This window comes from Trichosurus vulpecula, chromosome 4, assembly GCF_011100635.1.
Source record: "Trichosurus vulpecula isolate mTriVul1 chromosome 4, mTriVul1.pri, whole genome shotgun sequence".
NCBI lineage: Eukaryota > Metazoa > Chordata > Mammalia > Diprotodontia > Phalangeridae > Trichosurus > Trichosurus vulpecula.
The window spans coordinates 379,614,339-379,902,696 of record NC_050576.1 but is presented as its reverse complement, the minus strand read 5'-3'; the positions used below and the strand labels follow the sequence as shown (position 1 = coordinate 379,902,696).

Here is a 288,358-nt window from a genome sequence, read left to right as displayed (position 1 = left end):
CATGCTCTCCAAAGAACTTAATTTTGAGATTCCCCCAGAGGATGATGGAGAAACACATAGTCAGCACAAGTTGGCACCAGTTCTACAACCAAGGAAGACTTGTGCAGGAGATATAGTGTGAAAGATATGGCCACATAGATGCATAATCAGAAAAAGAGGTGGGAAGGTCATTGTGGGAAAGCAAAAGATAACTCATGGACAGCCCATATTTTCCACTGGTATCTATGCAATCCCAAAATGTTTTAGATGAAAGTCTCCATTGTGTGAACTCGTTGGAACAGATATACAGAACACTGACAAGATATACACAGGATTAGAAGGTATAAATAGCTTGCAATCTGTACCACCAGAGGGAGTACTCATATAGATACCATTACATATCAACAGAAATATCTAATGAAGTAACAAAATGTAATCGTACTACTTAGCATGTTGCTCTCAGAGGGCAGTAACTCAAGAAATATTGCTTTTTTGTAATGATAAATATTTCTCAAAGAATAAAGAATTCTATAAAAGTTTAACAAATCTTTCTGGTTAATAAGAACTGATAAATAGCCAACTTATAAAATGTAATAATTCAAATCGAAATCCTCTGGTTAGCATTATGGATTTGAAACCTGGCCATAATTAAAAGAAGAGTTCAATTTTAAAGACTTCATTGTGGGTACAAAAAAGACTATTAGATCTGCTACTTACCAAACCAAAGCAGACAAACTATCTCTGACCATGAAATGTCCAAGATATGATAATACACCTGACATCTGTTTCTTACATTAGCAGTGGAAATAAAAGAATAGAGATTTTATCTTATGTATGCATTTTTCAAATGATTCTTAGGAAAGTCAAAGGGATATTAAATGATAAACCTTTGAACATATAATTTTTAAGTTTCTGAAGTATATCTTGCAGAAATAAATGAATATATTATAATTGTTTTATTGCAAAATTGTTATGATTCTATTTTGTTAGCTTCTCATGTGTAAGACCATGTTGTCTTTTAAAATTTACCTGACTATACAAAACAAATTCAATAAAAACCATGAATTATTTGTTCCATACTTCAACATTAAATACAAAGATTTAGAGGAAATGGAAATATTCTGTCCTCTTAAAAATCCTAAGAGAAGGGGGTGTATGTGGTATCATTGTTATAGTTAGTACTTTTGGCAACTACCTACCTAATAGCTGTTTTAAAAATTAATATTTATACACCATGGATTACAGTACTCTAGAGGGAAACTCAAGTAGGTTAAAAAAATCAAGACAGTATGTACTGTCACTGAATCTATAAAATAATTCAGGTCTAAAATTTCATGGACATTAGAAATAATGAGATTGAATTTAGCAAAGAGAACATATGTTGAAGATCATTCTATGATTTGTGAAACTAGCACACAAATATAGCAGAATTTAATAAAAGAGGTTCTGGTTGCTAATTCCTGTTTTGCCTCTAACTAGCTGTATGACTTTCAGCAAACCCTCAACTGTAAAATGAAGGCATTTGACTAAACAACTATAAGTTCCTCTTACCTTAAACATGCTATACTGTTATGTGTATATATGTATGTATAAATATACAAATGCAATAGGATGCTAGAATTTTATAAATTTAGAAGTATAAATTCTTAAAGTTAGAAATTACCACAATCCCCTTTACCTGACAAGTGGTCATCTAATTTCTGCTTAACTATTTCCAATGATGGTCACCTTACCACGTAATTAGGTAGCATTCTGAATAGCTCTAATAATTAGTAAGTTTTTCATTGAATTGATTAAAATCTTCTTCTGTGCGATGTTTAACTATTGGTTCTGCCCTCTGGGGCCTTGTAAAATGTGTTTAATCCCTCTTCCACATGATAACTCTTAAAATATTTAAAAGCAACTATGATGTTTCCCCAAACTGATCTGATTAAGCTTGCCTAGTTGCCTGGAACCAGAATCATGATACTTACTAAATTTCCGAACATTTCATGACAGCTCAGTTTTTGCATAGATTATCTTTGTAGTTCTCTATTAGCATTCCTGATCACTGACTCATATGCCTATGAAATTGTTAATTGTAGGGATATCAATTGCTTCTAAGTTGTGAAATGAATGTGGTGTTAAGAAGACCTACATTCAAATCTTGACTCACAAAAGGGTAATCCAGATGAAGGGATGCTTCACTCAACTGAATAAACATGTTGTCTTCAGTGCATATCCTATTTTTAATATTCTTTCCATGCTAAATTAATCTCCTTTTGTTCACTGTTATTAGAAAAGTGTATCATTTCATTCATGTCTCAAAACTGAACTATCAGGGGACTGGCCCGGTTATCTCTCACCAGCAATAGTGGCAATGGCTAGATAATTTTTCAAAAAGAAATGGCCCCTTTACTGAACCACAAGGTCATTATGAATCAACAATGTGATATGCCTATAGAAAAAAAAATAGAAATATGATCTTAGCCTACATTAAAAGAGGCATATCTTCCACTAATAAAGAGGTGATAATCCCTGCATATTCTGCCTTGCCGAGAATGTATCTAGAAAGTTTGGTTTGGGTCTGAGTGACACAGTTTAGGAAAGGTATTGATAATCTGGATAATGACCAGAGGAAGGCACTTTAGATTGTTTTTGATGATCTGAATTAGCCTTCCTTATTTTTGACTCAGATGCCAATGGCTGTTCACTCATTCTAGGGACACTGATTGTATCTTGGTTATAGAGGGAACAGAATACTCATCATGGAGTAAGAAATACCTGAGTCAAATTTCAACTCAGACACATGGGCTCTACATGTCTTTTTTAAAAATAATTATATATATATATATATTCGTAAAAGTTTTTAAAAAGTATTTTAAAAATTTAAAGTTTCTTTGAAAACTTGGAATTCTAATTTCTCTCCTTTCCTCTCTTCCATAACTCCTTTAGAAGGCAAGCAAAATGATATCAATTATACATTAGAAAGCATGCAAGACATACTTTTATATGAGCCATGTTGCAAAAGAAACCACACATGCAAAAGAAAAATTAACAAAGTAAAAAAGAGTATGCGTCAAATTATACTCACCTCATCAGTTCTCTTTCTGGAGGTGGATAGCATTTTTCATCATGGGTCCTTTGGAAATGCCTTGGATCTTTGTCTTGATTAGAGTAGTTAAGGCTTTGTCATGTCAAGCAGGGTAGGACTTTTGCTGTTTTTTTTTTTTGTTTTGTTTTGGAGTGCTTCTCAGCACTAAGGCAATCAAGTGCCTTTGAGTCTCACCTTTGCTTCAATCAAGCATCTTTGATTGAATTGGGAATCTTGATGACCTGCTTAAGTCACAGGAAGGCCTAATTTAAATGGGTTAGTCTATGGTTGTGATGCCCTCTGACCCTGAAGAATAGTGTATATATATATGTATATATATGTATATGTATATCTATCTATCAATCTATCTATCTATATGCTCTGAGGTCAGCCTTTTGCTTGGGGCTCAATCATTGGAAGAGGGTTCCTGTGATTTCACCAGATGAGACTCTGTGTAGCCATTAAGGACCCCCCCACACACCCCCAGCTTTGAAAGCCCAGATGTTGGTGCTTCTTTCTCTGGTAACTATGTATGTATAGCTTTGGTCAGACAGCTAGAAACCTGTCTGTTGATTTGTGTTATTTTCTCTGTTTATATTTTCTGTGTTTGTAATTTCTGTTTGTATTTGCTCTGAAGTTCAGGGTGCTGACTTTTTCCCCTGAACTAGCTGAATGATATATGTATATTTAATTAAAGTGAAATTGTAAACCCTTTAAAGTTACTTTCCTTAGAAAAGCAGATCAAAGAACCTGTGTGTTGGTTATTGGCCTTACACAGCCATAGTAGTGGCAAGTAGCATTTTTGTTACAATATTGCTGTTACTGTGTATTGTTTTCTCCTAGTTCTGCTCACTTCACTTTGCATGAGTTTATGCAAGTATTTCCTGGTTTTTCTGAAGCCATCCTGCTCACTATTTCTAGTACCACAATAGTATTTTATTATAGTCATATCTTACAACTTGTTCAAACTTTCTCAAATTGAGCAACATGTGGTCAAATTCCATTTCTTGCCTTTTCTATGCTTTTATAATTTACTTATGATATATCTCCGTAGGATTATTTCATTTATCCATTTTGACCTTATATTGGAAAATGGTGTGAGATGTTGGTACATGCCTAGTTTCTGCAAAAATGCTTTCCAGTTTTCCCAGCAATGTTTGTCAAATGGTGAATTCTTACCCCCAAAACCTGGAACTCTTTGTTTTTAAACACCGGATTATTATTGTCATTTACTACTGTGTATTGCATATTTAATCTTTTCTCACAGATCTACCATTCTATTTTTTTTAACCAGTTTCCAATTGTTTCCCTAATTTCACTTATTATTGCAGTTTAAAATCTGGAATTACTAGGCTGCCTTCCTTAACATGTTTTCTTCATTGCTTCCTTTGATATTCTTGACCTTCTGTTCTTTCAGATGAATTCTGTTATTAATTTTTCTAGCTCTATAAAATAATTCTTTGGTAGTTTGATTAGCATGGCAGTGATTATTATGGCACTGAATAAGTAAATTAACTTGTAGTATTTACACTCATGTTGCTCAGCCTACACATGAGCAATATTTATTCAATTGTTTAGATGTGTTTTTACTGTGTGAAAAGTATATTGTAATTGTATTCATATAGTATCAGGTTTGTCTTGGCAGATAGACTCCCAAGTATCTTATATTGTCTGCAATTAATTTAATTACAATTTCTTTTACTATCACTTGCTGTTGGATTTTGTTGGTAATGTATAGAAATGCTGATTTTTTAAAATGTGTATTTATTTTATATCCTTCGAATTTTGCTAAAGTTGATCATTGTTTCAGCTAGTTGTTTAGGTGGTTCTTCAGGATTCTCTAAGAATATCATCAGGGGGCCATCTCCAGTCATCCTGATCTGTATCTTGCAACTGGAACCAGATAGCTCCAGAGGAGAGAGCCCTTCCTCACTTAAATCTAATTCACTTACAAATCATGACACCACCTTCCTGATATCATTAGTCCTTTTCAAGAATGAAGGACAAACAGTGATTTGTGAGTGATAGTAGCTGCCCCACTGGGATCAAAACTGGCCAATTCTGCTTGGGCAATTGTAGCAACAATGTGGCTAGCACCCACCGTAGTGGTATGTAAGACCAATAACATACAGAAGGACTGCTAACACAGGTTCTTTGATCTGCTTTTCTAAGGAAAGCAATCTCTTTAATCAAACATACATATATCATTCACTTAGTTCAGGGGGAAAAGATCAGCCCCTTGAACTTCAAGGCAAATACAGACAGAAATTACAAACATCAACAGAAAGACCTTGTCTGATTTAAATCACAATTCGTAGTTATCAGAGAAGCACCAACATCTTATCTGTCTGGGTTACAAAGCTGGGGGGCACTTATGGCCTGCCCAGAGTCTCAACACTCCTTCCTTGAGTGTGCCCCAAAAGTCATATGCCAAGCTCCCCTCAATTATATCCTGTTCAGAGCCCTGAAGGCTCTGATCTCGCCCAGGCTGGGTGTGTGAAATTCCCCTTTCCCCAGTATCATATCATATACAAGTCAATGACTCCTGATTGTCTAAATGCAGAGAAAAAGCTGAGAAATATTGCAACACAAAGACAGCAAAAGGTTTCCCACCAATTCAAATAAAGGGGAGATGTGATAGTCTTAGCATCCCAAAAGGAAAGAACTGGGAAACATCTGATTGCCATAACAGCTATCCTTCCTTCCTTCTTTCCTTCCTTCCTTCCTTCCTTTCCTTCCTTCCCTTTCTTCCTTCCTTCCTTCCTTCCTTCCTTCCTTCCTTCCTTCCTTCCTTCCTTCCTTCCTTCCTTCTTTCCTTCCTTCCTTCTTTCCTTCCTTCCTTTCTTTCTTCTTTTGTTCTCTCCTTCCTTCTCTTATTCTGTCTTTCTCTCCCTTTCTCCTCTTCCTTCTCTCCCTCTGTCTACCTAAGGAATCATACCCTTACCTGTGGATGCTCCACCCCCCAAAATACAAATTTTTTTTGCTGAAATCTCACTGGGTATCTTGAGGTTTATGGCCTTGATTTCTTTCTTTTTTTTGAAATGTTCGAGCTTTTTTTAGTATTTTATTTTCCAAATTACATGCAAAAACGATTTTTAACATTTTTTTCAAACTTCGAGTTCCAAATTCTCTCCCTTCCTCCCTCCCCACCTTCTTCATTTAGAAGGCAAGTAATTCGATATACATTATGCATGAGTAGTTAAACAAAACATATTTCCATATTAGTCATATTGTAAAAGAAAACAAGACCAAATAAACCCTAAAAAAAAGGAAGTAAAAAGAAGTATGGTTCAATCTGTATTCAGACATCAGTTCTTTGTCTGGGTATGTATAGAATTTTTCATCATAAGTCCTTCAGAGTTATCTTAGATCATTGTATTGCTGAGAATAGCTAAGTCATTCAGAGCTGATCATCACACAATATTGCTGTTATTTGTACACAGTACATTTTACTTTGCATCAGCTCATGTAAGTCTTTCCAGATTTTTCTAAGAGCATCCTGCTCAACATTTCTTATAGCACAATAGTATTCCATCACAACCACATACCACAGTTTGTTCAGCCATTCCCCAGTTGATGGGCGTCCCTTCAATTTCCAATTCTTTTCCACCAGAAAGAGCTGCTATAAATATTTTTTGTAGAAATATGTCCTTTTCCTTTTTGTTTTTATCTCTTTTGAGATGCAGACCTAGAGGCAGTATTGCTGGGTCAAAGGGTAGGCATGATTTTATAGTCTTTTGGGCATAGTTCCAAATTGCTCCAAAGAATGGTTGAATCAGTTCACAACTCTACCAACAATGGATTAATGTCTCATTTTTCCCATATCACTTCCACCATTTATCATTTTCCTTTTTTGTCTTACTAACCAATCTAATTGGTATGAGTTTGTACCTCAGATTTGTTTTAATTTGTGCTTCTCCAATCAATAGTTATTTAGAACATTTTTTTCATGTGGCTATAGATAGCTTTTATTACTTCATCTGAAAATTGTTCATATAATTAGATCATTTATCAATTGTGGAATGGCTCTTATTTTTTTAATAATTTGGACTCAGTTCTCTACATGTATGAGAAATTAGGTCTTCATCAGAGAAACTTGCTTAAAATTTTTTTCACAGTTACAACTACTAGTTGTATTTCCTTCCATTCTATTACCCCCACCCACTTTTATTCTTTTATCTCTCTATCCTTCCCTATTCTCACCTTGTTCGTCCTCAAAAATGTTTTCTTCTGACTACCATCTCCCCCAATGACAGCACCCTTTCTAACCCCATCACCACCTGCCTTCTTTTATACCTACTTTCCTGTAGGGCAGCATAGATTTATAAACCCAAACGTCTGTTATTTCTTCTTTGAGCCAGTTCAGACGAGAGTAAGGTTCACTTGCTCCCCCCATGTCCTCCATCATCCCTATCACTGTAAAAGCTTTATCTCTTTTATGTGAGGTGGTCCTAGGCCATCTTCAGTCAACTGATCTATATCCAGCCACTGGACTATTCATAGCTCTGGAGGAGAAAGTAAAGCTGGTAAATTTGCACAGCCTTCCCTCATTTAAATCCAATTCACTTTCAAGCCATGGCATCATCTTTCTGATGTTACAGTCCTCTTTGAGAATGAAGGACAAACCACAGCCACAGCCACAACCCATGTGCAATGATTTATTTTTTAAGGTATCATCCATTCATATTGAAATCACTCCTGAGCACTCTGTATATATACATATATATATATATATATATATATATATATATATATATACATATATATATACACACACACACATATATGCATATATGTATATTCCTTTTAAATGCCCTAATAATGAGAAAGTTCTTATGAGTTACCAATATCATCTTCTCATACTGAAATATAAACAGTTTAACCTTATTAAGTCCCTTATGATTCCTCTTTACTGTTTTTTATGTTTCTCTTGAGTCTTGTCATTGCAAGTTAAATTTTCTATTCAGCTATGGTGTTATTTCTCTTGGATCTATTTTTCAGGTCAGTTTTTTTTTCCCAATGAAGTATTTCACATTGTCTTCTATTTTTCATTCTTTTGGTTTTGTTCTATTGTTTCTTGATTTCTTATAAAGTTGTTAGCTTCTATTTGCTCAGTTCTAATTTTTTAAGGAGTTATTTTCTTCAGGGAGGTTTTGTACCTTTTTTTCCACTTGGCCAATTCTTCTTTTCAAGGCATTCTTATCCTCATTAGCTTTTTGTACCTCTTTTATCATTTGCCCTATTCTGTTTTTTAAGGTATTGTTTTTTGTCTCTTTTTACCAAGCTGTTGACTCAGTTTTTATTATTTTCTTGTATCACTCTCATTCCTCTTCCCAATTTTTCTTCTACCTCTATTATTTGATTTTCAGAATCCTTTTTTTGAGCTCTTCCATGGCCTGAGACCAATTAATATTTTTCTTGAATCTTTGCTTGTAGGAGTTTTGACTTTGTTGTCTTCTGAGTATGTGTTTTGATCTTCCTTATAGCCATAGTAAGTCAGATTTTTTTTCAATTGTTGGTTCATTTTACCAGTCTGTTTTTTGACTTTTAACTATTTAAGTGAGAGGCTCTGCTTCCTGGGTGGAGGGTGCACTGTTTCAAGCTTTAAGGATTTTGTGTGACTGTTTTCAGAGATACTTCTTGGGACTTTTAAGTTTTCAGTTCTTCCAAGGTGGTATGATCTAAGTCGAAGTATTTACTCCTCCCCTGCCCTGTGCTCTGGTCTGTGAGTGACCACAAGCCCTCTTTTCTGCTCTGGAACTGTGTCAATTGTCCCTGCTTTTCTGCAGCCCAAAGTTCTAGGGTGGTAGTGCTCTTCCTTGCTCTGGGATTTTTACCCAGTACTGCAGCAGTGCCCCCTGTACCAGCAAAGAGAGCCCTGTAATCTGCTCCTGATCTCTTGTTGGACCCTCTTACTGAAGCAGCCACTGCAGTCACTGATTCAGTGACTCTCATGGCCTGGTTCTAGTTTATGGGACCTGGTCTGTGCTGGCACAGCCTGTGCTGTCCTGTTCTCCACTCTCACCCAGATTTGACAAACCTTTCCTGCTGACCTTTTAAGTTGTCTTTGACTGGAACATTATTTTATTCCATCCTTTTGTGGGTTCTGCTGCTCAAGGAATTGTTTTGTGGCATTGTTGAATGGTGTTTGGAGGGGTTTGGGGGTATTCTTAGGCAAGTACCTGTCTTTTCTCCACCATCTTGACTCTGCCCAGCCCCCAGCATTGCTTCTCTAGATTTCTTTTTTAAAGACCATGCCTTTAACCCAAATCACTCTTGGCTCTCATTCATTGGCCAACAATAGATCCCAGGACATTTCTCCATTTTTTTCTGGATTTTTAATGACTGACTGATTCAACAAATTTTATTCCATATTTAGGAAAAAAATCCCTTAGAATTATTAATCTTTGTAGCCACCATCAACATGAGTTTTCAATAATGTTTCAAAATAATATCCAGACATGTCTCTTGATACCCAGTCCCTTTAGGGCTATGGAGCCATGATGAAATTTCTGTGCAGTGCCTTGTCATATTAGGTTTTTCAAGATAGTTCCACATCCTATATTATAGGAAAGTATATGGATGATGTTAGCATTACATTTTTTTTGCATAAAAGGCTCTAAGCAAAATCACAAAATATTTTTTCTTAGTGCTACCAGCATGATACCTATTTTCTACATTCTCTAAGCCAATTTTATTTCTTATACTTGGACTTAATTCAACTCTGAAAACGCTGGGTGATAGAAACATAAGAAGATGAAAAGCAGATGAGGACTAGCATGGAAAGTAGGTTGTTTTTTTGTCTAGACATTGTATTTATATCAGGATATCTCATGAAATACCCTGAGACATATTTCAGATTAATATCAATAGATTAAAAAATGAATCTATTCCTTAAGTGGAAACCCAGTAGTTAAGCAGTCTAAGGATAATTACCATTTTCAGATTTCCTATAAACTGCAATACTTTAGCAGTCATTATGATTATGTTTGAATACTGATCAACTAGGAAGACCATTTCATAGCCAAACCATGTTAAATGGTGATTTGTAGCATTTTAATGTCTGAATTCCCATTTCAAGGAGGGTTCTATTCTGTTTGCAAGGGAGTCTGGAGTCTATTCAATACACAAAAATTCTTTACATCTTTAAGTCCTAATTATGCCCCTCTTTTTTCATTATAGTATACTGCATATCCCTCACCTTTGTAGGATATTCAGATAAGCTAGCCAGTCTTCTATGGTAGCCCAGAACACTAGAGTGCTAAAGCTGGAAGAAAACTTAAATATCAAGAGAGGCAAAATCCACTAAGTCTTGGAAGTCTTTAACATGAAGACTAGGCTATTTTCCCCTCCAAAGGAAAATGAAAATGTCATTGAGACCTAACTGGTCCCAGATACAAAGGTTTATACTACCAATATAGCTTTATCTTTACTGAAGGCTTAAAAAAGCATAGCCCAGGAACAGGTATAGGTGGTACACTTCAATCTTAATGAATTATTTTCTGCTATTTTCTACTGAGTCACCACACCCTCTTGACTAGCCCCTTTTCCCAATGGAGATGAAGGAAGCTGTGGCTATCTGGACCAATTCTGTATTGTTACTTAATATTCTTTCCACACTCTTGATAAGCAAACTTTTGTTAAATGTTATGCAGTCTCTAACAGTTTTTTTATTTCAATTAAATTTTGAGTTTGAAGTACTGGACCTGCTTGAATCAGTCCTGGACCAGAACATAGTGATTTTGTGGAAATAACAGAGAACAGGGATTCAATGTTCGAATTTTAACACTTTGCTACTATAGAAAAGTCGTGTAGCTTCCCTGACCCTCAGTTTTCTCAACTGTAAAATAGAGATAATAATACCCTACCAAACTCAGAAGATTGTTGCAAGGAAATAAAATAGTATAAAAAATATCATAAATATCCATACTGAGCTCTGAATGTTACCAACAAGTAAACTGATCCCCAAAGATTTGTAGTCAAGAATTTCTCATGGTCATGCATTAAATTAGCTGTAGAAATAGTTTCAAATTCAGTTTTTCTAATTCTTTATCCAGTTGGGTTTCTGCCATATGCCATGTCCTTTACATATATAGTTATTTTGGTTTACTCCCTCATGGGAAAATATTGGTTTGGATGATTTTGTTCAGTTTTATAAAGCCTTCACTATACAACCTTGTCCATTTAATTTAAAGTCAAAATTATGATTTGATTAGGGCAGCTTGCCCCAGTTCTGATAGGATAGGAAAGCTGGAGGTGTGGTTCCTAACTACTGAAATTTCTGACTTTTGTTTGAATATCATATGTGCCTATATCAAATGGAATTTTTCAGCTCTGGGTCATTCTTTTTGCCTCAGAGACAAAACCAACAGGTAAGATACTTGAGCACTCTAGTACAGTAGCCCAGCAGGATTATGCAGCCAAATGAATATAAAAATATCCCCATACTAAGTGATCCAACAGAAGCAAAAGTTATATAAGTTGGGCTGTCATAAAATTGTTCTCAGTGATGAAAAGAGATAACAGGTGGAGGAGATTAAAAAAGTAGGAAGACAAGAGCTTTTTCTATAATAGTTTTTATTCAGAGTCTCATTTCTTAAAGTGTAGCTATATTTCAAGGTGTCTTGATAGAGTAGACAGCTGGAATTGATAATAGCATTTCTCAACACTGTCATTAGTTCTGCAATATTAGCTTAAAATTAGTATGGTGGAGAATGTAAAGTTCATGAAGATTTTTGGTTGAGTTCCTTACAGAACATAAAAGGTGAAAAATAACTAATTTAGCAAGGTATCATGACAGGCTTTTCTTCAGAAAGGGATAGTCTTAATCTTTAACAACCAACTTTTAGAAATATACATACATACATACCTACATATATATATATATATTTACTAAGCATATGGTAATAGGCCCATTTCCTGTCATATTTTGGATTACCAAAAGATTAATGTTTTATCTTAAGAAGCTTCATTGTAATTTTTTCAATTAATTTTAAGTAAATATTTTTTAAATACGTTTATCAATGAGTCACTAAGTTAAAAAGTAAATAATACTAATACCACCTTCAGCCAATTATTTATCATTTTTAACTTCAAATTCATCATCTACAAAATGAGGAGGCTAGATCAAGATCATAAGATTTAGAATTAGGGTAGACCTTAGAGATCATCTTGTTCAACCCCTTCATTTTACAGATATGAAGTTCAAGATCCAGAGAGGTTACATGATGTTCCCCCAAGTAGTGAATAGTAGAGATAGGAAATTAATTCAGCTCCTAAGATTCCAAGTATAATCAATCAATCCATCAACAGCTGTTTATTAACACCTATTATGTGTCAGTGCTAATGAAATAATCCCTTCAAACGAGTAATCCTGCATGGGAGATGACAGGGATATAAGTATTTCCTGCATATGCTATTGCCTTTACATTTCATATAACATATTTTGTAACACTAAAACTATATAGATATCTTCTGGTAATATTGTACTTTCTTCCCAGAAGTTTCAGCTTAAAATGATACTTATTCATTAAAGGTCTATTGAAAACCTCTTATGATTTCAATGACCATACCGTCTCAAGCTTTAACAAACTCATTTTTTAATTCCCATAGGTTTTCCTTTAGCAGGGTGGCTTCCATGTATATATTAAAATCATGCATGATTCTATAATAGATGAAACCATGGATATAACTTTGTTCAATATTCCTCTGAGCTGACAGTGAAAATGTAAGCACATCAATCACAATGCAAGTTTCCTCCAAGTTGTTGTTTTTTTCATTGTTTGTACTTGTAGCCCCCAAGCCTATCACGTAGTAGGCTCCTAATAAATATTCTTAGATTGCTGATTGCATGATTTGATTGCTGATTGCATGATTTGGTGTTGCCCTGATAATGACTGAATATTTGAAAATCCAGAGGAAGGCCATCAGTGCATCAGATAGCTCCTTTTGTAGAGGTATCATGGAAGAATATATAGAAGACGATAGATTGCAGTTGCAAGCTGAAAGAAGGGAGTACTCCCATCAATGGAATCAAAGGTTCATTGAATTATGAATGTGACTTGCAGGGACAGAAATGACTGTTGGGGAGTTCTCACCATAGTGACTTTTCCTTATTTGTTGCCAAAACAATCACATCTCCTCTCAGGGAGCATCAGATTTCATATTCTCTCTTGCCAACTGCATGCCCAAGAATCCTGATTCTTCCTGACACCTCCCGTACACTGAAATCCTGCTAAACAGATCAGTGATCTATCAATGCTTTACAAGACTTTCCTCATGGCTAGATAATTTGTAATTATTAACAAACTTGATTTAATATAATTAAATAAGTACTTATTAAGAACATTCTAGGTGCAAGACACTACCCATCGGAGGGAAAAAAAAAAAACAATGGAAGCAGTTGAATTCTCAAGGAGTTTTCATTATACTGCGTACAACACTGGATTCCCAAAACTCATTTGCTTTAAATGCAGAGCATATATTTTTGATTGCTTTAAGATTATGAATATATCTGTCTTCTTTGTTGGAAAAATACAATCATCAGTAATTTTTAATAACAATAACAAATATTTTTACTACGCAAATGGAGTTTTTCTTCACAGCTGCAGCAGTTACCTCTGAATCTTGAAAAACAAGTCAACATTCCTTTGAATTAGAAAAATAGAAGCTAATTGTGAAACTATACTTAACAAACCATGGGTACAAAAGAAACCCTGGTAAATTAAATCTTATGTTTTTGTTTTATAGTGACCCAATGAGTTTATATAATTGCATTACTATTAATTGCATGTATTTACTTTTTATCATTTCTTTGAGTCTTATATTTGTATTTATTGATTACCAGAAAAAGCAATGAGAACAAGTAAAATGTTTTTAAAATACTTTGGTACACACAACCATATGTAATATTTTTCTATTTAAACTCACATGTAGATGTAACTATTCAGTTATCAGTCTGACATGAATTTTTGCTATTTCTCTTAATTCAATCCCTGGATTAGGCAAACATTTTAACTAAACTAGCCTAAATAATGCAACATATATAGGACTTTAATCACAAAGGAAAATGGAGAATTGTAAGCTCATTTTACTTAAATTCTTTTTGTTTTGTTAATTATATGTCTCTTCTGATTAAGATAACTTAGGTCAAACTTTTTTCTGCATTTTTTAACTTTGAAGATTAGATTTGATAGTGAGTATATTTTTTTTTTTTATTTTTACAATGTTGGAACAAAATCACCATTTCACAATAGTTCTGGGAAAAATATGTTTTGGAAGATGGGAGGGAGGAGGTTTTCCAGGAAAAAAATTGAAGTGCTTTATTGAATGGTGTGATAAAATAGCAGTTTTCTCCTTTCTTCCCTTTATTAATGAATTAATATATACATAGATTATATATGTACATATATATGTGTGTACATATACCTATATGTATGGCTATGTTCATAAGCATAATTCATATCTGCTTTATTATTCAGTAAGATTTGGTAAAACTATAAATCTATTACATAATTTTACGTAGAGACAAACCATAAAATGTAGCAAGATAAGAGATAACAGTGTAGTCCAGCTCTTTCTACTTCAACAAAGATCTACAAGAGCGCTAGAGTGATAGTTTGTACACATAGATTTATAAAGATCTATATAAGATTTTACTTATTTTTTCAGAAGGAAATGTAAAATGTTGAGATTATAAAATATATAATATTTTTCTTGTTATAAGTAACTATGAGTAAAAAAAGTACCTTACAAATTTGTGAAAATGAATTTTGCATATCTTAGTACATCACTAATATATGATTCCAGAAAATTGCTTGCCACAAATATACCAATGACAAAGGAAATAAGGTCCTTTTGTAGCCTCAACTTTTTACAGCCTGATGATGCACTAAAGCAAGTAATGGACTAAGCAGAGTCCCAAAACATTAATGTGTTTCCCCAAAGTGAGTAATTTACTCCATCCTTATGGATAAGATTCAGGACCATTGTTTTTTGGTGTCCCCTTCTCCCCCACAGGAATATTAAGCAGCTGAAAAATGAAGATCTTCTGCAGCTTCGCTGTGCTCTGCACATAATAGATGTCTTATTGTGTATGAGAACAAAGGGAAATTTTGATTCTAGAAAACAAATACACAAGATGATTTGTATCCACTCGATATTAATAAAATTGATCATGATTCCTAAAAACATAGAAACCTATCTGCAATAAGAAAATATAAGTAGATATATTTTCATTTAATCTAATAAATTCTTCTGAAAATGGATTTTATTGAGTCCTGATTAATCAGAACTATATTATTACTTTGCCTATTTAACCTGTCATATGAGATCACAAAATAATTGCTAATATCAGTTATAGAGATATAACCCCTTTTTTGATTGAGGTTTTTTCATATTATTTTATTGCAAAGATTCACCAAAATACTTTTCCTGAGGCTTTCTTTATGAAGCAATTTTGTTTTGTGTTCATATTTTTCTTACAATAAGATGAAAATCATTCTGAGTAAATGACATTAAAAATCAGGTTTTTTATTCAGTTGGTTTCATTTTTGTAAAAGAGATTGCTGTAATGTCACCTATTTCCTTGAGCAACTTTTGGAATCCCACATGTATGCTATGCTTAAAAAGATACCTTGATGACAACAGGGTATCACTCCTGTGGGCAGCCCCTGCACCTATGCGCGATGCAACCTCCCATATATTTGTATTTTGAGTAATTCTCATCTACAGTTTTCTGTAAAACCTCCATAAAGGAGCTAAAAATGATCAGAAAAGGGAGCTCACTGTTTTTTCCTCACTCCTTCCATTTCTTTCCTTTTTACAAATTAATTTACTTTTAGTTTTCAACATTCGCTTCCATAAGTTTTAAATTTTCTCCCTCCCCTCCCCTCTCCCCAACATCACATGCAATCTGATATAGACTCTACATGTGCATTCTTTTTTAAACATTTTAACATCAGTCATGTTATATAGAAGAATTAGAATAAATGGGAAGAATCATGAGAAAGAAAAAAAAAGAGAGGAAATAATATGCTTCAACCTGCATTCAGGCTCCATATTTCTTTCTCTGGATATCGATCCCATTTTCCATTATGCCTCTTTTGGAGTTGTTTTAGTTCTTTGCATTGCTGAGAAGAACTTAATCTATTCAAAATCAGTTATCACACAGCGCGTTTGTTACTGTGTACAATGTTCTGCTGGTTCTGCTCACTTCATTTAGCATCAGTTCATACAAGTCTTTGAAATTTTTTCTGAAGTTGGCCTGCTCATCATTTTGTATAGCACAATAGTATTCCATTACATTCATATACTGTGACTTGTTCAACCATTCCCCTATTGATGGGCATTCCTTCAATTTCCAGTTCTTTGCCACCACAGAAAGAGCTACTATGAATATTTTTGTACATATGGGTCCTTTTCCCATTTTCATGATCTCTTTGGAATACTGCCCTAGAAGTGGCATTGCTGGGTCAAAGGGTATGCACAGTTCTATAGCCCTTTGGGCATAGTTGCAAATTGCCCTCTAGAATGGCTGGAGCAGTTCACAACTTTACCAATAATGAATCAGTGTTCCAATTTTTTCCACACTTTCTCCAACATTTATAATTTTCCTGTTTTGTCATGTTAGCCAATCTGATAGGTGTGATGTGGTACCTCAGAGTTATTTTGATTTGCATTTCTCTAATCAATAGTGATTTAGAGTGTTTTGTCATATGACTATAGATAGTTTTAATTTCTTCTTCTGAAAACTGCCTGTTCATATTCATTGACCATTTCTCAATTGAGGAATGACTTGTATTCTTATAAATTTGATTCACTTCTCTATATATTTTAGAAGTGAGGCCTTTATCAGAGATACTGGTTGTAAATATTCTATTTCAATTTTCTGCTTCCCTCCTAATATCAGTTGCATTGGCTTTGTTTGTGAAAAACTTTTCAATTTAATGGAATCAAAATTATCCATTTTGCATTTTACAATGTTCTCTATCTCTTGTTTCATCATAAATTCCTCCATTCTCCATAAATCTAACAGGCAAACTATTCCTTGCTCTCCTAATATGCTTATAGCATTAGCCTTTATGTCTAAATTGTATACCCATTTGGGCTTTATTTTGGTATATGGTATAAGACATTGGTCTATGCCCAGTTTCTGCCATACTGTTTTCCAGTTTTCCCACCAATTTTTGTCAAATAGTGAGTTCTTATCCCAGAAGCTGGGATCTTTGGGTTTATCAAAGAATAGATTACTATAGTCATTTCTTCTCCCAATACAATCCCTTTTGACCCCTTGATTAATTTTTTATCATCACATCAGTTAATTTATACCCAAACCCTCTGACTATGTATATCCTTTTATATGTGATAATAAAGATACAGTTCTCAAGATTTGCAAGTATTGTCTTCCCATCTAGGGATGTAAACAGTTTGTACTTATTGAATAAAATGTTTTTGTTTTCTTTCCTGTTTACCTTTTTATGCTTTTCCTGAGTCTTGTATTTGAAGATCAAATTTTCCATTGAGCTCTGGTCTTTCCATTATGGATGTTTGGAAGTTCTCTATTTCATTGAATTTCCATCTCCTTTCCTGAAAGATTATGCTCAATTTTGCTCGTAGTTGATTCTTGGTTGTAATTCAAGCTCCTTTGCTTTATGGAATATCATCTTCCAAGCCCTCCAGTCTTTTAATTTAGAAGCTGCAAGGTCCTGACTGTAGTTCCACCATATTTGAATTGTTCCTTTCTGGCTACTTGCATTGTTTTCTACTTGAATTGATAATTCTGGAATGTGGCTACAATATTCTTGGCATTTTCGATTTGGGATCTCTTTCAGGAGTTGATTGGTGGATTATTGTGATGACTATTTTACCCTCTGGTTCTAGGGGCTCAAGGAAGTTTTTCTTGATAATTTCTTGTAAAATGCCATCCAAGCTCTTTTTTTTCATCTTGGCTTTGCATTTAATTTAATTTTATCATTAAATTGTCTCTCCTGGTTCTATTTTCCAGGTCAGTTTTTTTTTTTCCCAATGAGGTATTTTATGTTTTCTTCTATTTTTTTTTATCATTTTGATTTTGTTTGACTGATTCTTGATGCCTCATAGAGTCATTAGCTTCTACTTGTCCAATTCTAATTTTTAACAAATTGTTTTCTTCAGTTAGCTTTTGCACCCCCTTCTGCATTTGGCCAATTTTACTTTTTAAGGATTTGTTTTCTTCAATGAATTTTTTTCCATTTTGTCAATTGTATTTTTTAAAGGAATTGCTGAATTTTTCTTCTACATGTCTAATTTGACTTTTATGATCCTTCTTAAGGTCTTCCAAGAAGGTTTTTTGGGCTTGAGGCCACTTCATATTCCCCTTTTGAAGTTTCAAATGTGGGCAAAGTAGCAATGCTACCCTCTTCTGAATTTGTGTTTTGATCTTCCCTATCCCCATAGTAAGAATCTGTGGTCTTTGCTTTTTGAAGTTGCTTTTTGCTCATGGTGTTTGCCTTTTTCCTGGCTTTTAAAGTTGATCTTTGCTTTTGGGGCACAGAGGGCACTGTCCTATGCTTCTTGTGCTGGGGGCCTGGTTACTGGCTTTCTGTGCTTACTTCCATTTCTACAAGTCTTTAATAGGTAATTGTATTTTGATATTGTATTTTCAATAATTCTTTAACCTACTTTGACATATGTGTATAAAATAAAGGTATAGACATAGATGGGGCAGATAGGTGGCACAATGGATAGAATACCATGCTGAGCCTGGAATTAGGAAGATTAATCTTCTTGAGTCCAAATGTGGCCTAACATATTTATTAGCTCTGTGACCCTGTACAAGTCACTAAATTCTGTTTCCTTTGTTTCCTCATCTGTAAAATAAATTGGAGAAGGAAATGAAAAACCACTCCCATATCTATGGCAAGAAAGCCCCATATAGGTTAATGAAAATTTAGACATAATTGAAATGACTGAACAACAATAATAATATAGATGCAAATATAGTTATAAGTTTACATCTAAAGATAGATATATGAAATATATACATGTATGTGTATAAGTGTATAGATACATATAATGTTATATATTTTATTGAATATATAAATATGATATATTAAAATTAACTGGTAGTATAATTGAATTGATAATCTATTTATTTGATATAATTTAGATATTATCTGTAAGTTAGATAGAATAATTTATCCAGTCTGAATAGACCACATGCTATCTACAGTCAGATGAATTTTGAAAAAAGTAATGGCCTTTATTTGTTCCCACAGCTTCTTAGTCCAAAAACATCAATATTTTTGATTTTTCAGAAATATTGGATTTTTAGAATATACTTGGTAAAGTATAAAGAAGAAAATTGTCCTTCATATATTCCTGGAAATATTAATTAGTAAAGATTGTTTAATTTCAGAATAAATTTTGCATGTATGTGTGTGTATGGAGGTATATAGAAATAGGCATAAAAGAAGACAAGCTTGGGAATCTTTAATAAATGGGCATATACTCCATATAATTATGATGATAATAAAATTTATGAAGCATATTTAATTTAGCTAAATGTCCCTACAATGATGTCTTTTGCCTTACTAATATTAATTTCAGAACTAAAAAAATTAAAAAATGAAATGGCCTTTAAGTGAAGAATAGATATAGAATCATGCCAACAATACCATACAGTCATGTCACAACTGGAGCATTTGGAGTTCCAATTGAATTGGTTAACTCAAACTAGATACTTAATTCATATATTGTCTGTACAAGCTATTTTTTTTTTGGTGGGGAACTATATATCATACTTCCATTATTGTTACTTTGATGTTTTGCTATGCTTTTTTTAAGTGGATACTTGTATATTGAGGTATGTATCTTTATGATTTAGTGTTTGTCATGCCATGTGTTTTATCTTGGTTTTAATGATAATTCCACTCAGGTGTATTTTACATATTTTTATGCATTTTCCTTTGAGAGCTTTTTTGGCCTTCTGAAAGATTAACTCACTTGATTAGGGTTACCCAGCCTGTATGTTCAGAAGCCAAACTTAAACTTAGGGAAAGAGAACACTGAAGTTTGGTCTTTAGCTACTTTATAATGCTATCTCTTTAAGACTCTAACACAACTCTCTAAGAATATAAGTTTCAGAACAGGACATGAACAGCACTGAAATAAACACTTTTCTTATCAGTTGTTGACTACACCTGTGAAATCATTGGTCTAGTCCAAAACAAACAAACAAAAATTGATTAACATACTTATCTGTTTTTACAAAAGCCAAACAAACAAATAAAACCTATGTTCTTATTTGCTGAATATTTTATTTCACACAGGCATACTTTACCCTATAAAGGGCTTAAGAGATAGGGAAATTTTCCTCTCCCATATGAATAACTCCATGAGGCTGGGCGTCCCAACCTGTGACCTAAAGAATTGTAGATTTAGAGTTGTAAGGAAACTTAGAGGTCTTCTAGTCCAATAATCTCATTTTAAAGAGAAGGAAAAAAAGTCTATTTAGGTTAATGTAATAACAATGCTACTTGCTGCTACTCTGGCTGTGTAATACCAATAACAGCAGCACACAGGAGGGCTGCTAGCATGAGTTCTTTGATCTGCTTTTCTAAGGAAAGCAACTTTAAGGGGTTTGCAATCTCAGTTTAATTAACTATACATATATCATTCACTTAGTTCAGGGGAAAAGTTGAGCACAGCACCCTGAACTTCAGAGAAAACACAAACAAAAATTACAAGTAGAAATTATATAAATAGAGCAAATAACACAAATCAACAGACAGGTGTCTGTCTGACCATAGTAATACATACAGAATTACCAGAGAGAGAAGCATGTGGGTTTTCAAAGCTGGTGGGCTCCTTAATGGCTACCCAGACTCTCCATATGAACACACTTCCAATGAGTCAGCCCCAAACAAAATGCTAACCTCAGGATATATATACACTTCTTCAGGGCAGAGGGCTTCACACTTCTCAAGGATGTCACACCTCTCACCTAATTAGCAAAATGGTATGAGCCTTCCTACAAACAAAGGCAAGACTCAAACAAAGGCACTTGATTGCCTTAGTGCTGAGAAGCATTCCAAAATAAAAGACAACAAAAAAGTCCCACTTTGTTTGCCATTACAGTTAAGGACTTGCTTGATTTTAGATAGGTATTTAGTCAAAGATGGAGTTTTAACCCAGTTTCTCTGTTTCCAGATGCAGCTTACATTCCACCACACACTGATGTTATCCTCTCACTGCCTAGAAGAGAATAAACCTATGTAATATGATATACTTTTTATGGTGATTTATCTGGCTGAACAGGAGAGTTGCCTAGTAGGCAGTAAGGTGGATTGTTATAGCTAGGGTATAGCTATAATCGTTTTAAGTTAAGTACATATCAGGAGAAATCAGGTTAAAACTTCAGAAGACATTTTCATCATTACTCTGACCTCTATGAAATATAAGAGGTAGAGTCGTAGAAAGAGCTATAAGGGATCAAACTATGTGCAAACATTTTCCAAAGCCACACAGTCTAACGTATGGAAAAAATAAAGAAACACAAAATCTTTTTGTTTTAATTTTGAAAACTCCTAAAAGCTATATCAGGCTATAATGAAAGAAGTGAAACTTAAGCTAACTTCAAGTAGTCTTTCCCTCTAACCTTTGAGTGCTTCCCTACAAAGGACATAAAGGAGAATCATGTGTTAGAAAACTGTAAATGTAGAAAGGGATCAGATTTTGAAGGAAACTAAATGACAAACATTAGATATAGTACTCTACAGGAACTAGGGGTGGATGTAGTTTCTTTCGGAGGGAGATGGCATCATCTTACCTGCACTCTAGGAAATGGTTGTGAAGGATAGGGAAAGATTAATTCAGGTAGGAATAAAAGGCTGAGGTGGAGGGATGAAAGAAGAAGAAGAAGGGAGGTGGAAGAGGAGACAAAGCCTATTGCAATAGTCCAAGAGAAAGATGGTGAATGGCTCGACTAAAGTAATGGTCTGATGAATAGAGGGAAAGGGATGTGTCCCCAAGGCATCATGGAAATAGAAGTGACACCATTTGACAATTATTTGGACATGTGATGTGAGCGAGCTTGCAGGATCAAGGATGATACCAAGGTTGTGAAGCTAAGAGAATGAAAGGTTGGTTCTTTCCCAGACTTTAATAAAAGGTTTTGGGGAAAGAGTGGATTTGGAAGGAAAGATAATGAATTCTGTTTTCGACATGGTGAATTTAAGTTGTCTATGGGAGAATTTAATCAGAAATGTCAAATAGGCAGTTCATGATGTAGGAATTAGAACCCAGAAGGAATACTAGGTTTGGATATATAGATTTGGAAGTCATCTGCATAGAGGATAATAGATTTCATCAGAGGATAGAGAGACAGAAAGAGAGACACCCAGACAGAGACAGACAGAGAGAAGGGTAAAGAGAGAATATCGCTCAAGAAAGGGACTTTGGGTTCACCTACAGTGAGTGGGAGAAATGCAAATGACAAATTAGCAAATGAGACTAATCTGGAATCATTAGAAAAAATAAGAATGAAAGTCAGACAAAGTGTTGCTGTGAAAATCTTGAGATAAAAGATTTTTAAAAACAAGAAAGTGGCCAACAGTGTTATATTGCAAAGTGAAGATGGAGGATTAGGCAAAGGACATTCAGTTTAGCAGTTAAAAAAATCATTGGTAACTTTAGAAAGAGAGAACTTTCAGTTGAGTAATAGGTCAGAAGCCAGATGAAGAAGTTAAGAAGAAAACGATTGAGAGGAAGTGGAAAGACAGTGCTTATTGCTTTTTCAGGAAGTTTGGTTCAGGAAAGGAGGAAAGATTGAATGAGATACAAGTTCAGTAAGGAAGGTAGAAACTAGTGAACTGTGTTGTGTTGTTTTGTTTGTTTTTTTAATTTTTAGGATGGAGAAAAAAGGGGAGAATCTGGGAGGGAGGAGGAGTCAAAATTAGGAAGAGAGAGGAGAAGAGAGTGACAAACTTTTGGAGAAGACATGAAGGGTTAAGATCAAAGGCACAGGTGATGGTCTTGGTGAGAAGGGTCACCTTTTCGTCATAGTGCATTTATTATGAAATGTAATTTTCATGTATAGATTGGAAGGTTCAAGCAAAGCATACATGAGAGAGACGACAAAGCATTGTAGGTAGATTTTTGTCAAGCCAAGTAAACAAAAACTCTATCAAATTTCTTCTTTGTGACAGGCACTGGGTATAGAAAGGGAAAACAGTCTCCATTTTAAATGAGCTCATAGGATTCAGGAAGGCCTGGTTTTAAATCTGACTGTAGACACTTTCTAGCTGTTGAACCTTGGGCAAGGTGCTTAATATCTACAATTGTGTTTGGCCCTCTGTAAAATGTGAATTACAATGCCAATAACACGTACCCCATAGGATTGTTCATTAGATCATTAATTTCAAGATAGAAGAGATGTTAGAGACCAAATAGTCTAAGTCCCCTCATTTTACAAATGAGAAAACTGGAGCCCAGGGAGGTATCACATATTATAGAACTCAGATCTTCTGACTCCAGAGCCAATGAATGTTTTGCCACACTGGCACCTTACAAACCTTTAAATGTTTCATAAATGCCAACAAAGAAGTAGATGCAGGTCCTCTGACACCAAATCGAGCTCTCTCTCTCCCTCTCTCTCCCTCCCTCCTCTCTCTCTCTCTCTCTCTCTCTCTCTCTCTCTCTCTCTCTCTCTCTCTCTCTCTCTTTCTCTCTCTCCCTTGTTGCTTCAAGTCATCTGGGTAATTTAGTACCATCATTCATTTTAACATTAAATCCACTCAGAGGAAAATGTAGGATAGCTGCATAAAATATTCTGTCAAATTGACATTGATTAAATGGATGAGACTGAAAAAAAATCCCATTCTATGTTTTAGGCACTATGCTAAGTTTTGCTGTTGTTCAGTCATTTTTCAGTGTGTCTGACTTTTCATGACCCCATGTGGGGTTTTCTTGGCAAAGATGGTGGAGTGGTTTGCCGTTTTCTTCTCCGGCTCATTTTTTACAGACAAACAGGGTTAAGTGACTTGCCAAGTTAGAAAGTGTCTGAGGCTGGATTTGAACTCAGTAAGGTGAGTCTTCCTGAGTTCAAACCCAGGGCTCTATCTACTGTGCCATCTAGCTGCCCCAGGCACCTATTAGATGCTATATAAATGCTTATTGATTCATTTTAAATGGATGAAGGGAACTCATAGAGTGGCGGATGACCTGGGAATTGAATTTTGTTAGCAAAAATGGTGAGTTGATGTGTTGGACCGTGGACTGTGCATACTGTACTAGATTGGCAGACTATTTTGGAAGTAATAACAGAACTGATTTGACACATGGGTGCATAGCTAGAGATGGAAAAATGTTTTTGTACTGGGGGATGGGAAGGAGTGTCCATCTGGAGGAGTAGGATACCTTACAAGACAGCCAGGGCAGACAGCTAGATGGGATGTCCAGAATTGTCTAGTCTGGGGTTGGCTAGATATAATGGGCTAAGTTTGAACTTATTCACACACCAATTTATATCTGACCCAAGGCCAGAGATTGAATGTTGAATGGAATAAATTCCCCTGGGAGGGAGAGAAAGGGGCATGGTTTTTTGCATTCTTTTGGATGTTTGGGACATTTGCTATAGTGGTCACAAAGTAGATAAAATTCACAACCTGTGTCTATAAGATACTATAATAACTTTTTAGAACAGGGAAAAGACAGGCAGTAATGATTACCTTAATATAATGCAAAATCCCTGATTCTTCTATGGTGCTTGGGCATAATGGTTGTTTTCATGCTGTTGAAAAACAGCCTAAAAAGAATATTTTAGCATATTGGACAAATTGACTCATCAGGCTCTCAATGATACAAATAACTGCTAGTTATTTACTGATATCTAGTGTGTTGCACCACACCTCTTTTCACCAGTGATGTCCAATAACTCAAAAGTATACTTAAATGAAGTGTTATCAATCTAGCGGAGTCCCTTGAGAATGCATGTTTTACAACATTGTTACTTCATGGGCAGTTTCATTAATATGGAATGATAAAATAGCATGCTTGATGACAATAGAATTTGACACATACAAGGATATGCTTGTTCCACACCATTCCAAAGTATTTGTTAAAAAAGAAATTGACACTCTGTGTGTGTAGGAATGAGTATGTGTTTAAGCTATGACACGTAGGTGTGCTAATCAAAATGAAAACATTGAAAAAGGTTATCTTGAAGAATCCAAGCACAACAGGCTTCCTTTTGACTTATGTAACATTCCCAAACACAAATATTACTGTATTTTTTTCCTTTGGAAATATCATTGCCATAGCTAACATAGCTATAATGCATCGCAGAAAAGTATATATGTATATATATATTTTTTGCTTTTTGGCAGGGCAGTTGGGGTTAAGTGACTTGCCCAAGGTCACACAGCTAGTACATGTGTCAAGTGTCTGAGGCCAGATTTGAACTCAGGTCCTCCTGACTCCAGGGCTGGTGCTCTACTCACTGCGACACCTAGCTGGCCCAGAAGAGTATATAATTTTAATAGGAAAATCTTAGCAAATGACCGATTAGTACCAAGGAAAATAATAAGTAACTTCAAAATCAAATGCCATCTCTCATTATGCTACTGTCCTTTTTTTCTTTTACGTATGTTTAATATCATAAAATTACATTATGAAGAGATTTCTATGTCATTTAAAATGGGCTAAACAATTCAGGTTATTTCATGCTTAAGTGACTGAAAATAATATTAATTATAGTTAGTAAAAGTCAGGATGACACAAGTACTTTTGAACTTTTATTTTTCAGATAATGCTTTTGAAAATCATATGTAAGCAGGAAAGCTGAATTATTCAAACATGATCACTAAATGATTACTTAAAAAGTAGGGTACAAGGTGAGGAAGAGGGTTATAAGCTATAAGCAGTATGTGAATAAAAATAAAATCAGAGATTGATTAGTACATTTCCAAATATAAGAAAAAGCAAGTTTATGCCTATTTGCATTTTAATTTTATTAAAAAAAGATATCATCAAGTGCATTGAAGTTGTTTTCATCCACATCTTCAAGCACATGCAGGATTTGCTATAATCATTGTCTCTTTTGGGGAAAAAAGTAATTTTATATGACTAATCTAAAGGGAGGAGGAATCTAAATCAAGAGGAAAGAAATGGGGAAAAATGTAAAAAAGAGCAAGCTTTAGCTTAAAATTTCCATAAGTTGGTAATGGTTAATTTCTCACAAATAGGCATCTAATTGACATTTAATCAAGCATACACAAGTGTATGTTAAATATAAATTAATTATCGTATATTAAAAATACTGTAATTTTATGGTGTATAAACATGTAAGTACATTTTAGTTACCATTTAATTAATGATTTCACAGAATATAAATGTATAATTATTCTATTAACAACATATTACCTTTTCAGGAAAGGCATTTCAATAGGATATCTAAGAAAATGTAGAAGTTGAATAGGATTTAACTCATGAGCTTTTGAGCTACATTGACTCATATCCACAAGCTAGTATATAATGACATTAAAATATACATACAGAGAGGATGATACATTTGTTTCTTTCTATAATTGTGAATTGATCATGTTGGGCTCTGTATCAGCATATTCACACTAAACATCAGGAACTTGTGTCTGGATTTTTATAATACATATATCCTTTCTTCCACCCCAGTTGGAGGTGGGATGGACAGCTCTTTGGTTTATGCTCCTTGGGGAATATGATTTTGGATTGACTGGTAGAGAAAATGCTAACTGATGAGAAAGGCGGAACTGGTGTGGTCTTCAAGAAAGAACATGGGTAATTTCATATTCTATACAGAACTGACACCAGGAAGAAGAATAACAAAAAAAGAAAAAAAAAACTTTGGATTGGCAAATATGTAGGTGATGTCAAGTCCTCAAACTATCTCTGATTTCCAGCTTGAACCTCTAATGACTTTGGGAAATTTTTCTTCATGTGTGATCAGGGTTTCTCTCTTTCCCTTGAGCCAATATCTTATCTTGTTCCTATCTAAAGAGCTCATTCAATTTTGTGTATTTTCTTATATATTATAATCTTTATAACTTCTATAATTTCTGCTGGTTATTTTACTGACTGGCCAGATCTCCACCTCTACCCCCCCCTCTCTCTCTCTCTCTCTCTCTCTCTCTCTCTCTCTCTCTCTCTCTCTCTCCCCCTTTCTTTTCTTACTCAGATATGTGACTATTGCACAGAAATCTGAAGACACATTTTTAAATGAAAATATGTCCTTTTCCATAATACTTTGAGTTTATATAGGTATACATATATGTATTTTTTATTTCTCTTTCAATTTCTATCATCTCAAGAGTATAATTTTCCGTATGGCTTTAGCTTCATCTGGCCATTGTTCCCAACTTCATCTTTTTTGTTTAATATCACTGCAGTTTTCTCACATGGTACATTGTACGTTGAGATGCTGGAAGCCAAATGTGGAGGTACCATGATTGGCATTGAGGACACTCCATTACTACAGAAATGTCAGCAGACATGTAACATTTCACATCACATCACTTTGCTTGGTAAGGAAAATGTGTCTGTTGTCTGAAATGTTATTTCAGTACAGTAGCTGCATAACATTTTGCATCAATTCAAGTTCTCCTTTTAAAATGTTATGGAGTCCTAGTCTTTATTTCTATCTATTTCCTATTTTCTACAGTCAAGTACTTATTAAAACCAGTTTGGTTAGAGCTGTTATAATCCCTTGAAATAGCCTCTTGTTTGTATCCTTTTCTCTAACTGTATATTTAATTCAGTTTTTGTTCTAAAGAGATGAATGTTTTACTAGACCCAGAAATCTGATTTCTGAAATCACTGCTCCCTCTTTAACCAGTCCTTCCTTGTGTTTTAAGATATTTGCCATTTCAATACTTTGTGTGTCCTTAACTGCTTATCATATGTGGCACCTCCAAGCTCTTTTTTTCGGGGCAGGGGGACACACAAAACAACACAAAATGAATCAAAATAATATCCATCATGTAAAATGGGAAATGTCTGATTAGTGTACTCATCTTAGGCCTCTTTCACTTTTTTATTCTAAGCCATATTTCCTAATATTTATAGTCTCCTTTCTCCTTTGTGCTACACTGTACTTTGAATTTATTTTCAATTTTCTTTGAAGGATATTTTGCTGTCTTGGAGTATCTTGTCAAGTTAATCAAATAATTTCCATATTACATTATTATCTATAGAGAATGTTAACAAATAGTTTGTAATTATCATTTTTGGTAGTTTGTTTATTATCCTCATAGTGAGTTCTATAAGATGAAATTACTGTGTTCTGTGATATAGTTTCTTTTTGTCCTTGGGTATACAATGTAACCAATTCTGCCAACTCTATTTTAACTTTTTTTTCTCTCTCTTAAAGTAAGAGTTCTTTGAATTTCTACCATTTAATTTCAATTTCTTTCTCTTTTCTGGTATAATTTAGAGAATTTTGATATGAATTTGGTTTATTTCCTAGAGATATGTGGAAAATGTTTTTTTTAAATCTTCACAAGTTGTGACGCTATATATGGCCTCCCTCCTACCATTATTTAGAAGCAAAAATGGATCATAATGATCTGGGGGCTATTTTATATATTTTTATTGTTTTTATGGTTCTCCATGGCCAAAAGTCTCTCATTTGGTATGCTACCTTCTGGTGATGAACCATAGTTCCCATTGGATAAGTGAAGTCTTTTCCTGAGCCCATAGCAAAATCTCAGAGAGTTTGTAGTGAACAAAAATTTTTAGAATCAACAATTACCTCCATGTTGTATGTCTTTTAGTGTCAATCAGATTAAGACTTTCATGGACATGCTGAAGTCATGCTCACAGTATTCTGTGAATTATCCTTTCTCTAGGGAAAAATAATCTTGGGTCATTTCTACTAAAATCATTCTCTAAAAACTTCTTGTTGCCATAAAAAGCTTACCTTTCTGACCCTGTAGCTTTCTAAAAATCTCAAGATTCCTCTAGAACTCCATTCCTGTAGGTTCATAATTGTATACTGCTTTTCTCCAGGGGTTTCCTCTTACATAAAGCAGGACTTTTCCAGGCACTAATGTTCAGATCATTAGGTTGCCTTAATTCAAACTTTTGAATAAGTATTGGCATTTCTTTAACTTTACCAAATTTTGCTAACTCACCAGATTAGTGTTTCTCAATGTACAATGATTACAAGTAATTTTATTATTTGTGGGGTAGGTGGACTCATTCTTCTCATCGTTACAGGTAATTATTCAGGTATACATATAGTCAAAAAATCAATAAACCTTTAGGAAGTACCTTCAGTACAATATACTCTGCTAGGCATTGGAAATACAAAGATGCAAATGAAATAAATAGACTCTGCCCTCAAAGACCGAATACTTATAACGTGTTCCTTTTGCACACTACAGGGTAGGTTACGTGCCCTCTTGAGTGCACACAAGGTGATGATTTTTCTCTAATATTCTCTTTTTGATAGTCATTAGCTTGGCACAAAATTAAAATTGATATCCAGCAGCCAGTGACTTCTGTGGTTTTAGCAAAACAGCATCTTTTTACAAAGAGAAAAAGTTCATGCACTGAGATTCATGTTGCTGTTGTTTTACACTATATTTAGGCATCATAAATTGCGAAGAGAGAAAAACACATATATTTTGATTATGAAATGAACAGCAAAATAAATAGAGCATTGCATACAAGGAAAAGCACATAGGTCATACCAGACCAAATGTTCTGTTTATTCTAAGTTATATGTTTTTAAATTTGCCCTCTTAATGACCCTGTTTTCTGAAAACATTTTCCATGATAACCTCTTTAACTTGTTCCGTACTTTAGAAACAAAAAAGTGTTGTGGGTTTGCTGTTTTATTGCAAAGATGGATAATCTGAAATGTTTACTTGTGCCTATGAATATATACACTTATAATATATGAAGGCAAGAATATATTATTGAAGGAGATATTTACTTTTCTTGATGCCAGTGAAAAACAAAATTAACTTCAGTGACTTGCAATTAATCCTCAAGTGATGTTATTCTTTGCAGGGACTTTTCTCATAAATATAGCTGGCATATATTTGTTCATTCTTCAAAAAGAATGTTTGTCAGTGCCTAGCTTCCTACATAGCATATTTGCAAATTATTTTGGCAAACCTTTTTTTTCATTACCATTGAAAAAAGTAAAGCAAATATCTCTAGAAAATATGAATGAAAATATCCAAATATATGGTTGCAAAATTTCTACCTGAAAAGTTTAGAAATTTAAAATTTAGATAAGAGAGAGAGACAATGAGATAGACAGAAAGAGAGACAAAGTCAGAGAAACAGAGACAGAAATGGAAAGAGACAGAGACAAAGAGAGAATGATTTTTTCAGGCTTCTAGATGATATTTTGTTATTGTTATCATTCAGTCATTTCAGTTATATCCAACACTTTGTGACCCCATTTGAGCTTTTCTTCACAAAGATATTGGAGTGGCTTGCCATTACCTTCTCTGGCTCATTTTACAAATGAGAAAAGTGGGGAAAACAGGGTTAAGTGATATGCCAAGTGTCACACGGCTAACAAGCATCTGAGGTCAAATTTGAACTCAGGTCTTCCTGACTCTGGGCCTGTTGCTCTATCTCTCACACCACTTAGCTGCTCCTAGATGTAGGGAACTAATGTCACTGTTTAACAAATTCTAGATGGATATATCTCAATAAGACACCACTATCATATTTTTTTCAGTATGTGTAATTTTTTAGAATCATAGAATTTAGAGCTGGAAAGGCTGTTAGATATAACAAATTTATAGATGGAAAGTGCCTTTGAGGTCAACTAATGCAACCCCCTCTTTTCAGAGATGAGGAAATTGAAACTATATAGATCAATGTCAGAGTAAGCATTTGAACTGAGATCCAATGACTCCAAATTAGATACTACTTACTATATTGAACTCTAATTCAGCCATTAAACAAAAGAATTCTTAATTTTAAAGAATTCCTGCAATCACCATTGTTATAAGGAAAATAAATTTAACACCACTGATCAACAGCCAAATTAATAGTTATCTAATACAAGCAATTCCACCCTGTCATTCCTTGAATATGAAGAAAGGCAAAATCATTAATTCTTGTTCTGTGCTTTGTCTTGACATTGTCCCACAGAATAAGAATTGAACATATTTTTTTTTGTCATTTTTCGGTTGTATTGGACTCTTTGTGACACATTTTGAGATTTTCTTGGGAAATAAATGGGAGTCATCTGCCATTTCCTTTTCCAGCTCATTTTACACATGAGAAAATTGTGGCAAACAGAGTTAAGTGATTTGCCTATGGTCAAATAGGTAGAAAGTTTCTGAGGCTGAATTTGAACTCAAATCCTCCTGGATTCAGGGCCAACACTCTATTCACTGTGCAGCCTTGCTGCCTATTGAACATATTTTTTTTCTATATTTTATCATTCTACTTCAGTCATTTATGGTGATAGGAATTTTGCAGCCTATATCTAGAAACCATTTTTATCATTGTCTGATTTTTAACTGGTCTTATGGAGAAGCAATGCAAGGGCATTGCAAAAGTAATGCAGAAATTATAATATTTAAACCACCTATAAGTTACTTTCTAAACATGCAAAAATTTAACATCTGTAAAGCCAAAATATTTCTTTTCAATATTTGCTTTTCAAACTAATTATTTTACCAGGCATGGAACTAATACTATCAGAGGCTGATCATAAATGGGAATGATTTTGAAGGATTAAAAGTGCCTACTACTAAGATTGCTAATAATTACCTTTACATGTAAGAAAAGATTACTTGACCCTCAAAAAAAGTTGTTATAAAAGGGCAGAAAATTCTGTGAGCTTCAGCAAATTATTCAACATCTCTGGGGCTCAATTTTTTCATCTGTAAAATTTGTTGTTTGGAGTAGTGAGGGGACTGAGTTAAAATATCTTAGTGAGTTTTGGGGTACCACTTGGTAGAATTTGTTTTCAGGAAAAATAAGATATAAAATATGATTAAAAGTTAGGGTCAAGTAGCACTTAGATAATTTTCCCCCTGATAATTGATAGCCCTGTTCTTTCAGTGTAATGAAGGAAGACAACTAGTTTGAAAGTTGTCCCATAGTGAAGGAGGGCAGGGAGAGGTATATGGTTTGCACTTTGTAGTGGCCTTTTGTTAACCTTTCCTTGAATATGAAAAAAGAAAAGACTAATTCAGAGACTCCCTGTGACTCCCCCAGCTCAAAGACCCTAACCCTGTTAACTCCTCTCATCTCAGATCAGGTTCCCAAATAAAGGTATTGAAAAAAATGCAGGAAAACTTGAGTCATTATTCTGGTCTCAGAAATTTATTAGCTGTGCAGTCTTAATCACACAGCTTGTCTCTGTTTGCCTCAATTTCATGATATATCAAGAAGAAAATAATAATAGGACCCATATCTCCAGGGTTGTTGTGAGGATAAAATGATCGTGAATTGTTTAACATAGTGACTGGCATATGATAAACACTTTAAAAATATTGACTATTATTTATTTATTTAATTGAATGTAATTGTTCCATATTTGATAACTCTGTAGTGGATTTTAGATGTGACTAGTATAAAATGCCAAAAGTAATAAGATTAATGATTTTTCTATGGGATAATTTGGAAATGCATTCAGCTTAATTGGCATCATCTGACTAGTAATACATTCTGTTTCATGTTTTAATTACCTGATATTGTATATGTTATTAATGTATCTTTACATTTTCCTTATGTTGGGAAATTTGAGAGATCATTATATCAGAAATGCTATTAGACAAATAACTTTTTTAAAAAAATCTGGATGATGTTAGATTATGAATTAAGCTTTTAAAGTATGTGATAAAATAGATATTTGAAAACTCTCAAATATTTAATGGGATATATTTTGTTTTAAAACATATGATAATAATAACTTCTCTAATGATTTGGGCTATCATTTGTAAAAATTTGAAAATATGTAGGGTGGTTTTAAGTTATAATTTCAATATAATAATGAATCAAATATCAGGAATTGGCTATATTTTTGAAGCCTCATAATAAGCAAAAGATAAATAAAATGCTAACTGTTAGGGAAACGTAAGTAAAGATATTCAAACCTTAAGTTGTAGTTAATGAAATTTTGCTATATGATATAAAAATTATTGGGACTATAATTTATTATTCTTTTGAGTTTTGACTATAGGGATGGTAGTTTGAATTACCATGAAGCCAATAATAGAAAATGACATGTACCGAAGTCTGAGAATTGCTAAAGATGCCTGGGAATCTGTGCTGGGGAAATGTTTTGGTGATGACATTGACATGGCCTAAATCTTGATTCAGTTTCCCCTTTGTGTTATTTTTTTGTGAAAAGGAAATTTTCCCATCTGGTTAAACCTGAGCTTTGCTGTTGATACTCTGTAACTACATGATAGACTGTTATATATGACTCATGCTTGAAATCAAACAGAGATTAGGATGTTTTTCTTCTTTTTTCTTCTGATGGCATCTTGTCAGATCAGTATGTCCCATTTAGGGGATGAGTCTTGACATTGTTATAACTATGTCCCTTCTTTTGCTTTCCTAGCAAATTTCTACAATTAGGCAAGCAAACAGTAGAATGTTCTGGTAAAGTAAAATATTAAACCTATTAATAAATACATTGGTACTGGAAGATCTCTAAATTATGATAATAGCATGCAAGTATCTTAAAATTAAAAAAAAAATCTTAAAATTTTAATCTGTATTTGTGGACAAATTAAAATAGGGTGATGCTGTCCTCCTAAAGGGGGAATTAGATTAAGTAATAAGACAAAGATGCAATGTAAAATTTTTCTAATTAAATGGCATAGTAAATTTTGAGGAAGCAATAGCATTACACTATTTTTTGTAAGAAGTATATACACATGCATATGATTGACTTTCAAATGTATCTAGTGTGGAAATTCAGGTATGGAATTTGTTTTAGTAATAAGCACTCAAATTAGAGTAAGGATTTTAGTTATAAAATTGTATTAAAGATTGGAAAGACAACTATATTATGTTCCCATTTTAAAAGATCTGTCTGATAATTTTAGAAGACAGAACAGTTCATTTGATAAGTTAGACCCTCATGATTTTTTTTAAGACTCTTATACCAGGTACAGGGTTTAGGTAAAGAAAGAAACAGCAAGTGGTATATAAAAACAGAAATTCTCTGAAGTTTCAGGTTTAGAGATTATACTAAATTATATTGTCTTGCTCTTGGTAGATTTTATCAGAATTACTTAGGAATCTCTACAAGTGATTAGAGAAGCAGAGACTACTTCAGAGCTGTCCTGAGAATGAAGCCTATTCCAAAACATACAAGAAAAGATATCCAGGGACCAGATGACCACATGAGACATCTGAGACTGAAAACATATTGATTAGATGAACATTGGGAGTGGGTTACTAGGAGATAAGGAAACTTGATGTTAGTTAAATGATGATCAATATTGTTTTTGCTTTGGCCTTTTGCTTCAGTGGTTTTATGTTTATTTTTCTTCATTACTTTGGTTAATCTCCCTTCTCAAAAATAGTCTTTTGTGAGCCCTTTAAGTAGTTTAATGGGGACTAGGGTGTTCGAGAAAGACTACCACTTCTGGGGCTAGGGTTGCCAAGCCCTTTTCAGGGCTTCTTGTCACCTTGGGTATCCACTTGAATCACCAGACTCTCACCTGTGCTTCCAAGAAGCTGTAGCATACAGAGTGGCCACACCCTGGCAAAACATTTTGGCAGACAGACTAAACAAGGTTGAGGGTAACCGAAGGGCCTCAAACCCATCAATGAGTTAGTCTACCCCAAGCATGTGATGATTTCCTCCAGCAGAATGAGAAGATGAAAACACCTTGTTCCAACAGCCATAAGGGCTGCTGAAGCAGGTGCTGTAAAGTGTGTAGAGGTTAGTTAGACATCAAAGATGTGATCATTCACTGCATTCTAAGCCATTGCCAATCATCTTGACTTTTGTATTACCACTGGATTCCAGTGCCTCTCAAAGAGAGAGTGAAGGTGACAACTTTAAGCAACTCTGACTCAATTAAATCCAAATTATGTGCAAGTCAAAGTGCATCACTTTTATTATTTCATTATCTTTACCTACCTAAAAGTCCTGTGATGATAGGAAAGTTGTGAAGCAGCAAGTGCAGATACACTGGGAGCTGTAGTCACAACCCTGCATGCAGATGTGCCACAGGGTTGTCTTCTCTATGGACTGAAGCAGCACTGGGATTTGGAAGTCCCTACCACATCTGACCAATCTTTTTTAAGGACTGCACTGCTAATCTGTCCTGAGGAAGAGAGTAGAAAAGGTGCCCTAAAAATTATCTGCTTCTCCCAAGCCCGGTCTTCTTTCTGTGACAGTTGGGAAGTCAACCTTGCAGTCAAAACACATGTGAAAACTATGTTCAAAAACCTTTGCAAAGATGATTTCACTTACTGTTGGTACATGGAATGTGTACACTCTTAAGGACAGCACAAAATCCAGTAGACATGAAAGATGAACAGCTCTTGTTGTGAGAGAATTCAGCATAGCTCACATCCACATAGCATCTCTGAGTGTCAAAGGAAGGCCAGCTTGTTGAAGTCAGAGATGGATACATGTCTTTCTGGAGTAGCCAGAGTGATGGCGAATGTTTTGAAGGTGACAATGATTTCACTATCAAAACTTATCTAGTCAACAGGAATACACGCCTAACCAACAGGAGTGAACACACTTAGGACAATGTGATTGCCACTTGCCGGAAAGTGGCATGCCACCATCATCAATGCATGTACTTCCACCATCACGAACCCAGATAAGGTCAAATAAAAATTTTATGAATACTCAGAGACCCCCATCAACAATATGACAAAATAGGACAAACTTATAATTCTGAGGGACTTTAGTGCCAGAGTAGGCACAGACTATCAAACACTGCAGGAAGACCTTCAGAGGAATGAAGTCAGAAACAGCAACAAACATGGTCACTTACTACTGAAGACATACATTTCATGACTTTCTCATAACCAGCATTGTCTTGGGTTTACCTAAATGCAATAAAACTTTATGGATGAATCTTACAGAAAAGATTGGAATTTAATAAACCATGTCATTGTAAGGAGAAGAGATAGACAGGATGTGAGAGAGATGAAGACAATGTGTGGTGGAGAGTGCTGGACTAATTATAGACTTATCCTCTACAAGCTAAATATTTGCATTCAACAAAAGTGGTGACCCCAAGGTAGGACAGCTGCCAGAAAACTTAATGTCAAAAGATTAGAGTGCTTCTCTGAGCATTAACAGTTTGTTGCGAACTTGGAGAAAAAGCTGAGCCAACACATAAACAACAGTAAAGCAGAAAAGGAGTGGGCAGCTTTCAGAGATGTGGTGTACAGCACTGCATTTACTCTTCTGGTTCAGAACACTAGCAAACATCAAGATTGATTTGACAAAATAGCAAGGAAATTCGGAAGCTACTAAATGAAAAACAAGAGCTCCACAGCATATACCAGCATGATAGTTCCTCCATCTGTAAGAAGGCAGCATTTAACTACATCAAAAGTAAAATGCAAGTGAAACTTAGACAGATTCAAGGTTTTGGCTCAACAGGAAGACAGATGAAATTCAGTTTTATGGCAATTAGTAAAAATCCAAAATGCTTTTAGGATGCCCTGAAGTCTATTTGTGGGCCAAAGACCTATGGTGCATCTCACCTACTCAGAGTTAATGTAACCGCATTGGTTAGTAATAAGGACATGATCCTGGAGAAATGGGCTGAATACTTCCCTAATGGTCTCAACAGACCATCATCAATCAATGCTGAATCCACTGACCATTTACCTCAGGTTGAAGGCAATTCCACTCCAGACAAATTTCCAACTTAAGATGTTTTGAATGCCATGAGGATCCTCTCCTATGGAAAAGCACCTGGTGCTGATTCTGTTCCAGCTGAGATTTACAAGAAAGGGGGTCCATTGCTTGTACAAAAGCTAACACAAGTTTTCAGGTTATATGGCAAGATGAGGTTATCCCCAGGAGTTCAAGAATGCCTCCATTATCCATCCTTGTAAAGGAAAGGTAAATAGGTGGTCCTGTGACAGTTATGGTGGGGGAGGTGCTGTCTTTCCATTAGTCATTGCCAGCAAGATTCTTGTTTAGTTTTACTTAATAGGCTGATCCTGGAAGATGGTCATCTACCTGAGAGCCAATTTGGCTTCAGAAAGGGCTAAGGAATAGTTAATATGGTACTTGCTGCTTGACAGCTCCAGGAGAAATGCAAGTATCAAAGGTTTAGGGTATTAATATCACTTTCTGGTTGTGTGAGTACAAACATTCAGAAGGAGTTCTAGTTTCTTGACTGGTAGACCATGATGAACAGCTTAGACTCAGGGGAGCTTTGCCTAGCTGAATCAACTCATGATATCCTTGATATACTAACTTTTGACTAACCGTATGTATTTTCTCCCCCCTCCCCATTTTGAATCTAAATTACCAAGGGACTGGCCTAAACAAGAAAGTTTTTCTTATTACCACCATCATTATTGAATATACTCAAACAATATCACAGTTGGCATCAATATAGTATGGTAGATGGAATATAGACCTTGAAACCAGGGAGATCTCCCTTCAAATTCTCAATCAGAAAATTACTACGTGTGTGACCTGGGCAAGTAACTTAACCTCTTTTAACCCCAATTTTCTCATCTATAAAGGGGAGGTAATTATACTATCCAACTCACAAGAAATTGAAATAACACATAATGCATTTTGCAAACCTTGAAGTGATGGTTATTTTATTTTTTAATTTTCAGGTAATCATACTTCTTGGAAAGATTCCATAAAATATTATAAAGGCAAAAACATTGTCCTGACTATCAAAGACTAGAATTCCTAGGGAGACAATTGATTTCCAACATTAGAATGTATTGAATCAGAAAGTAGATGAGCATTTGTCAGCTTCTGAGTGGTCAGTTTTTTTCTTCCTTTCTTCCTTCCTGGTAGAGGGAGGCAGGTAGGAGAAAAAAATGCTTCATAATTGAGAACCAACATCAATAGTTAAATTTATGTATAATAATGTAAAAATAATCTGAGATATGTCCATTTCTATTTTGAGATAATTTCTCTGACAAAACATTGTGAATCTGAGTGACTATATTTGCTGTAATAGGAAAGCTTATATTTTCAAAGCATGCGATTCAGCATAAACTCTTAATTCATCTGTATATTAGAAGATAATAAGTACTTTTTACCTATTGGGAACATTCTTAACATAATTGATTGAAATGTTTTTAAAAAAAAAACTATTAGGCTTTGTTAAGACATCAGCATGTAGACAGGGGCTATTTACAAAGCAATTTACATCAAATATTTTGTTTTTGAAAGTATATAAAAGAAAGATATGATTTTGAGGAAATAGCACTGAACCTGAAGTCAAAAAAGGCTTGGCTTCCCTTGAAACTTATTGCCTGTGTGACAGTGATCACCTCAGTCCCCATAGCCTAAATGCCAGGAATGTCATATTTTACCCCTCCCCCACAGTTCTTAGGCACCTTTAAGGGAGTTGAACAAAGTATCTAGTCTAGCCTTTGACAAGTTCCAGTTCTCAATGTTTCTACACCTCTGTTCCCTCTATTTAAGAGTTAACTCACTTTCATTTAAATACTGGATAGTTTAACTTTTTACAAACGAATATTCACTTCAAAGATATAGGAAAAACCAATATACAAACATTTGTTCCAGCCAGAACCTGGGGCATTATACCCTCCCCCATTTCCATTCACTTAGCTTCTCTCAGTTCTTATATAACAATAGTTCCACCAAGTTCCAAATTCAAAGTCCTCCTAGGCTTGTGGCCCAGAATCCTGACTTCTTTGGGGTTCTTTACTGGGATGGAAGCAACATCCAATCTGACTTCTGTTTGAAGTTGCCAAAACTAAAGCTCTCATATTTGGGGACTCCACCACCTGTGCTTAGATAGAATTAAATGACTAAATTAGACAAACAAAACCACTCCAAACGTCAAGGCCGCTTCTTGAGGTGACAGTCAAGGGAAGAGATGATGCTTCCAAGTCTCTGGATTTATACATAGTGTGAACAGGGTCTTCACCCAAGATGCTGAGAGAGAAAAAGAGACAGAGAGAGGGAGAGAGAGAGAGAGAGAGAGAGAGAGAGAGAGAGAGAGAGAGAGAGACAGAGAGAGACAGAGAGAGAGAGAGAGAGAGAGAGAGAGACAGAGAGAGACAGAGAGAGAGAGAGAGAGAGAGAGAGAGACAGAGAGAGACAGAGAGAGAGAGACAGAGACAGAGACAGAGAGAGAGACAGAGAGAGAGAGAGAAATTGAAAGAGGATACTTCCACCAACATGGTAGAGAAAGACAGGTTGTCTTCTCCCAGAAGAAGGTTCCCATCATAACACACATGGATACTTCCACCTTAGAGCATCTGGAAATACACAAAGGCCATTTACGAGTATGTTACCATGGATCAATTCGTATCTCTGAGCCTCAATTTTGACATTTGTAAAATGTGGATGATAACAATATCACTTTAGTAGCTTCTTCATAGGCTGGTTGTAAGGATCAAATGAAGTAACGTATATAGAGCACTTCGTGATGAGCTATATAAATGTTAGCTATTGTTAGTCTTGCTGAATTCTATTATAGGAGTATTTACAAATGGATACTAATATTGGCTCCATTCTTCCTATAAAAAGACTCATTCCTTTCCATAGTCTTTACCATGGTTCTCAAAGTAGACTTTTTTTTGCTTATGCTCCTACTTAACAGCAGTCATTAATTTACTGATACCCTGTCTATCAGGCCCACATCATCTTGATTAGAGCTGTTATCCTAATCAAAAGGCTGATAATTAAGACTATCCATCTGTAGAGTTCTAAGTGCTAAGATGAGTTGAAGATCCTAATTAAGATTATTTAGGTGTTACTTAAATGCCATCATTTGATTCAGCTAATCATACCAGCAGGTACATTAGATTTGCATTAATGTTCTGCTGAAGCCAGCAGCTATTTAAGCAGATCAAAAATGTAGATTACAGACACTATTTCAAACATCTTTATTTGAATGTGATACTGAGACAATGCATAAAGGTAAGCAGAATGCTAGAACAGCCAGGTTATTTCAATGTTTTTTAATTTACTTTATGGTAATAAGTGGAGTATTTAAAATAAACAGTCTATTTACTGAATTTGCAATGATGTTTCATTCATTATTTCTCTCTTTCTCTCCCTTTTCTGACTCACAACACATACACACACACACACACACACACACACACACCCTTGAAAACACCAATTCATTTTTACACATATACTCAATTTTATCATTATGTATATTTTCAGTGAGATAGTTAAAGTCTATTCAAACTTAGGTTCTTGAGTTAAGTAAGTTGAAAAAAATACATTTTTTCCTAGAAAAATATCTGTTGCTCTTTAGGATTAAAAAAAGCCATTGAATACTTATTTTGATTTTAAATATTCTCATAAATATCTAATAGTCTGTGAACAGAAATAAAAATTTTAAATAGAAAGTGGTGAAATATCCATTATTAATGTGTACTTAAAATGGTTACATCGTGGATAATGAGAAATATTGTTCCTATGTGTATACAAAACTTGGCAATACTTGGTATACAAAACATTTAGATGCAGAATAAAAAGATCAGTATAAGTTGTAGTACTTCCACCAATTCATTTTCAAGAGACTACATTTTTCCCCATGGAATTACCATATGTTTATAACACCTAATTGTGTGTTTCAAAAAATCAGTCAGTCAATGTTGGTATACAGTTGACTTTTGAAAAAAAAATGAAACATATAAATTTATATACTTCTCAACTATTAGCAATGCTCTATTGAAAATACTTTAAAGTATTTGTGAAAAGTTTATTTTTCCTTTTTTTGAACTTGAAGTAGACTTTCAATTGTTAATAAACCATACTTATACTGCAATAATTTGGTGTAACATCCTAGAAAATATTTACCGCAGTGGTACAAATCAAAACTCATCTATGCTTTCCATCTTTCTGGGATTCCTGTCCAGTTTCTCATGACAAGAAAGGTCCTTGTTACTCCCCTCAAGAGCTAGTTAACTCAATGTGCGGGATATCCTTCTAGATTGTACAACACTGAATGGATATAAATATAACATTTAAGCTAAATTTAATTTCCTGCTTTTGCTGATGACCAGCTCACCTTCTTTTCCAGACACAAATCTAACAGATGTGTTTTAGAAGTCTTTTTGCCCAAAAATCAACATTAGAATCAGTCTACTCTCAAATACCAAAATGAGACCATTGACCAAGAGATCCTTTTCCTTTTCTCCTTATCTCACATCATTCATGCATCTTCTAGCAAAATCTCCCTCATCATTCTGGCTTTGGATTTAGAAATTGCTTTTCTTCTTGGCAAGACATATCACTCTTCATGCAAGCATGATGTGTCCAAATATGACCTCTCCAGCAAATTAATTACACTGTCATCCCATCTCTCATCTTTAATTTCTCCCTAGTTGTTATTTTCTTTGTTTCCTATAAACATATTTTCCCTCTCTTTTTCTCTTTTTAATTAATTAATTAATTTTTACTTTTAGTTTACAACATTCCACAAGTTTTTAAGTTTCAAATTTTCTCCCCCTTCCTCTTCTCCTCCCTCCCCACCCAAGACAGCATGCAATCTGATATAGGCTCTACGTATACCTTCACACTAAACATTTTCACAATAGTCAAGTTGCAGACAAGAACTGCAACCAACAGAATGAACTACAAGAAAGAAGAAACAAAACAGAAACAAACAAAATACACACACACACACACACACACACAAAAGAGGATGTAAATTGTTTGCCTCAATCTGCATTCAGACTCTGTGATTCTTTCTCTGGATGTGAATTGCTTTTTCCATCATGCATCTTTTGAAGTTATCTTAGAACCTTGCATTGCTGAGAAGAGCCAAGTCTATCAAAGTTAGTCATCAGAGATACCATGTGTCTGTAATCCTGTCTAATGATCTCCTGGTTCTGCTCCTCTCACTCAGCATCAGATCATACAAGTCATTCCAGGTTATTATGAAGTCCATCTGCTCCTCATTTCTTATAGCACAATGGTATTCCATTACATTCATATACCTTAACTTGTTTAGCCATTCCCCAATTGATGGGCATCCATTTGATTTCCAATTCTTTGCCACCACAAAAGAGCTGCTGTAAGTATTTTTGAACATATGGGTCCTTTTCTTTGGAATACAGCCCTAGAAGTGGAATTGTTGGGTCAAAGGGTATAGCCCTTTGGGCAAAGTTCCAAATTGATCTCTAGAATGGCTGGATCAGTTCACAACTCCACCAACAATACATTAGTGTTCCAATTTTCCCACATCTTCTCCTGCATTTATGATTTTCCTGTTTGTCACATTAGCCCATCTGACAGGTGAGATCTGGTATCTAAGAGTTGTTTTTACTTTCATTTCTCTAATCAATTGTGATCTAGAGTATTTTTTCATATGGCTATAGATATCTTTAACTTCTTCCTCTTAAAAGTGCCTGTTCATATCCTTTGACCATTTATCAATTGGGGAATGTCAGTTCTTTGTATATTTTGGAAATGAGGCCTTTATGAGAGATACTGGTTGTAAAAATTCGTTCCCAATTTTCTATTTGACTCCTAATCTTTGTTGCATTGGCTTTATTTATACAAAAATTTTTCAATTTAATGTAATCAAAATTATCCATTTTGCATTTCATTATGGTCTCTATCTGTTGTTTGGTCATAAATTCTTCCCTTCTCCATAAATCTTACAATAAACTATTCCTTGCTCTCCCAGATTGCTTCATCTTCCCTTCCTTTAAAAAAAATCCTTCCTGGAAATCACCATCCCTCAGCTGTCTTATATGTCTCATGTTTGTGACTAGACTGAGAAAGTCATCAATACTTGGTTCTTCTATTTCATCTGCTCTCACTCACCTCCTAACCTGGTTTAGTTTAGTTTCCAAAATCTGCATTAAGCTGAAACTGCCTTCTGCCCTTAACTGATATCTTAATTGCCAAGTAGAATTTTTTTTTTAAAATCTTAATTGTGTTTAACACTCTGAAATATTTGATATGCCAATCACTTAGATACTCTCTCCTTGATATTTTTTTATACTTTCTCCCAGTTTTTTTTTTAAATTATCTGTCTAAATCCACCATTTCAGTCTACTTTGCTGTTGCTCTAGCCACATCACACCCACCACACTAACTGCGGTTGTACATAAAGGCTCTACTCTTGACCCTCTTCTCCTTTTTTACTCTCTCACTTGGCGGTGTCATCAGCTCCAATGACTTTTACAAACAAGTACATCTGGATACCTTACCATCTATAGAGTATCATGTTTCTATTTAGTTCAATGCTGGATATCCTGACATTATGATGGTGAACACCTCTGGTTAACATTTCTCCCAGTTTTATTTCTCTCTTGATGTTAATAATTCAAGATATACATACATATATATATATATATATATATATATATATATATGTGTGTGTGTGTGTGTGTGTGTGTGTGTGTGTGTGCGTGTGTGTATGTATGTACATATATTTACATATTTTGTTATGAATTAAACATGAATGTTCTTATATAGATAGTGATTTAGTAAGATAGTTTTTGACTACTTATAAACATTTATTTGATTATTTGTACTCTAAATGGAAATATATATATACACACATATATGTAATATATTTTTAACTATTAAATATTCACTGATATACTGCCTGTAGGATATTTTAAAGATTAATATTTAGGGCAGCTAGGTGGTGCAGTGAATAGAGCACCAGCCCTGATGTCAGGAGGAACTGAGTTCAAATCCAGTCTCAGACATTTGACAAATGTACTAGCTGTGTGACCTTGGGAACCCCAATTTCCCTGCCAAAAAGCAAAAATAAATAAATAAAAAATAAAGATTAATATTTACAATATCATAAATTTCTAGTTGTGACCTTTCTGTTTCATATTACGTGAAATATATATATATATATATATATATATATATATATATATATATATATATATATATATATATACACATATGTATATGTATGTATTTGTCAACATATTTGTACTTCTCATCTGTTACAATAGGTTATTGAACTTACATTCTTTACAAAACTGGTTTCATATTTGAAGATAACTCTCAGTTTTTCATGGTGTCCAGAGACAACACCATATAGTCTGAATTTCAACCATCTCCTCTAATGTATTATTAGAACTGTCATTAATTAACAGAATTGTCCAATTTAATTTTCTCTTGCTTGCCAATGATGAGGGTGTTGATAAGCCATGAACTTAGTAACTTCTATGAACACCTGAATGAATAAGGAGGTGAAATGAGAGGCCAGCTTTATGTGCAAATCTAATAATCAGTTTTGGAATAACTTATTTATTGGATGTATTTGAAATCATTATGACATTAATGTGTCTATGACTGTACTTGCATATCTCATATATTATTTTCTTGAAGGATAATTAGCAATTCATAATAGAGAATACCCTCTAAGTAATGTGTCTAGTGTATTTTGTTACCCAAGTTCCTGATACTTGCTTGTATCATTTATGAAAATAGCTTTGCTTTCACTGAATATATTTCGATTTTAATTTTTGTTAAAGGTACCTAGGAAGACTTCATGTAATTTAACCATTATACATATCCTTTATGGTGACATTGACATTTTCTTGCTGAAACATAATTTCTACGATCTTGGTGACTATTGCTCTCCATGTACCCTGTGATCTGGATTATTCAATTAAATGATATAAAAATGGCTTTTCAATACAAACTTGTTAATTAAACAGGGTATAGAATGTGTCACAAAAGTTTTGAAGTGACATGCTTTTAGTAATGATCGTTTTCTATTTCTGATGCTATCGATAATCAATGCTATCAGTATAAAGATCTACAGATTGTAGCATTAAATATTGAACCTGTGGCTTCAGTCATCTTTTATCTACAGACTTGTGTAATTATAAAATGGAGCATTTTCTGAATAAATATTTTATTCTTATTATTTCTAATTTCCCGTTGCAGTGATGTTAGCCATCAGTGCTTCCTTTTCACATGTCCTTCCCATAGCTAATGTTCCTATAAAAATGAATTTGAAGCAACAGAAGTTTAACTATTTGGATTTGTAAATATTTTTTTCATACAATACAGGTCACAGACTGTCATGCATATATTTAGTATCTTAAAATAAAGTGGGCATTTCTTTCTTGACAAACTGGGAAATTCGGGTTTTCTATTTTATTTCACTATGATTGAGAAAAAACTTTCCATTTGATTTTCATCTATAATTAATTCATTATAGTGAAATGTGAATATGTTCTCTTTATTATGGAAACAATTGGAAAATTGTGAGGCTAATCAATATAGCATAATATATAATCAATAGCTTTAACCTCATATAATGATAGATTTTTCAAATTAATAAAACTTAAAACTATACATTGGTTTGTAGACAGAGTACATGCTAAATACATGCTATACTTTTCATTTTATACTGTCAGTCAAGTCATGAAATTTTTGTTTCCTCAATTATTACATGAGAAAATTCTCAAAACTTTCTTCTAATTTTGAAATTCTATTCATTCTGACATTTTTATGCATATTGTTCAACCTTTCCACAATGATCAGAAAACATGAGGATGAAGACATAGACATGATATCAAATGAACAGAGGAAATGTCTGCCACTAAGATTGCTTTCTGACATATATTGCATTGAAAATCTCAAGAAACCAACACTTTTAATAGCCTTCAATTCAAAATTCATGTCCCTAGATCCACAATAGGTCATCCTGATTAGGAAGGTTAGTGGACAATTTTTATTTCCTTTGCTCAAATGTTATGACTATTTCTCTCCAGACTTTTGGAGGAAAACGGTGACACAAAAGGAAATTCCAAGAATTTTATTACTTAGAATTTTTAGGGATGGAATGTGGTGAAAGTTATATGAGATTAACTACCTGAACCAAGCATAATAATATAAATCAGTTATTACTTGAATAGAATTTCTAATTGAAATTGTGCTTGAATGAGCACAGTAATCCGAAATGTAGAAAATTGGAAAGGTACTGTTCTTTCCCCAGTAATTCCTTCTATAGCTAGATATGCACAGGTATAGCCCCATAATCACACAAACTCTTAGTCATATGTGTATATGGGGTACATGGGGTGTTCAGGAGAGCTAGCACCTCTGGCACAAGGTTTGCTGAGCCCTTTTAAAGGGCTGTTCATTCACCTTTTATATCTACCTATCATGCAATTCTTTATCTGTGGCTCCAAGAATTTTTAGCATGGATAGTGGCAGCACTTTGGTGAAAGCATCTTAACAGGTAGGCCAAACCAGGTTGAGGGTGAGCAACAGGCCTCAAACACCTTAGTGAATTAGGGGGTGTCTACACCAAACATATCAATACTTCTTCCTGTGAAATGGACAGATGAGAACAGTTTGTCCCAATGACCATAAAGATGGTTGAAACAGGCACTGTGGAACATTTAGATCTTGGTCAGATATCAAAGATGCCAAGGTCATTCTTAAGAAAAATTGTGACTTTGATCAGTTGTTATAAAATCTTCTAAGCTTCTCTTTTCAGCAACCCTCTCCCTCTGCATGCAACACTCTTATTCTTTTGATTTCTCTCTAATGCACTTAAAATATTTTCTCTTTTCCTCCTACCAAAATCTATTTTCTAGAAGGGATCTGAAACTTATATTAAGGTATAATTTGTAGAAGAGTCTTCAGGCCTCAATACCCTGGCAAAGAAATTATACTTTTTATTGGTAAGGGGGACATTGGTGTAGATAGTAAAAGTTAGGTTAAAAAGAGTTCTTGGGGGCAGTTGGGGGTGCAGTGAGTGGATCACCGGTCCTGGATTCAGGAGGAACTGAGTTCATATCCAGCCTCAGACACTTGACATATTTACTAGCTGTGTGACCTTGGGCAAATCACTTAACCCCAATTTGCCCTGCCTTCTCCCCTCCAAAAAAAGAGTTCTTGCCTTTCATGAAATCGAGCTACATTGGCTAATTCCAAGGCAAGCCCTATGGGTATCATTTTAATGAAGTTAATATGTGGAATCATGATGAAACAAATACACAAAAATAAAATTGTTGAACACCTGCTATATGTGCTAATAGCTAAAATATGAGCTACTATATATAACAACTTTAGATGTTTAATGTCATGGTCAAATCATGAGTAAGAGTAAAATGGGTAATTCTTAAAATGTTTTTAAATAAGAAACTATAAATGTAAACATTTTTGTTATATATTACGCTAAAATATGAAGATGATTTCAATAGTATCTTTACCTTGAATGAGCTTGCTGTCAGGGTGGGGAGTGTGGAGAAGAGAGAGTTGTCTATATAACCATTAGTTGATAAATAATGTAATTAATGCTATGAGATGAAAAATAAATTTTGATAGTTGAAGTTAATTATTTGAATACCTATTTTTGTTAAAGAAGTTTCTTTATAATATATTCCTTTAAAAACACTTTACACTTCCATATTTTAATGATTTTTAAAATTTTATTGCTGTAAGCATTTTTCCATCCATGTGTGCAGACCACAATTCATACCTATGTTCTCATCCTGAATGATTCTTCCCCAACTTATTCCATATATCCTGCACAGAAATCCACCCAGTATCTTAAAAGGACTTTGAAGTTTTCTTATATTTCATAGGTACAGGTGGAACAATTAGACTGTTCTTCTTGTATCCCTTTTTTTTGCTGAATTCTTTAAATAGCCCCTGTTTGATGTTTGCTTTCAGCTTATATGAGCATGTCTATAGGTGTAATTGAGAAATATAATGCTAAGATAACCATAGTCTGCTGAAGGTCATAGGATATAGATCTTGAAGGGAACTTCAAGACCTCCTAAGAGTCCAAGACTCCTAAGAGATTAATCAGCTGAGATCCAAAGACATAGCCAAGGTCACACGTGTAGTAAGAAATAAGATTGGAACTTAAAAGTACTCTGACTCCATATACAGTGACCTTTTCATTCGGGAATACTACCTGTCAATAAGAAAATAAGCATTCTCAAAATTTCAATAAAGGTCAAGGAAGAAAATATGGCTTTCAAAATTTTCTTTTAGCTATGCCCTTTTTTCTAGTAATACTTCTCTATTGGATAAATGTAGATATGACTATAATTTAATTCTGGGTCACTTATCTCTGTTTTAATTTGTGATGCTAGGAATTACTTAAAGGGAAAAAAGAGGAAATATTTCAAGACTGTTTTATTAATTTTAGGGTAATATACATTTTAACTAGACACAAAGGCCAGTCAAGCATTAACAGCAATCAAAAATAAAAATTAAAGTATGTGAACACTCTAAAAAGCACATAATTTTATAGGAATTGGGTCAAAACTAATCTGAAGAGATTTATAATATTGGAGAATAGACAAAAACAATTCACAAACAAGGATGGGTATTTTATTTCTTACATTTTTAATATCATTTTCAAAATACCTCAGATTTCAGATGCTACCCTATTTACACAGAAGAAGACTCTCTCTAGACATATTTGCATAGAAATAGATATTTTCAAAGTGGTTCATAGATTCATAGACTTTTGGAGGTAGAAGGGACCTTATAGATCATTTAGTTCAAAACTCATTTTACAGATGGGGAAAAGGAAACCTAGAGAAGGAAAATGATTTGACCACAAAGTCATAAAATCTATTATTGGAGGAGCCTGGACTAGAAAGTGCAGTGTCTGTTTTGAATAGTTTCTCATTCTTCATGCAATATTGAGCCTTATGAATATGGATTAATATTATATCTTGCATACAGTTCTATCTACTTGTATATATACCTATATGCATATCTGTATTTAAGATGTCTGTTAATTTATCTGAATATAAACTTGTGAACTTTTCAAGCAGCACGTTTGAGCATCGCCTCTTCATATTTTGTCTACATATTTATTTTCCTAATTACATCCATTAGTCCTAGTTAAGAACCTTTGTACAAACTCAAACAGTTCTTTTCTTCCTTGGATGTTTACAAATGATGTACAAATATTTGCCAACTATGTTCTTGCCCACATTCTTTACTTATTATTTAGCTAAAGTCAAATATCATTTAGTTGCAGACTCTGTAATAATCAGGGAATGGAATTTCTATTTAATCTCTCCATTCATTTGTAGAAATTAACACACGGCATAGTTATTAACATTAAGCTGACATACCATTGTATCTGTAAGCATCATCGTAAGAATATCGCAGTATAAAATGTCAAAACATATCAACTTAAAGACAGCATAATGTAGCAGATAGAGACTTGGACTTGGAGTCAGGAAGATCTGGATTCAAGTCTTCATTCTGACAAATGCCAGCTATATGACTCTAGGCAGTCACTGAACCTCCCAGCAACCTAAAAATCTCTCTTAGATTATGAGTTGCAGAATAGTTTTTAATCTGGGTGAGGGAATTTCCACACTGTGAGTTCCTTTTCATCAATGAAATCACCAGTCTGCACTGATTACCATTCTTCTGGGATCCTTCCTGCCTTTCTCACCTTTCTGCCACCAGTCCAAACAACGACAACCCGGATCTTCTAAAGAACAAATGATTTTATTGAGAGGAATTTCAAGGCAAGCATCTCAATGGGCTAGGGTACAGCACCGACCCTGGATTCAGGAGGACCTGAGTTCAAATTTGGCCTCAGACACTTGACACACTTACTAGCTGTGTGACCTTGGGCAAGTCTCTTAACCCCAATTGCCTCCCCTTCTTCCCTCCAAAAAAAAACCCCAAAACTACAACAACAAAAACAAGAATCTCAATAGGAATAATGAAAAAGTACAGAGGAGGGCAATCTAAAAATATTAGATCTATAATTATACTATACAACAATATATTAGGAAGGCAAAGGAAACAGAATTGTTGTCCTTCGATTGGGGAATGGCTAAGAAATCTTTTGTAATATGAGTTTAATTTAAAAGTAATATAGCAAAAGAAGTTATGGACATGGTGAATTCAGACAAACGTGGGAAGCCTCATATGAAGAGATGAAAGTGAAATGAAAAAGTAAAAAGAGATGGGTGAGATTTCCATGACTAAAATAATGTAAAAGATTAATTGTGAAGGACTTAATTATAATCAAAGTAGTGACTGATAGATACTTTCAAGAGCTTTATGCTAAAGCTTGCTACCTTACTTTTGGCATAAAACTAAAGTAGGGGTTCAGCAAAGTGGGCCAAATCTTGCTTGCTACCTTATTTAGTATGCCCATTAAGAATAAAAAAAAACTTAAAGTTACATCGTATTCTTTAAAGTTAATTTAAAAAAATTCTTAAGTGGCAGACAATTTTTTTTTTTAAAAAAGGCCACAAGCAAGACATAGCTTTGAAACAGTTTGATAGTCTCTGGAATAGAAGTTCAGAGGGAAATGGGCATTCTCAGAGATGGTCAAGGTATTTGTTTTGCTTCACAGTATATATTTGTTGCAAGGTAGTACTTTTATTTTGAGGAAAAATTAGTAAGTCAGGAGTGGTGATATAAATGCAAAAAAAATCCTAATATAAATGAAATATTTGAAATATATACAGAAAAAAGAGTGCAAAAGGGGACACACAGAAATATTTTGTTATTTTTGTTAAATTTGTCTATGAATATGCACATATACATATATATTACTCTTGTGGTCAGATAGGTAGAAGCCTGTCTGTTGACTGGTATTTATTTGCTCTGTTTATATAATTTCTGCTTTGAATTTCTGTTTGCATTTGCTCTGAAATTCAGGGTGCTGACTTTTCCCCCTGAACTAAGTGAATGATGATATATGTATGTTTAATTAAAGTGAGATTGTAAACCCGTTTAAGTTGCTTTCCTTAGAAAAGCAGATCGAAGAACCTGTGCTAGCAGCCCTTCTGTGTGCTGGTGTTACTGGCCTTACACAGACACAGTAGCTGCAAGTAATATTGTTGTTACACCTCCCTTCTGTCACCTTCTCCCCCCACCCCCAAGTTTCCTTATCCCATTCCTCTTCTATTTTCCTATAGGGTAAGAGATTTCTATTTGCCACATTGCCTATATATCTTATTTCCCAGTTACATGTAAAAACAATTTTTCTCATTCCTTTTTAAAACTTTGAGTTCCAAATTCTTTCCCTTCCTCTCTCCCCACCCACCCTCATTGAGAAGGCAAACAATTCAATATATGCGTAGTCATGCAAAACACTTCTATAGTAGTCATGTTGTTAAAGACTAACTATATTTCCTTTCATCCTATTCTTCCCCTCCCATTTATTCTATTCTCTTCATTCACACTTTCCCTCCTTACAAATATTCTCTTCTGATTACCCCCTCCTCCAAACTGCCCTCCCTTCTATCATTCTCCCTCTCTCTTATCCCCTCCCCCCCCCCACATTCTTGTATGGTAAGATAAATTATCATACCCAGTTGAGCATGTATGTTATTCCCCCATTAAGCCAAATCTTATGAAAGTAAGGTTCACTCATTCCCTCTCACCTCCCCCCATTCCCCTCCACTATAAAAGCTTTTTCTTGCCTCTTTCATGTGAGATAATTTACCCCATTCTACTTCTCCCTTTCTCCTCCCAGTGCAGTCCTCTCTCATCCCTTAATTTTATTTTTTAGATATCACCCCTTCATATTCAATTCAGCCCATGCCCAGCCCATGTGTGTATACACACATACACACACACACACACACACACACACACACATATATACACACACACATAAACAAACATAACCCCTCCAAATATGCTAATACTGAGAAAGGTCTCATGAGTTACAAATATCATCTTTCCATGGAGGAATGTAAACAGTTCAACTTTAATAAGTCACTTATTATTTCTCTTTCCTGTTTTCCTTTTTGTGCTTCTCTTGAGTCTTATATTTCAAAGTCATTTTTTTTAATTTTGCTCTGTTTATTTCTCAATAATGCATTAAATTCCTCTATTTCATCAAATATCAATTTTTTCCCATCATGGATTGCACTCAGTTTTGCTGGGTAGATGATTCCTAGTTTTAATCCTACCTCCTTTGACCTTTGGAATGTTATATTACAACCCCTTCAATACATTAAGATAGAGACTGCTAAATATTGTGTTACTTTGATTGTGATTCCATAGTACTTGAATTGTTTCTTTCTGGCTGCTTGAAATACTGGGAACTCTGGAATTTGGCCATAATATTTCTGGGAGTTTTCCTTTGGGGATCTATTTTAGGAGGTAATCTGTGGATTCTTTCCATTTCTATTTTACCTTATGGTTATAGAATATCATGGGGGTTTTCCTTGATAATTTCTTGAAAGATGATATCTAGGATCCTTTTTTGATCATGGATAATAATTTTTAAATTATCTCTCCTGGATCGTTTTGCAGGTAAGTTGTTTTTCAAATGAGATATTTTACATTATCTTATATTTTATTCTCATTCTTTTGATTTGTTCATGCTTTCTTGATTTCTCATAGAGTTATTAGCTTCTATTTGTTGCATTATAATTTTTAAGGAATTATTTTTTTTCAGTGAGCTTTTGTACCTCTTTTTTCCATTTGAAAAATTCTTCTTTTTAACACATTCTCCTCATTGGCTTTTTGGACCACTTTTTGCTATTTGGGTTAGTCTATTTTTAATGGTGTTATTTTCTTCAGCATTTTTAGGTCTCCTTTAACAAGCTCTTGACTTGTTTTTCATGATTTGCTTGCATCATTCTCATTTTTCTTCTCATTTTTTCCTCTACTTCTCTTACTTGATTTTCCAAATCCTCTTGGCACTCTTCCATGGCCTGAGATGAATTCATATTTTTCTTGGAGATTTTGGATGTAGAAGCTTTGACTTTGTTTTCTTCTGAGTGTGTTTTGATCCTCCTTGTCACCAAAGTAAGTTTCTATGTTTTGAATTTTTTCTGTTGTTTCCTCATCTTCCCAGCCAATTACTTGACTTTTTAACTCTTTGTTAAGGTAGGGCTCAGCTTCCCATTTGGAGGGTATAGTGTCCCAAGTTTCAGAGGTTTAATGCACCTGTTTTCAGAGATACTTTCATAGATGTCTAAATTTTCAGTTCTTCCAAGGTGAGATGATCCAAGGAGAGGTGTTTACTTGTCTCCTGGCCTCTGCTCTGCTCTGTGAGTGACTGCATGCTCTCTTTTCTGCCCTAGAATTGTGAGGATTGTTTCCTCTCCACTGCTGTCATAAGCTTTGCTATACTAGCACTCCTCTTTGCCTCAGGACTGCCACTTAGGACTGCCACCCAGATCCAAGTATGGGGCAAGTAACAGAGTCCTCCCTTAGTGCCAGCAAAGTTACCCCTATAATCTCCTTCTGCTGAGGGGTTCAATTTCCTTACTGTCTATGCACTGAAAGCTCCAGAAACAGACACCACTGCTGATGCTGCTGATTCAGTCAGTCCCAGGGCCTGCTCTTGGTTTTCTGGGGCCAGGGCTGTGCTGTGGCCAGGGTTGGACTGCACTCCCCTCTCACCCATGTCTGACGGACCCTTCCTACTGACCTTCTAAGTTGTCCTTGGTGTTTGTGGGCTAAGAAGTCTGGAAACCCACCATATCTGCCAGTGATTCAGTTCCCTAAGGCCTGCTCTAGGTATGTTGGAAACCAGTCTGTGCTGGCATGGCCTGCACTGTACTGTGCTCCTCTCCCAGCCAGGTACAAAAGACTTCTACTGTCACCTTTCAGCTGATCTTGGGCTGGTTTGTTTCACTCTGTCTTTCTGTGGATTCTGCTGCTCTAGAATTTGTTTGGAGTCATTTTTTAAAGATATTTGAAGGGGTTTGGGGAAGGGCTCCAGTGAATTTCTTAATGAGAGATGAAAGAAGAAAGGAAAAGGAAGGACAAAGGTAAAGAAAGAAGGAAGGAAGGGAGGGAGGAAGGAAAGAAAGAAGGAAGGAATGAAGAAAGGAAGGAAGAAAGGAAGGAAGAAAGGAAGGACAGAAGGAAGGAAGGAAGGAAACATTTATTAAGTGTTTCCTAGGCACCAGGTACTGTGCAAAGTACTTTACAAATAATGTATCATTTGATCCTTACAAGAACCCTGGGAAGTAGGGACTATTATTATAGTACCCATTTAACATTAGGCATTAAGGCAAATAGAAGCTAAATGAGTTCCCCAGGGTCACACACCTAGTGTATATCTGAAGTCATATTTGAACTCAAGTCTTACTGACTTCAGGCCTAATTTCCTATCCATTGTACCACCCAGCTTCCTTTGTATTGTGAAATGTTTTTAGTTATTGATAGTTTTTAAGTTCCTAATAAAAAAATATTATAAAATCACAATAAAATATATAACTCATGCTATTTAATCAAGGAAGAAATTTGAATTTTATAAATTTATTTTAAACCAAACCCACAACATTGTTAGCTCATTTTAATATGACAATACAACAATGTTACTAAACAAGGGAAAAAAAATCAACTGCTTAAAGCAACAGACCTAAATTCCAAAGGGCTTTCAATCTGTATAGGATTTGGGCTCAGACAGAATTTACTGCTAGAACAACAGACTGTTCTGTAAAGAAAAAAGAAAATTAGGGAAATATCAATCAGTTGACAAATAAATATTTATAAAACATCTACTAATATTCCAGATATTTTACTAAGCACTGGGAATGCAAAAAGAAGTAAAAGACAGTCCTTGACTCAATGAACTCACAAACTAAAGGAGGAGAGAAAAGCAAAAAAATAACTCCAAATGAGTTACACATAGAATAATTTTTTAAAATTGACAGAGGAAAAGCACTGGAGTTAAGAGAGATTGGAATTATTTACATGTGCTAATGTTTATGTACATCACCTCTCAGAATAGAAAGTTGGTAGAATTCTTCATCAGTGGTTCTCTGGAATAATATTTGATTATTGTGTTGATAAGAGTTCTTAATTTTTTTCTAAATTGCTTGCCTTTACAATGTTTTTTATATAAATTGTATTCCTGGTTCTGCTTACTTCACTCTGCATCAGTATATGTAAGTCTTCTCAAATTTCTTTAGTCCTTTCTTTCATTATTTTTTTACATCACAATAACACTTAATCACATTTATGTACCATAATTTGTTCATTCATTCCCCAATTGATGGGCACTCCATTAGTATCCAGCTACTTGTCATTACAGAAGTGCTACTATAAATATTTTTGTATGTATAGCACATGTCCCTCTTTCCTAGATCTCTTTGAATTATAGGCATAGTAGTCACAGTATCTCTAGAAGAAAGGATGGGCACAGCTTAGTATCTTTGGGGGCATAGTTCCCAACTGCTTTCCAGAATGTAGTATCATCACACTTCCACAAATATTGCAAAGTTGCAGTACCTTCAACATTGGTCATTTACTTTCCTGTTAAATTTGGCAATTTGATGGATACTAATATGCTCATCTTATAGAAAAGTCCCAGAGATGTTGAGTGACTAGCACAACTTTATGAAATTAGTAAGACATTAAAGGAAAAAGTGAGCCCAGGTCTTCTGATTCTTGAGTATTCAAAGTTCTTTCTGCTAGACCATAAGGAAAAAAAAATTAGAGACTAGTGCATTAAAGTGAGATATAAAAACTCAAGAAAAAATGCTGTTTTTTGAACAAATGATCATAATAAATTATTCTTTCCTATTGTCTTTTTTTCTTTTAGTAATATTCTTTATGTTCACGAAATAAGTGAAATCGTCAGGGGAGGGAAATAAAATGAATGCACAACTGATAGTAAGTGGAATAAGGATGATTGATTTTGCAATGGTCCTACTCATAATTTTTCCCAGGCATCTATATTCCTAACTTATGTTAGATACATTGAACTGGAAAATAGTACTAGAAGAAAGTATCAAGTATGATTTACATGTTGAAATGATGCTCTGAGCTGTGTTTTGGTGATGAAAAGAATGTATCTGTGGTATCAGATGGGCATTGGGAGGTTAAAAATAATGACAGAAAGTATAAATCTTTGGCATATCTTTGGTCATGAAAAATGGGCTTTCTATTAAGATCCAAAGAAAGGAAATGGAATTGGAAATAGTTGTTTATATACTGAGATGAAGAAAATTGAAATTTATTCTGAAAGATTTCTGGGTAGAAGTATCACAGGCCTGAATTGTCGTGCTACCCCTTGGAGAGAATAGGTGTTTCTTTTACCCCAGAGTAATTAGTTCATTCTCTCCATCTGTTATGTTAGGAACTCTGGGGACAAGCTCAGCTTTTCTTCCTGTGTAACCTCAGGATGTGCTTATGTGTGCTTGAGGGAGACACTCACCACCTGCTCCCTGTGGCCTTGTATCTTCCTCACCCTTTTCCTGGGTAGCTGTAAAAAGACACTGGCAATCATCTATGTATTTCTCATGTCATGTGGGAATCATCACAACTGAAAATACCCTCTGCTTGTAAAGACAAAGTAGGCAGCTAGTGTGAGGATTCAAATGTATTTTCTAGAATTCTCAATGGGATCTATTCTGCTTCTTGCTGAGCAATGTTCATAGAAATGACCTTCTGCTGCTAATATTTTCACACTTTATGTAGCTAAACAGATGGCACTCAGACACACTAATTTTGATTCCAGTTGTCTGGGATGTATATAATTTATACTTTCTTCAAAATGCTGCATATAGAGGGTATCTAAGCCTGTGTGAACAATGCCATTTCAGTGCAACCTAGTCTTAAGAATTTTTCTATGAAGGGATCACTAAAAGTACTAGTGCCTGAAAAATGGAAAAAGCATCTCTAACACAAAGTAAACAGATTATCTTACTCAATTACGGTGGAGAAGTAGCATCAGATAGTGGAAAGAAAACTCTTCCTGGATGTAGTGTACCTCGGTTCAAATCCCTGCTTGACTTGTGAGACCTCAGGTAATCAATTTACTTGGTGTCTCTGGGAATCATTCTTATCAGCTATACACAGTGTCCTCAAAATCTAACTGTAGCTTTAAGCTATTAAAGTTTAAGATTATTTTAAACTATTAAAACTTAAAATTGAACTAAGTTTTGGGGACATCAAGCAAAAATGAATGGGTTGCACTGAAACTATAAACCTTAGTGTCATCTCTGAATCACTGGAGGATTGGCAGCAATTTGCCCTCGGAAATCCTCAATAAATGTTTTCTAAAAAAATTTAAAGCAAAATAAGACTTAAAAATTCCAATCAGTCCAATGACCAGTCATGTTTCCAGAGTATCAGTGATAAAAGTTACTACTTCCTGATGGAGAAATGATCAATCAAAAGAATATAATGATACATGGATTTTTTTAATGTGACCAATACAGGGATTTGTTTTATTTGAGTAAAAGCAACAACTAGGTAGCCCATGTGATAGCACACTCTAAGGGCCAAAATACACATCTGTCCAAATGTTGCATAAAAATCTTCTCAGGAGTGTTCAGCAACTCCCTATTGTCTCTAGGATAAGTAGTGATTTCCTCAGCCTAAAATTTAAAGTATTTCATAATATGATTCCAGACTTATTCCATATTACTTCACCTCACTCACTATTCTTCTATGCAAACTGTCCTACTATATGTTCTTCAATGCTGCATATCTGTAATTGTGTATCTCCTGGTTCTGCTCGCCTCACTCAGCGTCATGTCACACAAGTCTTTCCAGGTTATTATGAAGTCTTTCTGCTTCTCATTTCTTATAGCACAACAGTATTCCATCATATTCATATACCACAGTTTGTTTAGCCATTCCCCGATTGATGGACATCCCTTTGATTTCCAATTCTTTGCTACCACAAAAAGAGCTGCTATAAATATTTTTGTACATACTGGTCCATTTCCCACTTGTGGGATCTTTTTGGAATACAGCGCTAGAAGTGGTATTGCTGGGTCAAATGTTATGCACATTTTTATAGCCCTTTGGGTATAGTTCCAAATTGCTCTCCAGAATAGCTGGATCAGTTCACAACTCCACCAACAATGTAATAATGTTCCAATTTTCCCACATCTCTCCAGCACTTATCATTTTCCTGTTTTTTTCATGTTAGCCAATCTGACAGGAGAGATGTGGTACCTAAGAGTTGTTTTGATTTGCATTTCTCCAATCAATGGTGATTTAGAGCATTTTTTTATATGACTATAGATATCTTTAATTTCTTCCTCTAAAACTGCCTGTTCATATCCTTTGATCATTTTCAACTGGGGAAAGACTTGTATTCCTATAAATTTGGCTTAGTTCCCTATATATTTTAGAGATGAGGCCTTCATCAGATACACTTAGTTATCTATATGATATGTGTGTAAATATATATATATATATATATATATATATATATATATATATATATATATAATTCATTCCATCTAAATGTGATTATGTGAGATAAATAGTTTTGTTCTCATTGTTATTATATGAATCCTCCTGAGTTTGGAAGGGAGGCAGGTAGAAAAGGAACAAAAAAATGCATATTTTCTAGAACCAATTCCCTTAGAGGATGAAAAATTCATTACTCTGTAAGGTATGTAGGGTGTGTAGTGTCCCACTCAATCTGGTCATCAAGCCACCCTTCCAAATTGCCATTTCCCCATTCACCTAGGTCAAATTTAGGTCAGATGATGTTTTAACAATCCAGCTAGCAGCTTCCGTGGGGGCGTAAGATCCCCCCCATAGCCAGCACCCAGGAGGCTGCCGGCACCCAGGACACTCCCAGGACACCGGGAAAGCACAGGTTCTTTTTTTCTGCTTAAACAAGGAAAGCACGGTGAAGGGGTTGACCAGCTTACTTTAATCCAGCATTCAGTTAGCATACAGACAACATTCATTTAGTTCAGGGGAAAAATGCCAGTATTCAGTTAGCATTCAGTTAGCTCAAGGGAGCATACACACAAGCATCAAGAGACATACTTCAGGGGAAAAAACCAGCACCCTGAGGTTCAGAACATTCATTTAGTTCGGGGAAAAGAACCAGTACCCTGAACCTCAAAACCAAAATACAAACAAATTACAAATATCAACAGACAGACCCAATACAATTCATAGTTACCAACATCTGGGCTCGGCCCAAGAGCAAGGGCTGGCCCAGAGTCACGCTCCCCACCACTACTGCGCCAACCAGAAAAGGAAAGAGAGCTCTTCAAGCTGTCCTCTCCCCTCTTATAGAGTTTTTGACATCATCAAGCACTGCCTGAATGACCAGCACCGATTGGCTCTTGAGTTGGCGCCTCCCCCTAGTGTAGACTAGGTTAACACCCAATAGGGCATGGCTCTGGAGTTAACACCTCCCCTCATCCAGCCCCATGACTCATCACACAGGAAGTTCTCTGCTTCCTGGCATGGTATCTGGGCTTCCCGTCCCAGAAGAGGAGCAGCAGACCCAGCGAGGCCCAATGAGGTAAACTGAGTCACTCAAAGTAAACAAAGGCCATTCTGGCCACAGATGAACAGAAAAATACCTCTCTAATTTTATATAATTACTATATGTCAGTCACATTGGTCTCAGGCTAACTTGCTAAAGTTGTTTAAAGGAAATTATTCTCCCTACTGGCAAAAGCCATTTTTCCCTTAGAAGCAGCAGTCGCTATAGATTCCATGTTGATGCTGGAGTAAAAAGTTTGGGAAAGGGATATTTGAGCAAGTAAATTTATTTACCTCTATTCTGTTCCCTGTAAGATGATATGATATATACATACATGCATACATACATATTATATGTACCTATATGTATGCACGCATATGCATATATGTGTATGTGTATGAACACACATATATGTATGTGTGTCTGTGTGTGTATGTCTTTATGTATACATACACACAGACACACATACATATACATGTGTGTGTGTCTGTGTGTGTGTATGTGTATATATATATATACACATACATACACACACACACACACACACACACACACACACATATATATATATATATATATATATATATATACATACATACACATATATTTAACTCTGAGATTAAACTTCCTTAATTGTTTTACAGATTCAGAGAATCCAGAAAGAACCTTCCAAGCTTATTTCATCTGTCTTCTAGGCTTCAGAAAGTAATACTCCTAATTCTTTTTAGACAGATGATTATCTGTACTCTACATACATATTTAAAAGTAGGGAATTTCGATTCTACCTATTTCCTCTGCTAAACCAGAAAACTTGTCTTAAGCTTAACTGGCTATCTCCAGCTGTATCTCCTGCAAGAGATGATAACTAGTTCTAATTAGTTTTAAGATTTATGTCTATTCTATCTGAATCAATTGAGTCTGAATGTATAAGACACATAGTATTTCTCTACTAGGAAAGGTTTTTCCACTTAATTAAATTATCTCTATCCAGCTTTCAAAATTTTAAACATAGTATGATTTCCATGTAAATTTAGCATTGGTATACAAGATGGTATTATATTCAGTTGCTACTACCATTACCACTTTCCCTATGGAGCCTTTAAACCACGGTGTCATCTCTGAATTATTTTCTCCTAAACACCTCTAATACAATCAACTAGTAAGCCTCATTGTGTCAATTTTTCGAACATCTCTTGTATCTAATCTTCATTTTCATATCCTGCTGTTCCCTTCCTAGTCTTATACCTTTATCACACCATGCCTGGTATTGCATGAATGACCTTGCAATTGGTATCCTTCCCTTTAATCCTTTTCACCTCTAATTCATCTTTTATTTTGCCAAAAATTAAATTTATTAAACAATTTCATGTGTCAGATCTCACACTCCCCCTCAAAGCTTTTAATTTTTCAGACTACCTTAATAGAAGTCTTGAGTACAAAGGAACAAAGAGAATCAAGGTCCTTGGAGCTGGTCTGACCACATGTGGTGTAATATGTTCAGTTTTGAGAACCATATTTTACTAGTACATGGGCAAATTGGAATGTAACCAGAGGATAACACTCAAAATAGTTGGGAGGTTTAAAATCAGGAGTTCTTAAACTTTTAGGAGACATGTAACTCTTTGGAAATCTTGCAACGCCTATGAACCCCTTCTCAGAATTATATTTTACATTTACTCTTACTAGAGCTTAAATCTACATCAAACAATGAAAAAGATAAGCAATCCATGTTTGCATCCTTTAATATTAAATATCAGAAATATCAGTTAAAGATAAGTAAAAATAAAAATACAATTTTTCCCATCTAATTTTATAAACCTCTTCAAATCTGTACTTCAGGTTATGAACCCCTGCCCTAAACCAGTGATGTCAAACTCATATAGAAATACAGATCACTAAATCATACATAGGGATTCCTATGGGCAGCATATTGATTTAGAAAATGACATTAACATTGTGTATATTCTATGGTATTTTTATTTATTTAGTTGAGTATTTCCCTATTATATTTTAGCCTATCTCTGGCAATACTCTTCAGTGTTCTGGGAGTGTTGACCATGTGTTTAACACCTCTGCTCTAAACTATGTTTTGTAAAAATCAATTGAAGGAGCCAGTAATATTTAAATTCAAAATGTGAAATTGGATTATTAATTCACACTTATGAATTATGACTATAGATATATCAAGAAGAGATGAAAGAGGGCATGTATCTGTAAACTTTTCAAATACTGTCATGCAGAAGAATCACTGAACCTTATGTAACTCCATCCTAAGAGTCTGCCTATTTCCACATTTCCCAATGACAATATGTACACCTCCTTCCCTTTTAAATGTTTGAAATGAGGGAAACGTAATATGTACTCTACTTCGCTATCATGCCCTGCCTTCCCCCTCTTCTCAGAGTAGGGTGTACATCAAGGTCATGCATATTCTCATTTTTTTTAAATTTATGAAACATTTTATTGGAGAAAAATGTATATTATACACACACACACAAACATACCTATGCATGATGTGGAAAAATCTTTTAAAATAAAAAAGCACTTTTCTCAAACAGTAAAATTGTCTTGCTATACAAAAATTAATACATTATATGCTATAGACCACATATTTAACTGAAAATAAACTATATATTCATTAAAATGAGTATGGTTCATAAATAATATACACACAGGGACAGACACAGAGACATATTTGTGTGTATGTATATGTATTTGTGAGTATGTGTATATATGGATTTACATTGACTCTTACTAAAGCTTAAATCTGCATCAACCAATGAAAAAGATAAGCAATCCATGTTTGCTTCCTTTAAGGATAGAGAACTTCAATTTCTAACAGGACAAACAAGATATTAGAATAGCTAGATATCTCAGCGTTACCTTCAAATGTAAAGTATAGCAGTAAATTAGAGGCCTTTGTTTTATCTACTCCTCATACTTAAATTGAAAGATGGATTAGATATAAAATTCTACCCCCCAAAATAATGTAATCTATTGGGATATATAGAGGAGAATGAAGACCCTAAAATTCTTTCCCTTTTTAACATAATGGATACCCTGGGTGAAGGAATCACCGAATTCCTCAAGAGTAACTAAAACAAAAGAAGTAGCTGAAATTGACAGGCTTGTTTGGAAGCCTCTGAAATCAGTCAGGGAGCTTTCTATTCACCATGTGGTTAGCAGGCTATAACCAGTAAAAGAATATCTACATATGCTTCAATATAGCTGAAGTTTCCTTACTTGTCATCACGATTCTATAATTAAGCTTCCCAGGGCCTTCACATGGAGGAGCTGTATTAGCTGGGCAAGCTGATGGGATTTGAACCTGTGAGATACTGTTTTGTAATCATACTAGAAATATTTATTGGGGGCAGAAAGAGGATTTGAAACTTGGAAACCCTCTTTGAGAAGAACAGAGTGACCAGACTCGTAGATTCTTCTCATACTCTTCTAGGCTTAAATCAATGTCTCTCATGGAGAAAGGTGGGCAAGATCCATGAAATATCTATCAAAGCCTACCCACAAGCAACACAATAAAGTAATGTGGGCCTTATGGACAACTCTGAGGGAGGCTTTTATTGCTGCACTGATAGCAAACAATAGCAGCTATCCTTTGATTTCTGTTTCTGCTGCCAGGGCAGAGGTGGATAAGGGGTGGGAAGGTGGTGTCAAAGTCAAGGACCAGTTTGGTGTCAAAGAGAAATACATTAATCAGTGTCTGGTCTTGCTGCCCTTGTCACACATCCATATGATCATGAAGAGCCTCCCCAAGGTCTACAGCATCAATCAGGAGCCACTGGTATTCATGGCCAAGGCTATGAATGAAGGAGTTGAGCTGGAAGCAAGAAGTCTGCCCAGTATCACAACTTCTAAGTCATTGGTTTCATTATCTAATTGGTGACGGTGTGAATTATCTGAACTTCAGATATATCCACATTCAAATAGATCGAACTCTTTGTTCACTATCTAGCCACCTATTCCTACAAGCATGGCAGTGTAAAAGAGAAGAAAGTGCTTGTTTACAGTGATTTATGAAATACTGGAGAAGAGTCGGAAGCCTTTAATTTCTTGCAGGTTTATTACCATAGAAAATTTTAGTGAGAAACTACCTAGAAATATTAAAGGAAAAAAGGGGTAAGGAGAGGAAGATGACGATGATGATGATGATGATGATGATGATGACTACTACAAGGAGGATGAAGATGAAGAGGATAATGAGAGTGAGGATGAAGAAAATGAATCTTAAAACATAAAAGCAACACTTTATAATTAAACTAAATAGTGATATCAACCCTGTTTCTGGACTCACTCTCCTTTCTCCTAAACAAAAACCAGACTTGTTCAATTTTATCCCCATAACTTTTCTGTCTGTCCCAATAGATTATACTTTTTTGAGTAGAATATTATATCTGATCCATCTATCTACTTCTGCTTGAGGAGTAAGTAAAACAAAGGCCTGTAATTTGCTTGATCTATGTTATGTTTTAATGTAAAACTGAGCTGTACATTTATTCTGCTATCTTATTCGTCTTATTAGACATTCTATATTCTTAAAGGAAACAAACACAAAATGCTTACTTTTTTCATTAATTTATATAGATTTAAGCACTATTGATAGTAAATGTAAATTAATATGTGTATATTATGAAATCATTGTACTTGTGAAATATACTCATTTTTGGTTGAATATATAGTTTACTTTCAGTTAAATATGTGGTCTATGGCATATTACACATTAATTTCTGAATATTAAGATTTTTTTTACTGCTGATAAAAGTAGTTTTTTTATTTTAAAAGATTTTTTCCATTCTTCATGTATATATAATTTTTCTCCAATAAAATATTTCATAATTTTTTTAAAAAATGTGATATATACATGACCTGTGTGGACAATACACGTGTGCCCTTTTCACTTGATCTTTTGCTTTCCAGATGAAAGTGATTGAATCTTCACAATATAGTATATTCAAAAGGTCATCATGAAGCTGCTCTAGCATCCTGACATCCCAGAGCCTGGGGTCCAGGCAAGGTGTTGAAACCAGCTTAATATAAATGCCATGAAGAACAAAGAGTAACTTTGGAGACCCAAACCCAGAAGATGAACACACCCAATAGTCATGTTCCATCTGAACATGGATTATGTAGGAATTCATATTGTGAAAGAGACTTTGTCCTAGAAATATTGTTCTTGCTGTATCTATGAAGGATATGTCCTTTTAAAAAGCTAATTGATATCAAGTAGGAAAGTGGACCTGGAACTTCAGTAATTGTCACCTAACAATAAGAACAAAGCCATTGGGGGTTCAAGCTGAAGTAAAAGTGAAGAGACATATCTCAACCTCTCAGGGTTACACACCAGAACCATAACTGATGGACATGGCTTGGCCTTGAAAGAGTGACACAAGAACACATACACTACACTAGTCTATGATAAATTATTTTATTCTCAGGTTCAAGCCATTTTCCTGGTCTCTATCTCTTGCAGAGGAAGAAGAGTACCAAATTTATATCTAAAGCCTTCACCATTTACCAACAAATCCCACTTATATAGAACATTACTAATACTAAATAGCAAGGAAACCCATTTCTTTTTCCAATCAGGTAACACACAGAAAACAGAAAAAGTTATATAGATTAGCATATACCTGACAATACACAGATTGAACTGCTTCTCTGAATGTAAACAATGTATCTCAGCAAACCCAACAGAGAATACCTGTTATCTCAAAGGAAATTTCCTGAAGTTGTTAGGGGAAGAAGGGTAGAAATCAGTGACCTATCGTGGAGCACCTCTCTGTACTTGCTAGCCAAAATCTTTTTTTTTCTTACTTTCTATTTTTTCCTCCAAAGACAGTATAAAACCATGGGCATCCTCTCTCAAAATAGGAAAGAATCAGGTCTTTCTTCTCCCAAGTTCTCCTGCCAACTCACCTCTCCCTCAAATAGGTACACAGTCACCATTCTCTCTACCAAAAAGAAAGTCATGCAAATAGCTCAGGCTTGAAACCAATGATTGTTATTAGGAAAATCCCCTTTCTCTCATATTGTAATGCTTTCTGATAAATGTAAATGAGAAATGAAGTGATTGTAAAGATCTGAGATGATAATAATATTCGTTATTAATAAATATGTTAATAATTAATGATGGTATACATTGTCATAATAATTAAGTGATTCAAAACATAATTAATAGATCATTGGGTTTAGAATCCAGAAGACCTTGGTTCAGATTCTACCTCTGCCACTTACTATATTACTTTGACCAAGTCTTTACATACTTCTTTGTGCCTCAGGCAATTCCCTGGGATTTATCTAATTAGTCATAGATGTAGCCATCTCATTTGGATGAACAGAGTTTTCCATACAGAAGAAATCATAGATCCTTGCACTCCTCAGAGCATTTTTCATACATGAGCTCATTTTAAGAACTTCACAGTCTACCTCCAATCTATTTTTCCAGACTTATTTTATATAATTTCCCCTCATGTACTCTGCATTCTGGTCACATTGTCTTAATTGATTTTTCCTTGCATACAAAATTTTATGTCCTGCCCATGAAGCTTTGTAAAGGCTGCCCCTCATATCTTGAATACTTTCCTTTCTCACTTCTATGTCTCGGCATCCGTACTTATGTTCACATTCAGCTCATACTCCATTCCCATAAATCCTTTCCTGATATCTCAAGTACTAAGTGTGCTTATGTTTACTTTGTATATAGTGTCTATTCATTATTCTGTAAAATATTTTTGGTTTGGGAGAAGGGACTGTTTTTGTTTTTATTGTTATATCCTCATTGTCCAGCACAAAACTATCAGTAGATACTTAATAAAATGGTTGTCGACTTGAATTTGATCATTTCAAAGATCCTCTGGAATTGATTTTCCTGGTATATAAGAAATTGTATTTCAGGGAAGTGAAGTGAATTAACCGTGTCCAAGCACTATATAAACACAAGTCCCTTTATCTCTATGCTGTAATTTGCATGTGTGCTAGCCAAAATGGCAAATGTCAACAAGTTTTAGAGTTATGCTTATAAAAAGTCTCTGCATCATTCTATTACAGGTCTCATGACTTCCTCTTAAACAACAACAACAATAATAATACATGTAAAGTATGCAGTTAATCCCTATTTACCTAAAATGCTTTTATAAAATCCAAGATATATTTAATGCAATCTTGAGCTTCTTTTCCTTATGACACTAAGCCTCCTCGTGTGTCTAAGCACCGTATAAAGCATGTCTAGTGATGACCCAGGCACCTTGTCATGATCAATCCTGGTATGTCATGCAGCTGCTGACAACTCATAACACACTAGAAAAGTTCAGTGGTTCATGTTTAAAAAAGACAGCTCAAATTAAAAACAAAAAACAAAAAACTCTCAACACACAAAAACCAAAACTTGTAGTCATTCCAGACCCACACGTTGTGGTTTCCATAACTGTACAGGGCATGTTATTATCCCTGTCATCACAGACTCATCAAATGTAGGACAAATAGATTCAGAGCAACAGAGAGAGACAGTTTTTCTCAGTGCAAGTGTTTTCACTCAGTATTCCTTTTGAAGTTTATTTCCGAGAAGAAGAATAGGCAGCTATATCCATAATATAAGTGTGTATGTATGTATGTATGTATGCATGTGAATCTAAACATAGGTATTAATAGAAATATTTATATGGCCATAAATACATATATAGATATGAAATATATTAATGTGTATGGAAATTGCATTGTGGTATATACACGTAACTCTACTTGTGTCTCTGACTGTATACATGTATATACTATACGTGTATATGTATAGTCCACCACAACATAACCAAAGATTATTCAGGAGTGATTTGTTCATGTTAAAAAGTTCTTCCTTTAGTTTTGAAAAAGTTCATATCTATAGCTCAGTGGCAAAATGACATCATGATGACCTAATCCTTTGCTTTCCTATGCTTGTACTCTTGTTGACTTCTATCTTTAAAAAAAATGAACAAAGATGGATTTCTATATTTCACTTTCTTGCATAATCTAAGGTCACATTCCAGACTGCTAGTAGCTTTCCCATATATAAATTATTGGGCTATCTGTTAAAATGATCTGGTACACTGATATTTGTAGCATTTTACCTTTCTTCATATGCTTCTCCATGGTGGTATTACTATTACAGAGCCCATTAGAGAGAATATAATTGCTGTGAGTGCACATTGTTTGTAATATATATTAGGAGTCAGATTTCTAAAGACATACATATTTAATGAAGCCAGCCTAAATACAAGGTTTAATAGCCTGAAGTATCTAGGGGGGAAAATCACAAATATACAGGACATCCTGTCTGTTTTTCAGTGGTAACATTAAAATTGGGGAAGAGGGAACCTGTAAAGTGAGGGGTTAGATGATCCTGAAAGTACCTTCTGTCTCTAAGTCCTTATAATCCTTGTGGAGATGGAATAAAGAGAGAAATAGAGATAGATACACACACATATACATACATACATACATACATATATATATATATGCACATATGCATATACATAGACACACACACAGACACACAGACACACAGACACACAGACACACACACACACACACACACACATATATATATATATATATATACAAAAATACATTAATATGCATATACACAAAAATGAATACACACACAAATGGATATACACACACAAAAATGGCACAATTTTATACCGGTTAAAATGGAAAAGAGTGTGCTAGAGTAGAAAGAATGAAGGATTTGGAGTCAGAAGAACCATAATCCTGGCTTTGCAATTTACTGTTTGTGACTATGGGCAAGTTACTCTTTGAGCCTCAGTTTCCATATTTTCAGAATGAGGGCATGATATTGTGTCAAATCACAAGTTCCTTCCAAATCTAAATCAGTGATCTTTCTCAGTAATATTAATTTCATTTTCAAATAATTAGACTAATTAGTGTATAATGATATTTATCAAGAAAGTAATTACTGTTTAATTATTGTGCACCCCAAATATAAGATCGATTCATCATTATTGCCCATATTTTGCCCACGTGAAACTGCTAGATGGCAAGCAAAGCTTTCAATGCTTCACAGGTGTCCTGGATTGACATTTGTATGTTGTAAATTCCCACTGCTTCTACTTCTCTGTCCCCTGTGAATGATTATAACTTTGAAACAATAGCATAGCAGCCGAATCAGCCAGCTTTTCATTCGTGTATTTTCTATTTGTTCCACAAGCAGGGGGGGTGGGGGGGGGTGGGGGGGGGGGGATGGGCATTTAAGAGGTGAGGCTACACGGCAGATTGTTTTCAAAGCAGCCTGTTTAAATCATGCTTTTGTATTTTTCTTCTTTTTGATGAATCCATTGATACCAACACTACAATAATGCTTAGCATGTATATAATGAATTGTTTGCAAAGATCTTTACCAAAAGTCTTTCATTTTTATCCTCACAAAACCCTTGGAGATAAGTAGTATTATATGCATTTTACCAATAAGGAAACCGAGGCAGAGATTAAGTGACTTGTCCAGAGTCACACAGCTAGTAAGGGCCTGATGCCAGATGTGAACTCAGGTATTCTTGACTCCATATTAGTCCAGTGTTTTATCCACTGGGTCACCTAGTTGCTTCAATGACATAAATGTCATTATATGATCATATAAACACACACAAATATGCATACATTTGCGTGCGTACATATGCATATGTACATTTTTCTATATACACATATACACTTATACACATTTATTAACTATGTATTTTTACTTTATTATCACAAAAGCATATTGTAAATAAAAAGGTTCTCATGTTTTATTGGAACATTAGCTTTATTTTACTCTGTCCAGTATGGTCTTATACTGATGCCAAAATTACTTCTGCTCAATCCATGGCAATAAATTATGATCACAGAAATCTGGAACAACACAGGTCAATGACATTTATATGGTGCTTTAAAATATACGAAGCCCTTTGTATTCATTTGATCATTACAACAAAATCATGTGAGTTAAGTTCCCATTTTACAGATGAGGAGACGGGGACTCAGAGAGTTTAAGGTCCTAAGGTCACCTAGCTAAGCAGGATCAAAATGTAAAATTGCCTCATATCAAGTTCAATACTCTATCCACCATAGCACCTAGCTACCTACAATAATATGCTATTTCCTATCTGCAGGTCAGAGTTATCTAAAATTTGAGTTAATAACTTCTCAGAGCATAGGACTCTGAAGGGAGCATGCCAAGAGATAAGTCATTTCCAGGTGAAAATTCTATGCAAATTCTCTCTGTCTCTAACGGCTGTGTTGGGAAATGGGAATGGTGTTATATATTCAGAAAATGCTCTCTAGGTGAAGTATACTGTGCAGCAAAGATGAATCGGATTTGTCTTCCAACTCTTGAAAAAATCCAGTGGTTTGCCAAATCCACATTAGATTCAAATGGAGACAGAGGCGTTTTTCATATGTACAGTTAATCAAATCAGTTGGTTTTGCATCATTTCCCTTTATCGACATTAAGGTGGATGCCATTCTATGTTGCTATCCAAAAATGTCTCTGAATGTCAGTGATAATGCTTTCCAATAAGTGCTTTTGCTGACATAGTTTCACTGTGATAAGCCACAAGGATTTTGTAGAAGGGAAACTGATTCCTTTTGATGGCATGTGAGATATATAGGAGAAAGTAAAATTTTAGTGAAGCCTCCTTTGTTATCAAACAGACATTTATTAAACTCTCAGACAGATAGGAAGAAAACATAAATTTTTCCCTTTTCTAGAATAATCATTTTTAAAGCACAGCTACTTAACATCAACCTTGAGATTTTATCACTATCCAATTAATCATTGACTTATTTAAAGTCTTAGAACACAACGATTATTATGTTTTCAATCTTTCATATTTCATCATTTCTCATTTGCACCACACGCATAATCACATAAGAGGTAGAGGTAAGAAAAAAGAAAATTAAATGCCAGAAAAGAACTATCAAAAAGATTATGATGTTGGAAACAGCCTTGAGAGTCATTTGTAGCTGAGGAACATAGCAGAATATGAAACATTATAAATTATATTGTTAGAAGTAAGAAAATTGAAACAAAATATGATTCTATGAGGCAGACTGTTTATGTTCTTCATATATGCAGGTGTGCTAGGTTATTTTTTTTCTTTTACATGGCTGTCTAGTTAGCCAGTCACTACCTACATATAAGTCTACAAATTGAAATTGTTTCCTTAGAGTATTTCTTTTTCTCCTGACCCCCTCAAACACCCTGCAATAAAACACATGTGTACATACATACATATATACACCACACATACATAATACAAAGTCAAATAAAGTTACTCATAGGACTGAAAAAATACCATAGAGAAGAATAAATGGTTTAGCTTTGAATTTGCACAGCATTTATGAAGTACATTATATTAAATTATGGGAAAAATGTTTTCCCCAAATGGCTTTTCCAGTACCAAGCCTGAATGTTGTGTTCTTGAAAATATTGGCTATAGAAAAATTGTAGTTTAGAACTGAATTCTTTACTGTATTTACAAGAGTAGGTCATACACCAGAATGCCCACAGCAGACTTTTAAATCTTTTCTTTTCCTTTGGGAAGATGGTAGCCACCTTCCAACACAAAACAAGTGGGACTTGATAGAGATTGAAAACCAAGTGGCTCAGTACTTCCTCACACCGCCTTCATTCCCTCCATCTTGACATTGCCATTTCAACCCTGCCCTGGTTCCACAAACATCCCCTACACACACACACACACACACACACACACACACACACACACCCCACCACCACCACCACCACCACCACCACCACCAACTCTATGCATTTAGTGTTAAATATTTTAAGAAATAAAAGCCTTGAGAAGGATTGCCATAAGGCAAGGTAGGAGTTGTTTTCAGATTGGTTTGTACCCTGTCATAAGAGGAAGAAAGACAGTAAAGACACCTAAGAAAGATTCAGAATGGCACTTTATTATTTGGCACACCTTGGTTGGTTTTATAGCCCCTCTGCCCTGCCCCCTGCCTCCTCACACATTCAATTAATTCACAAATATTTATGTGCACATCACTGTGGAAAGTGCAATGCACAAAGCATAATTCTTTTTTCTAGAGGGGGGAAAAATAGTTAGATTTGGAGTTAACCTTGGAGTGAGCATAATGTAATGAAGAGCACCTCGACTTAATAACCATGAGATGTTTGCATTTATCTCTTCACCCATCCAAGCATTAAGTCCCTGCCCCATTCCCCACCCCGTTCTCCACCTCATTCCTCAAGTCTCACTTTTCCACCTCTATAAAATGAGGATAAAATAATACTTGTATATCAACTTCACAGGATTATTGCACAGGAAAGGCTTTGTAAACTTTAGAGTTTTATGAAAAAGCAAATTCCAAAACTAATGAATCAATCAATTAATAAATAAACATGCATGCATAAAACAAAGCAAAACTAGGAAAGAGGTGGCATAATTCAATTCATTTCAAAATCCATTTAAATTTTGCAATTTCAAAATACAACTACTAATGGCAATTCATTGTACTCAGTATGGCAGATAAAAACATTGTAAAAGGACACATTCCCTGCTTTTAAAGAGTTTACAGTATATTGAGTGACAAAATATGTACAATATTATATGTCATGGTGTGTTGAGGGCAAAATACATCTGGACAAATAATAGTAGGTAACATTTATATAGTACTTCCTATGTGCCAGTAGTTGAATCGATTCAGTCATGTCTGACTCTTTATGACCCCATGGTAGTTTGTCATTTCCTTCTCCAGCTCATTTTAAAGATGAGGAACTGAGGCAAAGAGTATTAAATGTCTTGCCCAGGGTCACACAACTAGAAAGTGTCTGAAACCAGATTTGAGCTTAAGAGAGGAGATTTCCTCATGCCCCATCCAGTGCTCTATTGCCTGCACCACCTAACTGGCATCTATGTGTCAAGCACGGTACTAAAGATTTAAAATATCTCATTCGATCCTCAAAATACTGGTGGGAGGTAGGTACCATCACTATCTCCATACTATGGGTGAAGAACACAAGGCAAACAAAGGTTATATGACTTACCCAGGAACAAGGTGTTTGAGGAAAATTGGAGAAGGTAGAAAATACCTTTAGGAGGAAAATCAAGAAAGTTTTTGTGAAGGTGGTCCCAAAGTTGATTCTTGGAGGAAGAGAAGTATTTTTGATAAGTATAAATAAGCAGATCTCAGCCATGAGAGATAGCCTCTCTGGAGGCACAGTGGAGACAGAATGACAATAGTGGACTTTTATAACATTTCAAACTGTTTTATAAATTTTATATTGTATCACCTTCACAATAGTCCTGTGAGGTAGCAGCTATGGATTTATTAGTCTTATTTTACAGATGAGGAAACTGAGTCTCAGGGATACTGAATAACTTACTCATGGTCAAACAACTTGTAAGTTACACAGACTATACCTACCTGCTCTCTTCCAGAAACCTACAGAAAAAAAAACACAAAACATTTTTTCCAGCCTATGACAAATTAGGAGGTCCTTAAGAGTGGTCACAGGTCTGGAAGGTGGCCAAAGTAACAGCAGTGGGCCTGAGAGGTATCTGTGACAGCAGCAGCAGCAGATTCAAAATCTCTCATCCCAGAGATAGTAAGGGGGTCCAAGAACTGGTCAAAGAAATTATAGGGGATCCTTTACTGGCACTGGGTGCAGGTGGCACTGACTGGAAACTCTATTGCCAATAAGCAGTTCTGGGTCACAGTTCCAGGGAAGAGAGGAGCACGTGTGATTGGTCATAAGGAAATAGGGGGCCTGGTCATAGTTTCAGGATCAAAGTCTTGGGGGGAAGCAACATTTAGGAGGCGGTAGGAGGACAAAGAACAAGCCCCTCCCCCCAAAAATACTGGGAGACAGAAAAGTAAGAGAAGAACTAGGATACAACAGTTCCATGGAAGAGAGGGAAAAACATGCAAGAAGATGAGTTTCTCAGCAGTACCCAATGAAACAGAAATATCAAGGAGAATGAAAAATGAGAAAAGGTCAGAGGATTTAACAATGAAGAGGGCAACAGTTTTACTCCTATGGTAGAAGTGATGAAGGCTAATCTGTAACTAAGCAAATGAGTATTGAGGAAGTGGAGTTAATTCAGTATACTCTTTCTAGATCTGTAGAAGGATCAAAGGTGTGACAATGATTCTCTGCACACCCACCTCCTACACCCCTCCCCACTGTCTGAAAGCATCGAACCCCTCCCCCAGAGTTTTCCAGTTCCTCAAGGGAACTGGGAGGGGGGCTGTATTCTGTGCCATTGTCTAAAGCCCTTAATTTGAGTGTTCTGTGCACCCCAGTTCCATTTAGTCACTTTAACAACCACATTAGAAATAATTTGCTTCAAAGAAGGTGTAATAAGCAAACATTTTCCCCAACACCTGAGCACCAGAATCCACCTCACTCCTCAATGACCCTGACCCTATCTCCCACTCACACAACCTCAATCTCTGGGAAGGAGACTTGGGTTTACAACTTAACTCAGTTTCTGCATTGCATTATATACCAAATTAAATTCCAAAGCAACCCCTGGGCTTTCCTCCTAGAACCTTGGTGTCTTAGGCCTTTGCTGCTTGACTAACTGCAACAACTGTCTTGGAAACATGGACTCCAAAGTCCCCATGACTTGATCTCCCTGGTTGTGGACTTTACTCCCTGAACCCAGAATTGAAAAATACAAAAAAAAATTCAACCAAAACTCTAACCCAGTTTCTTGTGTCTGCATAGACTGCTCCCTACCATATGGTAGCCAATGCATCTATGCCTACATCAGTTCTGCTGTCTTCTAAAGCAAGTTTCTGGAATGTCCTTTGTAAATTTTATATCTTCATTACAAAGGAAAAGAACAATATAGCAAAATAATTTGGTTGGAATAGTGGGTCAGATGAAGGCTTTCTTTTTTCCCCTCTTTTTATTTTTGTATTCAAAGAGAGAGGAGGAAAAAAAGAAAAACAAAAACTTTATTAGAAAGGGATAAAGGTTGGCCTCCACAAAAAGAAGCATCTAGGGTCATGTGGTTAGAAAGGAGTACTAAGAAAAGGAGAAACAATTCTCAGAAGTAAAGCTGTAATCAAAAGTAGGGATAAGGGTAAGCTAGACCTGTAGCACACATGCTTAATACCTTGACGCATAGTAACTGACACACCCTGTATAAAATTAGAGCCTCATTATCTGTACATGTGTCGCATGACCAGGTGGGAGGTCATGTCAAGGAGCAAGACGTAATGGCAAGAGATTGTAATGTGGAAGAGTTGGGACCAATCCCAGCTCTGAAGGGATGGACCAGGAATGATTAACCTTATAGAAACTTGCTTTGTTCCTGTATCTGGGCCTCTGGTGCATTCCAGCCCGGGTGGCCCGCTTCTAGAGAATAGCATTAAAGCTTTCCTTCACTCACTCCAGTGTATGAGACCTTAGTTCCTGGTGTTTCTGACAGCATCAAGTGGTCAAAGGAAGGATTTCCACATTTAGGGAATGACAGGAAGAAGAGGTGCCTATGAAAGAGAAATAAGGGAAAGAAAGAGCAGAAAATCATTAACATTCAATGTCAAGGTAGAAGAATATTCCCAGATGTCATGGGAAGATGTGTGTGAGAGAAGGAATGAGAGATTGATCACCAAGTGCTGGAGAGAGCTCAAAGAAAATAAGCAAAGTTCTGAGATTTGTCAATTAAATTGATTATTTTGGGAATAGTAGTTTTAGCAGAGTGATCAAGACAGAAGTGGTATTACCAATGTTACAAAAGGAGGTGTAAGTGAGGAAGAAAGACAGCAGATACTTATAAGAATCTTATAATATATTATACTTATAATACTTGTAAGAATCTTGGCTAAGAAGAAAAATAAGACAATAGTTAAAAGAGGACACATTCAAGCATAACTAAACTTTTGTCTAGCTGTACTTAGGAATGAATCAGAAGGCTTTTTTTCAGTCTTTCATTGACAAGTTGTAGCCATTCAATATCATATATATGAATCTTATATGTACAGTTAGTATTTGCTCTGGAAAGACCTTGGGTGGGAGAGTCTCAATATATATAGATTAGAGGGTGTAAAACTTGCTTTTTTGAACTGGAGCTATCCAACCCCTGCTTTGCATTCTTCTGAGGCCCTGGGTTGTGCTTACATGCAATTAATATATCTGGTTTCATTTCACCCATGTGCACATTAAGTAACAATTCTGTTCACCTACTATCCAATGGAATTAAAGGATTAATTTTACTTTGTCCTTGTCAGGGTCACTCCTAGAGTTGTTGAGGGGTGAACATGATTTGGCAGTGCAGGGTGTTCAGATGGGGAGGGGGCACGAGGATGAAGAGAAATACAGGTTGGGAAGTAACCATTCAACAGAGAATGCAGCAAATGCAGTGTTCAGGAAACCGTGGTCAGGTGAAAAACCTTCACCTTCTGGCTGCGGAGAGAAAAGAACTGATAATTTTTAAGGGCTCCTAGATCATGACATTGTTTTGTCAAAGTCAGACTGTCTTACTTTAGTCATTGTACTAAGGGTAACAAATACTCTTACTGCAGCTGCTGCCCTTGACCCTTTTGACAGTGTGCTGATGCCCTGTCTTTTGGTCCAGACGGAGCTGTGGAAAAGCAGCTTTAAAAGTCTTTGAAATCCCTGCTCTTTTTTCCCCCTTCATTTTGAAGCCCACTTGTTTGTATGACCTATCCATGGCAGCTGCAAACAAAGGATTAAAATCTATACCCTACTGGACTACTGGCTCATAGCTTTAAATTGACATTTTCTTTCCCACAAATGTTTTCTTTAACAACCCCTTTTTGGAGGTAGTATTAGAAATATGTAAAGCATCCTATTTTTATCATTTCCCTCTTCCCTTCCCCCATTTCTCCTACAGAGTTCTGTCGCACCACTTCCAAATGCACTGGGGGCATTTCTGAGAAACAGGAAAATTGGCTCCCTCTGTCTCTAATTCTCTGTATATTCTCATGAAGTGGACTTCAGTCTATAGGCTCAATCCATGTTAAGTTCATCAAACTATATAAATACCCCTTCCTTATTAAGGAGAAAAGGTAGTTTAAAAAATCATTTCCCTGATGTCTCTACCCTTGTTTTTCCCATTTGGCTTCATGTTGGAAAATTAATTCTGAACTCCCCTAGGATCTCTGATCTCTATTAGTGCATATCCAGATGGCAATATACACCGCTCCTCACTACCCCCACCTTTGATGGCAGGAGTGTATCCCACAATAACTGATGGAAAGTGCACTTTACAGAAAGGCAGAACTGAGTTTCCTTTCTGTCCTAGATAGCTATATACTCTTAAGAAAAATAATTCACCTTTCTTCTTTAGGTTGAAGTGAATATGATAGTTCCCAGATTATACAGGACATAAATGAAAGTATTATTTGAGGTGTCAAGAATGCTAGCACTTTGATTATTACCTATTTGTCTCTTTTTATCTCCCTTAGTATTTTGAGATATATTTTGCTTTCTCTATATATTTTTTTCAGATGAAAATAGATAAAACTCTTTTTTTTCCTGTATCATTTTATTTTCTCACAGTTTTTGATAATCATGACGGCAAGGGCTTGGGAAAAAAATAAAAGGAACAGACTGAAAGCTGAAGCCTACAAAATCAAATCCAGCAGAGGCCATGATAATGCCACCTCTGACCTCTGACCAGAATCAGCCTCACGGATATTTTGGAGCAACACCTCCGGAGGTCACAGAGTAACTCTGTTTCTGGTCCTCATTTGTCTGCCTGTTGACCACCATCAAAAGTGGTAATTTGTGATGGTGGTTTCTAACAGTGAAGAAAACTGGCTATTTCAAAGTGACCTAACCTTAGTAACACCAAACAGCTCCTTTTGGTTACTGCTAACCTGGGTCAAATTTAGATAGACAACTGGGAGGTGAAAAGGTCTATATTTCATTCCCAGCCCTATGAGCCACTTATTCCTCAGGACAATATTGTCTTTGAGGAATTGTTGAGTAAAGGTGTATACCCCTTTGTCTATTAGGGTCTGTTGTCAATTACTTTTCCCATTATATTCTCTTTTGAAATACTGCAAAATTATCTCTTCCCTGCCTCCTTCTGACCCATTTATGCTTATGGTACCTATTTTACAGTTTCCACTGACATCTTCTGAAATTTGTAAGCATTTTCATTAGGTATTAAAGTCATGAATAGGAAATTCATACGCCACAAATTAAGAACTTATACTTTATAATTTCTACTTAACACATTGGAAAACAAAGTAGAATTCTTCTCTTGATTCAGCCATATCTAGGTTTGTGGGTTTGTTTGTTTGTTTTTCTATTTGCTCACTTAGGATTTAGTTTTTTCTTCTTTTTAAATCCTTGATTATTATCATCCAAGGATTTTTCTTCGATTCTTGAAAACACATTTTTCACCTCCAGTTCTAAAGTGACTGTCATTTCTGACTGTTCTTCTAGGGTCAGGTGATTCTTGGTATTTCCAACAGATCAGTAATGATTAATCTACTTCATGTACTATAAGGCATCCCAGGTGGAAGGACTGCTGAGATTTCTGAAGGGAACTGAAGGAAGTGTGACTCATTACTTAGACTCTGACTTTCAGGCATGAGATGCAATGAGTGAAGAGTTTCACTTATTAGGTTTTTTTTTTCCAGTCAAGCCAGGAGTTAGTAAACTTCTAAGAAAATGCAAAAATGTCTGTTACTGTGAGATGGAAATGGAACTAATGGTATGGTGAAATCCTCTATAACTCCCCTAATTCCTTATTTCTGGTGACAACGTAAGATTGGATTATTGAGGCTGAATATGATATTTTATGAGTAACTTCCCCATGCTTTTTGAGAATGACTATGTAGGTCACAAATAGCATTGTCCCAAAAAGGATGGAATGAGTGCTGCAGCTGGGGTCAAGAAGACCAGAGTTCAAATTTGTCCTCAGACATTTAAGAGATGTGACCCTGGGTAATTCACCTAACCTCTTTCTGCTTCAGTTTTCCTCATCTGTAAAATGAGGATACTAATATACCCTATCTCCTATGACTGTTATCAGGTTATTTTTGTTTGTTTGTTCATTCATATATGACTCATTGTGACCCCATTTGGGGTTTTCTTGGCAAAGAGACTGGAATGATTTGCCATTTCCTTCTCCAGCTCATTTTATAGATGAGAAACTAAGCCAAAGAGGGTTAAGTGACTTGCCCAGGGTCACATAGCTAGTAAGAGTCTGAGGCTGGATTTCAATTCATGAAGATGAATCTTCCTGGTTCTAGCCCAGTGCTATATCGACTATGCCACCTAGCTGTCTGTTTTGAGGATACAATGTGATAATTTTAGCAAAGCATTTCTTTATTGTTTTTGGCTGTTGTTGTTGGATAGGCAGAATCGTGTAATGCTAAGAGAATGGGCCTGGAAATCAAGAAGATATGGCTTCAAACAGATTTCTTATGTTCTGCCCTCCCTCTCCCCCTAAACTCTCTGTGCCCCAGACAACACTCTACAATGGTAAATTGCAGCTGATCTGCTTTGGCAGATGAATTTTCCTCACCAGGAGTTCCCCATAGCTTTGAAATTATAATTCTATGATGTATAAAAAAATACACGTATAAGTAAACCTAGATATCCTTATTACTTTAGCCTCTGTCCCCCTCCCTCCCTAAATCCATCCTCTGTATTCTTTTTCATCACTACCCTGATACTGAATTTCCTGGGTCTTTTTTCTAATATACTCCTCTAAATAATCAAGAAGCTACCCTACCCTGCTTGCTTTCCTCTCTGAGGCTAAATGGAGACATCTGTTATGAATGAACCTCTTATCAACCATCAGACTTGATGAGATCATCAATCTGTCTCTGTAATTTTCCTAAGATATCTCTCACTGCCACAATTAACTGAGGTTATATCTGAAAAATGCTCACTTACCTTCTCAACCCTGACAATCAAAAATATTTTTTCATTCATTACAGTGGATTGCATCTATTACTAAGATTCCTGTAGCTATTTATCAGAAAGAGTGATATTTAAAATCTACCATATACATTATAAGTAGGGTAATTCCTAAAGTCCACTGGGCAATTTTCTATTGTTTTCCTTTGTTACTTCTCTGTAAGTCAAAATACATTGTTTTCCATTCCGAGTTACTATTGAAAGGATTACCATGGACAAAAATACTTGATTTTATTCTTCCACCAAGTACCTATTCACCATCTAACATGTGATTTTCCTTACTTATCTCAATGTATTGTCTATTTAATCCTGTTTTCCCAAAATTTTCCCTTATGGAGAATTCCTAATTATTGTCTTCATTTCATTGTATTTTGTTTGCAATTTTTCTAGTGCCCTTCCAGAACTCAGAAAATTTATATCCTTGTAAAAATAAAAAATGATACCTAGTACTGTGTAACTTTGTTATTTATATGACTCCACATTCGTGTGTCAGATCATTCATTCTAGTAGGATGCTGACCAGCTCTTGCTTTCCTTGTCCTGGACAATTCCTCTAAAAGTCACTTTCCAGGTAAATTCCAGGGGATGGGTGGGGCTATGTAGGCCTTCTGTGGTTGCATGTGTTTTTATGTACCATGTGCCTAGGTGAGGAGGAAAGTATCTTATATTTCAGTGTTTCCTGCTACATGATACTGTGGCTAGAGTACTGGACCTGGAGTTGGGAAAATTTTACTTTCAACCCGACGTCGGATACATGTGTCCTGTCTGTGAAGCAAAGGGTAAGTTTTCTTTGCTTCAGTTTTCTTGTCTGTAAAGTGTGGATTATAATAGTACTTGTCTCCCAGGGTTGTTTTGATAATAAAATGAGATAATATTTTTAAAGTGTTTTGCGAACTTCGAAGCACTCTATGTTGTTGTGCAGTTATTCATTATTAGTTAGGACAAACATATCATGTGTGTTCCTGGAAGCAATCATGCATGTCAACATTTTAAAAAGCTACCTCTAACTGCCTAACCAGTCAATTTCTTCTTCTTTAAGAAGGGGGAAAATGATGTAGTTCCATATATTTTTCTTCACATTAGAAACTTTCAATTTTCTTGTCAAGAATGAGCTTGCCTAGAGACCACTGAAAATACCAAAATAATAATCCGTAGTATAATTCTTAAGGTAGATTGGCAAGTATGAAGAATGAAAGTGAATGAATAGATCAGAGAACATAATCTTTTCCTATTCTGTGGCGAGTAGAAGCTAAGTCTGGACAATGGAGACTATACTATACAATAAATAACTAAGATGAAACTGAAGGAAAAAAATATTAAAAAACCCCTATCATTATTAGTTTTGAGTAAGTAACAAATGCTCTCACACATCAAATATTCTCCATTTCAAGTAACAATCCCAGTTCAACTTTTTATGTCTATAATGACTATCAAAGCATTGTAGTTGGCATACTACCTGTACCCTTCCACCTCTGTAGCGCTTGTTTTTCACTTCTTCCTCATACCATATTTTTACAAGAACCAACAGTAGCCACTTTGTTGTTGTTGTCATGGATTTTTGTTTCAGAATCCCTCTGTTTATTTCCTCTAGCCTCTGGTTAACTTACTACTAAGAAGAAAACAGTTCAAAGGGTATAGTAAAAGGAAGAGAAGTGAGAAAAATAAAGGGTCCTTATGAACTAAACCTGGATAATCTCCCTGAATAAATATAGGATTAAAAGATTTAGAGCTAGATAGAACATTAGAGATGATATAATATAGCCCTTTTATTTTAAACAGTAAGGAAACTGAGGCCCAGACAGTTTAATCACCTTAGCACAGTAGGAAATAGAAGACTGGGATTCAAATTCCAGTACTTTTTCTGGAAATCCATTGTTGTTTCCAGAACATCATGCTGTCTAAATGTGAAAGAATATGACCACATTCTTGTTCATAAAAGAAAAAAAAAACAAAGACAAAAAGTTACCAACTGAATAACTAGGAGATGAAATTAAGTGATTAGAATTATTTACCAGACCCTTGCTAAGTTTTAGAAACCAAAAGATAGCAAATCATTACACTATAGATATCGAAATTCTTCAGAATTGGACAAGTAAACTATAATACTGACAGAACCATTACAAAAAAATGGAGATAACATATATCTACACAAATGTAAAAATATAATTTCTTCATAGACACCATGATACTAAATGTTCATTTTCTTGAAACCACATGAAATGAAAAATTTTCAAAATAAAGAGGATAAGCATGACAGAGCCAAGATAGGGGAGGAGAGAAAGCAGTGCAGCTGAACTCTCCCAACCTTCCCCTTCAAATAACTTTATAATAATGCCTCAAATCAAATTTTGGAGCAGCAGAACTAACAAAAGGTCAGAGTGAGACTTTTTTCCAGCCTAAAACAAATGAGGAGGTTAGCAGGAGAGGACTATGACACAGGGGTTGGGGCCATCCAGGAGTATACCCCACAGCTGCGACAGGAGTGGATCTTAGAGGAAGCCACAACAGCATCTTCAGATCCCAGTTCAGGGAAGTAAGAGTCAGAGAAATAGAAAGACCCTTTGTTGACACTGGGTACAGTTTGTGTTGATTTGCAAATCTATTACTCATATGCAGTTCTGGATCATAGTTCCATGGTGGAGAGAAGCATGTCTGGTTGGTCACAAGGGAGCAGGGACCCTGGTTGCCATTCGAGGCAGAGACAAGCAGTAGGGCTTGCAGCCACAGCAGAGGGCCTGGTCACAGCTCCAGGGTGAAGAAGACACCTTGTGGTCTCTGACAAGGGGGTAGGGGCCCATATCACAGATTCAGGGCCTGAAAGAGTGCTAATAAATGCAGCTGCAGGGGCTCTTCCTGGGTAAAGATGAAAGAGGAGACCAGGAGAGCAGTGACCATAACTATTTCTGGATGATACCACCTACTATGCAGAGTACTTTAAAAAAAGTTGAATTTTCCTTAAATCATTTCTAGTTAGACATCATAAATGATGTGAATGAGATAATGATGATTATGATATTACTGTTGTAATATTTGGATAACTAAATAATAATATAATTTGTTTCCTTTGTAACCCTATGTAATTTATTTTATGCAGTAAAAAATATTATTCTGAAGAGTCCATAGGCTTCATCAGACTACCAAAGTGATCCATGACATAAATAATGGTTAATTCCTCCTCCAATAGAGGATGAGAGAGCAAGAATAATTTGATGGAGCTCTGGACTAGGATAAACTAGAAGACAGTGGGGATAGGAGAGAATGGAAAGATATAACAGGTATCATGATCAAATTGTTAATTGCATAAAAAGTCATAGTATATTTGAGTTGGAAGGAATCTGAGTGATAATCTAATTTAAGTCCCTTGTTTTATAGATATGAGTCTCAAGAAAATTATATGATTTATTCAAAGTCATATAACAAGTTAGATGCAGAGCCCAAATTAAAACTCATATGTTTGGACTTCAAGAATAATACTAATTCTTACATACCAAATTGATTGGTGATGGATAATTTTTAGAAGAAGGAAAGGGATGATTTTTTCAAGCCATAGAAAATGATGCTACCGTTGAAAGTCCTTTGGACATTCAGGGGGGAAATTGATTTGACAGGCTAAAGAGGATGTATCAAAATTTTAGGGTATTTTCTTTGTTTAGTTTGTGGGCAGAGGAAGAGACCTGTAAAAAAGAGAGAACTGGAATTAATAGACTATTAGAAGCAAAAGAGTATAGTGTCAAGGAAACTAGTAAGAGGGAGTTTCAAAAGTCTGGTGTGAAATGGTGAACATCTTTGAATGTGATAGAGAGTCTGAAGTGAAATGAATGACTACAAAGGAAAGATGGTTTGGGTCACCATACTGACTATATTCATTCTTCATCCATCCTCTCCTCCTTTCTTAATGTTTATGTCCATTTGTATTTTTTAGGTTTCCACAGAAAACTTCATTTCTATGCCAGTACAATATAAGCCCTGGCAAAATGACCAAGCTGGAAAATTTCCATGGACAGATTATATATTCTATCTGAAGACCAATCTAGCTAAATACAGAAGACATTATTACTAGAAGACAAAGGATTTTGCATTGGTAGCCAACATGTGTTTGGAGGAGGGGGGAGGGAAACAAAATGATACTTAAGCCTTTATTGCCACTGAATGGGGGGGGGGAGATGAAAAATAGGGCAGAGAATTGGGAGAATCTGACTATATTTCACTATCAGTCATATATTTGGCAACTAAGTACTTCATTTATCTTTTTCTATCTATCTATCTGTCTGTCAATCTATCTATCTCTTTTTATTTATTTTTACTATAGCCTTAAAATCACATGTACAAATAATGTTTGCTTTTTCACACCATTTCGTTATTGAACATGGCAAAATTGTAAAAGTAATGGATCTGGAGTAAGGACAGATTAGTTACCTAGGTTCAAGTCTGTGAGATCATATATAAACCATTAACAGACTTTGAAGTTTGATTGCTTCCTCTTTAAAATGGGGGTTATAATAGAACCAGTATTTCCATGAGATGGCTTCTTTCCTCCTATCCACAACATTGGGAAGTTTTACTTAAAAGAAGACAAAGCTCTCTCTGGGACCTTATTACCATACAAATGTCCCCCACCTTCTTTGACATGACTTCCTTCCCTGCCCCACTCCCCTAGGCAATGTGGAGTAGACACAGGACAGAGCTGCATATGGGACTCTAATGGCTTCCCAAAATGTGGCTTCCTGATCATCAAAAGGCATAAAAAGCCTTAGCCACATGGAGTTTATATCTCTTGGCCTTGATGAATCTCTAAAGCTCAAACCACTCACCTAACCTGCACTGCTGCTGAACATACACATTTCCATATGGATAAAGGAGATGAGGGAGTCATTCAGAAAAGGTGGGTGCCACTGTATTCTTGCTGCACTTCCCTGTTGATTAATGCAAAGTAAATCTCCTTGTGTTAAATTTTCAATAATTTGTGTTCAATACCTTGCCTCAGTTTGTCCTAATACAGAGTATGACCTAAGAGTGTTCTGGTAGTAGAGATGTTTCTCTGACTTGGATAATTCTTAACTCACAAAACTGTTATAAGGAAAGTACTCAGTAAATCTTAAGTATAAAGTTGAGCTGTTATCATCATCTTTTAATCAATCATCAAATGAGTGATTAAATTGGAGAGGAAAAGTAATCAAAATAAAACAAATCATAGCTTCATGTAGGCCTGTTCTTTGCTATCAGTATTTTTTCTAGATTTACACAAACTAAGTTTCCACCCTCCCACCCCCGCCCCAGGTACCATGTTGATCAACGCCACATTTTTTTTATTAATTTCTGATTGCCACAGGGTAATATTACAAAGGGACTTGGAATCCTATCAGAAGAGATTTAGTAGTAATTGGATCTTTGACTTTGTTGTTATATAATGCTCCTAGATGAATAACCTCCCTTAACCAATGCAGACCAGAGCTTTCTTTGATATCTACTCTTCCCGAGTAGCCTAGAGCACCAACAGGTTAAGTGATTTGCCTGTAATTAAAATACAGTATGCATCAGAGACAGGTCTTGAACTCAGATCTTCCTGGTTCTAAGATACTCTCCAAGAGAAAATTAATTATAAACATATAGTCTATGTTGGAGAAGACTTGGGGAATAAAGGATAAACTAGATAAACTAGCTGTTATGGGAAAAAAAAAAGTATTTTTCTGATTTATTTCAAGGGGGGGGTCAATTTGGGCCAACAGGTGGAAGTTAAAGACAATAATATTTCAGCTCAACAAAAAGAAGAATTCCCAACAATTAACACTATCAAAGAATAGGATGGTCTGTTTCCAGGGGTAATGACTTTTATCTCCCTCTGGAAAAGTTTGAACAGGGTTTAGATGACTTCTAATTGTCTTGTGCTTTACGTAATGGGTTGTATTATATGATTTCTTCAGTATCTCCCTCCAAATTGCAGGGTTTTAGTATTGGAATATAACCTGGATTTCCAGCTTGGACATTTTGTAATACACTCTCCCAAAATGGAGAAAATGATTGCTCAATACAATGTGTCTATAAATTTCAGAGAAGAAACTTTTACTAACAAGAGAGCAAATAGGCTCTCTCCCAGGCTCTCTTCATGGAGAGGCCCTTTGAAGGAGAGAAAGACTTTGGGAAAAAGTCAAATAAATATTTTGGTCAAACTTGTTCTATGAAAGAAAAGTCCAGTTAGGCAGAACAACAGTATGTAGGGACAGAGAGATATACACACCGAGTCAGAGGTAGAGACTCTGAAACTATCTGTTAAACAACAGTGGATCAGACTGATTAAAATAAGGCTTTTTAAGAAAAAGAAGGGTTGTCAGAACTATCCAGTGTTCTTGCTAAGAAAGGTCAGAATTACTTTTAGGCATCACCCGGTCCTTCCTGCACTGAGTCAGTCTCATCCATTTATATTCTCAGAAGCAGTCATTTCCGGCTTTCAAAGTAACTTTCTCAATAAAACTGAGAATCATACATATGTTTATATTGTAGTGTGTATCAGATAGCATTTGTCCAGCTCTGGCCACACCTCCCTTTTATTTATTTATTTTAAAGTAATGAATCTTCAGCTAATGCACACTTCCTCAGGCTTTAAGCATAGAGCCACAATCCTCACATTATATAAACCAATCTTTCCCTTCCTTTCACATATACATATGTAACCGCACATAATATTTGCTATGAGACTCCTACTCTCTGATCAAATTCAAAATGTTATCTTATCCATTAAGCTGCTTCATTGTCTCTTACTAGAGAAGGCTTAGCAGTTAAGCAGCACAATCTTCAAGTTCAATTCAAGCCTAATGAGCAAACAGCTGTAAGTTTATGATCTTTTCCAAGTGATCACAGAAAATGTCCCTGGTGAACAGCTTGCTGCATGTTCCATGAAGGTCCATAGAAAAATAGGCAATTCAGAGGAAGCTCAAGTTCTGTTCTTCTCTAAGTCATGCTAAATATTTTTTAAAAAGAGATTTAGGAATTTTTGGGTCACTTGAGCAAAAGGAAAGAGGGCTAGACATTTTATCTGATCCAAATTACCTCTTAAACCTTTCCAAAGCAGAAATCATGTATTGCTTCCACAGTCTAAGACAACCAGAATGCAAAAGAAGGTTAAAAACCACCAATAGGAATGAACTGCTACTCATTCACCCTGGGCTCACTGAGCATCCCTCCCCCACTTTCCATACTATTGGAAAGTAGCTTTCCCTGGCAGACCTAAGGACCTGACACAAAGGTTGGGACCTGCAACAAAACGTAAGCCCAAACCCTGGCTCCTCTCACACTTTCTAGCTCCTCCCTCTTTCCACGTTGTAGAAATTTGTTCAGGCAACTAATGTGGCAAGAAACAGCCCTTCAAAAACAAAAGCTTTCTGGGATTCACAACCCTACAGCATCAGCACTAAGAAGTTCTTAACTGGCAGTGGACATCTCTGTAACACCAACATGACTGCTGTCTGAATTGCCCAGAGAGAGCAGGACAGGACTCAGTGTGTTTATGTGTGCATGTGTGTGGAATGAGGTGTTGTACTTTACTCCAATAAGCCTGAAGAAAAGAGCACAACATCCAACTAGGGCAAGTGCTGGCTGATCAACCCCAAATTTAACTGTTGCAGAGATCTATGCTGGTGAACCAAGGATTACCAAATGTGTGAGGAGGCTAAGACACTTTCTAGATCCAGCCTGCAGAGACCTCACCATAAGAGGGGACAGACTCAGAAGGTAAACAATGGAAAATCTGGGGTGGGAGGAATTAAAATAAATATGAAAGATCTTAGGAAGAAGAAACTGAAAGATCTTGAACATAAGTGAATGAATCAACAGGAGGAAATATGACCTCCAGATATAATAAATTATCTCATGTATCTATGAATAAATGCCACAAAACAAAGGAAAATGATCCAATACTTGAAAAGAGAATGAACCCTGTGGAATGTAGGAGAACATGTATCTGCAATGCTCTATTTCTGAATGTTTCAAAAGAGGGCAGAACTTATGACTTGCTTTGGAAAAATAATGGCCAGAATAGAAAAACTAGAATATATAATGGCAAGTCTCCCCAAGCAAACAAAAGTGACACATTAGATTGGGGATACAAATATATAAAAGCAAAAGACAATCCAGAAGAAGAGAAGCAAAAAAAAATAACTTTAAAAGAAAAAATTTTCACTTTGCAAGCAAAAAATATAATGATCTCAAACACAGAATGTGTAGACATCAGCTAAGGAACATTTGTTTCTCAGGACAACATGACAGGACAAAAAGCCTTAATACTATGATGTTGATGTCATGGTTCGTCTTTCATGTTTGAAGAAAACCAATAACATCAGGAAGTTGATATCTTGTCTTGCAAATGAATTAAATTTAAATGAGGCAGGGCTGTGCATCAGCCTCACTCTATCCTCCAGAAGTATCTGGATACAGTGGCAACATATAGAGCAGGGTATTAGGAGACCACGGCCTTTTTACGCTAAGGTATTTCCCAGGTCTCAGTTTGTCTGAGGCAGCACCCATTCTGTGTTTAAGTCTAGGTGAAAAATCAGGCCAAAAATGGCCTCTTTTTAAAAAATTTAATTTATTTATTTTTAGTTTTCAACATTTATTTCCATAAGATTTTGAGTTCCAAATTTTCTCCCCATTTCTCCCCTTCCCCACACCGCAAGATGGCATGTATTCTGATTACCCTTTCCCCAGTTTGCCCACCCTTCTCTCACTCTCACCCCCTTATTCCTTCCTCCCTTACTTACATGTAGGGCAAGATAGATTTCTATACCCCATTGCCTGTATATCTTACTTCTCAGTTGCATGTAAACAATTTTTTTAACATTTGTTTTTAAAACTTTCATTTCCAGATTCTCTCCCTTCTTCCCTCCCCAACCACACTCATGGAGAAAGCAAGCAATTCAATATAGGTTATACATGTGTAGTTATATAAAAAATTTCCATAATAGTCATATCGTGAAAGACTAATTATATTTCCCTCCATACTATCCCACCCCCACCATTTATTGAATTTTCTCCTTTGAACCTGTCCCTTTTCATAAGTATTTGCTTCTGAATACCTCCCTCCCCCAATCAGCCCTCTCTTCTATCATCCTCCCCTCTTATCCCCTTCCCTCCTACTTTCCTGTAGGGCAGGTCTGTCCAGCCTTAGGTTAATCTTAGGTCCATATTAAAATAAAATAATAAAAAATACAGTACACTAATAGAAACTGGGGGAATGCACATCATCAATATGATAGGTGAAGGAGTATAGCAGGAAAGGAAACACAAGACAACAGTTTAAAGTTAGGTGCATACTGACTAGTCTGCATCATACAGACGGAATACATCCCACAGATCAATTGAACATTCTGTGAGATATGTTTAGGTCCATGATACTGCTTAAAAGCACCAAAGAAAATTAACATCAATGAGATTACTTATTAGTGATGGAATTACAAAATCTAATAGGCTTTCACAAAAAGTATTATTTTATTTTGTCGCTCGTGAAAATTAAAACCCACAGTCAGGCTGCATAAAATTGCACTGCAGGCCACATGTGGCCCTCTGGCTGTATTTTGGACAGCCCAGCTGTATGGTAAGATACCTAACTGAGTACGTATGTTATTCCCTCATTAAGCCAAATCCAACGAGTGTAAGGTACACTCATTCCCTTTCACCTCCCAACTCTTCTTCTCCATTGTAACAGCTTTTCCTTGCCTATTTTATGTGAAATAATTTAAACTATTCTGTTTCTCCCTTTCTCCTTCTCCTAATATATTCCTCTCTCACCCCTTAATTTTACTTTTTAGATATCATCCCTTCATATATAACTCACCCTGTGCCCCCTGTCTATACACACACACACACACACACACACACGTGTGTGTGTATGTACATATACATATATATATACATATGTATGTATATATATATGTATATATATACATTCCCCTCAACTACCCTAATACTGAGAAAGGTCTCATGAGTTAGAAATATCTTCTTTCCATGTAGGAATGTAATCAGTTCAACTTTAATAAGTCCTTTATGATTTCTCTTTCTTGTTTACCTTGTCATGCTTCTCTTGATTCTTGTATTTGAAAGTCAAATTTTCTGTTCAGCTCTGGATTTTTCATCAAGAATGCTTGAAAATCCTCTATTTCATTGAATATCTATTTTTTCCCTTGAAGTATGATACTAAATTTTGCTGGGTAGGCAATTCTTGGTTTTTATCCTAGCTCCTTTGACCCCTGGAATATCATATTCCAAGCCCTTCTATCCCTTAAGGTATAAGCTGCTAGTTCTTGTTTTATCCTGATTCTGTTTCCACATTAGTCAAAATGTTTCTATCTGGCTGCTTGCAATATTTTCTCCTTGACCTTGGAACTCTGGAATTTGGCTTACAATATTCCTAGGAGTTTTCCTTTGGAGATCTTTTTCAAGAGGTGATTGGTGGGTTCTTTCAATTTCTATTTTACCCTCTGGCTTTAGAATATCAGGGGAGTTTTCCTTGATAATTTCTAGAAAGATGAGGCCTATGCCACTGCCACCACCTCAGCTGATCAGGGACTGGGACCAGACCATGCTCTTTTCTCACCTAGGTCCAACAGAGTTTGCCCATGTTTCAACAATCCGGCTAGCAGCTGCTGTGAGGGTGTAAAATCAACAACAACCAGCTCACAGAATGCTGCAAGCCCAGGTCCTTTTGAACTGCTTTATTTAAGGAAGGCAACATTAAAGGGTTAACAATCTTATTTTAATCCAGCATACAAATATCATTTACTTAGTTCAGGGAAAAAAACTAGCAGCCTGAATTACAGACCAAATACAATTCATAGTTATCAACATCTGAGTATTCAGCCAGGGAGCTCATTACAATGGCTAGTCCAGAGTCACATGCCACTCCAGCTGTGGCTCAGAGCTCTGAGAGAGAACGCTAACCTCTGCACTTATATATTCTGTTCAGGTCCCCAAGGGCCCCAACCTCACCCAGGCTGGGCTGGAAAAGTTGCCACCCCCAATATCACATCAGATACAAACCAATGACTCCCAATTGTCTCAGTGCTGAGAAATACAAAAACAACCCACTTTATCTGCCCCATTCAAACAAAGGCCAGAATCATTAAAAATCAACAGCAAAAAGTCCCACCTTAATTACTGTTACAGCCCACTGACCTTCTACTTTGTCTTTGTATTTTGTGATTTGAGAAGTTTGGAAAGCACTACAGCTGTCAGTGATTTAATCCCCTGAGGCCTTCTTTGGCCCTGTCTATGATGGTGCAGCCAATGCTTGACTGTGCCCCTGCTCCCAGCCAGGTGTGATAGACTCTTCCTGTTGGCCTTCCAGTTTGTCTTGGGCTGAAGATTTGTTTCACTCTGCCATTTTGTGGGTTCTGTAGTTCTAGAATTTGTTTAGAGTAATTTTTATAGGTATGTGGGGTGGTTTGGGGGAGAGCTCAAGCAAGTCCCTGCTTTTACTTTACCATCTTGGCTCCACCCCCCAAAAGGCCATTTTTTACTTGCTCAAAACAAAACAAAACAAAATGAAAAATAATTCATTCGTGGAAGAGAAGATTCTCAGGGTTTCTGTTCTGAACAGAAACAACTGATATTTACACTCTCTCTGGTCCATCAAATTCCAAACAATGGCCAAATGAGTCTTGGGCTGGGATCTATTGTTAGCCAATCTGTGAGAGCCAGAGTGATTTGGGGCATGTGTTAGGTGGACTCATTTGAATCCCATTGGGCTTTATTAAAGCCTGGTTTTCCAATGCTGTGTTTCAAGAAATCATAAATGAAACTGCATGGAGAAAAAGAGTTAGTTGTCCCAGTTTTGTTCTGTTTTGTTTAATGATAGAATTAAAAAGTAGGGAAGAGAGGAAAAATCTAGCCCATATACCCCAAGATATCCTGAGAGTTTTCAGTGATCAAAATTGATCAAAATTTATATTCCTTTGTGCAAAGCAACCACAGTTAAGGGTATTATTACCTACGTGAACAGAGGGAGAGGAGGGAGTGAAGGAGGGAATTAGGGAGAGAGGGAGGAAGGAAGGAAACAAAGAAGGAAATAAGAAAGGAAGGAAGGAAGAAAGAAAAGAGGAAATGGCTAGTTGGGATCCCCATGGGGCAGCTACTACCAATCACAAACAATAATAGAAGAAAACTGCCCAGAACTTCTTAACATAGAAAATGAAATAATAATTGAAAGGACTCACAAATCACCTCCCAGAGGAAAAAAAAGTCTGGGGGGGTGCTGCAAAATATAAGACAAATAGTGGTCAAATTTCATAATTGATTCAGAAACAAAAAGCTCTACAAGTGACCAGGAGAAAGACTTTCACATACAAAGGAAAATAAATTTGAATAATACACACTATTCTGTACCTACCATAAAAAGTTGGAGAAAATGGAGTAATTTGTTGCATTGGAGCAATGGAGCTCAGATGCAGCCCAGGGTGACCTACCCTGAAAATTTGAAGTAATCGTAATTGAAAACAAGATTGGCATTCAATAATAAAACATATTTGAAACATTTTTAGAAAGAAAACCAGATCTGAAGGGATCATTTGCTACTGAAACATCCCAAACAACAGATAGGCAATGGAATGAATAAATGTAGCCCCCAAAGACAAAAAGAAACACAAAATGATAGCAAAGATCCCAGGAAGAAAGGGTTTGTTTTTGCTTTCATTTTTATCAGAATGTACAGAAAGAGAAAAGGGTAGAGACAGAAGTCCTTTGGAGGTAACAGTAAAGGGCATTATGGATAAAAATCTGGCAGCACTCTGCCTATGGGTGAATCTTTTTTTTTTTATTTTTGTTGTTTTGTTGTTGTTGGTGGTGTTTGGTAAGACAGCATTAAAACCCTGGAAGGTATAGTAAAAGGGGTCAAGGGTATAGATGGAAAATGTGATTTACCAGGATCAAATCTATAGCTAGAAATTACAGAACAGTGATTCCCATGTTGTCAGAAAAAAAAGAAGCACTGAGAGGAAAATATGTAAGGAGAAGGAGGGAAAAATTTTAAAAAATGGGAGGAAAGGAAGAAGGTTTTGATTTAGTTGTGGGAGAGAGTCCAACTTGATAAAAGCTCTTATGGATGAAGAGATTTAGCCTATGAAGGGAGGTGGGGACTTTGCATTGGGTTTGGCTTTAAGGATTTGGTGCTTGAAGAGTCTACTGGTCCCACCTCATATGGATGGAGTTGAAACTGCTTGGGGCAAATTGCACCTGGGGGAATGGGAGAGCGTGGTTCCTAGGAAGAGATTTTGAGGGAAATGAAAAAAAAAATGCATAAGTAAAAGAAGGCATGTGTGAGTGGGCAAAATTAGAAGTTATTTGGAAATAAATAAGCAAATCCTAAAGAATGAATCATAGAAATCAATAATTTCATTAAAAAGAATGACAACAATGAGACAACATACCAAAATTTATGGGATGAATCAAAAGCAGTACTTAGGGGGAAATTTATATCTTGAAATGCTTATATTAATAAAATAAAGAGCAGATCAATTAATTATGCATACAATTAAAAAATAGAGAAAGAATATATTTTTTAAAATTCTCAAATAAAAACCAATTTGGAATTCCTCACAAATCAAAGGAGAGAATAACAAATTGAAAGTAAGCAAATATATCAGTAAGTCAAGAGTCATGATCTTAAGGATGACTATGAACAGGCCCGTATAGTTCTGCATCGCAAAGTATATGAAATTCTCTAAGTAGAAGGCAGAGGAAGCATAACATTTATTTAGACACAAGAGAGTCCAAAACCAGGACCAGTAATTCCAATTCCATAGTGTAGCAATTATATTCTAAAATCAGTAAGCCCACCTCGATGTAGCAATAAAGAAATTATAACAAAGTATTATAGCAAGGAGCCAAGCTATCCTGCAACCTTGCCCTCCTGCTAGGGCTTTTCTGTAAATAATTACTCACAAACCCTAATTCTTCATCGCTCAGCATTCTCTCCTGAAACTCTGCCAACTCCGAGTTCCTTAATCTCCGCAACTTTCTTCTGTTCTGCACTCTCTGTTCTGCAGTCTCTCTCTATGCTGGCTCTCTCTTAGGGTCTGCTGCCTCAATATCTTCTTGATATCTGCTTCCAACTCTTGCCACTCTCAGTTCTACTACTCCCAGTTCTGTTGCTTTTTCAGTTCTGGCCTCTCCTTTTGTACAGTTCCAGCCAGCATCTGATTGACTAGAGCTCAGTGCACATACCATTGGCTCTGGTCCTAGCAACTGACCTTAGGGCCCTGAGGGCTTCATGCCCACATTTGCTTAACTAGCCAAAGGGTATGGTCCTGGGGCCTCACATCTAGGTAGTGAAAGGGTGTGGGCCTGCTTCTAATCAGGCTTCCCTTTGTTGGCCCCACCTAAGGCCTATTCAATGGGTGGGAAAGAGCTTTCATTTACTGATTACCCTTACAGCAAACTATTGAACTAATAAACAAATTAAATGCTCTTTTAGGAAAAAAAGAGAAGAGATAAACCATTGCTTCTTTGCATTAAAATAACAAAAAAAAAACCAAATTATTAGGATCAGAAATGAAAAAGGTGAATTTAGCACTGATGAAGAGGAAATAAAGCAATTATTAGGACATATTTTATTCACTTATATGCCAATAATCTGACAATATAAGTAAAATAGATGACAACACACACACACACACACACACACATTCCACATTAAAAGAAAAAGAAATAGAATATTTGAATAACACTATAGTAGACAAATAAATTGAACAAGTCATCAATGATCTCCCTAAGAAAAGATCCCCAAGACTTGATGGATTCACAGGTGAATTCTACCAAACATTTAAAGAACAATTAATTTCAATACCACATGAACTATTTGGAAAAATAAGTAAAGATGGAGTCCAATCAAATTCCTTTCATGACACAAATATGGTACTGTTACTTAAACAAAGAAAAGTAAAAGCAGAAACAAAAAACTATAGACCAATTTCTTTAATGAATATTGAGGCAAAAAATTAAAGTCAAATACTAGCATGGATATTATAGCAATAAATTACAAGGATTGTAAAGTATGACTTGATGGGATTTATACCAGGGATGATTCAATATTAGAAAAAATATCAACATAAGTGATATCAATAAAAAAAACCCCAACAGATATCATATGATTGTCTCAGTAGATGCAGGAAACTTTTGCCAAATGCAATTCATTTTTTTCTTATTAAAAACACTAGAAACTCTAGGAATAAATGGAGCTTTACTTAAAATGATAAGTAGTATTTATCTAAAACCCACCAGAAATCATTTTCTGTAATGGGATAAGCTGGAAATCTTCCTGTTAAGATTGGGGTGAAGCAAGGATGCCCATCATCACAATATTATTCAATACTGAATAAGCATGGCTAGCTATAGGAATAAAAGAAGAAAAAGAAATTGAAGGTATTAGAATAGGTAACAAGAAAAAAAAAAACTACCACTCTTTGCAGATGATATGGTGGTATACTTAAACAATCTTACAGAATCAGCCATGAAACTAGTGGAAATAATTAACAACTTTACCATAGTTGCAGGATATAAAATAAACCCATGTAAATCATCAGAATTTTTGTATATTAGCAACAAAGTCTAGCAGCAAGAGACAGAAATAGAAATTCCATTTAAAATAACCATAGACAATATAAAATACTTGGGAGCCCACCTGTCAAGACAAAGTTAGAAACTCTATAAACACAATTACAAAGCACTTTTCATGCAAATGAAGTCTGTTTCAAACAACTGAAAAATATTAATTGTTCATTGGTAAACAAAGTCAATATTGTAAAAAAAATAACATTTCTACCTAAACTAATTAACTTCTTCTAGCTATCAAAATACCCAAAATTATTTTATAGAGCTAAAAAAAATAACAAAATTCATCTGGAAGAACACAAGGTCAAGAATATCAAAAGAATTCATTGGGGGAAATTTGACGAAAAGTGGTCTAGCTCTACCAGACCTCAAACTGGATAACAAAGCAGTAATAATCATCAACACAATCTGGTGCTGAGATAGAGTTTTGGATTAATGGAACATATCTGGTGTACAATACAAAGTAGGTAATAACCATAGTAATCTTGTGTTTGATTAAAAGGCAAAGATCCAAGCTTTAGGGACAAGAACTCACTGTGTGTCAAAACATTTGCTAGGAAAAATGGAAAGTAGTTTTTCAGAAACTAGATATAGACCAACTTATGCTGTATGCCAAGATAAGTTCAAAATGGGTACATGATTTAGAAATGATGTTTGATACCAGAAACAAATCAGGGAAGCATGGAATAGTTTCCCTGTCAGTTCTATGCATGAGAGAAGCATTTATGAGTAAATAAGAGATAGAGTGTGTATGATGGTGTATAACACATAATTTTGATTATATGAATTTTAAAATGATGCACAAACAAACCAAAATACAGTCAAGATTACAAGGAAAGCAGGAAACTGGGGAAAAATCTACAGCAAGTTTCCTGATAATGGTCTCTTTTCTCAAATATAAAGATAACTGAGTCCATTTTGAAAGAACATGAGTCATTCCCTAGTTGATAAGTGGTCAAAGATAAGGAATAGGCAGTTTCAGATGAAGAGGTCAAAATTGTAGTCATGTGCAAAAAACTGCTCTAAGTGGTATCACTTCTCAATTATCAAATAGGGTAATATGACAGAAGAGGAAAGTGACAAATGTTGGAGAGGAGTGAGACACTAATGCATTGTTGGTGAAGTTGTGAACTGAACCAACCATTTTGGAGAGTAATTTGGAACTGTACTTAAAGGGCTATAAAACTAGGAACTACCCTTTGAACTATCCAAACCCTATCTGTATCTCAAACAGATAAAAAGAAAAAAAAGGCACAAAAAGGTCCTATATATACAAAACTATTTATAGTAGCTCTGTTTTTGTGGTGGCAAAGAGTTGAAAATTGAGGGGATATCCATCTATTGAGTAATAGTTAAACAAGTTGTAAGTATAATGCTGTAATAAATGATGAGCAGGAATTTTTTTCAGAAAAAAACTTATATGAACAGATAGTGAAGTGAGCAGAATCAGAATATTGTACTTAATAATGACAATATTACATGATGATCAGCTATGAATGACTTAGGTATTCTCATCAATACAAAGATCCAAACCAATTCTGAAAGACATAATTAAAAATGCTATCCATCTACAGAGAAAGAATCTAAATGCAGATGGAAACACATTTGTTTTTACTTTTTTCACGCTTTTCATTTGTTTCTTTCACAACATAACTAACATGGAAATATATTTTGCATGACTGCATACCTACAGCCTATATAAAATTACTTGCCTTCTCAGTGATAGGGAAGTATAGAAAGGAAGGAAGAGAATTTGGAACTCAAAATTATTAAAAAATGATAAAAAGTCTTTTTCATTAACTGGAAAAATAAAATATTGAAAAAGTTAAAAAAAAGAAATAGACAACTTAATTAGCTGGAGAAATATTCAATTATCGTTAGGAGACAGTGCCAATATTTTTTTAAAATATCAATATGATTAAAATTGATTCAAACCTTAATACTATCACAATGAATTACAAAGAGAATTCTTATGGAACTTCATAAAATAATGTTGAAATTCAATTTAAAAGCAGAGCCAAGATGGCAGCTGGGAAGCAGGGACTTGCCTAAAGCTCTCCCTCCAAACACCTATAAAAGAATGCCTCTGAAAAATTCTAGAACTGTAAAACCCACAAAATAGCAGAGGGAAGCAGGGCTGCAGCCCAGGACAGCCTGGATGGTAAGGTCTATTGCACGGAGCTGGGAGTGCAGTGGAGTGGAGTCCAGCATGAGGTACACCCAGAGCAACCAGACTGGGAACTGGGGGCACAGGTCCTAGCACCCTTAATCAGTGAGCTGTGACAGTCACCAGACTTCTCAACACACAAACACCAAAGACAACACAGAAGGTTAGTGGGAAAAGCTGCGGGGACAGAGTGAAAGGAGTTTGCAGTTCAGCCACTGCCACGGGGGCAGTGGAGGTGGTGCAGCTCTGAGGACAGAACGACAACTGCAGTTTCTTCTGGCCCCAGGCCCACCTGCTGAGAGGAATTAAGTGGCAGAGCGGAGCAGGAGTGCAGAGCCTGCTTAAGATCTGAGTTGCGATCCTGGTTGGTGGTTCTTTGGGGAGGAGGAGCACTGGCATGGCAGAGCTTGCTGTGTAGAAATAGCTCTGAAAACAACAGTGCAGCCCCTCAAGCTTGGGATAAAGTACTCTCTACACTACAAGCAGTCATACCACAACAAAAATCTCAAGGGTCAACTAGTTGGCTGGGAACATAGTCAGACAGTGAAAATGGACTCAGACTTTGGAATCTTTCTTTGGTGACAAAGAAGACCAAAACATGCAGCAAGACGTCAACAAAGTCAAACAGCCTACATCAAAAGCCTCCAAGGAAAACATGAACTGGTCCCAGGCCATGGAAGAACTCAAAAAGGATTTGGAAAAGCAAGTTAGAGAAGTAGAAGAAAAATTGGGAAGAGAAATGAGAGTGATGCAAGAAAACCATGAAAAGCAAGTCAATGACTTGCTAAAGGAGACCCAAAAAATACTGAAGAAAATAACACCTTAAAAAATAGACTAACTCAAATGGCAAAAGAGCTCCAAAAAGCCAATGAGGAGAAGAATGCCTTGAAAGGCAGAATTAGCCAAATGGAAAAGGAGGTCCAAACGACCACTGAGGAAAAACTACCTTAAAAATTAGATTGGAGCAAGTGGAAGCTAGTGACTTTATGAAAAATCAAGATATTCTAAAACACAACCAAAGGAATGAAAAAATGGAAGACAATGAAATATCTCATTGGAAAGAGATAATTTAAAAATTATCGGACTACCTGAAAGGTATGATCAAGAAAAGAGCCTAGATATCATCCTTCAAGAAATTATCGAGAATTGCCCTGATATTCTAGGGCCAGAGGGTAAAATAGAAATTGAAAGAATCCACTGATTGCCTCCTGAAAAAGATCCCAAAAAGAAAACTTCTAGGAATCTTGTCACCAAATTCCAGAGCTCCCAGATCAAGGAGAAAATACTTCAAGCAGACAGAAAGAAACAATTTGAGTATTGTGGAAACACAATCAGAATAACACAAGATCTAGCAGCTTCTACATTAAGGGATTGAAGGGCTTGGAATATGATATTCTGGAAGTCAATGGAGCTAGGATTAAAACTAAGAATCACCTACCTAGCAAAACTGAGTATGGTGCTCCAAGGCAACTTATCAATTTTCAATAAAGTAGAGGACTTTCAAACTTCCTCAGTGAAAAGACCAGAGCTGAATAGAAAATTTGACTTTCAAATACAAGAATCAAGAGAAGCATGAAAAGGTAAACAAGAAAGATAAATCATAAGGGACTTACTAAAGTTGAACTGTTTTGTTTTCATTCCTACATGGAAAGATGATGTGTTTAATTCATGAGACCTCAGTATTAGGGTAGCTGAAGGGAATATATATACAGAGGGCACAGGGTGAGTTTAATATGAAGGGATGATTACTAAAAATAATATCAAATTAAGGGGAATATATTGAGAGAGGGAGAAAGGGAGAGATAGAATGGGGTAAATTAGCTTGCATAAAAATGGGAAGAAAAAGCAGTTCTGTAGGAAGACAAGAAGGGGCAGGTGAGGGGGGAATGAGTGAATCTTGCTCTCATAGAATTTGACCTGAGGAGGGAATAACACACACACTTATTTACTATCTTACTCCACAGGAAAGAAGGAGAAGGGGATAAAAAGGGTGAATGATAGAAGGGAGGGCAGATATGTGGAGGAGGTAAACAAAAGCAAACACTTTTGAAAAGGGACAGGGTCAAGGGAGAAAATTGGATAAAGGGGAATAGGATAGGAAGGAGCAAAATATACTTAGTCTTTCACAACATGAGTATTGTGGAAGGGCTTTGCATAATGATACACATGTGGCCCATGTTGATTTGCTTGCCTTCTTAGGGAAGGTGGGTGGGCAGGGAAGAGGGTAAATAATTTGGAACTCAAAGTTTTAAAAACAGATGTTCAAAAAAAAGTTTTTGCATGCAACTAGGAAATAAGATACACAGGCAATGGGGCATAGAAATCTATTTTGCCCTACAAGAAAGGGAAAAGGGGATTGTGGGGAGTGGGGGGACAGAAGGGAGGGCTGACTGGGGAATGGGGCAATCAGAATATATGCCATCTTGGAGTTGGGGGGAAGGGTAGAAATGGGGAGAAAATTTGTAATTGAAACTCTTGTAAAAATTAATGCTGAAAACAAAAAATAATAAATAAATAAATAAATAAATGATAAATGGATAAATAAATAAATAATGAAAAAAATCAAAATAAAAAAAGAAGTTCAATTAAAAAAAACCCTACAATATTAAGGAAAATGTTGGCAGTGGTTAGGTATGTATTGTTAATGTGTTGTTAATACAGTTTGAAGATCTTTTCCATCCATTAAAAAGCCCATATGACCTGACTGAGTTGCATGGAAGTCTGAGTCACATAAGTCTGTGGTGGGAAGAGCTTGCTGAATGGGTGGAGCAGGAAAAGATGGAGCAGGAAGAATGGAGGAGAGCTGAAAGGAAGTGAGACAAAGCAGTCAGAGCTGGGAGAGAAAGAGAGAAAGAGAGAGCAGCAGCTAGCCTGAATGAGAGAGGGAATGATTTTGCCCTTGTTTGTGCGAAGGCTCTAACAAAGCAAAGGCTTGGGGATGTCATTGCCCCCTTTATTGATAATATGTATAGATTTCTTTGTTTCTATGATGGATTTGGCTTTCTGGTGTTGGGATTTGGCTTTCTGGTGTTTGAATAAATGTTTTGGTTTCATCCTCAATGGAAAGTGTCTGTTGTATTTTGTGATTCAGAACTACACCACCATATTCATAGCAGCCTTAGCTGCTGTGAGTATCTCATTGGTGCTACAAGGTATAAAAGGGATGTAGAGTTTCTAGACTTCAAAATTATGTTATAGTAGATAGATGACCCAATGCAAAAATCAGTGGTGGTAAAACTCAATAATCCAGTGTTCTATAGAGTGGAAAACATAAATTACATAGGAAAAGGCCCTTTTTGATTAAAAAAAAATAAAACTGCTGAGGAAGTTATAAAGCCCTATGGCAGAAATTAGGCTGGGATCTATACTTGAATTTTGATTAATTGAAGCTAATGAACTTCTGTCCGGAGAAATTTAATTTCTTAATACATATGTGGTCAAGGAATATGATATAATGATTTTTAAAGATGTGCATAGTATTTGTTGCCACAGGAATGCTTCAAATCATTGACGATAAAAGAATATGAATCAAATTAGCCCTAAGATTTCACTTCATACACTGAAGATTGAGAATTATAAAGCATGACAAGGGTCAATATCATGCAGTTTGTAAAAATAATTGTTGGGGGAACTGTTGTGTGGTGTAGCCATTTTGGAAGACAATTTGGAATTGAGCAAAAAGGATAACAGAAATATCCATACCCTTTGAGCCACATACTCCATTGCTAAACCTCTGTTGAGGTTATCAGTGGTAAGAGGGTATTCATATATACCAAGATACTTATGGCTATGCTTTTAGTGGTAGTTAAGAAATTGAAGCAAAGTAAATGCCCATTGATTGGGGAAAAATTAAACATTATATATGTATATATACATGTATATACATATATGTACATGTATGTACATATACATACATGTGTATACATACATATAAAAAGGTAGTTGGATATTACTCTCCTATGGAAATTAATGAGTGTGATAAATACAGAGAAGCATGGAGGGATCTATGTGAACTAATGCATACTGAAGTGAGTAGAAATAAGAAGGCGATATCCACAGTGACAACAACAATGTTAATGGGGGAGGGAGTTATACACCAGGAGCTCTAGGGTGATGGGAACCAAGTGGGACACAACTGAAGAAATGTGAGAGGGCACTCCTGAACCATCCCTTCATTAAGGTGGGAGGCACATGGGTATTCTTCATTGCACACACTTTTTGGACTTTTTTGGTGTATTAATCAATCATGCAGAATTTTTTTCCTTCTCTAGATTTCACAGACAGTTGTGGCACAAAGACACAACTGTTTGATTTGAGGAGGGGCTCCCTGGGAGGGAATGGGGGGAAAGCTTGGGATGATTCTGATGCTGTAGGATACAGGACATCAATAAAACCTTATACCAAATGAGTTTTAATGCAATAAATGATTCAGGCAAATAAAAGCTCTCATTCATTTAGCACTTAAAAAAATCTTAATGGTGCTTTCATTAATGGAGGGAGCAGCTGGTGAAGAAACTTTATGGAAATGGGTCTCAAAATTAGTTCTGCAGATTTCCAGTACTGAGGATACTTAGCACCAAGTATTTAGGTACTAAGCGTACCTAAGACTCTTTCAGAAGTCCTTGAGGTAAAACAAAGAAACGTTCTCACACGAGAAATAAGATGTTATTTGCCTATTAAAACAGCCACTTCTTTTATACTACATATCTGTATGAGGTTGGATTTTCTTTATACATTTTAGCTAAACAACATATCACATAAGATTAAATAAAGAAGCAGATAAAAGAATCTATCTTCCGACAAGCTAGACATTAAAGAGATTTGTAAATATATATATATGTAAAACAGTGCCATTTTTCTTAATTGTTTTTGTTTGGGCATACATATACTTTTTTTTTCCTTACTTTTTTTTTTAATTTCTTTATTTATTTTTAGTTTACCAGACACGGTTCTACATAGTTTTGAGTTCCAGTTTTTCTCCCGTCCCTCCTCCCTCCCTCCCCAAGACGGCATGGAATCTCATATAACTGTCATGTATAACTTCGCATTGAATTATTTTATGCACTAGTCAAGTTGTGGAGAAGAATTTTGACCAATGGAATGAATCATGAGAAAGAAGAAACAGAACCAAAAAAAAAACAAACCCAAAAACAAAAACAAAAAAGAAGCAAAAAAGGCAAGCATGTAGTGCGCCTTGATCTGTATTCAAACTTCGCAGTTCTTTCTCTGGATGAAGATAGCATTCTCCATCGTGAGTCCCCTGGAGTTGTCCTTGCCCCTTAGGTTGCTGAGAAAAGCGCACTATGTCAGGGTTAGTCCTCACGGAATCCATATATCTGTGGCTGTGCACAATGTTCTCCTGGCTCTGCTCCGCTCACTCAGCATTATGTCGCGTAGGTTTTTCCCGGTTGTTATGAAGTCTGCATCATCCCCATTTCTTATGGCACAATAGTATTCCATCACCTTCATATACCACAGCTTGTTCAGCCATTCCCCAATTGATGGGCATCCCTTTGATTTCCAATTCTTAGCTACCACAAAAAGAGCTGCTATAAATATTTTTGTACATATGGGTCCTGTTTCCCCTTGTGTGATTTCTTTGGGATACAACCCTAGAAGTGGTATTGCTGGGTCAAAGGGTATGAACATATCTATAGCCCTTTGGGCATAGTTCCAAACTGCTCTCCAAAATGGCTGGATCAGCTCACAACTCCACCAGCAATGCAACAATGTTCCAATTTCCCCACATCCTTTCCAGCATTTATCATTTTCCTGTTTTGTTATATTAGCCAATCTGACAGGAGAGATGTGGTATCTAAGAGTTGTTTTGATTTGCATTTCTCTAATCAGTAGTGATCCAGAGCATTTTTTCATATGCCTGTAGATAGCTTTAATTTCTTCCTCTGAAAACTGCCTGTTCATATCCTTTGACCATTTCTCAATTGGGGAATGGCTTGTATTCCTATATATTTGGCTCAGCTCCCTGTATATTTTAGAGATGAGGCCTTTATCAGAGATACTAGTTGCAAAGATTTTCTCCCAATTTTCTGCTTCCCTCCTAATTCTTGTTGCATTGGCTTTTTTTGTACAAAAACATTTCAATTTGACATAATCAAAATTATCCATTTTGCATTTTATAATGCTCTCTATCTCTTGTTGGGTCATGAATTCTTTACTTTTCCACAAATCTGATAAGTAAACTATTCCTTGCTTTCCCAAATTACTTAGAGTATCAGCTTTTACTCCTAAATCATGAACCAATTTTGACTTTATTTTGGTATATGGTGTAAGATATTGGTCTATGCCCAGTTTTTGCCCTACCATTTTCCAATTTTCCCAACAGTTTTTGTGAAATAGTGAATTATTAGCCCAGAAGCTGGCCTCTTTCGGTTTATCAAAGAGTAGATTGCTAAAATTGTTGATTTCACCTACTTGTGTACCTATCCTATTGCACTAATCCACACCCCTGTTTCTTAACCAGTACCAGGCAGTTTTGATGACTGCTGCTGTGTAGTACAGTTTAATATCTGGTGTGGCTAAGCCACCATCTCTAGCATGTCTTTTCATTAATATCCTAGATACTCTAGACCTCTTGTTTTTCCAAATGAATTTTGCTATTATTTTGTCCAGCTCAGTAAAAAAATTTTTTGGTAGTTCGATTGGTATGGCACTGAATAGATAGATTAATTTAGGTAAAATTGTCATTTTTATTATATTAGCTCAGCCTAACCATGAGCAACTGATATTTCTCCATTTATTTAGATCTGATTTTATTCGCGTGAAAAGTGTTTCATAGTTATGTTCATATAGGCCCTGGGTTTGTCTTGGCAAATAGACTCCCAGATATTTTATAGTGCCTTCAGTAACTTTGAATGGAATTTCTCTTCCTATCTCTTGCTGTTGGGCTTTGTCAGTAATGTATAGGAATACTGAGGATTTATGTGGGTTTATTTTATATCCTGCAACTTTGCTAAAGTTGTTTATTATTTCAAGTAGTTTTTTACTTGATTCTCTAGGATTCTCTAGATAAATCATCATATCATCTGCAAAAAGTGATAATTTAGTTTCTTCTTTTCCTATTCTAATTCCTTCAATTTCTTTTTCTTCTCTTATTGCTACAGTTAGCCTTTCAAGTACCAAATTGAATAGTAGGGGTGATAATGGACATCCTTGTTTCACCCCTGATCTTATTGGGAATGCATCTAGCTTACCCCCATTACAAATAATGCTTGTCAATGGTTTTAGGTAGATGCTATTTATAATTTTGAGGAAGGTTCCACTTATTCCTATGCTTTCTAGTGTTTTTAATAGGAATGGGTGTTGTACTTTGTCAAAGGCTTTTTCTGCGTCTATTGAGATGATCATATGGTTTCTGCTAGTTTTGTTGTTGATATGGTCAATTATGCTAATAGTTTTCCTAATATTGAACCAGCCTTGCATTCCTGGAATAAATCCTACCTGGTCATAGTGTATTATTCTCGTAATGAGTTGCTGCAATCTTTTTGCTAATATTTTATTTAAAATTTTTGCATCAATATTCATTAGAGAAATTGGTCTATAATTTTCTTTCTCTGTTTTAACTCTACCTGGTTTGGGTATTAGTACCATATTTGTGTTATAAAAAGAATTTGGTAGGACTCCTTCTTCACCTATTTTCCCAAATAGTCTACAAAGTATTGGAATTAGTTGTTCTTTAAATGTTTGATAGAATTCACATGTAAAACCATCTGGCCCTGGAGATTTTTTCCTAGGGAGTTCGTTGATGGCCTGCTCAATTTCTTTTTCTGATATGGGGTCATTAAGAAATTTCACTTCCTTCTCTGTTAGCCTGGGCAGTTTATGTTTTTGTAGATATTCATCCATTTCTCTAAGGTTGTCAAATTTATGGGCATACAATTGGGCAAAATAATTCCTAATTATTGTTTTGATTTCCTCTTCATTAGAGGTGACCTCACCCTTTTCATTTTTGATACTAGTAATTTGATTTTCTTCTTTCTTTTTTTTTAATCAAATTGGCCAAAGGTTTATCAATTTTATTGGTTTTTTCATAAAACTAGCTCTTTGTTTTATTTATTAATTCAATAGTTTTCTTGGTTTCAATTTTATTAATCTCTCCTTTGATTTTCAGTATTTCTAATTTGGTATTTAATGGGGGGTTTTCAATTTGCTCTTTTTCTAGCTTTTTCAGCTGTATGCCCAGATCATTGATCTCCTCTTTCCCTATTTTATTCATGTAGGCATTTAGAGATATAAAGCTTCCCCTAAAAACTGCTTTTGCTGCATCCCATAAGTTTTGGTATGTAGTTTCGTTATTGTCATTCTCTTGAATGAAATTATTAATTGTTTCTCTGATTTGTTCTTTGGCCCACCCATTCTTTAGAATTAAATTATTTAGTTTCCAATTAGTTTTTAGCTTATTTTTCCATGGTACTTTATTAAAAATGATTCTTATTGCATCATGATCTGAAAAGGATGCATTGACTACTTCTGCTTTTCTGCACTGGATTGTGAGGTTTTTATGCCCTAGTACATGGTCAATTTTTGAGTATGTGCCATGTATTTTTGAGAAGAAAGTATATTCCTTTTTATCCCCATTCAGTTTTCTCCAGAGGTCTATCATATGTGCCTTTTCTAAAATTCTGTTTACCTCCTTAACTTTTTTCTTATTTATTTTGAGGTTAGATTTATCAAGTTCAGAAAGGGGGAGGTTGAAGTCTCCCAATATTATAGTTCTGCTGTCTATTTCTTCCTGTAACTCCCTTAACCTCTCCTCTAAGAATTTGTATGCCTTACCACTTGGTGCATATATGTTAAGCAATGATATTGCTTCATTGTTTATGGTGCCTTTTAGCAGGATATAATGTCCTTCCTTATCTCTTTTAATTAGATCTATCTTTACTTTTGCTTTGTCTGATATTAGGATTGCTACACCTGCGTTTTTTACTTTAGCTGAGGCACAATATATTTTACTCCAGCCTTTTACTTTAACCCTATGTGTATCCCCCTGTTTCAGATGCGTTTCTTGTAATCAGCATATTATAGGAGTATGGTTTTTAATCCATTCTGCTATCTGCTTCTGTTTTGTGAGAATGTTCATCCCCTGCACGTTCAGGGTTATGATTTCTATCTGTGTCTTTTTCTCCATCCTAATTCCCCCTGTTTATGCTTTTCTTTCTCCCTTTCCCCTTCTCCTCCTCAACAAAGTTTTGCTTTTGACCGCCGCTTTCCTCAGTTAACCCTCCCTCTTTATTCCCCTCCCTTGTCTTACCGTTACCCACTTGCTACTTCTCCTCTCCCTTCTGCCCACCCCCCTCCCTTTTTCCCCCCTTACCCTCCCACTTCCTGTAGGACAAGTTAGATTTCTAAACTTATCAGAGTATGTTATTCCCTTCTTCAACTAGATCAGATAACAGTAAAGCTCATATACTGCTCTTCTCCCTCCCTTCTTTCCCTCTACTATAATATGTTTTTGTGCCACTTCCTTTGGTGTAATTTACCCTTTTCTACTACCTCCTTACCACTTCCCTCAAAGCCCTCCCCTTATATCTCTTATTTATATTTTATATCTTTGCATCAGTTAATTTATACAGGCATTCACAACCTATGTATATCCCTTTCATTTGTCATAATAGTTGTACTATTCACAAGAATGACTTATATATATATATATATATATATATATGTATATATATACATAAAAACATACATAAGATGATATAATCCCACATAAAGATGTAAATAACCTGCCCTTATTGATTAATAAGGCTTGTGGGGTTTTTCCCCCTGTTTACCTTTTTATGTCTCTCTTGAGTTTTGTATTTGGAGATCAAATTTTCCATTGAGTTCTGGCCTTTTCATCAGGAAGGTCTGGAATTCCCTTATTTCATTGAATGTCCATCGCCTTGCCTGGAAAATTATGCTTAGTTTTGCTGGGTAGTTGATCCTTGATTGTAGTCCCTGCTCCTTTGCCCTTCGGAATATCATATTCCAATTTCTCCTGTCTTTTAATGTGGAAGCTGAGAGATCCTGCGTGATCCTGACTGTAGTTTCACGATATTTGAATTGCTTCTTTTTGGCTGCTTGCAGTATTTTCTCCTTAAGTTTATAGCTCTGAAATTTGGCTATAATATTTCTTGGTGTTTTCAGTTTGGGATCTCTTTCAGGGGGTGATCGGTGAATTCTTTCAATGACTATTTTGCCCTCTGGTTCTAGGACCTCTGGGCAGTTGTCTTTGATAATTTCTTCGAAGATACTGTCAAGGCTCCTTTTTTCATCGTGGATTTCCGGTAGACCAATAACTCTCAAATTGTCTCTCCTGGATCTATTTTCCAGGTCAGTTGTTTTGCCAATCAGATATTTCACATTTTTTCTATTTTTTCATTCTTTACGTTTTGTTTTATTACTTCTTGATGCCTCATAGATTCATTAGCTTCCACTTGCTCAAGTCTAATTTTGAATGAGTTAGTGTTTACATTCTGCTTTTGAGTCTCCATTTTCAATTGGTTGATTTCGCCTCTCAGGGTGTCCTTTTCTCTCTCTAGATTCTGAATCTCTGTATCCTTTTTGCCAATCTTATTCTTTAGGGACTTGATTTCATCAGTGAATTTTTTTTCCATTTTTTCCATATTTTCTTTTAGCTCCCTAATTTGGTTTTTAAAATCCTCCTTTAGCTCTTCCAGCAGTGCTTTTTGGGCTGGAGACCAGTTCATATTAGCTTTTGGGGTATCTGATGTATCTACCGTGTCATTGCTATCTTCTTCTATGTTGAAATTTTGATCCTGCCTGTCTCCATAAAAAGAATCTATTGTCCTCGGTTTTTTTGTGTTCTTCTTCATGTTGGTTTGCCTTTTGCTGGCTTTACAACGAATTTCTATCTGTGGGTCTCAGGGCTTCCTGTCCCAGCTTTCTTATTCTGGGGGTTGTGAGTCTAGAATTATAACCTTCAGTTTCCTGAGGTGTAGGGGAGGGGTCTGGCTCCCTGGTGTCTCACTCCCTGTGGGTGCTCTCCAGTACTTGCTTTTCAGCAATGGTCTCAGCTGTTTGTTGTTTGAGCTGATGTCTGGCACTTCCCCTGGGGGAGCAAGGTTACGTCTGGGCTGTTGGCGTTGACCCCTGCCGACTCTGCCCCTATGGGACCAATGAACTTCTGCTATTTAACCACTGAAGCCCCACTACTTTCTGCTCAGTTCCAGCGTTCTCCCCCCCCCCCCCAGGGATTCTCTGGTTGGGGAGGGGAGGGATTAGGGCTGTTTACCTGGGCATTAATAACTCCAGGAAGTTCAGGAAGCAGGGTTCAATATGTTTGGGCTGCAAACTGCTGGAGACGGTGTGTCATGGGTGGCGTTGCGCTGCCTCTCGTCGCTTCCACAGACTGCCGTCCTGTGTTGGGAGTCCTGGGGATCTCCGCCGGTTTTGGGCGCCCAGCTTTCTCCCAGCCGGTCTCCAACATGGATTTCCGGGCCAGCCGCTTCCGCCTTGGTCTGCAGCAGCTCCACACCGAGCACTCTCCGAGCCTACAGGTTCGTACCTCCGGCCTTTCAAACTCTCCCGGCTCGGAAATTTGCCCCACGCAGACTGCTCGCGGTTTCTGACTCTCTCAAATCTGCTCAAATTCACTTTTTTATAGGAATCTGACAGACCTTGTGAGAGAGCTCCGGTAAGACGCTGCCTTCATGAGGCCATCTTGGCTCCGCCCCCCCATATACTTTTTTTTAAGACAATCAGGGTTAAGTGAGTTGCACAGTGTCACACAGCTAGGAAGTACATGAGTCTAGATTTCAGCTTTGGTCCTCCTGACACCAGGACTGGGTGATCTCTCCACTGCACCACCTACATGCCTCATATAGTTATTTTTTTCATTAAAATGTTATCTATGTTAACATGTCATGGGTTTATTAGAATTATTCTTAAATAAATTAATACTTTAAAAGTTTCAATTCTAATACAGCATGTATCTATAGATATAACCTACATAATCAAAAAATTAAAATTAATAATTTTAAGACTAAAAGGGTCCCAAGACTAAAAAGTTTGAGAACCATTACTCTAGCCAATGCATTTCACCACCTTATCTATGTTAATGGCCTTGAAAAATGGAGTTTCACTTCTATAACAGCCATACTGTTTATTGAATTGAACTACTGTGATTATATGATGAAGAATATCACATTAAGCTTTATTTTCCTGATTTTTTTCATGGTATACAGAAGCAAATGATGTGATAACAATTGAGGTTTGGGTATTACCTCTCCTCACAATGTGAAGAAGATGCTCAGTGTCATGACACTCTTGATTAATATTAAATGTTAATATGTAATAATAATGTTATTACATTCTACAGATTGTTAAGGAGTGGCTGAATATTTGAACTGCAGTGTTGTCAAAGAGCCAGTTCATCCACTAGTCATGATAGAGCCAGGAGATTACTCCTCTGCCTCCTTAGGCAGGTAATATTTCCCAAAAGTCGTAGCAGAATGGGAATTCCACTTTTTATCTTCCTTGCTTCAACTTTATGTTGAAATAATCATTTAAGCAATGGAATGTTTCTATGGAAGTCTTGTTGTGTGGACTGTTAACAATCCACAGATTTGCCCATTCAGACGGATACCCCAGAAATAACCCCATTGTTGGGTTAGTATAATGAAAAGTTCCCATGAGAATCAATTCCTAAATGATCTTATCTTAAGAAGTTATATAAGGGTCCAGATTAATGGAAGACAAGGCTGTACTATAGAGTCCAGATCTGCCCAGCACACCCCCTTCTTTCCTTATTGTAAATACTAGATGGAGTTTTCCCTGCATGCTGCTAAGTTGATGGTTTCTGGACAGCATGACTCTTTTTCTTCTCAGTGATTTCTAATTTTTCATGTTTGGATTACAAATTTGGGGGAAGGAGAGTCTTCATGAGGATTCTTTGCCCATCTACCCTTCTACTGAATGTACTGACACCTGGCACTCTAGTATCTCTAAAGCTGTATAATTCATTAAATACCAAAACAATAATGTTGTCATTTTATACTTAAATTTACTCTAGTCATTGCAAAAGTGGGGGCTAAATTGTCAAGGCTCTCCCACTGGAAGTAATTGTATCTCCCTGTTTCCCCCCTAAATAAGAAGAAAATATGGCAAAACAGGCAGTATTTTATAGGGGATAGAGTACCGAAATTGCAGTCAGGAAGATCTATGTTCAAATACTACCCTCAACACTTACTGACTGTGTGATCATGGAAAAATAGTTTTATCTGTTCAAGCCTCATCTTCTTCATCAGTAATACTTTAGTAATTAATAACAAAGCATTTCCTTCACAGATTTGTCGAGAGGTTCAAATGCAATACTATCTGTAAAGTTCTTTGAAAAATATGAAGTATAATATAAATGTTAGTGTCATTACTAGCACTGTCATTGAGACATCAATAGGCCAAGCTATTTAAACAAATTATTGATCCCCTAAAATGAGGAGTGAAAGAAAAACAGAAAGAACACAATATTAACACAGCCTTTCGCCTTTTCCTTAGAGAATTTTAAAATGGTGAATTAACTCCCCCAAGAGGAAATAAAATGAGACTAGAGACCACATCAGCTCAAGCAAATGATTATTTGATTTCTTTGTCAAACAGAGAAATATGGCAGCCATGTTTTTTGTTTGTTTGTCCATTTGGTTGACCAAAAACAGGCCTGTGCAAGAGGCCTATTAGATGGTATCAGAGTGCTCTGCCTCTGTGAAATCTTGTGGTAAATCAAGAGATAAATATGAGTCGTAATTCTACTGCCTCTTGACCAGAAGTAAGGATCAATGGGGATTGAAAGAGATTAACTGATTGACAATTAATAATTAGAGTCTTTTAGGATCAATTTTTATTAGTCATCAGTAGTAAAGCCTTGCTAGAATACAGAGCTGGCTTTAAGAATCCAGAGTACCTGCATTTTAATATAGATTCTGACATTTGTTATACTGAATAAATCACTTAAGCTCCCTCTCACTTTCCTTATCTGTAATATGGAGAGAATACACATAAAAGTACCTAGTGTGGTATTTTGTGAGGCTCAAATGGGTTGATGTATTACAAAATGTCTTGCAAACTTTGCAGAGCTTTAAATAATCAGTATTTATTATTGAAGTTTGCAAGTGAGTTGGATTAAGATGATGAAACAAATGCAAAATAATAATAGAGAATGTGATTTGAAGGCTGTATACCCAAGTGAACATCAATACATTGTAAGCAGATGAAGTTTCTGAAATCAGGAGAGTCACCAGATAGTTCTAAGCATGAAGCATCAGAGTTATGAGTGAGTCTATAAAAAAGGAATCTAAGGATTACTTTCAGAAGAAAAGAACTTTATGTAAATGTTCAGATACTTTTCTTCCCTTTGAACCATTAAGCTTTTGAAGCCTAATAAAGCTGCATAAGAAATCACTATCTGCATCAAAGAAAAAAGACCAAATCAAAAGTACAATGAAGGTTATATTTTATAATCTTCTTTCTGAAATTTTTATAAGATATTACTACCCTTTGGTGGTTTAAGTAACTGGAACACTGATGGCATTATGTTCTGAATGATTTGCCTCATTGTTGGACTCTTTCTACCTACTTTGTAGCTTTCTTTTTAACTCCTTCAGCCTTAAAGTCTGCCAAGGATGAAATAGAGAATTGGGGAATATTTCATTATAATTTTGTTTATCTAGAAGTTGCCCCTTCCCACTCCCCACTTTTACTTGTGGTTCAAAGCACTTTGTGAATCAGCACTTTTTCATTTCTTTTGTTTGTAGTTACAGCACAGAGCATGGGGTATGGAACATAGTAGGTGCTTAATAAAGATTTGCTTACTGAATTATTATATATACTGTCTTCTCTCCCAGTCCAGCAACAATATTTTTTTTAAAAAACATAAGTTTCAAAGTTCTCTGTAAGAGAAAAGAAGGATCCCTTGGAAATTAATGCATGCCATACTTTTGATTTTAGACTTAGTCTTTCATGTCAATGTGAAGAAATAAACATAATTCACCTACTTTTGTTCTATATGTAAACAAAAAGATCCATTTCTTTTCAGTTATCAGACTGGAAGTTTTATACAGCACAAAAAATTACTTTTGAAAAAAGATAATGCTCTATGGCAAGAAATACTACTACTGAAAGTAATTCTGGAGAGTTTTTTTTAATGTATTATTATTATTAAAGAAACTATTGTTAGTGCAATATTAAAAAGTTACCAAGAATGTGGACTGAAAGATAACAGAGGACAAATGATTGTGAACTACTTTATCTCTGGAAGGATCCTAATAATATCCCACTTCTAAAACAATCTACATTGTCTACTAGAATGTTTGAAATCTGTGTGGACATCTGGAAGCAACCCAAGGATTATAGATAGCTAACCCGATCTGTTTTCCCTTTTACGGGAGAGAACATTCATGAAAAATACCAAGTTTTAGAGACATGGAAAAAAATAATTTTTATATAACAAAGGAAAGGCCAGAATAATTATGTAAAGTTATTATAATTATATTAACTCAAATGGGGATAAGATAGTATGAAATAAACATCATTTATTCCTAGGATTCTGGGGGCACAAAAGGTAAATGGAAAATAATCAATTTCTCAATTTCATATAATATACAAAGTCATTTAGCTCATTATTTAATATTACTGTATGTGAGATATCTTATCCAGTACAATCTAACAAATATTTTTACAATTATTTCTCATCCATTATGTTCTGTGCATAGAGGACATAAAGAAAATGAAAAGTAGTCCCTACCCTCAAGGAGCTTATGTTCTACTCGAATGTTGCCTTGTAAAGGAGAGAGAAATATGGGTGACAGTGGAGACAGTGTTCTTGGCAGACATATGATGATGACATCATCATCTTCATTATCATCATCACAAATTCATTTATTTAAGATTTTAAGTCTTATACAACCCTTTGCATACTACATGGTTTCATTTGATTTTTGAACAGTAGAACAAAACTCTTAGTCTCTGTATTTCTCTCTTGTAGATAATGATTAACACCTTCCTTTGAGCTACCTCAATTTGTTTTCCTATAGTATGCTAATGGCCCATCAGAGTCTGTTACTTATACCATGAGTTTATCTAGGCATGACAAAATACAAGGTGTGACCGGTTTCATACTAATCACTGATATGTTGACTTTTTTTCTCTACTATGAATGCACAAGTGATAAACTTCCCAATAAACCCAGAAAATGTGAGGAAAACAATCTTTGGAAAATAGCCACCTCGTTGTAGTTCTACACTGCTATATAATGTAGAAATGTATTAATAACATATATTTATAAAGATAACAGCAATTCTCCTTTATGTCACTGTCAGTAAATAAAGCTATTAATCACCTACCATGTTCCAGGCATTTTGTTAAATGCTGGGAATACTAAGAAAGACCAAAAACAGCCTCTTCTCTCTGGAAGTTCACAATCTGCTTATCAGAGAAGTAGCTTCAAAGCCTGAAAGACCTGAGTTCGATCTTGCCTCTGGCAGATACTCTCTGTGTGACCCGTGTCAGATCACTTAATTTAATAGTGTTCTAGGCAACCCTAAGCCTAGAAGTTTCAGAGATAGTATTGACAGATGGTGGTAGGGAGAAATTCTAAATTCTGAAGTTCCCTATACCAATAAAATCAGAGTCCCAGCATCTCTCTCCGTTTGTAAAGGACTTTACATTTTACAAACCATTTTCCTCATGAAAATTTTGTTGTGTAGGAAGGATAAGCATTTTCATCCCAACCTTAAAAATAAGGAACCTAAGCTTTTAAGGGATTAAATGATTTGCCCAAGGTCGCAGAGCCACTTAGAACAATTCGGATTTGAACATCTTCTGACCCAAAGGTCTGAGGTTTTGTTTTTTTTTTTTTCCCAAAGACTTTATATTACCTTCAAAATGTAACTATGCCTTTTATTGTTGTTGTTTGTCCTTTGTTCTTAAGAGGACCATAACATCAGGGAGGTGATGCTATGGCCCTCAACAGACAACATGAAGGAACTATAAATATTCCTGATTGGTTTATTGAAGATCTTAAGTTGTACCTAGGTATGGGCAGGGGTGCCATAGTTAGAAACTTTGTCACCAAGTCTCAATAACTTTAAAATTGTACTTTTTAGTCTTGAATATAAAGAGGACTGAGCTAAATATAGGCACAGTATTTCTCAAAAAGGGACAAACAAAATATCAGTAGCTGGTTTCTACATGTTGGTTGGCAAGGTTCTAATTGTATGATTGGGCAGAGGCAGACTAGTAGAGATCAGGGACTACCGAAAATCTCAATAGAAACTTTCTTAAACACTACATGTTATTTGGAGCAATTATCATGATGATCATATTTACCAAAATGTAATTTCCAATGTAAAACTAGTTCCTAGAATCAACGTTTAAAAATAAAGTCTTTGAAAATCATATGTGTGGCAGAAAGCCAGAAGGGAACAGCTGCTATCTATTGACACACCATTTCTACAGATGATGGAGATTCCTGGATGAGACAATATCTGGTTCTTGATTATTTTTCCTGTTCCAAATTTTCTGTTCCCTTAACTTTGGACCCAAAGGAAGAGAATAAGTAAATTAAAAATGCCTATGATTACAATATTAATTAAAAGTTTGATTATGAGAATAAAAAGAAAATGAAAATGTCTAAATCACTATCAGTTACCTTTGATTGAAGGACCACAGTTTTATGACAGTATATTAGACACTTGTTTGAAGTGCGTGGGCATTTTGTTGATGTCATTTCTGATATTATAAAGATTTTTGGTAATTGTATTTGATTTTCACGTATAAGTACTCATTTTCAAAGACAATTGCCTGATTATTTTTGGAGCAAACAGAGATAGACACAGCTCATTTATTGTTTTGGCCTTGATGGCTGCTAATTGTCTTTGTCTCAATTATTAGACTCAAAAGAAAGTAGGAAAATATGCCATATGGAATAAAAATCATTAAGTAACTCACATTCTCTAAATGACTAAGCTATTTCTGAGTTTCCTCTACCTTCTGCTAATAAGCATTCTAAACAACAAGTTACTTAATAGTGATAGCTGTGGGAATGTCAAAATGGTATAAGAAACTAAAGAGTAAAATTTAGGCTGTCTTGTGTTTGTTCTATACCAAGCTGAACTACTTACCAAAATAGCAAAAAAAGAAAAACCTTAAATCTGACATAATTTCACTTAAAAAGTGTTTGGTCCAACCATATGGATTTCCAAGATAGCTATATAGCCATCTTACATTGCATTATGGAAACTTAAAAAAAAAAAAACACATACAGTTTCCAAAATAGCTTGTTTCTTAAGTAGACAATAGAAAGATAGATCATGGCTTGCTTAATATATCACCTTCCCATTAAGAATGAAAAAACAAACAAAAAACAAAAACAAAAATAAAACAAAACAAACAAAATAACTTAGTTTCACTTCTTTCAATGTTACAAAATGGCATCCTTCTACATGGTTAAGTCAATCAAGAACATAAGTAGAGGTAGGTACTGGAGCTGCGATTTCATCTATACTGGGAATTATCAGATAAGGGAATATTCCACTAATAATGAAGACTTATCTTTTCTCTGCAACTTCTAATCTTAGAGAGTGCCCTAGAGAACTATCAGACTGTGTGATTTTTCTAAAGTGACATATCTAGTATATGTTAGAGAAAGGCTCTGAACTAAGTCTTCCTGGTTCCAAGGCCAGCTCTGTGACCTCTATGAAATGTGGTTTTTTACTCATAAACTAAGTATTGTCATATATTTTGAAGAGAATAAAATTTGGGGGGTCTGCCCTCTTGGAGTTTTTCACTTAAGAGGCTATTTCATTATAATTATAATAAAGTTGATAAAAGAACTATTCATCAACATAGGCTTCAATAGCATCATTACAAATATCCAGATAATTATGTTATATTCGCTTGATCTGAATGGTCAAAATGATTACTTCTATTCTTTGTATGAAAAAGCAATGAAAATGTAAGGAAAAAAGGATATCTACCATCTTGCTACAATTTGATTGTTAATACTGATTCTGTGTCCATACCATTAGGTTTCTGATTTGTTAACTCTTGATCTCATTAATTAATTGATGAGCTAGTAAGAGTCTAAGGTTATATTTGAACTCAGTTTTAGAATTGATTAAAGAAAGTCATTATTAATCATTCTGCAACCTAGAACATGGCACAACCTCTCTGAAGCCTAATTAGATCAGAGAGAGATATAGATATGGAAATACATGTGTGTATATATATATATATACATATATGTATATATACATAAACACACATATATTTATGTTTATTCATATGTATGCACACATATGTGATCATATATGTATATGTATACTTTTTTCTCTTTAGGTATCTCACACTGAAAGCAAAAATAATTTCAAATACTACCTTTCTCTGATTGTCTGAACACAACACTTATTTAAGGGGAAAAATAAATCCTCTGACTATGTATTGGTAATTATTAGAAATGCAAGGCCACTCACAGATGGAAAATCTCAAAGTGGAAACTGGAAACAGGAAATAGACAGGCATGGATTCCTAAAGTTATTCAGTTTTCTAATCTTTGCTTCAAAATTCAAAAGGAGACATTCCCTTTGAATAGCTTGTGTTTTTCACAAACCAAGTTTCTTTTTTTCCCCCTTGGTATGTAACAAAACTTTCATTTGATAGATGATTAGAAAGAAACCATATAATTGAAGTCTCAAAGAAAACTAAAAAGAAAAAAAAAATAGATTTCAAGTACCAAGTTTTCTATTTTAAAGACAGAGCAAAAAGACACTTATAACAAAACTTGGCTGGTGTAAAAACAGAATCACTGACAGAACTGAGATTTTACAGGTAGGGAAGAAACAAAAAAGTAGGCAGTGTAGAGAAAGACTAGACCAGGATCATCATCATCATCATCATCATCATCATCATCATCATCATCATCATCATTTATAAAATGCCTACTATGTCCCAGACTTTATGCTGAGACCTTTACAATTATTATCTCATTTGATCCTCACAACAAACTTAAGAGATAAATCTTATTATTATCCCCATTTTAAAGATGAGGATACTGAGGTAATCAGAAATCTAGTGACATGATCAGGGTCACAGAGCTAAGAGACGTCTACATTTGAATTCAGGTCTTCCTGATATCAGGCTGAGCACTCTATCCACTGATGTGCCACCTAGCTTCCCATTTAGCTGGACCAGGATTCAATAGAATGGTTACTATCGATTAACTATATAACCTAGGAAAATACACAACCTCTCTGGAATTTCAGTTTCCTCATTTATAATATAAGAGATTTGGACTGAATGGTTTCATTTTTTTTCTTTTTTTTCCAACAAATTTGTTATTCATTTAATATTTATTAAAATTGAATTTGTTATTCTGTCCCTCCCTCCTAACCACTCCCTGAACCACTGAGAAGGCAAGCAATATGATAGCAATTATGAAATCATGAAAACATTTCTATAAAACCACATTACAAAAAACTAAGAAAAATGAAGAAAGTAAAAAAAAATGTACTTCGATCAACTCTCAGAGTTCATCAGTCCTCTCTTCAGAGGTAGATAGTATTTTTTCATCGTAAGTCCTTTGGAATTGTCTTTGATGATTCTATGAATCAGAGTAGCCAAATCTTTCACAGTTGATCATCATTACAATATTGCTGTTAGTGTGTACCAGATGATTTCTAAATTCTTTCCAACCGTAACATTCTGTCATTTGAATTAGAGTAGAGCTTCTCGACGGGGAAATGGTCTTAATGATTAGTTATTTTCTTATGAACTCCTTTATAGAAGACAAAGCAAAATCATACTAAAGCTCTTTAAACTTCAGATATTCACACAACATTGCTTCTAACAGGTAGACATTTTGTGCAGGTTGCAACTATCTATAGGACTTTATATTAATAGGGGTAGAAAAGAATCAAACACAAATAGGAAATAGAAGAGAAAAAAATCCACCACAAAATTTTGTGAATAAAATTGAGTAGTCCTCCTTGGTATACAAGAATATACTTCAAATCATACAGATAGATTATGGCTATGTATTTGCAAAAAAATGTATTTTGATTACTTCAAAGTATATTCTTAGTAGTATCTCATCCTTACCATCCTCATGAGGTGGCAAGTGTAGGCATTATGATTTCATGGACAGAAATATATAAAATTGTGCCAAGGTCCTATTTAACCTTAAAAAATCACAGAATTCTGTGGTCTACGTTTTACAGCTGACATTAACCATATTTAGTAAGCTTCATTGCTGCTACCTTAATTTAGATCCTTCAGCAATAACTTACATGAGTCATTTTGACATATCTTGGTCTACTTTTTGTTTCTCTAGTGTTATCATCACAACAATCTTCATAATTATCAAAATATTCACTTTAGCAAAAATAGATAACATACTGTGTATAGCTCGTTTGCTAGGCTCGTGGGACATAAAGCAGTATATGGTTTGGGTATTTCTATTAAGTGGTTTCACTTGAGGATATTCAAGTCAATTAAATTAAAGATGGCTTTATTAAGTACTTACTTCATGTAAAGTAGTATACGTAGAAATGTAAACATAAACACAATTTGCAAATTCCTTTTGTTCCCATTCATTAAAGATATCCATTCCAGCAAAAAGTCTAAATTTCATTTGTCCCACCATTCTACTAAGAGTTTTGGTTTTTAAATATGAGAATTATTATTGGTACTTCTAGAGTCTTAGTATGCAGAAATCCTACTTTAATCACTTAATTTAATGCACTGGTTGTACTAGTAGAACATAAAGTCTGGCAATTCCCCCCACCATGTTGAAAAGGCTTCAAATATTCCCTGGTGTCTATCTGTCGCTCTTTTCTAAATACCAACTTAGCTAACACTTGGGAGAGTCACTACCAACAAAGCTAGGTTCTCAGTGCATCTCTTTTGATATCAGTGCCCCTTCCTCTTTACCATGGCACCTCAACTAGTAATAGGAGAAATATATCAACAATTTAGAAAAAAGTGTCGCTAGTTGTTCAGTTCTTAATTTAGGTAGTTATGTTTTTCAACATGTATTAATTTAATCCTAATATGCAAGTGGTGGCAAATTTAACTTCTTTCGATCTCCAATCCAATTTTCAAGGGATATAAAACAATTAATATTATGGGATAAATATAACGAAGAGAACCCTTATGGTAATATACCTATATCAAATATTTGAATAGCTGAGGTAAAAAAAGAAATTTTGGCCTCAATTCAGTCAGTCAATAACTATTTATTAAACACCTACCATGTGGGTGATAGACTCTGTTGTTAAGGGGTTGATGGTGTCATGGAGGAATGTAGGAGACAGAAAAATATCACTTTGATGCACTAAAGGAACGATTTAGCAAAAATACATTTAGTAGCACAGTTATAACTGTACATAACTACATATTTCCAGAAATGGCTATTTTAGATAAAAATGTTGTTGATATTTGATGTGTACAGCTTGAATCAAATCATGTTCTGTTCAGTGAAAATTGTCTGTGGAAATTATCTGCATATATTCAGGCTTCTCTACTCAAGTTTCATTATGATATTTGATCATACCATAGAGAAAAAAAATCATTTTTGGAACATTTTGCAAATAGAAGAAAAGCTCTGACAGGTCCTGCAGTGCTGATAAAAGCCTATTGATATCCTTTATCAAAGGACCAGCCTAAGAAAGTGCTGTCAGGCTCATTAACATGTTTGCCACCAGGTGATGCACTTTTTAGCCTTAGAAATTACAAAGACCATCTACAAAGTTGGAAAGTTTGGATCTGGACCAGTGGGCAAAGTGTTAATGCTTATAAAATATTATGTAGGTGCTCAAAGATTTGGTGAGGGGTCAGGTTTTTATAGAGTTAGTGGTTCAATGTAAAGTTCAGAGGCATCAATGGACCTTTGTTCAAATATTGGCTCTGTGGGGTGGAGCCAAGATGGCAGAGTAAAAGCAGCAACTTGCTTGAGTTCTGCCCCAAACCCTTCCAAATATCTGTAAAACATGTCTCTAAACAAATTCTAGAGGAGCAGAACCCACAAAATAACAGAGTGAAACAAATTTCCAGCCCAAGACAACCTGGAAGTTTGACAGGAAAAGTCTATTGCACCAGGCTTGGAGAAGAGCTCAGACCAAAACTGGCTTGACCAGCACAAACTGTGCCTCCCAAAAAACCTGGAGCAGGCCTCAGGGGATTGAGTCACTGGCAGATCTGGCAGATTTCAGACATCTCAACCCACAGATGCCAAAGACAACTTAGAAGTTCAGTAGGAAAGTTCTGTTAGATCTGGGTGAGAAAGGAGCACATTCCAGTGTGGGGCTGTGGAGGCAAAGGTGGCAGAGACTGCTTCCAGAGCTCCTGGCCTACAGATGTTGGGGGGGATCAAGAAGCTGATAAGAGGGGGGTTGCTAGGATCTTTTTTCTGGTACTAAAGCAGGATTTGCTTCTTTGACCCTGCTTGGATCTAGGTTGCATTCTTGAGTGGCGGTACTGGGGTGAGGAAGAGTGCTGGCATAGTAGAGCTTGTGGCTGTGGTGGGGAGGAAATCTTTTTCACAGTCCCATGGCAGAAAAGAGTGCTTGTGGTCACTCACAGACCAGAGCACATGCCAGGAAAGGAGTAAACATCTCTCCTTTGATCATACCACCTCAGAAGAATTGAAAATCTATAGGTCCCTAGAAATATCTCTGAAAAAAGCTGTACAAAACCCCTGAATCTTGGGACAGTACACCCTCCATGCTGGACACTGAGCCCTACCTTAACAAAGAGTTAAAAAGTCAAGTAATTGGCTGGGAAAATGAGCAAACAGTGAAAAAATCTCAGACTATAGAATCTTACTTTCATGACGAAGAAGATCAAAACATACCATCAGAAGATGATAACAAAGTCAAAACTCCTACATCCAAAGCATTCAAGAAAAGCATGAATTGGTTGCAGTCCATGGAAGAGCTCAAAAAAGATTTTGAAAATCAAGTAAGAGAAGTAGAGGAAAAATTGGAAAGAGAAAAGACAGTGATGCAAGAAAGTCATGGAAAATGTGTCAACAGCTAAAGGCAAAGGAGACCCAAAAAATACTGAAGAAAATGGCACCTTAAAAATAGACTAACCCAAATGGCAAAGGAGGTCCAAAGAGCCAATAAGGAGAAGAACGCCTTGAAAAGCAGAATTGGGGGAAGAGCCAAGATGGCAGCTGGAAAGGAGAGACTTGCTTAAGCTGCCACCCAGGGCCCTCCAAACACTTATAAAAATGCCTCTGAAAAAATTCTAGAACTGCAGAGCCGAGAAAATAGCAGAGGGAAGCAGGGCTGCAGCCCAGGACAGCCTAGATGGTCATGGGGTAAGGTTTATCTCATGGACCTGGGAGCAAAGAGCAGCAGAGCCCAGCATGGGGAGCGTGGACCAACCAGGACAGGAGCCGGGTGGAACAGGCCGTAGCACCCTGAATCAGTGCGCTGTGGCAGTTATCAGACTTCTCAACCCACAAACACCAAAGACAACAGACAAGGTTAGTGGGAAAAATTGTGGGGGACAGAGTGAAAGGAGATCACACTTTGGCCACTGCCCTGGGGGCAGTGGAGGAAGTGCTGCTATGGAACTACAGCTGCAGTTGTTTCCAGCCCCAGGCACACCTGGTGGGAGGAATTGAGCAACGGATCTGAGGCAGAGTGCAGAGCCAGCTTAGATCTGAGTCCGGTCCTGGTTGGCAGTTCTTGGAGGAGAAGGAGCATTGGTGTGGCAGAGCTTGCTGTGTAGCTCTGAAAACAACAGCGCAGCCACTCAAGCTTGGGAGAAGGTACTCTATACTCTACAAGGAGTCATACCCTGATGAAAAACTCAAGGGTCAAGTAAGTTGGCTGGGAACATGGCCAGGCAGTGAAAATCAACTCAGATTCAGACTCAGACTTTAGAATCTTTCTTTAGTGACAAAGAAGACCAAAACATACAGCCAGAAGAAATCAACACAGTCAAAGAGCCTACGGGAAAAGCCTCCAAGAAAAACATGAACTGGTCTCAGGCCACGGAAGAGCTCAAAAAGGATTTGGAAAAGCAAGTTAGAGAAGTAGAGGAAAAATTGGGAAGAGAACTGAGAGTGATGTGAGAAAACCATGAAAAACAAGGCAATGACTGGCTAAAGGAGAACCAAAAATACTGAAGAAAATAACACCTTAAAAAATAGACTGACTCAAATGGCAAAAGAGCTCCAAAAAACCAATGAGGAGAAGAATGCCTTGAAAGGCAGAATTAGCCAAAGGGAAAAGGAGGTCCAAAAGACCACTGAAGAAAATACTACCTTAAAAATGAGATTGGAGCAAGTGGAAGCCAGTGACTTGATGAGAAATCAAGATATTATAAAACAGAACCAAAGGAATGAAAAAATGGAAGACAATGTCAAATATCTCATTGGAAAAACCACTGACCTGGAAAATAGGTCCAGGAGAGATAATTTAAAAATTATTGGACTGCCTGAAAGCCATGATCAAAAAAGGAGCCTAGATATCATCTTTCAAGAAATTATCAAGGAGAACTACCCTGATTTTCAAGAGCCAGAGAGAAATTTAAAGAATCTACCGATTGCCTCCTGAAAAAGACCCCAAAAAGAAAACTCCTAGGAATATTGTTGCCAAATTCCAGAGCTCCCAGATCAAGGAGAAAATATTGCAAGCAGCCAGAAAGAAACAATTTGAGTATTGTGGAAACAGAATCAGGATAACACAAGATCTAGTAGCTTCTACATTAAACGATCAAAGGGCTTGGAATATGATATTCCAAAAGTCAATGGACCTAGGAATAAAACCAAGAATAATCTACCCAGCAAAACGGAGTATCATGCTCCAAGGCAAAATATGGATTTTTAATAAAGTAGAGGAGTTTCAAATTTTATCAATGAAAAGACCAGAGCTGAATAGAAAATTTGACTTTCAAACACAAGAATCAAGAGAAGCATGAAAAGGTAAACAAGAAAGAGAAATCATAAGGGACTTACTAAAGTTGAACTGTTTTGTTTACATTCCTACATGGAAAGATGATTTGTGTAATTCATGAGACCTCAGTATTAGGGTAGGTGGAGGCAATATACCTTTATAGAGAGACAGAGGGCACAGGGTAAGTTGACTATGAAGGGATGATATCTAAAAAAATCGAATTAAGGGATGAGAGAGGAATATATTGAGAGAGGTAGAAAGGGAGAGATAGAATGGGGTAAATTATCTCGCATAAAAGTGGAAAGAAAAAGCAGTTCTGTAGGTAGGGAAGAAAGGGCAGGTGAGGGGGAATGAGTGAATCTTGCTCTCAGTGGAATTGACATGAGGATGGAATAACATAAACACTCAGTTAGGTATCTTACCCAACAGGAAAGAAGGAGATAAACAAGGGGGGATGATAGAAGGGAGGGCAGATAGGAGGAGGAGGTAATCAAAAACAAATACTTTCAAAAAGGGACAAGGTCAAGGGAGAAAACTGAATAAAGGATGATAGGATAGGAAGGAGCAAAATATAGTTAGTCTTTCACACCACGAGTATTGTGGAAGGGTTTTACATAATCAAACACATGTGGCCTATGTGTAAATGCTTGCTTTCTTAGGGAGGGTGGGTGGAGATGGAAGAGGGGAGAGAATTTTGAACTCGAAGTTTTAAAAACAAATATTCAAAAAAAAGTTTTTGCATTGAACTAGGAAATAAGATATACAGGTAATGGGGCATAGAAATCTTTCTTGCCTACAAGAAATTAAGGGAAAAGGGAATGGCGGGGAGTGGGGTGACAGAAGAGAGGGCTGACTGGGGAATGGGGCCACTAGAATAGATACCATCTTAGAGCGGGGGGGGAGGGTACAAATGGGGAGAAAATTTATAATTCAAACTTTTGTAAAAATCAATGCTGAAAACTAAAAATATTAAACAAATAAACAAAAAAAGACAGAAAGAAATGAATGAATGAATAAATAAGAAAAAAAAAGAAGAAAAAAAAAACGAATTGGCCAAATGGAAAAGGAGGTCCAAAAGCTCATTGAAGAAAATAATTCCTTGCAAATTAGAATGGAGTAAATGGAAGCTAAAGACTTTATGAGAAATCAAGAAATTATAAAACAGAACCAAAAGAATGAAAAAATGGAAGACAATGTGAAATATCTCATTGGAAAAACCACTGACCTAGAAAATAGATCCAGGATAGATAATTTAGAAATTATTGGACTACCTGAATGCCATGACCAAAAGAAAGAACCTAGACATCATCTTCCAAGAAATTGTCAAGGAAAACTGCCTGGTATTCTAGAACCAGAGGGTGAAATAGACATTGAAAAATCCACTGATCACCTCCTTAAAGAAATCCCAAAAGAAAAACTCCTAGGAATGTTGTAGCCAAATTCCAGAGTTCCCAGATCAAGGAGAAAATACTGCAAGCAGCCAGAAAGAAATAATTCAGTTGTTGTGGAACCATAATCAGGATAAGACAAAATTTAGCAGCTTCTACATTAAAGCATCGGAGGGCTTGGAATATGATAATCCAGAGGTCAAAAGACATAGGATTAAAACCAAGAATCACCAACTTAGTAAAACTGAATGTAATCCTTTAGGGGAAAAATGAATATTCCATGAAATAGAGGACCTTCCAGCATTCTTGATGAAAAGACCAGAGCTGAATGGAACATTTAACTTTCTAACACAAGAATCAGGAGAAGCATGAAAAGGTAAATAGGAGAAATTATAAGGGACTTATCAGAGTTGAAATGTGTACATTCCTATGTGGAAAGATGATATTTGTAACTCATGAGACCTTTCTCAGTATTAGGGTAGTTGGAGGGTATCTATCTATCTATCTATCTATCTCTATCTATCTATATGTGTTTGTATATATGTATGTGTGTATGCATGCATACATATACACACACGCATATACATACATATATAAGTATATGTGTGTACATATATGTGTGTCTATATCTACACACATATACATATATGTATACACACATGCATATGTACATACATACAGATAGATAGATAGATAGATAGATAGATATTCAACTCACTCTGTGCCCTCTATAGACAGAGGGCACAGCATGAGTTGAATATGAAGGGATGATATCTAAAAAATAAAAATAAAATGAAGGGGTGAGAGAGGAATGGACTGGAAGAAGACAGGGACAGGTAGAATGGAGTAAATTATCTCACATAAAAGAGGCAAGAAAAAAGTTTTTACATTGGATGGGAAGAAAGGGGAGGTAAGAGAGAATGAGTGAACCTTACACTCATTGGACTCTGCTTAAGGAGGGAATAACAGACACACTCAATTGGGTATGGAAATCTATCTTGCCCTACAGGAAAGTAGGGGGAAAGGGGATAAAAGAAGGGGAAGGATGATAGAAGGGAGGGCAGATTGGGTAATAAGTAATAAACACTTTTGAGGAGGGACAGAGTCAAAGGACAAAAGAGAACAAATAGGGAATGAGATAGAATGGAGGGAAAGAGAGTCTTTCACAACATCACTATTATGGAAGTGTTTTGCATGATTACATATATATAACCTATATCAAATTTCTTGCCTTTTCAATGAGGGTTGGGAGGGAAGAAGGAGAGAATTTGTAACTCAAAGTTTTAAAAATGACTGTTAAATATTGTTTTTACATTTAACTGGGAAATAAGATGTACCTTGCCCTACAGGAAAATAGAAGGGAAGGGAATAAAAGAAGGGGGGGGTGCTAGAAGGGAGGCAGATTAGGGGAAGGGATAATCAGAATACAGACCATCTTAGGGTTGGGGAAGGCGAGAGATGGGGAGAAAATTTGGTACTCAGAATCTCATGGAAATGAATGTTGAAAACTAAAAATAATTAATATTTCTTTTAAAAAAATATTGGCCCTGCCACTTATTAACTGTGTAACTCTGGGCAAATTACTTCGTCCCTTCCAGCTTCAGATTCTCATCTGTATAATCCAAGGTAGGCCTGCACAACCTGCAGCCCTCAGGCTCATTACCACAGGGCTAATCTAAGGTATGGGCCAGATAACCACTATGTTCCTATGAATGACTTCAGTGAAAAAAAAATAAGCCTTTTTTACTGCTTTTTGTTTTCTTAAAGTTTATTTCCTTTAGGAATACATAAAAAGTAACAATTTTGGAGGTGGAAGATAGTGGTAATTTTTTTTACGTAAATTTAACACATTAATTTTTCTCATTAGACTCAAAGGTATCAATTTCACAAATTTTGCTATAATAATAATTATTTTGTTGTTGTTCAGTCATTTCAGATGTTTCCCCTATTTGGGGTTTCCTTGGGAAAGATACTGTAATGGTTTGCTATTTCTTTCTTCAGTTCCATTTCACTGATAAGGAAACTGAACCAATTAGGGATAAGTGACATGTCCAGGGTCACACAGCTAGTAAGTACCTGAGGTCACATTTGAACTCAGGAAGTGGAATCTTCCTGACTTCAGGATCAGTGCTCTAACCACTGTGCCACCTAACTCCTCTTTTTACTATTATAAAAATCTACAGGGACTTCCAGGGGTGGAGCCAAGATGGCGACTGGAAAGCAGGGACTTGAGTGAGCTCCCCACCACATCCCTCCAAAAACCTATAAAAATGGCTCGGAACAAATTCTATAACTGCAGAACCCACAAAATAGCAGAGGGAAGCAGGGATCCATCCCAGGACAGCCTAGATGGTCCATGGATGAGGTCTATCATGCATGGAGCGGAGGGGAGCAGAGCTCAGCGTGGGAGGCAGCAGGAACAACCACACCAGGAGCTGGGAAGGACAGGACCTAGCTCCCTGAATCAGTGAGCTGTGGCAGTTACCAGACTTCTTAACCCACAAACACAAAAGACAACAGAGAAGGTTAGTGGAAAAAGCTGCGGGGGACAGAGTTCGTGGTTCGACCACTGCCCCAGGGGCAGCGGGGGAGGTGCAGCTACAGAACTACAGCTGCAGTTACTTCCGGCCCCAGGCCACGTGGTGGGAGGAATTAAGCGGTGGATCAGAGCAGGAGTGCGGAGCCTGCTGAAGATTGGCATCAGGTCCGGGTTGGTGGTAGGAGGAAGGAGGAGTGCTAGGGTGGCAGAGCTGGCTGTATAGAAATAGCTCTGAAATCAATGGTGCATCCCCTCAAGCTTGGAACAAAGTACTCTTTGCTCTACAAGCAGTCATACCCCAACAAAAAACTCAAGGGTCAGGTAAGTTGGCTGGGAACATGGCCAGGCAGCGAAAACACACCCAGATTCAGTCTCAGACTTTGGAATCCTTCTTTGGTGAAAAAGAAGATCAAAACATACAGCCTAAAGAAGTCAACAAAGTGCAAGAGCCTACACCAAAAGCCTCCAAGAAAAACATGAACTGGTCTCAGGCCATGGAAGAGCTCAAAAAGGAGTTGGAAAAGCAAGTTAGAGAAGTAGAGGAAAAATTGGGAAGAGAAATGAGATTGATGCAAGAAAACCATGAAAAACAAGTTAATTACTTGCTAAAGGAGACCCCCCAAAAAACTGAAAAAAAATATTGAAGAAAAGAACACTTTAAAAAATAGACTAACTCAAATGGCAAAAGAGCTTCAAAAAGCCAATGAGGAGAAGAATGCCTTGAAAAGCAGAATTAGCCAAATGGAAAAGGAGGTCCAAAAGACCACTGAAGAAAATACTACCTTAAAAATGAGATTGGAGCAAGTAGAAGCTAGTGATTTTATGAGAAATCAAGATATTATAAAACAGAACCAAAGGAATGAAAAAATGGAAGACAATGTCAAATATCTCATTGGAAAAACCACTGACCTGGAAAATAGATCCAGGAGAGATAATTTAAAAATTATTGGATGACCTGAAAGCCATGATCAAAAAAAGAGCCTAGATATCATCTTTCAAGAAATTATCAAGGAGAATTGCCCTGATATTCTAGAGGCAGAGGGTAAAATAGAAATGGAAAGAATCCACAGATCGCCTCCTCAAATAGATCCCAAAAAGAAAACTCCAAGGAACATTGTCACCAAATTCCAGAGCTCCCAGGTCAAGGAGAAAATACTGCAAGCAGCCAGAAAGAAACAATTTGAATATTGTGGAAAAACAATCAGGATAACACAGGATCTGGCAGCTTCCACATTAAGGGACCAAAGGACTTGGAATATGATACTCCGGAGGTCAATGGAGCTAGGATTAAAGCCAAGAATCACCTACCCAGCAAAACTGAGTATCATGCTCCAAGGCAAAATATGGATTTTCAATAAAATAGAGGACTTTCAAGCTTTCTCAGTGAAAAGACCACAGCTGAATAGAAAATTTGACTTTCAAACACAACAATCAAGAGAAGCATGAAAAGGTAAACAAGAAAGAGAAATCATAAGGGACTTACTAAAGTTGAACTGTTTTGTTTACATTCCTACATAGAAAGATGATATATATGATTCATGAAACCTCAATATCATAGTAGCTGAAAAGAATATGCATATATATATATATATATATATATATATATATATATATATATATGCATATTGTGTGTGTGTGTGTGTGTAAACATATATATATATATATATATACTTATGTGTGTGTCTATGTGTGTATATATGTACGTATATATACATATATGTGTATATATGTATATATACACACACACACACATACACACACACACAAAGGGCACAGGGTGAGTTGAATATGAAGGGATGATATCTAAAAAAATAAAATCAATTTAAGGGATAAGAGAGGAATATATTGAGAAATTGAGAAAGGGAGAGATAGAATGGGGAAAGTTATCTCGCATAAAAGTGGCAAGAAAAAGTGGTTCTGTAGGAAGGGAAGAGGGGGCAGGTGAGGGGCAATGAGGAAATCTTGCTGTCATCAGATTTGACCTGAGGAGGGAATACCACACATACTCAATTGGGTATCTTACCGCACAGGAAAGAAGGAGGAAGAAGATAAAAAGGGGGGATGATAGAAGGGGGGGACAGACAGGCGGAGGAGGTAATAAAAACACAAACATTTTCAAAAAGGGACAGGGTCAAGGGGGATAGGTTAGGAAGGAGCAAAATATAGTTAATCTTTCACAACATGAGTATTGTGGAAGGGCTTTACAGAATGATACTCATGTGGCCTATGTTGAATTGCTTCCCTTCTTAGGCAGGGTGGGTGGGGAGGGAAGAGGGGAGAGAATTTGGAACTCAAAGTTTTAAAAACAGATGTTCAAAAACAACAACAACAACAACAAAATTTTTTTCATGCAACTAGGAAATAAGATACACAGGCAATGGGGCATAGAAATTTATATTGCCCTACAAGAGAAGAAGGGAAAGGGGGATGGGAGGGGAGTGGGGTGACAGATGGGAGGGCTGACTGGGGAATGGGGCAACCAGAATATATGTCATCTTGGAGTGGGGGGAGGGTAGAAATGGGGAAAAAATTTGTAATTCAAACTTTTGTGAAAATCAATGCTGAAAACTAAATATATTAAATAAATTTAAAAAAAATCTACAAAGAAGATGATAATTGTTCTTGAATTTTATGTCTCATTTTTTTAAACGTTCACTCATTTAAAAAATAATTCATATGATCAAGTAAAAACAGAACATAAATACCAACATGTGTACAAAGACACGCAAGATTAAGTGTCAGTCATTCCTCATGCTCTATTACGTATGCTTTATTTACAAACCACTTTATGTTAGATGATTTTCATTAATATTCTAATGTGCATATTCTAATCAGGTAATTATAAGTAATTATTACAGTTTAGCTAGCCAGAAATAGATGCCTTACTCTTATATGATTCTCCTTAGTCATTTTATTTAAACCTCAGTAATATTTCAGCTATTTTAAATGTCCTTTTGCAACACAATGTTTTGAAAGTCCATGACTATTGACTTGAAAGGATTTTTTTTAACTGGAAGGTATCAATTACAGATAGCAAGGCAGATCCAATCCCGTGGAAACACCTAGTATATATCTAATGAGAGCATGTGAGTTTCACAATATTACACATTTAATTTACCAATATGATTTTCCAACCACATGCACATTTTAAATTGTTTAATGTGTTTGTTTTGGTATTATTCACCAATGACTTTCTACCTTGAATCATAACAGTGCTTTTGGTAAAAGGTAAACATGGTTTCCTCATTTGTCGGACGTACTTTGTTTTTCATGAACTGTGGTAGCATCATGCTTTCCTTTTCACAGAAATTTTTATTATCCATCTACTGCTGGCAACAAATTTTAAGTGAATCAGCCTAGTTTTCTTTGTGTTCAACAAGGCAGATAGGAAATATGTAGTGGCTATGTAAGTTCATTCATTTATCCAATAAATATTTATTCAGTGCCTACTATGTGCCAGGCAATATGTTGTGTTATCAACACTAGGAAGTAACAGTTTTATTTAGAGGTTACAGAAAATTTTGTTATCTTGAAAATAAATCACTACTTTTATACTCAAGGTAATAAATAAGATCAGTAGAAAAGGAGTATTAATTGTTTTGGTACTATGAATTTCTGGTTGAAAGAGGTGCCACTCTAGAAAATAGAATGTTAGATTTCACAAATAATTGGAATGGATTGAATGGAGTTTTGCCCCAGAATGCTGACACAGAATGGGCTATTTCCTATCAGACAGGACTTGTTCACCCCCCAGAAAGACTCCCATCTCCACATCCTATCTCCTGTTCTTCTGCTGGTCCATAACACAATGAGCTAAACCTCTCCCCAGTGCAACAAACCCAGGGTATACCTTTTCCTCTACTTCTCTTATAATTTGGCCATACTTGAGGCTGGATTTTTCTTTTTGTTGCTGCTCCTTCACTGGATTATTTTCTGTATAGTCTCATTAATTCCCCACTCTCTACTCCTACCCCATCAATCCTTATCAACATTATTCCCTATTGTACTATACTCTGTACTATATATTAAGTTTTGCCTTTGGTGAGAAAAAAAGTCCTATTTAATATTTTTCTCGACTTTGGATTCAGAAAAACTTGGAATCAAATCCCTCCATTGACAATGAATAGATTTGTGGCCATAGGAATGATACAATTTCTCTGAGCCTCAGGCAATGCAGAGACATATAGTATTATATACATAATGCAGTTGGCTTCAGTTGAACAAACACCCATGCCAATGAAATAACAGACACTTGACTTAGGATTAAGAGGTGTTACTAGTTACTTCCAAGACTCTGCTATAGTAGTGGAATTTTCTTAAAGGAAGATTAACTAAAGACTAGAGTTTTACCCTTCTGATATAAAAGATAGAAAATTAGTATTTTTCTGACCCACTTCTCTTTAAGCTATTTTTTCCATTCCAGACAAAAAACAATTTTCAAATCTTCACTCATCACATAACAACAACAACCACAGAGTGTTTTAAGGTTTGCAAGTAGTTTACATATATTAACTCTGAAGTGTCAATCTCAACTCTTCTGTGACACTCACTCAACATATCCAATTTGTTGCCAAGTCTTAAGGTTAAGCATTCATAATATGCCTTTTAAATATCCTCTTCTTAGAAGAGAAGAGCCTGCGGCAGCAGCAGCAGCTACTCCTGGAGCAATCAGCCCACAGTCTAAAGGTTTGAAACTCACCTTCTTGAACTTCCTGGAGCCAGAATGACCCAGTAAGCTCTAAGAGCTCTCATCCCTCCTTTGAGTAAGCAAGAGAATACTAACATAGGAGAAACCCTGGAATAGAAGAGCCAGAAGTGGGGGTTCAGTGTGCTTTTAGCTCAGGAAACTAGGGAAATCCCCTCTTGTGGTGATGGAGGGAGACCAAGGCAGGAAGGGAGACATCCCAACAGGCCCCACCTTAGCAGACCAGCAGGAGTTCCTGAGCCACAGAGGGACAGAGCCAGCAAGTGCCAGGACCCCAGCATTCGCTTTGCACAGCCAGAGGAATTGGAAAACACCAGTGCAGACCTACAACTGTGACCACCCATGCTACATAGTGTAGGCCTAGGGGAAGAGGAGATTTTCAGCATCCAGACTACCCCTCCCCCATACCTCATGCTATAACCCCGGGGAAACTCACAAAGACTTCACTAGGCCTCCATCCTTGTCACACACCAGCAAGCTCCAGCTCAGCACTAGATGAGCTGCAGCAGAATATAGGTTCTAGCTGACAAAACCAGAGGCCACAGCACACAAACCCAGTGACCAGGTCCCTAGATGCCAACACAACAAGTTTGGCACAGAGTCCCCTGGGACCCAGAAGCAGAGACTCACTTGAGAAGCCAGGAAAAAGGCAACCACCATGAAGAAACAAGCTAGAAAAGTAAAAAAAAAGAAAAAGACCACTGAATATTATAGGGAAAAAGAAGATCAAAATATGAATGCAGAAGAGGACAGCACTGACATTATACCCACATCTGAAACCTCAAAAGGAAATATGATCTGGTCTCAAGCCCAAAAAGCATTCCTAGAAGAGCTCAAAGAGGATTTTAAAAGCCAAATTAAGAGGTAAAAGAAAAATTGAAGAATCTAACAGGAGAAAATGAATATTTAAAAAGTAAAATTGGAAGAGAGATGCAGAAGCTCTCTGAAGAAAATAAATTTTTAAAATTAAAATCGGGCAGATAGAAGCAAATAACTATGTGAGGCATCAAGAATCAGTCAAACAATATCTAAAGAATAAAAAAAATAGGAGAAAATGTAAAATATAGTTTACCTCTCAGATATATGGGGAAGGGAAGAATTCATGAACCAACAAGAGATAGAGAGCATTACAAAATGCAAAATGAATAATTTTGATTATGTCAAATTGAAAAGTTTTTGTATAAGCAAAGTCAATGCAACAAAGATTAGGAAGGAAGCAGAAAATTGGGAGAAAATATTTATAACCAGTGTCTATGATAAAGGCTTCATATCTAAAATATACAAGAAACTGAACCAAATTTATAGGAATACAAGTCATTCCCCAATTGAGAAATGGTCAAAGGATATAAACAGGCAGTTTTCAGAGGAAGAAATTAAAAATATCTATAAGCATATGAAAAAATGCTTGAAATCACTACTGATTAGAGAAATGCAAATCAAAAGAACTCTTAGGCACCACATCTCTCCTGTCAGATTGTCTAACATGACAAAACAGGAAAATGGTAAATGCTGGAGAGCATGTGGGAAAATTGGAACACTGTTACATTGTTGGTGGATTTGTTAGCTGATTCAGCCATTCTGGAGAGCAATTTGGAACTATGCTCAAAGGGCTATAAAAATGTGTTTACCCTTTGACCCAGCAATACCACTTCTAGGGTTGTATCCGAAAGAGATCACACAAATGGGAAATGCACCATATGTACAAAAATATTTATAGCAGCTCTTTCTGTGGTAGCAAAGAGTTGGAAATCAAGGGGATGCCCATCAATTGGGGAATGGCTGAACAAGTTGTGGTACATGAATATAATGGATTAGTATTGTGCAAAAAGAAATGGGAAACACATGAAGCAAGCATTATATGTAATGGGGATAACCTAGATGCATTCCCAGTAAGATTAGGGGTGAAACAAGGATGTCCATTATTAGCCCTATTATTGAATTTGGTACTAGAAATGTTGGCTTTAGCAATAGGAGAAGAAAAATAATTGAAGGAACTAGAATAATTGAAGAGGAAACTAAGTTATGACTCTTTGAGGATGATATATTTACTTAGAGAATCCTAGGGAATCAAGTAAAAAACTACTTGAAACAATAAAAAAAAACTTTAGCAAAGTTGCAGGATATAAAATAAGCCACATAAATCCTCTGCATTTCTTTATATTGCTGACAAAGCCCAACAGCAAGAGATAGAAAGAGAAAGTCCATTTAATGTTACTGTAGACACTATAAAATATTTCAGAGTCTTTGTGCCAAGACAAACCCAGGACATATATGAACACAATTACAAAACACTTTTCACACAAATAATGTCAGATCTAAATAAATGGAAAAAACATCAGTTGCTCATGGTTAGGCTGAGCTAATTCAATAAAAATGACAATTTACCCTAAATTAAGTTATCTATTCAGTGCAATACCAATCAAACTACCAAAAATATTTTACAGAGCTGGATAAAATAATAAGAAAATTCATCTGGAAGAACAAAACATCCAGTATGTCAAGGGAATTAATGAAAAGATATACTAGGTAAGGTGGCCTAGCCATACCAGATATTAAACTGTATTCTAAAGCAGCAGTCATCAAAACTACTTGGTACTGGCTGAGAAATTGAATGGTGGATCAGTGGAATAAGTTAGGTACAGAAGACACAGTAGTCATTGACCACATCAATCTCATATTTGATAGACCCAAAGAGTCCAGCTTCTGAGCTAAGAATTCACTATTTTACAAAAACTGCTGGGAAAACTGGAAAATATTAGGGCAAAAACTGGGCATAGACCAATATCTTATACTGTATACCAAAATAAAGTCAAAATGGGTTCATGATTTAGGTATAAAGGCTGATAGTAAAAGCAATTTGGGAGAGCAAGGAATAGTTTACCTGTCAGATTTATGGAGAAGGGAAGAACTCCTGACCAAACAAGAGCTAGAGAGTGTTACAAAATGCATAATGGATAATTTTTTTATGTTAAATTAAAAAGGTTTTGTATAAACAATGCCAATGCACCAGAGATTAGGAATCAAAAAGAAAATTGGGAAAGAATTTTTACAACCAGTGTCTCTGATAAAGGGGTCACGTCTAAAATATACAGGGAACTGAGTCAAATTTATAGGAATACAAGCCATTCTCCAATGGAGAAGTGGTCAAAGGATATGAACAAACAGTTTTCAGAGGAAGAAATTAAAGATATCTATCTATAGTCATATGAAGAAATAGTCTAAATCACTATTGATTAGAGAAATGCAAATCAAAACAACTGTTAGGAACCACATCTCTCCTGTCATATTGGCCAACATGACAAAACAAGAAAATCATAAATGCTGGAGAGCATGTGGGGAAATTGGAACACTATTACATTGTTGGTGGAGTTGTGAACTAATCCAGCCATTCTGGAGCATGATTTGAAACTCAAAGGGCTATAAAAAAGTGCATACCCTTTGACCCAGCATTACCACTTCTAAGGCTGTATCCCAAAGAGATCATAAAAACAGGAAAAGGATCCACATATACCAAATTATTTATAGCAGCTCTTTTTGTGGTGGCAAAAAATTGTTAATCAAGGGGATGTACATCAATTGGGGAATGACTATACAAGTTGTGATATATAAATGTAATGAAATACTATTGTGCTATAAGAAATGAGGAACAGAAGGACTTTATAATAACCTGGAAAGACTTATATGGTCTGATGCTGAGTGAGGGGAGCAGAACCAGGAGAACATTATACATGATTACAGACACACAGTATCTGTGATAACTAACTTTGATATACTTGGCTTTTCTCAGTAACACAAGGTTCAAAGATAGCTCCAGAAGACTCATGATGGAAAAAAGTATCCACATTTAGAGAAAGGATTATGGAGTCTCGAATATAGATTGAGGCAAACTGTTTGTTCTCTTTTTTTCCTCTTCTTTTTTCATTTTATTTCTTCTTTCTCATGATACATTCCATTGGTTATAATTCTCTTTACAACTTGACTATTGTGTAAGTAAGTTTAATATGAAACTATATGTAGAACCTACTTTCCCATTAACTGGGCATAGACCAATGTCTGACACCGTATATCAGAATGAAGTCCAAATGGGTACATGATTTAAATATAAAGGCACATACTCTAAACAAATTAGGGGAGCAAGGAATAGTTTGTCTGTCAGAGGTATGGGGAATGGAGGAATTTATTACAGAAGAGACAGAGAGCATTATGAAATACAGAATGGATAATTTTGATTACATTAAATTGAAAAGTTTTTGAACTAAGCCAATGCAACCAACATGAGGAGAGAAGCAGAAAACTGGGAAAGAATTTTTAGAACTAATGTCTCTGATAAAGGCCTCATTTCTGAAATACAGAGAGAACTGAGTCAAATTTATAAGAAGACAAGTCATTCCCCAATTGATAAATGGCCAAAGGTTATGAACAGGCAATTTTCAGAGGAAGAAACTAAAGCTATCTATAGTAATATGAAAAAATATTCCAAATCTCTATTTATTAGAAAGATACAAATCAAAACAACCCTTAAGTACACACCTATCAGATTGGCCAGTACAAAAGAGAAAAGTGATAAATGCTGGAGAAGATGTAGGAAAGTTGGAGCACTAATCCATTGTTGGTGGAGTTGTGAACTGATCCAGCCATTCTGGGGAAGAAATTGGAATTATGCCCAAAGGGCTATAAAAATATCCATACCCTTTGACCAAGCAATAGTGCTTCTAGGGCTGTATCTCAAAGGGATTACAAAAATGGGAAAGGGTCCCACATGCACAAAAATATTTATAGTAGCTCTTTTTGTGGTGGCTAAGCATGGCAAAGGGGATGTCCATCAACTGGGGAATGGCTAAAGAAGTTGTGGTATAAGAATATAGTGGAATACTGTTGTGCTATAAGAAATGATGAGCAAGCAGACTTTGGAAAAACCTGGAAAGACTTATAGGAACTGATGCTGAGTGAAGTGAGCAGAACCAGGAGAACACTGTGTACAGTAACAGCCACACTGTGCAAAGACTGATTTTGATAGACTTAACCCTTCTCAGCAATTCAAGGACCTAAAACTTTTCCAAAGGACTTATGATGGAAAATGCCATCCACTTATAGAGAAAGTACTATGGAGTGGCAATGCAGAGTGAAGCAGAATCCTTTCTCTTTTGTTTTCTTTCTCATGGTTTCCCGCGCTCGTTATAATTCTCCTATGCAACACGACTAATGTAAAAATATGTTTAACAGGAATGTATGTATAGAGCCCATATCAGATTGCATGCTATTTTAGGGAAGGAAGGGAAAGGCAAGGGGAGAAAATTTGAAATTTATGGAAATGAATGTTGAAAACTGAAAATCAATAAATTAAATATTGGAATAAAAAACAGCACAGTACCCATCACATTTTATTATATAAATGTTAAATATACTGATGAGGATAGAGATAATGATTATCTAAAGAGATGATAGAAATAGCTTGATATGTATCAGCAGGCAAAACTCAATAAGGATCAAGATATCACTAGCATCTCTCTAGGTAATCTATCTTGTATGCACATAGTTGTGTGTATATTTTACCCTCAGTAGAATTTCAACTACTTGAGGGTAAGAACTGTTTTGTTTTGTTTTCTATCTTTTTTCATAGCCCCAGGCTTAGCCCAGTGGTTGATACATATGAAATACTTAAGAAATGCTTGTTCTCTGACTTAATTATAATTCTATGAGATCTGCACTATTATTTTCTCCATTTGACAGATAAAGAAATTGAAGATGAAAGATTAAGTGACTTGCCCAACTTTACATAGCTAGTATCTAAAGCAGGGCTGTCTAACCTTAGGTTTTTATTGAAACAATAAACAATATATTTTGATTTGCCATTTTAGTGAGAGCTCTGTAGGTACCTCCGCTTCATTTACTAAAACATTTACGTAAATTTCTATGCTGGTAGACTGGCCACATAAATCTCACTGTGGGCCTCATGGGGCCTGTGGGCTGCATTTTGGACAGCCCTGATCTAAAGCAAGATTGAACTCAGTTCTTTGTGATTCCAATTCCAGGCCACCATCTACTTAGCTTCATTAAGTAAATATGGGCAATGATTTTCTTTTTTTTACCTTTAGCCATTAGAAATAAATGTGGCCTTAAAACCATTAGACGTTCTTCTATAGCCATGATAAGAGACATTTGCTAATAAAATCCCATTCCATTCACCAGTACAGTAACATCACCAGTTCTGATCATCCTCTCTCACTTCCTCCTATAACTTAGAGACACATATACTCTAGTGCCACTACAGTGATACATAATATTCCAGGGAAAAAGACAGTTGGATCCTCCACAATCAGTGTCTAAGACACTGTCCCAGAAGAAAACCCATTCGCTGAAAGACAAAGGCTGCCTTAACCAAATCAATTGATATTTTGAAGCAGAACTCCTTGGGGTATGAGATCTTCCAAATCCTTTCTCGCTTCTTTTTACATACAGAGATGCCATTCTGTATTATTCAGCTAAAACTGAAAGGGGCCATTTGAAGTCATGAAGCCTGGGAATTCTTAATGCTGGATTATAGAGCATCAGTTTTATTGCTTCTGAATAAAGGAAATGGCCAATTGACAGCAATAGTAATATGGAAGATTTTTCTGGTCTTTCTGCAGCCAGGATCTATAGCCTTATACCTCTTTGAAAAGGCATTAATTAGCCAATATATCTGAAGTTTCTGACCCAGTACGATTGAAATTAGTACCTGGTAGAGAAAAGGGACATAAACATACTTCTACTCCATTTATATCTAGTTAAATGAATTGCTAGGACCTTTTGAGGTTTCATGTGGTCAGGTAATAATTTCGCAAAAGAGGTATTCTTCCCTCCATCCCAAAGATATGAAGAATGAATTAAATAAACTTAAACCAGTCCAGTCTATTCACTGAATTGACCATACTGAGAGACGAACTTGAAATTATTTTGAAAAATGACATTTGATCACCTCTCAAAGTACTGTTTTTTATAAAATAGAGAGTGTATAGTCTCTGCCTTGGAGCAGATTGTTATTTCCTAAATTCCTTTCTTTCTTTCCCTTCTTCCTTTCTCTCCCTCCCTTCCTCTATAACTGTTTTTTTACAGACAGGTGGACCGGAGAGCCTCTGCAAGGATCCATTATCTTTCAGGGAGAAATTTGGTGGCCTGCCCCTGCCCTTCTCTCTGTCCCTCTCTCTTTCTCCCTTCCCTTCTCCCTTTTACCCGCTGCCCACCATGAAAATTACCCTCTGTATTTCATTTCAATTAGATTTTTTCCAGTTACTATAGGTGAATTGGGCAAAGCAACAATATGTATAATCTATGCTCTATGCCTGCTTCAATAGTTAACTAGAGGATTGAAAAAATGACACTATATTGACAGGTGAAAATGACCTTCATTAAAATATTATTTGATTATTGTAAACTAAAAGTGAACAAGCCATCAGCATCTGGCTCATTTTAGCACTTGAAAAATATGTGCATCATTCCATGAGAGATATACATGATATGTAAAGAAAAAAAATCTCTGGGACAATTGAGCATCATGGTCGTGTTTGGAGGTTTCTAGCAGCTGTGTGCAAATCATTATACATCAATGGCCATGGGGAAACATTGTCAACATCTGGAGTTTTTATTAAACAAATACCAACAGCTACCATGTGATTGCTCTTTCCCAAAGAAGAGATTAAATAACGGTCCATCAGACACCTGCTGCATGCGATTCATTAGTGCAAGCTGTCCTCTCCATCAAGAATAAAGTAGCATCCTCCCTGCTTTTCTTCAGTAGGCAAAACTTGTCAGTGTTTGAATGATTAAAAATAGGAAAGAAAGAAAAGAATACTGATTACTATAGAACACATCTTCATGGTTAAATGGATATTAGAAAATTTGAGAAATGTGATTATCTCAACATGAAATGCCCTTCTGTTTCACAGTATTTTCAAAATGTAACATCACTGGTATTAGAATATTAACGTGTTTAAGGAGATGCTGCACACACAGCAGGTACTGTCATGGGTCTTAATATTATTCCAAAGAAGAAAGCTGTAGGAATCTTCTAAAACAAATGTTATCAGAATCAGAATGGAAAAGAGTCTATCATTTGCATAAACATTTGCAAATAACTATAAGTTATTTGTCAGGGAAGAGACTGTTTGACTTGCTTTTAATAGAGACTTACCTAGAACTTTTTTGATAATGTTAAATGATATAAAATCTACAAATAATTCATATGTAAATTGTTTATTATGCCTTCCTTTAAAACATTTACATTTTTTTCTTCTCCATTTCAAAAAAGGTAAAAGTCCAAGTACAATCTCAGGAACATACACTACTAGAGATATAAGAAACCTCATAAATAACATCTACTCCATACTCCCAGAAGAAGCCCATCACAATGTACTTGAAACAATGTGATCAGTCTGTCTCTGCTCCAAGATTTCCCATGAGGTTGAAACTACTATACTCTAAGACAGGCCATAACACACACACACACACACACACACACACATACACATATACACCTATGCATATATACATACACATACTTATACATATATACACACATTGTGCGTGATGTGTGTATGTGTGTGTATAAATGCATATGTGTATATGTGTGTGTGTGTGTGTGTGTGTGTGTGTGTGTATCACCATAATCCTCTTCTGTACAACAGGTGTTCGATTAAGCTAAGTTAGGTTCAGATTCGGATTCATGCTGGCAATAAGGCACACTCCCAACAGAACAAAGTTTTTTTATTGAAAGATAGGGGAAATACTCTATTAACCCTGCAACTGCATTATTTAACAATTCCTACTACACAGTTAATGCAGTGACAAAGACAGAGGCACAGACACACGAGGCAACACCTGTTCAGAGGCAAACGGCCCACCCTAGGTTTCTCCAAGCTGGGGAATTCCTCTCTTCTCTACAAACTCAGAGACACTGACAAAGGACACACACGCAACATACAACATACAACATACATATGTTTACCACCTACACCAAGGCTTTTCCTAAGCTGGAGAAACCCATCTTTTATAGCCACCTTGTTGAGTCCCTTCTGAATGTAGTGCCAGGCAAAGCGTCCTCCCCATGGGTGAGGATCCAATGTGACTGTCCCAGGTGGTAACTTTTATAGGGTCCTGAACAAAGGAAGTTTTTCCCACCAGAGATAGAAGACTCACTGCTAACTGCCCCAAATGTTCTCTGCCAGAGAGGGTAGCCACTCCCCTCAGGAGGGGAAGATCCTCTCAGTCATTTTGTTTTTGAGAACTGGCTAGGTCCTCAGAAAGCAGCTTCAGAAATATTTTCTGTTCTTTGTTCAGGACCTATCTGTCTCCTAGTGGAAGTGTATTCCAAGCTGGGGGGTGGGGGGAAGGGAGAGCCAGGCTTACACTATAATATGGAAGATCTTCTCCAGTGATTTATCATGCAACAGGGTAATACATACATACATACATACATACATACATACATACAATAAATTTAAATCTAACCATAATGGTCTTCTTTTGTTCAATGATCCCTAGCACCAGCAGCACCATCTTCTACCAATTTACTTGCAAAATCCTCTGTAAAACGCAACCATTTTAATGACCTTTTACTTCTTGGATGAAGATTATCATGGACTTAATGAACTCTAGGGGTATAAAGAATCAGCAGAAACATTTGCCACAAATTCTTCCCTCCAGATATTACATACATATTAGATTTTCAGTCATGGAGGGGAGTTACATTCCATAGTGTTCCATTGTTTTATTATATCTGAAACAAAATGTTGTCATGCCATGGTATAATGTTGATGGCATAATAAGATCTTCCCCACCCATTAATAGGCCTCAAATGGAGCCCACTAAGGGAAGCTTGCTTAGGGGAGGCTTGCTTGTAGGAAGGCTTTCACACCTTTTGCTAATTTCTAATTAGGCACTGAGTCATGACAGTTGTGAAACTTTCTGGCTCTGAGAAATGTAGATATACCCTGATTTGGTATTTTGTTTTGGGGGTTCTCTAATGAGAAGGAATTTTTGATTCCCTGGTCATGACTCTAAATAGCCGTATGTTCAGAACTCCCCAATGCTCAGATGTAAAGGCTCTCTCAATCCAGTGGTGTATATAAACTGTATAGCAATATTGCTTTGGTTCAGGCAGTTAATCTGTTAGTCTAATTTCTCTGCTAGTATTTCCTCTGTATTTTCTCTGCTTATATTTTCTCTGACCTTCAGGGTGCTGACTTTTCCCCTGAAATAATGAATGGAATTAAAGAAGATTGTTGACCGCTAAAAAGCTATCTTTCCTAGTAAAGTAGATTAAAGAACCTGTGCAAGTAGGTAATCCTGGGTATGCTAGGGTGCTTGCTGTTATACATGGCATAGGGCATTGTCAAGTGCAGACCTTTAAAAGTTGAAAATGGAATGAAATAAACATTCTCGTCTAAGTGTATTAGCTATGGTTTACTTTCCTACACAGTCTGAAGACTTGTTTATATTTATATGAGGTCAATGATACCCACTCCTATTAATTTTCCTGCCATCTGTGTTTCCAGACGTTGTGAGAACAGGGTAGCTACTCCAACCTAAGGAAGAAAGGACATCTCTGCCCAAGTGTTATGTCACTTTGCAATATGAGCCTCTGAGTGTCTCCATATATTCCTGAAAGGTTTATCTTCCCATTTTTACAAAAGTATTAGAGTAAGTTTAGCAAAGTCTTCAAAATAGAGTATATAAATATTTACATTGGATGAGTAACACAACGCACTGATTTCATTAATTTTGCTGTGTGAGGTTTTTTAATGCATCATTAAAGTTCATATGCTTATAGTGATAAGTTTATCTAAGAAAACTTAAAGTTAATTTACTTGTGCAAAAGAAGGTCTTCTTGATCATACTTAGACTTCAGCTTTATTCAGAAAGTATTCGGGGGGGAGGGGTGGAGCTGAGGTGACAGCTGGAAAGCAGGGACTTCCTTAAGCTGTCCCCTAGGTCCCTCCAAACACCTGCAAAAAATGGCTCTGAAAAAATTCTAGAGCTGCAGAACCCATGAAATAGCAGAGGGAATCAGGACTGCAGGCCAGGACAGCCTGAATGGTTGCTGGGAAGGGTCTGGCACATGGAGCTGTGAGCAGGGAGGAGCACAGCCCAGCATGGGCTGTGCCAGGACCAACCAGATCAGGAGCCAGGCAGAACAGGCCGTAGTGCCCTGAATCAATGACCTGTGGCAGTTACCAGACTTTTCAACCCACAAGTAGCAAAAGAAAACAGATCAGATTAGTGGAAAAACTGCTAGATCAGAATGAGAGGAGTATATAGTTGGCCCCAATTCCCGGGGGCGGCAGAGGTGGTACAGCTCTGTGGCTGCTTCCAGAACTCCAGCTGCAGTTGCTTGAATCTGGGGAAGGGTCCTGGTTGGTGGTTCTTGGGGGAGGAGGAATGCTGATATGGCAGAGTTTGCTATGTAGAAGTAGTTTTAAAAACAGCAGCACAGCCCTTAAAGCTTGGGACAAAGCACTCTCTTTTCTACAAGCATTCACACCCCGACAAAAAGCTCAAGGGTCAAGTAGTTGGCTGGGAACATGAAGAGGTAGCAAAAATGTACTCAGATTCAGATTCAGACTTTAGAATCTTTTTTTGGTGACAAAGAAGATCAAAACATACAGCCAGAAGAAGTCAACAAAGTCAAAGAGCTTACATCAAAAGCCTCCAAGAAAAATATGAATTGGACTCAGGCCATGGATGAACTCAAAAAGTATTTGGAAAAGCAAGTTAGAGAAGTAGAGGAAAAATTGGGAAGAGAAATGAGAGTGATGCAAGAAAATCATGAAAAACAAGTCAATGACTTCCTAAAGGAGACCCCAAAAATACTGAAGGAAATAACACCTTAAAGAATAGAATAATCCAAATGTCAAAAGGCCTCCAAAAAGCCAATCAGGAGAAGAATGCCTTGAAAGGCAGAAGTAGCCAAATGGAAAAGTAGGTCCAAAAGACCACTGAAGAAAATACTACCTTAAAAATTAGACTGGAGCAAGTGGAAGCTAGTGACTTTATGAGAAATCAAGATATTATAAAACAGAACCAAAGGAATGAAAAAATGGAAGACAATGTGAAATATCTCATTGGAAAAACCACTGACCTGGAAAACAGATTCAGGAGACATAATTTAAAAGTTATTGCACTACCTTGAAAACCATGATCAAAAAAGAGTCTAGACATCATCTTTCAAGAAATTATCAAGGAAAACTTCCCTGACATTCTAGAGCCAGAGGGTAAAATAGAAATTGAAAGAATCCACTGATGGCCTCTCAAAAAAGATCCCAAAAAGAAAACTCCTTGGAATATTGTCGCCAAATTCCAGAGTTCCCAGGTCAAGGAGAAAATACTGCAAGCAGCCAGAAAGAAACAACTTGAGTATTGTGGAAACACAATCAGGATGACACAAGATCTAGCAGATTCCACATTAAGGGTTGGAAATTCTTGGAATATGATATTCCGGATGTCAAAGGAACTAGGATTAAAACCAAGAATCACCTACCCAGCAAAACCGAGTATAATGCTCCAAGTCAAAATAATAAAAAACATCGACTTTCAGAAAGTATTCAATGAAGTAGAAAAAATGCAAATTTGTCATACTTTTTCAATAGCATACTTCTGGATATCACATTACATAGGAGCAGTAGATTGGAAGGGGGATTACGCAAATGAGGATACTGTGCTTAAACCTCCATATGATTCTTCATCAATCAAATATCGAGCTTTTTAATCCTAATATGAGTTCCATTTATACAATATCATGAAAATTATGTTAGAAATGCTCCTATGCTAATTTGATATTTTCTAATGTGAAATAATGATGCTAGTGCAGAAAATGTATACAGCATGCTGATTCTGTCTAGTTTTTAGAAAAAAAACTTTTTGTGACTGATAGATGTCTAAAAACCATTTATTCCTCTTTCCCATCCTCTTCCACCCATTGAAAAATAAGAAAAAAATTAAAAATATCAAAACAAATTCTTACATTGACCATGTGCAAAACTACTTTAAACCTATATAACTGAAGTGAAGAGCAACATGGTGGGGTACAGGTAGCAATTTTCTTGCATTCTTCCCATATTCCTCTCCTAATAAATTTAAAATAATACCTCAAGTTGAAATCTGGAGTAATAGAGTCAACAAAAGAGCAGGGTGAGACATGTTTTACAGCCCAAGACAGCTTAGGAAGTCAGCAGGAGAAGTCTGTGACACCAAGATCAAAGCTTAGCATACAGCACTCACAAGAGCAGCCCCAGAAATGGGCCATGGAATTTCCAGAAACAGCAACAGCAGCTTTGGGAGATCTAAACACAAAGCTGATAAGGGAGTCAAACAACTGCTCAGAAATAGATTACAGGTGATCCATTGCTGGCACTGGGTAAAACTAGAACTTATTGGCAATCCTATTTCCCATACACAGTTTTGGGTCCCAGTTGCTAGGAGGTAAGGAACACTAGCAAGTGGGCTTGCAAGAAAGCAGGGAACCTGGTGATATTTTAGGGCCGAGAGGAATATTTGCATCTGCAGCTGCAGACTATCAGAGGAACTTTCTGTGTAGATACTGGAGCACAGATCAGAAGAGTAGTGACCACAGATCTCCCTAGACCACATGCACCAAAAACTTTTAGATCACCAAAACTAGCTCTGAAAACAGCAGCAAGAAAAAGCTTAAAGTTAGGATTACTACCAAGAATAATCTATAGAGAATAATTGAGCATAATTGTTCAGTGGGGGAAATGGATATTTAATGCAATAGAGGACTTTTAGGCATTTGTAATGAAAAGGCTAGACCTTAATAGAAGATTTGCCATGCAAACATGACTCAAGAAAAAAAAATAAAAAAGTGAACATGAATCAATCATAAGAGACTTCATAAAATCAAACGGCTTTAAATTCTTTCATGGAAGATTATATATGCAATTCATAAGAACTTTAGCATTAATAGAGCAGTTAGGACTCTACATAAAGGATGCAGGTGTGAGTTGAGTATGTTCAGATGATTTAAAAATGAAGAGGTGAGAAAGAGGAATGATCTGCAAGAAGAGAGAAAGGAAAGAAAGGATGGGGAAATTTTCTCACATAAAAGAGTTGCAAAAGGAAGAACATTTATGGTAAAGGGGGAAATGAGGAAGTGAGAAATGGTTGAACTTCAGTATCATCACTCAGTTGGGCATAGAAATATATCTAACACAATAGTTAAATAACAAGGGAATAGAATAAAAAACGGGGGGAAGCAAAAAGAAGAAGGGCAGATTGAGGGGAGGTAGCGATCAGAAGAATAACATACTTTTGAGGAGGAACAGAATAAAAAGAGAGAAAAATGATCTAAGATACTTACTAACTATGTGACCCTGGGAAAGTCATTTAACTACTGTTTACCTTCAACCACTGAAGACCGAAAGAGCAAATGACTCCAATAGCTATGCCAAGAAAACTCTGTGGATAGTATTGTATTACTATGGTCCAAGTGTTCATGAAGAGTTGGACGTGACTGAACAATCAAATAACAACAACAACCGTAACAAAGATTGAATGGGTCAAAGAACCAATCAGAATCAATCAATAAATTTCAATAAAGAGAATGATCACAATAATACAACCTGCCAAAATTTGTGAGATGTAGCCAAAGCATTACTTAGGGGAAATTTTATATCTCCAACAATGAAAGTGAAAGAATGGCTCAATGAATTAGTTATGCAATGAAGAAAAAAGAAAACTACAAAAAAAGAAAAAATTCCCAGTTAAAAACCAAAATTAACATCCTAAAAATTAAAAGAAATATTAATAAAATTGAAGGAAAAATGAACTAATGAAAAAATGAAGGAAAAAATAAAACTAGGAGTTGGTGTTGGTAAAAAAAAATACAACAACAGTAAAATGGAAGAAGAAAGAAAATCTGCGTTAACTTGATTTTTAAAAAGAAAGAAAAAGGCATAAAAAGAAAACCATAAATCAGTTTCCTTTATGGTTTTTGATGCAAAGATTCCAAATAAAATACTAGAAAAGACGATTACAGCAATATATCATAAAGGTCATACATAATGATAAGGTAGCATTGATATAAGGAATGCATTGCTGGTTCAATGTTAGGAAAACTATAAGCACCATTGACTGCACCAACATCAACAACAGCAACAAAATCACATGAAGGTATATCAATAGAAGCACAAAAAGCTTTTGAAACAATATGGTATCCATTTCTGTTAAGAACACTAGAAATCGGGGGGTGGAGCCAAGATGGTGGCTGAAAAGCAGGGTCTAGCCTGAGCTCCCTGCCGAGTCCCTCCAAAAACCATAAAAAATGGCTCTGATCCAATTGTACAACAGCAGAACCCACAAAATAGCAGAGAGAAGCAGGGCTCCAGCCCAGGACAGCCTGGATGGTCTCTGGGTGAGGTCTATCCCACATGGAGCTGGGAGTGGAGCAGAGCAGAGCCCAGCATGGGTGGCTCTGACCAACCAGACCAGGAGCCAGGCAGAGTGTGCCCTAGCGCTCCAAATCAGTGAGCTGTGGCAGTTACCAGACTTCTCAACCCACAAATACCAAAGACAACAGAGAAGGTTAGTGAAAAAAGCTGCAGGAGTGGAAGGAGTTTGCAGTTTGGATACCACCACGGGGGCAGCAGAGGTGGAGCAGCTACAGAACTACAGCTGCAGTTGCTTCCAGTCCCAGGCCCACCTGGTGAGAGGAATTAAGTGGTGGATCAGAGCAGGAGTGCAGAGCCTGTTGAAGACCTAAGTCCAGTCCAGGTTGGGGGTTCTTGGGGAAGGAGGAGTGCTGGTGTGGCACAGCTGGCGCATTCCCCCAAGCTTGGAACATAGAACTCTTTACTATACAAGCAGTCATACCCCGCTGAAAAACTCAAGGGTCAAGTAAGTTGGCTGGAAACATGGCCAGGCAGCGAAAACGCATCCAGATTCAGTCTCACACTCTGGAATCTTTCTTTGGTGACAAAGAAGACCAAAACATACAGCAAGAAGTCAACAAAGTCAAAGAGCCTACAACCAAAGCCTCTAAGAAAAACAGGAACTGGTCCCAGGCCATGGAAGAGCTCAAAAAGGGTTTGGAAAAGCAAGTTAGAGAAGTAGAGGAAAAATTGGGAAGAGAAATGAGAATGATGCAAGAAAACCATGAAAAACAAGTCCATGACTTCCTAAAGGAGACCCAAAAAAATGCTGAAAAATACACTGAAGAAAACAACACCTTAAAAAATAGACTAACTCAAATTGCAAAAGAGCTCCAAAAAGCCAATGAGGAGAAGAATGCCTTGAAATGCTCCAGATTTGAGTCACTATTTTAAATTTGTTTGGAGGGGATTGTTGGGAGAATCCAGCTGTGTTATTGCCTCTCCTCTACCTCTACCATCTTGGCTCTGGCCCTAAATGTTTAATTAGCTGGATGTTACTTGGGATCTGTCTACTCACCAAATATTTAAGTGAGCCAACTGTACCCAGAATGAGTGGGGAAATATTTATCCAATGGTATTTGACAAAGGTAGACACATAAAGAGGGCAGAGAGCTCAGTTTGTTCTAATTACTAGGACAGTTAATATTTAAAACCAAATATACCAGTTATTGAAATCATGGGCTGAATTAGGATGAATTCGAAGGTTCATTGGATAGCTATACAGATCTTAGTCATAGCTTTGTGGCTAATGTCATTGTGACCTTGCGTAAGTCAAAAATATCATATAATTGCTAGGTTCTGCTATTGTTGTTTACATTTAAAAGATGAAGTTAAATGTGATTGTATTTTTCTGATCTAAGTGAATGTGTCAGTGAAAGCAAATTGAAAGTTTATGATGGTGGATAAAGTGCCACCCTTAATGTGGGGAAAAGCTACATTTGAGTTCTGCCTTCCACATACTAGATATGTGACCCTGGGCAAGACATGACCTCTCAGCGCCCTTGGGAATATCTTATACCTTGAAATCAGAGGATATTTCATTGGGCACTGAATTCCCAAGGGCACTGAAAGGTCATGTCGTGCCCAGGGTCATATACACAGATAGATAAATAGATTGATAGATAAATTATATATCACTATGTCTGTGTTCCTGTCTACAATCTATTGATCTGTAAACAATAGATACAGATACATAGAGATAGATATCTAATTTAGAATACAGCACCAAATAAGCCAATAGATTTTTTTCCTGTCTAAGAGAATGTATTAGTTGAAGCAAGCTGAGTACAATCTGCAATATTTAGAGCTGACCATTTATCTTGGGCTGTAGGAGGGTCATCTTGCATTACATATGTTTCAGAAGCTCAGCTGCCTGAAAGGGAATGCTGATAATTTATTGCATCATATCTAGAGACTGTTTCCTAACTTTCATTTGGTAAGATGGCATCAAGTATCAGTAAATGGCTGATCTATGCTTAACTGCTCTTGTGGCTTAGCAGCTCCTGGCAGATTCAATTAGCTTAATTCGACAATTAATTTCGAGGCCACTGGGAAAAGTAGAAACTTAAGAGGACAAACACTTGTAGATTTTGATGACATATATATATATATATATATATATATATATATATATATATATATATATATATATATATATATGTGTGTGTGTGTGTGTGTGTGTGTGTGTGTGTGTATAAAATTACTCCATATTTACATTAACCATTTTCTCCCAAATGCACATATATGCATATGTGTATATACTTATATGTGTATGTATACACACATGAATATATATACTCCCACAAAATGCACATATGTATGTATATAAACTCTTAATTATTAATGTCATATCTCCCCTATGTTTGATTGTACATGTAGATTTTCTTAAGATTAGGTTCAAGATCTTTGACTTCTGACAAATTGATTCAAAATTTTGGAAATTTTAGGGTGAAATTATTATGTTTTAAGGTTTTTTGTAGTCTTATAAAAAACGATATGCTAACTGCTAACTGTCCACTTTCAAATAATTGATGTTTACTGCAATGCTGCTTTTCACATAAAGCACAGCACTTTCTTTGATGTGGGCATGCCATATTGGGCTGTTCTTTGCCAATATCTCTCACGTCACACAGTCAGGTCCAAAGTTCTTCAGAGAGACCTCTAGACAGTGCTTGTTTCACTTCTTCTGACTACCAAATGAGCACCTTCAGTGTGTGAGTTCTCTGTAAAATTGCCTTTTAGGCAAATGTCCTTTTGGCATTTGAACAACATGGCCAACCCAATCAGAATTGCACTCCCTGCAGTAGAACTTGAATGCTTGGAAGATTTGCTCAAGAAAAAGACTTCAGTGCCCAGTATCTAATCCTGCCAGGTGATCTTCAGAATCTTCCTAAGACAATTCACATGGAAACAATTCAATTTTCTGGCATGATGCTGATATATTGTCCAAGTTTCACAGGTATACAACAGTGATGTCAGCACAATAATTTTTGTAGACCTTCAGTTTTGTTGACAATCTAATACCTCTTGTCCCCCACACTTTCTTTGTAGACTCCCAAACACTGGTAATGAATACATCAATCTCATCATGAATGTGTACATCCCTGGAAGGTATACTGCCAAGGTAAGTGAATTATCCATCATATTCAAAACTTCTCCATTTGCTATAACTGATGGTTCCCTACATGATGGTGTGTTCCTGACTGGTAAAGTACCTATGTTTTCTTCGTGTTAATTGTTAGGCCAAAATTCACACAAGCAGCAAAGAATTGATCCATACTTTATTATGTCTCTGCTTCAGAGGCTGTATTGAGTGCACATTCATCTGTGAACAAAAAAAAATCATGTACCAATTCTCCCTCTGCTTTGGTTAGGCTTGTAGCAAATTAAATAATCTCCCACTAGGGTGGTAGCTGACCTTGATGCCACATAAGCTCTCCTTGAAGGAGTCTGAAAACATTGCTGAAAACATCACACTAAAAAGCATGGGAGCAAGCACAGAACCTCACTTCACCCCACTGGTTACCAGAAAAGTGTGAGAACATCATCCATTATCCAGAACCCAGGATAGCATGTCAAGAAATTGATGAACAATATTGATGAACTTCTTTTGACACGAAAATGTTGACATAATTTCCCATAAACCAAAGGGAAAGAAGAACTGGGAGATTTTGTGCACGGTAATAGCTCTCTTATAAGGATGAGCAACCATGATAAACTTTGCTACTCTGATCCATATAATGAGCCAAGACAATTCCAAAGGATTTATGATATTAAAAATGTATTTCACTGCTGGAGAGGGAGAACTGATGAACTCTGAGTGCAAACCAATGTAAAATTTTCTCACTTTATTTTTTCTACCTTTTTGGTGATGTGGTTAATATAGATCTTTCATGATTTCATATTTATAATTGATATCATAGTTTTTGCCTTCTTAGCAGATGGGGTAGGGAAGGAAAGAATCTGGAACTCAAAGTTGAAAAAGAAAAAAATGTTAAAGAATAATTTAAAAAAAAACAACTTTGTTGGGACTGCAGGAAAACAGGAACATTAGTGAACTGTTTGTGTCTTTGTAAGTTGATACAAAAATTATAGAAAGCAATTTGAACTTATGCCCAGCAAATTAACAAACTACATATAGCCTGTGAGCCACAATTTAATTTCATATCCCAAAGAGATTGAAGAAAGAGGAAAAATATTCACTTACACAAAAAATATTTTAGCAGCTCTTATTAGAGGCAAAGACCTGGATACTAAGGAGGTACCTATAAACTACGGAACAGTTAAGAAAATTATAGTATATGAATGTAGCAAAGTGTCACTATTCTATAAGAAAGTTTTGGAGGGGCAGAGCCAAGATGGCGGCTGGAAAGCAGGGACTTCCTTAAGCTCTCCTCCAGGCCCCTCCAAACACCTGTGAAAATGGCTCTGAACAAATTCTAGAGGTACAGAACCCACTAAATAACAGAGGGAAGCAGAACTCCAGTCCAGGAAAGCCTGGATGGTTACTGGGAAGGGTCTACCACACGGTGCTGAGAGTGGAGTGGAGCAGAGCCCAGCATGTGCCTTGCCAGGAACAACAAGATCAGAAACCTGGCGGAACAGGCTGTAGCGCACTAAATCATTAAGCTGTGGCAGTTACCAGGCTTCTCAACCCATGAACGCCAGACAACAGAGAAGGTTAGTGGAAAAACTGCTAGAGCGAAAGGAAGTTGCTGTCAGCCCTAGCCCTAGGGGCATGGAAGTGGTGCAGCTCTGGGGCTGCATCCAGAGCTCCAGCAGTGGTTGCTTCTGGCCCCAGGCCCACCCTATGGGAGGAATTAAATGCAAATCAGAGCAGAAGTGCAGGGCCTGCTTGGATCTGGGTGGTAGTCTAGGTTGGGAGTTCTTGGCAGAGGAAGAGTGCTGGTTTCACAGAGTTTGCTGTGTAGAAGTAGCTTTGAAAACAGCAGCACAGCCCCTAAAGCTTGAGACAAAGTACTCTCTACAAGCAGTCATACACTGACAAAAAGCTCAAGGGTCAAGTAGTTGGTTGGGAACATGGCCAGGGAGTGAAAACGGACTCAGATTCAGACTCAGACTTTGGAATCTTTCTTTGGTGACAAAGAAGATCAAAACATACAGCCAGAAGAAGTCAACAAAGTCAAAAAGCCTACATCAAAAGCCTCCAAGAAAAATATGAATTGGACTCAGGCCATGGAAGGGCTCAAAAAGTATTTGGAAAAGCAAGTTACAGAAGTAGGGGAAAAATTGGTATAAGAATTGAGAGTCATGCAAGAAAACCTAAAAAACAAGTCAATGACTTGCTAAAGGAGACCCCCAAAAACACTGAAGAAAATAACCCCTTAAAAATATACTAATTCAAACAGCAAAAGAGCTTCAAAAAGCCAAAGAGGAGAAGAATGCCTTGAAAGGCAGAATTACCCAAATGGAAAAGGAGGTCTAAAAGACCACTGAAGAAAATACTACCTTAAAAATTAGATTGGAGCAAGTGGAAGCTAGTGACTTTATGAGAAATCAAAATATTATAAAAGAGAATGAAAGAATGAAAAAGTGGAAGAAAATGTGAAATTTCTCATTGGAAAAACCACTGACCTGGAAAATAGATCCAGGAGAGATAATTTAAAAATTATTGGATGACTTGAAAGCCATGATCAAAAAAAGAGCCTAGACATCATCTTTCAAGAAATTACGAAGGAAAACTGCCCTGATGTTCTAGAACCAGGGGGTAAAATAGAAATTGAAAGAATCCACCCATTGCCTCTTGAAAAAGATGCCAAAAAGAAAACTCCTAGGAATAATGTTGCCAAATTCCAGAGTTCCCAGATCAAGGAGAAAATATTGCAAGCAGCCAGAAAGAAACAATGCGAGTATTGTGGAAACATAATCAGGATAACCCAAGATCTAGCAGATTCCACATTAAGAGATTTATGGGCTTGGAATATGGTATTCTGGAAGTCAATGGAGCTAGGATTAAAACCAAGAATCACCTACCCAGGAAAACTGAGTATAATACTCCAAGGCAAAATATGGATTTTCAATAAATTAGAAGACTTTCAAGCTTTCTCAGTGAAAAGACCAGAGCTGAATAGAAAATTTGACTTTCAAACACAAGAATCAAGAGAAGCATGAAAAGGTAAACAAGAAAGAGAAATCACAAGGGACTTACTAAAGTTGAACTGTTTTGTTTACATTCCTACATCGAAAGATGATTTGTATAATTAATGAGACCTCAGTATTAGGGTAGGTGGAGGGAATATACTCATTTAGAGAGACAGAGGGCACAGGGTGAGTTGAATATGAAGGGATGATATCTAAAAGCATAAAATCAAATTAAGGGATGAGAAACGAATATGTTGAGAGAGGGAAAGATAGAATGGGGTAAATTATCTCACATAAAAGCATTGAGATAAAGCAGTTCATTGGAAGGGAAGAGGGGGCAGGTGAGGGGGAATGAGTGAACCTTGCTCTCATTGGATTTGACTTGAGGAGGGAATAACATACGCACTCAATTGCGTATCTTACCCCACAGGAATTTAGGGGAAAGGGGATAAGAAAGGGGGGATGATAGAAGGGAGGCAGATAGGGGAAGGAGGTAATCAAAAGCAAACACTCTTGAAAAGGGACAGGGTCAAGGGAGAAAATTGAATAAAGGGGGACAGGATAGGATGGAGGGAAATATAGTTAGTCTTTCACAACATGAGTATTTATGGGAGTGTTTTGCATAACGATACATGTGTGACCTGTGTTTAATTGCTTGCCTTCTTAGAGAGAGTGAGTGGGGAAGGAAGAGGGGAGAGAATTTGGAATTTTGGAAGTTTTAAAGAAGATGCTAAAAAAAGTTGTTTTGCATGCAACTGGGAAATAAGATATACAGGCAATGGGGTATAGAAATCTATCTTGCCCTACAAGAAAGTGAGGGGAAAAGGGATGGGGGAATATGGAATGGGGTGACAGAAGGGAGGGCTGACTGGGGAATGGGGCAATCAGGATATATGCCATCTTGGAGTGGGGGGAGGGTAGAAATGGGGAGAAAATTTGTAAGTCAAAATCTTGTGGAAATCAATGCTGAAAACTAAAAAATATTAAATAATAAAGTATGGAATAAAAAAAGAAAAAAAGATTATTTTAAAAAGAGTGGGTTCAAAGAAACCTGGGAAGACTTTTACAACTAATATAGAGTGAAGTGAACAGAAGCTATTGAACAGTTAATATAATAAAATCATTATGAACACAAACAATTTTGAAAGGTTTAGGCAATCTGATCAATGCAACTATGATTCCAGACTGATCATGATCTATGCTATCTGTATTCTAAAAAAAGAAATAATGGATTCAAGATGCAGAACGAGACTTCCATTGTTAGATATGACCAATGTAGGATTTCATTTGCCTTGCCAACGTACATTTGTTGTGAGGGTTTTGTTACAAAAGATTAATAAAACTTAAAAATGAAACAAAACAAAACCTATAGTATGGATAAATTCCCTGTGCATTCATATCACTCATCGTAGCCTAAATTTTTCCTAATGATAAGTAACTATTTATATTTGTTATTAGAATGAATTTCTTTCTGTAGTGACATTTCTTCTTGAATATTGAGTTATAGGATCTTATCTTTACTTTCCCTGAACTCTGTGAAATCTGATCTTCCCTAATCTAAAGCAGAAGTCAGACTATGCCCAGCTTCCCTCCTTATTTACCAGTCAATAAACATTAAGTACGTGCCTATTATGTGCCAGGCCCTGCAATAACTGTTGGGGATACCCTGAAGGTTATCAGAATCTAATGGAAATATTACCATGAACTCCAAATTTAGCTTCCTTCCATGATTCCTATTGTTTTTACTTCTGCTGACCCCTTGAAAGATAGGGATCAATAACAAGGATCGAGAACTGTCAGTATATACTTATATTTATGCACCTTGTACAACATCAGATAGCAATTTTCAGTAATGCCATGCTCTCTAGCTCTGAAAAAACTAGAACCTTCTTGACACTTCCTCCACCTTTTTCATAATTAAGTTTTTTTTTTTTATTTTTAGTTTACAACCTCAGTTCCACATAATTTTGAGTTCCATATTTTCTTCCTCTCTCCCCCACACCCCCCAAGATGGCATGGAATCCGATATATCTTTTACATATAACTTCACATTGAACTTATTTACACAATAGTCAAGTGGTAAAGAATTATGACCAATGGAATGAAACAGGAGAAAGAAGAATCAAAACCAAAAAAACAAAAACAAAAACAAAAACAAGCAAAAGAGAAATTAAAAAATAAACAAAGGTAAAAAAAGGAGAGAAAACGGTGTGCCTCAATCTGCATTGATACTACATAGTTCTTTCTCTGGATGTAGATAGCTGTCTCCATCATGAGTCCTTTGGATTTTGTCTTTGCACCTTGTATTGCTGAGAAGAGCAAAGTCTATCAGGGTTAGTCATCACAGAATCCATATATCTGTGGTTCTGTATAATGTTCTCCTGGTTCTGCTCCATTCACACAGCATTATATCATGTAGATTTTTCCATATTATTACGAAGTCCATATCATCCCCATTTGTTATCGCACAACAGTATTTTATTACCTTCATATACCACAACTTGTTCAGCCAAATTCCCCAATTGATGGCCACGCCCTTAATGTCCAAATCTTTGCTACTACAAAAAGAGCCGCTATAAATATTTTTGTACATATGGGTCCTTTTCCCACTTGTGTGATCTCTTTGGGATACAACCCTAGAAGTGGTATTGCTGGGTCAAAGGGTATGAACATTTTTATAGCCCCTTGGGCATAGTTCCAAATTGCTCTCCAGAATGGCTGGATCAGTTCACAACTCCACCAGCAATGTTACAGTGTTCCAATTTTCCCACATCCTCTCCAACATTTATCATTTTCCTGTTTTGTCATTTTAGCCAATCTGACAGGAGAGATGTGGTACCTAAGAGTTGTTTTGATTTGCATTTCTCTAATAACCTTTATACCAAAGCTTATTACTTACATCCAGGAGGTTCTTAATCTAGGGTCTATAAGCATATAAAACACATTTTGATAGATATGTTTCAGCATAATTGTCTTTTTTTTAGATGTCATACATTTTGAGAACAATCCATAGTTTTCATTAGACTGCTAAAGGGATCTACAACATACAAAACAAGGTTAGAATCCCCCACTTTAGCATAAGGATTTAGTGAGTAGGGCTTTGTCAAATCAGATTTCTTATAGCTCAGCCCCCAATTAACAAGAAAACAAAAACAAAACAAAACACAATGTATTTTTTTTCTTAATCACTGGGGAATTCAATAGAGATCAATCATCATAAAATACTATATATTGTTCTCTTATCATGATATTACAAAGGAAATAAAATTTATTGAAGCAACTAAAGTGGGCTGAAATCCCACAGTTCCTTTCCAGCCCATTACAATTATTTTTAAACACTTGCTACACGCAGAGGTCAAAATGCACCCAGATGTGGATAGAAGAAGTTTGGGTTGGAATGGATTTAGAATGTTTTATACTATTTTCAATGATAAGTTCTAAGTTTCTTGCTCGCTGACACAATAGCCTATTGTTTAACGTGCTAACATTCTCTTGGTTATATCATTCAACTTCGATCTATGTTATACCACAAAATTAGAATTAAAATTGTAAGGAACTCAAAGGGTAACAGAAAGAGATACGGCAGTTGAAATAGGTTCAATGCCATGAAAAATTTCATAACAATTAGAGCTCTCCAAAAGTGGAATGTTATCATATACCAGCAGTTAGCATACCACTGTACAGTTCCCTTCTCTTTCTGATCTGGAATTCTCACTACTGTTGTTTTTAATTTGAACTGCAAAGAAAAGCTTTGCTCTTGCCATGCCTGTCCTTGACTAAGGAAATAAAATCCAAATTGATTTAATGGCCTTTTTATCTTATCAATTGCTACATTATGCTTTTATCAATAATAAGAAAATTTATGAAAGTAAGGATATGGCAGTCTGCTCTGGTCTTGTGGGGGAAAAAAGCCTTTAGAATCAGATAACTTGGGCTTCAATTTCAGCCCCACCACTTATTAGCTGTGTAACCAAGAGTGAGTCAGTCAACCTCTCTGAGGTTTTATGTCCTTATCTATAAACTGGAGAAAAGAGATGCTCAAATTATATCTCTCTAAGGCCATTATAAGCACCTTTAATGCAATAAGATCTACAACATAATGAAAAACTATAAAATTCTACCATAAATGATAATGGGAAACACTTTGGACAGATTAAAAAACAACTTACACTTTCTCTTTCAGTTTTTTGGAATTGGAATTAGTAAACTTGGGTTTTGCTCAAACATCTTGAGCTGGTATTACTAGCACTTGTTAAGTTATATTGGTCTTACTGATCTTGGCAATTTTTCAGAGGTCAGAGTTTTACAAGTTAAAAAAAAAACTGTTCCAGAGCAATTTTTCATTGTTCATTGTTATGAAGATATATACATTTGGAAGCAGTACTTCCTGGCCTGATATTATTCAATATGGCAATGTGCACCAGTTAAGGGATTTGATTATCAGAATAATACTGAACAGAGGGCCTGCAAACACACCTGCACATGAAAGTCTCAGAGTTTGGATTTTTATTTCACTAGTCTAGCATCTCTCCAATCTCCTATAAATTAAAAAAAATGCTGGTGCATTACTATTTGCAACATCTGGTTCTTAGTGGCATGTTATAATAGGAAGAAGCAGGCAAAGATTTGAAGTAGATTTGAATTATAAATTGGACCCTCATTTGAGTATTTCCATAAAAATGTATATGGGGAGGTCATTGGAATTGGATGTCTTTCCTGAATATGCATCTAAAATATGAATATATGTTTATACACACATACATAATGCATATACATGTGTATATATATGTATGTATATGTACACACATACATATATACATATATATATATATATATATATATATATATATGAATGCATGTTTTCATTAAAATCCTCTGATGCCTCAGTGTTGTATGAAGATAAAACAGGGTTCTTGACACCTAAGTTACCGAAGCACAAGGTCTGACTGAACCTACCTAGCTAGAAAGGCTGTGAACATGAACTTGGTGATATACTTTATGGATTTTGTCCAAGGAGCAGCCACCATAAATTTGGAGAGGTTCATCACCAATTTGGCTGCACTGTGATGGCTTTTATTCAGACCTGTTGTAGCAGGTCTGTGGTCAGATTGGGTGAAGTGAATAAGATGAACTTATAATTCAGTCAACAAGCACATGTTAATATCTTATTGTGTTCTAGGAATTTGACTAAGTATTGGGGATACAAAGACACAAACAGCCTTATTCTCAAGGAGCTCATAGTCCACTAGGAATGACAACATACAACAATGGCATAAAAACAACACACACACACATATGTATTGTGTGTATGTGGGTGTGGGTGTAGGGGTGTGTGGGTGCGGGTGGGTGGGTGGGTGTGGATGTTGATCACACTAAAATTAAGGATTATGAAAGGCTGCTTGTAAAAGAAGGAATTTTATCTGGGACTTGAAAGTGAGGGAAGCAAGAAGATAAAGAAAGATGATAGAAGCCAGAGAATTCAGAGAAGTCACTTTCCTTACGGAACAGAGAGGTAATATGGTCACAACTGTACTTTGGTGAAGATTAATTTGACAGTTGAGTGAATAATGGATTGCAGTGAAAAGAGCTGAGTCAGTTAGACCAACATACCCATTATTTTTCAGTAGTCCAAGCATGAGATAATAGGAGTTTGCATCAGGTTAAGGGCATTGTCAGAGAAGAGACAGGCATGTGACAGATTAGATTAGATATGGGAGGGGGGATAACAGAGTGAGACATCGAGGATAACACTCAGGTTGTCAGCCTGAGAGACTGTGAGGAGCATAGTGTCCCACATAGTTAATAGGAGACTTAAAAATAAAGGAGAGTTTGAAAGAGAAAGATATCAAGTTTGGTTTTGGTTTTGAAATAGATACTCATGTTTATCACTCAGTCTCAGTGTTAAAATTGACCTCAAAGGTCAATTAGTCCAACTTTTATTAGAACAAGAATCCTTCTTTCAAAATATCCAACAGGTGTCTTTGATTCTTTGCTTGAATATTTTTAGATTGGTCATCCATGCATACCATAAGCAATATTCTATTTTGAAATATTTCTCATTTCTAAGATCATTTTCCTTGCATCGAGAAGACAGCATGCTATAGTGGGAAAGTGAAAGCATTGGACTTACAGGATCGGAGTTTGAATTCAAGCTCTGCCACTTACTCTCCGTGTATTCTTGAGCACCTTATCTATCCTTTATCATCATCCAAAAAATAAAGATATTTGACAGATGGCCTCTCAGACACCTTCTGTTTCTAAATCTAAAATATTATGATGCTATATCAAAACCTACCTGTCTGCAACATCCACCTATTTCTCCTAATATTTACCCACTACGGTCCAACAGACTATCTAATCTTTCTTCTTCATAAGAATTGTCAACAGGAAATCCCAATTTTGTGAAATTTATGTAAAAAAATAAGTCTGTTACACGATAAGTGAACATGCATGTGGAACCCAAAGCCAAAGCAGAATTCACAATCCATACAGAAGTTTGCATTTTTATAACAGCAAGACAAAGGGAGGAGGACATGCCAGAAAGGGGCATGGCATGGGAGGCAGAAAGGTACAGTAAAGGTGAGAAAAGGAGAAAACTTCTCCTGGAGCAGAGAAGTGAAATGATGGTAAAAAAGCCACATTATTTTTCCTTGGGAACTGCCAGACTATGAAGATAGGAGGATGTGCTTATCTACATGGAGCCCTAGCTTCACAAGACTAATGCAGACCATCTGACACCTGTCTTGACTCCCAAGGACACATATGCCGTCCAGCTTGTGATGAAAACAACACATTATGTCAGCTCAGGTGAGGGGCTTCATTCTTGATAGATTCAGGGCCTCCTGCATGCTCTGGGTCCAGTATTTCTAGAATATATGGCAATTCAAAAACACAAGCTCAGAAGACCCCTTAAAAGTCCTTAATATCATCCTTCAAATATTTGGAGAGAACTATCATGTTACTGCCAAGTCCTCTCTTCTCATGACCACACATAGCATGTTCTCCCAATCTTTAAATCCAGTTTGGCCTTTTCTAAAATTTGATTCCCCAGTAATAACTCAGAGTGCCAGATGTGGTTTTGCCAGGACAGAGGTACAGTGGAATCACCAACATTTAACATCTCTTATTTTTTTTTGCTTCATTATATAATATATAACTGATAATATATGAAAATGGACCTAACCTGTGATTTCATTGGTTTAAAAAACTCCTAGTGAGGAAACCTCTACAAAGAAAAATTAGCAATTTATATACAATTTGCAGTCTTAAAGATTTGCCTACAACACTGAAGGTGCTGAAAAGTTAAATGAGGCTTACCAAGCCAATATATGCCAGAGCTGGTACTAAAACAGAAGTTTTCTTGGCTTTGAGGCCAGCTTTATATCTCTACAAACATATAATATATTCTTGTGTATATACGTGTACACAACAGAGAAAGGCAACAAATCTAGCTTTGAAATACATCACAAAAGAGTTTTATAGTTTTACAGTTAAGAAAATAGACTCACACTCTCAGGGTTTGAGGTCATCTAGTCCAACTTACACCTGAAGCAGGAATTCCCTCTACAATAAACACATATTTTCTTGATTCTTCCCTTGAGTATATAAGAGCACACCATTCATTTTTCCACAGAAGAAAATGAACTGTTTCTTTTCTCATATTCTCCCTCAAGAGCGGGGTGGAAATATTTCTATGAAAGAGGTCAAAAACTTCTAATGATTTCATACTGTAATATCAAATTTCTGAGAGCTGTAGAGACTCTGTAAAAATATTACAGAAATGGTATATTCTAGACTGAAAACACAAAGGTTATTCAAATCTTCATATTCAGGACAAGTCTGCCGTCTCTCTCTCAGGAATAAGTGCCTGCATTGGGAGGAGCCAGTATCACTCATCATTATCTTCCTTTGGAGATTTTTCCAGGACTACTATGATCTAACATAAGTTGAATAAGCAATCATGCTGCCTGAAAAATAATCTTTATCCGTATCTATCTAGATATGCTTGTATATATGTGTGTTTATGTGTATATGTATATACATATATATAAACCTATATCTATATCTATCTATCTATATATAGATAGATATGTGTGTATATATATGTGTGGGAGACAGAGAGAGAGAGAGAGAGAGAGAGAGAGAGAGAGAGAGAGAGAGAGAGAGAAAAGTTCATAAGTATTTCTTTTTTAACCCTGAGACTACCTGGGAGGGCCAAACTCAATACCTAGACTAGGTCCTAGATATTAGGGAATGGAGAAGGAAAATGTAAGCTGAATGATATAATTACAGAAGGGATATATATATATATATATATATATATATATATATATATCCCTTCTGTAATTATATCATATTTATATATATATATATACATATATATATATATACATATATATATACATACATACATATATATATATATATATATATATATATATATATATATATATATATATATATATATACACATATATGTTGGGAGTGGTTACTAAAGGCAAAGTACTGGAGAATGTGAGGACATACATGATATCCGAAGAAAGTGGCAGAGAGCCAGTGAATCAGTGACACACAGATAGAAAGTAGATTTCATAAGATAGCTGCCAACAAAAGAGAAATTTAACATGGACAAAAATGAGCCTTGAAGCATGGGTATTCTTTAGTCCCTTTACTTGTTCAAATATCCACATAGTATACTATAAGACAATGACATCCTACTGGACTCTGGCAGTGATTGACTTACTGGGAGATCTCTTGGCACTCTACGTAATTAATGGAAAATGCTTCCTATGTCCTTTATCATGTAAATATAGTTATTCTGTTTTGAAGCTTTGTGAGCCTAAGTTCTTGGATTTGCCACTGGTGGCTAACTTTGGGAAGGTATCTAGAAAGAGATACTGGTATAACGACATGATTCAAACCCCTTTCAGGTTTTATTCAGCCACATTTGCACAGCAAAAGCCAAGGAATAAGGTTAAGTAGGAATCAGTTGGAAGTGAAAGACCTCATAGCCAAAAGTGAGGGAACGAAGTAGAAGTTTAAAGCAAGAGGTTCTGTCTTTTCTAAAAGGCCAGTAGCTTTAAAAAGCAGATAGGCTTTAAGATAATTGATTAAATTTGGCACTGCCCTCTCTTCCGTTATGGGAGACTAAGCCATATAATCCTCTTAGCAGAATTTGGTAAAGTTCAATCCATCTGAGCAATATGAGAGATGAGACTGCAAGATGTGTGTAGTCACTCAGCAGGAGTAACATGATAATATCACAAGTCATCAGCACTATAATGGCCCTTCAAGTATGAGTTCTGGCCACATTTATTCCCTTTACGTTTGTCTTTTTATGCATATACTTTGGACTCCCTACATATGCAGGAACATACATTCCTTTCCTCATGTGTGCCCTGGCTATATATTTTCTTTGCATGTGTACCCCTAAATATGAGTTTCTATATGTATTTGTTCTCCTATATCTGCTATATTTATGGGAAAGTATGGTCCAGGTTTGTAGGGAAATGTTCTATTGTTAATTTTTTCTATATCTCTAAAAGCTAACCAGCAACAAGAGCTCATTAACTGGTTTTAGGCATTGTGGATCCTTTGAGTACATTGAATGGGGGTAACTATTCTCTGAGGTATTTGCCCAACAATTTATTAGTAGGTATTAGACTCTAAATTCCAGGTTCTACCTTATGGGTAGTGGGCTTGGGGGAGCAGGTTTGAGAAATCAGAGATCTCTAAAGTGTAGCCAGATACTCCATATCAGAAGAGAGGCTGTGACACAAGGATCACAATTCTACTTGCCCTGGGACAAAGAAATAATTTTCTTTCAGTGGAGTCCAAGTCTGTTCATGAGCTAGATTTCAAAGGGAATATGATTTACCCAGATTAACCTCTTTTAAGTAACCTCTGTTACTTTATGCATAGTAGTCCCATTGCTTCAAGTCTAATATAGCAGATTTTCCATGTATGTGGAATTCCTTTTGCAAAACATTTTCAAATAACTTTTTAAAAATTTTTATTCATTTTATTTATAATTCATAGAACAAAACAGTCATTCCCATAATATATTATACTTTTTAAATAAAGATTGCACATGAAAGTGCAAATCCTTCGTGTACAACTTGCTATTCCTTTTAAATATATAATAAACTTATCATGTAAATTTGTTTGTCTTCTTTTTTCCCTCCCCCACCCCACCCTAGAGATGACTACCATTAGACACAAATATGTGTGTGTGTGTGTGTGTGTGTGTGTGCGTGTGTATGCATGTAGTCATTTTAAGTATAGTTCTATTTATCAGTTCTTTCTCTAGATGCAAATAGCATCTTCGTTCATATATCCTTTGCAGTATATTTGGGCATTTATAATAATCAAAATGACTTAAACACTCAAAGTTTTTCTTTAATTAATATTGATGTTACTGTATACAATGTTCTTTTGGTTCTGCTTATTTTACTCATTATTTTATCACTATTTTCATTATTTAATTATTCTTTATTTCACACACCTATCATTGATTTCATCACTTCTTATAGTCTAGTTAAGTATTCCATCAAAATCATATACCGCAATTTGATCAGCCACTCCTCAATTGACCAGTATCCCTACAATTTCCATTTTGGGGGCACTACAAAGAGAGAAAATATAAATATTTTAGAACATATAGGTGCATTTCATTTTCCCCTAATCATCTTTGGAAATAGACCTAGTGGTGGTATTGCTGGGTTAAAGTGTATACACAGTTTGTCTCTTGGAATCATTTTGTCATGTTAAAATAATGATGATGTACCTTACTGGATAACAAATCACTAGTTTGATTTTAAACAATAGTGCCTTTAGTAAATTACTTTGCATTCAAAAAAAAGTGTATATACAGTTTAATAACTCTTTGGGTATAATTCCAGATTGCTCTCCAAAATGGTTGGATCAGTTCACAATTTCACCAACTTTGCAAAACTTAAAGTGATTTATCAATGTTGGGCATTGATATTAGAGAAGATTTTTTTTTCTTGATTTGTTGTGTTGAAGAACAATCCTTTCATACAAGACACATCTTGATCCTGAATTTAAGAATTGTATTTTACTGTCAGTTCTCATTATCCAGGAATTGAAATAAAAAAAATCAACAATTTTGCAAAACAAATAGAAAACAAAAGCAAATATAATGATATTTACCTTGGATATTTTAATTTGAAAATAGCTAGTTTACAATGTTCAATAGTTGATTGGTGATGTGGCACTGGAACTTGGGAAAGAGAATGGAGCTAGATACATAGATCTGGGAATCATCTGCATAGAGATGCAAATTAAACATGGAAGCTGTTGAGTTCATTAAGAGAAAGAGTGCATGGAAAGAAAAGGGAATCCAGATTGAACTTTGGAATACATACACAATAAAGGCATATATTGAGGACAATAAGCCTACCAAGAAGATGGTAGAGTGATAAGATATGGGGGGAAAGAGAAAATTATCAAGAAAACTTAAAGAAAAGAGAATATCTTGGAGTTTGGGATAGCCAGTAGTGTCAAATGCAACAGAAAAGTAAATAAGGAATGGGACTAAGAGATTAATATCAGAATTAGCAATTAAAAGGCAGACCCAAGATGGCAGATTAAAGGCAGGGACTCATATAAGCTCTCCTGCAAACTCCTCCAAATATCTTTAAGTAATGACTCTAAACCAATTCTTGAGCAGCAGAACCCACCAAAAAATGGAGTGAAACAATTTTTCAGCCCAAAACAATTTATGAGGTCAGCAAGAAATGTCTGTTGAAGCAGGGTGAGAAAGGAGCACAATCCAGAAAAATGCATGCTGGAACAGACCAGGCTTGAGTAAACCAAGAGCAGCCCTCGGGGTGATTGAATGAGTGACTCGATGTTAGCAGTGACAGTTTCTAGACCTCTCAGTCCTTAGATGGCAAGGGGATCAAACAAAGTGTCAAAAGGAGAGTAAACACGAGGAAAAAAAAAAACATAAAACAAAACAGAGAAAAAAAGATCTGCTTTGATCTGCATTCAGATGGAATATTTCTTTTTCTGGATGTGGATGGTATTTTCCATCCTGAGTCTTTTGAAATTAGGTCTTTGCATTGCTGGAAATAGTTAAGTCTATCAAAGTCAATCAGCACACACTGTGGCTGTTGATGTGTATAATGTTCTCCTGGTTCTGTTCACTTCATTCAGCATTAGTTCATAAAGTTTTTTCAGGTTTTCCTGAAGTCCACCTCTTCATCATTTCTTATAGTACAATAGCACTGCATTACATTAACATACCACAACTTGTTCAGCCATTCCCTAATTCCCGAATTTCCAGATCTTGGCCACCACAAAAAGAGCTGCTTTAAATATTTTCATTATGTCTTAGAATGGCATTAGCTCCCCTTTGCCCAATTCTAGTTTTCAAGGAATTATTTTCTTCCTTAAGTTTTTGATTTCTATTTCAAATTGGTTTGACTTTCTTTTCATAATTTTCTTGATATTTTTTGATTGCTCTTTTTTTCCTGATTTTTCTTTGATTTCTCTTATTTGATTTTTACAATACTTTTTAACATGAACATTTGACATTTCTCAGTGAAAATGCCATGGCTTTTTAAGCTCCATCATCTTCCCCTGAGTATGAACTCAGATTTTCTCTATTCCCATAATAGCTATCTATGGTTGGGTTCTTTCCCCTTTGCTTACTCATTTTTAAAAAAATGTTTATTTTTAGCAGCTATTAGTGCAATCAAGTTCTAGTCCTGAGGCATGGGAAATGATGCCTGAATCTTCAGGTCCTTCCTACTTTTATTTTCTGGAGTCTGTCCTGGGGGTCAACCTTGGGCTTTCCTCTCCACTCCTAAGCCATGGCTAGGGATCCCAGCCACACTACCCTGCAAATGATCTTACTTCCTGTGGTCCTTCCAGTGCCTGCAAATTACAGCTATCCTTTCTACCCTGGAAAAATAAAAAAACAAAACAGTGGACTTTGTTCTTCTGTAAATGCCCACAGCCAGGAGGTGCCCCACCCCTCTGCTACAGCACTCACCAGGTGTGTGTAAGATTTTTCTCTCCTGCAGCAGCAGCCTAGCCCAGGACACATCTGGTCAGCACAGCTGTGCTTGGTTGGTTGGTGACTCTCAACAGTGGAAGGTCCTTCAATCTTCTACTCGGTGTCAGATCCCCTCACCCCTACGCCCCCTACAAACACACACTCACACACACACACTGTTGGTGAGATGAAAGTTTCTAAGGCTGAGGCCGGCTTCCAACCCCAGCTACCCCCAGGCCTCATTGTTTTGTTTTGTTTTTTACAGAGTTGGCCTGGAGGAATTTGCCCTTCATTAAGGCTAAATCTCTGCTGCTAGAGGTTGATCTTTCTTGGGGGGGGGGGGGGGGCAGATCTTCTCAAATTGTTGTAGGAGAACAACCGCTTTATCCTGACTTTTGTTTATTGTTCCTGCTCTACATTCCCTATGAGGTGACGTTCTGTCTTTGTGGGGGAAATTGGGAGAGCTGAAAATTTTCTGACCTACTCTGCCCGCTTCCCAGAATCCTCTCCCTGCAGCATTCCCTTTCACAGAACCTTGGTTCATTTTCTTTAACAGTATGATACTTGTTTATTATACTCTGGAATCTTAAAAAAATTCACTTTAATTTCTCTTTCTGAATTTATCACCTTTGTCTATATGCATAAGAGCTAACTTTTTAGTCTGACTTCCAGCTTTTTCCTTCATACTTTTGTCTTTTTCAGTCTTGCTATTATACTCCCAGTCACTTCTAATTTTCTTACTCTTTGGCCCTTTTCTCCTTCTGCTGCTGCAGAGACACACCACCAAGACTAGACATTCTCTATGTCCTAGCCCTGTGGAGGAGGACAGGAGGCTCAAGTGCCTGCTTGGAGAAAGTTTTGAAGGCACAAGATCAATCCCACCTCGGTTTATAGTACACTTTGCCTTTGGCATAGAAGATTTTTTCTCTAGCTACCTTTCCTCTACTTCCCAGAAGTGGAATTGTTTTCCCTTTCCTTAGGGTAGTTGATTAGATTCACTGTATCTGTTATTGTTTTTAAGGTGATGGGAAGTTCAGATTGAGTCAGTGCCATGAGAGAACTAAAAAGGGACTCTCTACCACTAGCCGTTCTTGTCACCTATCTTGTTAGCTGTGCTTGTGCTGACTTTGCCCTACCATCAGAATATATACCCTGTTAATTGAGAAAATTGAATGGGACCTTTAAGTATTTAAATTCTCCAATGTTACTTAACGAGATTTTTACCTCATGTAGTATTTTTGCCTTCTTATCTTACAACTTCATCTTCATAGATTCTATATTTGGAACATAATTCCTTTTCCCTTTCTGAGAGGTTTCCAGAAAATTACTATTCTGTCATCTCTCCAAGCATCTGGTCTCACATCATTGCATCTTTTAAACCTTGAATTCCACCATGACCTTTGTCTTTCGCATGAACTATACTGGCTACCATGTCTCACCAAATGGTACCTGTGTGGAGAAGAGACATGTTCTTCTTGTAACCTCAACCCAAACAAGCCTACAGATAACAGGTGAAGAAGTTACCTTATCCAGATTCTAGTTGAAGACAAAAAGCACCTCTTGGTGCTTTGGTGCTTGGCCATGAACTCTTCTGAGAGTTATAGAACACATAAAGATTGGAATAATGTAGTGAAAAGAGAAAAAAAAATAAAAATGAAATGGAAACAAGACATTGCCCCACAGCTTTATTTAATTTCTGCTTCTCTTAGTGAGGAGAATCTTCTCTATTGTTCTAGAAAGCAACAATTGCAGATGTCATTCCCACTATAATTCCTGTCTTGAGAAACCACATTTCTAAGACTTAAATACTTTATCAATCCACTGTTCACAAGTATTGTCTTACATTTATTGTACTTCTTGTGCATGGTGGTAACTGAATAAAGCAGTTTGGTTTCCCATCTGAAAAGTGAGCATATAATTTCATGATTTCCAATCCACTGTTACTTCCTATTCTCTGTGGGGAGAAACTCATGTGTAGAGTCTAGACTTTCCCTCTAGGTAGGAGACATGGTTTCTTTTTCCTTGGCTTTTTTTTAATCATCTTTGAATTGGGGAATCCCTTTGTAAGCAGTAAGGTAGGCATTAAGCAATGAAAACTTGATAAAGTCAAATATATATATATATATATATATATATATATATATATATATATATATATATAAATATTTGGTGAATTTCTACATTGTATATCCTTCAGTCTACTAATGATTCATTACTTAAAAACACTCAGTTCATAATTTTACAGAGTTTTAGTGAACAAATGAAGCAAGCAAAATAGAAAAATTAACCTGATAAACCATTTTTATTACAGATTATTCCAGTGAAAATCTTTAATCACTGAATTTCCAAGCACAAGATTCCTTGTTTGAGAAGACCCCCTTAGTCCTGACTTGCTGCTTGCCTTCATATACCACTAACTACTGGTAGTTCCTCAGCACTCCTTTCTCCATACAATTTCCAACTTTTCTCTTTGTCTGATGTCTAGTTCTGGAACTTTCAAGAATTTTGGAATTGATTGTGTGACATGGGAGACATTGGCACAGCACTGTTCAGCATGGTGTTCCCACATCAGAGAAGGTGCTGTCCTCTATGAGCAAAGCAGAATTGAAACAGCTCAAAGGAAATGCAGGATGCATGAGTTTGGAGTATCCACCCCAAATGTTCACACAGACTATTTGTGCCCGACCTGTGGTAGAGCCTACCAAGCTAATATTGGCGTGATCGGCCACAGTCAGATATATTGAATCATGACTCAAGCACAGTGATGTCATTTTGGCCTTCTTTGAGAATGAAGGGCAACAACCGGTTCTGGAACATCTCATTTCAAACCAATTTTTAAACACTTTAGAAAGCCAGAACAACTATATTTTATTTTTAACAAGGTTCTACAGTAAAGTGAAGGAAAAAAAAATTAAGTGATCTCTTTCTTTCAGTGTAGTTTCAATAGACAAGGTGAAAGGCCACCAAAACAAAAACAAAGCAAATAAAACAGAAGCCTCAAGCATTCTCTATTCTCCTTACATAAGGTAAGTAACTGCTTTGTAATCCAATTCAGATAAAGGACGCATTTGCCCCTTAGTCTGGCACTCTCACCAGTTTCTGCTAATTACCAGTCTCACTTTAGGGCCATCCTTAAGAGACTCAAAGGCATGAGTGCCCTGAGGGCACCATAAGACTAAATTAAGTGAGGAAGGTATAGGAAAGAGAATTCACAGAACGTCCTACATATTTCTCATTCAAATAAATAAAAGACTAGGATTTACAGTTAAAATGTCGAGCATATCTGTTGTAAAGATCATGAGGAAATATGTTTTTCAACAATATTGAAAACTTACTATCCACAAGACACTATTCTAGGGAGATACAAAGTAGCAAGCTTCAGAGGTAGTTACAAAATCAAAGTTCATAATAAACCTATTCCATCAACAGAGACATCACAGGATTTCTATATCCATGACACCTATTATAATATAATGAATTAAAGCATATTGGTTGACAGTTAATGATTGAACATACCTCATATTCTAGATGTACAAGCTTTCATCTGTTAATCACACAAAGTCACCTTCCCTCTGAGTGGCTTGTGGCAATTACCAGCATCAGCCATACCTGTGGGGTCTGTGAATCTAATATTATAGCCCTATTCACGGTAAAATATATGGTTCAGGGGTATGATTTGGTAATTATCTTCCCCTGAATAGACAGCTGTTACAGTGTTGTCCTTCCCATGGGCTATGACTTCTGCAGCCTTTGGAATATCATCTGGCTTCCGTTTTACCTATACCTTAGCTCCCAACTTTATTTTATCAATGGAGCAAGCCCCTTTTGCCCCTCTAGTAGTTATTTTGGGAGGAGGGTCAGTTTTCACAAAGGGTATTTTTTCACAGGGGATAATAATCACTTGAACTATCCTATCATTCCTACCAAATTGTACAGGTTTTTCACCCAAATTCTGGAGTGTCACAACAATTTCTTTTTGATAATTCAAATCTATCACTCCAGCCAATACATGTACTCCTTGAGCTGCTAATCCTGGTTTAGGTAATATCCATCCAAAATGATTCTTGGGGATTCTCATACATACTCCAGTAGGGGTTTTTCTTATCTCTTTCCTATTCAACCTAAAATTCTCTATACAATGTAAATCATATCCTGCCGAACCAGGTGTTCCTGGACATGGTAGGGGGACATCTTCCTTCACAGTCCAAAATTCAATATTTTGGATCTCACGTGTTTGCTGTTCTCTAATCTGCAAATTTGGGGTCATCATTCTGGCTAGAGGTGTACTCCCTCCTAAGGGCCTATTATTCACATTACATAAGGCAATAGACAAATTATCCTTCCAATGTCAATATTAATTATTAGAGCTTAATTTTCTCAGCTGTTCTTTCAAGAATCCATTCATTTTTTCAATCAGCCCAGATGCTTGTGGGTAATATGGAATATAATATATCCATTCTATATTATTCAACACACAATATCTTTTCACTTCTTTGCCCTTGAAATGTGACCCATTGTCACTTTGAATCTGCATTGGGGTTTCATAGTATAAGCTTACAATATCTAGGGTTTTACAGGTGTTTTTCTGAGTTGCGTCATTATAAGGACAAGCCACTAGTACACCTGAATAGGTGTCAACACACGTACATACATATTTACATCCTTTATCCTGGGGTAGTGGGCCAATATAATATATCTGCCAAATTTGGGCTGGAACTTTTCCCCTTGCTATTTCTCCAGTTACTATCCTAGGAAGAGTTCGTTCTGTTTTCTAATTGACATATACAACACCACTCTGTTATTTGTTTTAACAACGCATGAGAGATACTGATACCTCGATCCTGTGCCCATCGGTGGGTGGCCTGGACCCCTAAATGGCTGGCGGTCTGGTGGACCCATCTTGCTAAGGCTGAGTCATCAGTTGGAGTTGGACTAGGGACAATACATTCAGTGGCAATCTTTGCTAGTCGATCCGCGTGTGCATTGTACTCACGCTCTGGTGTGGTCAGGGTCGCGTGAGCATCAACTTGAAAAAATGACAAATCCGTAACCAAAGACATGTCCCATATATTTTCCCATAACTCTTTACCCCAAACTTGTTTGCCATGAATCTCCCAATTCTGATTCCTCCATATAGGCATCCAAGTAGCTAATCCATTAGCTACCACCCATGAATCAGTAAATATGTGACAATGTCCTCCCTTCTCCATTCTGATGGCCTGATGTACTGCCATCAGTTCAGCATATTGGCTACTTCCCCCTATCCCAGAACTTTCCAGAGTTCGCCTAGTACAGGGGTTATAGGCTACTGCTTTCCAATGTTTCTTCTGTCCTAAATATTTTGCTGTCCCGTCAGTAAACCAAGCGTGTTTCTTCTGTTCTACACTTAGTCCATCATACCCATTATTCCATTTCACTAAGGATGGCACCATCTGTTGCTTAGATTCAAGGGGTTTTTCATTTCTCTCAGTGCCAATGTTCGCCACCGATTCATGTAAAGCAGAAACTCCACTTTTGCCTGCTCTGGACCTATTCTGAATATACCACTTCCATTTGATTATGCTCGCCTCTTGGGCATGTCCAGTTCTGTGAGAAGCTGGGGTACTCATTACCCAAGTCATGATTGGAATTCCAGGCCTTAATATCACTTCATGACCCAGGGTTAGTTGCTCAGTTTCTACTAAAGCCCAATATGCAGCTAACAGCTGCTTCTCAAAAGGTGTATACTGCACTCCAGATGAGGGCAGTTTCCTTGACCAAAAGCCTAAAGGTACACTTCGGCTCTGTTGTTTTTGCCACAGACTCCAATTTGCATAGTCATCTTGTACAGTCACTTGTAACTCCACTGGCCCATTTTGCATAGGCCATAAGTCCAGAGCTAATTGTATAGCAGCCTTTGCTTCCTCAAAAGCTCTACTTTGTTCAAGGCCCCAATCGAATTCATATTTCTTTCTGGTGACTTTATACAAGGGTTTTAAAATCTGTCTCAAAAGTGGGATGTGGTGTCTCCAATAACCAAATAGCCCTATGAACTTTTGGGCCTCTTTCTTATTAGTAGGGGTGGGAAAATCCTGAATTTTTTGTCGATCTTGTGGGAGAATTTCTCGCAGTCCTCTATTCCACTGTATCCCCAAGAATTTTACAGTCTGAGCTGGCCCCTGAACCTTTGCGGGTTTGATTTCCCATCCTTTGCTTTTCATATGGTCAATTAATAATGCTAAACTCTCCTCCACTTCTTTTATATTCTTTCCCTGTATCATGATGTCATCTATGTAATGTGTAAGCTGTACACCAGGTAGCTTTAATTCATCCAAATGCTCAGCTACAATCCTGTGGCAAATAGTTGGGCTATGAATATATCCTTGTGGCAGGCGTGTAAATGTATACTGTCGGCCTTGTAAAAGCAAACTGGTTCCATTGCTTGGGGTCTATTGGGATTGTAAAGAAGGCATTGGCCAAATCAATAACTGCATACCAAGTCCCTTCATGTTTTTGTATTCTCTCTATTAAAGTAACCGTGTCTTTGAACAGCAGCATACAAGGGAGGAGTCACTTTGTTCAGCTGTCTATAATCTACTGTCATCCTCCATGTCCCATCTGACTTTCGGACTGGCCAGACAGGGTTGTTCCATTGAGTAGTTGTAGGGACTAACACTCCTGCCTCAACACATTCTCTTATAGTGTTGGCAATTTCATCTTGCCCACCTGGCACACGATATTGCCTCAAAGTAATTACTTCAGAAGGTTTGGACAAAGTGATTGGATCCATCTTGATTTTCCCCTCTAAGACTGCATTAATGCCTATTTTCCTCACAGCAAATTGGTATTTCCCTTCAGGTAAATTTAAGGTCACACCCTACAAAATGTCTATTCCAATGATGTATTCAGGAATAGGCACAATAACCACACTATATTCTTTCTTGGGCAACTGTCCAATTTTCATCATCAATTTAACTTGTCTGGCTGATATTTCAGTCCCTCCTAGTCCTGTGATGGTAATAGGAGTTCCATGGCTGAATTTGTCTGGATTCCCATAGATAAGTCCCAGTGTCTATTAATGCCTTAGTTACTGTACTTGACTCATTTTTCCAATATATGGTCAAGTTAATGTGAGGTCTGCAATCCAGCTTACATATTTCCTTAATTTGGGCTGGCACTCAGCCTGTTTCCTAGTATTCCCTAGCATGTGATTCACTTGGGTATGAAGGTTCAATGTCTGTAGCATTTGCAGGAGCAGTTCTTATTTCCCTATCTCTCCTGTTATCGAGTCCTTTATCTTGGTACATCCTGTACAATTCATTGGTTGGAATGCCATCTATCATTTCAAAACCTACCTCTGCTCTCAATAGAGCAGTGAACATTTCTTTTCTTGTCACTCCATTTTGGCGCCAAGTTTGCTGGCTATTCACCCTTCTCTCTCGAGGAGATCTATCCCTTCCCCAGTCTCCTAAGTCATGTAACTGTAAAATCTTATTTATCACCTCTGTAAGATGGCTCCCTACTTCCCCAAGTAACAGATTCAAAATTAGTTGTTTATAAGCAGGGGGAGCTGTCCTAATTATTAAATTCCTATGAGGGATTCCTATGGGATCATTTTAATATTTGTCTGCAGTTCCTGTCATGATAGCAGTCTTCATTACCTCCTCCTTTAGTCTCGTGATACAATCTTTAAGTGAATACCAGGGTCTGTGCTCAGTGGGCCACATAGAATCATTAGTATATCTCTTATTGCATCCCACAGCAGCTAACACCAACAGATTAGTCCTGCTAGCATCATCTTCTTGCTGATGATGTTACCTATAAGCTTGCTGAACTAGAGGATCGTGGCTGATACATATGAATCTCATACAGTCCCTCTTATCTACTAATATTCCACCGGCCCCTTGATCACTGAGTCTTATCATCCAAGATATTAATGGTTCTCCTACTCTTTGGCTGAATCTACTCAAAATATCTATGACTTCTTGCTGTGAGAAATCTTCCTGAATTTCCCTCGTAACTAAATTGCCACCTCGGGTTTCTGTCCTCCTCCTTTCTATGGGATGAACACTTGTCTGACCATTTCCCATTCTCTGTGCGAGGGATGTCCTGAACCCTAGTAGAGTTTTCTTTCTCAGCCCCTAACATTGTCTCATTTTCCCCCCACTCACTTCCCCTGCCACCATGGCAAGGACAAAGCAGGCAGTCAGGCTTGGTCTGGGCTGAGTTGGGATGCACTCTTGGCTTATTTGGCCTCCTGTTGCTCCTAGCCACATTAATAGAAAAGTTCTCACCTGAGTCAGTGGGTTCTTGAGCAGCAGTTTGTTCTCCTGCTATCTGAGATTCCCCTTCTTGCTGTGGGGTAGGAGTGCCCCCATCTCTTTCACTTAATCTCAATCTTTCATATACTAGCCAGTAGGCTGATAACACTACCCAGCTTTGCCTAGATAGTGATGCCCCTGACTGAATCCCAACCTCTTGTAAACACCTTTCCAAATCCTTAGGATCTCCTCTCTGTAGCCTTGGTTCCCAGTTTTCACAGGGTCCGGCTTTTTTTAGCCAATTCCTTTGCTAGGGAGGAATAAAATGGATCCTCCCACCCTGGGATATTCATCTCTTCCTCTGAAGCTCTTCTGCTTCTGAATAGAGATCCTATACCTAGCGATCCCATCCACCTCGTTACCAAATATATTAGGAAGGCAGAATTTATGATTTCAAAGAGAATCTCATATGTGCCTGAAAGGTTTGGAACCGCAGGATATAAGGAATTCTCTAGGCAGAAGGCAGGAGAACTAAAGCATGTATTTATACTCCACAGTAGCAAGCCCACAAACCAGTGTCCCCATTTTGATATTTTGATCAAAAGCTTCCAGGCCGAATAAGGCCGCCTCACAAGGGTAACCAGGAGGCCACAGAGAAGCGAGATAGTATAAGGCAAAATCGTACACATGCTTCCCCTCTACGGTAAGAAGATTACCCACTGGCCTCCAGTCCTGGCTCAGCACTCCTCGCTCCACGTGGGTCAGCTCTGCTACCGGCAGCTCAGCTTTGGCTGTAGGCATCTCTGGCACCAACTGGAAAAGGAAAAGGGATCTTCAAGCTGTCTTCTTCCCTCTTATAGAGTTTTTGACATCATCAAGCACTGCCTGAATGACCAGAGCTGATTGGTTCTTGAGCTGGCCCCTCCCCCTAGCGCAGACTAGGTTAACACCCAACAGGGCATGGCTCTGGAGCTAACACCTCCCCCCAGCCAGCCCCATGACTCATCACACAGGAAGTTCTCTGCTTGCAGGCCATGAATCTCTGGACTTCCTACCCCAGAAGAGGTCACACAGGATGTTCTCTGCTCCCAGGTATAGCCCAACAAAGCTCAATGAGGTAAGCTGAGTCACTCAAAGAAAACAAAGGCCACTCTGGCTACAGACAACTCCCTCAGTGTACATGTGAGAAAACATCATCCTCATCCTCATCCTCATCATCATAGAATTTATATAGTATTTTAAGGTTTGCAAAACTCTTTACAAATGTTATCTCATTTTCTTCTCACAAAAAGTAGGTGCTATTACATTATTATCCCCATTTTACAGATAAGGAAACTAAAGTAGACAGAAGTTAAGTGATCTGTCCAAGGTCACTCAGGTCCTTGGATTCCAAATCTAGCAATTTTCCCACTATGCTACACAGTCTGGTTATGATTATTATTAAAGTATATTTCTAACAGCATCGTTATTTTCTTTTCTTTAACTACATCTAAATTGATTGTTTTAGGTAACTTTTAAAGCTTGTTCCAGCTCTAAATCTTATTTATTATCCTGTTATGCTATGATTAATAACCATGCTTATACAAAATGTCAAGGCCAATAACAGCACAATGCTGTTGCAGTTAATCCAACACCTAAGGCTAGATGAATGCACAGAGAAAGATATATTACTTATATGGCATGCTTTGGAGAATGCTAAGTAGTTAGTTTTCCCTTTCCAAAATATTTCCCCTACCCCTCACGCCAGAAGCCTTGCCATGAGCTATGAAATTACCTTTTGATCTTGTTAAGAACCAAGATTTTGAGGGATTCATTCCTATCCAAGTATTAAACTTCCAGTGTGAGCATTTACACTTTGGAAATGGGCAAACCTTGTAAATTAGGGCTTGATTCATTGTTCTGTTGATTGTCAACTCTTAGAGAAATTGATAAAGAAAATGTTAATAAAGAAGATTAAATTTTAAAAAAATCGTTCCAATGTACTTTTTTTTGGAGAAGGTGGTTAAAAATTTGTCTCCATGTCCCAATTTCAGGAATTATTCTCCATTGAAATGCACAAATTCCCAAAGATATTACCATATTAAGACAATATCAGTCATGAAGAAGTCACCATGAACTGGTCAATCAATTCTTTATAACTTTACAGTACACTGGCAGGGAGACACCATGTCATATAAGGGCACTGAGCTTCCAATGAAAACTTTTAAGTTTAATTTCACTTCTGTGACTCACTGATTGTATGGGCTCTGACTGGATGTTTTACTTCCATTAGCATCAGTTTAATCCTTGTATTCAAGTTAATTAAACAAATTAACTTATGCAACGTCTATTGGTACAAAGACAGAAAAGAACCACAACTTCTCCTTAAGCAGTTTCCTTTCTACTGAAAGGATCAGGGAAAAATTCAAGAAGGGTGAAGGTTCTGAGTTGAGCTTTGAAGAAAGATAGAGATTTTGTAAAGCAAATACTGGGTAGAAGCCTGCTCCAGGTAATGAGAAAATGCTTGTGAAAATGTGAAAATGTCCAGAGGCAAGACATACAATTTGAGACTTAAAAAGTTTTCCTGGAATGTAAAATAAGACTAGAAAGGTAAATTGGAGCCAGATTATAGAAGGTCTTACATAGTAGTCTAAGGAGTCTGTATTTTATCTTAGAGGCAATAAGGAGTCCAGGAAGGTTTCTGAACAATAAAGTGATATGGCAAGACTTCTACTTTAACAAGTTTATTTTGGTAACTCTTTGGAGGCTGGATTAGGTTAGGGAATGATTGAAAGCAACAATACCTTGATGCCTAGATTTCTCATCCTACTTCTTAATTCAATATCACTAGTTAATATAAATACCTCCAGGACAGATATTAAGTCCTTTTTGTCACTAATGCTGTAATGTGAATTAGCATCCCTAGTTCTTTCCAATTTGTAAGATTCTGACAGCAAGGATCTTCTGAAATAGAGGAGCAAGTATTTTTTGTAATAGAGAATATTTTTAATGGGAAAATTTAGGGACAGAAAAGAAAGAAAAAGAAACAGAGACAGAAAGAAAGAGAGTGAGAGCAAGAAAGAGAGAGAGAGAGAGAGAGAGAGAGAGAGAGAGAGAGAGAGAGTTGTATAGAACCTATAGTACAGCTCACGTGTATGGACATGCTTATGGGTAAAGTTACTCAATCTTTCTTTCCTCAGTTTCCTTATCTGTAAATTGGAGATAACAATAGGAACTACACAGGGTTGTTGTGAAGATAAAATGAGGTAATATTTGTAAATTGCTTTTCAAAGTTTAAAGCACAACATACATGCTAGTATTTATTATTGTTATTAGTAGTAGTATTAGTATTATTATTATATAGGAGGCAGCACAGACAACTGAAGACATCAGTCCTTCATATCTTGGAAGTAAAAGAGTCTCTCAAAATTATAGTATCAAAGATTTAAAGTTGTTAGGGACCTGAACAGTCAACTAACTAGTCCAATTATTTAATTATGCAATTGAGGAAACTGGTATCCTGAGATGGGAAATGAATTGGCCAAATTCATTTGGCTAATGAAGTGGCAAAGGTAGAATTCAAACTCAAATTGTCTGGTTTCAAGTATTTTTTTCTGTACCGTGGCAGCTTCCCAGTAGGCTGTTTGCCCAGATGCAGGAGCTTTCATTTTTATCTATATCATGTTTTTCTATTAAAAATTAAGAACATGATGTAATGGGCATACTACCTGTATTACATGTCCACTCCACTTGCTGGTTTTAAGCTCTTAGCCTAAAAACAAAACAAAACAAACAGTTCTTTAATAGACTCTCATTCTTTTGTCTGACTAACCAATTATTTGATTGTTTGGTCTTTCTAATGTTAGCCTAAGGTACTAATGGACTATAGTCTATTTATTTTATGTAGCTGTTAACTTCTAGCATTGGAGTCCACTCTGTTGTTCATTAGTCAAATTCACAAAAATGCCAGAAAACATTTAACTTGAGCCAAGATGGCAAACTGGGTCCAGATGTCCTTTGAGTTGGGATATTAAGTCAACTGTTTGTACAAATGGCATCCAGGAAATGTAGTGTGTTTCTGAAGAGAACCTGATTTTTATCTTTGCCTACCGTTTCTTTTGTATAGCCATCAAAGGTCTTCCATGAGGCACCATCAAACCAGTCCCAATAGGCATGTGAAAATTAGCTGATTCAAATTTTTATTTTTTCTTTTGAATGTCAGGTTTTTCATAAAGTCTCCAAATTCCTCTCTTATCTACAATCAAAGAAAAATGCAAAAATCCAAGACTTCATCAGAGGACCCAGGTGACTTCAAAGGAATGCTAGGGTTTCTATATTCTCCTTTCCAGGTTTCAGAAGTCATTTCTCCTTGCCAAGACCTAATACCCATAATTTAAATATTGAAACGCTTCAGTGTGAAATGAAGTTTTCCAAGTAGAGCATGGTGATGGAAGAGTGGAATGAGAACTTGTTAATATCTTTGTAACTTAGATCCTCCCCGCCATATCCCTTTCTAGTTTTCTTTTACCTTATACTGCCTTCCCCAACCCCCACCACACATAAATACACTCTCACAAACACTGGCCTCCATGCTGTCCCTCAAACAAGGCACTCTAACTTCTGGCATTTTTCCTATCATCTCCCTCCTTATTTCTGCCTCATGGCTTTCCTGGATACCATCAGGTCCCAGCCAAAATTCTACCTGCTACAGGAGGCCTTTCCCAATCCTTCTCATGCCTTTCTTCAGTTAATTATTTTCTATTTATCCTCTGTATATCTTCTTTGTACATATTTGTTCATACATATTTGTTTTTTGTGTCTCCCATTAAATTGTGAGTTCCTGGAAGACAAAGACTGACTTTTGCCTTTTTCTGTATCCCCAGTGCCTAGCATACAGTAGGTGCTTAATAAATTCTTGACTGAATGACTAACTGTAATGGAGTATTACTGTGTCATAAGAAATGAAGAATAGGAAGGATTCAAAAAAACTTGGAAGGCCTTGTATTAACTGATACATTGAAAAGTCAGAAGAAGCCCTCACTCCCAAATGTAGACAGTGATCATAGAAATGTAAAGCAAAGTAATGGTAACAGCCAAGATAAAACTGATCAGTGAAATGTCTAATACTCACTTCAATGGCAATGAAGTACAGCTCCCTTGTTTTAGCAGAGAGATGATGATGGCCTATAGATGTGGAAAGGGTTACATGTTGTTAGATATCGACTGTTTGTTTTTAACAACCTTTCATAGTTGTAAAGGAGGTTCCTTTATGGTTGGCAAAGAGGTAAGTCATAGTTATTGGGAAATGATACCAATGTAAAAATACCAGCAAATTATTTATTACAAAGGTCTGTTTCAGGATCTTTTGGAGAATTATTTTTCGTTTGATCAAAAGATATAGAATACATGTATACATGTATATATGCATATATGCAGACATGTCTACATGTATGCATACATGCTTGCATGTATATATTTTAGACTGGCTAGCCCCATCTGTTAGGACTAGAAGGGCAGCAACCACTTATAGGTCTCATTCCAGTGCTATATAAATTTTAAATTTCTCCATTGTTTTCTGACATGAGTTGGTCCCCCCCTCGTTAGGCAAACTCATGGTCCTGTTCCTTGTGGCTCATTATATCAGTGCAGGATATAGTGCATATATATACTGGATCAGCTTTAGCCCTACTCAAGCTCAGAACTTCATAGAGCTCCATCAGTCTCAGCCTCCTCTACTATCAGGAATTATGAACATTGGCCATGGTGTCTGACTGAATACAATTTAAAAGCAAGAGAATTTGAAATAATTGTTTAAGCAAGCATCAACTTTCATCTAGTATAATCTGGCTCTTAGTAGAATCTCCTCTCCCTATAGAACACAGCAGGCAAGTGCCCATCTAGCCTTTACTTAAGTAATGTGGTGGTATAGTGGCTAGAGTGCTAGAATGAAGTCAAGAAGATGGGAATTTGAATCTTGTCCCCAAATTAATAACTAATGATGCCTAGCAGAAGGCTGCTATGAGAATCAAATAGGATAACAAAAGTAAAGTGTTTTGCAAACCTTAAAGAATTATATAAATGGTAGCTGTTTGATCTTCTAATTCCTATAATGATAATGACAATGTTGCTACTACCACCTCCACAGTATACATAATTAAGATGATGACAATCATCATTATTATTTATATTATATTATTTATTTGTTATTATTATTATTTATAACTCCAGGTATGGAAATCTCATTACTTATGGAAGAAGCTTAATCCCTTCCTTCCTTCCTCCCTTCCTTCCTTCCTTACTCCCTTCCTCCTTCCTTCCTTCTTTACTTCCTTCCTTCTCTTTTTCATGTAGGCATATTAAAAATCACTTCAAACAAACAAACAAAAAACAAACAAACTAAACCTTGAGTACTTGGTGGGGGGTGAGGGAGGCCAAAAGAGATATAACAAGGAAACTAATCCAAGGAGTAAAGGATGAATACCTTGACAGAGGGGATAGCATTCTAATTTCTCTGTTCTTTAGCCTTTTATAGATTCAAAAATATACACTGAAAAACTTTATACATTTTGACATGATTCACTGATTAGATACAAATGGATATCCTTTGCGAATCTGAAAGTCTAACATACTCCAAAACTTGCACATTATGGAGATTTTAGCAACTGCCAAAAACTTCCTCAAGGTATGATGAAAGGTTAAAAGGTACTTGCGAATTTCATATGCCAACTATTTTACAGACATTTTCCCTTATACCGGAGGGTTGGATCCTTATTCAGAGAAAACATGATTATATATGAAACTGACTCTAATGAGTTTAATTGTATTGCATAACAGAAAATTCAAAATACTTTTAAGTTAAGGCTAAAGTCTATCACTGTGACACCATTATATTAATCGGAAATACTAATCTGTAATTATAATGATGTGAATACTGAAATGCTAATTATCCATCTAGTACAAAGGATTTCTTTTACAAATATACATATATATACATTAATTATGTTAAATAAATAACATTGATTGCAAAGATATAGAAATGTAGAAGCTGTTAGAAAGGAAAACACATACACACAGAACATAGAACCTTTTAACTGAACCCTGCTGTTTCTTGGGATAGCAGCCCATATGGTCCTCTACCATATAGCACCACAACATAAGGCGATATTACATACCCTGAGGATCCTTAACAAATAGGTTGTGATGGTGTTGTGAGGATGGTGCACACATTATTTTTATTTTTATCTGTCAACTGGATTGAGCCATTTATGGAACTATAAATCATTTTTTCAAGCAGTGTTATAAAACTACCAGTTTATAATTAGAGTTTTCCTTTATGAAGTCCTAAGACTTTCTCTAAGGAGGAGAAATAGCACAAAATACCACTTTTCCACATTACCCCATCTTGAGGACTGGACCTGGAATGTTCTAATGCCATTTCTCCATCCCAACATAGAGAACAAAGACAAGAGTTAAGCCAATGCCAAAGAGATGAATCAGAAATGAATGGGTTTGTACATAAAACATTTCCTTGCACAATTAGTAAAAGAGGAAAGCAGGATTAAGACTATTAAAATGTGCTTCTTGTTAGAATGAATTTGAGCATGCATAACATATCAGAGCTAAGTCAGAACAGTCAGATAGGAAGCTTTCAGCTTTTTCATTTGTAAAGTGATAGATCAGTATTGTTAAATTATGTTAATGCTTTAATGTTATGCTGCATTATGTATAATTTATAACTCTGATGCCAAAATGCATTAATGCAAACCTCTTGATTAGTTTCTAAGCTAAGAAATTTGTAGAGGCTGTGGTGACCATTATTTTATTTACTAAACCAACTAATGCAATGTTAAGTTTCACAATGGGTAGAGAAGGCCTACTGAAGCATCAGAATGCTTTGTCATCGGGAATGTACCTATCAGCTAATATTCCCATGGATCATGTTAGCAAAAACTGAAGTAGGAATATATTAACATAAATAGATTATTACACTTGATTAAGACATTTCCTCACATGTCTTGCTTTCTCAAAGCATTAGAAATGTGTCTGGGCCCCCCCCCCCTTATCTATGTGTTTGAGGCAAATGTGTAAGAGGGTTATAATGAGAGTTAACAGATTTAAATCAGATGTGCCTCTGGATTTTCAAATTATGACTTTGGAGGCATTAATTGTGATGGGGTTTTAGACTTGATGAGCATTTTCATTTTATCACTAACTCCACATTAATCATTAATCTTTTATGAAAAAAGTCAACATTAGAAAAATATAGCAACGAGTGTTCCTTCTTAACTAAAAATGACAACAAAACACTCCAGAAATTAATTCACCACATTGTAAATTATAAGCTAAGCTTCTAATAGAATTAAATGAAGACCAAGTAAAGTAACATAATTTATGACATCCCATAGTGCAACAAATCTATATCAAGGATAATGAGAAGATGTGTAATACATTGCAATCACAGAACTGAAAGCAGTTCACGAATGATAAATCCCAGTTCTGGCTAGTTTTACAACACGGATGAGGAAGTGTGAAATAAGCTTCTACAAAGGATGGAAAAACTTGAAAGACAAATGTACCAAGTTGGCTATCATTTATCTTTCCTCTAAACAGGAGTAAAATAATTAATATTTCATATTGGCTTTAATGTTTGCAAAATGCATTACATTTATTACCACAACTGATGATTGCAGAATGCACAGGGTTGACTTTTAATTATTGATTCCCTCAAGCTAAAATTTCAGAAAAGGGCCAGCACCAGCTTATGTTTTGGTTCATTGTAAACTGAATATGACTTTGGGGCCTAGTCGCATGGATGCCCGTGGTTAAACAAACCAGAAAACCAGAATGAGTTTAGCTACTTAGCTCAGAGTCTGATTTTCTGTTTAGCATTTGTGAGAAACATATGATATATTAACTTAGACTATATCAAATCAATGATCATCAGTTACAAATAACTCTAAAAATGCAATATTTGGGGGCTAGAGATTTTTTATGAAAATAATCATAATATCTCATATTTATGTAGCATTTTAAGATTTGAAAAGCATTTTACTTTTATTATCTCATTTGATCTAATGCCAATGAAGATTTTGACTAAGTTTGACAAGTTTTCTCTTACCATCTCTAGATTTATTAGTGCAAACATATGACTATTAAGTTACCCTGATTTCTAACACCCTATGTTCCATGTTGCTTCTTCTCTTCTTCATCTTCATTCTTCTAAACATCATGATTTTGTGATAATAGTGTTTTATATTTATAACTAGAAGGGACTTTAGCAGTAAAGTTTTACAAATGGGGAAACTGAGGCCCAGAAAGGTTATGTATCTTTCCCAAACATCATCTACTACACATTTACATAATTTTATATTTGGTGGTAAAAAATACTTTCATGAATATCATTGTCTTTGACCTTTACAAAAAGTCTAAGTTGCAAGCTGGAAAACCAAACTCACAAAAGTGACAGAAGTGAGATTCTGTGCTCTTTCACACATACACACACACACACACACACACACAGAGCGAGAGCAAGAGAGAGAGCGAGAGAGAGAGAGAGAGAGAGAGAGAGAGAGTTTTGTTTTGTTTTTACCTTGGTTCATCTTTTAGTTCTTTCATAATACAGATCATAAGACTTAAAGTTTTATAGTTGCAAATGATTTTAGAGGCAATCTGTTTCAACAACTTCCATTTATAAATAGGTTAATAGGACATATTCTCTAACCCAACAATTTGAGATAGTTTTTAACCTAATCCAAATTTATCTTTTGGAAATTTCAACCAGTTTTTCCTTTCCCTAACCTTGGTGGAGAAAAGTGTGGTCATCTTCCTCCCTATTAGCTCTTCATATACAATGAGGCTATCATTCACTTATTCTTCCTTCTTCACTATGGTCATTGATGCTAGTTCTTTTCACCTTACCTCTTAGATCATATTTGCCAGCCCTTTAATCATTTCCATTATTCCATTCTGGATTATTTCCAAAATCTTTAAAGTTCTCTTGAAAGCTCTAACATGAAATGGAGTACAGTACTTGACTAATTCCAAGATAGAGAGATGACTACAATCTATTCTGGCCTTGGTTAGTTCACACTGCCATCAGTTATTCATATTTAGTAACAGCCTTCCCATGCATATTCCTATTCATCAGGTATTTCTTTGTCTGTTATAATTGTATAGAAGTCATATTTCTGATTTTTTTGGAGGGATGAGTCATAATTAGTGTGGGAAGAATGGGTCTTTGCTTCAAGGAACTGACATCAAGGAAAGGTGAGAAAACCCACTTCCTTTGAGGTCGTATTTTCTCTTTGCAGTGACCTACACCTCTGCTATGCACCTCATGGTCCAAAGTGCTACATGGCACAACTATCCCTGGGCAACTCTACCCCAGATATCTCATCACATTTAATCCTTCCTTCATGGCCTACCTTCTACAGCAACCTCCTCTCTAGTCAGAAATAGCCCTTTGGTCATATTGTTCTCTACCCCGCAACTCCACTTCCAGGTAAGACTGGATGCTAATATTATTCACCACCACCACCACCACGCCCCAACCCCAAACAAAAATACCAAGGTACTGATATTCATAGAGGTGAAAGAATTCCATTAACAACACTTTGTGGAAGAATTGTGGATTTCAAGAAAGAAGAAACAAAAGCAAAAAAGAGAAAAAAGAGAGAGAGTAAGTAGTTTGCCTCAATTTGCTTTCAAACTCTGTAATTTTTTCTGTAGATGTAGATACCACTTTCCATTATGAGTCCTTTGGGGCCCTCTTTGAACCTTGTATTGCTGAGAAGAGCCAAGTCTATCAAAGTCAGTCATCACAGAAGCCATATATCATTGGTCGTAATTCTTCTTTACAACTTGACCATGGTGTAAATAAGTTTAATGTGAAACTACACGTAGGATATGTATTGGATTCCATGCCATCTTGAGGGGGAAGTGCGAGGGGGGGGAAGGGCAAGGGAGGGAGTGGGAGAAAATTTGGAACTCAAAAACTTGTGGAACTGTTGTAAATAAAAAATATATATTAAAAAAGAATTGTGAATTTTCATGAGTATATCATTATAGATTTTATTTTTGATTTTGTCTCTACCATAGTATTAATGTTCTGAAGGGGTATAGGTGTCCTTTATTGCTGATTTCCTCCATTAACTCAGTCTTACATAGGAGCATTGCCACCAATTTCTATTTATAATTTCCACAGCTGCAAGCAGAGTCATTCAAGGTTGAACAGAAAAAATGTTCTGGTAACATATAGAGTAGAAGCCACTGAACTCTACAGAATCACCATGCTAGTAGACCTGCTAAGGCTGCTACTATAATAATTCCTTTCAGCCATAGTATCATAGAAGTCTAGTATTTGTAGCTTCTAGTGTTAGGCTAGAAATGAGAGATAATTTATTAAGCAGCAATGATAAGCATTGAGGATGAAAAAGACCAATGTTTAACTGTCCCTTCCTGCAAAGGGCTTACTTTCTAAGAAGGGAGACAAGGCATCTTGAAGTCATTATGATTCATTGTCTCTTCACCGAGGAAAATACATATGAATCATTTCTTAGCTTTGATTCCAGGAGATCCAGACCCACTACCACAGGGGGACTACAGGAAACTTTTATGGATCCATAATTCCTCATTAAATTTTAAGTATTTCTGACTGCCTGACCCTCAAACCTTGTTGCTTATTATTGTATTGCTTATCATTTCCTGGGTTCTATTCAAAATGTAGTAACTCCCTTGGGATTCTTCTTCTGAGTACAATGTAGAGAATATTTCCCAAAAGTCTTCTAGATTGAAGCTACATGTGTCTTCTGACTACACATGACTCTCTCTGAATTTATACAATTAAGGTCTCTCTAATTCTAGGGGAAGTAGCAGCTAATGGAGAAGATATCTATGATCCATCAGCCCTTGGGGAGCAAGATCCCACTCATATCTTTGGGGAAATGGAGTCTTCTAGAGATTTCTAGTGCAATAGAGGCTAATGAATGTATCACTCCCCAATCTCTCCCTTGAAACACATACCAAATATAATAGTAGGGCTGCCTAGAGGTAGCCAATGACTGCCTATTGAGAATGACTAATTACTTCCTTAAAGAGCTGAGAAAAGTTTTGGGGAACTTTCAATTTCTGTTCTTACTGTATACACCTATTGCTAAATAAGATGACCAAAAGACAGAGTTCCTTGAAGGGACATTATGCTAGTCAGTAGATATTATGAAAGAGAATTATTGTTTTAAAATAAAGTTTTAATATTCTGGAAGAAGAGAATGAAATTCCACATGTCTATCATGTTGCTTTCTTAGTTCCTCATTAGAGGCCAGCAGAATTCCCCAAGTATCCTGTAAAAGAACAAATGATACAAGTATTGACAGAAACTGAGTGGAATAAAAATGATGTCCACAGATTGTCTTATGAAATCCAAGGTTCTGGTAGATTAAAAAGGCCAGCACTGGAATCTGGGGAAGTGGTCATAACCAACATGAATAGGATGATCTATAAAACTAGGTCAGCATTTAAAAGTTTGAAACCCGTTGAAACAAAAGAAAACAAAACTTCTATGAAACTCAACTCTAAACATGGTTGCTTATTCAATCAATAGGACTTTTTCCAGTGAGCAACCAAGCATGCAGGAGTAAAAACAATGTAGAAGCCACTCTTTACCTTCTTATTCAATCTAATTTGAATATGCTTTGGTCTCTATTGGGGTGCCAGGGGGGACCTTCAGTCCATCTTGGATGACATTCCAGAGCATGTTCTAAGAAAAGTATACTGTATTCTAGTTGTTGTAGAGTAGTGGGTGAACTCCAATTAATTTATGAAAATTGGTATATTTATGGAAATATTTCTGGAGAGAATACCAAGAAGAATTTGACCATGTCACCCTGACTTACTGTGGCTCTGCATCTGAATCTTCCCTGGTGGAAGATATATGGCACATATGGAGAAAAAAAGAATCCTTTGCTAGGGAATATTTGAGCTCTTCAGCTTAGATATGCACTATGGGGTAGCTCCCAAGTACAGCAATACTCTGTAGGCCTAGGCTAATGTCTTCTGAAGTGGATCAACTGGGCCAATCCAGAGAACACAAAGATTTCAAATGCCAAAGAAGTCATGGAACAAAAAAAAGGGAGGAGGTGTAATATGGCCTAGCTCATGATGCTGGACTGAGAAGGTGTATCTGAAAGCAATAATGACTCACAAATTTTAAAAGAAACTTATCTACAAGGTTCTGCAGGAATATTTGGATTCTGTCCTCTTTGTGTACAATAGTGTTTGACTCTGCAATCCCACTGACTTCCAGACTGTCATGTGTGTGTGTGTGTGTGTGTGTGTGTGTGTGTGTGTGTGTGCAATATTCTCTGAGTTAAAAAAATAGATATGAAATTTGAATAACTAGCAGACAGGACTTATTGAAAAATTCACTGAAGGTGTGAAATTCCTCTATCTGTTATAGAGTGTATCCCCTTAGGAGATAACTAGAAATTCTACTTTGTTGCAGAATGTTTGTTTATTAAAGCCTAGATAATGTAAAAAGTCTAATCATCTCTATTTAGAATTACAAATTACATAACAGTCATGAAGCAAATGAAGACATAAAAGGAAAATAAATTAGGAAACCGAGCAGTATAATGCTCATGTTTTGGCATCCAGTATGCCTAAGGTCATTTTGTGACACACATTTCTGGCCATGGGTCCAAGTTGCATGAGTAGGGATGTGTTTCTGTCATCCCAGAACCCACAGCTCCCCTTTCAGAAAATGCCTATAGTCATGTTACCTCCACGATTCTGAGCTAGAATCAGAGCAATAGGAGTGCATAACTGTTATGTCCACTACTTGTCATCTTAGTAAAATCCTCAACAACACTTGACCTACTGGTATTCATTCGAACTCTATCCAAAATTACGTGTGAACATAACAATACCTAAACTATATACCCACATTAGATAGTATACTTCTAAGTGTGTGGAACCCATAGTGTTGTGATTCAAGTTCCTCTTAGATACAGTTACATATTTTTATCAGACCCACAGTTTCATGACTCTTTCTTCATGACTCTTTCTTCCTCTTTTCCTTCCTAGCTCCCTACATTCATCCTTTCATTTCTTCTTTCTTCCCTGCCTTCCTAATTTCGATCCTTCCTCTCTCTTTCTTTCCTTTCCTCCTTCCTTCTTTCCTTTCTTTCTACTTTCCTTTCTTCTTTCCTCCCTCTATTCTTCTTCCTTTCCTTCCTTCCTCCCTTTCTCTCTTCTTTCCATATTTTTTTCTGTTTTTACTTCTTCTTCCTACTTTCTTTTTCCTTTCTTTCCTCTCTTTCTTTTTCCCTCCCTCATTTCCTTCATGTTTCTTCCTTCCTTTCAGCCATTCTCCCCATCCCTTCTTTTCTTCCTTTCTTCCCTCTCTTTCTCCCTCCTTCTCTTCTTTCCTCTGTTCTTCTTCTGTTTCTCCCTTCCTTCCTTCCTTCCTTTCTTCCTTCCTTCCTCTCTTTTCTTTTTACCTTCTCTTCCACTGAATTCAGCTTTAATACTGATGATTCTTTCTTTTGAGTACATTAGTTAATGGGTTACCTATTATTTTAAAGCCACTTTCCATTTATATCTTATTAATAAAACTTTTGGTGTAGGAATTGAAACCCTCCTTTGACATTTAGTAGTTGTTTAGCCATGGGCAAACCACTTCATCTCACTGAGTCATAATTTCTTCATATGTAAAATAAATATAGTATATGATTAATCACATGTGGTTAAAAGGATCCAGTGAATTACTGTATGTAAAAGGAATTGCAAATGCCAAAATGCTACTTATGTGCTGTTTATTATTATTGGTAGTAGAAATAGTAGTAGTAGTACTAGCAGTAGTAGTACTAGTAGTAGTAGTGGTAGCAGTATTTTCATCTTTTTTAATGGAATTCAGATAGAAATCGTCCTAGGATAAATTGTTATCCTATTCTTCTTTTACTTTTAATATTCTGCATGCTCTTTACTGGTGGATAAATTAATTGCTTTTTAGTTAAATAAAAACATTAGGATGCAGGATAACATCTGAAGACTAAAAGAAAGCATTATTGGCAGAATTCCAGTAGTAGAGAGGACAGCAGAGACAATATATGCCTCATCCTATTCCCATGTGATTTGGATGTCCTCTGCTAGGTAGGACTTGAAAACTTTTTGCTCTCTACAGCTTGGAAAAATATGTGAGCAAGCTAATTATAATATTGAGTGAATAGGCCTCTACATCCATCAGGCAATAAGTATTAATGTGAGCTTCAGAGTGAACTAGGTTTAAGATTTTGTAAATGACAAAAGAAAGAAAGAAACAAAGAAACAGACAAAGAGAGAGAGAGAAACAGAGATGGGGGGAGAGAGAGAGACAGAGAGAGAGAGACAGAGAGAAAGGAAGGAAGAAAGAAGGGAGGAAGGGAGAAAGGGAGGAAAGAAAGAAAGAAATCTAGCCAGTAGAACCCAAGTTAAGTAGACAGCTTCTGGCCATAAAATTTTACCTTCCTTTGGAGAGGAGAAAGAGGAGGACAAGGAGAGGGAGAGGGAGAAGGGCTGAGTTACCCAACTAGCTGGGTCCCAATTCAGGCAGCTCCATCTACTCACAGGTTGTGTTTGTCCTTTATTTTTGAAGAGGGTCATAGCATCAGGGAAATGATGACATGACTTGCAGTTGACTTTGATTTGAGTGAGGGAGGGCTGTGCAAGGTCACCACTTTTGCCTCCAGAGAAGTTAGAGAGTTGAAATTCCTGTATAAATTCCAGCTCCGAGGAAAATGGATGAAATGGAAAGGTGATGCATCTGATAATTGATAAGAAATAAGAAGGGGAAAAAGGCAGTTGTTGACATAAATACTTAGCCACATAATTCTGATTCAACTTCAGGTGATTCTGATGATTCTAAACCTAAATCAGGCCTTATCATGTGCTCACCTGCTTTCCATCAGAGGGCAGCTAGATAGTAAGGTGGATAGAGCACTGGGCTTGGAATCGGGAAGACTTATCTTCATGTTTTGAGTCTGGCCTTAGAACCTTACTAGCTATCTGACCTTGGGCAAGTCATTTAACACTGTTTACCTCAGTTTGTAATCCGTAAAATGAACTGGAGAAGGAAATGGCAAACTCAGATGGAGTCACAAATAGTCGTACACAACTGAAATGACTGAAAAACAACATTTTCCTTCAGTTCCAATGAAAGTAGAAGCAGTAATTAACACTATTTGTGGTTTTCCTAAAGTGGCATGTGACACTTGCTATAATTATGCCTACTTTTTTTTTCTAGGTGCCAAGATGGTGGAGTAAGGAATGGGTTGCACTCACCCTCCCTTACTGACCTCAAAAAATCTAGAAAATAGTATCCAGGAAACAGCAGAGTAAGAAGAAAGACTGGGAGCAGCACTCTTTTAACCTGGGAGGCTTGAGGGATTAACAGGAAATGTCCCTCTGGCTGTAGTGGAAGGGGAGCAGTACAGGACAGGAGGCATCCAGGCAAGCCAGCCACAAGCCCCACCTCAGCAAACCAGAAGGAGGTCCTGAGAAGCTGGGTGGTGGAACAGGAAAGTGCCATTATCAGGAAGCCTCCCCACCCCCTCCCCACACCCCCTGGGTGCCTTGCAACAGCTAGGGGAACTGGCAGACTCCAGCTCAGAGAAACACCATATATACCAGTGGACGTGTGTCCACCAGCTGCTGATCCTACCTGTGATCTAGCACAGCCCAGGTGAGGAGGCAATCTCTAGTGGCCAGACCCCACCCCCACCCCACCCCCCCACACACAGTGAGCTTCAGTGCAGCCCTGGGAAAATGCACAGAAACCTCACCTGGCCTCCACACATACCAGCCACCACCAGCAGCTCCAGCTCAGAACCAGGTAAGCTACCAGAGCCCTACAGGCTGCAACTGCCAGCACCTGAGGCCCCATCACACAAAACAATGAGCAAAAAGCAACCAAAAAAAAAAGACTGACCGTAGAGGATTATTGTGGTATAACAATAATGCTACTTGCCACTACTGTGGCTGTGTAAGGCCAATAAAACCAGCACACAGGAGGCCTACTAGCACATGTTCTTTGATTTGCTTTTCTAAGGAAAGCAACTTTAAGGGGTTTACAATCTCACTTTAATTAAACATACATATATCATTCCTTAGTTCAGGAGAAAAAGTCAGCACCCTAAACTTCAGGGAAAACACAAACAGAAATTACAAGCAGAAATTATATAAACAGAACAAATTAATACAAATCAGCAGATAGGCTTCTGGCTCTCTGTCCAAGACATTACATACATAGTCACCAGAGAGAGAAGTACCGTCTTCTGGATTTTTCAAAGCTGGGGGGTTCCAGCAGTTACCCAGAGTCTCATCTGGTCAAATCACATGACACTGTCCCAGTGAGTGAGCCCCAAAGCAAAAGGCTAACCTCAGAGTACATATATATACATGTCTTCAGGGTCAGAGGGCATCACAACCATGGATTTTAAACTCATGTGACTTACGCTTTCTTGTGACTTAAGCAGGTCATCAAAGGACTCAATCAAAGGCACTTGATTGCATTAGTGCTGCTTAGTACTCCAAAACAAAGGACAACAAAAAGTACCACTTTGCTTGCCATTACATATGGCAACAGGGAAGATCAAAATAAAAATTCAAAAGAGGACAACATTGTCAATATACCCACATCTAAAACCTCCAAGGCGAATATGAACCACTCTCAAGCCAAAAAAGCCTTCTTAGAAGAGCTCAAATAAGATTTAAAAAAAAACAATTTTAATCTACTTTATTTTTAGTTTTCAACATTCACTTCCACAAGATTTTGAATTACAAATTTTCTCCTCATTTCTACTCTCCACCCCACTCCAAGAAGGCATATATTCTGATTGCCCCATTTCCCAGTCAGCCCTCTTCTGTCACCCCACTCCCCTCCCATCCCCTTTTCCTTATTTTCTTATAGGGCAAGATAGATTTCTATGCCCCATTACCTGTATATCTTATTTCCTAGTTGCATGCAAAAACAACTTTTTTTTTCAACATCTGCTTTTAAAAGTTTGAGTTCCAAATTCTCTCCCCTCTTCCCTCCCCACCCACCCTCCCTAAAAAGGCAAGCAGTTCAACATAGATCACATGGTTATCAGTATGCAAAACCCTTACATAATACTCATGTTGTGAAAGACTGACTATATTTTGCTCCATTCCTATCCTGTCCCATTTTATTCAATTTTCTCCCTTGACCCTGTCCTTTTTTGAAAGTGTTTGCTCTTGATTACCTCCTCCCCCTATCTGCCCTCCCTTCTATCATCCTGCCTTTTTTATTCCCTTCCTCATTCTTTCCTGTGGGGTAAGATACCTATCTGAGTGTGCATGTTATTCCCTCCTCAAGTCAAATCTGATGAGAGCGAGATTCACTCATTCCCCCTCACCTGCCCCTCTTCCCTTCCAATGAACTGCTTTTTCTTGCCACTTTTATGTGAGATAGTTTACCCCATTCTATCTTTCCCTTTCCTCCTCTCTCAATATATTCCTCTCTCATGCCTTAATTTGATTTTTTTTAGATATCAGCCCTTCACATTCAACTCACCCTATGCCCTCTGTCTCTCTCTCTCTACATATATATATATATATATATATATATATATATACACATATGTTTATGTATATATATATGTATATATAAACACACACACATACACACACATACACACACACAGACACACATATATAGGTATGTATGTATGTATATTCCCTTTACCCTAATACTGAGGTCTCATGAATTACACACATCATCTTTCCATGTTGGAATGTAAACACAACAGTTCAACTTTAGTAAGTCCCTTATGATTTCTCTTTCTTGTTTACCTTTTCATGCTTCTCTTGATTCTTGTGTTTGAAAGTCAAATTTTCTATTCAGCTCTGGTCTTTTCACTGAGAAAACTTGAAAGTCCTCTATTTTATTGAAAATTCATATTTTTCCTTTGAGCATGATACTCTGTTTTGCTGGGTAAGTGATTCTTGGTTTTAATCCTAGCTCCATTGACCTCCAGAATATAATATTCCAAGCTGTTCAATCCCTTAAGGTAGAAGCTGCTAGATCTTGTATTATCCTGATTATGTTTCCACAATACTGAAATTGTTTCTTTCTGGCTGCTTGTGGTATTTTCTCCTTAATCTGGAAGCTCTGGAATTTGGTGACAATATTCCTAGGAATTTTCTTTTTGGGATCTTTTTCAGGAGGCAATCAGCGGATTCTTTCAATTTCTATTTTACTGTCTGGCTCTAGAATATCAGGGCAGTTCTCCTTGATAATTTCTTGAAGGATAATATCTAGGCTCTTTTTTTGATCATGGCTTTCAGGCAGTCCAATAACTTTCAGGTAGTCCTATTTTCCAGGTCAGTGGTTTTTCCAATGAGATATTTCACATTGTCTTCCATTTTTTCATTCCTTTGATTCTGTTTTATAACATCTTGATTTCTCATAATGTCACTTGCTTCTACTTGCTCCAATCTAATTTTTAAGGTAGTATCTTCTTCAGTGGTCTTTGGGACCTCCATTTCCATTGGGCTAATTCTGCCTTTTAAGGCACTCTTCTCCTCATTGGCTTTTTGGAGCTCTTTTGCCATTTGAGCTAGTCTATTTTTTAAGGTGCTATTTTCTTCAGTAGTTTTTGGGGTCTCCTTTAGCAAGTTATTGACTAGTTTTTCATGGTTTTCTTGCATCACTCTCATTTCTCTTCCCAATTTTTCCCCACTTCTCTTACTTGCTTTTCCAAATCTTTTTTGAGCTCTTCCATGGCCTGAGACTAATTTATATTTTTCTTGGAGGCTTTTGTTGTAGGATCTTTGACTTTGTTGACTTCTTCTGGCTCTATTTTTTGGTCTTCTTTGTCACCAAAGAAAGATTCCAAAGTCTGAGTCTTAATCTGAGTCTGTTTTCACTACCTGTTCATGTTCCCAGCCAACTATTTGACCCTTGAGCTTTTTGTTGGGGTATGACTACTTTTAAAGTATAGAGTAATTTGTCCCAAGCTTGAGGGGCTGTGCTATTGTTTTCAGAGGTACTTCTACACAGGAAGCTCTGCCACACCAGTGCTTCTCCTTCCCCAAGAACCACCAACTAGGATTGTGGCCCACACCCCAGCAGGGTAAAGCAGGCTTTTCACTCATGCTCTAATCTGCTGCTTAATTCCTCCCACCAGCTGTGCCTGGGTCTGGAAGCAACTGCAGCTGTAGCTCTGGGAGCTGCTTCAGAGCTGCACCACCTCCACCACACCAGGGCATTGGCCAACCATGAACTTCTTTCACTCTGTCCCAGCAGCTTTTCCCACCAACCTGCTCTGTTGTCTTTGGTGTTTGTGAGTTAGAATGCTTATAACTGCCACAGCTCAATGATTCAGGGCCCTATGGCCTGTTCTTCCCAGTTCCTGGTCTGGTTGGTCCTGGTGTGGCCCACACTGGGTTCTGCTCTGCTCTGCTCCCAGCTCGAGTGATAGACCCTTTCCAGCAACCATCTAGGCTGTCCTGGGCTGCACCCTTGCTTCCCTCTGCTATTTCCTGGGTTCTACATCTCTAGAATTGGTTCAGAGCCATTTTTATAGGTGTTTGGAGGGACCTGGGGTAGAGCTTAAGCTTTCTAGCTGCCATCTTGGCTCTGCCCCCTGTAAAAACAATTTTTAACATTTTTTTTGAAATTTTTAAGCTCCAAATACTCTCCTTTCCTCCCTCCCCAACCACATTGAGAAGACAATAAATTCAATATATATTATACATGTGTAGTTATTGAAAATACTTCCATAACAGTCATATTGTGAATGGCTAACTATATTTCTCTCCATTCTATCCCTCCCCCCATTTATTCTATTCCCTCCTTTGATCCTGTTCCTCCTCAAAAGTGTTTACCTCTGATTACTCCCTCCTCCCTTTTGCCTTCCCTTCTATTATCGCCCCCCCCCCATCCCCTTCTGCCCTACTTTCCTGTAGGTAAGATAGATTTCCATACCCAATTGTGTATGTATGTTATTCCCTCCTTAAGCCAAATCCAATGAGAGTTAGGTTCACTCATTCCCCCTCATCTCGTCATCTCCCCCTTCTTGCCCTCCACTGTAAAATCTTTTTCTTGCCTCTTTTGCCCCTTACTTTTATGTTTTTAGTTATCATCCCTTCATATTCAATATACCCTCTCTCTCTCTCCACATATATGTAGGTATACACATATATGTTTTATATATATTTGTTTGTGTGTATATACATATATACACATATGTACACATGCATATACACACATACATATATACATATACATAAATCTATACATGCACACATACATATACATACACATAAATACATGTACATATACAGATACAGATACATATAAACACACATACACACAGATATATATATATATATATATCTGTGTGTATGTGCGTTTTATATATATATATATATATATATATAGATATATATATAGATATATATATATATAGATATATATATATATATATACACATATATACATATATACATAGAGAGATAGAGAGATAGAGATAGAGATATAGAGATATATTCACTAGAACTACCCTAATACTGAGAAAGGTCTCATGAGTTACAAGTATCATCTTTCCATATAGGAATGTATACAGTTCAACCTTAGTAAGTCCCTTATGATTTCTGTTTCCTGTTTACCTTTTTATGCTTTTCTTGATTCTTGTATTTGAAAGTCAAATTTCCTATTCGGCTCTGATATTTTCAGTAAGAATGCTTGAAAGTCCTCTATTTCATTGAAAATCCATTTTTTCCCTGAAATATTATACTCATTTTTTTCTGGATAGATGATTCTTCCTTTTAGTCCTAGCTTCTTTGACCTATGGAATATCATACTGCAACCTTTGATCCCTTTAATGTAGATGCTGCTAAATCTTGTGTTATCCAGATTGTGTTTCCACAGTACTTGAATTGTTTCTTTCTGGCTGCTTGCAGTATTTTTTCCTTGACCCGGGAACCCTGGAATTTGGCTACAATATTCGTAGGAGTTTTCCTTTTGGGATCTCTTTCAGGAGGTGATTGGTGGATTCTTTCCATTTCTAATTTACCCTCTGGTTCTAGAATATCAGGGCAGTTTTCCTTGATAATTTCTTGAAATATGATGTCTAGGACAAAACTGACTGTAGAAAACAATTTATTTAAAAATACAGTTGGCAAAATGGAAAAATAAAAGCATACTGAAGAAAACAACTCCTAAAGAACACTATTGCCTAAATGGAAAAGGAGGCACAAAGCTTACTGAAGGAAACAATTCATTAAAAATTAGAATTGGGCAAGTGGAAGCTAATGACTCCATGAGACATCAAGAACCAGTCAGACAAAATGAAAAGAAGATAAAAGGAGAAGAAAATGTAAAATACCTCACTGGAAAAGCAACTAACTTATAAAATAGAACCAGGAAAAATAATTGAAGAATTATCTTATCTGGACTGCACCCCTCTCTCACCCAGATCCAGCAGTTTTCCCACCAGCCTGCTCCATTGTCTTTGTATGTGTAGGTTGACAATTCTAGAAACTGCCACAGCTTCCAGTGATTCCAGCTTGCTCAGGCACAGTTGGTGATGGCACAGTCCTCACTGGACTGTGCTTTTCTCTCAGACTGATGCAAGAGATCTTTTATGCTGACCTTCCAGGTTGTCTTTGCTGGAGATTTATTTCACTCATTCATTTTGTGGGTTATGCTTCTCTAGAATTTGTTTAGAGTCATTTTTAAATGGGTATTTGGAGGGATTTGGGGGAGAGCTCAAGCAAGTCACTGCTTTTATGCCACCATCTTGGCTCTGCCCTCTACTAGGCATTTTTAATCCTCCAAAATCATTCCCATTTATAATCAGCCTCATATAGTATTAGTTCCATTTTTTTGTAAAATAATTAGTTTGAAAAGTCAATTTTTGAAAAAAAAATCTTTTAGTTTTACAAATGTTAAGTTTTTACATGTTTGGAAATCCCCAATTTAAAACCAGATTAGAAATACTGAAAACTAAAGAAGCAATTATTAAAATTGAAATTAGACAACTATTGAACTAATAAATAAAACTAAGAGCTGGTTTTATGAAAAAAAAAACAATAAGATTGAGGAACTTTTGGTTAATTTGATTAAAAAAAGAAAGAAAACAAAATTACCAGTATCAAAATTAAAAAGGGTGAATTTACCACTAATGAAGAGGTAATTAAAACAATTATTAGTAACTGTTTTGCCCAACTGTATGCCAATAAGTTTGACAATCTTAGCGAAATGAATGTTTACAAAAATATAAATTGCCCAGGTTAACAGAACAGGAAGTAAAATACCTAAATAACCACATCTCAAAAAAAGAAATTGAGCAAGCCATCAATGAACTCCCTAGGGAAAAATCTCCAGGGCCATATAGATTTACATGTGAATTCTATCAAACATTTAAAGAATAATTAATTCACATGTTTTATAGATTATTTGGTAAAATAGCCAAAGAAGGAGTCCTACCCAATTCTTTTTATGACATAAATATGGTACTAATACCTAAACCAGTAAGAGTCAAAACAGAGAAAGACAATTATAGACCAATTTCCCTAATGAATATTGATGCAAAAATTTTAAATAAAATATTAGCAGAAAGATCGCAGCAACTTATCATGAGAATAATACACTACAACAAGGTAGGATTTATTCCAGGAATGCAAGGCTGGTTCAATATTAGGAAAACTATCAGCATAATTGATCATATCAACAACAAAACTAGCAGAAACCATATGATCATCTCAATAGATGAAGAAAAAGCTTTAGGCAAAATACAACACCCATTCCTATTGAAAACACTAGAAAGCATAGGAATAAATGGAACCTTCCTTAAAATTATAAGTAGCATCTTCTTAAGATGCTAATGGCAAGCATTATATGTCACTGGAATAAGCTATATGCATTCCTAATAAGATCAGGGGTGAAACAAGGATGCCCATTATCACCCCTATTATTCAATCTGGTACTAGAAATGTTAGCTTTAGCAAAAAGAGAAAAAAAAAGAAATTTAAGGAATTACAATAGGCAAAGAAGAAACTAAGTTATCACTCTTTCAATATGACATGATGATTTACTTAGAGAATCAAGCAGAAAACTACTTGAAATAATAAATAACTTTAGTAAAGTTACAGGATATAAAATAAACCCACATATATCCTTGGCATTCCTATATATTACTAACAAAGCCCAACAGCAAGAGATAAAAAGAGAAATTCCATTTAAAGTTACTGTAGACACTACAAAATATTTGGGAGTCTACCTGCCAAGACAAACCCAGGACCTATATGAAAACAATTACAAAACACTTTTCACTCGAATAAAGTCAGATCTAAATAATTGGAAAAAACATCAGCTGCTCCTGCGTAGGCCAAGCTAACATAATAAAAATGACAATTCTAGGTAAATTAATTTACTTATTCAGTACCATGCTAATCAAACTATCAAAAATTTTATAGAGCTAGAAAAAGCAATAACATAATTCATCTGGCAGGCCCAGAATATCAAGGGAATTAATGAAAATAAATGCAAGGGAAGGTGGCCTAGCTGTACCAGATCTTAAATTGTATGATAACGCAGCAATCATCAAGACTACTTGGTTAGTAGTTAGTAGAAGCAGGGATCTGATTGAGCTCTTTCCCCAAACCCCTCAAAATACATGTAAAAAATTATTCTAAACAAATTTTAGAGAAGGAGAAGCCACAAAATGAGAGAAATGAAGCAGATTTCCAGCCCAAGACAATCTCAAAGTTGTGTAGGAAAGATCTGTCGCACCGTGCTCAAAGCGGAGCACAGCACAGCCTGGGTGGCATAGGCATAGACAGGGCTGGAGCAGGCCTTAGGGCACTGAATCACTGGCAGCTTCAGCAGTTTCCAGACTTCTTAACACACAAACTTCTTAACACACAAACACCAAAGGTCAATGGGAAAGCTCTCTCACGTGGGTGAAAAAGGAGTGTGGTTAGGCCCCAGCCCCAGCCCCAGGCTGGTGGCAGCCACTGCCTCAGTGGAGTTGGCTTCTGGACTTCTTGACCTATAGATGTTGGAAGAACTGAGCAGATGATCTGGTTCTCAGTCCTGGGTGGTGGTCCTGGGGTTAGAAGGAATACTGGCATGGCAGAGCTCATGGTGGCTCTGAAGAGGGAACCCTCCTTACAGTTTCAGGGCAGAAAAGATTGCTTGTGGTGACTCATAGACCAGAGCTCAGACCAGTAGAGAAGTAAACACCTCTCTTTTGATCATAGCACTTTGGAGGAACTGAGAATTTATAGGTACCTAGAGATATCTCTGAAAACAGCACAAACTTGAAACTTGGAGCAGTACACCCTCTACTTAACAAAGAACTCAAATGTCAAATAATTGGCTGGGGAAACTAGTAAACGGGGGAAAAAGAATAAGACTGCAGAAGGTTACTTTCTTGGTGAAAAGATGTTTTCTTACACACTTCATGACAAAGAAGACCAAGGCATACAGCCAGAGAAAGACAATAAGGTCAAAGCTCCAACATCCAAAGCCTCCAAGAAAAATATGACATGGTCTCAGGCCATGGAAGAACTCAAAAAGGATTTAGAGAACCAAGTAAGAGAAGTGGAGGAAAAATTGGGAAAAAAAATGAGATTGATACAAGAAAATCATGAAAAAAATGAGTCAACAGCTTGGTAAAGGAGATTCCCCCCAAAAATGCTGAAGATAATAACACATTTAAAAATAGACTAACCAAAACGGTAAAAGAGGTCCAAAAAGCCAATGAAGAGAAGATATTGATATTTGTAACTTATGAGACCTTTCTCAGTATTATGGAATATATATGTGTACGTGTGTGGGTGTATGTATGTGTGTGTGTGTGTGTGTATATATATATATATATTTGTGTGTCTATATGATATAGGTATATGTGTATATATATGTACATATATGTATGCATGCATATATATGCATATGTGTATGTGTGTATACATATGTCTGTGTAGGTATGTACATGTGTGTGTATATATGTACATATATGTGTGCATGTATAGATACATGTTTGTGTGTGTGTAGACAGAGGGCCCAGGGTGAGCTGAATATGAAGGGATGATACCTAAAAAATAAAATTAAGTGTTGAGAGGAATCTGCTGGGAGAAAGAGACAGGGAGAGATAGAATGCTGTAAACCATCTCATATCAAAGAGGCAAGAAAGAGCATTTACAATGGAGGGGAAAGGAGGGAGGTGAGAGGAAATAAGTGAGCCTTACTCTCATTGAATTTGGTTTAAGGAGTCAATAAAACCACACTCAATTGGGTATGGCAATCTATCTTACCCTGCAGGAAAGCAGTGGGGAAAGGGATAAGAGAGAGGGGATAACAGAAGGGACAGAAGATTGGGGGAAGGTGCAATCAGAAGCAAATACTTTTGTGAAGGGACAGGTCAAAGGAGAGAGTACATTAAATGGAGGTTGGGACAGGATAAAGGGTAATATAGTTAGTCTTTTATAACCTAACTATTATGGAAGTGTCTTGCCTGACTACACATGTATAACCTATATCAAATTGTTTGCTTTCTCAATGAGGGTGGGTGGGGAGATAGGAAGAGAGAGAGTGTAGAACTCAAGGCTTTAAAAATGAATATTAAAAATTTATTACATGCAACTGGGAAATAAGTTATACATGCAATGGGGTATAGAGATCTGTCTTGCCCTACAGGAAAAAAGAAGTGAGAGAGATAAGAGAAGGTGTTGGGGGAGGGGGGCAGTAGAAGGGAAGGCAGATAGGAGGAAGGGGTAATCAAAATGCAAGCAGTCCTGGGGTGGGGGAGGGGAGAGATGGAGGAGAAAATTTGGAATTCAGAATCTTGTGGAAGTGAATTTTGAAAATTGAAAATAATTAAATTTATATAGAATAAAAGAAATGGAGTGGTGGATCAGTGGATTAGTTCAGGCATGGAAGACATAGTAGACAATGACTGTAGTAATCTACTGTTTGATAAAGCCAATGACTCCAGATTCTGGGATAAGAACTCACTATCTGACAAAAACTGCTGGGAAAACTGGAAAATAGTTTGGCAGAAACTAGGCATAGTTCAACACCTTACACTACATACCGAGATAAAGTCAAAATGGATACATGATTTAGATGCAAAGGCTGATACTGTAAGTAAACTGGGACAGCAAGGAATAGTTTACCTGTCAGATTTATGGAGAATTGAATAATTTAAGACCGAAAAAGAGACAGACAGCATTATGAAATGCAAAATGTTTAATTTTGATTATATTAAATTGAAACATTTTTGTGCAAACAAAGCCAATACAACCAAGATTAGAAGGTAAGTAGAAAACTGGGAAACAATTTTTTTTACAACCAGTGTCTCTGATAAGGACTAATTTCTAAAATATAGAGAACTGAGTCAAATGTATAAAAATACAAGTCATTCACCAATTGAAAAATGCTCAAAGGATATGAACAAGCAGTTTTCTGAGGAAGAAATTAAAGTTATCTACAGTTATATGAAAACATGCTCTAAATAACTATTGATTAGACAAATGCAAATCGAGACAACTCTGAAGTACCACCTCACACCTATTAAATTGGCTAACATGACAAAACAGGAACATGATAAATGTTGGAGACAATGTAGGAAAATTGAACACTAATGCATTGTTGGTGGAGTTCAAACTGAACCAACAATTCTGGAGAGAAATTTAGACCTATACCCAAAGGACTATAAAACTGTGCATACCCTTTGACCCAATAATACCACTTCTAAGTCTGTATCCTAAAGAGATCATAAAAACAGGAAAAGAACCCACATGCACAAAAATCTTTATAGAAGCTCTTTTTGTGATGGTCAAGAACTGGAAATTGAAAGGATGCCCATCAATTGGGGAGTGGCTGAACAAATTGTGGTATATGAATGTAATGGAATACTATTGTTCCGTAAGCAATGATGATCACATGGACTTCAGAAAAATCTAGAAAGACTTATGTGAACTGATGCTTAGTGAAGTGAGCAGTCCCAGAAGAATATGTTACATAGTAACAGCAACATTGTGTGTTGTCTAACATTGAAAGACTTATCTCTGCTTAGCAATGCAAGGATCTAAGACAAATTCAAATGACTTATGATGGAAAATGCTATCCACATCTAGAAAACAAAACAAAACAAAACAAACAACAACTACAAAAAAAAACTGTGGAATCTAAATGCAGATTGAAGCCTACTATTTGCTCTCTCTCTCTCTCTCTCTCTCTCTTTCTCTCTCTCTCTCTCTCTCACATTTCTCCTGGTTTCTCCCATTGCTTCTAATTCTTCTTTACAACATGACTAATGTTAAAATTTTTTAAAAATCCTTTTATTCTATCCTTTCTTTCTAGTCTACATGATTGGAGTAAGATCTTACAAATCTCATCAAAGTGATGTGATATACTGAAATTAAACAGTTTATGTGAAATTCTATACCTATCAGTACCCTTATTTGTATTTCAGGACTAAAGGAGAAGCTTATTTCCTCATCTGTTCTTGAAACCCAAGATAAATCATCAAAATTATTCATCGATCAGCTTCATTTTAGAATACTTTTTTTGGCCTATAATTGTAGTCATTCTGTGTACTCTTTCTGGCTAATTCTTTTTCCCCCTTGTGAATGAGTTCATCCAGACCTTTTCATCATTCTTTCAATTCCTTCAATATGTATTTCTTACACTGCTATGATGTTCCATGACATGCATATGTGATAATTTGTGGACATCCATTTTATTTCCCCATTTTATTTTTATTTTTTGTCTACCTTTCAAAAATACTGGCACTCTTAATATTTTAACATATATAGGACCTTTCTTGTCAAGGATATTAGAGTGGTACTTCCTATTTTAGATAAGATATTGGACTCTAGTCTTCCTAATTTATAGTTATGAGATTTTATGTTTTTTCTTTAAATTGTGAATGGAACTTCGCAGATATTGGAATGAGTTTTTTGAGCTATGCTGTGAAATAAAAAATAAAAAAAATTAATAACTGCTATTTATTAAAAGTATCATACTGAGAAATGATATTTCTAAAAGGATTTTTTTGCATTTGTAGAAAAAAAATCTTTAAAAATAGAATTATTCCCAATTAGCAAAATGTTTCAAATGAAGCATAATGGAATAAACTGATATAGCCTGCACACACACACACACACACACACACACACACACACGTATATACATATATACACATAGATACACATACATACACACACTTACATATAAATTCATACACAAACACATGTGTATGTGTGTGTGTGTGATACTCCTGGAGAATGTATTGTTCTATGTACATGTATGGCAAGAAATGTGGAGTGCAAAAACTGTCAATACAATTTCTCTGATCTATAATAGATTTATCTTTGTTATGAATGGTAATACTTTGTGAGAAAGATGACAAAGATTAACTGTTCTGCAAAGCTGCCAAACCTATAATAGGGGCATAAAGGTAGCATTCCTTTACAAAACTAATGATTTTCAGATTCTACAAAAAGTTTGGACTGACAGATTTTTTTTTTTGTAAATAACAACAATTGTTCTAGATCCTTTAAAAATAAAGGATGAATAATGTTTTTGTCTTGTGTGTACATACATTCTACATATATATGTATATATGAACAAATAAATACATATATCCAGCATATCAAAATATGCAATGTATATATGATAAAATTGATTAAACTAATCATGTAAAAGTAATACTATTACACTATTTATTTTCTCTACATTAATATAGAGGTATAAGTAGAGGGAGAAGATCAGTCCCCATATCTATACAGAGCTAAGACTGATAAATTTCTGAGGATGTGTATGTGGGAGATGGGGAACCAGTAGTATAATTCTCATTAAACTGCATTCCCTGAGGAGACGATCCTTATTTTTCCCCCATTCCACTATGAGCCTTCCATAATTCAACTCTTTTTGGAGTATATCTTCTTTTAAAGTAGATGCAAAACCTAACTAACACCCAATGTCAAATTTTTGAAGGCATTTGGCACTGTATGTTAAAAAGCTTTGCATAAATTTATGTAACAATAATGTTGCTTGCAGCTGCTGTGGAGGTGTAAGGCCAATAACACCAGCAGACAGGAGAGCTGCCAGCATAGGTTCTTTAATTCGCTTTTCTAAGGAAAGTGACTTTAAGGGGTTAACAATCTTACTTTAATTAAACATACATACACCATTCACTTACTTCCAGGGGGAAAAGCCAGAACCCTGAACTTCAGAGCAAATGTAAACAGAAATTACAATCAGAGACAATATAAACAGATCAACACTTCCGTCTAACCAAATCACAATACATAGTTACCAGAGAAGCACCAACATCTGTGTTTTCAAAGCCATGGGTCTCCTTCAGCTACCCAGAGTCTCATCACTAACACTCTTTCAATGACTGTACCCCCAAAGGCAAAACACTAACTTATGATCTTATATACAAGTTTCAGGGTCAAAGGGCATCAGGGCATCACAACCGTGGGGCTCAAACCCATATGATTTAAATGCTCCTTCAGGGTCAAAGGGTGTCACAACCATTCAACTCAAACTTACATGAACTAGGCCTTCCCTTTAATTAAGCAGGTCATCAAAGACTCCTGATTCAATCGAAGATTCCAAAACAAAGACAACAAAAAGTTCACTTTGCTTACCATCACATCTGAAAGGCAAGACCCATCAAAGGTACTTAATTACCTCAGCATTCCAAAAGAGAAAATAGTAAAAAAGTCCCACCTTAATTACCATAATAATTTATTGTATAGTGATTACATCAGTTAACATCAGAGAAACAATTATTTACAATTTCATTCATCAATATTGAACAATCAAAAAATTGAATAATTCCTTCTCGTTATATTTTGTATAGGAACAAGTAAGATGTTTAAAAAAAAACAAAACTGTACCAGGCTTTAAAGGAATTTCAGATGTCTCGTTTTTTCATTGTGTATCTTCAAATTATAGTGTCTTGGGATTTTGTGTCACACATGACTGAAGATTCAATCAGGAAAAGAAAACAAACAAAACAAAAACATCTTCGCTCCTCTAAAACATTTTGGAGGCATACTTTCCCCATACCATTTCAATATACAGGGAAAGATGGGCTCTGATTTAATACAGTTTCTAAAAGTTTTAGTCCCTTCAAACTCACATCCAAATATGGTGCTGTTAGCCCTCGTTTTAACTCTTGAGTTGAATCCTGAAACTTTTTACTTTTTCTGCTAGGCATTAAATCTGGCATGTATTCTACTCCCAGACCTCCTGACATTTTACTCTCTTGATGTTTTCAAACTTACAGAGTTAGGGCCTCTAATTTCCTTCACCTAAAATAGAAGAACAAGCATCAAAGCAAATAATTGAAGTCCATATTCACTATCCATATGTTTGCCTTGGATGGGGAAGGTCAATGGCCTCTCCTTTTGTAGCATCATCTCTTTTCAATCAATAGAGCACATCCAGACAGAGAATAGGCAGATCAAGCGAAGAAAAGGTTCTGGTCAACTATTGTCTTTTTTAATATATGCCTAATCAAAACATATTCTCTTTACCATGTAGTTAGCAGACCAGAAACAGTTATAGAATGTCTATACATGCTCCAAAGTCTACCCTGGGACTGGATCAGCCATGAATTCTGTTGAAGTCCGTAAGGAAGTGGCTTATTGAGTTTTGTCTTGTTGCACTTAGAAAAATACTCAAATGATTTTATGATATAATAAATCTGGATATCCCTTCCCCTGAAGAAGGTAACAGCCCATGCATTCATATTTATTTCTGTCACACTTTTCTTTTGCCCTCCCTATAGTTTGTCACAGGTAGGTCCCCCCAAAATACTGTATTCACTTACTCTTGGGATTAAAATAATTTTCAGTATTTTTTCCTTGATAATGTCTTATAAGTAAGCCATACTTCTCTTTGATGACATATTTTGTACCGCTTCTCATTTGTAATTCCTTCCTTGTAATATCTTGTATCCTGTTCATATCCATCTTAAGTCGCTTGGCTGCTCTTCAGGTGATTCTTAATGTTAACTGCTCTGAGACTGTTATGTTCTATAATTTGCAGTCACACAACATCACTAGAAGAATATTGTTATTAAAATTGATTTCAAAAATTAAATTGATTTTAAAATCAATATTTGTATTAAATTTGATTTTAAAATAAGTTTCACAATTAATATTCATACTAAAATTGTTTCAGGAAAAAGCTTGGGGTCTTTAAAAGTATTATAAATATTTCAAAAATTAATGCAGCCCCTCCTTACCCTCTTCTCTAGCTATAGCCCAATCCATTATTAATTTGCAGGGCTTGTCCAAAATATTAATATTTATATTATCAATATCTGTATCCAAAGCTATAGCCAAACACACATATATGCCTACAGCTATAGCTATATATTTATGTATCAAAATCTATCTTCATCTATATCCTCATCTACAGAGGAACTATTCCAAATGTTTTCATACCTCCTCAAATCTCCCAACACCTATTCCTTCCCTTCTCAGATGAGATCCTTGATTCATATTTTACAGAAAAAAATTGAGGCTATTCTTCTTCTTTCTTCCTCATCTCTTATCATTCAAATGCATTGTGCCACTATCAGTTCCTCCGCCTCTCTCTCACATGATGAAATGGCCTTACTCCTTACCAAACCTAACCCCTCTAGCTCTCCAAGATATCATTTTCCATCTGATTTCTTCCAACGCATTTCCCCTCTCTGTCGTTATCAATCTTTCACTTATTTTTAATGTTTCCCTTTTTGGTGGGCTTCATTTCCTACTTTCAATAAATATGCCTATGCCTCCCTTATTCCAAAGAAAATAAAACTCTTGCTTGATCCTTCTATCCCCACTATCAATCGTCATTTTCTTCTGCCCTTTGTAATTAAATTCTTAAATTCAAAAAGGCTGTCTACAATATGTACCACCATTTTTCTCTGCTCTCTCTTCTTAACCCCTTTAAAAACACCTGGCACTTAGCCTTATCATTCCATTGAAATTGCTCTTTCCAAAGTGATTAATGATTTTTTAGTTGTGAAATCAAATAGCCTTTTCTCAATCCTCCTTCTCCTTTATCTTTCTGGAGCCTTTTCAATAACTTTCTCCTCACTGATATTCTGTTCTTTCAGGTTTTTGGGACATCACTTTCTCCTGCTTCTCCCCCTGCCTAACAACTTTTTCTCAGCCTCCTTTGCTAGATTCTCATCCAGATCACACCCTGTAACAATAGGGATCTTTCACAGTTCTGTCCTGGTTCCTTTTATCTTTTCCCTCTATACTCCTTGACTTGAGGATCTCATAAGCTCCCATGGATTTAATTACTATCTCTCTCTTGAGAATTCTCAAATCTACCTACCCTGCCCAAACTATTTGCCCACTTTAAATCTTACATTTCCAACTGCTTTTCAGAAATCCTAAACTGAATGTCCAATAGACATCTTAAAGTGAACATGTCCAAAAGAGAACTCATTAGTTCTTGTTGCTATTATTAATATTTTGCCCAAATTCTCCTTTTCCTATTTATCCTATTACTGTACATGGCTGCATAATTAGTCCCTCAGTCTGAAAACCTAGAAGTCATTCTCTGTTCTCCACTATCTTTCACCTCAAGTTCTAAACTTTTGCCAAGGCCTATCAGTGTCACCTCTTGGGTATGCCTCCTTATCTCCTGATATTTTGACCACTTAAATGTTGGCTTTCATCTCCTCATACCTTTATTATTGTAATAATCTACTGGTGGGGGCTCCTCCTTCAAATTTCTCCCCACTCTAATCTATCCTCCACTCAACCACCAAAGTGATTTTCCCAAAGCACTGGTTCCACCATGTCACTATTCCTATGCAATAAAGCCCAAAGGCTTCCTATCACCTCCAAGATAAAATACTCAACCACCAAAGTGATTTTCCCAAAGCACTGGTTCCACCATGTCACTATTCCTATGCAATAAAGCCCAAAGGCTTCCTATCACCTCCAAGATAAAATACAAAATCCTCTGTTTGACATTCAAAGCCCTTCATAACCTAACCCTCTTATGCTTTTCCAATTTTCTTATTCTTTGCTCCCTTCCAGGAACTATTTGATCCAGTGAAACTGGCCTCTTGGCTCTCTGTATTTCTCTGGCTGTCCTCCATGCCTGGAATGCTCCCCGCCTTCAACTCTACCTACTGCATTCTTTGTCTATACATACATATATAAATACATACATGTGTGTGTTCTCATTTTTTACAGGACATTTTCCCCAACCACTCTTCATTATAGTTCCTTCCCTCTGTTATCATTTCCTATTTATTCTGTATATAGCTTGTTTTGTATATATTGGTTTCCATGTTGTGTTCCCCATTAGATAGTAAGCTCCCTGAGGACAGGAACTGTCTTTTACCTCTTTTGTATCCCTAACACTTATCACAGTGCCTAGCACTTAGTAGGGACTTAATGAATGTTTATTATGTGATTGATCTATTATCATACTTTGTAGCATACACACACACACACACATATACATACATACACAAACACACACACATATGCTGTCTTTGATGTACATGTTATCTTTTCCTTTAGAATGTAAGCTTAAGGGGTGGGATTAAAACATTTCCCTTTTGTTTTTGTGTCCCCAGCACCTTAGATGTTGACTGACACACTGTAGATAATTAATAAATATTTGTTAATTAACTGATAAACTACTATTTGTAATCTACTTTGCCTCCTAATTGTGTGAGTAGTTAGGCCAAACTCTGTTCAATGATTATAATGTTCAGCTAGAATCTTCTGCAATGCTCTGTAGCCTAAATTGACCAGAACATTGCCATCTGAAAAAAAAAGAACATGTGGAAGACCTCAGCATCCATATGGAATTTCTCATCAAGTATGACTTAGCAAGTGACCTCCACCATGAACAAGAAGCCCTTTGCTTAGCATTTGTGTCCATATTTATGCTATGCTTGTTATTAGTGATCACATGATCACTGAAAAAGATTATGTCTATTATACTAAGTTTTTAGAAATTTGGATAGTTTTCACATATATGATATATATGTATATATACTACTCACATATGTATATATGCATGTTCATATATGTGCATACACACACATATATATACATATATATGTGCTATCTTTTCAGATAAGAATGTTTAGATTTTTTTTCTATAAAATCATTTTTAATAGTTAAAAAATAACTGCCATAGGACCTCATATTTCTCACATCTTTCTGTCTATCGTGTTCTGGTCATAATTTAATCTAAAATAATCTTGTAGTGCTACTAAGCAACTACAATCAGTCTAAATGTTTGAGACCTGGTACGGAAGCTCTTTGAATGGTTTTGAGGTGAGGTTATAAATCCCAGAAGTGGCAACAGGAAAATAAACGGTTAAATATTTTTTCACTCTGCTGATAAGCAAACATTCTCTTTAATTAAGTGAACCTCCATCCATTTAACTGCTTATCCTTAGCACCTTACATAAAACTTTGCAATAATTACTGCTTAAAATGCTCAATATTTTTTGAATTCTGATTAAGGCTTTCAGGGTTCTTTTCATAGTTGTCCACTCGTCACATGTTGCTGAGTCATTTTTCATTTGTGTCTGACTTTCTTGGCAAAGATATTAGGGTGGTTTGCCATTTCCTTCTCCAGTTCATTTTACAGATGAGGAAATTGAGGCAAACAGGGTTAAGTGACTTGCCCAGGGTCACACAGCTAGTAAGGATCTGCAGTCAGAGCTGAACTAAGGAAGATGAATTTTCCTGACTCCAGGCCCAGTACTCAATCCACTGAGCCACCTAGCTTCCCCATAGGCCTTTTCTAGTTTTCTTTCATATGAAAGTGTAACAAGGATGCATTTTAGCATTGTCTAGGACATGTGGGAAATAATAAGCATTATAAGGCTTACAATATATTGGCACAATATATACTTTCCATAGATGGTAGAGATTTCCATAGCTTCATGCTGATATAAATATTTCCAGCACTCTTGTTACAAGTACCTTCCTACACTTTTCTTTGTCCTTTTCAAAACTATTTTGGCCCATGCTCTGTATTTCATGATGATTCATCCTAATTCTTCCCTAAGAAAATGAACCAAGTGATTTGCCATTGCGTATAAAAAATATCAACTTCCTTCAACTTAATAGGACTGATGTAGAATTAAGCTAATTACTCACAACTAGCTTCCTGGGGGGAGAGAAAGAAAATGAATTAGTTTTCTGATGCACATTCTAATGGTTTAGATAAATTTCAAAGTTCAAGGAACAAAAATATTTCCTTTTAAAAGCTAACATCAAGGATGATGGAGTGGCTTGAGCACTAATGAAGGCATGTTGCTGTGCTTGCTGAGAAAAGTTGTGTGGTATATAAAATGAAAAGCTGCTTGAGTTTATGACAATCTAGTTCCAATGAAGAATGGATATTTTTTGCACAATCTTATTTTGGTTTAATGAAGAAGAGGGATCATTCTTTAATAAAGCCATATGAAAAATTTCACGTATAAAAATGTTACAGAATCTTGAAAGATTCAGTGAAAAATGCACTCAGATGTGCAGTATATCCTTATATGCAGTTGATTTTGGATGCTATGTTTTCAATGGACATTTTTTGAGTAGGTATGGACAAATTCAAAGGGAAGAAAATTACTGAAAAGTCTTATGTGCCACATAACTGTCGAAGGATACTTGGGTGGGTCACAAATAGAATAGGATGTAGCTTTTTGTCAATGAAATAGCAAGGTGTCAATGTCTGGAGTGCTCAACCACAGTACCAGGGCAAAAATGGCATATCAGGCTATAGGATCTTCAGCAATCCTGAACAAATGCTATAAGGAACTCAGAGTGTAACAGAGGTTTTGGAACCTTTGAAGCACTAGAACCATTTTGAAGGACTCACAGATGCTTTTTGGATGCTGTTGCTGGGAATTGTGTATTCCCTTAACCATTTAAGAATCTATAAGCATTTCCAAGTGTCTTGATTGTATGGATTTTGCCTTCTTTCTACATTCTTAAAATATTCTATTGGAATACATTTTGTTAAATTGTTATCTTGTTTTAATTGATACCTTTTTTAAAAAATATCAGAGTCATTTCTAAATTTGTTTCCTCTCAAACCCAAGACAAAGAGCCTTTCCATGCAATGAAGATTTTTTTAGAAGGTAGAAATAAATGAAGTTCTGCAAAATTGATCACCTTATACATGATGTTGGGAAGTACATACAAAATTCCACATTTATTGTCCCTCACCTCTGGAGGGAGAAAAGGGAAGGACATGGTGTGCTATGTATATATTGTCTGCCACATGCACCTCCTTCAAGATACCTCATCATTTAATTGAGTTCTGTAATTCTTAGTGTCAGCTAAGTAAATCCATACTCTCCTTTGAATGCTGGTCCCCCCATACTTATTTCTTCTTAATGAGCCTCCACACAACATGGGGTCGAGTTTGCGACAACAGAAATCCAGCTATTCAGATTAATTCAACAAATGTGTTCATTAATCAATAGATAAGTATTTAGTAAGTGCTTACTATTTTATGCACTGTGCTAGGTGCTGGGCACTCAAAGACAAAAGTGAAAAAGTCTCTGCCCTGTAGGACCTGAAGGCATCGTACCGAGCATTGAAGATAACAAAACAACGTGGCTCCTACCTTCAAAGAATTTATGCTTTCATAGGTGTGATATGGTATTTATAAAAAATATGTATGATACCCCATAGAAAGTGACATTGCAATTATGGAAAAAAATACAAAAACTCCTTAAATTCTATAATTCATTTGATTCATACACGGAGAATTAAAAAGAATGAATAATTTGCTCGGAGTTATCTTCAGGCTGATTCCTAGCTCGGACCTATTGAGATAAGTCTAGGACACCCTTTTATCTCCGGGCTGCAGTCCTTACACTAAGAGATTTTCTCTAATGTATTTTCATCACAAAGCCTTTTAGCTCCTTTCCTGTTGTCTTTCTCTGTTAAAATGCAATCTCTTTGAGAGGAAGAACTGTTTCTTTCTAATTATATTTGTATTCTCGGTGCTTAGCATAAAGCTTGGCATGTAGGGTTTAATAAATGCTTCTTGACTTTGAATGTCAAGTGTGTGTGTATGTAGGTATGTATGTGTGTATATATTCACATATACACTTGTTTGTGACTATGAATGTATATATTGTTCGTTTTCTGCTTATGAAAGTAGGGTTATATGTGTGCATTCATGCACAAACATACAGATATGTGCATGAACATGAGTACAAATATGTCCGCACATGCTTTTGTACACACAAATACATATGTATATAGATATATACACATATATCTCCATGGTGCATATGAAAGATTTATCTGTTCATGCAATCTATATAAAATGTAGTGTATGTGTGTCAGTGCATGCACATATGCATACATACATTAATTTATACAATCACATATTCAAACCATGCATGCACGTTTGCACATGCATGCACAGAGACAAAATTGTTCACTATATTCATGTGCCTATATAAAGACAGACACTGTATGTATATATATCCATATGTATATATTTGCATATGCTGTCTTGCCTATTATAATGTAAACTTCTTGAATTTAAGAGCAGTTTTTGTTTTTATCTTTTATCCCCAGCAATTGGCATAGAGCCTAGTAAGTTATTAATAAAGGCTTCTTAGTTAATTGATTTATTAACTAGCACAACCTTGTATCAGAAACGACAGTAATTTTTAGTTAGGTTGTCCCCCCCTCCCCGATTTTCTGTAAGTCTGTTGTCTGAATAACAGTGTCATCCTGCAGACTCTTAACCAGGTAAGCGAAAGGCTGATATGGTTTGTTAATTTATTTTTGTTATGTTTTAGAAGGAATAGCTTGAGCAATTCTCCAAGATCTTCTATTAGGTCAATGAGTAGTTGTGATCTGCATTTATAGAAGGAATTATAAGTCCACACTGAAGGAATTATAAGTCATCAAAGCATTAAAAGAATATTTTGATTCATACAAAAAGGAAAAATAAATATTTATGCAAGGTAGCAACAAGAATGTAAGAGAACACTTTTAGTTTTCCTTTCCTAAATGATTCTCAATGCAATATGCGTATGTATGTGTGTGAGTGTGTGTGTATAAATTTACACTGATATATGTATATACACACAATATACACATGCACATTCCTATTTATATATGTACACATACATGCTCACATATCCATATATATATATATATACACATATTACACATATACCTGCATGCATGCTGAAACTATTTGTACAATGTACCATTGAGATGCCTTTCAATTGCATACAGAAAGCTGCCAGACTGACACTTTTTTGTTTCAACTATTATGAAAATCCAGCCGTATTGTTTATTAAAACTCTAGGAAGCTCAGACCTAGATATCATTGGCTCTAAATCAATCCTAGATTCAGATTGACTTTATTTTTTTTTTGTTTCTGTGTAAAAATTGAGATTTTTAACTAAACTCCTCTCAGACGTTACAACTGCCTGACAGTAAAGCTTTTTCCATCCTGTTGCTAAAGCAACCAATAATTGGCAAAGATATCTCAGCCTAGCTTCCTACCTGTAGGATGCTCTCTATCCTATCAGGACCTGTTTTCACATTCAGACATAGAGCTGGAAAGACCCTAGAAGTAATCTATCACAACACTCTCATTTTAAAGGTGAGGAAATTGAAGGCTTGAGACATTAAGTGATTTGCCTGAGGTCCCAAAGGTAATAAGATCAGGGCTTCAAATCCAAGTTCTCTGACTTTACAAGCAGCACACCTCTCACTGGATCATTCAGCCTCCATAGTATTGGTCTATAATTGAAAACAGTAGCTGCTGAATATTGAGGTGGAGAATTAAGGGAAGTTGTTTTTGAACTTTAAAAGGTCATCCTGTGTTCTGCAATAAGCAATAACTTTAGCAATTTCAGAAACAGCAGGAATGGTAAATAAGTACCCTCTAGATAATACAAATAGATAAACATTGTCAAAATTTGTCATGCAAAGTGCTAAAAATTCTACCTTTGGGTTGTATCCACTAGTTTTACCACATGTTCCGAGTTTCAGGATTGTTCCTGTTGACAATAGCATCCTGCTGGGGGCAATACTACAGAGGAAAAAAAAATCTTATATTTTCTCCTGAAGTCTTGGAGAGATAAGAAATATGTAAATGGAAAAACATGCAAGTAAACATCAAACCATATTATGAAAAGGTTTGTCTGAATTTCTATGTAAAGATAATTTCAATATTTTTATTCATTTTTGATGATTCATTGAAATGGTATAGATAGATAGTATGGCATAGTAAAGAGGAAGCTAGACTGGCACTCAAGAAAACAATAACAACAAAGCAAAAACAAATAAACAAGAAATAAAGCTACTTTCAAATCCTACCTTTGTGATTTTCAAAGATATTTAGTCTCTTTGAGTGTCAGGCAACATTTGAAATTTATCTACTGTGTGACAGACATTGCTATCTGTATTAATAGAATGATTTCATCAGAGAAGAAAAGCCCTCAAGAGTTTACTTTGATTTATACATTTTTAAAGTCTCTTTAAATACATTCATATTAGCTGACTGTTTTGTAATTGCCACACAATCCTAATATTAGGAGATAATGATAAACTTAAATTACAACCACCTTATAATTCTAAGAATTAAAGAGCCCAAATTTCTTACTGACTAGTAAAAGACCAGACCTGCATAAACTTGCAGGACAAAGTCATATGTGTATTATGATTCCTCCTTTTCCTCTCTCATTCTCCTCTTGGGAGCAGAGATTTTCAGTAGCTTGAAAGTCATTGAAGAAGGTTAATTTTGTTATAGTTTCAGGTATACTGTACAATTTTGACGTATACATAGAAGGCTCCTCTTGAAAGGGAACCTCTGAAGTGATAGTTTGTTCATAATCAATTTTTTAATTAAAAAAAGTAGAGTGGGATTTGATGTTCTACATATATTTAAGACAACTGTGTAATGGTGAAACTATGATATAAAAAAAACAATACATGGCAGTGTCTATAACCTAGAGCAATCTGATAATGTGAAGGTAAAATTTTGATCAAAATAATCTGGGAGTTGCTTTCTTCTCCTATGAAGGGGATAAGCAGAGACTTTCTGGAATTATTCTTTAAATGTTCCAAAGAGCAGAGTTCCCAATTTTCTGTTCTCTAATTTTGGAATGTAGATACAAGGACTATAGTCATAAGTAGGCTTTTGGCTATCTAGGGTTTGGTTTCAGCCAAGATTTAAAGAGAGGAAGCTGTTTTTCAGCTCTGAAGTTCAACTATCTATTATTTTGGTGTTATGTCAACTCAGGCAGTGTTTTAAAACCCTACCACCTCATGTTTGAATGGAAATGTCATACTAGAATCCAAGATATGGAGAGGATCTACAACACAAGGAGAAGAATATGACTCAAAAAAAGTTCCCGTCTAATCATAATATCAAAACAGTAAATAGTAAAACACCTGAAAAAAGTGATCTTCACAAATCTTTTTCTTTATTCTTTTTCATGCGGAAATGGTGATGGTATTCAGTTCAAATTTTGTGAAATATTCCTCCACTTGAATATCTGCCTTTCTGTTTTCAATCTAGCATTTACTCATGACATGGACTGGATGGACTGTGCTGCCTCTGTGAAAATTTGACCATTCTCCTCTAGTTGCCATGCAAGTGAAAGTTAATTCCTTCTAAAAATTTCTTTTATGATTTTACCAATAACACATGCATTTATGGATGTAATATAGTAATAAACTTTTTTTAAATCTTTTTAATATCAAAAGTGAAACAAAAATATACTCATTCTACAAGTAAGGCAATAACAATGGGTGATAATTGTCAAAATGCCTATGTAGTTCTGTATTGCAAAGTATACAAGACTCTCCATATAGAAGGTAGAAGAAGTAAACCATTTGTTGTGACACCAGAGAACCATATCCCACAAGCCATTTATCCAGTCTATCACAGCAGTAAAACATTCCACAGACAATATAACAACCTGGAGCCTCACCATCCCCAAACCTCTCCGACTCTTGCAGGGGTCTTCCCCCCCAAAAAATTCACAGGACAGCTAAGTCAGCCTGTTCAGTTCTAACAATCACAAGAATGACCATTAATGGCCATTAGCAGCCATAACATCTTTCTCTCTCTCTCAGCATTTCCTGTGACATAACTTCCTTTTCCTGTCAAGAAGCTCCTCCTACCACATATGTCTTAGGCTTCCCGTGACATAAGCAGGCTAGATGGCCTATTAATGGGTGGGAATGATCTTCAAATCTAAATTGCTACTACACTCATATGTCGGCTTTTGGCTATCTACGACTTGGTTTCAGCCAAGACTAAAAGAAAGGAAGTAATTTTTCAACTCTGACATTCAACTATCTATTATTTTAATGTTCTAGAATATAAGAAGAGGGAGATCAAAGTAGAAAAATAACCATTAAATAACAGCTAAAATGAAGGATATCATCAAATCAAGAATGCTGATATGAATAAGTCATTTCACTTAAATCCCCAAATCCCCTACCCTCTCCCTTAGGGGTAATTTGTCAATGGTCCACAATCCTTTGTTAAATTAATATCATTGCTGTGTCACACTATTGATCCTGTAAGACAACTTTAGTTCCTCCCACTTTCTTAATAAGGTTAAACACTTCCATAATTTGATGGATATGTATGTTCTTACCATGGTCATATCCATCAATGCTACAGGTGGGAAATGATGTATCCTTTTTCATACTTTCTTCTTCATACAATTCTTGGTCCTGACCTTCCAAAAATCTTCATTAGAAAATATATCCAGAATTATGCAGGTTTATTGTTTTGTGGAATGAGCACTGGCTTTTCTCCTTCAGTCTGTAATAACCCAAAAATACATTGTGTAGTCACCATTCAAATGAGAATAAAGAAAAGTTTCTGTGAAAACAGCATATTCTAATTTACCTGGAACATTGCATTCCTTGATACTGAATTAACTTTCTATATCTATTTCATTAATTATATATTCTGTCCTGAAGTTTACTATTAGGTTGGTAAATTATAGGAATATTTTCATTGTAGATGTTTAGTGTAATGGAAAGGGGTTTGGACTTTGGATCAGTTTCAAGTCCGTATCAACACTTATTAGCTGTGTGACTATTTTTCAATCCTTAGCTTCCACATGTATTAAAAAAACACAAATATAAAGCAGAATACTTCAAAGGGTGGTTATAAAGAAAGCATTTGTTGTCCATCTTAAGGTGCTGTGCAACTGTGAGTTAATAATCAACCTTTCATGGATATGAATGTGATGGTTGGTCTAGATATCTGTCGCTTTTGTTCTTAGCTTGTAACTAGTCTCCCCCTTTACAATCTTCACATTTTAATAATAATCTAAATAATCTTAAATTATATGTATCCTCAGTGATGTTTTTACATCACTTAGTGCATTATATTTAACAATAGTTTATAATTTTGAAAAAAAATCCTTTTCAACAATGTCCCATAGAAACCCTGTAGGGTTCTGTGTGGGGAGTTTCTCCAAGGAGGAGAGAAGAACTGACATGGCTATTGATGTCCCTCCTTCCCGAACCTCAAGACAAGGCAGATTACATGAATGACTCCTTTCCAGGGAGGAGGAAGAAGAGAAAAAGAGGGAGGTATAAAACAGGGAAAAGATGAAGGAGAAGTGGTGGCAAACAAACAAGGGAGAAAGTAAGTTGTAAGAGATAGAGGAAGAGGAATAAAGAAAGAATGATGAACTAGAAAGAGAATGGAAAAGGAAAAAAATAATTTGAGTAGAGAAGGGAAAAGAAAAAGGGAAAAAGGAGTGGGGGAAAATGAAAATGGGATGTTATGACCCACTCTCTTCATCACGTCGGACTAACTTAGGCATATTACCTTTTTCAATTTGATTTGAAGTATTTCATCTTTTGAATATTATTTGTGTTTGAAGACACAATTCCTGTTGGTCTAGGCAAGTCCACCATCAGGACCCACCCTGAACCAATTAGAAGAGGGTTTCCTATTCTCATACATATTCACTTACTACCACTCTCTAATTAGGTTATACATAAAATCAGCCCTACTAATCAACTGACCTGAAATCAGACTTCATTTATATACAGCATATACAAGCAGTACCTGAGTGACAAATTGCTAAGAGCAGTGACTCTGGTGTCAAAGGACTGAGGTTCAAACCCTACCCCTGACACTTAATAAAAATAAAATGAGATTCCTGAAATAAAATCAAAAGGAAGAAAACATCACATCACATGACAAAATTACTATCAATCCAATTTGAACGAGATCGTCAGAATCATCTTTATCCTATATTTCCATCATAAGCTGTGTTTGCCCATGGGAGAAAGTAAAAAATGATGGGTTGAAACACATAGAAATGAGTGATAATGTAAGTGCACCATACCTGTTGAAAAGTATATTTGTCACAGGATCTATTGAAAGTTGAAAGGAGTAGTCTATTGCTTTTATTACTCACATCAACAAAAGCATCCTCAATGCTATACCAAAATATAGCTTAATAAATCTCCTTAGGGATTTGTGTGTGTGTGTGTGTGTGTGTGTGTGCATGCACGATGCATCAGAGAGAGAGAGACAGAGAGAGAGAGAGAGAGAGAGAGAGAGAGAGAGACAGAGAGAGAGAGAGAGAGAGAGAGAGAGAGAGAGAGAGAGAGAGAGAGAGAGAGATGTTGGAAAATGAAGGTCGGTATGAGTGTTAGTACTTCTCTTCATAATATCTTCATTTTAATGAAAAATTCTCAGCCCTCTCCCTCTTGTGTACTTTAATATCTAAGTCTAGAAAGATAGCAGAGGAGGGCACAACCTTTGAATAAAGATATGATAGCAATCTTCTCCAGTGAAGCTGGTAATTTCATGCAAATTTACATGTATCACTTGGTTCAGGAAGCCACAAGTAAAACTCTTAGCATGTTTAGATTATAGGAATACATAGGACCAGAGAGGGTTTCCTAAATTTTTTTCCTAAATTTAAATTTCCCAATTGGAAATTTCCTAAGTTGAAAATGGTTAATTAAATCTAACTGCAGGAAGCTAGTCCTGTGTAACTGTCCTCACCAGAATAGTTAAGTATTTACCAGATTCCCAAATTGTCCTTCAGTTTGTGGTTTTGATGGAGAATAAAACTCCAATTTTGCACTTATATCTTTGCTATGTTAATAATTACACTATAAAAAGCTTTCTTTCTGGTGTCTTTTGACTCAGCATCAACAAAATTAATTGAGGGTCATGAAGAGACCTACTGAAAATAGAGATGTTTGATAATTCATTTGATGTCTACTGTTGTAATATATTTTATAGGAATCCATATGCAAAGACTAACACTTTTTAGTTTTACACAGAGTTCTGAGAGTTTGTTACTCTTGACTACTTCTCAAGTTGTTCATGACCTAATGGTAACTATCCCTCCAGCAATTCAGATTGAAATTCATCTGTAGCTTAATAGGTTAAGTCTTGCAACTACATGAAGCATATAGAATTTTAATCTCTTGGTTAGGTTCACATGACTAATGAGTATGCCAAGCTCATTTGGACCTAGGTCTTCCTGACCTACAACACTGCCTTTGGTAATGCTCCATAATCAGTAAATATAGGTGGTTGAACCGCAGTGGATCTTCACCATACTGACCTGCTATTGTTCTTGATCTTAAGTCCACTGGGAAAAAAGGAACCGTTTTCAGATATAGAAGAGTGGTTCTGCCACTGGGGCCCATTAATAATTGGACTCTGGGAAAAAAAAAAACCCCTAACGGTGTTATGGAGTAAGTGTCTTTCTTTCATTAGTACAATCTATAGCATGCAGGGGCGAATTGGCTCATTTTTCTAATTAGATTTTTTATCCTCAAACACTATACATTGCTCTTAGAGGCTTCAAGATTACTGTTGTGTTGAAGCCAGAGAAGAATTAATTTTACTAATGCAATGATTCCAGTAAATACAATTTATAAACTTTTCAGTATGTAAAAATGGCATACCATTATGAACTTACTGCTTTGTCTTAGTAGGGAATATTTACAGAAGTCAATCATTTTCCAAAGGTTTCTGGTTGTAGCATTTTTTTTTCTCACTGCAAAGTACTTGTCTAGAAAATGCTCAACAATGTAAAGAAAGAAAGCAAAAGGAATTATTTTTGTGGTGTTGCAAAAAGTATATAGACAACAGACTTAGATGATCCAATGCTTTTTTCTTGCTCCAAATAAGTTGGTGTAATTGAGAACATTCTGGCACAAACTGGGTTTGTGTGAGGTTTCCAAAATTTTCCCATCTGCAAGAAAAACCACTGAGGCAGACCTCAAAGCTATTAGCAATTTATTAAAGTGTCCACAGCTCCCTTTGATGAAGTGGATTTTACATCTTCCTCACCATTTGAGATGTCCCTTCTTCCAGGGCCTTATTTCTTCATTGTTAACTTCTCTGCACCAATAGGTATTTCTGAAAAAGGAGATTTCTAGATTTTCTGTACTATTTCTTCTTTTTTGAATTAAGATATTAAATTTTTTTAAATTGTGGCATTCCATTTATAGGTATGATTATACCTCACCATCCAAATACTTGCATGTACTATGATGGTTTTTTTAGTCCAATTAGCATGTAGGCATGGCCATATGTACTTGAAATATCTTTGTTTTACTATGAATATGGGAATAAAAGTTACCAACATATGGGGTGAGATTTGATGAATAAATGACCATATGATGTATGTATATGTTAACATAAAAACTTGAATAAATGATTGATTATTTTTTGCAATACTCATGTATATGTTCAATTTTTTAATCTTCATGAATTGTGGATGAAACACCTGCCTTAATTATTTCCTTTTGGAAAACATGTAATAGATGGGAAATTCTAAGCTTCAATCTTAAGCATGTTAACTCAAATTCATTTCATTTTCTGCATGTTATGTGAATTGTGAATTGGAAAATACTAAAGACTAAATTTTCATTCATTATTCATTCAACAAACATTCATTGAACACTTTGTACACCTGGCTCCAATTCTGATAGTATCATAAAATTTAGTTTTTATTTGGAATGTTACATCTTATAACTACTCCATCTCTACATACAGACATAAATAGATGTCAATATTCAATATATTCAAATGAGAAAGTATAGACAAAGGAGGGAAAATATCTAAGCATAGTCACAATTATTTTAACCCATAGGTGGATGTGTGATCAAATAAAGGTGAACAAACCCTTCATTAATGCAAACTACAGTCCTTCCACATTTTTCTCATTCTGTGTGCTTCTTCTTTATTTTCCAGAAAGTTGTCCATGAAGGATCTCTTTAGCATTCTGGGGGTTTTTTCATTGGTCCTTTTAATAACAAAGGGAGACCAATGTCACAATTTATTGATAGTTTGTTTCTTATTTTTGAATTAATTTTTAAAGTTTAGATCAATGTAATATAATATTATATAGATAATATGTGCATGTATATATGAATGCATGCATATATGTATGCTTGTATTATGTGCATATGCAACATATGTACCTATATAGATATCTATATGCCTGTATATAAATATTTAAATGTCTACATTAACATAGAATTATATAACAAGAATGCAAAATACTTAAAGTAAAAGGATGGGTTTTTATGAAAGTGAAAAAAATTATATTAGATCACAGCATATAATTTTTATTTATATAGATTACCTATGAATTTTTAAAATTAATTTTACCTTTCTAATATTTTTGTTAAGGCTAATGACTTTTGCATTGCTGTTAATTTCATTGATTAGCATTGTAGTGTTTCAGGCCTGGATGTGTTAATTCAAATTAGTTCAAAATTACATATGGATATAAATGTTTGAAAAATCATTGCATCAGTCATCTCTTTTATACAAATATTCTGTGGTTGATCTCTGGCTATAAATCATGAAATATTTAATCTCTAAAGAATTAAATCAGGAAGTACCCAAAGAGCAAAAAAGATATCCATGGTAAGTTTGAACAAATTGTAAGACTTTAAAAATGAATAGCTATGGAAAAAGGGTTTCAAGGCTATCATCAGAGAAATGTTGAATCAAACAGCAAGAGTGAGAGATATATATCCTTTGTGGTCTGCTCATACCCTCGAAATACCAGAAGTACCCATTATAAAGCATGCTACCCACATTCTATTGGTCATAGAGGTGATAGATTCACAAAGAAGAATAAGTCATCATTTTGGGGGCCTTAGCCAATAAATGCTTATTAATTGAAAAGAAAAAAAAAGAAAATATGAAATGAATGTGTGTATTAGTAAGGCAAGATTCATGACCCCAAGGATGACCATGCACATGCTTGGATGGTTCGGAATCACAGAGAAAAACTCTCTAGGTAGAAGACAAAGGAAGTATAACATTTATTTAGACACCAGAGTATCAAATCCCAAGACCAATGACTCCAATTTGATATAGTGGTAATTATGTTTCAAAACCAGTAAGCCCACCTCAATGTAGCCACAAGGAAATTATAACACAGTATTATAGCAAGGAATTAAGTCATCTTGTACCCTTCCCCCTTGCTAGGGCCTTCCTGTAAACAATTGTTCATGAATCCTAACTGTCTGCTTGCCTTCATCCTCTCCACAATTCTGAAAGCCCTTGAAGTTCTCAGAATCCTTGCAGTCTCCTGGATTCTCTGGATTCTCAGTTATCCAGTCTCATGATGCTGTAGATTCTCAGCTCTTTGGTCTCCACAACTCTCTTGTCTACAGTCTCCACTCTGCCCTCTCTCTTGACACTGGCTCTCTCTCAATGTCGGCTGCCTCAATGTATTCTTGAAGTCTGCTTCTCAATTCTCCTCAATTCTGCTGCTCTCAGTTCTGCTGCCCTCAGTTCTGCTTCTCTCACACTCTGGGCTTTCTTTATATACAGTCCTAGCTGGCATCTGATTGGCTAGAACTCAGGTCTCTGATTGCCTGAATTCATGCACATATGATTCACTAGAAATCAGTGCACATACAATTGGCTCTGGTCTTAGCACCTCTCCTTAGGGCCCTGAGGGTTTCACACCTCTCATAACTTAAAAAGCAAAAGGGTGTGGGCCTGGGGCCTCTCACCTAGTAAGTAAAGGGTGTAAGTAAAGGCCCTATTGAATGGGTGGGGAAGATCTTTAATCACATTAACACTACACAGTGACATGTCTGGCTTTACTGGACCTTGTGTGTCACATTTGTTGTAGGAGACAAATAAGAGGTAGGGTAGTATGAGTAGCAATTTGCACAATTAGAGGGGATATCCACATTAAATATGTCCATTGCCATATTAGAGTATGGTCAAGCAACTTACACAACAATGACTAGTATGTTATATGAACATATATCAAACTCTGTTTTATAACTTTATATTAATACATAATGCCTCATTGAATAAAGTTCCCTCTGTAGTCATATATGTCTTAAGGTCTTTATGATATAAATGCACATCTACAAGTTGCGGAGAAAACAGCAATATTTCATTCAGTTCTCATGGGTCAAAGAGAATAAGCAAGAGACTCAGAAGGCTTAATGGTATCAAAATGGTATCAAGATCAGTCAGTTATTTGACTGAAATACGTGTGACCTAGTATTGAAGATTAACTGCACAATCCTGTCTATTTACTGCTCACATTTTCATGAAGTAACTGATGACAATGATGTTAATTTAGATATTCTTAAAAAATTCAGAGAACTGAGAAATCAAACATAGGTGACTGGGTTCTAATGCCTTCTTGATAATCATTTACAGGGAAATGTGCCATCCAACAAATTTCCCTTTATTTTGGGCTCTTTCCTGCTTTGAGATATCTAGAAAATTAATTTTTGACTGCCTTGAAACTGGATTGCATAGTTGGTTGGGGTTTTTTGTTTGTTTTGTTTCATTTTTGTTTTCTCATATCTTTCAAGTAAACTTCCATTTAGGTTATTCACAACATAGAGGTGATGTGAAAGGGCAGGAACAAATATTTGTTCAGGTACTAGAGCTCTTTGAAGCTTTTTATTTAAGTCCCTTTGCCACTTTCTCACATAGTATATTAGCTTATTGAGGACACAGAGTTCATACACAGTATTCACATTCTTGTCTCCAATGAAAATGTATTAGTGTAAAAACACTAATAAAATTACTTAATTTGCAGCTACTTTATTCTCTTCATGCTAATTTCATATATAAATGCTTTTTTTCCCCTGGATTATCTGGCTTGATTGCATTTGAGGTCAAGCCTCTCTTTCTCTTTCTTTTTCTCTTTCTCTTTCCCTTCCCTTTCCTTTCCCTTTTTCCTTCCCTTCCCTTCCCTTCCCTTGCAAAACATATAGTTATCTACCTATCTATCTATCTAATATATAGTGTTTATAGTAATATTTTGCAAATTAGTTTGTACTCTAATTCAGTATTTCACCTGTCTACCATATGCCTCTGCTTGGGAAAGAGATTATTGTGGACTCAGAAGGTTTCTGAATTCTTTTGGCTTCCTTATTATGGTAGTTATTTTATAATGGTTAAACCCCTAAAAATACTGATAATATCATGTCTTTATTTTTTTCAGATTCAACTGTTTATTTGAGTAAACTAAGTTTTATATGCTACAATTACACATAGTATCTTTTTTTCATCTTTATCTTTTCAAATTTGGTGTGTACTTTTTCCTTTATTCCAATGCCAATAATTCTTAACGATATGTATATCACAGAACCCTGCAGCAGTTTGGGGAAGCCTAAGGACATTTTTCAGAACAATGTTTTAATTGCATAAAAGACATAGTTTTCACAAAAAGAAATCAATCGTATTTATCAAATAAACAAAAAGAGAAACAAATTCATAGACTTCAAGTTAAAGATCTATCCTAAGCTGTAATGATGTAATTGCCAATCAGATTTGAATGATTCTGAAATGCCTGCTATGAAATCAGTAACTTATGCCAAGAATAAATAATTTCATTGGAATAAAATGACATCATTCAGTGTTTCCTATATTGAAAACCTATTTATTATTTTCTTTAACAACAAAACAAAATAAAGTTTAATGAATAAACATGAGGTTCTGACTAAACTATAAACTATGGCCTCTTTCATTTATTGATCTTAAAAAAATCCAGGAGGTGGAACCAAGGTGGTAGAGTAAAAGCAGGGGCTTGCTTAAGCTCTCCCCCAAACCCCTCCAAAAACCAGGAAAAAAGACTCTAAACAAATTCTAGAGCAGCAGAAACCACAAAATGACAGAGTGAAACAAATTCCCACCCCAAGACAACCTGGAAGGTTGACGAAAAAGGTCTGTTGTACCAGTCTGAGAGAAGAGCACAGTCTAGCACAGGCTGTGCCAGCACAGACAGGGAGCAGGCCTCAGGGGACTGAATCAGAGGCAGCTATGGCAGTTTCCAGACTTAACAACCCACAAATGCCAGAGACAACTTAGAAGGTCAGTAAGAAAGGTCTGTCATAGCACGGGGAGAGAGGAACACTGTCTGGTCCTGGCCTCAGGGCAGTAGCAGGGGCAACCACAGCAGCAGATGCTTCCAGTGCTCTCAGCCAACAGACTGTGGGGGCATCCAGTGGCTGATCAGAGATGAATTTCAGGGATCTCTTTCCTGGCATAGAGGCAGGATTCTCTGGCTTTGCCTGTGCTTAGATCTGGGTCAAAGTCCTGGGTGGCAGTGCTGAAGTGAGGAGGAGCACTGGCGTGGCAGAGCTTGTGGTGGTGGTGGAGAGGGAATCTTCCTCACAGTTTGAAGGTAGAAAAGAGTGCTTATGGTCACTCACAGACCAGAGCACAGACCATGAGAGGAGTAAACACCTCTCTTTTGATCATAAAACCTTGAAAGAGCTGAAAATTTACATTTCCTTAGAAATATTTGTGAAAACAGCTGGAAAAAAAACCCTGAAGCTTGGGATAGTTTGCCCTCCACCCTGGAAGTAAAGTGCTACCTTAATAAACAGACTAAAAACTCAAGTAAATGGCTGGGAAATGAGCAAATAGTGGGAAAAAAATCAAACTGTAGAATCTCACTTTGGTGGCAAGGAAGAGCAAAATAGAACCAGAAGAAGACAACAGAGGCAAAGCTGCTACATCTGAAGCTTCCAAGACCAATATGAGTTGCTCACAGGCCATGGAAAAGCTCAATACAAATTTTGAAAATCAAGTAAGAGAAGTAGGGGAAAATTTGGGAAGAGAAATAAGAGTGATGAAAGAAAATCATGAAAAACGTGTCAACAGATTGCTGAAAGAGACCCAAAAATGCTGAAGAAAATAACACATTTAAAAACCGACTAACCCAAATGGCAAAAGAGGTCCAAAAAGATAATAAGCAGAATTGGCCATATGGAAAAGGAGGTCCAAAAGCTCACTGAAGAAAATAATGCCTTAAAAATTAGAATGGAGCAAAATGGAAGGTAATGACTTTATGATATATAAAGAAAATATAAAATAAAAATCAAAAGAATGAAAAAAATAGAAGGCAATGCGAAACATCTCATTGTAAAAGCAATTGACCTGGAAAATAGATCTAGGAGAGATAATTGAAAAGTTATTGGACTACCTGAAAGTCATGATTAAAAAAAGAGCCTAGATATCATCTTTCAAGCAATTATCAAGTAAAACTGCCCTGATATTCTAGAATCAGAGGGTAAAATAGAAATTGAAAGAATCCATCCATCACTTCCTGAAAGAGATCCTGAAAGGAAATCTCCTAGGAATATTGTAGCCAAATTCCAGAGTTCCCAGGTCAAGCAGAAAATATTGCAAGCAGCCAGAAAGAAACAATTCAAGTATTGTGGAAATACAGTCACAATAACACAAGATTTTTGTAGCTTCTACATTAAGGAATAGAAGGGCTTGGAATATGATATCCCAGAGGGCAAAACTAAGAATCACCTACCTAGCGAAACTGAGTATAATCCTTTAGGGGGTGGATGGGCATTCAATGAAATAGAGGACTTTCAAGCATTCTTGATGAAAAGACAAGAGCTGAATAGAAAATTTGACTTTTAAACCCAAGAATCAAGAAAGGCATGAAAAGGCAAACAGGAAAGGAAAATCATAAAGGACCTATTGAAGTTGAACTGTTTACCTTCCAACATGGAAAGATGATATCTATAACTCATGCGACCTTTCTCAGTATTAGGGTAGTTGGAGACTGAGTTGAATATGAAAGGATGATATCTAAAAAAATAAAATGAAGGGGTGAGAGAAGAAATGTACTGGCAGAAGGAGAAAGGGAGAAGTAGAATGGGATAAATTATCTCCCATAAAATAGGCAAGAAAAAGTTTTTACATTGGAGGGGAAGAGGGGGGAAGTGAGAGGGAAAGAATGAATCTTACTCTCTTCAGATTTGGCTTAAGAAAGAAATAATATACATAAGCAATTGGGTATGAAAACCTATCTTACCCTCCAGGAAAGTAGGGGGGAAGGGGATAAGAGAGGGGGGATAACAGAAGGGAGGACAAATAAGAGAAGGGGGTAATCAGAAGCAAACACTTTTGAGGAGACAGGATCAAAGGGGAGCATAGAATGAATGGGAGGTGGGATAGGATGGAGGGAAATATAGTTAGTCTTTCACAAAATGACTGTTATGGAAGCGTCTTGCATGACTACACATGTATAACCTATATTGAATTGTTTGCCTTTTCAATAAAGGGGGTGGGGAGGAAGGAAGGGAGAGAATGCGGAACTCAAAGTTTTAAAAATAAATGTTAAAAATTGTTTTTATCAGCAACTAGGAAATAAGATACACAGGCGATGAGGTAAAGAAATCTACCTGGCCCTACAGGAAAACAGAAGGGAAGGGGAGAGAAGAGGATGGGGGTGGGAGTGTTGATAGAACGGAGGGCAGATTGGAGGAAGGGATAATCAGAATGCATGTTGGTGTGGGGGGAGAGGAGAGATGAATAGAAAATTTGGAACTCAACATCTTGTGGAAGTGAATGTTGAAAATTAAAAATAAATTAATAGGAATAATAATAATAAAAGACTTAACTAAAAAAAATATCCACCAACATCATTTGCACTTGTATTCCTTTGTCAATTTTCACATTGAAGTAGCTAAGTAACTTCAAAATTGTTCACATATTTTGATGTTTCTTTTAAAATATCTCAGAGAATCTCTAAAAAAACAGATTTTTACACATAAATTGCCATTATCAGCATGGTAATTTCGATGCTTATGCTTACTGACTATTCCAAGTTGAGAAGAACAAGTCTCCAATAAAATTATGTTGATGATGAAATCAAAAGTACTAATCATTTTACTTATATATGTAGAAATACAGAGTTATAGAATTGGATGGGAAATCAGAACACATAGTCCAAACCATATCTGAATGGAAAATTTACAAGAACACACCTATGGAATTGGAAAGCATTTTCAAAATCATCTAGTCACTTTGAAAATGATGAAACTGAACCCTATAGAAATTAATTAACTTGCCCAAGGAAATACATATGTTCTACAATGTGACCAAAAAGTGGCCATCTAGCTTCAACTTCAAGTGTACAGTGAGGAGTAACTTATTTTCTAATGCATTCTACCCTACTTTTATACCACTGTGAAGACCTGTTCACTAAATCTAGCCAAAAATTTGTCTCTCCAGGCATTACTCCTTGTTATTTCCTCAGAGGAAGCAGAAATCTAATTTCTCTCTCATGTGATTATACTTTAAACAAGAAGAAGAAGAAGAAGAAGAAGAAGAAGAAGAAGAAGAAGAAGAAGAAGAAGAAGAAGAAGAAGAAGAAGAAGAAGAAGAAGAAGAAGAAAACACATGTTTAAAGACAATTATCCTGGCATGTATCTTCTCTTTTCAAAGCTAAATATCCATGGTTATCTAAGCTAATTCTTATAAACAAAAGTCTCTATTCCTTTTACCAGCTTGGTTGCCTCTGTCTTAGAAACTGAGTTTCCATTCCATTTAGCTTCATCTCCTTTGTTTTTTTTTTCATTTTATTTTATAGATAGTATCCATGAAGATATGCTTTAGTTTTTCTAGTAGTGTGTAATATCATTGAGTTTTGGTCACTGACTGAATGTTAAGAGTAGCAAGAGTAAAACCAAAAAGACATTGAGAGACAAATACATGGTTTGGGGTACTTCTGTTCTCTCTCCTTCCCTTCAGTCACTGTCAATGCTAAAACAGGATGATGTTGTGTAAGTCTTAGGACTGTTGTGTGTACACACACACACACACAGAAAAACAGACTTGCATACACATACTTATACATGCATATATACAGGTATATCTAAATATATTTATGTATCTAAATATATTGGAATATATGCATATATTCACTGTCATCCATATGCATATACATGCTCATTATTACATATATAAACAGATACATAGATTTCCATCTTACATGTGTATGCTTGTATATATATGCATATTCATGCATTTTTATCAGTATTTGTAGATGCGTATTCATGGTAATGATTTCAAAATAATTGGACTTTGAAAGAAAATGGAAGATAAGGAGTTAACCTTACCAACTACTTTCCTAAATTGTTCTAGAATGCAGTCTGAAGTGAGAATAAAAAGTAAATCTCCCAAGGTATCCTATTCCCTGCTTGTCTAACAAAGGCAGTAAGGTTGATAGGAGAGAAAAAGAGAAGGGAACTTCTAATTATTTTGCAATTTGTTTAATTTAAATCAGAGTCTAATTTGTTGTCACAACAGATTAAGAGTGGCTGCACAAACAAACATAATGAATTCAGGGTGTTTCAAAGCCAAAGGCTAAACCTGGATTTACTGCAGGCATGTACTGTATCCAGCTTCCTACCCTGAAGAAGTCTTTATTTTACTTTATTTTTTTTTAGCACAATCTAATGAGAATTTTTTTTAAATGAAATGAATCACAACACAAATTGACTGTACAGGTATTTCAAAGTAATGTCATAAGCAGATGTTACTTGATTCCATTTAATTTTGTATTACTATTTGAGAAAAAAAATGTAAAAGTGGTCTGCACCACAGCATTGATTTGGACCTAATCTGGAATAGCCTTTTTTATTAATATTGTACTAAACCTCAGGAAATGATGCCATAGGCCACATATTAGTGCCAAAATACATATGAAGTCAGTTGATTCTATTTATTAAGACCATACAAGGTCCCTGACCCTGTAGCAGTGAACAAACACTGGGCCAGCTGGCTCCCAGACATTCTCTTATAGTAAACCCATTCCCTCATATCTGTTAGCAACTTTTCCTTTCATCGGGGTCAGATGAATTCAAAAATGTGTAAAAACACTGCAGTGGCAAGCAGGATTCTGTTTTGTTTGGTGATTAGAGGTGTATTGGGAGTAACGAAGCCAATTATTCTTCCTACAAGTGGGTGCTAACCACAGCTGGCTTCATTTCAGTGACAGAGTGGGAGGCCAGCACCTGAGAAGGATCACCTGAGAATTCCTTTTTCTTCCACTCAGAAAAAGGAGTTTGGTTCAGCATTTAAAGGGAAATGTAGATTTTGAATAGAAAATGTTCTAAGACAAAAGGATTTCATACATCCAACAAGAATAAACAATTCAGACACAGTGTGCCGTTCAAAATAACTACCTCGCATTCACCACCACCCCATGATATCACCATTGTACAATGAAGCAAGGCCACATGCTGTCTGCCAGCCACCTTCCAACCATCCTAAACGTAACCGGACTTGCTGTTTGCATTCATTATGGTTTTTTGAGATGCCAATGAAATCCACAACCTATATTTAGATCTCTTTAAAGTTCTGTCACTTCAGTCTTTCTTCTCATCTCCTAAATGAAATGTTTAAAACATATCAAGGGGGAGTTTTAAATTTTCCACAGAAGAAGAGGGCACTCATCAGATTTCAAACCAGGACAAGTGAGCTTTTGTTGCTAACAATGCCTGTGAAATTAAAATTTAAATATATACTCTGTAGAGTGATTTTATGAAGATTGCTTCAGGTTGAGAATATAAAGTTTTGTTTAAACTTGAATGGAGATACCCATCTCATTGCTTTGCAGAATAAACTGTTCTTTTGACCTGTAGATTTATTATTCTGTTTCCTGTATCTGTTCACAACAATAGAGGATTGACTGATGAAGCTTGGCTAGCATTGTCTCAGTACTTTAGGAAAAGCCTTAGGGTAACTGAAAATGCTGTGAAACTATAATATGGGCAGGCATTTTTCTGCTATTTTTTGTAATTCAGGGCCTCTTATTTACCAGTTAAAAACTGTGTAAACCATTAGAGAAAGGGAAAGGAAGTTGAAGGATTTACAGAGTTTCTGGGTATTTCCAGATAAATCTGTTTCAATTCAGTATTTTTGTAAGTGATGGTGAAAACACAGTCACCAATAGAGTTGTCAATTTCTATGCTTAATTAGTATGTAATTTCACCAATGAGAGTACTTACTATAAAGGTAAGTGTTCCAATCTTTGCATGAATTCTCACTCTGTGTTATTCTTGTCCATATATTCCCACATATCATCCATAGAAAATAAATCCGATCCTCTGAAGGATTAAAGGCTTTCTCTTGTTCTTTACCATGTCAAGGTACCAGTGTAAGACTCAAGTTGAGCATATATTAGGTAGTATAGGATAGTAGATGGAAGGCTAAACTTGGAGTCAGGAATATCTGGGTTCCAGTCTCAGCTGAAACACAAGTTTTTTGACTCTGGACAAGTCATAACCCTTGTGCACCTCAGCTTGAGATGAGAGAGCTGGACTAGATGGTGTCTACTAGCCGTTCAATTTTTTCATCTATAATTCTAGGATATCTTAACTACCCCTGACACATTATTTGACCCATCGACCTCTTTTTCTGATTACATATTTCCTGGATTCTTTTGTTTATTATATTTGTTATATGCAAGTTATTGACAACATGTCATAGTTCACTTATTGTCATTGTATTAATCTCTGTTGCTCTTTGGTTCATTCCCATTTTGATTCTCTGGAGACAAGACAATGATATTCCACAACACCCAGTCATGTCGGATCACTGGTTTTTAAATGTGGAGTTCCTATAGCAGGGTGAATTTTGGGAAACTAGGGTAATTTCCCAAACACATAACAACATACTCTTAGCCTAATTCTTCACCTTATTCATAACCCTCTTTTGACAAATGTACTGCTGGACTAATTCACAAAATTACAGAGCTTTTGAACTGAGTTGAAGGAACTCTCAGTAGCTCTCTATTCTAGCCTATTCCCTAAAATAATTCTGTCTACCATATAACCAAGGTCATCCAGCTTTGCTTAAAGACACCCAAAGAAGGGCAACCTAGTGTCTCCTAAGGCATTCCTGCTATACATTTGGTTACCTCTAATTGACAGTAAAATTTTCCTCATCTCATGCCAAATTTGTCTCCTTTCAATTCCCATGCATTTCTCCTGGCTCAGTCTTCTGGGGTCCCAAAATAACAAGTTCCATTCTTCTTTCCATGAAAGATATGTGCAAATAATTGAAGAAAGAAGTTCTTCACTCCCTCCCTTTTCCTCCCCTCCCCCAATCATCTTCAGTCTTCTCTCTTCAAAGCTTAACATTTCAGGTATTTTGAATGATCCTGAAATGGCACGGACTAGAGAGTTTTCAGTATTCTTATTACTACATTAAGGAAATTATCTTTCCTAATATTTACCCCAAACTAAGGGTAATTAGTCCAAATACTTCAAGTGTGATTCAACCAGGTAAGATTACTTTGGGGTTTTTACCTCTTTATTACAAAAAGTTATTATCTCATAATGTGGCCCAAAATCTTATTAGGTTTTTAGTTCTCAGCACACTATTAACACATGTTGGACTTGAAGTACACTGAGAAACCCCTTGATTATTTTCTTTCCTGTCTTTTAAACTTATTTTATTTTATATATATATATATATATATATATATATATATATATATATATATATATATATATATATATACATATATATATACATACATATATATATGTTAATGATAGCTAGCATTTATAAATATTAGTTTTCATTATTGAAATGAATATTGATATAGTTTCTATTATGTGCCAGGTACTATGCTAATCACTTTACTGCTATTAATTCATAACCTAGCCCCCTTTTTTTTTCCTTCTTCCTAAACCTTACTCCTCATTATATACTCTTTGATTCACTAACACTAGCCTTCTGCATATTTCAAGAATATGGCATTCCATCTCTTTGTGCCTGACATTTTCTCTAGCTGTCCCTCATGCCTGAAATCCTCTGTCTCTTCCACTCTGACTCCCTTTGTTTCCTGTGAGTCCCTGTAACACCAATGCTGCTTGCAGCTGATGCTGAGGTGTAAGACCTAACAAGACCAGCAGCAAGAGCTGCCAGCACTGGTTCTTTGATCTGCTTTACTAAGGAAAGTAACATTAAGGGGTTAACAATCTCACTTTAATAAAACTCACAAATATCATTCACTTGGTTTGGGAGGAAAAGCCAGCACCCTGAACTTCAGAGCAAATACAAACAGAAATTACAAACAGAAAATATCAATAGATCAAATAACACAAATCTAGCTTTCTGTCCAACATCTCAGTACATAGTTATCAGGGAAGCACCAACATCTGGATTTTTTCAAAGCCAAGGGGCTCACTGGAGTACCACCTACCTGGAGTCTCCACACCAACACTATTCCAGTGAGTGAGAGCCCCAAACAAAATGCTAACCTCTGAGTTTATATACCCTTTTTTAGGGCCTGAAGGCTTCAAACCTAATGAGCGAAAGGATGTGGGCCTTGGGCTTTTCACCTAGTAAGACTTAATCAAAGGCAATTGATTACTTCAGTGCTCCAAAAGGGAAAACAGCAGAAAAATCTCACCTGCTGAACATTATAATCCCTACTAAAATTCCTCCTTTTATGAAAAAAACCTTCCCCAAGTTCTCTTAACTCCAGGGCCTTCCCTTTGTTATTATATCCTATTTATCCTGCAGCTAACTTTGTATATATTTATTTGTATTTTGTCTCTCCCATTAGATTGTAATTTCCTTTAGAGGAAATTTTATATCAATTGCTTTGCACAGTGCCTAGCACATACTAAGTGCTTAATAAATGTTTATTCACTGATTATTGTATTAGCTATGCCTCTGAGTATTTGTCATCTGCAGACTTAATAAACATGCCTCTATGCCTTTATACAAGTCATTGATATATTAAATTATAATAATGGTGGTGATGATGATGACGATTAATGCGTGAACTACAGTAAAATGTGCAAATGCAATTTCTCATTCATCTTCTGTTTATTGGATGAATTGGGTTATTGATACCATTTAAGTGACTGTGAATAACACTGTGCAAATTCAATAAAGCATTATGGAATTTGATACAATAGCACTATGTCATCTACAAATCAGAGCAGCTGGAGTCCGGGGGGGTGGGGGTAGGGTGGAGTTGGCTTGCCATCCTTAGAGAATACATCTTCTACTGTGATTCTTCAAGAACACCTTCAAGAAAAACCTTGGCTAATATATGTAGTTATAAAAAAATCACATCTTATAGGGAATATTAAGAAATTTTAACATGAACATGAGAAAGATATCTGTCTCCCTTTTCTTCTACTGAAGAACTTGCTTTTTAAAATACCCAACAAACAATTACCACATAAATGAAATACTATGCTCTCTTCATTCCTACAGAAATTAAATACCTATGAAGATAGTCTGCAAGAGATTTTTCCTGAAAGGCAACATTGCTCTCACATATTCATTAAAGATTACATCAACGTTGGTGTTGACCATTCCTGCAATGATTGCATAAAAATGATATAGAGTTATATGGCTTAGTAGTGTCTGATATCCTCTTAACCATATTTCGGCTGATGGTGACATATTATGATTATTCCTGTCACTGTATATGCCTTTTTTGAGGCATCTTGAAAATATGACTCCTGATATGTTAACATCTTTGTTTTTCATTTATTCTGTTCTTTGATTTCTATTTGTTCTAGTAAAACTATTCAGTATGATTTAATTTTCATAATTTCTCCTTCTATACCTATAAATGTTAGGTGTTATTAAAGTATTATTTTTGAGGAATTTCCCCCTGATATTAATGATGAAACTATATCACTATAGAAAGATTGGCAAATCAATTATTTCTTCTGTATGTTCATTGCCCTCCTTTAATTTCATTTCATTAATTTTTTTAATAAGATAGCTTGATTTAGTTGGGTCTCACACAGAGATTTCTTCATAGTTTCTTTTTGTAGCAATGCTTTTTGCAATTAGATAATGTGACACTATCATCTCGACATCCTCCTCAAAGATGTTTTGAAAATAAGTTTTTACTCTAAACTAGTGTCCTTGGCTGAGGTGTCTCTCTGTTTGCTATATGTTTGTTAGCTGCAGAAGTTTCTAGCCTTTCATGAATCCTCTGTAAATTCTACATAATTTTCAGATAATTAGAGCAATATCCATATGAAATTTCTGTCATATGTCAACAGCTCATATGTTTGGGCCAGACTGGAGCTGCTGTAATGGCATCTGTAATGTTTTCTTCAAATTGTTATCTTTTTTTTTCTAATTTGTTGTTGATTTTGACCATGCTTTCCTAGTCAATTATTTAACTAAACAGGAACAGTTAATTCAGAAGTGACTCCTAGATAAGTAACCAAAAATAATTTATGTGGTAAGTTAGAGTTAATTTCATTTTTGCAAGATTTTCTATACTTTCCCTGTCCAGTGCCTGATAAATCTCATCATGAATAAAATATTTATGATATAGTCATGAGATTTTAAAACAGGTAATTAACTTTTGATATATTTAGATATAATTCATTCAATCCAAAACAATATTTTCAAGCAGGTCTATGTGTACATACATATGCATGTATATATTTGTGCATATGTGTACATATGCCTATTAATATGTATGTAGACACAGGAAGTCTGCAAAACCTTATAGCAGTTTTCAGATATTCAAATTTAAAACTGCTCTAAGATTTTGGAGTCACCTTATAGGCAGAGGGAAAGGAATTAGAATTTATATATTGCTTACTATGTCCTAGGTACTGTGCTAAGCACTTTTATAAATGCTATCTCATTTGAGCATCTGAATAAGCCTGCTGATAGATGTTATCATACTCCACATTTTATAGGTGAAGAAACTGAGGTAACCAGAGGTTAAGAGACTTTTCCAGAGTCCCTCAGCTAGTAATTGTCTGAAGCCAGATTTAAACTCAAGTTTCCTAACTCTAGGCCCAGCACTCCATTCATTATACTACTAGCTATCTCTGTATGTATAATATATGTATAACATAATGAAGTATAGCATAATATAACATAAGTATATAAATGTACATACACATATGATGCATATATTTTATTTATGTGTAAAATTACACATATTCAATAGGTTCATTTATGCATACAATCCTTTTCCAAGTCATTCAACAATCTCCGGTGGCTTCCTATTTTCTCCAGAAGCAAATGCAAAATGCTCTGTTAGGCATTCAAAGCTCTTCATAATCTACCCCATTCCAATCTTTCCAGTCTTCTTTATCCCCTATCACGTACTTATTGATCCAGTGACTTTGGCATCCTGGCTATTCTACAAACAAGACACACAATCTTGTGACTCCTAGAATTTTCTCTGGCCTGACCCCCATGACTGGGATGTTTTCCCTCTTCTACTCAGACTACTGACCTACCTGGGACTAAAATCCCACCTTCTATAGGAAGGCTTTCCCAACCCCTTTCAATTCCAGTACCTTCTCTCTGTTAATTATTTCCTGTTTATTTTGTACACAGCTTCCTTTGTATATATTTGTTTTCATGCTGTCTCATTAGATTGTAAGCTCCTTGAGGGCAATCAACATAGTTCTTATCTCCAGAACTTAGGAAGCACAGTGCCTATCATACAGTTAGTGCTTAATAAATATTTATTGACCAATTAATTGATCATGGAAAGGAAGTTCTTGTTATCACCACTTGAAATATATACATCACTATTTATTTGTTTGTTTATTTATTTATTTTGTTGTTGTCATTAATACATGATAAGTGATGGTGTAGTAGAACAAGTGCTAGCCTGAGATTCAGGAAAACTGAGTCTCATTTGGATCTCATCTGGAAATTCATCAAGCCCTTCTCATCTATAAAATTAGGGGCATATATGAATTTGAATGCATTCTTAAGTTCCTCTGAGCTCTAACATTTCATAATTCTGTGCATACTAATACAACTGACCCACCTGCATCCCCATCTGCTCATATCTACCTCCCTCCAATTGTGACAGAAGGAGAGTTTTCAGTAATTAATTGAAAATCAAGGAGTGAAAAGGCACAGGGTAATGTTTTGGCATCTTCTTCCTCCTGAATTTCCTCTGACCTGACTTTCATTGTCACTGCCATTTCTTTCCAGGGGTGGGACCATTTCCAACAATAGTCATTATAGTTTCCTTTTCAATGTTCTCCTATAAAGGGCAGCTCCTCCTGCAAAAGGCTTTTATTGTCTTTGGGTCTATCACCCTCATCTTGACCTTGCTGTTTTGAGGTGCCACTCCTGCTCATTATTAAAGTTTCTAGAGATTGAGAAGATAGAGTTTTATGTAAAAATGTGATGTCTATTGGATATGTTAATCCAATTTAGGATGGAATTTGTCTTCAATCAATTTTACCAATAGAACTTCTAGGTGAATAAATGCAATTGTTTATATGTTTTTTTGGTTGAAATATCCTGTCAAAATTGACTTATGTTTATATAGTTACTTGTAGCATATTTATATGTTACCTAGCAATCTTGTTTAAAATGCTCTGAGATGTATGTATGTTTTGAATATATATGTATATATATATATACATATATACATACACACATAAAAGCATACATACATATATACATATATGTGTGTATATGCATTTATATATACCACAAACACACACAGAGTTATCTGGCATAGAGAAAGAATGGTTTACTCTACTTAATCAAATACTTTATATATAATTTGTTCATTACCAACTTTTAATGCATTAGATTTCACTAATCATTTTTATTACTTCTTATATGTTACCTAGTGTTTTTACCTAGTGTTTTCCTCACAGGAAAACTTTGAGGTAATCATCTCTCTCTCTCTCTCTCTCTCTCTCTCTCTCGCTCGCTCTCTCTGTCACTATCTTTGTCTCAGTCTCTGTCTCTGTCTCTCCCTCTCTCTTTCTCTACACACACACACACACACACACACACACACACACAGAGACACACACACCCATTTATAACTTTGCATTTAAGGAAAATGAGGATCAGAGAGGTTTCATGACTTTCCCATTGTTGCATGGCTAATAAGTGGTGATATTAGCATTCTTAATAAAGTACCTACTATTCTGGTAGCTTTGGGGAACAAAGTTCAAGAAAAGCACTTTTGGAAATGCTTAAATTTAGAAGCTGGGAATGAAGAGGTAATTGCAGATTTTTTTCCTTCTCACCAGTTGTCCTGTGCCCACCTTTCTCAACTGAACCCATGTTTTTCATCTCTCTATTTTGTCTTTTTTTCAAATATTTTGTGAACTGCTTGAGGGGTAAAGGCAACTTGGATTGCTTCTATTTGTGTTCATAGTGCTTGTAAGCTCATAAGGACTAAGGAAAGAACATTGGATTTTACAAGTAGAGGGCTATTATTAAAAAAAAATCAAGTGAAGTGGTAGGGACAAAAATAAAATGGCAGGTCATGAGTCTTATAAGAATGAATTTGAAGGACATGGAGGCAGTGAGTTTAGTCTATTGTTTCTGGAAAATTCTTAACAAAAAGGAGGGGAAAACAAATCATAGCTCAAGGAAACATCAAGGTTGAATTTTTTCCTTAAAAGAGTATATTTGAAAACATTTAATAGGTTGATGGAACAGGGTCAATATATTAGGGCAAGAAAAAGAGAAAATGGTGAATTAAGGCCCTATCAGAGATAAGAAGAAAGGTGGAATCAAAAATACAGATGAGAAGATCATTCTTGGCAAAAAGGTAATCCATCTATTCTTCTGAGAGTAGAGAAAAAGACTGAATTGGGGGGTTTAAAGCAAGACAAACAAATTTAGGACAGTGAATTTGGTGGAGGAAAAGGATTCAAATCATTGAATTATTATTTACATATTTATTTCAGGTTTACAAAAACAACATATACATATCATTTTTTTAAAAGAACAAACCAGTAAGAAAAACGCTACAGGTAATATTGTCTCCATTTTATAGTTAGAAAAACTGGGACCAAGAGTAGTAGTGGGAAGAAGATAAACATATCTAGAAGCCTGGGAGATACAGGGAAAGTTAAGGGATATCAAATCAGGTAGCATTGGCCTAAGTGAAGGAAAGAGTGACTTATCTGTTGAGAGTGATAAGGCGTGTGAAGAGTTGATTACCAAATCACCAGGTTTATAAACCAAGTTGAGCCTCATAGTCTCAGACCACGAAGTTCCCATGAGGACATTGTGTTTGTCAGTGTATATCATCAACTCATCTCCTCAGCCAGAGGGGCCAATCTAAGCAGAGGGAATGGAAAGATATCTCCTTCTATCCTTGAAAGAACAAAATAGAGTCCCCTCCAAGAGCCTTGATTACTACAGAGTGCAAGGAATTGGACTCACCATAAGTGTTTTGAAAATCACATTAAAAAAATTTCTCAGTATTATCTGAATTTTCAGACAGGCATTAAAATATCTCCTTCTTTGGTTCATGAACCATTTAGTGAAACATGAGATATGTGTTTTAATTCTAAGGGATTTGACATCCTAAGATTAAAAAATGGAAGGAGATGGAATATTTAAATAAACCAACATGTATATGAGGGAGGACAGAAAGACTTAGTGTCCATATACATATCCTTCAAGATATGTATACTTAAATATGTCTCAGGAGGACAAACAGTGTTCTTTTCCTCCTCCTTCATATAGAATCATTGCATGTGGAGTAATTTTGCCTTTTACTATAAATTGAAATCCATACCCCTTAGTAGGCTACAGCAAGGTTAAGGTATTTTAGTTTCTAGAAAGCAATATGACCTTCTCTAGGAAATATTTATCTGCTTTCTTGCACTATTTCTACTTATTCATTAAAATTAACTTATTTTAAGCTTAAATACAAAAACTTAAATATATAATAAAAAAGAAAAATAAATATATTAATAATAAATATCAAACTAATTATAATTAATTAAAATAATTAATATTAAATAAATTTAAATATTAAAAATATAAAAGAATAAAACATTACCATGTGCACAGCAGAACTTAAGAGAAGATTCAAAATATACAGCAGTAAATTTTCATTTCCAGAAAGCCTATACAATAAATACTACCCATTGTGTTTAGATCTGTCCATCTTTTGTTTGCTTCTTTGTAAGTTTTATTTTGTTCTCTGCTGTGCACATTTTACTTTATTTTTTTCCCTCTTCCTCTTCCAGTCCCCCAAGAACATACAATAAGCATAGATATATTTATATATACATACACATACATATATGCCCATAATACCTATATCCACATGCACACACAGATATATGCATGCATTTTCACATATATGCACATACTTACACATACTTAAATATCTATAATCACACCCATATATAGACATATACATTCATATACATCTATGTAAGGCCATACTATACTTATTTGTTCTCTGTTTCTCTGACAGTGGATAACCTTTTCTTTCATAAGTCCAAGTTTTCCATATTTTTCTAAGTCCACCAACTCATCATTTCCTATACCACAGCAATATTCCATCCTTTTACCATCTAGTTATGTTAAATAGTCTGAAACAATATTGACATGTAGTTGTTTCCCCATTTTTCCTTATAATTAAATCTATTTTAGCTTTAACTTTCTCTGAGCTCATGATTGCTATCCTTGCTTTTTTTCTCTAATAAATTCTACTTTTAAAAAATCATATTATACTTAGGTCTACCCCAATCTTTCTTACAAACCACCCAATTACTAATAAGAATCTCAGACATATGTTTTACATTTTCTTACAGAAAAGATAAGCATCCAGTCCTTATTGAGTGAGTCTCTTGTAATTAGTCTTTGATATGTAGATTATTTTCTCTTGGATCTGTCAAATCTTCCATTAAGTTCAGTTTTTTTTTTAAAACAAAATCCTAAAAATCTAACAATTCATTAAATATCTTTTTTTAAAAAAAAGTTAGGATTATGCTTAACTTTGATGAGTATGATATTTTCAGCCACGACCCCAGTTTTTTTGCTCTTCGATATATAGTCTTCTAAGACCTTTTAGCATAGCCACTGCTAGGTCTTGGGTGATTGTAATTGTGGCACCACCATATTTAAATTGTTTTTTTCTTGTTGCACATAATATTTTATACTTGAGCTGGGGGTTTCAGAATTTGACTATTATATTCCTGTAGGTTTTCCTCACAGTATCTCTTTCAGGTTGTGATTGGTGGATTTTTGCTATTTCTATTTTCCCCTCTTCTTCTAACTAGCATTTTAGTGCAATTTTCTTTAATTATTTCTTGTATTACTGTATCATTTCTTTTTTTATCTTAGCTTTCAGGTAGTCTGATTATTCTTATGTTTTCTCTTCTTGATCTGTTCTCCAGATAAGTTGTTTTTCTTATAAGATGTTGCACGTTATCTTCTATTTTTTTACTCTTTATATTTTGTTTTGTTATTTCTTGATCTCGCATAACTTTGCTGGCTTCCCTTTGCCCAATTCTAATTTTCAAGGAGTCATTTTCTTCCTTAAGATCCTGAATCTTCTTTTCTAGTTGGTTGACTTTCTTTTCATAATCTCCCTGTTTTTCTTGGATAGTTTTTTTTTAATTCTTCCTCAATGTCTCTCCTTCAATTTTTAAAGTCTTTTTTAAGTTCTTCTATGAATTCTTTTGGGGCAGGTGACCATTTGATGTTATTATTTTGGATAGGAGAGACTTTTTAGTTCCAGTATCCTTTCCTGAAGATGAACCCATCTTATCTATTCCCATAGAAACTTTCTATGGTTGGATTCTTTCTCCTTTCCCTGATCTTTTTTTTTTAAATTTTTATTTGCAGCAGCTTCTTTTTTTGTAATGACCTCTGGTCCTGGAGTATGGGGGATGGTGCCTCTGGCCTCATATCCTCCTTCAGTTCTCCCCTCTAGTTTAGAACTGTAACCAAGAATCTGCCCTCCTGTAAGTACCCACAGCCAGTGGCATCCCCGCCCTACTGCTTCTGCACTCACCTGGTGTGTGCTGGTTCCTTCTCACTTATGGCCATGCCTTGGCAGCACATCTGGGGCTAGTGTTCCTTATCAGCAGAGGTTCCCTCAATCTTCCCCAGCTCAAATGCTCAGCTCCCCACACTGTCCAGGAGGTGAAAATTCCTGTGACTGTGGCCAAGGGCACTTTCCAATCCTGCTAGCCCCAGGGCTCCACTCTTTGTTCTTTCATCAGAACTACCTGGAGGTGTTTACTCTTCACAGGGACCAAATCTCAGTCCTGGGATTTTTCTTCAGATCTTCAAAGGTCCCAGAAGGACCACTGTTCTGTCCCAACTCTTGTTTATTTTTAGTGCTCTTTGTTAGTGCTGAGGCAATATTTTGTCTTGTTCATGGGGAAAACCTGGAAAGCTTGGAATTTTCTGACCTACTCTGCCACCTTCCTCTGCTCTATTTTTAAATAGGGATTTTTCTTCACACTGTGAGTGTCTGCTAAGGGTCAGTGAACATTGTTACCACGTGCCACCATATAGTGGCTTAGCAAGGGAAGGAAAAAAAAAAGAGAGGACTAGATGGAAGCTATTCTCCCTTCTACAGAAACTTTTTCATCTCAAAGTATGAAACAAAGTGAATAAAAAGGGACTGAAAACTAAGATTAATAACAGTATGACATTTTCTATTGGAAGTTAGTTGGCACAGTAGATGGAGTGCCAGACTTGGATTCAAGAAGACTCATCTTTGTGAGTTCACATCTGACCTCAGACATTTACTAGCTGTATGATCCTGAGCAAATCACTTCACTCTGTTTGCCTCAGTTTCCTCATCTGTAAAATGAACTGGAGAAGCAAATGGCAAACCACCCCAGTGTCTTTGCCAAGAAAACCCCAAATGGGGTCATGAAGAGTAGGACATGAGTGAAAAGTAACTGAACAGCAAAAATTCAATTTTCAGTATATTTCCCACAGACAACTTTCTAGGACTGGATAAGGTAAATGTGTGCTTATGTAAAAAAAAGACATTTCAGCAATATCATATCAAATGAAAAATATTTAAATGGACTCCCCTTGTCTCTCTTTGTGTGTCAGCTTCCATTCATCCTTTTAAACAGATTTTTTTTCTTTGCTCATCTATAAAATCATAATTTGAATTCCTCATCTGTGTCTTTACTTCTAGGATAAACTCACTGCAAATAATTTTGTTTACTGAAAAGTTTCAGTACAAGAGAATCTCATTTGTAGCTAATCTGCCAGATTTGTCACTTGGTTCCGAGCTGTAACTGGAAACTGAACAAAGGAAAACGAAGCCATAGGCAACTTCCTGTCTGTGTCCTGCACATCCCCTCACTGTGTCATCTAAACTAAACTTCAAGAAAATTTATAGCTTTTTATAATACATTTCATATTCTAAATGTTGACAATAGAGCTGTGTGTGCTTTAGAAGACATATTAAAAATGAAACTTAATGTTGAAATTGTCCAGAAAGCAGTCACTGTTACTCTAATCAGTTGGAAATAGCCCAACTGCACACTATTATGATAAGTTTATCTTGTCATTTGGTTTGAATTAGTGATCTGTTTTTTTTTCTAAACAAAAAAAATGGCAAAAGACATTGAAAGACTGTGTATGATTAGGAAGATGACAATGTATTTCACTAATCTTGATTGTTCATGTTAAATCACTTATACTGTTTTCAGTGACATCAATTTGATAAAGGGAACAAACATCAGAACAAATGGAGTGCTCGTGAAGGCAAATCATCTGGGTCTTGGTCACTTAAAATAAAACAAAGTGTAGTGATTAACAAGGAAATGTATGAAGACAAATTTATAAAGATTGGAAATTGTTATGTAAAGCATTCACTGCACTGAAAGTAAGACAGTATAAATGGTGATAACAAAATACAGACCTTTCCACAGGCTAATGGTTTGGAAAATTTAGTGAATTACAGAAAAGGATTCATGATGAATCCTATAGCATCTCAGTTAGTACCCATCCTTAGAGAAGTACACAATACTGAACACTAATCTTAATGACTCCCTAAATAAAATATTTTCTAAGAACAAAATTAGCCATGTTTATGTATATGATATTTTTGTACAAATGATATACCTGAATATTTGGGCATGCATCAACAAATACAACTTCATTATTCTACTTCAGAAAATAATCACTTTTTAAAAATATTTCTATGATCTTAAAAGTTTAATGGCAGATAATCTACTTTATAATTAATATTCTAGAGGAAATTCCCCAATTGAGAAATGGTTAAATGATATGAACAGGCAGTTTTCAGAAGAAGAAATTAAAGATATCTATAGGCCTATGAAAAAATGCTCAAAATCACTACTGATTAGAGAAATGAAAATCAAAACAACATCTCTCCTGTCAGACTGGCTAAAATGACAAAACAGGAAACTGATAAGTGCTGGAGAGGATGTGGGAAAATTGGAATACCGTTGCATTGCTGGTGGAGTTGTGAACTAATCCAGCCATTCTGGAGAGCAATTTGGAACTATGCCCAAAGGGCTATAAAAATATTCATACCCTTTGACCCAGCAATACCACTTCTAGGGCTGTATCCCAATGCACACAAGTGGGAAAAGGACCCGTATGTACAAAAAATATTTATAGTGGCTCTTTTTGTAATAGCAAATAATTGGAAATCAAGGAGATGCCTGTCAATTGGGGAATGGCTGAACAAGTTTTGGTATATGAATGTAATGGAATAGTATTGTGCTATTAGAAATGGGGATGATATGGACTTCAAAATAACCTGGAAAAACCTACACAATATAATGCTGAGTGAATGGCGCAGAACTAGGCGAACATTATACACAACCACAGATATACGGATTCTGTGATGACTGACCTTGATAGACTTTGCTCTTCTCAGCAATACAAGGTTCAAAGACAACTCCAAAGGACTCATGATGGAGAGAGCTGTTTCATCCAGAGAAAGAACTATGGAGTCTGATTGCAGATTGAGGCAAACTATTTGCTCTCCTTTTATTTTCTCTTTTGTTTTTGTTTTTTGTTTTTGGCTCTGTTTCTTCTTCCATTCATTCCATTGGTCATAATTCTTCTTTACGATTTGACTATTGTGTAAATAAGTTCAATGCGAAGTTGTATGTAGAAGATATATCAGATTCCATGCCATCTTGGGGAGGGAGGGAGAAGGAGGAAAAGAAAATCTGGAACTCAAAATTATGCAGAACTGAATGCTTAAAAGCTAAAAAATAAGAAAAAATCTTAATTAAAAAATTAAAAAGAGGCAAAACAAAAAAAAATATTCTAATAGATAGAGAGCTCTATCTGGAATCAGGAAAAACAGGTTCAAATTCTGCTTAGGATTTCTACTATTGAGAGTAGACAAGTCAACAGCCTACTCTCAGTTTCTTCCCCCAAGTGTAAAATTATGATTATAACCCCTGTAATTCTTATCTCATAGGGTTATTATGAAAAGAAAATGAGATTATGGACATATGATTTGTAAACCTGAAAGAGCTGTGTAACAATTATTGTCATCTTTGTATGTCAAAGGATGACCAGGATCCAGGTTATTTCCAAACTATCTCAAGCAATGTTTGATGCAATAAAATTCTATTCTAACTCAATATTTGGATATGGGATCCATTATGATGGCAAATAACCTATTTAATCATAACAGAAAAGCTATGAATGACAAAAATTCTGTTGTGTATGAATTATATTAAAAATCATCTTATGGGCCAGAGTCATGCTGCCCCAGTAATTACAAAATAGTCAAAGACACATAGTGAGACCTCCAATACACTGGAAACATCCTCTAATGAGGATCATGTATGTGTCTGAAAGGCATGTTTAGATCACAGTCAACCCTAGCAGAGGGGGCAACCTCTTAGTTCCACTGAAGTATTAATGTAAGCCAACATAATATATAAAATATTTCCCCTTTATTGGTAACATTGAAAACCAAAAGAACCTATAGAATTATCAATAAAATTATATTTTAAAGGTTTGGATTTCCTTGCATTAAATTAGAAACTTCTCTCTAGGAAAGAGGTAACACTTCTTCAGATATTTGAAAGAGGATAAAGAAGCAAATCTCTACTTAATTTTCTCTGTCGAAGAATCATGGAGAATGAGAGCTAATTTTCAAAGGTGTGATTTTGTGTTTTTTTTTTATTCTCTCTCTTAAGAAATTAGTTCTTCTAGCAAAACCCACCATAAGTCATCCAATAAAGTAAAATCCTAGTTTAAATTCATTATTTCAGTTTGAGCTCTTGAAGATCATGATAATCAAAGGCAAGTTCTAACAGATGCTACTAAGTTTAAAATTTTCCAGTAGTGGCCCAGTGGCAGAGCCTATGTCAGCTATCCAAGAACCAGTCAGGATATGTTCAGAGTGGTTCTTCATAAGAAAGTTGGTCTCAAGATGATGGAAGTTTTATTTGCAACTAGTTTTGAAAATCATCTATTTAGCAAATGAAGGGCCACAATCTATGTCAGCAAAGGATCTACCACACCAATGATTTCACAGATCCTTGAGTTAAATAAGTAATATATAGATATGAAAACATTCATTTTATATAAAGCAAAGTCCTTATGTAACCATCTGATTTGGGTTATATGATAATCTTTGATGTAACGGTCATCCCTAATAAGGCAAATCTAATAATCCTTCATTAAAAAGAAAAAAAAACCTGTATTGAGGGATGAAACAAAATGAAAGTACTTAATCTGACTTAGAATTGTAGAAGCCTTGAGTCTTGTTCTTCTTCACTTATTAATTAATCACCACAAGCTGTGCAAAAATCTCCTAATGATTTGGATCTTGCCACCACTACTCCAACATACTTACTCTAGCCTCCAAGGAGCATGCTGACACTGTATAAATACTCCAAAGGGGTACTTGAGGACAGTAAGCCTATCTAATTGTTACTTTTGACTGGGTTCTCAACTTTAAGCCTCTCCAAATTATTATTTGAGCCTGTTCTGTCCTGTTTTCTTACCAAATATATCATTTTCTCACAGAAGGGACCTTAACAGTTCGGAGTATTGCCCTATGCAGGAATTCATTTTGTCAAATCCCTTTCAAGTTTCATTTGAATATTTTTATTGATACTCTCCATTTGGGGACATCTCTGCATACTGAATTTAATGAAAACACCACCATACCACTGGCTATGTAGAAAAGGGAAAAGTTAAATTAGTTGTATAGGCTTAGCTCTTCCAAGAGACATATTTTATACTCACATCAGGTTATTTCAGTGCAGTTCTTGGGCAAAAGGAAGTAATATTTTTTTCTGAAAAATATTTTTTACTGGGAAGATTTTGCTAGGCTATATCAGATCCAGATGCAAGCCTTCTTATAAAACATAAAACTGCTAAGTTTGAAAGCATGCATTCTGAAACAATCTAGGAAGCATTTATCTAATTGGTGAACTTACAAAGATTGTTCTTGTCACATCATAATACTCTCAAAGGTGATCATCACATCATGCTCTTCTCAGGGTTACTAAGACAGTATGAGGTCACCAAGGAAAAGGGAGTCAGAGAGAGGCACTGGCACAGAGCAGCAAAGTTCCTTAAATGTGATGAAAAACACATTTCAAGAATCAAAGATCAGATTTGTGAAAAAAGAGTAATGATCATGCACGTAAATATGAGCAATTTCAAAGTTAAAAATAAGTCTGATTTTTATGTGTGGTAAATGCTAACAATTGGAAATAAAGTAGTTGCTTTTAGGAATATGACACATAGTCTAAAAATGTCAAACAAAATATAGAGGCTTCTGCTTTGCTCCTGCCTGGTATGCTTGGTGTGAGAGCTTAACACTTTAGAGCTGTGATTTCCAACCTTGATTTTGCAACACCCCAGGGTGTCTCCAATTATCTCAAGGGGTGGCAAAATATTCTCAACAAAAACCCTCTCAAAACAAAATTAGTTTAAATGTGATTTAAATTTAAACATTCATATGTGTCATAAAGAACCTTTAGAAGGGCAGGAAAAAGTGTCACCAAATCAAAAAAACAGTAATAAGTTGTGACTCTAAAAGAAATGGTAATAATGAATTTAAGGCTTAGCAATTTTATTGTTTCTCTTTAAGTTGTGAAAAAGACTTATTCATATGGTTTTCTTTGCATTGGTTTTCAGCCCCATCATTGAGGATTGTAATGGCAGGGGATGGGGGAAGCAGCTTTTTCTTCTGTTGTGGCAAGAGAAGGAAGAGGATAATGTGGGGAAATCCATTTGCAAATTTAGTTTGGTACCCCTAAATCCTGTTATCTGTTTCATTTACTCCAAATAGTCAAGGACAGTAGGCAGTGGCTGAGATGAAAGCAGGATCAAAGGCAGAAATTCATAGTAAGTAAGGGGTTAGCAAAAATCAAGGTCTGATCTTTCAGCCTTTAATAGCTTGGTGCCAGAAGGCTGAGCTAGTCATGGGATATGAATATGAATTGTTGCACAAAATGTGGTGCAGACACATGAAGGTTTTGAGCCTATCCTTCTGTTGGCCAGTTATATAAATCCCCATTATCTGTGATACCACTGCTGCCCTTATTAAACTCCATGGAATTAACCAGGCATTGAGTTCAGTCTCACCTCTGTGAGGTGCCCCTTCCCATTTACTTTAACTTACCACCTAGATAAATGGATGGTTTTAAAAACTTACTCCCTTGAAAAATTCATGTTTTTTTGTTGTTTTTGTTTTTTGTTTGTTTTTAGTAAGCTATAGACACCCTTGACACTTCTAGGTATTAAGTTGAATTAGTCACCTGGAAAGAGCAGCCCTGAGGTATAAATTGAGAATATTTTGGGGAAAACATTACTGGTCTCTATGGATTGGCCCCCTCTTTTGAATTAACAGTTCATATAAACTTGGAAAAAGGAAAACTGAAGAGGTTGGGGGAAAGTAGAGGACTATAACTCTTAATAAGGTAATGATAATGATAATGATGATAAGGAAGAAGAGTATAATAACAACAAGTAGTTTTTATTATTTCTGAAGCGCTATAATAAGCTATATCATTTGATAAATAGAATAGATGACCAGGAGCATGGAATAAAATCTTGAGGCATTGATTTCTCAGAAGGAATAAAAACCTATTAGTAAGATAAGTAAAAACTATATTTTAAATACCCACTGAGTACAAGATAAATTTGATGGACTCAAAAGTATTAAATAGTTTTATGCAACCCATATTTTGAAAATAAAATGATTTGCAATATTGCATTATGTTTGTATGTGTGGTGTCTGTGTGTGTGTGTGTGTGTGTGTGTGTGTGTGTGCGTTTAGGAACTTATAGATTGTAATTGCTTCATGTCTTAGTATGTTGTCTTCTAGAGTTTGTCTGCAAAAGGAGATACTGAAATAGTAGGATACTAGCTGGGTGATCTAGTAAAGATTTTGTTGTTATTTGTTTTTTGTTTTGTTTTTGCTTGGTTATTTTAGGATAGACATTGGTATGTATAAGTAAAATAGGAAAGGAACCAGGAGATAAGAAGATGCTGAATGTGCAAGAAAGCTAGTGGACGTTTATGAACACAATCTGTGGGAGAAGATGTAAGATGGTGAGTTCAAGGGCATGTGCAGACAGAATTTCTTTGGTAAGGAATTGGCCAACCTCTTATTCAGATACTGGGAGAAAGGAGAAGAGAGTAGGCAATAATGTGAAGGAGTTTGTAGATTAAGAAAATAGGAGAAAGGGAGCTTACAATTAAAGGCCTTGATTGTCTAGGAAAGCAAGAAAAATGAGATGTCACATGACATTTCAGTCAAATGGACTTTCCATTTCAATGTGATAATGTCTTGAGTAATAGGACCAAGGTTTTCATATCCCTATTCTTTTAGAGCCACTCATAAATGTAGTTTAGAGCAAACCAAAATAATCTTTTGGTCATAATTTTCATTGAGTCTCATATTTGCAGCAGATTTTAGATCTTCCAAAGTAAGTTGTTTCATGAATAACTTAACAAGTAAGAAGTGCAAAGTATTATTTTCCTTATGATGAAATTGAGGCTCAGAGAGGTCAGGTGACCAATACATGTTGTAGCATCTAGTTACAATTCAGATATAGGAAACTTACATCTTCTAACTTCGCATTTAGAACCCTTTCTCTAAAACTATTATTATTATCTTTTGTATTAAAACAAGAGCTACAGAAATAAGTATGAATACCCCTACTCTTGACTCACTTCCTTTATTCTCCCTCCTCTCTTTTTCTTCATTCCCTGAGCTTTTAAGCAAATTCTGATGTCTTATCTCTTTTGTTGGAGACAAAAGTTCAATGACTGGAAGCAGTTCTGTAGTTTATTGATCTCATCACTGCTCTCTCTGAAGTGGCCATCTCATGATCATTTTGAAATGAAGAGGTCTGCAGAAGGATAATAGATCAGAGAGGACTAGCTCAGATATCCTAGTTTAAATGTAGGGTCCTAGTCTGCAATGCGATGGAACTTCATTATTTTAGTAGGGGTGGGATTTTAGATGGACACATATAGAATTATCCACTAACATTCTTTGTGAATGAGGTGAGGTGTTAGAATGATAAATAATGTGTAAGGGATAGAGTGTCTGAGACAACTTTATATATTTAACATCCTTCAATTACTTTGAGACAGGGAGGCTAATCTGCTGGGGGACATGAAGATAACTTGTCAAGTATGAACAATCTCTAAGCTCTGTGGATTAACTGAAGATAAAATACTGTTGTCTTTGCCCAGGATGGCACAAATATATTAAGATTCAGCTGAATCTTTATGGCATGACCTGATCCACTAGACAAAATCAATAGTAACATTATTTAAATATGGTATATTTTGCATAAATTTTCTTCTGGTCATGTCTATTCACACTGAGAAAACATTAGCAAGAGCAAACAATTTAGTGTGATGCTCTGTTGGTAGCTGCTGGGGTTCTTAACTTTTGATGTGTCATACACTCCATTGGAAATTTGGTAAAGCTTATGGATTCTTCAGAATGGAAGTTGTTGCTTGCAGTCATAAATGAATGAAGTGCTAAATATCAGTTTTAGATTATAGAAAATAAAATTATAACTTTTTCCATCCAAGCTCACAACTCCCAGAAATATGAACCCAAGGTTAAGAACTCCAAGGTGGGGGGTGGGACTGTCAAATATATCTGCATATTACCCTCCATCCTTCTTTTATCTCAACTATACTCTCCCTGGTTCCATTGCTAAAACCTTACTTCATGTCTTCATTACCTCTCACTTTTACTATTAAAAGTCTTCCAAACTCCAGTTTCTATCTATTAGAAGTACCACTTACATCACTGCTAAATAAATTTTCATAATATACAACCATGGCAATGTGTGTATGTATATATACATATATATATATATATATATATATACATATATATGTATGTATACACACACATATATATGTACATATATGTGTATATACATATATATGTAGACAAGGGCTCAGAGTGAGCTGAACATGAAGGGATGATACCTAAAAAATAAAATTAAGTGTTGAAAGGAATGTACTGCGAGAAAGAGAAAGGGAGAGGTACAATGTAGTAAATCATCTCACATAAAAGTGGCTAATAAAGAGCTTTTACAATGGAGGGTAAGAGGGGGAAGGTGACAGGGAATAAATGGGCCTTACTCTCACTGGATTTGGCTTAAGAAGGCAATAACATACACACTCAATTGAGTATGGAAATCTATCTTACCCTACAGGAAAGCAGGGGGGAACGGGATAAGAGAGAGGAGATAATAGAAGGAGTGGCAGATTAGGGGAAGGGGCAATCAGAAGCAAACACTTTTGTGGAGGGACAGGTCAAAGAAGAGAATAGAATAAATGGAGGAAGGGACAGGATAGATGGTAATATAGTTAGTCTTTCACAATATGACTGTTATGGAAGTGTTTTGAATGACTACACATGTATAACCTATATCAAATTCCTTGCTTTCTCAATGAGGGTGGTTGGGGAGGGAGGAAGGGAGAGAATTTGGAACTCGAGGCTTTAAAAATGAATGTTGAAAATTATTTTTACATGCAACTGGGAAATAAAATATGCAGGGGTATAGAAATCTATCTTGGCCTATAGGAAAAGAGAAGGGAAGGGGATAAGCAAAGGGAGTGGGGAGTAATGGAAGGGAGGGCAGATTGAAGGAAGGAGTAATCAAAATGCATGCTGTCCTGGGATGGGGGCAGGAGAAAGAAAGGGAGAAAATTTGAAATTCAGAATCTTGTGGAAGTGAATGTTGAAACCTGAAAATAAATAAATTTATATTAAAAAATAAATCCCTCTTGAATTGATTAAAATAAATAAATAAATATCTAAAGAAACATACAAATGAATGAATGAATGAATAAAAACTCTCAGATTGGTTCCCTTTTATCTAAAGTTCATACTCTTAATTCTGACTTTTTAGACCTTCCACAAGAAATGATGGTTTATACTTTGTAGGGTGTCCAATAAAATGTCCAGATACCATTTGGGAGATTTTTCCAAGGAAAATTTTGATTAAATTTTAATTTTAATATCGCAAAAAAGATTTTCCAAAAATCTAACCCTACTATAACTTTCTTGTTTATCACACAATAGTTCCCATCAAATATCGTGTGGCTCATGGATATCTTCTGAGCATATTATATATTTTCCTGCAATATTGACTTTATTCAGACCATTTCCCGGGAATATATGCCCTTCTCTGTCCCTGTCCCTACCAGCAACTCAACCATTTTATTTCATTCTTAGTTGTAGGGGTGAGGTGGGGAAAGTACTTATTTATGAAGTTGTCCAAAATCTCCACAGTCAGACATAGCTTCTCTGTCTTCTAAAATTTTACCTCACTCATATACATTTGTCACATTACATTTTGTATTTTTTTTGCATGTACAAATCTCCCCAACTAAAATGGTAAGGTCTATGAGATTGAAAATTACAAAATCACAGAACTTCATAATAAGATAGGATCACAAAATTCAAATTATCCCAATTAAACCTGAAGAATGAATTCTTTCTATACCATCTTTAAAAAACCCAATCAAACCTCTACTGGGAAATCTCTAGTGATAGTGAATTCACTACCAAATAGATCATTTCATTTCACTTTTGAACAAGTTTAATTGCTAATATTTTTTAAAACATATCCAGCTATAAGTTGGCTCCCTTCAACTTCCACCATTTTTTCCTGATTCTTCTCTTTGATGTTAAGCAAACCAAATCTAATCATTTTTGTTCATGAAAGACCTTGAAATACTGGAAAACAACTTCTGTGCTTCTCTGAGATTTCATTTATACATCATCAACTCCTTCACCCAATCTGTGCAGTGTTATACTTTGGCTTGGCAAAGTCCTTTCAGAAATGTTGTACTCAGAATCAGACATAGTACTTGTGGTTTAGTTAGGGAAGAGTATAAGAGGAATAAACTCCTTTCACTCTCATAGTTTTCTTCTATTGGTGCTATGTATTTCATGATCATACATAGATTTAGAGCTTCATGGGACCTCAAGGATTATCTTGTCTAACTCTCTTCCTTTACAGATGAAAAAACTGATGCCCAAAGGAATAATTGAAATTCCATGGGTTAAGACTTTGGGGCATATCAATTACATGGAAACTTATCAAATAATATTTGAATGCCAAAAGATTGAAAAAATGTGATATGTTAATATTATGGAATTTTGTTCAATAAGAAATGATGAATATGAAGAATTCAGAGATACATGGAAAGAATTGTATTAAGTGATACACAGTGAACAGAGAAGAGCCCAAAGAATGATATCCTATGATTACAATAATGTAAACAAAGTTATCAGCACAGCTGAATTCAGGTCTAGCACTGACCAAATATTGGATCAAAATAACCATGTTGAAACGCTTTCACTTTCTGATAAGAAATAGAAGCTTTTTAAAGTGCAAAATGTTATTTGCTCTTTTTATTCATTGTGCCAGATGGAATTAGTATATCTGACACTTTTGCTTAACATTAGAGCAATGTTGGAAATTTTACTCATTGAACTAATTCATTCACAATAGCCAACCCTTTTTGGTATGAAGATGGTATTTCTTTACTTTCTCATAGATAGTACTGAATGAACCATGGTTCATAATGAAGTCCACCAAAAGACATTGGACCCTACTTCCCCACCATTTATTTTTTAAAAGAAGTAAATTTGGCTAGGGATTGTTGGAAAGGGATTTCCTAAGGGAAAGTTGTTTGGTTGGAGATTTGCCAATGTAAACTATGGCATTAAATTTAGAAAATTCAAAGGTAAAAACAAATTTGTCCAAATAATGATTGGAAATCACCTGTATATTTTAGGCTTTTGTGTTTTGGTAAATTATCACCTTTTCTTTGGTTCATTTTATAAAATACATTTGATAAAAGGGACATACGGAAAAGTAAATATTTATTACAAATATTTTATTTTAAATAATAGCAAGGAGCTGAAAAGTATTTCAAGCATCATTGTATTTTATTTTCCTTGTCTCTTTTCCATGATCTAATCCTATGCTTTTATGTGTCAGTGAAGTCTTGAAACTGCTTGAAAGTATCTTATTATATTATTATATACAATTCTAGCATTATTAGAGAACATTTACTGTGCTCCATTCATTCCTTTATGTACACAAAGGTAGAAAAAACCTTGTTCCCCTTACAATATTCTCAATGATGTTCTTTGACCATGTGCAGACATTAACAGAGTTGAAAGACCTAGAAAACCTGCACTGGTTACTTTACATACTTACGTTGTTAACCCTTACACAATCCATCCTCTTCCACTTTTTTTGGTAGATTTCAAATAGGAGAGAATTCCAGGGAAACCTATGAGACAAAAATATCATATTTATGACTCATTTTATTATGTCTTGCTTACAATTTCCTTCCCTAAAACCTTGGTGTACCAGAGTAGACATTCAATTAAAATGAGGATAATGCTTCCAATGCAACTTTAATAAAACAAAATTTTATCAATTAACATATTTTATCTCTCTATATATACATATGTATGTATATACACATATATATATGTACACACACATATATACACACACATTAATGAGTATATCAAAGTTCCATTATGCCCCTATAGAGTCAAAATGACATAATAGATCTCCCTAGGCTTCAGTATCCTCATCTGTAAACTGAGAGGGCACTGAAAAATGACTTATTGGGTCCCTTCCCTATCTAAACCTATGAAATGTTTTATTTGCAACTTTATGATATGTATTTGATCACTAAAAATATGAATAAAACAGTTTTCATGAAGGAATGTTTTAGGGTAATGACTCTTAAGTATTGTCTGTGAACTTACACACCTTTATTTTCGTTAACCTATAACCAAAATTTAGCATGTCCTTCAATAATGTCAAAATCTTCAGGGCAGGCATCCATAGGCTTCAACAGATAGCTAAAGTGATCCTTGATCAAATAAACAAACACAGGTAAGAATTCCTGCTTATTCCCTACAAGTAGTAGAGACCTGAAGCTTATTGGACATCATCCCCTCATATTCAGGTGAGAAACTAAATGGTTCTATGTAAAAATGCCTCAGGTCCCTTCTTTATTATGACTGGGAAAAAAATTAAAGAAAAGACCCCAAATAGTATAGGTTTCCCAAAAGGAATTAAGTCCTTGTGGTGATTATCTGAGGTTTGAAGTTCATCAGATATAATTTTATTTTATCCTATGATCCTGTATTCCATAATGACCTCCGGTAAGTTGTTTGGACTCATATCAAATCAAGTCTTGGCAAAGAGCCTGGATCCTCTCAGAAGTTAAAAGGCAGGTAGGTGATATAATGGATAGAATATTGGACCCGGAGTCAAGAAGACTTGAGTTCAAATCTTGACTCATATACTAATTAGCTGTATGAAGCTAGGCAATTTCCCTAACCTCTGTTTTCCTTCGCTTCCTCATCTATAATTTAGGAATATAACCATACCTACCTTCCAGGATTATTGTGAGAAAAAACTGGGGTAATATCTGTTGAGTCCTTTGCAAATATTAAAGTGCTACATGAATGTTAGCTATTAAAAACAAAAACATTAATGAGCTAATATGCTAATGTGATGATGGTGAAACAATACTTGATGGCACATAGAGAGCACTTTAAATTTTACAAAATCATATATTATATATATATATATATATATATATATATACATGTATACATGCACACACAGACACATACACATATTCTCATTTGATCCCCACAATATCCCTGAGAGGTTGGCGCTAGGTGCTGTTATTGTCCCCATTTTATTGGTGAGGTACCATAGAGACAGAGAGGTTAAGGGACTGCCCAGGGTCACACAGCTAGTGACATCATATGGGGGTGGGACGTTATTTGTTTCTCAAAGGAAGCTAGGGAGATCAAAAGTTGGTTCAGAGGAAGGAGAGCTTTCTAGGCATGGGGGACAGTCAAAGAATATACTAATAACAGAGAGTCAGAGAGATAGATTGTTTTGTTTGTGGAGCAACCAGGAGGTGATTTTCTCTCTCTGTCTCTCGGTCTGTGTCTGTGTCTGTGTCTCTCTGTCTGTTTCTCTCTTTCACACCCACATCCACATACACACACTTATCCATGTAGGTGTGTATATATATATGTACATATGCATATACATATATACATACATACATATATGTATATTATATATATGCATATGTACATATATTTGTGTAGGTATATAGATATGTGTATATAGAGAGATATATAAATATAGATATCTGTCTATCTACTTATATCTATCTATCTATCTACACAAAGGGAAGACATTAGAATTAGGAGGACGAGGAAAGACTTCTCATAGAAAATAAGATTATAAATGATTTCTGAAGGAAGAAAGCCAAGGAAGCTAAGAAGCAGAGATTAGGAGAGAGATTATTCCAGGAATGGGGGTCAGTCGTATCTGGGGTTTGGAAGAAGGAATGCCTGGGGGAATAGCAATGAAGCCAGTGACACTGGAACATGGTGGTGGGGTGAGGACAATACTTTGTGAAAGACTTTGAATGGTGGAGTATTTTATATTTGATCATGATAGTAATAGGGAACCACTGCCGTGCATTGAATTGGCAAGGGGTGGGGAGGGTAACAGTTATATCTGTGTTTTCAAATGACAAATTTGATAGCTAAGTGGAAGAATGGATTGGAATGGTGAGAGACTTAAGGCAGGAACACCAACAAAGAGGTTATTGCAATAGTTCTGAGTTCAAGTCCACTTATAGCTCTCTACTGATGAACTCTATTTCCTTTTTTCCTGCCAGGTGTAAGGGTCCTTGAAGCTACTCACCAATCCTAGTGACTGCTTTTCTGTGTCTGTATCTGGCTGGAAAATGTGTGTCTATGTTCCCCCAACAGTAACTCAAACTCTATCAAAATCTACCAAATCTGCAACTCTTAGATGTAGTATGTCTTTCTTGAACAGTAGCTCCTGTTTTGGATACAATGGACAGTTAGAGGTGCTGAGGAAAGATAAATCCACTCATATAAGTGATTCCCACTGAAGGAATTTTGTTCTACTGATAGATCTAGGCTTAACTTTCGGACCATGTCTTTTCAGTGTTACTTATGGGCTTTCTTGGTTATTTCACGTGCAATGGCTATTGCTTCCTTCCTATTCAATCATGTTTACAAAATTAATAATTTGAAAAGAAATAGCAGTGTTATCACATTGTTAACATACTAACACCTAGTTAACCTTTTTTGCATGCTGTGAATAAATCAAGTGAGCTAGAGTTGGGTCCAGAACATAATCTGTCTTCCCTTTATTTAATTGGTGAGATATAATTAGGAAGAAGAAGAAGAGGAAGAGGAAGAAGAAGAAAAAGAAGGAGAGGAAGAACAAGAAAAAGAAGAAGGAGGAGGAGGAAGAGGAGGAGGGGAGAGGAAGGAGGGGAAGGGGAAAGGGAAGGGGGCAGGGAAGGGGGATGGAGAGGGGGAGGGAGAGGAGAAGAAGGCACGTGAAACCTGACTTGCTCAGGTAAGTACATATAAGTGAAAGACCTGAGATTCAGACTCATACCCTCTAAACCCAAAAGTCACAATTAAAAAAAAAGAAGCTAAAATATTTCATGCAGAATTGTAAAGCCCTTCCCCACATTTTTTTCTTTAATATATCTAGTAACTTGCATACATTTACTAAATACTTACTCTGTATCAGGCAATGTGTGAGGGGGCTGGAGATAGATGCAAAAAAATGAAAATAGTCCTTGTTCTCATTGCATGCATTTATGACTTTACCTTACAATAAATGATCTCAATAAGTGTTTTTTCTGTCAGTGATGTCGTCATAACTTCAGAAGTGTATATACACACACGTATTACATTAGAAAATGGCAGTTAAAGTCTAGAAATTTTTTAAAAATATAATATATATATATATATATATATATATATTATATACAAAATTGCCTATACAAAGAAAATGTTTAAATTATCCATGCCATTTGACTAGCCATTCCCATATTGGAGAGGTGTCCCAATGAGGTCATAGACAAAAAGGTTTTTTACCAAAATTTTTTTAGCAGGATTCTTCATGGTAAGAATGAACTGAAAACAAATTGGATTACCAAAAGCAAAAGAATTTAAAAATATGGTATATGAATGTGATATGTTATAATAAAGCAATACAATGTTATGCTACCCTTCCATTCCCTAGCTGTACTTTGCTGTCTGGCTTGTGTGTATTTATATATATTGGTTTCCACACACATGTGTACACACATATATATATACACAACGGCTTTTTATTTGGAACTCAGCTAGGTTGTCAAAATCCCAAAATGGCCTACTTGCTGATCCCAGTTAATAACTTTTCATCAATCTTTGCACCAGCTTTTTCCTATGCATGGAATATTATTTCTTTTTTACCTCTGCTCCTTGATATCCCTATCTTCCTCAAAGATCCAACTCAAATGATATTTTGTGAGGGAGTCCTTTCTGGACTCCCTCACATAGTAAGTGCTTAATAAATGCCTGTTGATGTAGATCTAGAGAGCAGACCACATTTAATGTTGGAAAAAATATACCCATGAATTTATTGTAATTGAGTTAAAGAAATTTCCTTTGAAATTTAGCCCCACACAGTATTAAAAGTTACTTTATATATTCATATTTCAGCATAGTCCTCATGCAGAAATGCCACCTCATCAAATGGAGAAAAAAGTTGAAATAATTAGGTGGTCTAAATTTTCAATCCATATATCCACGCAGCCTTTAGCTTTGTATTACTCATGGACAATTTCAACCCCAAAGATAAATGTTTCAGGAAATCAAAGGGATTTTATAATTATAGTTGAAGATACAACAAAATTTCCTCTTATTGATTAACATTAAAATAAAACATTTAAAATGAATCAAGGTATGTTATAAGAAGAATCCATTTTAAAACATTATATATTCAGATTTAAAAAAGTTAGGAATTAATTTTGCTTTGGGTTTGAGATATATCCATATAAAACACATAACAAATCTTTCTGTGCATAAATTTTTATACCCAATGTGGTTTTTTGCCACAATATAATCATATTAACATTAAACCATACTTATGAAAACATCCTAAAATAATTTTAATATATGTGAAAGTTATGTTTATTGTTAGATTAAGCTATGGCAGGCATACTGAAGTCTTTGTATTTGGAATATATAGTCTTTCACCTCTCTTGAGTGATCTAAGAGCCCCATTTAAAGATCTCTGAAACCATAGTGCTTTTTTTTTTTTTTTTTTTGCAGAGCTAATACTTCAGTCCCAGACTTCTGGCAATTACAATGCAATACATCTGCAAACAGAATGGATTCTGTTCTACCCTTAACTCCCAAAATGTGAACTTCAAAAGGTTTATGGAAGACGTATTGCATTCTAACATACATATCTGTCATGCATAAGAACTAGTTAACTAATTTGCTTGCTTTGGGGTTCGTTTTTTTCTTACAAACTATATATAATTCTTTGAATCCAAACTCATAAAAACTGTTGATGAGATACAGCTTCAGAGGAATATTTTCTGACTCATAATATTTCAAAACACACATTTCTGGAAACTTTGCTATATTAAATCTTATTAATACAGAGGTCTGGAGCAATCATTATTGAGTTGTCATCATAGTCTACAGAATATAAATCTAAACAAATGCATCCAGTATAAAGAGAATTCTTTATTAAAACCACCTTTCTTTAAGGTTCTATTACCTCAATATGTGATTTTGTTGTATTTAAGGCAGCCTTCCTCCCATGGCCCTGGTGCTGGTCAGCTCCTTCTTGTGGGCCATTGAAATCTAGTCCATTAGGAATTAAGAACTTCCAGGAACTTCTTTTGAGTATTGACTACAACTGCTCAAAAGGACAATCCTGAAGATACCTTTAGGAAAGTGAATAGAAGCCTGATCATACCTTTGTTGCTGGTGCTAGAATTAAGCTACTTCAAAACTCTCCAGATTGTTTGTTCCTATCCCCTTCCTTTCTAATCTAGGCATCATCTTTTTAATATCACATTCAAATGAATAAAAGTTCACTTTCTAACTGAATCTTCATCATTTATGTAATAGGAAGACCTCAGAATTCACCCATACTCGTGACTGACTTTTACTTAGGCTGTTTAAAACGCTGACACTTGATCTTCATCTGGAGAAATGAACCAGTTTTCAAAATGTGTTTTCGATGGAATAAAAAGGCTCACATACATCAGAGACCTTACATGTGATTTGCTGCAGCTTATATTACAGCAAGGTGGAAACAATGTCAGCAAGAACAAAGTCAAATTTCTCTACAACCCAATGTGAATAACAGCCTTTTGGCTAATAATTCCGACATTAATATGTTACCAGTGAGCATAATAATTTTAAGTATAAGTTTTAAAATTTTAACAGAACAGCCTCCTATGTGCCTAGTCATAATAAGATCTGCTTTCCATACTATATTCTTACTATATTTTTATATATACAAGAATTTTCAAAGCACTAGTAAGTAAAGAAGGAATACCCAGTGCTATCTTATTTCAAAACAAGTAAGGCACCATCTGTTTTAATCAAATGAAGGAAAGATAAAGTTCAGCTAATGGCAGCTGACATGCCAATTCTAGTTCAGTTGAGTAAGCAGTTCTAAAATGGGGTTATAGCATTAGCCAACTGTCTTGAGTTAAGAAAGACTTTTCATGAGCTAATAATTGTGAAAGTGTTAAATATTGGTATTTTCCACCACAACACATCTAACAGCCTAAATATAGTGTTTTTAGCCACAAAAAAATGAAAATACTTAAAAGAAGGCTTCAGTATGTGAGATAGATCTTCTACTGATGAGTCATACAAGGATATGGATAAAAATTGTTAAGGGCATGAGTCTGAATAGAACGCTATCTATAGTAGAATAGAGCTGTTAAGCTGCCCATGGGGCATTTGATTCAGATTAAAATTAGAAGTATTAAACAAAATCTATTAAAAAATAAAAATAATAACACTATATTCTCAATATTATATTCTCCATAAGGATCCTTAGGCATGGATTAGGGGCTCCTGTTTCTAACTGAACTTTACATCACTGATATAGAGTATATCCATGCTGATGAGATGACAGATCCATCTGAGTTTTTAAGGAGATCTTTAATTCATAAATTAGAGTATTAAAAACCCACATATGGCATCTAGTCAAACTCCCTCATTTTTAGGCAAGGAAACTGAAATCAAAATAGTTTGGTGCAAAATCACATGGATGGTGAATGTCAAAGGTGAGATTTAAGTCCAGGTTCCCCCACTCCAAAGACGAGACTCTTAATTGCTTACATTATGAGTGAATATCTTTTTAAAAAAAAAATCAAACTTTTGTTTTATTTTGAGATGATGTTCCTAACCCTAAATCTCATGTTTATTTACCTTTTACTTTCCCCCAGTGAACACTTGCTTGGAAATAAGAAAAAAAAATTCTCTTAAGCCAAACTCTCTGACAGAGTGACCATTTCTATCTGGATAAATTCTACTTTCAACATCTGAATTCTTCACTTTTACTGAAAGGAAGAAGGTGTACTTCATTAGCAGTTCTCCAAAAGAGAGATTGTTCATTAGAATTTATAAGATCATATGATCTTAGCATTATAGATTTACAATTGGAAGGAACTTTTGAAGACATCATTGTTAGACCCCTCATTTTACAGCTGAGGAATCTGAAACCCAGTGAGGTTAAGTGATTCATTTGAATTCAGATGCATCTTTGGTATTATTATTCACATTATTAAAGATATTATCTTTATTTTTCTTTTGGATCTGCTTTCTTTACATTATTACTTCATGCAAATGTTTCTTACTTTCTTTGAATTTCCCCACATTCATAACTTTTATGACATACTAATATTTCATTATACCCATATGCCATTGTTCGGCCATTCTTCAATCAATGACTTTCTAGATGATATGTGTGTGTGTGTGTGTGTGTGTGTATACATATATATGTATATGCATGTATGTATATATATGTGTATATATGTATATGTGTGTGTGCGCGCACATATTTATGTATATATGTGTATGGGTGTGTGTGTATTGAGCTTATGGTATTCAGGTTCTGTGAAAGAGGTTTATTCTATCCTATAATCTGAAGAAGATAAGGATCTTAGAAATAATCTGGATGTTCCTCAGTTTATAGATGAGGAAACTGAGGCCCCAAAGAAGTTACATCTCTTATCTAATTTGACAAAGGTAGAAAATGAGTGAGAACGGGGACTGTCTCTGCATTTATTTGTATTCTCAGCACATAGAACAGTTTCTAACACATAGCAGGTGCTTAGCAAAACCTGATTGACATTTTGAACATCTTTGCCTTCTTTTTTTTTCCCTTTCCTTTCCCTTTCTTCTTCATTTTAATAAAAATGATTCAACTATTTCTTTGGTCAATTCACTCCCCCTACCTCCATAATAGCTTACTGCTATTCATTAAATGGGAAAAGTGCTTTAGCTGATCCAACTTGGGTGTAAATCAAACTGAATTTACTAGGCAATGTCCAGAAGAAAACCAGACTTACTATATATAATTTGCCCAATGTCTCTATTCCATTCAGTCATTTCATGGTTTTTCTATGCAGAAGTTTTGATATACATTTTAACCTCCCTTCTGCCTTCATCTTCTTCCTTTCCCAAACTTCTTCATTTTTTTTCTCTCCCCAAACCCTGTTGATCTTTTGTGTACACTGAGCCATCAAAGCAATCAGAAATCTGACTTTGAAAAATTGGTCAGTTAAAAAATTAATTCTGTACAGATGAGAGAAATAAATGATATAATATCAATTCTCATCAAGATTACTATTATTACTAAAAAATGACCAGCTTTTATGTTGATCTTTCTGGTTTATGAAACACTTTACACCTATTATCTTCTTTGATCACTATCTTGAGCTTGGGTCTTCCTGATTCCATCTCTAACACTTTACTTGCTAATTGCCTACTCCTTACAAACTCTATTATCCTTGAAAAACCCCTCCCTTGATGCCTCCAACATTTCAGATCTAAGATTTCACAGATAAGCTCCTTGATAAGGCCTTCTATAACTGGTGCCTCCACTTCTTTTCTTCTTACTTTATTCTTAACTCTCTGGAGTCTGGCTACAGGTTATAAAGCTCAACCTATTATTTCCAAAATTACCAAAGATCCCTCAATTGCTGTATATAATAGTCTTTTGTTAAACTACAACCTTCTTCACTTCTCTTAGGCCTCTGACATCGTCAATGACGCTTTCATCTTGGATAGTATGTTCTTTTTAGGTTTCCATGACACTGCTTTTTCTTAGCTTTTCCCTGACGTATCTGATTACTCTTTTTCAGTCTTCTTTGCTGGATCTTCCTCCAAGTCATACTTGCTAGTCATGTATTCATGATATCCAAGGATATGTCCTGGGCTCTTTCTTTATATTACTTCATTTGGCAATCTCATCCACTCCCAAAGATTTAACTGTAATCTCTACGTTGATGAATATCACATTCATTTGCTCAACTTCTCTTCTGACCTCTTTATATCTCCAACTGCCATTCAGTCATCTTAAGATGTCTTGTTGACATTTTAAATTCAACGTCTCCAAAACTGAAGCCCTTTTGAGGTTCTTTCGATTATTAATATTTGTATACAAATCTTGTTTGTACCAGTCTATGGATTCCAAATCCAAAGCTCATTCCTCTTTACCACTCTAATCTGATGAGTCATTTTAATCAAGCAAATATTTGGCTTTTTTTTTTTTGCAGAGACTGACATGTTTTGTTGGATGCCCCCTCCACATTTCTTAGTATCTACTTGATGAGAAAATGAGTTAATTCATTTTTATTTTTAATGGATATAGGTCATGCATAAAATGCAGCCATTACTTAATAAATTAAGTCTTCTGATACTAAATTAATATAAACTCATTCCCATTGGCTGCCTATGCACTCCTTGAAAATCGGAATGGATAACTGAATCAGAAAGAAGGTTTAAACTGTTCTTGCAGTTCCCAGTTTGATGACTTTTGTTGTGAGAATATTACAGTTAGATCTGTGTTTGACACACTGTGTAGATATTAGCACATATATTTGTATTCATTGATATCAAGTATTTCAAGTATTGTGAAAAAGATTCAGGAGTCTTTTTCACAATCTTGTCAAATAGCAAAATAAGCACTCCCTAAACATCAGGCCAAGACTGTGACACTAATTGTCACAGAGGGAAGAGGAAGGATTAAAATTCCTATAGGACATTTCAAGTCTCTAATGAATTTTCCTAATAGGATTGGATTTGTGACTTTTTAATTATACAACTATTAAATCATTACATATAACTGAACTTTAAAGTTAAAATAAACTCATTAAAGGTATAAATTAAGCCTTTTTAAAAATGAGATTCAATTTCTCATCAATTAGCAAAAGACAAGGGAAAAATATTTTACAACAATGGTGTCAACCAAATTGAAATAAGGGTCTGTAAACTGTACCTGTGGGAAATACCTTTACTTATTTTTAAAACATTAAAGTCTCCTCTGTTTTATTGTGTTTTTATTTATTTTGGTAAATGTTTCCTAATTACATTTTAAATTGGTTCAGGCCCCACTTCAGAGTATTATGGGCCCATGAACATCTCTGTCCTATAAGACTTTAGACAAAAATTTTATCCCCTCAGATTCTGAAATTATTAAGTTTAAGGTACCAATTTTGAAAATCAATCCATTTCTATATAATAAAGGTTATTATGTTCAGAACTACTTCTATTTTAATTAATTTCTCCAGATGACCAGATTGCAGTTATTAAGAACATGTAGCTGAGAATGGCATCTTGTTCATTTGTTTTCTCTTCTTCACATAGACCTCAAATTTCTTCACTATGATGACTTTTTTCAATCATTTCTAACAGGGAGTACATCTCAGTGTTTGTATCCAGAACATTCTTCATATTAGTTGCCTTCTCATCTGTGAGATCTTCAAGTGCTCATACTTCTAGGGTATCTGATAAAGTTTTCCCTGACTGATAGTGAGGACTGTTATAAATATAACCTCTAAGATCTGCTTTGGTGTGTCCTTTCAAAAATCATAATCAATCAAAAGTCCAAATTAATCAAACTGACCTTCCATGATCAATCCATGTGATATAGCTTGTTGCCCATAATTCAAAAACATTTCATGTTCATTGTATCCACTGTATGTGCACACTGCAAGTTTGGGAAAATGGTAAACAGGCAGGATCTACTCTCCCCTTAAAACTGGCTCTTAACAGTCCAGGAATGAGATGAAAATCCACCCAATATATAGCCACTCCTGTCCTTTAACACTAATAAGCCAGGACCTTTGTCTGTAATATTCCCACTAAGTTATGGAAAGCTATAGTCATGAATTGCGTAAGAAAAAAAATCAGTCTCTGTGTGCGCTAGAATTTTGTAGGCAGTCAGAGATGATATAAATAATGGCAGGAATGTTAAGGAGGGTGATGATTATTTTCTGTGGGGGGAGCATCTTTATACTCTAGAATGAAACTGGCAAGTTCTGGGTGAGAATCTTCACCTGATGATCACTTTTAAAAATGTGGAGATCTGGGGCAGTTTAAACAGCCAGTCTTTAATCACATTGTCACTGCACCAACTGTACATATCTTCAACTGGGGTCCTATTGGCTTTGTTTGTGCAAAAAGTTTTCAATTTAATATAATTAAAATTATCCATTTTGCATTTCATAATGCTCTCTATCACTTGTTTGGTCATAAATTCTTCCCTCCTCCATAAATCTGACAGTTAAACTATTCCTTCCTCTCCCAGATTGATTATAGTATCAGCCTTTATATCTAAATTGTGAACCCATTTTCACTTTATTTTGGTATAAGGTATGAGATATTGGTCTATGCCCAGTTTCTACCATACCATTTTCCAGTTTTCCAGCAGTTTTTGTCAAATAGTGACCTTATCCCAGAAACTGTAGTCTTTGGGTTTATCAAACAGTAGATTATTATAGTCATTGACTACTGTGTCTTGTGTACCTAACCTATTCCACTGATCCACCACTCTATTTCTTAGCCAGTGCCAAGTAGTTTTTATGACTGCTGCTTTGTAATAACAGTTTAAGATCTGATATGGCTAGGCCACCTTCCCTAGCACTTTTTTTCATTAATTCCCTTGATATTCTCAAACTTTTGTTCCTCCAGATGAATTTTGTTATTATTTTTTTCTGGCTCTATAAAATATTTTGGTAGTTTAATTGGTATGACACTAAACAAGTAAATTAATTTAGGTAAAATTGTCATTTTTATTATATTAGCATAGTCTAACCATGAGCAACTGATCTTTTTCCTATTATTTAGATCTGACTTTATTTGTGTTAAAAGTGTTTTTTGTAATTGTGTTCATATAGTTCCTGGGTTTGTTTTGGCAGGTAGACTCCCAAATATTTTATAATGTCTACAGTAATTTTAAATGGAATTTCTCCATCTCTTGTTGGGCTTCATTAGTAATATATAGGAATGCCGTGGATTTATGCGGGTTGCATTTCCTTTTAATAAGGTCTGACCTCAAAATTACAAATTATTCCTTGATGATTTTTTCCCTAGGACTCAGGATCATCCCTGTCAGGTTGATATTCCTCATTCCATCATAGAAACTGATTGTCATTTTCTCAGGCAAAGCATCCCCAAGGTAAGCCTGTAACATTCCCAATGAGACAGGAATTGGAAAAGATTTTCTGCTCTTTACACAGGATATGTCTCCAAACCCCCTTATGGCAGCAAACAATCCATCAATCCCAGCTTGTTCTTCAGGTAGAAACCATGAGAAGTAACTTTGATGGAAATTTGTTCACCTAGTTCCCATGTTTTCTTACTTGTAATAGAATCCAAATAAAGAACATAGGAGGGAGGAAGAGTAAGTTGTTCAGTAACATGATGTGCCAGCCAAAAGGCAGAGCATGGTTTATCCACCTGAAGCCACAGTCTGGCCTTAATCAGGGTCCTCGAGTACCACCAGCAGTGCTCACACTCTGTTAGGCTTTCTGGTCCTGGTGCAGGCAGGCCACTTGTCCCATGCAGTCACTCCCTCCAGCTGCCTGCTCTTCCTCGCCCTTTGTGTTATTTCTTTCACTATAAGGGAGAGAGTGTATAATCAGGGTTGGAAGGAACTGAATGACATTGCTTCTCTGACATTAAGCAAATTGCTTAACTGACCTTCATAACATAGATATATTTTATATTTTAAAAAATAGAAAAATCAGAAACATCTTAATTAGAAAAATGGAAACAGACAAGAGCTGATCTAGGAACTTGGATACTGATGCATTATCTGTTATAAGAGTTCATGTTATAATATTTAGGGCTTGTGCTTTAGTATATCAATGGATCTGTGATCTCATTGAGATGCCTGCTCCAGCATTGTACACCATGGCACATCCATGGCTGCTCATCCTAGGCTATTCTCATCCTTATATTTCCATGTTTGTTTTCTTTTATTGACTTTCAAAATATCAATTGAAGTCATTTACAAATTAACTGAAACAAAATAAAATAGACGTACATATAATAAATCTTACAATTTTTTTTTTCATTTTAAAGAAACAATATGCAATAATTCTTTTGTGGTATTCACTTGTTTTATACAATTTGACATTAAATTCACAATATTTTGACACATGTTCTTCAATTCCTCAGGAAATTATATAAATCAAGTTGGAAATTACATGTATCTTTGAAGGACAGCTCATTTTGTTAAGTCTAATCTTGACTGGTTAAGTCATTTGTTAAATTTGGTTTTAATTATATTCATAGACTTTCAATAAGGTTTAAAATCAAGCTAGTTTTCAAGACAAATAAGCATTTTAATTAATATTTTTAAGATAAACAAGGTTAATATTTATATAGTGCTTACTCTGTTTGAATGCACTGTTCTAACCACTCAACCCTGGGAGGTAGATGCTATTATTTTCCCATTATATAGATAAGGAAATTGATACAAAGAGAGTTTAAGTGACTTGCCCAAGGTCACACTGCTAGTAGGTGTCTGTTGGTGGATTTGAATTCAAGTCCACTTGATTACAGGCCTGATGCTCTATCTACTATGGCAACTAGTTGCACCATACAGATTTTTATAACCTTTTGTGATATACAGTACAACCTCTGTTTCAACATCCTATTTAGTAAATTCTATAATTTCAAAAGAAATACATTTCTCATTATATCAATACATTTCTCAGTTATTTATTCCCCTAAAATGAAAAAAAGACTTACAGGCCTGCAGGAAGTTAAAAAAATTCCTTCTTTATCCTTCCCCCTCATCTTACAGCCAGTTATTATAGTTTTGCCTGGACTGCTTTTGATAATAGTTTTTGATATAGCTGTAATGAACGAGTGACCTAGAAGAAAACAAAAACAAAAACAAACCTTTTTTCCCAGTCTTTAACACTAAAGTTTTTCAATTCCTTGCCTGCGACAAGCACTTTTTTCTCACTGCATTTTAGAACATACATAACAAGCTTATTAATATTATTAATTTTTCTGTTTTTTTTTTTTTACCAAATTTGCCTTTCAGTTTCAATGTAACTGGCACTGTTCCATTATCAGCCTAAGTGATCCTTGATATTCTTGCTTTCTTTAAACCAACAGCTGCTGCAATATCACTAGCAGACAATTAATTGTTCAGTTTAAAAAGCTACAGCATGCCCAAGTTTCCTTGGAGAGATGTCCAAATTAAAAAAAAAAGACAAAACAAAACAAAATTAAAAAAAAAAGATAGAATAAAAACACAACAAATGATAGCAATGAAATTTATAGTTAAATAAAATCCAAAATTTAGCTGAAATAGAAACAAAATTGAGATAACCAGTTCAGTCTGGTTTCTTTTTGTCGCATTCTGTCAGTATATATTAGTTAAGCTTCAATAAAAACACAGGATCACTTCTGCCAAAAACATGAAAGTTTATCAAAGTTATCATGTGTCTCAGGAAATTCTTATGCCAATGAATAAAATCATCAACACTCATTCACATTTACTTATAAAGAGAAGGGTAGCAAACTTACTAATAGCTTTTATTTTAAATACATATTAAATTGAACATGGTAGATCCTTTGTTTCCCTACCTACCTATATCAACCTGTGAACCACATTCTGATATACTATATATTTCTACAATCTCTTCATTGATGCTCATTTTTCTTTCTTTTCTCAATATTTTTCATTACCATTAATAACTCCACTCATTCCTATTATCCATATGCCCAAGCCATTTTTTCCCTCTAAATATCTTTTTGTATTTGCTGTTGTGCTACTCTCTTTCTATGGGTTTACTTCTTGGGTTGCTCATAACCTATAGCATTTCTTCATTGTGTATAGTGTTTTCTTCTGTTTACTCATATTTTCAGTCTCAGTTTTTAGTTTGGGATTTTTTTTGGCTTGAATCCATGTCCTCCTGTACTTTCTGGGTAAGTTGGTGTTGTCCTATCTATACCTTACATACTTCTGCTGCCAATTTAGAAGAAATAATGAACATTAGGTCTTATACTCTGCATTGATTTATGTTTTCTCTCTCATTCTCCTGGTGGCCCCATCTGAGTTCAGGCTTCAGGAATTCTCTTTAACCTTTCTTTGCATCATTTACTCTATGGAGTTGGTTCTGACCTCTGCTCTGACTGTAACAGGCTCCAGTGGGAAGGTGAAAATCATAGTCTTCTCTTCCCACACTGAGTTGACATTTTCCCATACTGTGTTTCCTACTGCCCGGCAAAGAGCATATCCTGCCACTCCCCCCCCCCCCATATTCAGTAACTTTTCAGGGATAATTCTATCTTTGTTTATGTCTTGATAAACCATGTCAATGACTGGGTTTCTGGAATCCAGTTACTGGAGTTGACACTGACTTTCAACACACTTGTTGAGAATTCTGACTAGGTCATGGGACAGTTATCGGAGTTTATAATGGTTTCCCTACCACTTCCTATCTCCCTTGATTCAGTGTTTATCCAAGTTGGCACTGGCTTCCCTAGTTTATTACATTCACCTACCTCCATTACTTCTGGAATATTTTTAAGTATTTCTGGATTGAATAAAAGAGCTTGCTTCTGTTTTATCCTTCAGTTATCATTCTTAGATATTTACCAGAGTTTATGTGAGAGATCTGCATGCTGCTCTCTATTAATCTTTCACTATAGCATCCCAACCAAAAATGCAATACTTTGAAAATAATCTTTTTGTCTTATAAAACATTGTGATTGTTGTTTTTTTTTAATTAAATTAAAGAAATACAGCAAACTCTCTACCTGTTATTTAACTTATATACATCAAATACAAGGTAAATTTGGAAGTAAAGGATGTCAAGAGAAAATAGTGCATGAGCTACGACTTGAAGGAAACCAAGGATTCTGGGAGGCAGAGATGTGGCAGGAGGATACTCAGAACACTGGGGGAGAGCCAGTGCAAAGGAATAGAGATGGGAGATGGTGTGATATCTATAAAGAACAAGTAGACAAATATGCCTGGTCTGCAATGAGTATGGAGGAGAGTAGTAGGTAAGTAGGCTGGGAATGTAGCAAGGGGGCAGATTGGGAAGAATTCTTATTGCCAAGTGAGCAGTTTATGTTTGAACCTAGAGGAATTGAGACCCCACAAAATTCAGTAGAGAGGAGGCATGATCAGACAAGTATGTTAGAAAGATCACCTTGATGGCCATGTTGAGGATGGATTTAATTTGGAAAATACCTGAGAGAGAGAGAGAGAGAGAGAGAGAGAAAGAGAGAGAGAGAGAGAGAAACAGACAGAGAAAGACAGACAGATAGACACTAATTAAGAGGAGATGGCAATAGTCCAAGTGAGAGGTGATGAAAGCCTGAACTAGGATAGTAGGTATATGATTGAAGAGAAGGAAGCATATAAGATATGTTATGGAGAGTGATTGAACTTTGGCAACTGATTTGGTGTATGAGGTCTAAAATGTGAGCCATCTATAGAAGCAGAGGAAAAGTTTTTGCAGTAACAATGGCATTGGAAAGACAAACCATTTTGAAAGACTTAATAATTCTAAATAATGTAATGATCAGCCATGATTCTAGAGCAAAAGTAACATACAAACATCCCACAGTATAACCTGTAACACTCAAGCCTGTGGCAGGAAGCAGATTAAAATGTAATTATAAAATATTTAACAAAATTATATATATATATATATATATTATATATACATACATATGTACACACATATACATATACATGCACATATATATGTACATATGCACACATACATACACATACACACATACAAACACATATACACACACATATATATATGCTGTTGATATTATAAAACTAGGTCTCTAGAAATGATTATGCTATTTATTCTCAGTACACAGTATATGCTTTTAATTACAGAAAGATTTTAAAAATATTGTCAATTGCCTACATATATATGTATATATAAACACAGATAATGTTAATATGTGTTTTTTGAAGGCAATATGTAGCCTATGGGATTCTTATATATGGTTTAGTGGTTTCCATTTCAATTTGAGTTTAATAAATAGAATAATGATGATAAACCATGCTGTACATGTCCCAGTGGGAAGGTCATAGCCCTCAAGATACAGGATGAGACATATATATTTGAACATGGCCTGTATGGAAATTGGTTTTCCTTCATTATCCATATTTATTATAAGTATTATATTAGATATATTATACTATGTATTAGATTGTGGTATTCTGTTTTTATTGTGTGTTGGTGGGATTCACAACTGAATTGATCTACATTCTGATAAAACAAATTTCAGAGATTATTATGAAACTGAAGGCTGTTTATGCTATTGGGCTGACCTAGGTTTTTAATTTTTCCTTCCTTACTACAATTGTGCAGCTCTGCACTTAGGAGAAATCTACATTTTAATTCAGTCTTAGGTATTTACTAAGTATTTAACTAGACAAATCACTTAACCTCACAGACAGCTATCTTATCTGCAACATGGACATCATTATATTGGGACTATGAATCTCATAGATTAGTAGTGAGGAAGACATTCTGTAAGTCTTAAAGCTCTATATAATTACAGGTTTTTATTGAATGTAAATTAACACTAATCCCCAGAATGTTAATATTTCAGTAGTAGCACAGATTTATTGTCTATTTGTGGCCATTTGTAGATATTCCCTTTGATTTCAGTTTTCTGGGAACAGCATATTTTCATTAATTAAAGATCAGTTCAGAGGAAAATCCATTCCATTTCCCCTTTCTACTCTTACACCTAATGTAGTTTAGCTTCTAGATTACATAGCAAAATGATGAAGATAGAAATGGTAGCTTTAACAACAATAGTTGCACTACAAAAGGTCTCACATTACCTAAAAGTAAGATTCACCTCTGTTGAGTATATATTTCTGATAGTTTATTATCAAATTTCCTATCTATGTGACCCTTATTACTGTACTTGTGAATTTTTTTTTGTAGAATGAACACATCTACCTGGCAATTGGCAACATATGTTCCTTTCAAATAACATTAAACATCTAAATCCAAGAAGTATAATTAAGTGACAGGCATTAATTTATAATTCATTGATTTTATGTTTTCATCATTTTCCTTTAAAATAAGTCCTTATAATAAGTCAAATCCATTGTAAGTATGGTTACAGATTTTAAAATTATGGATTATTACTTATTTACTTTCCTTTTCAGATTTCTCACCTAGAATATAAGATTATAGTAAGAATAAAATTATTCTTAATCACTGATTAGAATCATACAAAATTTCTCAAAATGTGAATGAGAGAATTTTTTGAATGAATGTGATTATATCAAAAAAGAGAGATATCTATGGGCCAAAGATATATACTTCCAACCTGAAAAATCTCCAGTGAAGAATATAAATGGAAGAAATTTCTGTTTTTTTAGGTCACTTCTTAACCTTTTTCCATTGTGGGTCCCTTTGGTGAAATCTATGGATTCCTCAGAATAATGTTTATAAAAGCATAAAATTAAATCCTTACTATTACAAAACTGGCAATTTATTTTAAAATAGTTATTGAAATAATTTTAAAAACCAAGTTCATAAACCTCAGGTAAAATATCCATGCAGTAGGTACTGACATCTTCCAGATGTTCTTGATTATAGATGACATTGTGCTGATTGCATCAAACCTGAGAAGATTGCAGAACCTCATAAATAAGATCCATAATAATTTTTAAAAGTTTAGCCTGTCAACTGAGAGAAAAAAAAAGTGCTTCAAAATGGTCATTCTATAAATAGTTGAATAGATGGCCCATAGAGTTGGCTCATCAGCACATAGACCTTCAATAAACAACATAAATGGACAACATACAGGATTCAGAATTGAATGGCAGGAAATTGAAATATTTTTGAGAATTTATGCAGTTCTTTTAACTATCCCAAACCTTATTTTTCCCCAAAGAAGCAAAGAATTCCAAATTTACTTTTAGGAATTTGGGATTCTAGGGAATTCTAAAATAAACTAAAACTTCCAAAATTATATAGTTGATACTCTATGATGGAAGATCATGAGATACTTTACTACATTTTTCAGAAAATTAAAGCTATGGTTCACTTAATGGACATGAAGCATTGGTATAGTGGGTGCTAACAAGCTACAAGTTATTATCCATAAAGAATGATACAAGAAAAAAAAACATCAAAGTACTTCCAAAAAGAGAATATAAACAGAAGCATACAGCCCATATGTTTCAGTCTTACCTCTGATATGTCAAGAGATACAGAGGATGATTCCAGCCCATTATGTGCAATTCCTTTTGTGGATTTATGAGAAGACAGAGCCATTTCACAGGATTTAAAAAAAATGTGTGAATGGGTTGTGATCTGTGTTGTTATAGAAGGAACAGTGGAATCCAAGACATCAATGTTTTAGTGAATGAGTTTCCAAAAGAAAATGATGCTCCAAGATTATGTATGCATTTGCTTTGGATACTTTATTTAAATTAATTGGTGATTCCTGAATTATTCCAAACTCATCCTGTAGTCCTTCCTCCTACAAGGTAGGAATATAGAGAAGTCCATTACTTGCAAAAGTATGGATGTGAACAAGAAAAAAATGGGCCAACACTTGCATATGAAGATAATGGGATGTGCTGAAGGACAAGATTGTGCATAAGAGCACTATGTATAGAGATATAGTTCCAAGTGGTTTTTTTTAGGATTTTTAATGCATTTGTTTGATGCAGACAGAATTTAATATTAAAAAAGAATAACACCATTTCCGCAAAAACAACTGTGCTGAACTCCTTCAGAAATGTGGTACAATATAGTGCTGAATTCAGAAACAGAGAAACCTGAGTTTGAATTTGGCCGTAGTCCTTAGTAGCTGTGTTACCCTGGGCAAATCACTTGACTTTTGTTTTCCTTGTATTCTTCATATATCAAATCAAGGTAATAAAAGCACCTACTTTGCAAGGTTGTTGTGAGGATCAAATGAGATAAATTTGTTAAGCATTTAGCATGGTGCCTGCTACATGATAGGCATTAATGAATGTTTGTGCCCTTCCACCTGCCTTTTTTTTCCTTCACCACAGACTGAGAAAGTCAGCCTTGTAGGGAATATACAAAGAGACCCCTCCAAAAAAACTACCAAAAATCAAAACCATTTTATGTAGGGGTACTGGTATTCAGACTTTGAGGCCACCCGATAGACTGAGTCTCACGAGAGCAGGAATGGTTTTATTTAAAACAATATATTTTTGTTATTTTCTTTTTTGTCTTTATCTTTCCAGCACTTAGCTAGTGCCCATTCCAGCACTTAGCTAGTGCCCAGGACCTAGCAAGCACTGAATGCATGCTTTTTGAGTGTTGAATTAACTTGGGATATTTGAGGTAATTTAAAAATAAAGTTAAATATAAGTTCCTAACATAAGGTCATTACCTTTTGATATTACACCTATTATATTTATCAACAAAGTTTATGTCTTATGGGCAATCAAATTAATACCTCATTTTGTGAGTTTGTTTCACCAAGACAGTTTGCCACACAATTTGTTGAGTGTAAGAGTGGAGGAAGGGGGAAGCCTCCTATCCCATCCCCCATAGACTCTATAGTTACAATCCAATTTACCTTTGGCTGAAACTGGATATTGTTGACCAGTTGCCTTAAACTCTCTCTCTCTCTCTCTCTCTCTCTCTCTCTCTCTCTCTCTCTCTCTCTCTTTCTAGCAGAGAAGCCTGCACAATGCCCCCTAACAGTTATGAAATAGAATGCATGTGGAAATTTGCCAGTCTTACCCCATAGGATGTTGGCTAAAGTATGGTAAATGGCCAAGGAATTGAATATCCAGAGTTGGAGGACACCCATATGCAGCTGCTGCAAATCATACCAACAGGCATTCTAACGTTGCTAAGGTTAAACACCAGCAGTTAGCTCTATAATGTGTGCTAATAAAATGGATGCAGAGCTCTAAAAATACAAGCTGAAGCCTGGTTCAGAAAAATCACCTCTACAAAATGTACTGGGATAGAGCCATATCAACAAGTCAACAGATCCTGTTTAATATGCCAGAAAAGCAATGAAAAATATTGATTGAGCTACTAATAGGAAACTTGGCAGTGCCTGGGAGGAGATGAGGTAGGTGACAAAACAAACCAGTATGGAGGACAACCACAGATACTAAAGTCCTGATACTAAAGTACCTGAAAGAAAACAAAGCAAAGCCAGAGATTATCTCTTCTTGATAATGATTGCATGTGACCTACTTATCCATTTTCTAGACATAGTGGTTACATCATGTGTTAGTGACAATTGATAGGAAGCTATAGACGTATTTCAAAGCACAAAGAGAAATATCATCTGGTATCGTATTTGGTTAATACCCAATCAAATTTCCATCCCAATGTTCAGCCATGATGTGGAGGTGATTGTGGGTTTCTAAAAGTTATGCTAAAGGGATCAACATTTACAAATTTTCTATGAAGATGTAAAGACTGTGAATATAAGTCTACCAGTACACTGTTATCAAAAAAAAACCAAACCTCACTAATCTCAAAGATATTATTTCTAAATTCATTAAATATGGATCCATTAAGTGCCTCCTATGTGCTAGGTGCTGGAGATACGCAGACAGAAATAAATCAGTCCTTTTCCTCAGGAAGCTAACATTCTCTATGGAGATACCATGTATAAAAGCAAGTAGGTATCATATTTTATGGGTTGCCCAAAACATCAAGTAGACTTCTTTTGGAGGATTTATGGAAGATCATAGAACAAAGTTGTGTAAGATAAGAAAAGGGTGCAGCTGAGTAATAATCTGCAGTATTAGAGATCAACATCTGTGAGATCACAGATCCACTGAAACATTAAAGTATTAGAATTAAGTTCATAAGAGAAAAAATTATATAAAGAGGGGCACTTGAGATAAGTTTTGATAGAAATTAGAGATATTAAGAGATAGAAAGGAAACAGAAAGAGATTATAGGCATACAAAGGTGACTGTACATATACTTGAAGATCAAACACATACACATATGATGCCACATGTGAAGCAGAACCATATGATTAGTTTGGCTATGTTGCCCAATGTATAAGTAACAATATAGAGCAAATCTGGAAATGTAGAGAGAAAAAGAATTAATTACTCAGAGGTGATTTTTTGTTACCCCTCTAGCCTATGAAGACCATAATCTACTGGCTAGGTTTGCAGGGGTAGAAGTAGGTAAGCTATGATCTTCGTTTGTAAAGACAGCTCTTAGATATTTGGACATTCAAGCTCCTTAATGTAGGGAGTAAGTATTAGACAAATAATAGTTTATAATGTAATTATGATTTTATACCAAAATCACTTTAGAGAAAAGAAAAATAAATTATTTCTCATAATCATATTTACTCCCTTTACTTCATCTAATCAGTTACTAGTTCATAGGCTTTTTATACATTTTTAATTTAATATATTTAGTTTTCAGCATTGATTTTCGCAAGAGTTTGAATTACAAATTTTCTCCCCATTTCTACCTTCCCGTCTACTCCAAGATGGCATATATTCTGGTTGCCCTGTTCCCCAGTCAGCCCTCCCTTCTGTCACCCCACTCCCCTCCCATCCCCTTTTCCCTTTCTTTCTTGCAGGGCAAGATAAATTTCTACATCCCATTGCCTGTGTAACTTATTTTCTAGTTGCATGCAAAAACTTTTTTTTTGTTTTTGAACGTCTGTTTTTAAAACTTTGAGTTCCAAATTCTCTCCCCTCTTCCCTTCCCACCCACCCTCCCTAAGAAGTCAAGCAATTAAACATAGGCCACATGCGTATCATTATGTATAACTCTTCCACAATACTCATGTTGTGAAAGACTCACTATATTTTGCTCCTTCCTAACCTATACCCCTTTATTGAATTTTCTCCCTTGGCCCTGTCCCCTGTTGAAAGTCTTTGTTTTTGATTAGCTCCACCTCCATCTGCCCTCCCTTCTATCATCCCCCCTTTTTTATCTTCTTCTTCCTGCTTTTTTCCTGTGGGGTAAGATACCCAGTCGAGTATATATGGTATTCCCTCCTCAGGTCAAATCTGATGAGAGCAAGATTCACTCATTCCCCCTCACCTGCCTTCTCTTCCCTTCCTACAGACTGCTTTTTCTTGCCACTTTTATGCAAGATAATTTACCCCATTCTATCTCTCCCTATCTCCCTCTCTCAATATATTCCTCTCTCATCCCTTAATTTGATTTTCTTTCTTTTAGATATCTTCCCTCCATCTTCAACTCACCCTGTGCTTGCTCTATCTCTCTCTATATAAATACACACATACATATACACATACACACTCACATATACATATACATACATATACATATATATAAATATTTCCTTGAGCTACCCTAATACTGAGGTCTCAGGAATCATATACATCACCTTTCCATGTAGGGATGTAAACAAAACAGTTCAACTTTAGTAAGTCCCTTGAAATTTCTTTTTCTTGATTACCTTTTCATGCTTCTCTTGATTCTTGTATTTGAAAGTCAAATTTTCTATTCAGCTCTGGTCTTTTCACTGAGAAAGCTTGAAAGTCCTCTATTATATTGAAAATCCATATTTTGCCTTGGAACATGATACTCAGTTTTGCTGGGTAGGTGATTTTTGGTTTTAATCCTAGCTCCATTGACCGCCGGAATATTGTATTCCAAGCCCTTCGATCTCTTAATGTAGAAGGTGCTAGATCTTGGATTATTCTGATTGTGTTTCCACAATACTCAAATTGTTTCTTTCTTGCTGCTTGCAGTATTTTCTCCTTGATCTGGGAGCTCTGGAATTTGGCAACAATATTCCTAGGGGATTTATTTTTGGGATCTATTTGAGGAGGCGATTGGTGGATTCTTTCAATTTCTATTTTGCCCTGTGGCTCTAGAATATCAGGGCAGTTCTCCTTGATAATTTCTTGAAAGATGATATCTAGGCTCTTTCTTTGATCATGGCTTTCAGGTAGTCCAATAATTTTTAAATTCTCTCTCCTGGATCTATTTTCCAGGTCAGTGGTTTTTCCAATGAGATATTTCACATTGTCTTCCATTTTTTCATTCCTTTGGTTCTGTTTTATAATATCTTGATTTCTCATAATGTCACTAGCTTCCACTTGCTGCAATATAATTTTTAAGGTAGTATTTTCTTCAGTGGTCTTTTGGACCTCCTTTTCCATTTGGCTAATTCTGCCTTTCAAGGCATTCTTCTCCTCATTGGCTTTTTGGAGCTCTTTTGCCATTTGAGTTAGTCTATTTTTTAAGGTATTGTTTTCTTCAGTATATTTTTCAGTATTTTTTTGGGTCTCCTTTAGAAAGTCATTGACTTGTTTTTCATGGTTTTCTTGCATCATTCTCATTCTCTTCCCAATTTTTCTTCTACTTCTCTAACTTGCTTTTCCAAATCCTTTCTGAGCTCTTCCATGGCCTGAGGCCAGTTCATGTTTTTACTTGGGGGCTTTTGTTGTAGGCTCTTTGACTTTGTTGACTTATTCTGTCTTTATGTTTTGGTCTTCTTTGTCACCAAAGTAAGATTCCAAAGTCTGAGACTGAATCTGGGTGTGTTTTCGCTGCCTGGCCATATTCCCAACCAACTAACTTGACCCTTGAGTTTTTCAGTGGGGTATGACTGCTTGTAGACTAAAGGGTTCTATGTTCCAAGCTTGGGGGGATGTGCCAGCTCTGCTACACCAGCACTCCTCCTTCCCCAAGAACCCCCAACCCGGACTGGACTTAGATCTTCAGCAGGCTCTGCATTCCTGCTCTGATCTGCTTGGGGCTGGAAGCAACTGCAGCTGTACTTCTGTAGCTGCCCCACCTCCGTTGCCCCCGGGGCCATAGCCGAACCATGAACTCCCTGCACTCCCTCAGCTTTTCCCACTAACCTTCTCTGTTGTCTTTGGTGTTTGTGGGTTGAGAAGTCTGGTAACTGCTGCAGCTCACTGATTCAGGGCACTAGGGCATGCTCCACCCAGCTCCTGGTCTGGTTGGTCTGCGCTGCCCATGCTGGGCTCTGCTCTGCTCAGCTCCCCTCTGCTCCCAGCTCCATGCAGGGTAGACCTCACCCAGAGACCATCCAGGCTGTCCTGGGCTGAAGCCCTGCTTCCTTCTGTTCTTTTGTGGGTTCTGCAGTTCTAGAATTGGTTCAAAGCCATTTTTTATAGGTTTTTGGAGGGACTCGGTGGGGAGCTCAAGCTAGTCCCTGCTTTTCAGCTGCCATTTTGGCTCTGCCCCCACACCCCATTTCATAGGTTTTAATGTGGGAGGGGAGCTCATACTTCATTTGCACCCTGAGTTGCCTCCATCCTCCTAAAACATAAAACTCCTCCAAAGCTGCCCTTTAAATAATGCCCAGAATCTCAATCAACTTTTCATTTTCCACCAGCTGCACTGGTTACTTTTGACTCCACCATCATCATGTCTTCTGGGACAATCTGCCCCCTTCCATCTTGCTCCAGATATTCTAATCTCACAGCCACCAGTCCATCCATTCACATAAGGATGATTATGTCTCCAAAAGTCATGTTTTTTCCCGTCATCCATCATCTAATACTGCTACACTAATATCCTTCAAACTAACAATCATCATGTGACCTTCCTTTGCACAAACTTCTGGAGGTTATCCAAGGTCTATAGGATAAGAACCCACCCCCTTACTATATAAAGTCTTCAAATCCCACCTCTTCTAATAGTCCATCACATGAACCTCCCATTACAGTTGCACTGATCTCCTCTTACTGATCCTTCAAGGCTAGGCTCAAGTCCTACTGCCCTCATGAAGTCTCTACTGACCACAACCCAGTTTAGTGAGATTCCTTCTGAATTTAGAATGTCTTCTTGTTTTCATTTTACCCTTAATTGTGACTTTCCTTTTATTTTTCACTTATTTATTTTTTCCTTTTTTCTGTTTTTCCTACTTTTTGTTACATTTTTTACATATTATATTTATTACATATTATTATTTACTTTTTCACAAATGCACTTCATTTTTATACTCTTAAAAGGCAGAGAAAGTGTATTATAATGATTTGGATCCCCCACAGTGGTCTGATACAGTACAATGCATAAAGTAGGAGCTCAATAAACATCTGATGAATGAATGAATAATCTGTAATATAGACATATCACCAGACAGGAAAGAAGAGTTTGTTTTGTTTTTCCAAATTGGGCCAAAGACTCTTTTAAACATTTCCTGAAAGAGCTAGTGGAATGAACGTAGAAGCCTCCATTGCAAAAAATGATTCCAACCCTTCTTAGTCTTCTAAATTTTGAGCTTATAAGTCATAGACCTTAAAAATTTTGCATAGTTCAAATTAGACATGGATCTTCTCATGATGAGGCCATGTCCTGGTGGGCAGAATTGCTATTTCAATAATGTTTATCTTTTATTTAGATCTCTAAATCCCTTTTCATACAGTGCTCTATGGTAGAGAGAAAGGAACACTAGACCTATGATTTTGTTTGTGTAAGTATTCTTGGGTGTTGAAACCTCCTCTACCAGTGCAAATTAGAAACTTTTCTGACACATAATAGAGTCCTAGTGAACTGCCTAGAGTAATGAGATGTTAAACAACTCACCAAGAGTCACACAGTCAAAATGTGTATGAGGTTGTATAGTATGGGGAAGATATTTCATCAAAAAATCATATACACACATACATATATGCATACATACACACATACACATCTATGTGTGTATGTGTGTGTGTTCGTGTGTGTGTGTGTGTGTGTACCCCTAAAGGTTTCACCGTGTGTTCGTAGGTCATCAGTGGGAAAAAAAAATCTTTTTGAAAGGCATACTGGTTATTTGACATGATGTGGCCTTTCCATTTCTGTGTATATTCACATCTACTTGTCTACCTGTATCAATCTATGGCTGTATTTGTACCTGTATTTGGCTGGAGTGGCATCATAGAGTAATACGTACATTGTTGGACTTAGGGATGAAAAACATGGGTTCTAGGTCCTTAAGTCTAGAAATGCTTTTTATTTGATGTGAGACTCCAGGCAGATCATTTCACTTCTTAACCTCAGTTTCCTCATCTGAAAAATGGATATAACAGCACCTACTTCCAAGGATTGTTGTGAGGACAACAATGAAATATGTGTAAACCTTAAAATATTACATAGATTTTTATTAATCTCTATGTATAATAATAATAATATAAAATAATACATAATCTATTTGCATACCAATATATAAACCTCAGTATTTGAATATAGTTGCTATTTGTTCTATGTAGATACACTTTGTCCTAACCCAGAGCCTATCCCTTTCAAACAGAAGTAGAAAATTAAATGAGGCAAAGCACAAGTCAACAAGCATTTACTAAGGAATTAAAATATTCCAGACACTGTGCTAATTGCTGGTACTACAAGTGTAAGCAGAAAGAAAGATAGCTCTTGCTTTCAAGGAGCTCACATTCTAATTAACTGATGTGGCCCAAAATTATCTTGCTTGGAAATTAATATTCTGGTGATGACCTCCAAACTTAGTAGGCAAGTCCTCAAATGAAACACAAAGACGTTCACTGAGTATGTCCTTCAAGGATTTTAGCTTGGCAAGGGTCTAACAGTATTTACAATCAGCTAGTATTAAAAATGAGGAAACTGAGGGTAAGGAGGGTCAAATGACTAATTCAGAGTCAAATAGCTAGTTAGTGACTGAGTTGACACTTGGTTTTATCTCTTTATCTCAAAGGGGAATTCAGCTTTCAGAATGATGCTTGTAAAAAATACCTCCCTGACCTCTATCCCCATTTCTGCCTGACTCTAATGTTAACTTTTCATGAAGCCTTTCCAAAAAAACAAACAAAAAAACCCCAAATATCAACATGAACCCAAATGAAAGGAATTTCTCTGTCCAAATACTTTCCCTGACTCTCTCTTGCTTCCATCACATTCCTTTTTTCACCATAGTATCATAGATTACAGTGCAGCTAGGTGATGCAGTGCAAAGAGTTGTGTGCTTGGAATGATGAAGACTGATCTTCATGAATTCAAATCTGGCCTCAGATATATAACTAGCTCTGTGACCCTGGCAAGTCACTTAATCCTGTATTAGCCTGAGTTTCCTCATCTGAAAAGTGAGCTAGAGAAGGAAATGGCAAACCACTGTCCTGCACAACTTGAAAAATGACTCAATAACAGCCACATCATAGATTATATGGCCCTACTTATTTGTGTTTTTATCATTCCTTATCCATCTTTCATTCATAATTAGGCTGTGATCTCTGAAATTAAGTGTTTTGACAATTTTTATCATTTTTTTGTGTGCCTAGAACCACACCTTAAATGATGTTTAATAAAAGTTTGTTGAAAAGAATTCATTGGATTGCTATAGAGAATGAAGAATAGTCTTATTATTTCTAGAAACTTTATAATCAAGGATAAACCTGTTCTTAATTCGATGCTAGGCTATGGAGAGCAAGAAAACAATCCAACTATGTCATTTATACTTTAGCCAGGAATAGTAAAACCATTATAAGATGTAAAGGTGTCAGATGGAGGTCAGAATGTGACTGAAGGTGAATGCCAATTATGTCAGTCTGAGGTGAGGTGGAGACTAGTATTGAATTCAGGGTAAACCACGAGCCATAGTTCTAGGGTCAGAAAAGGATCAGGAAGAGGTAATATCAAAGGAATAACATTGGCATGAAGCTCAATCCAGTGTTTAAGCATAAAATCTATAGCCAAGGAGTTACTGAGTGTAGAAAATTCTGGAAAAATCCAGATTCAAGTTCAAGTTATATATTATAGTTGAAACCAATTGCTGTTCTAAGCCCACTTGCTTTTAATAAAAAATTATAATAATACTTAAGGTTCTAAAAATGCCTTTCTCACAATTATATTAGATAAATAATGGAAGTGTTATTTTTCCATTTTATAGATGAGTAAGCTGAACTTCAATGAGGGCTAAGTAACTTGCTTATAGTCAAAAGACTAGTAAGTGCCAGGATTCAAATTCAGGCCTTCTGAATCCAAAACCAAGTAAAATCAATTCTGTACAATTCAATTCACTTAATAGAGGCCATAGATCAAGAGTTAGAGGAAATCTTTGAGGCCATGTAGTCCACCTTCTTTATTTCATAGGTGAGGAAACCTAGGCCCAGCCACATTTAAGCAACTTGGACTAAGGATACAAAGGCAATAAGGGTCAGAGGCAGGATTTGACCACAGGTCCTCTCACTCCAAATCCAGCACTCTGCACAATACTTCATATAAACTTAAAACATTTATTAAATGCCTGCCTATATCCAAAGCACATATTGGTTCAATGACTTACCCAAGATCATTAAGGAGTTTCAGAGCTGTAATTCAAACTAAAGTCCTCTGACTCAAAAATCAAATGTCTTTCCATTGAACCCTGATAGATACACATATTTAAAAGGAGTGAGGAGGAAGAGGGGGCAGAAAAAAATAGAGAAGAAGCAATGGAAACACTAATAAAAAACCATGGTAGTGCACGGTAATTAAAGCCATGGTGTGAGAAGGCATCATTAAGAAATAAATGGTCCATGCTGTCAAATAGATCAATAATCTTGTCAATGTGCATGTGCTTCCAACAGTGAATATCATCACCCATCCATGACTTCTGATATTGTATATTTCTTTTCCTCTAGAGAGCACCTGCCCAACAGACAAGAGGGCTTATTTTAGCCTTCATAGCATTCCTTGACTACCCAGGAAGAATTTGGGCATTGTGATAAATGCACCTCCTTTTCTGTTTATGCATTAACAAGGATGATAACCTTTTCACCACTTTTTTCAAGCAAGTCATCATCAAGAAGGAGGAAAAGGTACAAGGAAAAAGAGAAGATGAAGAAGAAGAAGAAGAAGAAGAAGAAGAAGAAGAAGAAGAAGAAGAAGAAGAAGAAGAGAAGAAGGAAGAGGGAAAAGACCTTTGTATTTCACCATAAGGATGCCATTGATGATCTTGGAGAGTAAAGAATTAATAGACTGCTGGAGACAGAAACTAGATTGGCAGGACTTGAGGAATAAGTGAGTGTTGTAGAAGCAAAGGCAGTAATTAGACTGCTTTTAACAGAAGTTTGGCTATAAAGGGACAGAGGAAGGTAGAGAAGATAACTGTCCACCATACCATGCTAATTCTCAGTCTTATCAGAGTCAGTATGCTAGAGAACCATCTTACAGATAAAAATATTGAAAATTGACAAACTACTAGCACACATGCAAAATGATAGGGAGTAAATTGTTTTCTCGGATTGTACTTACATTTTAACATAATTGCACATACATTTTAATCATGGTATCTATTTAGAAATCAGCAACAGATGATATACCATTAGATTTTAAAGCTAGAAAAAGCTGAAAAATCATACAGTACAACCCATCAGGTATATAAATGTGAAAGGTAAGAAAGTAAAACAACTTATTCAAGGTCATAATGTTTGTTGGTGGCATACATAGAAATTTAATTCTGCTATTGTAACTCTTAGCCCACCATTTCCCATGATACAAGGTTCGATTTTCATGTGATAATGTATGGCCAAACAAGTGTCATTGTTTCAGTGTGAACACATTCACACCGGATCATTAAAAGGGGATGGTGCTTTATATACTAACTTGTGTTTTAAATATTTCCTAAACAGTGTTTTTTTTCCTAATTCCACATTAGCTGGTAATTACTTCTTCAATGGAAATGTTCTTTAAGAACTCTTGAAATATATTGATAATCACTGAATATAGTCATAGATATTTCAAGAAAATTTTCATTTCTAAACTAGTATTTTTCACACTATAGACAAACAAATGATGAAAAACCAGCTTGGTATGTTAAACATTACAATTTTGAGTTTGTCAAATAGATATCAACTTGGATATTTTGGCCAGGAGCTGTAATTTATGTGATAATACCCTTAGACATGTAGAATTGTAAATCAGATTGGTGGTCGATACCTCATAGCAACTATGATAGGGGAACCTCACCAACGACTACACAGTTTACTATAATCTGTTGGGATTTATTTCACCAATGGGTAATAAGCAACATATTTTAATGTTAAACACTTTTTTGAAGACATGTAAGACTATAAACCCCAATATTTTTCTTATGATATTCATGTAATTGAACTTGGGGCCAGCGACAGATATTTGATTATTGATACATAGCAAACATTTTTGAGAGTTTTTTTTTAATTTTAAGCTACTGTTCAGGGACCACTGTAATAAAAGGGGTTGTAGAACAATGTGCTGGAATGGGAGAACGTATGAGAGATGTTTAAAAAAACCTTATAAATAAATATTATTATTTATTTTTATTACTCACCTATTACCATTTCTTTAGGCAAGACATTATTTGTGAGCGATAACTCTCTCTTTCTCAAGACATTTTAAGGATAAAAAGATTCTATAGTAATAGTTTTCATTATGTGTTCAAGTTAATTTCATCTCATTTCCATTTGTTCATGCATCAGTGAAAATAGAAACATTTGATCATGATGCTCCATACAAAATAGTCCTTCATGCTCTTGCAAATTAAACCATCATTCAGTCTTTTCTCATCTAAATAATAGTTCAAGGAAAAAAAATTAATTCAATGTAAGAATACTGTGTTCCCGAATCATTATATGCTATCAATGAAATATATATTTGCAATACTGTATGTACATTTAATATAAATTAGGTAATACCTATTTGCATTCTGGTATAACTGAAAAATCAATAAATTAGCTTACTATTTTAAAGATAAACTCTTAAGGTAAAACTGATTTTTTAAAACTGTGTTCACAATTTTTTCAGGGATCTAAAGTGGTATACGTAAGTAAATATATACATTTTATTTTTACAAAGTGAATATTATGCTGTAGGGATAAACTTGAGCCTAGGTTTCTATCAAGACTCCAGAATGACAATGTCTACAAAGTCACATCCAAACTCACATGAAAAATCCAACTATACTTTAAATGTGTGTGTGTGTGTGTGTATGTGTGTGTGTGTGTGTGTGTGTGTTCAATGTAGGCATGGCTAATTTTTCCTATGAAAGGGTCTTACACCAAAAAATCATACATTCTCCTCTCATTTAACTTGGAATTTTTTTCTGTGCTCTCTTAGAAATTAGAGAATAGCAAGTACATGTTCAGTCCCAAGGCTAAATTGCTGACTTTTTTTTGGAAGCCTATCCCTGAGCTCTTAGTATAATATATTCCTTCATTCAGCATTTATCAAGGTCTTATTGTATGAGTAGCACTGTGAGATATTTAGGGAGATAGAGATACAAAGATGAATAAAGAATGGTCTTGATGCTTAAGAAAATAGAAATCTATTATATGCATGAAAATAACTATAATACAAAACAATATATAAAGAAAATATTTTTTTGCTATTCTAAGGAAATATGATTTCTACTTAGGGCATCAGGAAAGAATTTATGGATAAATTGGCATTTCAGATGAGTCTCGAAGAATACTCAAGTTTAGGTGGGAGAAAAGGGGTCTGAAGGAAGGATATGAGCAAATTCAAATTGACAGAAGAGTCATATAAATCTGTTAAATGAACATCAGTTTGGTAAGATGCTTGTGTTTATATAATGTTTTAATAAATTTATATAATATTATTATTAAGTTACAAAGTAATTTCTCATGACTGCCACCAAAAATAGCTAAAGATTGAGTAGGAAAATAGTGTGATTTGAGGCTACTAGTTAACAGCATCTAACTCTGACAGGACTGAAATATCAGGCTAAAGAATTTGTTCTTTATTTAGTGGGCAATGGTATCCCACTGAAGTCTTTTGATCAAGGCAGTGACATGATCACATCTGGGCTCAAAATCAGATATGGGCATTATTAATGTGCAATTTTATAAAGGTTGAACTGTGAGGGGTTTGGAAAGATTTGTTTGGAGAAAATTGAAATAATTTAGGTGACAGACTTGGACTTGTCTGTCGATAGTGGGACAGGAAAGAAAGAGATAACTATGAGAGAAATTGCAGAGTTAGAATAAATCAGATTTGGCAATTGATTTTATGGAGAGGAGGGACAGTAAAGAATCACAGATGATAGCAATGAAATTAAACCAGCTCTCATCAAAGTAATGAATAATATCTTTGCCAAATTTAATGGTCTTTTCTTAG

The 288,358-nt window shown here is 35.8% G+C and overlaps 1 pseudogene; it reads right to left on the bottom strand.

The window, feature by feature from the left end:
• Positions 1-265,571: 265,571 nt before the first annotated feature.
• Positions 265,572-266,442, bottom strand: LOC118847292 (annotated as a pseudogene).
• Positions 266,443-288,358: the final 21,916 nt, after the last annotated feature.